The sequence below is a fragment of the Manis javanica genome, chromosome 4, assembly GCF_040802235.1.
Source record: "Manis javanica isolate MJ-LG chromosome 4, MJ_LKY, whole genome shotgun sequence".
NCBI lineage: Eukaryota > Metazoa > Chordata > Mammalia > Pholidota > Manidae > Manis > Manis javanica.
Window position 1 is genome coordinate 77,062,995 of NC_133159.1, and position 288,358 is coordinate 77,351,352.

General features: G+C 37.9%; 1 protein-coding gene across 1 annotated transcript; it reads right to left on the minus strand.

Moving 5' to 3' along the window:
- Positions 1-42,996: 42,996 nt before the first annotated feature.
- On the minus strand, positions 42,997-197,280 carry HFM1 (helicase for meiosis 1). The gene is made up of 37 exons (XM_073232859.1): positions 197,277-197,280; positions 192,153-192,462; positions 185,162-185,412; positions 184,888-184,935; positions 161,374-161,444; positions 160,781-160,913; positions 159,435-159,586; positions 158,803-158,880; positions 158,415-158,573; positions 155,613-155,813; positions 155,449-155,537; positions 133,673-133,716; positions 133,463-133,564; positions 132,889-133,034; positions 131,962-132,056; positions 131,186-131,319; positions 130,333-130,380; positions 127,457-127,537; positions 119,742-119,833; positions 118,261-118,367; positions 118,117-118,164; positions 92,320-92,417; positions 92,107-92,238; positions 89,757-89,842; positions 89,457-89,540; positions 89,170-89,327; positions 81,141-81,244; positions 80,560-80,703; positions 62,553-62,633; positions 62,196-62,311; positions 60,605-60,684; positions 59,569-59,675; positions 48,114-48,362; positions 46,724-46,814; positions 44,459-44,570; positions 44,218-44,369; positions 42,997-43,473 (listed from the first exon to the last, which is right to left on the minus strand). The coding sequence occupies exons 1-37, from the start codon at positions 197,278-197,280 to the stop codon at positions 43,404-43,406; spliced, it is 4,257 nt and encodes a 1,418-aa protein (XP_073088960.1). The 3' UTR covers positions 42,997-43,403.
- Positions 197,281-288,358: the final 91,078 nt, after the last annotated feature.

The following is a 288,358-nucleotide window of genomic DNA, read 5'->3' on the forward strand; positions in this document are numbered from 1 at the left end:
TTACTTATTAATGCCAATGACCATACAGTTAAAAATGGTTAAAATGGTAATATTTTATGTATGTTTTACTGCAATAAAAAAGTCATGCTGTAAAAAAAAGAAAAATCCATGTAATTTTTATCCTTCAGAAGATAAAATCTAAATGAGAAGACAGAATTCAGTGCTATCAAATACTTCAAACTCAACAAACATTTGAACACCCACTGTGTATCATGCACCATCTGAGGTGCTGGGAATTTAAAGTTACAGAAAATTAGTTCCTGTTTTCAAATGTGGATCCTACCCAGAGATGAGAATAATGTTGGGAGCAGCATAGGTTTTTGTAGTTAATAACACCACTTATGGAAAGCTAAGGCTCTGCCGAGCCCTTTAGTAAGAGCTTTATGTGGACTGTCTAAATCATTTGAGCCCATGCTACCCTTGGGGTGAATACTATTATCAACCTCATTTTACAAAAGAGGCAGCAGAAGCTCAGGGAGGTCGTTTGTCGTCCTCGATCACACAGTGCGGGTGAGTGGGGAAGCCAGGTTCTGAACCCAGGTACACTTCAGATGCCATTGCCGAGAGATTCTAGGAGCCCTGGTGTGACCAGCCAGCAGAGGTCAGTGAGGTGCCTGGGAGTGGGGAGCCCCGAGGAGGCTGGGCAAGGAGGCCGAGGTGGAGGCACTGCGCCCCCAGAGCAGGGAAGCGTGTGTCAGGAGCGTCCTGTTCCAAACACAGGGGCACTCTCACAGAGCTCATCGTTTTAGTCTGTTCAGGCTGCAGTAGCAAAATGCCACAGACTGGGTGACTTATAAACAGAGGAAATTTGTTGCTTTCATTTCTGAAGGCTGGAAGTCTGGGATCAGGGCACCAGCATGGCCAGGTGAGGGCCCTCTCACAGGTCACAGACAGCTCGTGTGTCCCCACGTGGAGAAGGCGCTCAGCTCTGCGGGAGAGAGTTTTATATGTTCTGTCCCACAGAGCACTTTAATAAGAGCACTAATCCCATTCACGTGGTGAGTCCTCATGGGGTGATCACCTCCCAATGGGTCCACCTCCAGTACCATCACCTTGGGGTTAGGATTTTGACATATGAATCTGGGGGGCCTGGGGGACACAAATATTCAGGCCAAAGCAGTCATTAGTGTTGATTCCTAAAGGATGAGAGATGGACAAAATGGGAAGGGACATTGTGGTCACACAGAGCAGGTTACCACAGGGCAGGAGAGGGGCCTGCCCGTGTCGCCCAGGGTTGTGGTAGGGTGAAAAGCAGCATCACTTAACGTGGGCAGACACCCGAGGGGTAGGCCACTATGGCAGGGGCCTGGGCACCCTTGTGGGGCTTGTGGGCCTTAGCACCCTGAGCAGCAGACCCCAGAGCTGGACCTGAGGACAGCGTCAGGTGCCACCTGGCAGCCAAGTGGGCTAACATTGAAGATTTGAAATAATGGAAAGGCTGGCTTCTAAGGGCAACTCCAGGTTCTACCAACAAGTGCATGGCAGACTCAGAAATGTAGTTTGCTGCAGGTGCCGTGGCACTGTTTGATGCAGATGAACTGAACCATAGGTGCAGGGGATGTGATACGAAGACAGGGTAGGCTGGGGCACACTTCATTCATTCACAAATATTGACTGAGTCCCTCCTGTACCATGCTGTTTTAGATGCTGAGGATACAGCAGTGAACAAGACAGACAAGGTCCCATCCTCGTGGAGCTTATATTCTAGACAGTTTATTACCTAACTAGATAATATAAAAGCGAAGAAAAGGATGTAAGACAATTCCAGAGAGTGATAAATTTAGGAAGGAAATAGGGGAGGAGCATAGAGTTGATAGTCTAGACAGAACAGTCAGGGTCTGATGATGTGACCTGTGGGCTGAGACCTGAGTGGGACAATGGGGTGGGCATGGTCTGCAATGCAGAAAGCAAAGGGAGCAGTAGTGCAAAGACCCTGAGGCACATGTGAGCTTGGCTTTCTGCAGCTTTAAACACATTTGAGAAAGGAAGAAGGTTAGTGCGGTTGGTAGGGAAGGCTGGGAAAAGAAGGTAAGGGACGAGGCTGGCCTGGGGCCAGATCATATTGGACCCAGCAGGCTCCAGCCTGTAAATGCATATGTACTGGAGATCAGGAGCATGGGCAGCCTCAGCACTGCCTCAGCTGGGAAGGGGCCCGGGAAAAGTAGCTTGGCTATTGAAACCCTGGCAGTCCAGCATGCCAAGCCCTAAGGGATCTGGAAAATTCAAGCTTAGTATGAGAGAACGTGGTCATATAAAGTGTTCTGATGCACAGCAGAGCATGGCTGTGGACAGCCATGAAGGAAGTGCCAGCCCAGTCAGCCCGAGCAGGGTGGGAGCGGGAGGGTTGGGGAAACACAGGGAAAGAGCCCTGCGAGGGGGCCAGCAGGAGCTAGGCAGATGTCAAGACTCCGTGGGTTTCAAGGCTTACTGGGGAAGCGAAGCCAGAGCTCAGGTAATGTCTAGGTGATACTGTGGCGAGCTGAAGTGGGGCTGTCGTGAGAGAGGGTTTGCGGCGGGGTGCGGGGAACATGGGGAATGGGGGAGGACATTGACGCCAATGATATTGCCACCTGCTGGTGGGCTGAGGCTGATGCTAGTTTTCGGTCCTTGTCAGGTCCACCTCTAATGAAGGCTGGTAGGGAATTTGTAACAGCTTTTATGATGGGACTCTTACCATCTCAGTTTTGGTTAAGGCACAAATACCATCCACAGATGCTAAATTCCAAAGAGACCACTGTGCAGAAACTTCAAAGTATCAAGAACAGGGCAAACAACTCTTAAGTTCCTTAACCGCTAGGGAAAGTCGAAGAGGATTCTCGAATAGAATTTTTAGAGTGAGAGTCTGCTCCATCCCGTCCCTCTCAGGGTTGGTGGGAAGCGGTCTGCGGCTGCTCCTTGTATGAGACCTAAAGACAGACGTTAAGGAGAATCCCTGGAGAGCACAATAAGGGTTTCCTGAAGAGAGACACTGGGCGGTGGTCTGCCTGTTGTCTAGAAGATCTAACAGGCTAGACTGAACAGGCTACAACGGGCTGGCTGCCCTGGAAGAGGAGTAAGAAGTGGCTGCTGCTTCAGGCAGGTTAGTAGTGGGAAAGCGAGTGTGTATGTGTTTCCAGATGTGCCAAGAGAATAAGAAGGGTTTTTGTTGTGGTGTGGTTCTTGTAATTGTCCTTCATGGAAACATGAAGTATTGATGAAAATAGGTAAGTATAATGAACATCACAAAATATGAAGTACTGTATTTCCCAGAAAGAATAACTCCATTTTATCTGATTATAAAAGTAATGCATGCTAATCAAAATTCAAACAACTCCAATACGTAACATTAGCAGGAAATACTTTTCCCTGTTTCCCACGCTAATCTTTAAGGCCTTTTCCTGCATTGATTCCCAATCTTTCTGGAGGCACATCTGCTTTGTGACCAGCAGGTGGCAGCACACCACTGCGGTGGGGAACCCAGAAAAAAAGTGGATTTGAGAGGCAAGTCCCATTTAGCAGAGAGCTTTGAAAAAGTCTTTTAATTCGAAACAGTCTTTAAGTTTCCTAAAATGATGTCAGGAAAAACTCCCAGTGATTTTTTCCCCCACATGTTTAGAACTGGTCAGTTCTGGCCATTACGCCCTGGATTATGGCCCCTGAGCTCCAAAGGTTTTGTGAAAGGGAATTTATTGGCTCATGTAACTGGAGAGTCCAGAGGTTTGTGCTGGGGAGAGTGATATGTGCTTCAGGTCTGGTTTGATGTGGTTTCGCCCTATCATCAGGGCCTTGGGTCTGTTTTGTGATGTTTTCTGCTATCCTAGGGCTGCCTGCTCTCATGTTAGGAAATGGCCACAGCAGTTCCAGGCCTCCTATCTGCACATTTCACCTTCTGGAGTCCCCCAAAATGCTGCCTTGGGTCTCAGAAGCCAAATGGAATCACTTGCCCATTTTTAAAGCAAACACTGGTGTGTGTAATTGTTTTCACTCACGTTAGCCTAAGCTTCGTGCCCCACGAGAGCAGTCAAGTTTCCCCCTGAAGCACAGAGGCTGGGCTGGGTGAGGGGAATCCCTGGATGATTAAAGCAGTTAACTTGGGTGGGGGGAGTTTGGGACCACACGTGGAACATCAGTGTGCCCTAGGTCTCTGGGAAGTCACCCTACTCACCAGGTAACTAGGAAGAAGCATTGGCCCAAGCCCTAAGACAGCTGACTGGACAACTGTCCAGGCCTGCGCACACCAACCCGTACTCCACCGGCCAGCCCCTGAATGGCTACTTCAGATTGCATGTTTGATTGACAGTTCTTCTGCTGAAAACCCTACTGAAGGCTCCCATTCTCCAAGCTCAAGTCCTTAAAATGGCATGCAGGCCCTGCCCCTCTGGGCCCAGGCTCTCCAGCTTCATCTGCCTCGATTATCTCTGGCTCTTTAGCCTCTGCTTTATTCTCTTCACTTTGACAGGGAGAGCCTCCCTGCCCCTTCTGTTAACTCCTCTTCCTCTTCCCAAAGTTGGCCCAAGTGTCACCAGGTCTTCCAAAGGGCCTTCCTCAGGCTGGCATGGTGCCCTGGCCCTCAGCTCCCACAGCACCCTGTGTACCCACGACCTGGTTCTAACCACATCATGTGGCAATGATCTGTTTGCCATGTGCCTACCTCTACGAAACTCTGAGACACTTGGTGGTGGGAGGCTGTGGTAGATGCCCGGCAATGAAACATCTGGAATATATCCTCAGCCCTCTCCCCAGCAGCAAAGGGGGCCACTTCCCACTCAGCATTTGGCTCTCGGAGGCAGATAGTGGTTTTACCTCTCAAGAACAGAATTTCCTCAGCCAACTGTCTTTCTCCCTGGGCAGCCCCACTCCCATTCCACTGGCCAGAGAGATCCTCTAGGTCCCTTCCAGTCTCAGAGGGTATGATTCTTCCCTGGAGGAGCTTTGGAGGAGCAGCAGAAGAAGAGAGCTGGTCTCACTCATCTCACGTGGTAGAGGATCTGAGCTTCCCTCTGTAGGAAGTCCAATCGCCCTAAGTTTTGGTTTCTGAATGACTTATAGAGGCTTTTGTCTGCAATCACCCCCTTCTTTTCCTCTCTGGAAAGACCTTTTCATTTTTGCAGAGATTTCTAATATCCTTTCCTCACAGCTTCCTGGCTGGAAAGGTCAGGGTGGAAAGGTCCCAGTGTTCTTTGAATGAGAGAGGTCAGTAGGCTTGGGCTTCTGGAATGACATTACCATGACTGATAAGAGAGCTCATATTTCTTGAGCACTCTGTTAGCTATCAGTTTAAATATGATGCATGTAATAAGGCATTCAATATTTATAACAGCCTATGTGGACGTTCCCTTCAGCATCCTTCTTGAACCTGTGGACTGTAAGGAACACTGGAACCTGAGTGCCGGCCAAGGCCAGGTCCAGACTTTACCACCCTTTCCAGGGTCATCCAAGGGTTCCTTAGAGAAGGCGTTGGGGAAAGTGTGAAGGTTGTGTTTCTGGTCTTCTTTTTATTAAGCAGATGTTGGTTAAATCCTACTATTCTGTCATTCAAACAGCTAGGGAAGCCCACTCCAGAAAAAAAAACATTCCTGTCTCTTTTTACCAGAATCCCTGAGACCTCCAGCAAATCACTCCTCAAGTAAATCCCATCATCCTCACTCACTTGGAGAAGAGACTTGGGCTAACGTAGGGAATCCGTGGAGTTGGACCATTTGGAGCGACATCATTATGACTGATAAGAACAGCTCACATTTTTTGAGCGCTCACTTTGTTAGCTGAGACTTATTGATTGTAAGATACCATTTTGAGTATAATACATGTATAATCATTCAATGTTCACAACATCCTATAAGGTAGGCACCATTATCATTCCCATTTTATAGAGAAGGAAACTGGGGCAGAGAAGGCTAAGTATCTTGCCTAAGAAAGTGAAACTAGTTTAAGCAAGCTAGTGTAAGGAGAAACACAAGGAACCTGCTCTATCCCCAAGCTCCCAGGTAAGTGGGCACATTCATTCATTCATCTGTTCTAGTACCTGCTAAGTTCAGGGCATACAAAGGAAATAAGGCTTAGGCCCTGGACTCTGTAAGCTCAGTGCTTGATAATGAAGACAGACCTGTAAACTGTAGAAGACTGAAACAAGTGCTGCAAGAGGGACAGGTAGGAAGTGTGGGAACAGAATGCGGACACACTGAGGTGGAAGGGGATCACAGATGGAAGGGTTTACATGTGCTAGAGTTCACAGCCATAAGAGAGGACACTCTTCCACCACACTGAAACGTGACCCAAAGCCATGCTGGATCCCCATTAGGCAGGGAGGGTGGCACATCCCCACCAAACAGCTGGATCATCCCTGGGCTTCCCAGCCCCTGGCCTAATACCCAGTTGGACTTTCTGTAGCACCGACCACACGAATGGGTGAGTTACCAGGGATGTTTCATGACAGTGTGAGTCCTGCTTTCTGGGCCCTTTTAAAATGCATGCTGTGGTTTTCTGATATTTTCCATATGTCACAAAATTTATGAGTATGACCTCACATAGCATCCAGAAAGCTGAAGCAATTGGTGATGTATGTGGACCATCTGGCTCCTCTGAGAGAAGATTCAACTGTGTCTCTTAAAGTGATTTAATTCTAAATCTTGGGTTGGAATGAATAGAAAATGCAAATCTGTCTTCCTTGTTTAAGGATTTTGCATTTTTGATAGTTTCCAAGCAGTCGTGCAGAGAAAAAACATATTTTAACAAATATATCTTCTTGGAAACTGTAGATGCTTTGACAAATCAGAAAGCCAACCAAGTCACACATTTTCTTGTCAGCTTGTGCTTCCAGCTGGCAAGCATTTAAAATAATATTCCAAAGAGGTTTAACATTCATGATTACATTGTTTGATTATTGCACTTTCTAGATAATGGTTTTTCAAAATTATATCTTGCAGCTAAAAATTAAATAGCGACTTCTGGGTATGCACAACACTCTTTAATAAAATGAGACCCAATATAATATTCTCAGAGGCTGAGCAGTAATATAGAAAAGATTTACTGTAGTCCAAATGAGTGAGATCACTGATCCTGTAGGATCCTTATTATTTTCTCAAGTTAAGGTCCAGAGAATGCTGGGAATGATGCCACAGGCTCCATTCACATCTGCCAGGGCCCCAGATGGGCTTTCCCTTCTCACATGGATATCTGAAGAATTCTTGGGGTCTTTTGGCTGTGTGCTGGCAAATACCTTCTAAGAGAAAGGAGTGGCTGAAGCCAATTATTTGTGTCCACTGTAAGAATGTATTTCTGATTTTTAGGGTAGTCAAACTGTTGTGTGTGGTACTATAATAGTGGATACGTGCCATTATACATTTGTCAGCCTACAGAATGTACAGCCCAGGGGTGAACCATCATATAAACTATGGACTTTGAGTGATAATGATGTTATAAATGTAGGTTCATGAGTTGGAAGAAATGTACCATCCTAGTGGGTGATGTTGAGAATCAGGGAGGCCGTGCCTGTGTGGCGGCAGCAGGTACATAGGAGCTGTCTACTTTCTGCTGCTTAATTTTGCTGTGAATCATAAACTGGGCTTAAAGAAAGAATGTACCTCTTGGCAATTCAATACACCATGCAACCCTTCCCCGCTAACTCAGGCAGCCACGGTGCAGCCGCGGTCCTGCGGCACGCCGTTCTCAGATTTCACCTTCCTGCTCCACTATGCTTCCTACCAGCTTGTAACTCTTGACATTGCTTTTTTCTTGTCCCTCAGGATCTGGCTGTTCATCAGTGATTCCAGTATGTGCCAGGCACTGTCTTACACGTGGACTCAGGTTTTGATCTGGTTACTCTTCAAGGACCTTGGCTCAGACCCAGCCTTAAAGCAGAGTCTACCTTGACTAGGCCCCAGGTAAGTTTGGTCCAATACTAGGTCTGATGGGCTTCTCCATCTGGAATATTTAAGAAAATCATTTACAAATGTGCTAGTAAGCAGGGAGCTGGCTGGATTCCCAGAGAAAAAATGCTCTGGTTGATAGGTGTATCCTGTGTTCATGTATTAGAACAAAGAGGGTAGGCAGTGCCTGAGGATGAAGTCCATGGACTGTTGGCAGCATCTTCCTCACCGGGTTCGCCTGCTGCCAGCAGTCAGGCTAGCCCAGGGTAAGTGTGGTAACGTCAACTACAAATCTCAGAGGCTTAGCACAATGGAAGCCATTCTTCACTCACACAAAGTCCAGTATGAATGTTACTGTCGAGCAACTCTAAGTCATGAGTTCAGGGGTCTATCTCCTGACACCAGGTGTGGTGTGGCTCTGACACATCAGAGTCCTTTACTCCAAGCAGAGAGATGGCAAAGTGAGAGACCATGGCCGATCTGGCATTTTAGGGGCCAGACCCCCGAGTGGTATATACACCTGTGGGTCCAAGTGAGACCAATTGTCTCTGCTACACACAATAGGGGAACTACTTCCTTGGGGTAATTTTAAAACTAAAAGATCATTTTCCATTCTTTCCGGAGTTTTTCTGTCCCATCTACCAGGCTTTTTTTCTTCTATAACCATAGTCATTAAACCTGGTTTCTGACTTGCCCATCTTCAGCCTAGAGCCACAGGAAAGTCTGATGTGTTAGGATAGGGAGCTCATGGGGAGCAGCCTCTTTGCATGCCAAGAAATGGATCTAATAATACAAGAAATGCAATGACATATGCAGTAAGAATTCTGTAAAGGAAACTAGTAAGAAAGACTAATCCACCCTATTTTTCTGGGGACCCATAAAGAAGCCCAGAATAGTTGGCATATCCTGAGTTTTGAGTCAATCTTAGGTTTTAAAAACATTGTCTTCCTAACTGGAAATAGATGATTAGCTCTAAAGCACTTGGTAATGTTCTGATCATTATCTGCAAATTTTTGTCACTGAAAAGCTGTTGTACTAAGTTGTCCCAAAGTCATGATAATGAACTCTATTAAGCTCAGAGAATTTAAGAATTCCCCACCCCTCCTTTGTTCCTTAGGTAATCACATCTTCGTGGCAAAAGATTTTTCTCACTAGAGAATCTCAAAGCAGAGACCACAGGAGAGGAAGGTGTGGGTGTACGTGTTTCCACAAATGTGCATTCTGGTACCTGCCGAAATCCAAACCCTGTTCATGTTGCAAGGTGGAGGTGTGTGATGAGAACAGTGCCTTCATTTGTGTACTTGGGGCTCAGTACAGTACTCCCTACCTCAGCCTGTGCCCCAAGAACCAGGAGATGAAACTGCCCTTTGAGAGCCAGACAAGAAGATTAGTATCAGAGGAAGCAAAGTCTGCTGAAGGAGAGCCCCACTAGCAGTGCAGAGAAGGCATAGCATACGTAGCAGGAGGGTGTTAGAAGAGCAACGAGTCAGACCGAGATGCCAAGAAAAAGGAGAGATACAGGGGCATGTGCTGATGGTGTAAGCAAAGGGCCTTGCATTCCAGTGCAAAGGAATTGGGACTAAATTCCAGAATGATGATGTAGGTGCATTTGTCTCCAGTCCTTCCTCTTTTCCCCTCTTTATCTAATATCTAGGACCCCTTTTCCTCCACTTCGTCCAGACAGCCAATACTGTACTATGTTATTTCTTTCAAAAACCAGTCTTTTCAGAAGCACTAGGAAGCCATGGAAAGGAATCTTACCCTATAGAGGTCATGGTTCTGGAACATATTTAATTATTGACTATTAACTTAATTAGGAATATTTATCATATATGCTCAAACATAAGATGAGGATTTTTTCCTAAAAAAATATCCCTTGATAAAGAGGAAGCAGCTTGCATTTAAGACCTCAAAAAGGCTCTGATGAGGCTGCTCTCCTAATTCTCTTTATTGTGAATAGCAAAGTGCTACTTAGGAAAAATTCAGTCAGGTTAAAGGGGGTTTAATTCAACAAGCTGAGTCACTGGGTCCCGCTGGCAAAGGCACCCATAACAAGATGATGGACGCAGAGGGTTCGGGCCCACGGAGCTCTAGTCTCCCGGACCCGCTGCTTCTAGCGTCATCTGCCAGATGGAAGGATCAGTCTATAATAATTTAATTTCACTAAACATCCAAGTCATTTAACTTTTTTGCTCTGATTGCATAACTCTCCCTCTACCCACCAAGCAATCTTTTGTTCATGACTTAGAGTCTCCTTTTAGGAAAGGGATATACTGGTCACGGGGACTTGGAGCACTTTGGTCCCTAAGAGAGTTGCTTCTGGTTGCCAATTAGTACCTTATCATATTGCTCATCTTCTTCAGCCTCAGTCCTTGGCTAATGAACCTCTGCCCCCCAAATGGACCTGCTCTCAGTGGATTGTTAAAGTTCTGAGTCTGCAAGCCTGAAGTCTAGACCAGCTCATGGACAATCCACAAGGTAGTGATGTCCGCAAGGCAAGGCTTCCCAGAAGATGGACTGTTGGTCTTGCTCTTCAAGAAGACTTTTTGACTTGTTGGGTGGGTGAAAGAGAGCTCTTTTTCTCTCTCTCTCTCTTTTTTTTTTGATGTGTGTTTTGGTGTGTGTGGAGGCATATGATTTATAGTTCTGTTTCAAATAGCAAGCCCTCAATTCTTATCTCTGCACAGCCCTAGGTTGCTTCTCTTGCATGCCAGGAATGAGTTTTGCAAGTAAAACCCACAATTTCTGCGACAGGCAGTTTTGGAGGCAACAAAGTTATCAGTTCTTATTAGCAGTTCTCAAACAAGAAATCACAGTGTACTTAGCATGAAGTTTGTTTAGCAGTGGAGCTGATGTAAGCTGTGTCCTCGTGATCTGAAATCAAAGACTGAGGCCAATAAGATTGACAACCAACATTTTCTCTCTTTTGTTGTAAACCTCTCTCCCCAAGCTCCTTAGGGCATCTGTTTCTTGGCAAGCTCTCATGTATATGTGCATGCATACATGTGTACACCTCTGAGATAAAGCTTTGACGGGAGTGGGACTCCACTGCCATTTTTTTTGACAACTCTATTTTAGACATGTTAAGTTAGTTTTCTTTAAGGGAGACTAGTTTAGAACAAGGGTTTTAAATAAAAACTGAAAACATCAGGAGCCACTGCTTACATAAGAACTTGGAAAATGAGAGAACTTCCCTGGCAGTTTTGATAGAAAAGCAGAGGTCTGATCAGCTGTAATAGTGCAAACTACTGGATGATTCTGAAGGGACTGCTTCTAACCCCCGGGGACATGCTCCCATGGCACCCTCTCTTTCATAACTTTTTGCCATGGTTGCAATTAACCAATTATGGAGTTATTGGGTTTATGTCTATATTCTTGCAACATTCAAATTCCAAGAAGGCAAGGACTATGTCTGGCTTTTATCCTTCTGAAAACTCAGCACCTACTACAGTGTCTTGCACATGGTAGATGTTTAGTAAATATTAGATGAATGGACAATATAGTACCATCCAAAAAATAAATAAATAAATAAATAGAGCTCATGTGAAACCTGAACATAAGATTGTTTATCAATGATATCTTAATTTAAAAAAAACAAAAACAAAAAAACAAAACACTACCAATATACTATCATCCAAGGGACTTTGTCTTTCACCTTCGACCCTCTAACGCTTGGCAGAGTGTCTGGCATGGTGGGCATTCAGGCATCAGTTCTGAAAGGAAGGAAGGAAGGTGGAGAGAGGTCGTCTCCATCCCATGAACTCAGTGCAGTTGAACCTGGCTTTCCTGATTAACATCATCAAAGTGAAAATCCTTTTCTGTTAGCAAAAGATATGAAAAATAAACAGAATGCCATCTAATTTAATTTGAGCTGCAAAGAAAGTGACGAATGAGGCACTTCTGTGTTTGGGTAGGAGGAGGACCATGAAGTGCCACCTAGAAATGGCTGTAGTTACTTTGGTGACTGTTATGGTCTTGTGAGAATAATCTCCTCTTAATAAGGACAATTACTTAGATTTATTACTCCTCTGTGGTCTTGTTAAAGTCTAAGAAGAATCCTATTTAAATGAAAAGAACAATAGGAGCTTTTTAACAGGAAGCAAGGTTTAATTAAAACCCGAGCATCAGATTGGTGCCTATGTGGCTAGGCGGAAAACTGGGTTATAAAAGAAAAAGAGGAATAAATAAACAATGGCACCTACTTCCCCTGCTTTTGGGGAAAAAGTCCATTTTGAATAAAAAGCCCCAAAAGGGTATGTGTATTCAGATTACACAAAACATCCCCTTTTTGGGGGTGGCCTTTTGGAATCAAGTCCTCCTAGTTCTCTTAATGAAATAGCCTTTAGCATTGAGATCAGCAGTTTGATTACCTGCTGGAGTGCCCAGTGCAAGAGACAGAGCTGGAATGACGGATGGGAGTCACCGTAGTAAGGCCCAGTGGTATTTAAAAAGTACTTTATAATGTTCTCAGCAGGAAACAGGGACCCAAAGTGCTCCTGAAGCAATGCATTGTCCCAGAGAGTTCCATCCCACAAGTGGGAAGGTCAGGGTTCTTCCTGCTTGAGTAATAATAGCAAGAACTGTTTGGAAACCACAAAAGCTCTGACCCTGAGGAAATGTCATTAAAAAGAACTGATATTCTATTAGGTAACAAAAACATAGGATGAAACAAAACAAGTGTGATAACCCATCAGATGGATGGCATAATAAGCTGACCCGCGTACACTGCAGTAGACAGACAGCTTCGTGGCTGTCTGACTGGCTAACGTTTGCATGGTGGAGTGGTGCATATAAATGCAGCTGTCTGCTGTTTGTAGCATTATTCTGCTCTAAATAAATAACCAACAGGAGTCATTTAGATGCATTTTGGGTGACAATGGCACATGGGAACTCATGTCATCTAACCTAAGCCAGAAGTATTTCCACATTAAATTATATTATTGAAAACAAGGAGTAAGCATGGGGTGGGATGGGGGTGAGGAAGCTCTTTCTTGGCTTATGGGGTATGTCCTGATTTTATGTCCCCCGAGTGGTCAACAAATGTCATACTAAGAACAGATGAGCACTAAATGAATCTCTTCTTGTGATGATTATAACAAGACTGTAAAATGGAAAATAGTAAATATAACTCATCCTTATTAAGACTCTCTGGTATTTGTTTCCAGCTAGAGCTCCTAACAAGAGAGTAAACAATACTTGGTCTCTTGTGATTGCTAATTAAAATGCAATAAATCATGGAATCAATTTAAATTCTGGATCAGCTCCACAGTGGGTTCAACAAACCTCCTAAATTTTACTCTCCCTGTGGGGCCTCTTTTCCAGAACCTTGAGGCAGGGGGCCATGTGTGTGCGTGGCCTCTCTTTTGTTTGACGTTTAATTGTGCTGGTGGCTCCTTTCAGGTGAAGATGGCCAATAACAGGACACAGGCTTTCTCTGCCTCTGAGTTACCTCCTTGCTTTTGGCCTGTTGTTTGGACCAAGACAAGACTTGGGGTCGCTGCGCAGAATTGTTCAGTGGCAGTGGTGTGGCAAGATTCTCAGAACACCCAGCTGGCCTGGCTTCTCCATAGGCTTGTCTGTGCCCAGAAAAGACAATGGGGTCTAGGTGGTGACCTTATGGACCTGGTGTGTGAAGGCAAAGCGTTTGCCAGCAAGACCCAGCAGGAGAGGAGGCTCTTGCATGAGGAATATATAGACACAGATATAGGTACAATTACATAGATATTACCCTACACCAGAAATATTTTCACATTATACTATTGAAAACAACAAAGAAGTAAGGAGATATAGATATAGATATATAAAGATATAGATATATCTTTATATTCCTCCCTATATACCTATCTATAGTTACATAAGTATATAAAGTTATATAATATATAATGTAATATATAACTATGTCCATATAAGATTTTAGATATTAGGAATACTGACATATATTAATACATATCTATATATCTATCTCTATATATGTGTGTGTATATATGTATAGTTTTGTATTGAGGCTACTATATATCTAGCAGACTCTGTGGAAAGGAGAATGTTCTAAGGAAGGTCCTCTCTGGGAAAAGCAGTTACTCTGACTGGATGAGGCAGTGGCTCCTTCAAGGGGCCCAAGAGAAGACAGGAACAAGGGTTCTAACTTAGAATAGGAACCGCCCGCACTGGAGGGGCTGTCTGAGTGGAGGCCCTCAGAAGGCTTTGCTGACTTTCCTGACTTTCAGCTCAGGACAAGTGAAGCGTGAAGAGCAGTATGTGTGTCTTCCAGCCAGAATAAAGTTCAAGTAGGATTGCCCTCTGAGCCTAGCCCCAGGCAGGTTCAGGCAATACCACAATTTATATCAGAGCAGATACATAATCCAAGTCTGCTCTGGCCTTGTGTACAATATACCTTGTTCATGCTGCTCTCTTCAGACAAGCAACATTGGGGGGTCCACCTCTTGCCACGTGAGAAGAAAGCTTGACGTGGTAAGAGACACACTGCCCTCCTGGCTCTGACTCAGCTTTAAATTGGAGAACTAACTTCTATCCCATTGAATGTGTGATGTGCTGCCCACTCAGTCAGAATTTAATCAACTCTTGTTGGAAAATGAACAAATGGGACTACATCAAACTAAAAGGCTTCTGTACAGCAAAGGTCACCATCAGTAGAACAAAAAAGCATCCTACAATATGGAAAAACATATTCATAAATGACATATCCAATAAGGGGTTAACATCTAAAATATATAAAGAGCTCACATGCCTCAACACCCAAAAAGCAAATAACCCAATTAAAAAATGAGCAGAGGACCTGAACAGACACTTCTCCAAAGAAGAAATTCAGATGGCCAACAGGCACATAAAAAAATGTTCTGCATCACTAATTATCAGGGAAATGCAAATTAAAACCACAATGAGATATCACCTCACACCAGTAAGGATGGCCAACATCCAAAAGACAGGGAACAATAAATGCTGGTGAGGATGCATAGAAAGGGGAACCTGTAAAGTTGGAGGTACTGGAGGGAGGAAAGTGAGGATAGTGCAAGCGGAACAAAGCACCAAATAGCTCTGTGCCATATAAGGAAGGAATGGACAGCTCTACCTGGATTCCAGTCCAATGACATGCTGACAAACCCCAGATACAGACCCCCTCTATAAGGAAGGAGGAGACCTCTGGCTGTTCATCACCCAACCCTGAGCCAATAAAAATTCCCCACATACCCCTGGCATGGCCCACTTCCCCCTCCCTTCCCTGTGCTTATAAAAACTCCCCACCTGTCTGGTTGGGCGTGACTTTTCCGGCCTGTGTCTGTGCAGACTGGTGAACCTTGCCCAGAATTGCGCTCAAATAAACTGCCTGGCCTTTTGTTGCCTCTGTCACCTGCTCATTTTGGTTAGAATTTATCTTACAGAACCCTCCTACACTGCTGGTGGGAATGTAAGCTAGTTCAACCATTGTGGAAAGCAATATGGAGATTCCTCAAAAAACTAAAAATAGAAATACCGTTTGACCCAGGAATTCCACTCCTAGGAATTTATCTGAAGAAAACAAGATCACAGATTCAAAAAAACATACGCACCCCTATGTTTATCGCAACACTATTTACAATAGCCAAAACATGGGAGCAACCTAACTGTCCATCAGTAGATGAATGGATAAAGAAAATATGGTACATATACACAATGGAATATTACTCAGCCATAAGAAGAAAACAAATCCTACCATTTGCAACAACATGGATAGAGCTAGAGGGTATTATGCTCAGTGAGATAAACCAGGTGGGGAAAGACGAGTACCAAATGATTTTTCTCATTTGTGGAGTATAACAACAAAGCAAAACTGAAGGAACAAAACAGCAGCAGACTCACAGACTCCAAGAAGGGATTAGAATTTACCAAAGGGAAGAGGGTAGGTAGAGCAGGTGGGGAGGGAGGAAGAAGGAGACTGAGGGGTATTATGATTAGTATACATAATGTGGGGGTGGGCCCGGGGAAAGGAGTATAGCACAGAGAAGACAAGTAGTGACTCTATAGCATCTTACTACACTGATGTACAGTTACTGCAGTGGGGTATGTGGAGGGACTTGATAATATTGGTGAATGTAGTAACCACAATGTTGTTCATGTGAAACCTTCATCAGATTGTATATTGATGACATCTTAATAATAAATAAATAAACTCTTGCTAGTTATTTGCAAGGCATAGGACATTTTTGCCTTATAGATAGGCCATATGGTCCCTTTAAAAGTCATTATGATGTAGGCGAATAAACATGGACTTTGGAGTAAGACAAAGTTGGGTTCAAATTTCTCTTTTGTCTCTTATTAACTGCATATTCATCAGCAAGTTATTCTGCCATATAAAGGTCAATAATACCTAATTGGGGCTATTATGGAGCTTAAGCAAGTTCTTGTATACAAAATGCCCATAACATCTAGTAGACATTCAAGGGGTTAAAACAATTTGAAGTTTGGTTTTGTCTATTCTGTTAAATCCCAGGTGGGGGAAGGACTATGGGGAGACCCCTGTCCCCAGATAGGAAGTCCCCAGAAAAATTCTGTTGAAAATAAATATTTCCAAGAGCTAGAAGAGGACAAGGGAATTCTTTTATCAGAGAAAGCTACCAATCTTAGAGATAAGAAAGAAATTTTTTTAAAAGCTAATAATGAGGAAAGACTGTTGACTTTAACCCTTTTTAAAAACTAAAAATAAGTAACACAAAACACTGGTTTTAAAAAGTCTGTTTCATTTATGGCTGGTTAGGGGGTGGATATGAGGGAAAGGAAATAGAAATAAAGGCAGTGGGAAAATGTGGCAATTTGTGAAAGATGAGCTTGGTTCAGACACACACTGGGCAATCTCTTGAGTCCCAAATACATCTTTACATTTAGAAACTTCAAGAAGGTCAGAGCAGGGTGCCTGTGTAAAGCAGCAAAAAGAAACTTTGTATGTATTGGTGTTTCCAGAGCAGTGCAAGGGAAAGAGGAGTCCCAGCTCGGGACCAGGGCCTGGAGACCAAGGCCTGGGCAGCCCACAGCCCACAGTTCCAACAGGGAAAGAGCCCTGAGTGGAGGCTGAGATGGAATGAAGAAAACCAGCACCCAGGGCCAAGGCTGCACTCCTGAGCCCCCATTGCCCCAGATGATGCCTGACACACAGTTCAGTAATGAATGCATACCGCTGGCTCTGGGAGTGAGTGGGTCACTAGTGCCAGCACAGAAGAGGATGGTGGGCTGGGCTGTAGATCTGATGGAACTGGGCTGCGGAGGAAGAGAAGATGTGGGAAGACAGCTGGCAAATAAACTCCTCAGTGTTGGGACTGCCTTATGAACACTGTATCCTCAGCTCCTGCTCACTCAGGCCCCCAGCACCCGCTTGGAAATATTAGTGAATCAATGAATACACTTTCCTCAGATTGGGGAAATCCAAAAATGGATTGGGACAAAACCAGTCGGAGGCGTTGATCCCTCAGAATACTCCTATAACCTGAGGCTCCCCAGGAGTCTGTTACCTGGGTGTTCCATGGCCCTGTTGTCTTTTCCTTTATTATTTAAATGAAAACACCTGATGTCTTTCAGGCCAAATGCTCTGGGAAGTCTAGTGTCCTCTCCAAAGGCTCACAGGGAATCCCTGGGGCTTATGCTCCTCAGGTACATCTCTTACTGATTTTGCGGCCAGCTGCCTCCCCAGCTGACGTGTCAGATCATCTTGGGCTGCTCCCCTCTCTCATCCTGTGGAGACTACAACCCCGACGAGCGCCAGGAAACAGAGTGGTGCATGCAGCAGGCTGTCTTGCCAATGGGTTTCAGCCCCGGGCAAGTTTACTATGGATTCAATGCAACCAAAGAAATGACAGTAGAACATTCTTGGGGTGAAAGGGTTGCACCCAACTTTATTCCCATGGTGGCAGGTGAATCACTAGAATCCTGTCCACTCATAGCGAGTCTGCATGCAGCAAGCTGGTCTCTGCCTCTGGACCTCTCTACCTGCACAGCCGTCCTCTGGGCCTCTGTCCTTGGCGCTGCCACTGCTCCATTCTCTGCTCTCCTGCAGCCTTGCAGCCATGCCACCATGTAGCCTAGAACACTGGGTAGAGCTCTTTATATAGAGTCAACAACAATGTATTGCCCATGTAGTGAGCTAGCCGACTGGGGTCAGGTGAGAGTCCTGGCCACAAGAACCTTCATTTTATCCACACAGGCTCATCCTAAAATTAGGGGTTATTCAATAATACAACACATCAAATAATTAATGTGAAATTAGTTGTCCCTGTTCATTCATAAACTTCCTTGACTCCCCTGCCAGAATTTCTCACTGCTCCACTTTTCTTTCCCAACAGCTTTATTGAGATATAATTCACATATTATACAATTCACCCCTTTAAAGTGCACATTTCAGTGGTTTTTAGTACTTTCACAGAGTTGGGCATCCATCAACACAGTTTTAGAACATTTTCATTAGACCCAAAGAACCCTGCTCCAATAAGCCATGACCACCCCAACCCAGCCTGATTCCTCTGTTCCTCACCCCCAACCCAGCCCTAGACAACCATTAATCCACTTTTTTCTCTAGAGATTTGCTTCTTCTGAACATTTCATGCACATCTCTCTGCCCCTTTTTGCCTCAGGCCCCACACAGATAGGCCGGACAAGCCTAGCTGGAAACTGCAGCCGTTTTCAGAGGGTCAGGCAAAGGGTTCCCTGGGACCCTCATCTGCAGTGTGAGGGATATTGAGACAAGGTCTCAGAAAGCTGTTTCCATTTCAATTAACTATGTGTGATTTTAGATACATGGTGTGGGGCTATCTCGATTAGATGTTTTATGAATACAATTTCCGGCTTGCATGTAGTTACAAAATTGCTTCTTTCTCAGCCTAAGTGTGTGGTGGGAAATTAAGAACAATTTAAATGGTTCTCACCTTACCCAAGAGCTAATAATTCGGACCATAAGCCCCACTCAAACACCAAGTAAATCAGCCACCATGGATTTCAGGGAGGATATAAGAGATTGACAGGCACTGGAGGGGGTCCTTCAACTATTTGCACTTACTAGGCAGTGGGGTGTAGGAAGGAATTAGGGCTACAAGGAAATCTGCTTTACACCCCACCTCAGTTGTATTCTCTAGGAATCAAGGTCCAAATCACCACTTGCCCCTAAGAACAAACAGGTTTACTTCAGTAGAACCAGCTGGTCTCCCAGCTGGCCTCTGGAGGACCATGGCCCACAGGGTAGCACATGTGTGTGGCTGGCTGACTGCACACAGGTAGAAAGTGGTGGAGCTGGAACTCACCCCGGAATGTTGGACTCCAAACCCCCTGCTCTCACGTGCAAAATCCGTCCTTTTCTGATCAGACATGGTGAGTGAGATTTACAGGTGAGCACATGGTGGGCAGGAAGTGAACGCTGAAACAAAGGAGAAGTCTGGGTGCCACAACCAAACAGCCATGTGCTGCTCAGGAGCCCCAGCAGCCACTACTAGCGGAAACTGGTAACAATATCTCATTTCCACAAAGAAAAATTTATTATATGTTCACTGAAATCCAAAAGGCAGGGAAGTATGCAATTATTTCAGAAAGGCTAAAATGCAATATGGTTACACTTAAATATGTTCATATAAAAATATTTAGTTATTTGGAAGATTTTTTTTATGGAAGACAATCCATTTGCTGATAGTGTTGGCTAGCTAAATGACGTGTTACTGCAACAGACTTTTGTTCAAATGCATGGTGAGTTTTTTGAAGAATGGGTTTAGTGTTAATTCTGGACAGGTGAATATGGTAGCCATTCCTTTATTTCACCTCATGAACTCAAGCAATGGTGCGGGCAGCTGAAAGGATTTCTTCTGCTATTTGGGCAGTCAACGTCCTCCCAGGAATGCACTTTCAGCTAGAAAAATTAACCAAAGCCAAGCAAATGTAAGTACTTGGTTATTACTATTGTTGTTTTAATAACAGTAAATTGGCCAAACATACCTTTCTGGGAAAAAAACCTAATTCTTTTTCCCTAGTAACAAAAGAATAATTTATGAAAATAATGCTCTGCAATACCAGAATGCTGCGATGACAGACAACATTCACTCAAACTGGCAATGAATTAGTCCTTGGGCCTTCTGCCTGTTTCTAACCTGTTTGTTAGTTCTGCCCTTGTAGGTGGGCTTGCAGTATTTCACATGAAATGCTGGAGAAATCAACAGCATTCCCAGTCTAAGGATGGAAGAAACATTAGTTATTCCTTTGAATCCTATTGGGTGATGTAGGTTTTTCTTCTTCCCTTCCCCAAACACACCAGGAGGGTTATTTCCTGATAAAACTTCCATAGGCTGGACAGTATTTATGGAACACAATTTTTAATATGCTGTGGCCTGGAATCTGACAGATGTTGGCAGAGTGGGTGCCCCTGTTTTAAAAAGCTGAATGTGGCCGACAGTAATATCACTGCTTCCTTATGTCTATTATAGTCAGTGCAAGGTTAGACAAATACATTCCCACCAGCACAAAACAGCAACCTTCCAAAATGTATGTCAGTAGTGTATTTACAGCCAAATCCAGAAGGAGCTTGTACTTCTTATGTGGCTCCCATTATGAGACAAATGTCAGCTTCCATAAGCTATGTGTTTGTTCCTGCTTATCAAATCTTTCAAAAAATTGATAACTAGTCTTTATAGATTGTGAAAGTCAGATATAACTCTGAATGTATTACTTTACTGGACCCCTTGGGGTAAACTTATCACCTGGAAACCATTTTACATGGACGATTTGACTTTCATGTGGAGTGTCATAATGCCCCCTGGATGGAAATCTAAAATAAAATATCTGGACTACAACCTTCCTCTTGGTGGAATTTATGATTCCCTCAGTACAATAATTTTGAAAATTGTATACCTTAAGCTATAAGACTTGATATATTATTAACTGCTTGAATTGAAGAAGCTTTCCAATAGGCTTACATGCTATCTAGAGGCACGGATTAATTTCTGTGAAACTCATGCTTATCCCAAAATGTTTTTCAGCAATCTAAACTGCCAGCTTCATCTTTTTTCGAGGACAGAACAGAGTGTCCATTTCGTCTCTGGCAGCTTCAGTGCGTGCTGCTTTTAGCAAAGCTCCTCCAGAAGACAACCACCTCTGAGCACCTAGAGAATGGGTTGCGTTCAGTCAATCAGGCCCCAGAGAGACAGGCATCCAGTTGGAGCTCTTACCTTTCTATTTCCTGTGGCATTTTCTTGTTTTAATTCCACTCTGGCCCAGCTGAACTGGTGTAGAGAATGCTGGTAAGAGGGAGTCCAGAGGGCACTGTTTTCGGGAAGTTAGAGAGCAGCTTTGTTTTTATATTTTTAACTTTTAAGGGCCTGCACTGCCAGTGGGAAACTATTCACCTGTCTCTGGGGCTTTCACGAGCCTTCTTCTCTCATCACAAACTCTGTGCCTTGAAAGTCAGCTGTGACCTGGTGTATAAGAGCCACCTGACTGTCCAAAGGCAGAGAGGGCCGGAAGTCTTTGAGCATCCGAATAAGGACTCTTTTCCACTCATCTGGGTCAAAGTTGAGTTGGGAACGCATTTAATTGTATCTTTCACAGTCAACTGTGTATAAAGTAAAGATATTGCTAACTGTTCTGATCTAGGGACAGAACCCGTAAACACCATTTCCAGGGACACAAAAGTGCAGGGCTGATGAGCACACTGCAATACAAACCGACATGTGCTGTGGCTCTCGGTACTAGGAAAATGTGGGAATATTTAGGATTAGTCACTCCACAAGAAAACTTGAAATTCCCTGAAATTTTATAGCTCATGGTATGAAAGATATAGAGAGGTTGCCCCTGATTGGATACTTCCCTAAAACTTTATATGACATTACCTACAGCAAATTATGGAGATGAAATAAACTTCTGAAAACTATCATAAATAAAAATCAAATTTTTACCAACCACATTAGAGGAGAGACTGAAGAGGAAGTCAGTTTTTTGGGTAAGGTGTTATGCAGATGTGTAGCCAGTTCATCAAGGTGTGTCAGTTGCCTGAGGTTTGTGATTTGTTGTGATATTTTAAAATGTATAATTTGTTGTGATTTTTCCCTCAACCTAAGTAAATATTCACTTTGTACCCAGTTGTGTGTTCTTTTACTGCATGGAGCCCTTCAGGCTGTGGAAGCTTCAGGCCTCATAAAACCTGGGTTGCCCCTGGGTGGCTTAATCACTCTCCTCTAGTCCTGTGTTACCTGACTTTGGAATAATATAATAATCTTCTAAGTGTTTAATTTTATCAAATTCCAGGGCTAAGCTTTTTTAGAGTTTGTAGTTTTAAAATCTTTATTAAATCTAAAACATCATATGTATCTCCAAAAATCATTTTAAAAGAATGTGTCTTACACATTGGCAAGTTGACATTGTGATTCTTCTGTCAAGTTCACATAATAGCATTCTCTCAAGACTCTGAAGTTCTCTAGAAAACATATTTATGGTGAGTTTCTAAATTTCCTTTTTCTCTGCTAGCTCTTTGTTTATTAGTCATCTTTAATTATCCCTTCTATAAAGTGTATGTATACCAAGGGCTTTATTCACCTAGTAAATAGTCATGCATAGGGTTTATAAATATGTTGAGAATTAGTTACCTAACTTAAGAAATAATTCAATGATTAAATGTGGAATTGATATGGATATAGTCTGTTACTTAAAGGAAAACCAGATGTTGTTCTTCTAAGAGAAAACCTAAAGTTTTCCAAATGATCATCATTTACAGAAAAATATGCCCCCTGAGGAAGCTGTGGACTGGTTGGCAAGGTGAAGGTCATGTTATGTATTTCCATGGCCTTCCCAGCAGCCAATACACAGCAAGCAGTTTGTAAACGAGCTCTATTCTGCATGTGGGGAAGGGGCCAACAGCATCCACACTGACGCAGGGACAGATTTCAGGGCAGGTTCCAGTGCCGCTGATGCTGGGATCCGTCTCTTGCCAGTTGTGAACTTCAAGCCACTGGCCACGGGGCAAGGAAGCAAGAGTGAGCACTTGGCAGATTTATGGGTTTCTTTAACTACAGTTACAGCAGTTTCCTCCAGCCAGGCTATGGAAATCTTAAAACATGGACACTGGAGCTTCTTTTGACCTCCAAAAAAAGATTGACCCTGCAGCAGACAGACTATAATCAGAGAAAACACCACAGGGATATGTCTCTCTCTGTTAGTTCTACAGAAAACCAAGTTTGTATGTAGTTAGTAACTTTGGCTGTCAAGGAGCCTCTGCATTTGTAGAGCATTTAGCTTATCGACCTAAATGTTCTCATGTTTAGGGAGAAAAAAAAGCTGTTTAATTAATTCACAATAAAAATCCTCTATTTCATAGACAATAAAACTCATATATACCAAGCAGAATTGAATGTGTGATATGATGCATTCATCAGCATGCAGCTGCCTTAAAAATTACAGTATCTGACCTTAATATGTGTGAATCTATCAGGATTCCGTTGTCAACATGTACAGTTTTCAATATTCTTCTCTGAGCTGAAATCATGTCATTTATATGCAAATGACCACATCTTCAGCAGCTGCTGCTTCTCTGTTGAAGCCGAGGGACTTATTTGCACTTAATAAAGCCTCATAAATAGGTTTTGTCTTTAAAAGGGTGGGGGAGCAAGAAGCCCATTGTAGCCTTTTACAGTTACAAGCTTCTTCTTGTTTTGAAAGTGAGTGGCCACCTCTGACAGGATGCTTCTCAGATGCCTAAGAAATGCAGTTCCTCTCCCTCTTCCCTCCTTAGAAAATAAACGCCCCTGTCCTTCGTGGTGCCCTCTTCCCATCGCAGAATAGATGTTGCCCAATCGTCTCCAGCCAGGGTTGTGATTAAGTCCAGATTCAGTAAAGCAGGACTGATCTTCAGCAAAGCCTCTCTACTAAGTGAGAAGAGCAGGTGTCCAGCTGGACAAGGCCCCCTCAGGCTGTCCTGCCTGAGGGAAGGAGGAGGCAGGGAGCTCCTGGGCAAGTAGAGAAGAATTTTTCCTTTTATGAGTTTTGAGTTTGCCTTTTAAAACACTCTACAAAGGGAGAGGATGGCATTTGGTACTCTGATGGCCCAAACAGGAGTGAGAGGACATTACAACCTCCCCTGAATTGATGTGACAAGTACCTAGTACTTCTCCTTTTCCCCCTCCCACTACCATCTTCCAGCAGGTCATTCTTTCTCAACAGAGTTGGATGGAAAAGGGAAAGATTACATACATTTAGAGTGTAATACCAGGAATTATACCCATTTGCTATTAATGCTCCTATAAACCCACCTGGGCTTCTACTTTGGGGTCAACAGAAACATTCCATTGACCATTTAAAACCATTTTGGCCGTGCAAAAAAAAAATAGAAGAATATTATGGGATAATTGTCTCCTGCTGTCAGATGCTAAGACAAACCTAAGGCACTTAAGAAAAATAAATAATGATGGGAAGCAGGGTCATTTATTTTTAAAGCACTTTGCTGCTGATTTGGTAATAATGACCTATTATCCTTGTCAGAGTAATAGACTGTTCCTGGAGCTTCATTTTTGGTGTGTGAGCAACTGGCATAATACAGATGATTACACTGTATGATAAATGTGTATAATCACTGAAGACACTGGTTGACAACACAATCATTAAATTGTCACCAGCTTGGCAAAGAGATAAACATTCCTACCACAACAACCTATCAGAGATGTTTATAACTGCAAAAACATCCAGGCACAATATTAATGTAGTTAACTGAAATCACACACACACACACACACACACACACACACACACACACACACACACACACACAGAATCCAGTCAGTAGAAGTGTGTGGCCAGGGAAGAGTTGGAAGGGAGTGATACCTGGCCCTTGAGACAAGGGTCCTAGGCTCCTAGTCTCATCATTCTGTGCCTCATTTCATTTTAAAAATAGAGATCATTTGTCCTGTCTATCTCACAATATTATTATGAGTATCAAAATTTAAAAGATACCAAGTACAAAGTAATAATGATAATTCCATTTTCTTCTACAAAATTGCTCTTAGTGTATTTATTTTACACTGATTACTTAAAATAATGTAGTAAAATACATATAACATAAAAAATCCATCTTAGCCATGTTTAAGTGTACACATAAGTGGAAATATTCACGATTGTGTGACCATGAACAGCACCCATCTCCAGGACTCATTTCATCTCACATAAGTGAAACTCTATATCCACTAAATAAGACCTCCCCATCCCCTCTTCCTGAGCACTCCCTGGCAACCTCCATTCTACTGATGCCGAGATTCCTGTACATGGAGTCGAAGAATGAACTTCATGAAGGAGCTAGGTAGGAGATTTACAGAGAGACAGTTTTAAGAATAAGAGAAAGTATGGAACTCCCCACAGGTGCAGAGAGGGGCAAGGTTGCCACTTGGGTTCTTGGCATCTAGGGTTTTATGCTTGCTGCAGTGGGAGTTTTCTATAGATTGAGCCAGAATGCTTGTTCTATTTTAACCTATCTCTGTGAAGGTTTCTCGGAGACCGTATTGTAAACTGATGGGCCTACATGGCTATGAGCAATGACCCGTTCTGTATCACTGGGTCCCAGTGAGGAATACATTATTGCATTGTTTTAATCTCAAGCACCCTGTGTTCTTCTACATTCCTGAAGCCTCAGTAAGACGTTGTCCTTTTCCAGGGCCCACACTGTACTTGAACTGGTCAGGAGTTTCGCCCTGATGCCTCCCTATCTCACTGCCTTCCATCTCTATGAATTTTACTACTCTATAGAGGCCTCACGTAAGTGGAATCACACAGTTTGGACTGTGTGGACATCACAATTGTCCTTTTGCAACTAGCTTATATTACTTAGCATAATGTCCTCAAGGTTCATCAATGTGGTAATGTGTGTCAGAATTTCCTCCCTTTTTAAGGGTGAATAATACTCCATTGTATGTGTATAGCACCTTTTGTTGAACCATTCATCCTCTGATAAACATCTGGGTTGCTTCCACCTTTTGGCTATTGTGAACAACGCTGCTACGAACATGGGTATACAAATAATTACTTGAGATCTTGCTTTAAATTCTCTTGGGTAAATACCAAGTAGAATTGCTGAATCATATGGTAATTCTATTTTTAATTTTTTTAGGAGCCACCATATCATTTTCCATAGTGGCTACACCATTTTACATTCCTACCAACAATGCAGAAGGATTCTAATTTCTTCACATTTCACCAACACTTACGTCCTGTTTTTTTTGATAGTAGCCATCCTAATAGTGTAAAGTAGTATATATTGGCTTACTTTTTAATATATTGATGTACAAAGACCATGGTCTAATATTATCATGAAAGTTTTCACATTTAAAATTACTTTTATTTCTTTTAACCATAGATTATATACTAATTTGCCAAGTGTATTTGCAACTACAGTAGAGACTGATTTAGGAACTTCTCTGATACCTATAGTTAATATATTTTTATTGGCATCTTGTCCTCAAAATTATTAATATATTTGATTTTATATATATGTTTGATTAACATAGATAATGACACTGATATTTTATAGTTTATATATGTATATATAGATTACAAAGCTTTTAGTTACATATAAATATATAAAAACTTCTTAGATATATCAATCAGTCTTAACCTAGAGAGTAAGACTCTTTGAAAAGCTGAAAAATATGCAGGAGCTCAAGCCTTATTTCCAGATTCTAACTTAGTTGGTCTTGATCAGGCCCAGATGTCAGGATTTCGGTGATTCTATTGAGCAGTGAGTGTGGTGAACCCCTGCTAATCAAACCCATTCCATTGCAATTTAAAGTCTGTTACTGTCTTATTTTTCAAACTGTGGATTTTGAGTCATCATCATCATCATCACCTCATAGATTAGAAATTCAGAATCTTGGGCTCCACCCAGATCAACTGAATCAGAATCCACATTTTAATGAGGTCCCCAGGTAATGCCTCTATACCTTATAGTTTGAAAAGGGCTCCTCAGTGGAGATGGAGAGAGGTTGGTCACCATCCACCACAAAGCCTTCCTTTTCAAAGGCCTGCACAATGAAATGTGCACAAGTCTGCCCTTGAAATAGTCACAGAAAGAGAAAGTTAATCTCAGCCTGATTGCAGGTGGATGGCACCTCAACTCAATCCTATTACTTAGTGAATGGCAGATGAGTCCCTGTGGCCACGTGGGCGCCTGCTCTGCTGTCACCTCTGATGCCAGTACTGAGGCAGTCCTGTTCAAGCCACACCCTACACCAGTCCCCAGGTGAGCAGCAGAAGGATGCACCTTCCCCAGCCCCAGCCCATGCCTTGGACAGTGAGAGAGTGAATTATGGCTGGGCTGCTTACCACATTCAGCAGGTGCCATGTCTATTCCCCATGCCTGACCAGGCACATGGGAAGTCTCACTTCTGGTCTTTTGGCCTATCTTTAGGATGCACATTTTCCTTACCTTCATCAGAGTGGACTCTGCTGAACTACCTGTGAGATCTTCAGGTCATGCTTCAGTTGTAGGACAAAGAACACACCAGGCTCTGATGAATGATGGGTAGTCATTTAGTCCAGACTTCATCTACAGTGGAATCCCTGCAATAAAGTCCTACCAAGTTGTTGTCTTCTCTGTGTTTGAACTTCTCCATGGATGGAAGCAAAGCCAAGTGGTTGACTTACGCTGATCTTGCTCTTCAATACAACCTTTAAAAAAAGTATAGGCTTCTAAGATATGTACTCCATACTTTGCATACAGAGTTTGATACTGGACAAAAGTAAAGGACAAGAATTTCTGTGGACAAACTTCATAGTTAGATTTAGGCTTCTGTTTTAGTCATATAAGAAGTTCTTTGAATCCTAATTTTGTAACTCAGCATTCTTTCATTGATCAGCATGCTGCAGATATAAGCAGAGAAGTCATTAGTGAAAATGTTGAACAATTCAGGGCTGAGGGACCAATCTCTAAGTTATTCCTCCTGGAAACCTTCCTCTGGAGTTATATCTTATTAGCATTGTTTGGATTATTCAACAAGTTAAAAATCCTCCTACCTGTAACAACCAGCCAACATGGGAAGTTGAGATTCTTGTCAGGTATATCGTGAGATTCTTGGTCAGAATAAAATCCCAATATCTTTATCCCAATATGTATAAAATGATTTCAAATATTTAGCCCTTTAGGAAAAGGGAAGTGCATTTAGGTTGGTATGACTTATTCTTACTGAACTTAACACTATTTCTAGAAATTCCTATTTACTTTAAAACTGGTAAAGCTTTCTTTAATATATTTACTAAATCACAATATTTATTATTTCTTCACAGTTTCTTAAAGATGTCTGATGTCATTTCAACTATTTTGTCTATAAAAATAATGATAAAATAAATAGCTACTGTGTGTCAAGTACTTATGATGTGCTGTGTGTTGTGTTAAAGTGCTTTATGCTGAACCGTCACCATAGCTCTATGCAGTATATACTACTATCCGGATTTACGGGTGAAGAAACTGAAATTTAGAGCTGTTAAATAACCTGCCAGGAGAACAAAGTAGACTTTAGGTCTGTCTGACTCCAAAGCCATTTTTTTAATCAATCTATTATATTACCTTGTGGAATCATGAACAAGTTAGGGCTCCATTCCTTCTTACCAACAGTTGTTCCACCCTTTCCAGTGAACTCTGATGAGTAATCTTCTTAACCAGAAAAAAAAAAAGTAATAAAATAGGAGTGGAGAAATTCTGCTTCCTAATTGCTGTTACTAGCACTGTTACTTTCAAGCTGGGGGCCTTTCCCTTTCTAGAATTGCTCCCACTCTGAATTTCTAATTTTCTTTATCATTTTTACCTGGTTGTGATCATTAGTCTTCCTCCAAGATTTGAGTTACTCCAAAACCTTAGGTATGTGTTCTCCTGCTCACTTTTTACCCATACTCATGAGAAAGCTTACTATCCAACCTACTAGTCTCACTGGACCCCTCCAGCTTTTCTTCTTCTTTGGGCCTATTGCAGTGGTCACAATAAAAATGAGCACTTACTCACTTTCCTATTTAGCCTACTTCTACTGGAGTCACTATCACGGCATCCGTTAACAAGCTTTTCTGCTGGGCCCATAATGACTAGGGTGCTTCAGAGAAAGCCAGGCTTTCATTGCAGTCTGACCATTCTCTGTGCTTGGCAGCAGGAATTGCTTGATGTTGTGTATGACATATATGTGTCCTCTCACAAACCCTACCTGCGTTCTCAGGAGTTTGCTGGAGTAGCATACTCAGAACATCAAGAAAGCAACAAATGTGCCATGACTCAGTCATACAGAAAATTTTCCAAGTTACAACCACACAGCTTCTGATGCGGAGAAGGGCAGTGGAGTAGTGGTTAACAGCCCAGGCTTGGAGTGAGTCAGACCTGCAGGGAGTCTGCTGAAGGTGACACTGAGGATGGGGCCATTTCTTAAGCTTACTTTCCTCAATTGAAAATAAGGATAGTAAGAATGGAATAATAGGTTAATATATATGTTCCTTAATATGATATAAATGCTCCTTAGCACAGTGGCTGTTAAAATGGTCATTAGTCAACTCCCTGGCCCCACCTGAGATTTTGATAAGCTGTCCAAAAGCTCCTTCCCAACCTACCCGTCTAGCCCAGGGGCACATCTCAACCTACCCCACTAGCCCAGGGCATATCCCAACCTACCCTTGTAGCCCAGAGCATATCCCAACCTAGCCCACGAGCCCAGGGGCATATCCCAACCTACCCACTAGCCCAGGGGCATATCCCAACCTACCCACTAGCCCAGGGGCATATCCCAACCTACCCACTAGCCCAGGGGCATACCCCAACCTACCCCATTAGCCCAGGGCATACCCCAACCTACCCCACTAGCCCAGGGGCATATCCCAAACTACCCTTTTTAGTCCATAGGCATATCCCAATCTACCCTTTTAGCCCAGGGCATATCCCAATCTACCCTTGTAGCCCGGAGGCATATCCCAACCTACATTTTTAGCTCACAGACATACCCCAACCTACCCTTTTAGCCCAGGGGTATATCCCAACCTACCCACTAGCCCAGGGGCATACCCCAACCTACCCTTTTAGCCCAGGGCATATCCCAACCTACCCTTTTAGCCCAGGGGCATATCCCAACTTACTCTATTAGCCCTGGAGCATATCCCAATCTACCCTGGTAGCCCAGTGGCATATCCAAAGTTTGTGATTCCTGGTGAGGACACTTAACCACTTTCTAAAGTCTTTGTGAACATTCTCCTCATCTTCCCAGTGGTTCACTCTTACTTAATTTTCAGTATAGAAAAGAGGCCAACTTGATTAAAAGATATTGCTTATAGTTGTAAATATATTTTTGGAAAATGTCTTTAGGTTTTAAAAACTTGCTAGAAGGGAAATAACTAATAATAGGACTGGTTTCTTCCCATACTTAGGCACTCTTACTAACTATCATTCCATTGCTTAAAAGCCCTGAAAATAAACAGGAACCAAGTCAGCTTGTGATGTAAAAAGGCAAAGCAAAGAGCTTCTCCTGTAGGGTCTCTCTTGTTCATGGTCACAGCTGTCTGGGACCTTAGGCACAGTTTGGGAAGGTCACTTCAGTCCAACTAAAAGGACACCAGTGTACCTCTACAACATGAGCCCAAAGGTGATACATTAGTTTCTATTGCAGCTATAAGAAATTACCAAACATTTAGTAATTTACAATGACACAGATTTATTACTTACAATTCTGGAGATCAGAAGTCCAACAATCAGTGTCACTGAACTAAAATAAGTTTGCTTGATAAAACCCAGGGCTACATTTCTTCCAGAGGCTGGAGGGGAGAATCCATTTCCTTGCCTTTCCAGCTTTCTAGATCCTGCCTGCATCCCTTGACTTGTAGCCTTTTGTCCATCGTTGAAGCCAGCAGCATAGCATCTTCAACTTGATTAAAAGCCATTGCTTATAGTTGTAAATATATTTTTAGAAAATGTCTTTAGGTTTTAAAAACTTGCTAGAAGGGAATTAACTATCTCCCTCTCTCTCTCTCTGATCTTTGTTCCATCCTAACATCACTTTCTCTGGCTCTGAATCTCCTTCCTCCTTCTTCTATTTGTAAGGACCCTCACAATTAACTGCCTTGGGCTCACCTGGGAAATCCAAAATACTCTGCATCTAAAGATTTTTAACTTAACAGCTGCCAAGTCCCTTTTGCCATGTAATGTGGCAAATGCACAAATTTGGGGAATTAAAATGTGGACATCTTTGGGGGCCTTATTTTGTCTACTACAGGTGTGAATTATACATTCCTTCTTCAGTCACAGGGCCCAGATATTATCAGTCCCAGTTTATATTTTGCAGTCAATACTTCAAATGGGACAACTTGGCATTCAGAAAAGCTGAAATTAATCAAATAAAAGCAGGTATCAGCATGCACTTTATCACATCACCAAGAGAATCAAAACAGTACGATAGTAAATTTGACTTCTTGTCATGTTGAATTCTTCTTTCAGTGCTATGTTATCAGAAAGGCAGTATTGTTACAATGTAATTTATATAGTGCCTTCTCCTGAGTGATGAACAGAATTCTCTTCAGTATCCCCAGAGAATTAGTCTCTCTCTTTTTATTCCAGCTCAGCCACTCTAGCAATATAATATCCAGCAATATAATATCTGTATACAAGAAATAAATCATGCTCACTAAGTTTAAGAATATTCACTTAAAGAAATTCCTTTTGGAGTTTCTTTTTTTCTCATTTTAAAATGCTCTTCTCTGGGTACTATAGAGCCATTGACCCACATTAGATTAATTAAGTCAATTAGTTTTTATACAATAATTACCACTCAGATGGCTTTGAATAATTTCCTCTTAATAAAGATGTGCCTTGGAAAGAGATTATCATTGCAAATTCCTGCCACAAAGTAGCATTAAGTAAAAATGCACTTAGCAATTCTTTCTGCAGTGTGGCTTTGAGTACGGCAATGACCTTGGGTAGAAAAAGCCTATGGACCTTACCTTGATGAGTTGAATATTTACATACACTGTTAAAAGTCACATGAGTGTTTTCAGTTCAGAGGCTGTTGGTAACCCTGAAAGCTGAGTCTAATTCAGAGCAACTCCCTCTCATCTTCTAAATTGACAATTTTAATTCCCACTTTTTAGACTCACACTGGCCCCAGCACCTAACCTCAAATTCTTACCAGCCATCAAAACTATCTAAAATATTTTTGCTGTCTGCTTCTTTAACAACATCTCCATATTTTATCTTAATATTGACAATAGCTACTACTTTGAGTATTTCCTAGCTTCCAGACATTTCACATTCATTGTTCCTAATTGTTACCTTGAGCTAGATCACTAACAAAAGCTGTTGAAGTACTTGATCTAGATACTAGAGGTACAGCAAAGTGGATGTCCTCATCTCCACATAGTATTTGAGGAAACGGAGACAGAGTTGCTTAGTGACTGGCCACTGACCTAGGGGCCCTGCAGTCCGTGGGTCTGGACAAAGCCGAGTCGGCCTGGCCCCACTGCTCCGCTCTGCATGCCCCACCAGGCTGGATCCTCTGCACTGGAACTCTCAGCTGGTAGTTATGTTTGAATTCATTCAACTGTTTGGAACATAAAGTTGCCAGTGAAGTCAGAACCTTCAAGAAAAATTAAAAGTTACTTACAGAATGATGTTGAAAAAATGAAAATTCTCCATTACTTAGAACATAGTTCCCACTGTTGGTGATTAAAGGCTTTAATATTTTTAAAAAGTTTATGTACTACTTTATACATGTTCATGGAATGGGAGATAGTTCTAGGAGCATCCTTCCTGCTTTCCCTTGCTGTAGTTCACCCAATCCCTGATGTTTAGATCAGATCAGACAGTGCTAAAGTCTGTTGTGTGAGTGCTGACATTAGTTTCATAGTCTTTGATCTACTAAACAGAAAGGACTCTGTGAGTAAATTTACTCTATTGCTGAGATCTGGATATTTTTAGGCCTGGAATATGGTGATAATTTTGTTTCCATTTGTTGGTTAGTTTTATAAGTGTTTTAAGTTTTAGAACCTTGTAAGAAACAGAACATTTCATATTGGGAATGTAAAAATGGTATTTCTGGCAGGCAATTTGAAATTTGTTTCAATAATTTAAATATACATTTCAAGTGAAAGGTAAACAGATATAAGAATATGTAAGAATGTTCATTGTAACATTAGTTATAAAGAAACTGTGAACACACTAAATATATATCAATAAGGTAATCATTAAATAAGCTATGCATATCTATGCATATACTGCATGAAAAATGATTATGTGTATCAATAGGTTTATATTGTGTTGTTAAATGAAAATAGAGGTTAAAACAGATTATTGTCCCACTTCAGGGTGTCTGTGTGTGGCTATGTGGCTATGTTCCAAAACATGCAAATTAACATGCGATTATCACCAAGCAGTGATATTAAGGGTGATTTTAACTTCTTTGTACATTTCGTATTATCTAAAATTTCTTCTTTTATTCTCCTTTATCCCTATTTCCCATTTATATCACCCAAACCACTCCCCATTGACAATTATCCTAAAACATTTAATGTAAATCTTTTAGTTTGAGTGCATTCCTACAAAATGTTTGTTTTTTTGTACAAGTATTTTAAATTTGCTTAGATGGTATCACATCTGTTTTTTACAATTTTTACCTAGTACTATGTTTTTTAGATCTATGTTGCTATGTGTATTAGTCTATTGCATGTAACTGCTGAATTAGCAGAAAAAAATCCAATAGGACTCTTTTTATTGTAAAAACAAAAGGAAAGAAAACAATCTTTTCCTTTAACATAACAGCATAAAGTCATAAATTATAAACTTTGTCAATGGAAAATCCAAATGGAGAAATATTTATTACATGGGAGACTCTATTTTACTAAACACCTCTACTTTAGAAAAGTGTTTGGACACATGGAACTCTTTTATATTAACATAAAAAATTCAAAGAGAATATTTCTATGAAGACTGTACAATGTTTAACATTTCAGGAGGCAAAAATTTCAAGACAGTTATTTTGAAAATGAAAAGTAGTGAAATGAACTTATTACAGTGTGTTCTGACTGTATATTAAAAATGAAATTAAAATCATTTAAAATAAAAGAAATATGACATTGTAATACAAACAGAAATTGAGGAAAATCCCAAAAGGATAGGGAACAGTTCATTGATGGACAGCACAGCAAAATGAAAAGATAATCAGAGGAAGTAATAAAGCCTATTGGGAAAACCTGAAATATATATATTGAAATTTCATAATTTTTAACATAAAAATCTAATAATAACTGCTAATCCCTTTCCCTTCTTTAAACTTTAAGGATAAAAATAGAACTTCAAGAGTAAGTTTATCCAGTCATACTTTTATAACAGATACCAAATACTCTCAGAAAAGATTTAACTTTCAAACTTTTCTTCAAAACAATATATTACTAGGTGATAGGTATGAAAAAACTATAAACTACATATTATGGGAAAAATGGCAAGATGAGAGTCATATTTCAATCAGATGTTACTGAAGTACTAAGATCCCAATAAAGATCACAAAGATTGTGTTTCTTCTCATTTTCATTTAGACCATTGTTCACAATAGCAGCAGAGAGCTTTATAACACAGCCCTGGCAGACAGAACCAAGTTGCCTTTACTAAGAATATTTTGTTGAAAACAGGGCCTGTAATTCCCCATCACCTCTAAAATACTGAGTTTCAGAATGAAGTCACTGACTTAGGAAATATAAACAAATAGTCTTCAGAGATACAGAAGCAGGTCAAAAAGGTCTTTTAAAGTACAGTAGCTTAAGTGTGAAAAACAGAAAACAAAACAGATCTGCAGGTTCAGGGCCAAGTGGAAAGAAGAGATGTCTACTAATGCTAATAGGTGACCTACAAAGGGGAAGCCCAGCACAATAACTAGATAATCTGAGAAGAAGGGCCCAAAAGTCTTGTTTCTCTGGAAACAAGAGTTAAACTGGAGACTAAGACTGAGGCCGTGTTTTGGCTAAGAGCTCTCTTGAATTTGCCTTAAATTTTCCAACTGAAACACTCAAAACATTAATAAAAACATAGATTTTGATGATTTGATGTAACTTTAAAGATGGTGTCAGTGTTTCATTCATTTCTAGGCAGAATGGCATAATGGTTATGCAAGGATTCTTGAATCACACAGAGTTCAAGCTTTATGACCTTTGGTAATTTATTTAGTTTCCTCATGTATAAAACATATCCATAATAGGAGGCTTCACCTTGTAAGGCTACAGAAAGGGTTAAACTAAATACATCATCTATGGGGTTTAGAACAAGGTCCAGCTCGTAGCACATATTCAGTAATAATAGCTAGCACAGTACATGAGTAGTTACGGCAGGAAGTTTTGTTAAAAAGGAAGTAGTTTACCAATGGAGCATCTGCCGGAGACTTAGATCTGAATTTTTATACTGAGATTAGTGTGTTGTAATGTTTTGATAGATCATATTGAATATGAAGAAGACATTACTAATACTTATAATATTAGGAAATGAGACTTCTTGCACAAATTTATCACAATTAATAACATGGTACAAATCACAGTCCATAAGCTCAAGTATGCAAGAAATGTTTAGTTTTTAATTTCTATTTCAAGGCCCCATTCCACTAGATGTTGGCAAACAATCTGTCAACACAAGGTTTCTCCTCTCTGTGCACTGGGACTGCATATGCATTCCAGGGGCTGTCACCTGGTGCCAGTTGTCCTCCTCCTTCCTCTGTGCGGTATCTGGTGAGGCATACATCCTGGTTCTGGTAGCCAGGCCACCAAGTTTACAGCTGGGTCTTCCTTGTATTGGACACTAGCTTCTGTTACTTTAGGGAGAGTGAGAAAAGGAATGAGGCTCTAAAAGGCCCTACCTCTCCCCCTACTAGCCTCTGGCTCATCAGAAATGCTCCTGCCACTCTCTGTGCTATCTTGGGGCACAAGGGGACTCTGTGAGGCTATCTGTCCCCCCTTTTAACGCTAACATACCGCACTGCCATCTCCATTCTATTATTTCTGTATCACTGGCTTGGGGGAGGGTCAGGAACACAAGAGTGGGAACTAGAAGCCAGAGACAGCCCCGGAAGTGAGGAGTACCACAGATACACAGAACAGGAGTGCAGGAGAGGAAGATCGGGAGCAGGGAGAGAAGAGCAAAGAAGCAAAGATGGGAGGAGCAAGAGGAGGGGTTCATTGAGCTGAGAGAAGAAAATCAAAGCAGAAACACAGAAAAATACAGAAATCAAGGAAGAGTTCACACAGGAAAGAAAATCCGAAAGGTGAGAAGGAATTACTCTTGAAATCCTGATCATAAAAGCACAGCAAAAAGGCTGTTGGAGTCAAGGTCCATTCTCAAAACTAAAACAAAGTAGTCAGGACAATGAATTGAAGTTCTCCACACTGAAAAATAAGGAGAATGAGAAGACCAGTGAAAAAGGGAAACCAGTAACCAAAGTATCAAGAAAATGGCCACATACAGGATAAAAATAACAAATCTGATTATGAATTAAGTCCTGTAACAAAGACAAAAGTGGAGGATGAGTGGGCTGTGCAAACCTCTTATTTCCATTCTGTCTCAAATTTTAAGTTTCAGAGACTTGCTAATGAATCTCCTTTATGTTTTTTTCCTCTTTTTAATGCTTTGGGGTTGTTTTATATTTGCCTTTTTTTTTTTAAGTGGACCTTGTTGAGTTGATCTTTTGATAATCTGAACCTGGATAACTTCTAAAGTTTTCAATAAACCTGATGAAGTTTCAAATAAACTTGAATGAGAGAAAAATATACAGTACAATTCTTTGAGTTAAAAATTTTTTTTCATTTCTAAATTGTAAAAGGTTTAAGTTTCCAAACTGATCGATACAGAAACTAAAAGAAAAAAAGAAAAGGTGACTTTATGGTAAGTGTAGTTTTTAAAGGATTGAAGCTACCTGCATCATTAGGAGATACTTCAGGCAATATGCTATGGCAGCTGAATTTCATTCCTTTTTTAACAAATAATTTTGTAGCTAGAACATATAATATGTAAGTGCATGTTTATGCACATTTTTCTAAATCTTTCAGAATACTATGGGATTTGGTGTTTTGTTTGTTTTGCTTTGTTCTGCTGAAGTATGTAGGATTTTTTAAGGCATATTTAGTTAGATTAGGGAAAGGTTTCTGGATTGAAATGTGAAAATAAGCAAGACAAAGATTGCTTTTATGAATTATCTGCTTTTATTATGTTAATTAAGACAGAACTCTAGAGCATCCAAGTGCCTCTCAAGCTACATAAAAAATTACCCAGTTGATGCATGAGAATTATAAAGATAATTTACACAGTTGCTGAAGAAAACAACCTATACTGAAAGGCAATTAAACAAGAGCTATAGCACCACATTACATTTAAAATAGGAAATATATGTAAATATAAAAAAACAAATAATCGTCATTATTCTTAAGCTTGTTTTCTGGGATAGATTCTCTTAGAATTTTGATAGTGCCCCTTTGCCTTTCTACCTTAAACTAGTGCTTCTCACACTTTAATGTGCTGCACACTTTATAATCACCTGGAGATCTTGTTAAAATGCAGATTCTGACTGAGGTCTCCAGTGAGGTCTAACGAGCTCCCAGGAGTTTCCCATGTTGTCTTCACATCAGACTTAGTAGCAGACTTTGACTACTGACAGCCAGGAGTTGAAATACCAAAAGATAAGAAGTTCCAGGGTTTTCCCTTTTGTTCATTCCACTAACTAAACAAAACCCACACTGAATTCTTAGCTTACTTATCTTAATTCTATGCCTAATTTAGTTCACTCCTCTTTGCCCTAACTTCCTCCTCACCGTGCCTTCTCTATTTCCGTGAAAGTAAAAGCACTTAAATACAAATACCTGTTATTATCTAGGATGCCATGTGTAATTGTTACCCATGAAGCCCCTAGGGGACCTCAAAGAATAGTTCTCTATTGTGCATGGTAAGTGTGTTTTCTAGAAATGGGGTCATGGAAAAAGAGACTCTGCATGACTCTACTAAGGAGTAAATTTGCCAAAATGTAAAAGAGTGAATCATTCACCAATCATTGTTATTTGGTTTTAAAATGCATTATAATAGAACTTGAGATAGAACTCAAGTAAAATCTAATTACATTTTACTTGAGGTACTATTAAAATAGATTTGTACACTCTGGCCATGAACCAACTAAGAGTGTGGTGAGGAAAGGATAAGGAGAGAGGGGATCTATCTGAAAGCGTGAGGAAGTATATGCAGGCAGGAGGTCTAATATCAATTTTTTTTCTATGGATGATACATCTACGGATAGTCAACAATTCGTTTGTCAAGTTCTGTGAAAGTTAGGGCAACCTGTGGATAAAATGAGAGTTCCTGTGGCCAGGATTCGCACCTGGGCACATACATGGCTGTTGACTCTATAAAAAGAGCTCTTCCCACTGCTCTGGGCACGACATGGTGGCAGGGCTGCAAGGCTGCAGGAGAGCAGAGCAGAGGCTGGAGTGGAGGCAGCTCCGAGGACAGAGGCGCAGAGGACGGCTGTTTGGGATGACTGTGCAGAGAGCCCAGAGGACGGCTGTGTGGACAGACGGGCCCAGAGGCAAAGGGAGAGACCAGCTTGCTGCATGCAGACTTGCTCTGAGTGAACAGGATTTTAGTGACTGACCGGCCCCCTGAAATAAAGTTGGGTATATCCCTTTCACCCCAAGAATGTTTTGCTGTCATTTTCTTTGGTCACACTGAATCCATAGTGAACTTGCCCGGTGCTGAAACGCATTGGTAAGACAATTGGCATAGTCAGCAGGATTCATTTTTCACCAAGGAAAAAGACAAGCTGCCCTTATGGGAGGGGCATTTCAGTGGGCTGCCTCTGTGAATGGGGAGACATGGATCATCCCCCAATGGGTATTTGGTCTGAGGTGGCTTGCCTCCTAGAGGACTGGGCCCCACCCCAGGACTGGAGGCAAGTGGAGGTGACACCTGAGGCAGTAGGGGTGGCTCTTGATATAGTAAGCAGATCCTTTGAGAAGCAGAGTGCCCGGGAAGCAGCGGGGACTGTGGGTTGGCTGCTTCTCACAGTCTTAAAAAGGTCTACAGAGGAGACCCAAGGAATGGTGGCATGAGAACGCGAGCTGCAGACTTCTGTGGATGCCCTGAGGAGGGAAATGGCATTGACGTGAGAGGAGGTAGCACAAGAATGTGAGCTGCAGACTTCTGTGGATTCCCTGAGGAGGGAGATGGCCTTGATGCAGGAGGAGGCAGCACTAGAGCACCAGCAGCAAGATGCCATTGGAGATGAGACGGCAGTGCTGCCAGGTGTTCTGAAGGAGGAAGAGGCCATCAAGGAAAAAGACAACTCCTGAGGGAAGCACAGACAGAGGTGGCATGAGAACAGAGAGCTTCGGAAGACTGAGCTAGCACTGTTGTGAGGCATGGTAGAAAAGGTAAAAGTTGTAGAAGAGGCACTTGGGGGAAGGGAGAGAAAGGTGCCATCAGCCTCAGAAATGGAGGAGCTGGGGAAGGATGAAGGGGTGGTGCTGGAGGCACTGGCCCCTCCTGTATTGAAAGCATGCCCAGTGGTTGTAAAGAAAATAAAGATCCAGCAGCTGAAAGTTCTCCAAGGAGAGGAGCAGCCCCCTCCCCAGGTCGTGGAGCACTCTATGGTCCACCCCTGTACTCAGGCTGAGCTGGTGGCTGTGGAATTGTTCTGTTGGGATCAGAGATGGGAAAGCTGTCTTCCCTCACAGTGCAGCCCACCTTGAGGCAGTGATTACAAAATGCGAGGTGGCACGTACAGTAGCTGAAACAATGAGAACCTGGAAAGAAAGACCTGTTACTCACAGGAGGGATTTGAGGGGCCACGTGAGGGTTACAAGGACCCAGATGTGGGTTGATTTGAATACGGGCAGGAGTAGATGGAAGGAAATTAGATGGGAAGCCAAACAGGATGTTACTGGAGCTATGGCAACAACTGAAACCAGAGCAGCAGTTCCAGCCATTAAGACAAAAGAGGCAGAGGTCAGAGACAGAGCCATGAATCCAGCGTGTGTGTCTGCAAGACTTTTTGCTGGAGAGGCTGGAGAACAATGTTCGAGCTTCCTTGCACAGGGACCATTGCAGAGGACTAAGAGCACATAGATTGAGAGGAGATAATCCTGGAAGGATGGGGTGTGGATAAAATGAGAGTTCCTGTGGCCAGGATCCTCACCTGGCCATAGTTGACTACCTCACTGCACACCTGTGGGCAATACATGGCTGTTGACTCTATAAAAAGAGCTCCACCCAGTGCTCTGGGCATGACATGGTGGCAGGGCTGCAAGACTGCAGGAGAACAGAGCAGAGGCTGGAGTAGTGGCAGTGCCGAGGACAGAGGCCCAGAGGACAGCTGTGTGGGACGACTGTGCAGAGAGGCCCAGAGGACGGCTGTGTGGACAGAAGGGCCCAGAGGCATGGGGAGAGACCAGCTTGCTGCATGCAGACTTGCTCTGAGTGAATGGGATTTTAGTGACTGACCTGCCACCTGGAAATAAAGTTGGGTATATCCCTTTCACCCCAAGAATGTTTTGCTGTCACTTTCTTTGGTCACACTGAATCCATAGCAAACTTGCCTGGGGCTGAAACCCATTGGCAAGACAAACTCAAATATGACAAATGAATAAGGATTTTCCTCGACTTGTAATAGGTTTCCATCCCAATAAACCCATGTAAGCTGAAAATACCATTAAGTCAAAAATGTATTTAATATACCTAACCTACCACACTTTATGAGTTACCTTTGTCTACTATAAACATGCTCAAAACATGGTCTACAGTTGGGCAAAAATTATTTAACACAAAATGCATTTTATAACCAAGTGTGGAATATCTCATGTAATTTATTGAATACCATACTGAAAGTGAAAAGCAGAATGTGTGGGTACAGAACGGGTGTAAGTTAGCATGGCTGACTGGGAACTGGAGTTCATCACAGCTGCCCAGCATCATAAGATCCAACTGCAGATCACTAGCCCAGAAAAACGTCACTTCAAAATTAGAAGTATGGTTTCTACTGAAGGCAAATTGCTTTCATACCATTGTAAGTCAGGGATAGTCTGTATTGTATTATTTTGCCTCTTCCCAATGGGTTGTGATGTCCAGGATACTTTTTTCAGTACAAACAACTACCATTTTATTGAGCATATATACATCAGTCCCTAAACTAAGAGTTTAGTTTATGCAGTGGCTTATTAAATTCTCACTCCATACCTATGAGGTAGATGCCATTACACCAATATTACAGATGAGAAAAATACAGCCTATTAGACATTTTTTAATTTAAAAAAACTTTTGAAAAAAATTTAACCAACAAAGATTTTTGTGAAAAGCTCTGTTGTATGGTTCACTTTATATGAATAACTAAACCCAATAAATTTAAGACTTAACTTACCAAATAGGAAAACTTAGGGTTATTATTCACTTCATGGAAAGAATACCCACTGATTGGGCTCCTTTCATATACCTCATCAGTATATGAAGAAGGGTTTTGAGATACAACATTTAATGAAAACATAATATTCCAGGTGAATATTTGTACAAATAAGGCATGCCCATAATAATAACTTGCCATTCATTTTTATTTCTTAGGAAGTGAACCTCTTATTTACCCAAATGTTTCTAAAATTGGTCTGATCATAAAGAATGACCTGGAGTGTTTGTTAAAACTACAATTCCCAGTCTCCTCCACTTGGAAATTTTGAATTAGTAGCTCTGGGTAGATCTAGGAATTTGTACATTTTATATATTATCCATATGTTTCTTATGATCAGGCAATTTGGTGCAACATTAGTCTGTAAAGCTCAGGTTTCTTAACATCTAAAGTCCTCCACCATCTGGCCTTAATTTCCATCTCAAACAGATCCTACAACATTTATCTATTTTGAAAATTATTTATTCATTATTCCCAGATAGATACTTTCTTCTCTAAGAGCTTTGAATAAGTTGTTCTCTCTGCCTAGAGTGCCCTTCTCTAATATATATGTCCACCAAGAACATATTACTCTTCCAAGGCTCAGTTCAAATTTAACTTCTCTATAAAGACTTCCTTGAGCTCATGGTCAGGAGTATGTTCCCTCTCCTGTGAAGTGCCAGGGTTCCTTAAACCTTGACTGCAGTGATTTGCAAAAGACGATCCCTGGAACAGCATCATCATTATCACCGGAACTTGTTAGAAATGAACATTCTCAGATGCTTGATATCTTGATCTGGACAATGGTTACATGAGTACACATGTCAAAATTCATCAAGCTATACACTAAAATTTGTGCATTTTATTGCATGTATCTCAATATAAAAATTTTAAAAAAAGCTTTTTAAGAAGAAATGTACATTCTCAGGCCCCACTCCAGACCTCCTGAGTCAGAAACTCTGGGAATGGTGCCCAGCAATCTATTTTCAAACAAACCCCCTAGATTATTTTAATGCATCCGGAAGCTTGAGAACCCCTACTCTAATATATTCTATATTACATTGCTTTATTATGTGTCTTAATTTCTCTACCAGAATGTAAAATAAGCTCCATGAGAGCAAAACATTGTCTTAATCACTTGCCTTCTCTGTAGTACCAAGCACAGTGCTTTTTACTTGGCAGATCACAATCTTGTTGAATTGCTATTTCTTTAGTGTCAAAGTCTATGTATATGACATGAGCATATTGCAGTGCACCAATTTTTCAGTTTAATGGTGTTTAATAACCTTTAAAGGCTATAGCAGGATTGATTCAGATGCAAAAACATACCAATTGTAAAGATGACTAAATAATTTCAACACAAAGGCAAATCCTCTTAGTTTTGTTTTAAGCTTTTTCTCTACACTTAATACATATAATACCTCAAAAATGTTTATTAATAATAACAATAACAATATTATCTGGAAGTTTCTCCTCTTGCAGCTAAGGCTTTTATGTTTAAAGAAAAATATCTAAAAATTCTTATGTGGGCTTCAAATTCACATTGTATCTATAAGTAAATTTGATAATAAATATTGCTTAGAGTGCCTATATACCACTTTTTAATCAATAAAGTTGAGATATAATCATTGGAAATTTATGTGAAATAGGTTTTGCTATAGTAAAAGTCAATGTAGCTAAGTTTGAGAATTCACCACACTGAAAAACAAGCTTAAGGAAAACAATAATCTAAATTGATTAATGTTTCATTTATTTTTGTTTGAAGTTATACAACAAACTTGGACAGCCACTGGAGTCTTAAAAATTTTTAGTAAAACAATATTGGAAAATTATCCATATAATAAATAAATTCACTGACCCAGCACTATTTTGCTTGCACAGAATATCTTTCTTAAGAAAATATAAAAATAAAATTTTAAATTGGTTCCTGTCAAAATTCAATGAAACTCCAATTAATAACCAAATAATTATTTCTAAGTGCAATTTAATTAGCAGTTTACCAAAATAAAGCCACTGTAAAGTACTTTTCATGAAGTTACAATATAATGAAAAATAAATCAGTTCAACTATTTTGCTGCAAAGCTGAACAATTGTGAACTATTTTTTAAAAATAAAAAATATGCTTTGAAAATAGGTGTCTTTATACTTCATCTTATTAATATAAGAAATTTTAGAAAATGCCATCAAATATCCCCAGAAAAGACTTCATTTCATCAGTTTCATCTTCATGATAATATGTACTGTGGAAAAAAAGCAAATGTAAATAATGATTCTTGTAACAATTTATTTTAAAATACACAATAATATGATAACTAAGACAAAATGAATAAACTTGCAGATTTCTGAGAGGTTAATATATCAAATGAACTTCAATATGCATCAACTTGCAGGAAGTTTGTGGGGGAAATTAGAGCACATAAACTGTGGAAGGTAGGGACTAAGTCTCTTAGATATTTCTTTAAACATACTGGAAAGTCATGTTATTTAATCAATGTGTGAGCAGGTCTATAAACTGACTATTCAAGAGGGAGAGGGAAACTGCTATGGAGTTATCCATAAAAATGACCAGCAGTGGGAGGCACTGATTAAACTTAATCTGACTTCTCATTGAATCTGTAGAATTGTGAGAGAACTGGTTGACTAAAATACAAAACTTGAACTTTTGAAAAACTAGTTGATCTCATTTGGATTTAAGTGACTTTACACTTCATATCACCAACATATATTCAAATAAGTAAAATGAGTTTATCAACACTGTATGTTTTAATGATAGGATCAAATAATACATTCTCAAACTTAAATATCTGGTATCCTGAGTTATCTTAAGGAGGAGCTTAGTTCACCAGAAGTCTAAAATTTCAACATCTGTAAGTAAATAAAATGTTTAGGTTATAATCTTTAAAATGCATCAAGGAAAATAGAATGCTAAATTTGTTAAATGTTTCTTTGGTATAGTCTTAAAATATATTTAAAGATATTTTTACCTGAAATCAATTTCCTTTTTACATTCACTGTTTCTAATAAAGAAATCCACTTTCTTAACAAAATTTGAAGAATTTGGTATTTTTTCAGAGTGAGTAAAACATAACTTTTTAATCTCTGGTGACAGACTTTGTTTTCTTTCTTGTAAATAGACCTGTATTTTGAGGTTAAAAAAAGCAATCACTGAAAGTTTAACTACTTGGGAAGAATAAAAAAGAAAAACAAAGAAACCCTTCTTCTTACAGTATTTTCATTTCCAGCTTGTTCAGGTAATTTTGTCATGGAGGAAGCACCAAACTTGGACATAGCAGAATTTGATAAATAAGTATCTGGCTTCTCATGTGATGAAACAAAACTAGTAACAAAAAAATTAATTATTTGTAAAATACGGTGAACAAGAGAAACAAACCATTTTAATTAAGATCAATAGTGACTCCTTGGGGAATATGATTAACGTTTATCACTAAAAAATTGATACTTTGTTTCTTAGATCATGAGAACTTGGTGTATCTCCTTTCTTTTAAACAAAACAATTTATTTATTTCCAAATCAAATAAGAATAGTATTTTTAAGGCCTACAGAAATAATCATTCAATAATTTTCTTTAAAATTGGGTCTTATGCCTAATTGTCTATCACCTAGCAGTCTAAATCTTTTCTATCTAAATCCCACTTGGCTTAACTTTTAATCTCCTTTCCCTATTCTGGTCTCACTGTAGATAGATATTTCTAGTTATCTTCCTTTGTATAACTGTATACTAGAATTCATCTTTAATCTTATTAAATTCATTCATTAAAAACTTTTGTTATTCACTACTAATCTATTTATTCTGAATGACTCATAGTTAGAACCAATGAATGGAAATAATAAAAAGAAAAACTGTAGGAAAATATTTTAAAAACCTATTGAGTAGTCTGAGAGATCCAAATACGGAGCAAGCATTTTAGAGTGGATGAGCTGCTGGTCACCAGAGGTGCCTCGGAAGAGATGGCATGACTACTTGCCAGTGGTGCTGGCTGGTGCCTCGAGGACCCAGTGGTGCGGAGGCCACAGGATGCTTTAATTAAGCCCCCTTCAGTTCTGGAATTCTCTGAAATCTATGATTCTGTGATGCTGATGATCAGTAAAATGATTAAATAATAGCGAAAATACCAAAAGACACAAGTTTAGCATTTTTTAAAGGGGGAGTACATTGGATTAGGCAAACCCTAAGTAAGAAGCTGTCATATTCCTTCTCTGAAAAAGTTTTGGCCATGGCTATAATTTCCCTTGACTTCTAATGAAGTTCAACATCCAAATGTATTTTGCTTTTCTGCAAAATTACTTCAAATTGAACATTTCTGAAAATATCACTGTTTTCCTTTCCCAATGTGTATGTGTCTATAGTCTCAGAGAACATCTCCTTCTACCAACTGGCCATTTTATTTTTCCTTCTTCCTCAACTGTCATATCCTACGAATTGCTAAATCTAATTGCATTATCTATGAAACGTTTCAAAAGTCCAATTCTACCTCTCAGTTTCCACCACTGTTGCCCTACTTTAGGCCTCATCAGAGCCTTCCTTTCTCATTGGCCACCATGCCTCTGCTTGTCCCACCCTCTACAATTCATTATATATATCCCTACATATTATTCCACAAATCACTAGGATGACTTTTTTCTTATCAAATTGTTTATCCTGTGCTTAAATATCTAGGATGGTTCCTCATTGCCTATTATGGAGATAAAAAAACTAGAGGTCTCTAGGATACATCTGGCCTACATACATTATTATTTTTGGAGGTGGTAGCTACAGATTATAACTCATTTTAAAAATTAGTTGTCAAAATTTTTAAATTTGGAGATGTCACATAAAATTTTAGATTTCTAGCTTTTTTGAAAATCATAATATTTGATACTTCCAGACACTTATCCCTGCACAACAACTGATTGGAGCTAAGTAGTGGTTGTTTCTTTTAGATGGGACACTACACAGTTGCCCTTGACCCACCAAATCCTGAAGGCAATTTGAGTATGTGACCCCAGACCCACTGGATACAGTACAGATGTCTAAATATGGCATTCAAGGCTCTTTACAACAAGACCTCAGCAACCTCAGCCTTAATGCTGTTACCAAACAGACCACACTTTACTGGCCCTTGAGCATGGGATACCTTTTCAAGCCTTGTTGCTTTACACATGCTTTTTCTACCTAGAATGCCTTATCCTCCTCTTTTCTACCTGCCAAACTCCTATTCAGTTTTCAAGTCTTGTGAAAAATGAAAATTCTTGGGCATGGTTCAATTAGTCTTGTGTGGGGCCTAGGAATGTGCATTTTAATATGCACCCCTAGGTGGGTATATATAGGTGGCCTGACAGCACCTTGAGAAACAGCTCTATGATTAAGAGGGTTTAGGTTGGCTGGTCCTTACAGCTTCTCTGACATTTAATGGCTTAATATCCATCTCCAATTATATGTCAGTAGGATATAAAGTTGTAAGTATTCCAAACCAAAGTTCTAAAACTTGCCTGTTTGACATTTCTCTTTGGAATTTGCTCTTTGATTCTTGGAGGGATAGCTTACTTCCTCTGGTACTTGAACTCAAAGTGTTTCTAAATTCTGTGAAGAGAGAAAACATTTTGAAATAAAATGTGAGGGAACAACTGAATGGAGCTTTCAACAAGTTCTACAAGGGATCCACCAGATATGATCTGGTTAAGGAAGGAATGGATAATTCTTCTCAATAAACAAATTTAATTTGCTTAGAGAATAAGGGATTAAAACTATAAAACAAATAAGTTAGCTTATTAGTCACTATATTAAAAGGTCCCCAAACAACTATTATTTATTTATTCATTTATAATTCATGTAAATTATCAAATCAAAGTTCATACAACATTTCAAAGATCTGCATGTAACTGAGGTCATTTAAAATGCTCTATATACGTGGCATTTTTTGAGACTGATTTCCCATTGCCAGAGCAATGCCCTCATAGGAAGAGGCCACCTCAAAAGATCATTACAAATTGCCTTTTAATTTCCAGTACCTGATAACTTTTAATTTTGATGTAGGGAGTGGCAGTTGTCCAACGATAGAGGAAACTGCCTATTGACTCCACATCATAGATTTTCCTGGCCTATTTTGTAAAGGTGGTCAAATCCTAATCCTTCTGAAACAAGTATTAGCTCTTTAGGTAATTCTTACAGCCCTAAAACATAATCATTCAATTTCTAACTCCTTTAGAAAGATATTTTTTTTAAAGAGCATTGTGGTGGGATACATTGGGGCAACTATACTTCTAATGTACTCAGCCATCATGGGAGGGAGCTTCTCCATCTCACAGTCTTGTCATATGCTCACCGAGATTCTCACTACTGTTTCAGTGAAATACAGTGAATTTGCCAGTAAGAATTGTATATGATTTAAATACAGTATCCAATACAGAAGAAACTAATCCTTTCCTATTTATTTATTTATACCTGAAAGTCAATATTTATACTAGATATAAAAGTTATTTTTTATTTACTTTGTTAACAGACCAATACTTTTAAAAATGGAATATTTTTGCCCTTTACAAACATTAGCAGAGCATATGTGTTCTTAGAATGGGGAACTGGAGAGTCTGTTTTATGATGGAAAATTTAGCAACCTGAATTTGAATAGGGTCTTTAATAAGATAAGGGAGCAACAGAATTGAAAAGCTCATTTGCTATAACACCAACACAGAATTACCTTGAACTAGGGGAAGGAAATACTATTTGTGGAAGGGTCACATTTTCAGTTTAGCTAAAAATTATGTTAACAAACCTTAAGCAACCACAAAGAAAAGCCAAAGAAAATTAGTCCCAGAAGCTGAACTGAAAAATATTTCAAAGAATTTTCTCATGAAATTATTTCATGCTAAAATACAATTTTACCTGATGTTTTTGTCTTCTCAGTATTGGCTGAAAAGCTAGTGGTAACTTCTATTAAGTTCTCATCATCAAAATCATCCCAAACTTCATTTCCCAATTCAAAATTCACATTCAAAGCTTCTGAAAATGTAGAATTACTTTTATCTGCATCTGTCAAATTCTGGTTTCCAGGTGTATTAACATTTCTGTTGAACAGCATTGTTTGAGGAGTTTTCTGATTTGAAGTTGTAGAAAAGTTCCATCTAGAAAAATCTGTCATGTGTATGTATAAAAGAGTATAGGTACTTTTTAACCCATAACTAAAGTATCATTATCTATTCATACATCAAACATGTTTCAACTACTTAACAGAGATTTTGAGTAGTAATTTTCAAAAGCATTGGGTCAAGCTTTGTTGAAAACTGTTCAGTCAGTTCTATTTACTATATTCCATATACTATGAGGTTCACTAAATTTAATTTTAGTGAAGTCTTTTAGATCAGATTATAATAATTTATAAAATGGTCTTCCTCCCTCTAGCTCTTCACCCTACAAGTTAACCAAAAAAATGTATTTATATATATACATATATATATGTTTATTAATATATTATATGCTTTTATTATGTGAAGGATGTGTTGCTAGCACACAATTTACAAATAATAATAATATATACAACATATCTAATGTAAATTCCATGTATCTAATGATTCTCATTCAACGTTTTCAGAGTTTTGCCCAACTCTTATATCTGTAGTCAACCTATGGTTGCCATTGACAAATGAATGGAGTTTCCACGTGAATGTTGATTTTTTTTTTAGTATAACAAGATGAAAGTAAAACAAGAGTTACGCTGGGACTTCACTCATTCATCCACTGACTTAAGCAACTTCTTTCTTGAATTACAAAATAGTTAACAAATACTAAAATAACATTTCCTTAGATTTTGTGCTATTCATGATGTAATGGCTACAAACAGAGCATACTGTTAAGTTTAATCTGCACTATTTTCTCCATCACTTTCTTAAGTCTAAACAATAAACAAAACAACAAATCAAGCTCTGATTTGCAGTGTTTGATGATTTCCATAGCATAAGTATTCCCACTATTACTGACTTCAAGTTATCAAGGTGACATCACTGAATGCAAAGCTGAGAAGAAATGCATAGTAGCATCCCATTATAGAGTATTTCCACTATGTATATATTATAGAGTATTTCCACTATATATATGTATATACATATATATATATATATATATATATACACACACACACACACAAGTAAATATAGGTGCTAATAATCTCAAGAACACAGATAACAGTAAAATGTAGAATCATAAGGAAGTGATTAGTTTTGAATATTTATAGCCTGTTTTTAATATAATTTACTTCATTGAAAATTTATATAAACTTTTAATAGTGGCTAAATGATTCCCCCAAATTTAATAATCATCTTTCACAAGCCAGTATAAGCTTGTTCCAGTATACCACTGAGTTTCCTATGCTTTCTTCACCTATCCAAATCCTACTTTATCCCTCAACTGTACTTACAACTCCAGTTCACATTATACTACTTTTGTACAATAATATACATACACAATATAATATAGGAGTAGGTACAAAGTGCAATAGGAATAACAAAGGGAAGAGGACCTAAACCTACGATGGAAGTCAGGGTAGACACCTCAAAAATGGTAACATGGTAGATTGTAATGTTGGAATTTGCTCTTGACAGAGCTGTGATTAGGAGCCAAGCAAGAGGGAAAGGCAAGACTTTCCATGAAGGAAGAACAGTATATGAAAGGCATAGCAGCAGGAGAAACCAGAGGATGTTTGGCAAGCTATATTTTTTCAGGATTTTTTGAGCACAAAGTAGGAGAAGGCAGGGCCCACTGAGACTGCACAGGCAGTTGAGTGCAAGATTATGTTGAAACTTGTTTGCCATCTTAAGGAATTCACTTTTTTTTTTTCTTATAGGCAATGGATAACTATTGAAGGTATCTTTGTAAGTCTGCATGATCAGATATGTCTGTTAGATCACACAGAATAGTTATGGATGGAAAGATAGTGAGACTGGAAGCAAAGAAAGAAAGCTATTGCAATAAATGAGACAATGAATGCCTAAGCTAGAGTACCAGCAGAGGGATAAAAAGGAAAGAAAAGATATGAGAGATGTTTAAGTAGGCAACATAAATAGGACTAGCAATGAATTATATGTGAGGTAAGATATTTAGGATGACTGTTTCTGCCCTTAGCAGCTTACAAAAGAATAGGGCTCATTCACTAAGCTAGGAAACAAAGAAAAGGAATAGAGTGAGGTACAGAGAAAGAAGAAAGAATTTAGATGCTGACATGTAACTTTAAGGTGGATACGTATAGAAAGGTGATTATAGAGATGGGTCAGGAGCTAGACAGAAAGATCTAGATGGGAGATATAGATTTAGAAATCATCTGAATATAATTAGTAATTGAAGACATGGGCTTAGGTGACATTGTCTAAGAAAAATTTATGAGATGAGAAGAATAAAGAAAAAAAATCCATTTGCAACATCAACAGAAAGAAAAGCCCAAGCAGTTCAAGAAGTAGGAGAACAGAACCAACAGAATAATTTAATGGAAACCAAAGGAGAGATTTCCAGAAGGAATTTAAAACCATATATGTCAAATAATTACAAAGGTGAAATAAAATAAAACTTACATTTTGGAGAAAGAAGACTAACTTAGGAGGTAAGTGAGCACAGTGAGTATAAGTTGCTCTTTGAAGAACTTTTGTTTTGATAGGAAAGCAAGACATACAGTATTAGGACTCCAGTGATTCTGTTTTTTGTCTGCCAGGTATGCTTTCCTTCTTTTAATACAAGAGTATCTTTCTTGTCCTTTGGAAGAAACTATCTCCACTATTCCATATGATCCTGGTGAGGATATCATTCATGGTACCCTGGCTTCTCCAGGGCCACAGAGTGGGGACACACGACCCAATCCCTAGGCTACAGGCATTGATCAAAAGATGAATATAAGACTCAAATGAAGCCAGTCAGAAAGAACTCTGGTCTGACAAAACTAACAAGGAAGACTGTTTTGCTATTGATAATGCTACACCTCAAAGATGTGAGTTAGGCTACCTTTCATGTGAGAAAGTCTATTTAAAAAATAAAGCCAGTTAATAACAGGCATATCTGAAGATTGAGAGAAAGCCAGAGGCATCATGAGATCATCTGAGTACCTTGATCTAACATGATTAAAGCCAGATGCAGGTCTGGACTCTTCAGTTTACATAGGACAATGCATATTTCCTTTTTGTGTGTGTGCACGTGCTTAATTTCTATAGGATTTCTATCACTTAATATGAAAAAGGTCATGGCTAGCTAGATTGGAATATGGAGCTGAAGAAAGAAGAGACTTGAGTATATTTATTTACTGAGGAGAGAGAGAGACAATAGGGAGGAGAGATTTAAAATATAGCAAAAAGGAGAGGGATAACTGGTCTCCTAAAGTTCCAGGAGACAGCATTAGAAAGATTAAGATTATAGGTGGAGATATAAATATTGAATAGAAGAAAAAAATAATCCTTTTAAGACAAATAGAGAGGTATGGATGAGTGCAGAGATAGAAAAACATAAAGCTGCATCATGGAAAGTGGAAAGAATTCATATACTATAGATTTAATTTTCAATACTCCACTGATAATGGAAAGGTAATTTCATATTATAGAAAGGGCATTGCAGGATCAAGAGATATGGAATCTATTTCTGACCTTGCCATTAATAAGGTATGTGATTTTTGGCAAGTCTAATTGCTCAGTCTTGGCTTCTTTCACTGTAAAATGAGAAATTACACAAACGACCCATACAATTTAAAATTTATGATTCAACATACTTTCTCATATAATTTTTGACTTTTTAAAAAATTCTTCTCTTCTTGGAATTGGGATACAAATGATGAAAATTGCCATGTTTTTCCTAAAAACATTCTCAAGAGCAGTATTTTTATAATATAGTATGTTTCATCACCAAACACCAATGTGTGAAAAGTATGAATATACCCATTTACTTCCAATAATATTACCAGATACTATGCTAAGGGCATTACATATATTATCTCATTTAATCCCAAAATCCCTAAAACATAAGTAGACGAGGGGGTTGATACAAAGAGGTAAGTATATAATACAAGGTTACACAACTACTAAGTGGCAGAACTAGAATTTGAAACTAGACAGATTGTTTCTATATTCTATCAGTTTAACAACTATACTATTCAGCTCCTTCTTTTTTTAAAAAAAGAAAAAGTGTCAGAAACATTTTGATTCAGGATTAAAGATGGCGGCATGAGAGGAGAGACAGAGGCTTCCTCCTAAAACTGCATACAATTAGAAAATATAGCTGGTGCAACTAATCCTGAGAGAGCAACAGGAAAGAGGACTGCACCAGACTGCATACACCTGGAGAAAAGAGCAGACCTCATGGAACAGGGTAACATACCAAAGGTGTGGCCTGGTGGGACCCAAGCACTTCCCTCACCCCAGCTCACTGGTGGGAGGAAGACAAACAGAGCGGGGAGGGAGTGGAAGGCCTGGGACTGCTGAATACCTAGCTCTGGAGATCTGCTCTGGGCACACAAACCTACATTTTATGGTGCTTTCATGATACTAGCGTGGTTATGGGGTTGGAAAGCTAATACAGGCAGAATTCCTGGAGAGACTGAGATTCCAGCCACTTGTGGAAAGCAGGGATCCATATCCGGCTGCTCTGGGACAAAAGCTTATACCTGTGCACTAGGCCCACTGGTTCAGGCAGTGGAGCCAGGCATAGCAGCCAGGAAGCAGAAAACAGCTCTTCCCTCCCGCCAGGCACCAATACCGTTCCACTGCAACCCCCGACATTGCTTCAGACGCTGAGCAGCAGGAGAGAGTAGAGCTTCTGGACAGTAGAAGGCACCATATACAAATATGAAACGCCAAAGCAACCTGGTCCAGAATAAAATTAATATAACTCCAGAGAAAGATTTAAATGACATGGACCTTATGACTCTTCCTGAAAGGGAGTTCAAAATAAAAATCATCAACATGCTAATGGAGGTACAGGAAGATATCCAGGAACTCAGGAATGAATTCCGGTCATAGATCCAATCATTCAGGAGCACAATGGAGGGTATTAAAAGCAGGTTTAATATGGTAGAGGAGACAATAAATGAAATAGAAACTAGAGAAGAGGAATACAAAGAAGCTGAGGCACACAGAGAAAAAAGAATCACTAAGAATGAAAGAGTATTGAGAGAACTGTGCGACCAATCCAAATGGAACAATATCCCCATTATAGGGATACCAGAAGAAGAAGAGAGAAAGGGATAGAAAGCATCTTTGAGGAGGTAATTGCTGAAAACTTCCCCAATCTTGGGAAGGAGATAGTCTTTCAGGCTATGGAGATCCACAGATTTCCCAAGGGACCCAAGGAAGACAACACCAAGATGTGTAGTAATAAAATTGGCAGAGATCAAGAATAAAGACAGACTATTAAAAGCAGCCAGAGAGAGAAATAAGATCACATACAAAGGAAAGCCCATCAGGCTAATATCAGACTTCTCAGCAGAAACCTTACAGCCCAGAAGGGAATGGCATGATGTTTTTAATGCAATAAAGCAGAAGGGCCTGGAAACAAGATTACTTTATCCGGCAAGATTATCATTTAAATTTGAAGGATGGATTAAACAATTTCCAGATAAGCAAAAGCTGAGAGAATTTACCTCCCACAAACCATCTCTACAGTCTATTTTAGAGGGACTGCTATAGATGGGAAAATTCCTAAGGTTTAATAACTGTCACCAGAGGTAATAAAACCACAGTAAAGAAAGTAGAACAGCTAGTTCCTAAGCAAATGCAAAATTAAATTAACTATCCCAAAACTCAAACAAGGGATAGACAAAGAATACAGAATATGATACCTAATATATAAAGAATGGAAGAGGAAGAAAAAGGAGGAGAAGAAGAAAAGAACCTTTAGATTGTGTTTGCAACAGCATATTAAGTGAGTTAAGTTAGACTTTTAGATAGAAAGGAAGTTAACCTTGAACTTTTGGTAACCACGAATCTAAAGCCTGCAATGGCAATAAGAACATACCTATCGATAATCACCCTAAGTGTAAATGGACTGAATGCACCAATCAAAAGACATAGAGTCACTCAATGAATAAAAAAACAAGACCCATCTATATGCTGCCTACTCACTTGAAAGCCAAAGACATACACAGACTCAAAGTGAAGGGATGGAAAAGCTAACAGAGAAAAAAGCAGGAGTTGCAGTACTTGGATCAGACAAAATAGACCTCAAAACAAAGAAAGTAACAAGAGACAAAGAAGGACATTACACAATGATAAAGGGGTCAATCCAGTGGGCCAAGATATAACCATTATAAATATCTATTCCCAACACAGGAGTACCCACATATGTGAAACAAATACTTACAGAATTAAAAGGTGAAATAGAATGCAATGCATTCATTCTAGGAGACGTCACCACTCCAGTCACTCTGAAGGACAGATCAACCAGACAGAAGATAAGTAAGGAGACAGAGGCACTGAACTACACAACAGAACAAATGGACCTAACAGACATCTACAGAACTCTACACCCAAAAGCAACAGAATACACATTCTTCTCAAGTGCACATGGAACATTTTCAAGAATAGATCATATAATAGGCCACAAAAAGAGCCTCAGTAAATTCAAAAAGATGGAAATTGTACCAACCAGTTTATCAGATCACAAAGGTATGCAACTAGAAATAAATTATGCAAAGAAAATGAAAACTTTCACACACACACATGGAGGCTTCACAATATGCTCCTAAATAACCAATGGATCAATGAGCAAATAAAAATAGAGACCAAGCAATATAAGGAGACAAATGACAACAATAACTCAACACTGCAAAATCTGTGGGACGCAGCCAAGGCTGTGCTAAGAGGAAAGTATATTGCAATACAGGCCTACCTCAAGGAAGAAGAACAATCCCATATAAACAGTCTAAACTCACAACTAATAAAACTAGAGAAAGAACAATAAATGAGGCCCAAAGTCAGTAGAAGGAGGGACATAATAAAGATTAGAGCAGAAATAAATAAAATTGAGAAGAATCAATAGAAAGAATTGATGAGAGCAAGAGCTGGTTCTTTGAGAAAATAAACAAAATAGATAAACCACCAGCCAGACATATCAAGAAAAAAAGAGAGTCTACTCACATAAACAGAATCAGAAATGAGAAAGGAAAAATCACTATGGACCCCACAGAAATACAAAGAATTAGAGAATACTATGAAAAATTCTATGCTAAAAAACTGGATAATCTAGAAGTAATGGACAACTTTCTAGAAAAATACAACCTTCCAAGGCTGATCAAAGAAGAAACACAAAATCTGAACAGACCAATTACCAGCAACGAAATTGAACTGGCAATCAAAAACCTACCTAAGAACAAAACCCTGGACCAGATGGCTTCAACACTGAATTTTATCAAACATTTAATGAAGATCTAATACCCATTCTCCTTAAAGTTTTCCAAAAAATAGAAGAGGAGGGAATACTTCCAAACTCATTCTATGAGGCCAGCATAACTCTAATACCAAAACAAGACAAAGACACCACAAAAAAAGAAAATTACATACCAATACCCCTGATGAACACAGATGCAAAAATGCTCAACAAAATATTAGCAAACTGAATTCAAAAATACATCAAAAAGATCATCCATCATGATCAAGTAGAATTTATGCCAGGGATGCAAGGATGGTACAACATTCGAAAATCCGTCAACATCATCCACCACATCAACAAAAAGGACAATGATCATCTCCATAGATGCTGAAAAAGCATTTGACAAAATTCAACATCCATTTATGATAAAAACTCTCAACAAAATGGGTATAGATGGCAAGTACCTCAACATAATAAAGGCCATATATGACAAAACCACAGCCAACATTATACTTAACAGTGAGAAGCTCAAACCAAGGACGCTCACTCTCCCCACTTCTATTCAACATAGTACTGGAGGTCCTAACCACGGCAATCAGACAACACAAAGAAATAAAAGGCATGCAGATTGGCAAGGAACAAGTTAAACTGTCCCTGTTTGCAGATGACATGATATTGTACATAAAAAACCCAAAAGAATCCACTCCAAAACTACTAGATCTAGTATCTGAATTCAGCAAAGAGGCAGGATACAAAATTAATACACAGAAGTCTGTGTCATTCCTATACACTAACAATGAATAGCAGAGAGAGAAATCAGAAAACAATTCCATTCACAATTGCAACAAAAAGAATAAAATTCCTTGGAGTAAACCTAACCAAGGAAGTGACAGACCTATACTCTGAAAACTACAAGACACTCATGAGAGAAATTAAAGAAGATACCAAAAAATGAAACACATCCCATGCTCATGGCTAGGAAGAATTAATATTGTCAAAATGGCCATCCTGCCTAAAGCAATCTATAGATTCAATATAATTCCTATCAAAATACCAATAGCATTCTTCAACGAACTAGAGAATATCATCCTAAAATTCATATGGAACCACAAAGGACCTCGAATAGCCAAAGCAATCCTGAGAAGGAAGAACAAAGCAGGGGGAATTACGCTCCCCAACTTCAAGCTCTACTACAAAGCCACAGTAATCAAGACAATTTGGTACTGGCACAAGAACAGACCCATAAGCCAATGGAACAGACTAGAATATACAGAACATACAGAATATGATACCTAATATATAAAGAATGGAAACCCAACCATATATGGTCAACTAATATATGATAAAGGAACCATGGACATACAATGGGGAAATGACAGCCTCTTTAGCAGCTCATGTTGGCAAAACTGGATAGCTACATGTAAGAGAATAAAACTGGACTATTGTTTAACCCCATACACAAAAGTAAACTCAAAATGGATTAAAGACTTGAATGTAAGTCATGAAACCATAAAACTCTAAAAGACAACATAGGCAAACATCTCCAGAATATAAGCATGAGCAATTTCTTCCTGAACCCATTTCCTCAAGGAAGGGAAACAAAAGCAAAAATGAACACATGGGACTACATCAAACTAAACAGTTTTTATACAGCAAAGAACATCATCAACAAAACAAAAAGGCATCCTACAGTATGGGAGAATATATTTGTAAATGACATATCCAACAAGGGGTTAACATCCAAAATATATAAAGAACTTACACACCTCAACATCCAAAAAGCAAATAATCCGATTAACAAAAGGGCAGGGGATATGAAGAGACAGTTCTCCAAAGAAGAAATTCAGATGGCCAACAGACACATAAAAAGATGCTCTACCTCACTAATCATCATGGAAATGCAAATTAAAACCACAATGAGATACCACCTCACAGCAGTAAGGATGCCCAGCATTGAAAAGATGAAGAACAATAAATGCTGACAAGGATGCAGAGAAAGGGGAACCCTCTTACACTGCTGGTGGGAATGTAAACTAGTTCAACCATTGTGGAAAGCAGTATGGAGGTTCCTCAAAAAACTAAAAATAGAAACACCATTTGACCCCGGAATCCCACTCCTTGGAATATACCCAAAGAACACAACTTCTCAGATTCAAAAAGACATATGCATCCCTATGTTTATTGCAGCCCTTTTTACAATAGCCAAGATATGGAAGCAACCTAAGTGTCCATCTGTAGGTGAATGGATAAAGAAGATGTGGTACATATACACAATGGAATACTATTCAGCCATATAAAGAAACAAATCCTACCATTTGAAACAACATGGATGGAGCTGTAGGACATTATGCTCAGTGAAATAAGCCAGGCAGAGAAAGACAAATACCAAATTATTTCCCTCATTTGTGGAGTATAACAATGAAGCAAAACTGAAGGAAAAAAATAGCAGCAGACTCAGAGACTCCAAGAATGAACTAGTGGTTACCAAAGGGGAGGGGTCTGGGAACATAGGTGGGGAGGGAGGGAGAAGGCGACTGAGGGGTATTATGTTCATTACACATGGTGTGGGGGATCATGGGGAGAACACTGTATCACAGAGAAGGCACATAGTGGATCTCTGGCATCTTGCTGCACTGATGGACAGTGACTGCATGGGGGTATGGGTGGGGATTTGATAATATGGGTAAATGTAATAACCACATTGTTTTTTCATGTGAAACCTTCATAAGAGTGTATATCAATCATACCTTAATAAAAAAAAAGTGGCCCATTCAGTAAAACAGGGTACAGTTATCATTGGGGGTTTAAAGTATTTAGGTGAAAATTTTATATCATAACATAAATTGAGTTGGCGTAACATATGGGAAAGAAATAACAGTAGAAAAACTACATTAAAAACAACTTGAGAGGAAGCAGAAGAAAGAATAAACTCTGGTATGGAGAAGGGCAGGGACTAGAACAGTCATACAAGGAATAAATTGGAAGGCTAGAGGTTGAAGGGAGATAAAAATAAGAGGATTGACAATCTTATACCTCCTAGTTAGATACTCCTGGTGAGATTACGATACTTTAGTTGATCTTACACATCATGGCTGCCATGGTATGATATGAGGTGGTGGGTACTCCAGCCCTTGCCAACCAAAGATCTTAAATTATGGCTAGAAGAAGCATAAAGTGACAGCATGAAAGAAAAAGTGGCAATAGATGCCAGGGCCACACACATGAAATTATTTTCAGAAAACCCCAAGCTTGCCATTTCTATATACAGCTATTTAACCTATTAACTCTATGACCAGTATTGTTTCTCACACATTTTAACTGGTTATTAGTAGCCAGAAATGGCCCACAGAAACAAAGCTATTAATGGCAGGATCCAGAGTAATGATAAACCAGGCCCAATACTGAAGAATTTATATGTATTATCTCATTAATTTAATAACAAAGATAAAAAATGTAGACCACACACCAGCTGTATCTCACAAACTCAGTTATTTTTTCACATTATTGTAGAAATAATAAGAATCATAAGTTTAGGTGTTGGAGACATATTAAAGATCACCCAATTTAATTCCTTAATTTTAAAGATAAGACTAAGGCCCAAAGAGGTTAGATAATTTTCCCAAGGGGACTCATTATTTTGTAAAATTGGACTAAATTTATAAACACAAGATTTTTAATAATTCTAAAGATATAGAAAATAATTCAGCATTTTAATGCTTTGTATATCCAAAGATCCATTATTTTGTCAGCTCTTCTTATTATCAAAAAAAAGCAGTCAATACAATGTAGAAAAGAGATTTTTTTTAAAAAAAATCTTTGACAGACATAGCAAGACTATGTGAAATAAGAGACCCAAGAATTTGAAATTGGTCCAACAACCCAGGAGAAAAAGGTTGCCAAGTTAATAACCATAATAATTTCTGATGTTGGTTTTTCAATAACATTATTTGTCAATCTGAATTAATAACATATCATATGCTCTCTCAAATTAGTATCAACTTTAATTTACCTTTGTCTTGATACTCAGATGGTTCTTGTTGTGGAACTTTTGCACAAATTTCATGTGTATCCCTCTGCTCCATTACAGACAATTCAGGTATGTTTAAATATTTTGACCTTTATTAGAATAAATAAAACCATAAAATGTTAAAGAAGATATTGTAATTAATCTGACTGAGAAACTACTTATTCGTATAAATGAAAAAAAGTGGATCTTGCACTACACACTTCTATGATAAAATATACCAGCCTGGTTAATAAACAGTAAAAACAGGTGCTTAATGAAAGCATAGATACTTAGTTATCTTTACTTACTCCCAATGTGTAGATATCTGCTATGTGTATTCTTAAAAGTCCATTGATAATGCTACTTTTAGTTAGATAACAAAAGTTAAGATCCCTTGAAATAACAGTGGCATCTGCTATGACTGATCAGTGACTATTCTGTACTGGTTGTTAAGTATATTACATTATTACATACAGAATGCCCTCATCTGGAAGGGAAATGGCATACACTCTTGATAATGCTGAGTTAATATCTAGGGTCTTCTGCTTACTAACCAGGAATATGAGCTGCAATTATTTTATCTGTAAAATGCCAGGTTGTTGTTAAGGTCAAAAGAGATCATTTTAAATTAAAAGTGAAGATTTTAAATTATGAAGTATTTTATAATTCATTTATAATTATACATATAAGGTATTATTCATATATAGTGAGCCCCTAAATAGAAAGGATCAGATTTGTACACCAACATGATTTCTCTTTTTAAAGTGTAATCTTGTCTCCTGTTAAGTTTACTAGGCAGAGAAAGCCTGAGGGTATGACAGAAGGAATACAATTCCCAGGAAAAGAGATGATTCTGTACCTGTAGAGTCCTCAATAAATTTAGACTATGAAAGATAATGAAACTCTTATGATATCATTACTTTATTATGGAATTAAATGAATACTGTGACTTGAAGGTAGCTAGTGACCACCTTTCTCTGAAAAAATGATTACTTGGAGGATGAATATTTTAACTTAAATATTAACATAATATTTGTACCTTGATATACTGGGAAGAGAAGGTTTTGAAGTAAAACTAAACTTCTTAAGGTCCACACTTTGAGATTTATTCATCTGCATCTATTAATAAAAAGAAACAAGTTCAACTATCAAACTTACATCAATACCTTTTCACAAATCAACAAAACACTAAACTTTCTGTTGGTACATAAAGCCCCAAAACCAATGAATTATGAGAAACTCAGGCTAGGTCTCCACTCAACTCCAGACATACTGTATTACTTTATTAATTCCCCTTGTTTTGGCCTCATGACTTAGAATACTTCAAGACTGTATTACATACTGTATTATTATGATTATTAACTTGGCAACCTTTTTCTCCTGCGTTGTTGGACCAATTTCAAATTCTCAGGTCTGTTATTTCAGATAGTCTTGCTATGTCTGTCACAGAGTTTTCAAAAAAAAATCTCTTCTACATTGTGTTGACTAATTTTTTTCGAAAGATAATTTTTAAAAACATCTTTAACTCTTTCTCAGCTCTGAACCATTGCACATTCTCTATGTCTGGAATACTTTTCAATCCCTCTCCACCACTCTGGTGCCCACCTCTCCAGACTTGGCTTATGCTTATATACCCTTCAGATCTCAACCATGTTTATTAGGAATTCTTTCCTGGCCTACCACATGTGTAGTGAGTACATTTTCTATTTAAGTTCAAGTTACCTTACACTTCTGTCACAGAATCACTCATCCCACCCTATTTACTTTTGGGATCCTTCATCCAACCCTAAGCTCTATGAGGACTAGGACTGTCTTATTCATCATTGCATCTTAGCGCCTATCTCAGTGTTTGGCATATTCTTGGTGCTCAATGAATACAGAAGGAAAGAAGGAACAATATGGAATAAATATGGAAGGAAGGAAGGGATGGAGGAAAAGGAGGAAGTAAGGAAGAAGGGAAAAACTTGTACTACTAAAAAATTACTATCTCAGAGAAAGTGCAGCCATTTCAACCTGCATGCCTCTCCGTTTCCCAATATTCCCCTTGTTTGGGCCTCATGACTTAGAATCTTCATTCTACAAAAGTCCTGGAAAAGAAACGGGCACTCTGCCATTTTCCTGGATCTGTTCTGTGGCCTGATCAGTTATTTTGCCCTGGATAGGATGACTTAGGCTAGAATAAGCCTGTTGGCAATTAGCCTGTCAACTAGTAGGTTCTTCCATTCCTTCCTCACTTGGAAGAGAGGCTTTTTCTCAATACTCCTCTAGGTGCATGAATCAAAATCAATTTCAGACTTTCCAAACAGAGCCAGGAAAGGGCAAGAGTGTGTAGTCAACTGCTGAACCAAACCAAGCTATATATCCCTCTTCATTTCCCTCTTATTCTCTGGTTTAAAAAAAAAGGCTAATGAGGGAAGGGGCTGTATAGCTATATCCCAAAGCAGAGTTACAGGTTAATTACTAAGAACTATAATGTGTTTTCCTTGAGAAACAGTATTAAGAATAATGGTCATATTCCTAGCCAAGCCCTCAAGTAACAATGTGGATACCTACCTAATTAACACACAGAAGAAAGGACTATTCATATACATTTAATTATAGAACAAGAGATACATGTTATTAAAACTAACCTTGAAACGTTTAACTGGAGGAAGAGATGAAACAGCATTCCTGTTTCTTAAATCAGATAAATATGAAGAAATTGTTGGCTCTTTCATTTCTGTCTTCTGTGTGACTCCAGTTTTACCTATAAAAGAAGTTCTAGATTCTTTAGGTTGAGCTTTAGGTACTGATCATATAAACCCAAATTTCTTTAAAATTTCTAATCTAATATTTACTTTTCCTTCATGTTGCTCACAAAAGAAAATGATTTGAGTTAAAAGCTCAATAATATAAATATCACACACAGATAATTAAGATGTCATTACAATTCATCAAAGACCTTTCAATTTTTAAAACCTGTAAGAGACTTGTTTTATGGAACTCACAGCAGTCATGTCCACATGTATGCTTATTTTTACAGTGATGATTACACTCTCGATTCCCAGGTTTTTTGCAGGTAGTCATTCCTAAATTAATATAAGAAAAACAAGTCTATTTTTTACTATATGCATTATTATGAATTGAATATAATTAATTTAATCCAGTCTCTTTCCTTTCAGACAGTACCAAAAGATTACGATTTTCATACTTCCTCAAATATTAACCCACTTAACATATAATTATTAAAAATATATTTCTGATAAGTTAGCCCTACCCCACTATTAGCCCCATCCGAGCTTTTCACAAGGAACATCGAGCCACCTTTAGCTTCTCTTAACCTCCATGATAGAGCTAAATGTCACAGAATATTGGTAACTTTTGTCCTGAGTGAAGTAAGAATGAGGATGGAGTTGTGAAATTGTCTGCTACTTTATATTTAAGCCTAAAGAACCTGGAAAGAACCAAACCTCATAGCATTTTGATGGCATCACTGATAGCTGCTAGTAGTGTCTTAGGGTATAAGAAATTTGCTATATGAATTTATAGAAAGGAGAAATTGCTTCCAGCTTGATCCCCATAAGTTAGACTTAATATATCCAAATATATAATTTATTCATTTATTATATTTTAAGTAGGCTTTTTCTTGATCTTAGTTCGCACCCAGTCTCTCCCAACATGAGGAAAGAGACATTTGAACTGCCCTTGAAGGACAGACAGGATCTGGATATGAGAAGGGCACCAAGGGAAGATGTTCCTGGTAGAAGATGTAATACCCAAAGGGGGCAAACCAAAGACTGAAGAAACAGAGATCAGTTTATTTTTGCTGGAACATAGACTTTAAGCAGACCAGAAATGTCGAAGATAATAAACAGCTTTGAAAACCTTTGCAACCTGTATTGGCTCTATATTGTTCATTTGTAATGTTGTTGCTCAATCAACCTTTTTCAAGGCATGGCACATCTAGACAATGATAATACATCTATAGCACCCTGGCATGAATGGGTAAGGCTGCTCACCACAGGAGGCAACTGGCTGGATGCTTTAAGTGCTGGGCAGATCAATGTATTGGGTACTGATAAAGTAATAAAACATACCCGGCAGCTGGAAGCTGACAGTTGGAACAGTATTCCCAGCTGAATATAAACAACTTATGCAGAATATAAACAATACTCAGATAAGTCATTCTGCAACTGTAGAAGGCAGCAATAAGAGTACCGTGTAATTATCTCTGAAGTTAGAGATAAGGACACACAAGAACCACAAAAGTAATGGAACATCCCCCTCTTCTGGCTAACACAAATGACTGCAATTTCTTTAATTTTCCCATCTCCAAAATTTCCAATACCCCACTTTCTGAGAGCACCCAAGCTAAAATTGACCTCTGCTTTCCCTAAACCCTTCTAAGAATCACCAATACAACCTGAAATCCTATAATAAGCTCCTCCCAACTCCCTGAGATGACCCACAGTTCTACCGGGGCTATGCTTTCTTTTTCTGCAGCAAGTTAAAAAATACCTAATTTTCCTCAAATACAGGTGTGCTCCCCAGTGGTCTTTGGCTGAAAGGTTTCAACATAATACTTTGCAAGATATGCCATGGCTTACTGGTTGAGAAATTTTGCACCAGTTTATGGTATCATCTCTTATTTAGTTACCTGATTTCCTTGACTTGTAGTATTCCTTGAATACTTACTGCTACAAACTAATTAATTCCATACTTCAGATCCTCCACAATTCTAGCCTCCCTTTCTAGCACCCATATTAACCCTATGTCCATCAAAACACATTCACTTATCATTATTCAAACAGTCCTAGTCCTCTATGATTGTACCTTGAAATTACCCCGTTTTAAAAGACCCTCACTTTGTCTATTAGAGGCCTATCAAGTTTCTCAAATGACCCCTCTAATGAAGATACATCTTCATAACCCTATCTGGAAGTGATTTTTCTCTCCTTTGAGCCCCTATCACATTTTCTTATAGGAGGCTTGCTATCTTTCATGAGGCTACCCTAAGGTAGTTTCTCATCTACCTCCTGGTTCCAGTAAGGCATAGGATTTTCTACCTTGCCCCTTTCAGGTCAGTAACCCATACCTGGAACTGTATAAAACTGCTTAGCTGCAGCCTAGAGCTGACTCCTCAAAAACAAAGCAACATTACCATTGGTATCATCTGGCCCTTCCATTTCAGTGTCATTCTGTAGGGTTAGGGATGCAAGCAGCTGGTACCATGCTGATCCTGTTTTGTGGTCTATGTAAGTAATAAACTGTCTAAATCTATGTGGGTCTCTTGTGTCCTTACCAGCCAATTTTATGGAGGTAAGGCAAGAGTATATAGCAGCAGCCTAGTTGCCTCTTCCTTCCTTCTAGATAGAGGTAGTAGAGCAGACTTTATTTGCAATATTTTCACCTGTCTGGGGTTTTCTTGGAGGACTGATTGGTCTCTGCTTTGCTTAACTAGGGGTCTGGTGGGGATAAACAGCATACATGAATCCTGCAGCTTAGAGACTCACTGACCATGTGACATTATGGAACCTTGTTGGTGATGTTAATCATTTGGATCTTTTATTATAAGAGCTATGTGAGCCACTGAAAAAACTATTTTAAAGTATTTTAACCAAAGAAGGGACATAACTGAATTTGTACTTTGAAGAAAATCAATCTATGGAATGTAATAAAGAGAATGGATTTGAGAGATAATAGTGTAGATGCAAGAAAACTATTTAAGAGGGTACTGTAGGAGTCTAAGCAAGAAAATGATGGTAATTCAGTCTGGAATGGTGGTAATAGTGGAGTCAGAGAATGCACTGATTGAGAGATACATAGGAGATTAAAATATTTTAGTCCAGAATCAAGTGGAGTGCTTTTCTTTCTTGAGCAGCATGTTGTTTTCCCTCAAGTTTTACTGCCTTCCTTTTAGTCTAGCAACATGTACCTTAAGTTTCTTTAAGTTCACTCAATATTTCAAAGACAGAGACAAATATGGAATCACCTCACCCATTTATTCTCCTCTTGTAGACACCTCCTTCCTTGAGCTCCTTCCATGCTCCTTCTAATGCATTCTAGGCCTGTCCTCTAGTTGTCATCTGGAACTTTCCTTCATTAAGTTTCTGGACTGAATCCATTATTTCCAGATTCACTGACTTTTTCTTTCTCTGTTAACTGCTTTGTTGTATCATGCTTATCCTCAAGCGACTGACTGAGGAAAGAATGTGTGGAATTTAAACTTTCTGAATCCTTGAGTGTATTAAGATATTTTTATTTTACTTTCACAATTAATAGTTTGGCTGGGTATAGACACAGGGTTGAAAACAGTTTTTCCCTTGGATTTTTATTTCACAGTCTTGTATCCAGTGTTGCTTATAAAAAGATTAACAACTTCGGTTCTGTTCCTTGGATTTTCCATGATTTTCTCTTTATCCAAGACATTTCAAAACATTGAAATTATGCCTCCTTTGTAGATATTCTTTCATTCATCCTAAGTAGCATGGTGTAAGCCTTTCTGATGTGTAGATTTATGTCTCACTTCAAGTGATTTCTTCTGATTTGTTTGTTCTCTTTGGAACATTTCTCAGTCAGCCATTGGACTCCTAGATTGCTCTTTGTCTCGCATTTCTGTCTCCTTGCCTTTTTGCTTTCATTTAAATTATACTGGCTTCAGCTTCTGGCTCTCCAGTTATTTTTCTTTTTCCAATCACAGTTTTTACTTCCGTGTGCTCACTCTTGCTCTTTAATTGTCCTTTTAATTCATGGCATCCTATTGTGTTTTATGGTTGCAATTAATCTTTAATTTCTCTGAGGTTACTAATTAGTTTATATTACATTTTATATATTCATGAATTACCCTGTTGCTCTTTAATCCACTTATTTTGGGCTTTCTTTCATATGTTCCAGATTTTCCAGATGTCTCTTCATCCTCTGTTGTCTGCTCATAAGACAATCCGATTAGACCTCCTTTTCACAGATGAGAAAATTAATTCACACAGAGGTTCAGTACCAGGTTCAAGACTATCCTGATAATAGGAAATTTGAGATTCTCAATTCAGGTAGTCTAATTCCAGAACCTGAGCTCTCAACCACCCTGCCTTCCTAATTATACTAGCCACCTCCTCCCACAAATAACGCATTTAATTTACTTAGGGAGGAGTCTAACGTTTTGGGGTTGGGAAGACAAGGAAGAGAGATGCCTTGCAGGTTGCTTTGTCCCTTAATCCAAGGACTTCTAAGAGATGCGTTTCTAAACATTACCACAAGATGGTGCACAATGACTGTGCACATTTGTTCTCAGTGGTTAAACTATATCTGAGAGTCAAATTTTTGAGATTCTGGGTACTCCCCAAAATTTCAGGCAGAGTTGGCAAGTCATGTCACAAATGAGGACTGTGTATAAGTTTTTTATAGACTATTAGTATATGGTCATTACCTAAATGAAAAACTTCTTACTGTATTTGTTAGAAATGGTACTTAGAAATATATGTATACCCCCACCCCACTCCCTACATCCTGAGAACTGTCTGAATTTGTCTTGTTAACAAATATAAGCTTACAGAGATTAATAATCAGAAAAACAAGGTACTCAGAGAAAACTGACCTAAGCTGCACTCTTAGGTATACTTTAAAGTTAATAGATCCCATATACTGTCACTTTCATAATCTGAAATGCATACATTATCATATACATTTGTCACATTATATTAATTTACATGCTTTTAAAGCCCCCAGTTCCAAATATTTAAAATAATATAAATTTAGTAATGTCGACCAGAACTGTATTTAAGGAAAATATTTAAGATTACTTTAACAGAGTCAATAATAGCTTATGGGGCAAGGGTCATTTGCTTTAAAATAAACTCAGAAAGACATGCTTAGCCTCACATCCTAGTTATACACTGAAATAATTTGGTCTCTACATAAGCTACAAGAGGTAATATTCCTAAAAGAATATTACTTTGATGTTACAGTTCCTGATTTAGCCTAATCATAGATTTATGTACTTTATTTTACTTTTTAAATGACAGCATAGCCTTTAAATTTTTTCTCAAATATATTCTGTCATTTTGTTATCTATTTATCAAGAAGAGAACCACACTGATGAATTGCAGTCCTTGGTTTTGCAATTGAATTCATGTATACACCAGATGGTATAAGGAAAGCAGACTAGTATTTAAATGTGCAAACTTCCAACATGCTTGGGCACTGGTTTTATGTTTGCATTTTCAAGTATTAAATTGTCAACTCAGAATGGCATAGTAAGTATAAATAAATTTATTAATGTTAAGTCCATTTTTTTCAAATTAAACAAAGCCCATACTTGTTATTAAGAACACACTTAAAGGGCAATAAGTTTAAGTGATTAACCTCATATATTAAGAAATAACTGGCCTGGAAAATTTTTTATTTTTTATAACTAAAAATGTATATTTTCCACATTGCCATATTTTAAACACAGCAAAAATATTTTTCCTTAAATTAAAAAAAAATTTTATCTCTTGGACTGTACCTATATGAGAAACTGCTGCTAAAAGGTTTTCAAAGAGTTATAGGAAGAATAAAAATAATTTTTAATTATGTACACTAGGATGCACATTTTTGTTTTTATATATGGTCCTATAATTTGACAACGCATAATATTGAAATATTTTTCCAACTTGCAAGAACATTTGGAAACAATCATTTAACAACTACATTCTCAGAACTAAGTATCAGTTTGTATCATTTTAATTACACAGTCTGACAAGAGGTCAAAGCCCAAATTTTGTTGTCATGACTTTACTAGGATAAATCTATTACCCCTTCATTGTGTCAGTTACTGAGAAAGAAAATGCAAATTATGTATGTACATTATGTTTAAAGGTATAATCTGTGTGTATCTTTAGGGATATATATGAATTTGCATATAAGAACTGAATTATATAATCAGGATGTTCATAAGATTTGCAATGGCTGTGAATATATGGAAGTGAAGGGTGTATGTATACTCATGTGTGTGCATGTGTATGTGTAATAAATATTTACCTGATTGGATTCATCTTTCCTGTTTCCATAGGGATGTTCTGGATATGTGGGGACCTTTTGCCATTATAAAAGGCTCATGGTAGTAGGAACTATAGTGAACATTCCAACTTTTCACTACAGTTGCAAGTAACAGAAACAATTCAAGCTATTTTAAACAAAAAACAAGTGGTGGATGCAATGAGATATCACCACACACCAGTTAGGATGGCCACTTTCCAAAAGACAAGAAATAACAAATGCTGGCGGGATATAGAGAAAAGGGAACTACACTATTGGTGGGAATATAAATTGGTTAAACTACTGTAGAAAGCAATATGGATATTCCTCAAAAAACTAAAAATAGAAGTATCATTTGACACAGTAATTCCACTCCTAGGAATGTACTTGAAGAAAACAAGATCCCTAATTTGAAAAGATATATGAGCCCCAATGTTTATTGCTGCACTATTTACAATAGCCAAGATATGGAAACAACCTAAATGTCCATCAATAGATGGAGAAAGAAGATGTGGTACATATATACAATGGAATATTATTCAGCCATAAAAGGAAAACTAATCCTGCCAATTGCAACAACATGAATGGATCTAGAGGGTATTATGCTCAGTGAAATAAGCCAGGCAGAGAAAGACAAATACCAAAAAATTTCATTCATTTGTAGAGTATAAAAACAAAGTGAAACAGAAGTAACAAAAAAAGCATTAGACTCACAGACACAGAGAAGAGACTAGTGGTTACCAAAGGGGAGGGTTTGGGGAGGAAGAAGGGGATTAAGGGGCCCTATAATTTGCAATCACAATATAGGTAGGTCACTGAGATGGCAGTACAGCACAGAGAATACAATTAATGACTCTATAACATCTTACTACATTGACAGTGACAGCAATGGAGGGGGTGAAGTCTTGAAAATATGGGTGAATATTGAACCACTGTTTTATGTATATGAAACCATAAGACTGTATATAAATGATACTTTAATAATAATAAAAAAAACAAAAAACAAGTGGTGGGTAGGAGTAATGTATCACATAAACACAGATATTTCACAGAACCCAAAGGCAGCAATGCAGCTTAGTATCAGAGGGACTGGAACCAAGAAGTGGAAAGTGATCAGGACCTGGCTCTGATATCTTACCTTTGCTTCTCTCTGTACCTCTGCTTTAGTCTTCTCCTCCATAGTCCAGCTATCTTTGATTCTTTCTGCATATGGTAAAGGATGGCCACCTGACACCTCCGAGTTTATATTTTCTTAATGCAGTCCTAATGCTAAATTGTCTTTCTTAAACTAAGGTACTTCCTATCTTCTGGAATCTTGAACTTAGGACTGAATGAAAGAAGGTCACCTTGATTTCTGATAATTTTGGTGTCAGGAAAAGAGTGGCCAGAATGGAGATCTGAGGAGAATGTAGTATAAATGAGACAAACATAGCCTTCTTCTATGATGTAGGAGTTGGTTCTAATAAAAAGGGGGTCATTGACAGCTAGGCAGAAACTCTTCTTCCTTTTTTATATTCAAACACATATATCCATGAGATTATTTTTTCTTAGGAAAAAAAAAGGAAAATGGAAAGTACTTTCCTCAAAAAGATAAGATCAACAATGGTAGCATTTAGAAAGCACTTCATTAGTTTACAAAGCATTTGCATATATGCTTTCCTTATTTGCTTATTAACACAACCATTTAAGTAGGTATTCCTCCCAATTTCATTCAATAGATACTTATGGATGACATGTACCACTTTCCAGATGTATTTTGGAGACAGAATGACAGGATATGCTGGCATATTGGGTATGTGATAGGGGAAAGAGAATAATCAAGAATAACTCCTGTGTAACAGTCATTGAGCAACTTGGTGGATGAACAAATGGTAGTAGCTCTAACTGAAATGAAGACTGGGAAATAGGCATTGCAGATGTAGGTTGGAAAAAAGGAGAGAAGATCACAAGTTCAGATGAGGATATGTTGAATTTCACTGGCATAGGAAACATACAAATAGAGATGGTCAGTAGACCTCTTGATATATAAGTTCAAGACTAAGAGAGGTCTGGGTAGAAGCTATAAATTAGGGGGTCATCAATATATAAGTAGCATTTAAAGTTATAAAAATGGGTAAGAATCACCTAGGAAAATAATGCAGACAGAAAAAAGAAGGCTTGGGGCTGACTGAGTCTTAGGTAACTCCCAGAAATCAGAGAGATAGTATTTGAAGGTATTATGAAAAAGTAGCTTTTGAGAAAAAAGGCAAGTTAAGGAGGAGCAATCTCATGGAAACATTTTTTTCATTTCTTATTAACACAACCATTTAAGCAGGTATTTTAAGGACAGCCTTAAAATCTTTTGAAAGGAAATCCGTGATGTTGAGTGATGCTAAGAAATACTGTTATCTTTATTTTACAAATTTAGAAACTAAAGCGCAGAGAAATTATAATTTGCAAAGATCACAACAGGCAATATACATCAAGTCAATATCAGAACCCACACTTCTAACTCAAATTCTTTTTGTCTAACTTCTTACTTAAGTATAAATAAAAAACAACTTTTCCTTTTTGTCTAGCTTTTTTAGTTTATATAAACATGAAGAGTATATATATATATAGAAAATGTACAGCACAATGAATCCTCACATATTGAACAAACTCATGTAACCAACACCTAGATCACGCAACAGAGGACTACCAACACCCCCAAAAGCCAATTTTACCCCCTTTCAGTCACCTCTGCCAAGAGTATACTTTATTTATTCTTTTAATATCATAGCATAGATACATATTGCTTTTCCAGGACTGCAATAACAAAATACCACTTAGTGGGTGGTTTAAAGCAACAGAAATTTATTCTTATATAGTTCTAGAGGCTAGAAGTTCCAAATCAAGGTGTTGCCACAGACATACTTCCTCTGAAGCCTCTAGAAAAAGATCTTTCCTTGATGATTCCAGCTTCTGATAGCTCCCGATGTTCCTTAGCTTGTGGTAACATGACTCCAATTTCTGCCTCTGTCTTTCCATGGTTGCTTCTCTCTGGGTCTGTCTTCCTATGGCGTTCTCCTGTGTCTGTGTATATTTTCTCATATTCTTATAAGGACAATAGGCATACTGGATTAGGGTCCACTCTAATTCAGTATGACCTCATTTTGACTTGGTTGCATTGGCAAAAACCCTATTTCCAAATAAGGTCACATTCACAGGTACCAGAGATTACAATGTCAATGCATATTTTTGGGGGGGACACAATTCAACCCATAACAAACAGTATTACCTACTTTTGTGATTTATATAAATAGAATCATACATCACTACTTTCTTTGTGTCTGGTTTCTTTTGCTTAGCATGTTAGTGAAATCCGTGCATACTGTTGGGTCTAGTTGTAGGTCATTCATCCTTATTGCTCTTTAGCAGGATCTGGCAAACTGGCCCATGGGCCAGCCACCTATTTTTGTAAATGAATTTTTTTGGAATACAGCCATGCCTATTCATCTATGTGTTGTCTATGGCTGTTTTCAAGCTACAATGACAGAGCTGCATAGTTGCAAAGGAGATCATATGGCCAACAAGCCTAAAATATTTACTATCTGATCTAAGAATAAAGTTTGCCAACCCCTGTAGAATTCTATTGGGTCTTATACCACTACTTATTTGGCTGTTGAACTGCTGATGAGCATTTGGCTGGTTTCTAATTTAGGGTTAATATGAAAGTAGTACTATAAGCATTCCAAAATCCATCTTTTGGTGAATATATATGCACACTACTGTGGGCAACATATCTACAAGGGGAATTGCTGGCTCACAGAATATGCATATGTTAAGCTTTAGTAAATACTGCTGGTTTTCCAAAGTAGTTGCACCAATTTGTACTCACTTTAGTGATTGAGAGTAATGGCTGTTACACATCTTCAATACTTTGTATTTTCTTTCCCACTGAAGTCACTGTGGTAGTTATAGAATGATATCTCATCAAAGACGAATTTTTATTCCCTTGATATCTAATGGAAGTTACCTATTCATATGTTCTTGACTGTTGAATATCCTCTATTTTGAAATGTCTGTTCAATCTTGTGCCCATTTTTCAAATAATTTATCTTTTCTTACAAACATAAAAGTTCTTTATATATTACATATAATAGTTTTTTGCCTGTGTATTAGTTTGCTAAGGCTGCCATAACAAAGTACCACAGACTAAGTAGCTTAAACAAATTTATTTTCTCACAGCTCTGGAGGTACCAAAATCCAGGTGTTGGCTATGTTGATTTCTTCTGAGGCCCCTTTCCTTGACTTTTAAATGGTTGTCTCTCCCTGTGTCTTCACATGGTTTTTCCTCTGTGTGTGTCTCTGCCCTAGTTTCTTCTTCTAATAAAGGTTACCAGTCATACGGAATTAAGGCCCACTCTAATGACCTCATTTTTCATTTAATTACCTCTTTACAGACTCTGTCTCCAAATATGGTTGCATTCTGAGGTGCCAGAGGTTAAGACATGAACGTATTAATCTGGGAGGACACAGTTCAGCCTATACAGCCAGGTATACATATTGCAATTTTTTCCTCACCTGCTTTAGCTAACTTTCTCTCTCTTAATGTTGTCTTTTGATGAGCATAAGTTAATTTTAACATAGTCAAATTCATCAAATGTTTGTATACTTAGCATTTCTTGTCTCCTGTTTTAGATATCTACCTATTTCAAGGTTGAAGATGTATTCTTCCTTCTAAAAGTTTTACTGTTTTCCTTTTACACTTACATCAGCCTTATATTTGGAAATACTGTATAGGGTATGAGATTAGAGTCAAGACACAATTTTTTCAATATAGACATCCAATTGATCCAGCACCATTTTTTAAAAAGACCATCCTTTCTCCATAGCATGACACTGTCACTGTCATCATAAATCATTAACTGTATATTTGTAAGTCCATTATTGGTTTATAATAAATTTCATTGGTTAATGTGCCTATGCTATGTCTATATCATACTCTTTTAATAGCTATTGTTTAATAACAGGTCTTGAGATCTGGTAAAGTAAGTTGTCCAGTTATGCTTTTCTTGAATTCAAGTTCACACTGAATATTTTTTCTTTTGAATTGTCACATGAATTTCATAATCAATTTGTTATTTCAGAAAAAAAAAGCCCTGCTGGAATTGGGATTGCACTGAATCTAAAGATTAACTTGGGGAGAACTGATATCTATAAAATACTGAGTCTTCTGATCTCTGAAATGGTATATCACTCAATTAATAATGTTTTCCTTAATTTTCTCATAATAATGATTTTTAGCTTTCATGCACAGGTTTTAATATATTTTGCTACTGTGTATCTAGGTATTTTGATGCTATCATAAATTATATTTTTTAAATTATGATTTATATCTCTTTTTGCTGGTTTATAGTAATACAATTGATTTTTAAATTTCTAATTGAAATATAATTTATATCATAAAAGCCATCCTTTTAAAGTATACAATTCATTGGGATTTTAGTATTTTCCCAAGGTTGTGCACCCATCACTATGTAATTCCAGAACACTGTCATTATCACAAAAAGAAATTGTGTATTTATTAGTAGTTACTCCTTATTTCCTTTCACCCCCAGACCCTGGCAACCACTAATACATCCTGTCTTTATGGATTTGTCTATTCTAGACACTTCATATAAATGTAATCATACAATATCTGGCATTTTATAACTGGTTTCTCTCATTAGCATAATGTTTTAAGGTTCACGGTTACAATGTCCATGTTGTAGCATACATCAGTTTATTCTTCTTCGTGGCTGAATAATATTCCATTTTATGGTTATAGCACATTTTATTTATCTATTTATCAGTTGACATTTGAGTTGTTTCTACTTTTTGGCTATTATAAATAATACTGCTATAAACATTCAAGCAACAGTTTTTGTATACGTTTTCAATTCTCCTGGATATAAATCTTCTTTATCAATTCATCTATTGATGTACACATTGGTTGCTTCCATATCTTGGCTACTGTAAATAATGTGGTGGTAAATATAGGGGTGCATATATTTTTTGAATCAGATAATTTGTTTTCTTTGGCTAAATTACTATAAGTAGAATTATTTGGTCAAATGATATTTCTATTTTTAGTTTTTTGAAGGGCCTCCATACTGCTTTCCATAGTAGCTGCACCAATTTACATTCCCACCAACAGTATAAGAGGGTGCCCTTTTCTCCACAGCCTTGCCAACACTTGTTATTTCCTTTCTTTTGGATAGTGGCCATTCTAACTGGTATGAGGTGATATCTAAATGTGGCTTTGATTTACATTTCCCTGATGATTAATGTGGGGCATCTGTTCTTGTACATGTTGGCCATCTATATTTCTTCTTTGGAGAAATGTCTGGCCAGGTCCTCTGTCCATTTATTAATCATGTTATTTGTTTTTTTGGTGTTGAGGCATATGAGTTCTTTATGCATTTTGGACGTTAGCCCCTTACCAGATAAATCATTTATGAATATATTCTCTCATACTGTAGGATGTCTTTTTGTTCTGCAATGGTGTCCTTTGATGTACAGAGGCTTTCTTCAGTTTAATGCAGTTCCCTTTGTTTTTTGTTTCCCTTGCCTAGAGAGATATGTCCAGAAAAAAACTGCTTATGCTTATGGTCAAGAAGATTTTGTCTATGCTTTCTTCTAAGAGTTTTGTGGTTTCATGTCTTACATTTAGGTCTTTAATCCATTTTGAGTTTACTTTTGTACATGGAATTAGACAGTAATCCATTTCATTCTCTTCCATGTAGCTGCCCAGTTTTCCCCACACATTACTGAAGAAACTGTCTTTTCCTCATTGTATACTCATGGCTCCTTTACTGTATATTAATTGACTATATATTGTATACATGGGTTTGTAAGACTTCTTTATATATACTAGATACTGGTCCTTCATTGAGTATCTGCAGATCTATTGGATTTGCAGATTTTTTTACTCATTCTGTGGGCTGTTGCACCATTTCTTGATAGTGTCATTTGAGGAACATAAGTTTTTAATCTTGATGAAGTCCAATTCATCTATTTTTTCCTTTGGTTGCTAGAGTTTCAGTTGTTGTATCTAAGAAATCACCACCTAATGCAAAAACTTAATATATAAACCCATGTTTTCTTCAAGGATATTATAGTTTTATCTCTTACGTTTAGATATGTGATCCATTTTGAGATAATTTTTATACATGGTATGGAGTAGAGGTCCAAATTAATTCAACAGGCTATCCAGTTATGCAGCCTTATTTGCTGAAAGAGTATTTTTTCCCCTATTTAATTGTTTTGGCATTTTTGTCCAAAATCAATTGGCCATAGATGCATGAGTTTATTTTTGCATTCTCAATTATATTCTATTGATCTACACATTTATTATTATGCCACTAACACACTGTATTGATTATGGTAGTTCAGTAATAAGTTCTGAAAAGAAATTGTAAATCCTTCATCTTTTTTTTTCCCCGCAAGATTACTCTTGCTATTTTGGGAGCTTACATTTCCATATGAATTTTAGAATCAGCTCATGAATTTCTTCAATGAGCACAGCTGGGATTTTGATAGAGATTGCACTGAATCTGTGGATTAACTTGGGAAATGTTGTCATCTTAATATTAAAACTTTCAATCCATGAACATGGGTATCTTTCAATTCATTTAGGTCTTCCTTAACTTCTTTCAAAGCAGTTTTATAGTTTTCAGTGTTCACATCATACACTTATTTTGTTAAATTTATTAAGTATTTTATTGTTTTAGATATTGTACAATGTTTCTTAATATTGAATTTGTATCCAGTGATATTTCCAAATTTTTTATTAGTTCTTATAGTATATCTATAGAGTTTTTTTGGATTTTTGAGGTATATAATCATGTTGTTTTCAAGTAATGACATTTTTTTCTTTCTTCCCAATCCTTATCACTTTTATTTCCTTTTCTTATATAATTGTACTAAGACTTCCAGCACAATGTTAAATAGAAACAGTAATAGAAACCATTCTTGTATCATTCTCCATCTAACTAGGAAAGTTTTTAAAATATTTCACATTGTGTATGACATTTGCTACATATATTTTTTAAATAAAAAAGCAGCATTTGACTTTCTGTCAAAATTTTGACATCAAGAGAATCACATGATTTTCTCCTTTTTCCCTGTTAATGTAGTGAATTATATTGATCAATTTTTGAATGCTAAAGCACTCTTGCACATATGGAATAAGCTATACATTGTTGTGCTACATTATGCTTTTAAAATACATGACTGGATTCAGCTTGCAAATATTTTGTTAAGAACTTTGGATCTGTATCCATGAAATAGACTGGCATTAAATGATTTCCCTTTCTTTTAATGTCCTTATCAAGTTTTGAAATCAAGGTCATGTGGATCTAGTTCCAAAAAATTAAAACATTAGAAAATACTCTTTTCCATTCTCTGGAGAGGTTTGGGTAAGTTTTATATTATTTCTTCCTACATGTTTGGTGACATTTACCAGTGAAGTCACCTGAGCCTCAGGTTTTCTTTGTGGAAAGCTTTTTAATAATTGCCTCAGTTTCATTACTCGTATCAGACTAGTCAGATTTTTCTATTTCTTCTGTCAATTTTGGTAAGTTCTGCTTCTTGAGGATTTTTTCATTTTACCCAAATTATGTCAAATTCATTGGCATAAAGCTACTAATAATATCTTGTCTTTATCTGGTTGATGTCCATAGGATTTATAGTGACATTCTCTTTTTCATTCTTGATACTGTTTTAATTTGTATCTTATCTTTCTTTATCAGTTCTGAGAGGGCTTATTATATGTATTCACATTTTCAAAGAACCAAATCTTAGCTTTGTTGATTTTTCTGTTATATATTTGCATTCTATATTTCACTGATTTCTGCTTTTAATTTTTCTATGCTTTATTCTTTTGTATTTGATACACTGTATTTTTGAGATAAGATTGTTCTTACAATTTAATTTCATGTTTATTTTAAATTCTCTAAGTCATTTCAATTTTTTTGTCATGTAGTTACCCTGCATACTGTTTTTCATTCTCTCCTGTATTTCTGTGCTTTCATTTGTGGTTATTTTCCCCTACAGAACTCTCTTTAGTATTTCTTTTAGTGCAGGCTGATAAATTTAGTAGCAGTGATAAAGTCCTTTAGTTGTTTTTTTTTTTCCAAAATGTCTCTATTTCCCTTTCATTTTTGAAGGATATTTTCAAAGGCATTGAAATCTAAATTAGCAGCATTTTAAAGCTGCTGTTCCACTATCTTTTAGTTTCCATAATTATTGTTGAGAAGTCAGCTGTTAGTCTCACTGCTGCTCCTTTGAAAGTAATTTTGCAGTTTTTCTGTGTCTGCATTTAAGATTTTCAGCAGTTTTTCTATAATATGCCCAGATGTGGTTTCAGGTGTATTTATCTCTGCTTGGGGTTTGCTGAAATTCTGAATCTGTGGGGTTTTGTTTTTCATTATTTTGAAATGTTCTCATTGTTTCTTTGAATATTGCATTTGTCCCATTCTTCTCTACTCTGCCTCTAACACTATGCACATGTTAGAACATTTGAGTATTACACTCTTGTGTCCTTTTCATTTCCACTTCTAATCTCTGGGCTTCAGTTTGGTTATTTTCTATTGATATGTCTAACAGTTCACAAATTCTGTGTTTGGCTAAATCCAATCTGTTGTTACACCTACCCAATGAGTTCTTCACTTCAGATAATGTAGTTTTCCATTGTAGAAAGTCCTTTTAGACTTCTGTGTGGATTCTAACATTCTGGTGAAATTTTCCACCCTTTCATACATTTCATCTATTTTTCCTCTATGTTCTTGAAAATATTTATCATGGTTATTTTTAAATGCTAACTATACTATTTGAATCATTTGCAGAGCTGCTTTATTTTTTATATAGTTAATTATGAGTCATATGGTCTTGACTTTTTGTAGGTCTCATTATTTTGACCACATGGCAGACATTGTGTCTGTAGATTCCAGATTATCTTATATTCCACCAGAGAAGGTTTCCTTTCCCTCTTTCAGACAAACATGGCAAGTGGCTGATAGTATAAACCCCTTTCCAGGGCATGGCCTACCCAGTCTTTTAATTAAGAACCTATAGGTCCTTGACTCCTCAGTACTGGAATGGTTCTCCCCTCTCTGGAAATCTAATTCCTAGTCTGCTTTCACAGGTGAATTATAAACTTTCTAACTTATGTGGGCTTTTATAGTCATTGCTATGGGACCATTGGCCTGCCACAAAATACTACATCCTACCCCCACATGGGATCTTTTCTGTGCCCTTTAAAAAGGAAGGGGATGAATGCTAATGGGTTCATAGAATAGTTCTACATTGCTTTTCCTGCCACCGTTCACTGTAGTTATTATTTGTTATAACTAAATGCTATTCAGAGATTATGACTGTTTAGGTTACTCTGGTAGGAGCTACTGCTCCTACATGCCCTAGTACCTATTAGTTGCTTGCCTCATTGGGTCAAAGCAATGAAAATAGAACCAAGTGAATGAAGAAGACCTGGATGAATGAGGGACTACCTATATCCCTTGACTATGAATGATATTTAGTGTTTGCTTTGTACATTTGACCATGGAATCATGTATTTTAAATTGCTATAAAACAAAATTAATTCTTAAAAACGATTCTAACACCATAAAATAAAATATAAATATAATTTAACTGAAAAGTATATGTGTATCCATTTAGTGGTATAACTACATACAGAAGGGCTTTTCTAAGTGATTTTGAAACACTAATTTGGTTATACATGCCTAGGGAGATACATTCTAAGAACAAATTATTTGCAAAAAAATCTTAAACTATTATTTTTAATAATCATATTAAGAGTGGTGGTTTGGTATTGTTATTCTGAGACTATTTATTACGTGTATAATGTAGAATAAAATTAGTAACATTCTATTATTATCGGAATAATGAGAACTAAATTTGTCAGCATGGCAGAAAGGAGATACAGATAATTGAGTTTAACAATATATTCTGTAGCTCTGAATTTGATTTAGAGATTTATGTATAAATTAATTGTATACTTCATCTTAAAAATAAACTTTAAGAAACCCATGTATTTCCTAATTCTGCACATGGAAAAATCCAAGTGATAACCAAAAATGATTACTTCATGGCAATGAGCTTATTTAGCACACAGATTTTGATATTAGAAAATTATCATTAAAAGAAACCAAAGATCATAAGGGAAAAAGCTTATTACAGGTCTGGGACTAGAAATATACAAGATAAGCCTGGAATATTATATCATCACACAGAAAAGAAGCTGTCAAAAACTACTAGGGACATATCAAAAGGATTGAGGAGCAAATCTGATTACTGTATATGGTATAAGATGATACATCTACAACATTTATGAGATAATTACCAATTCAAATATTAACTCAATATTGGATGGTATTTGTTACTGTTAGCTTTTTATGTGTAAGAGTAATATAGAAACATTTCTTCCTTAAATCCTTACCACTTACATTTATAGAGGAAATAATATATCTGATTTTCTTCAAAATTTAGAAAGGACAAACTGAAGAGAGGTACAGATGAAAAAATATTAGCCATGAGTTGATAATTGTTTAAGGTGGATGATGAATACCTGAGGGTTCATTATACACTTCTGTCTACTTTTGTGCATGTTCAAAATGTCCCATAATAAAAAGAGAGAATGTAAGTTTATTGTCACCTGATTTGCCTAATCGAATCTGTAAACTCTTGTACATAACTTGCTCTCCCCCTCACAAGGACCATAAGAATGGAATGGGTATAAAAAAGGGGAAATGTATATATAAAAAAAAACTAGTAAAATAATGTGTTCCAAATATCACCCTGATTTGACAAATATTAACTATAAGAGAGAACTCCTATTATATATTATTAATGCAATTATTATGAAGACTAAACATCTAATTTCAGAGTATCCACAATCTGAGTGAAGCAGTACTATAACAATACTCCTCCTTGGCCATCTCATTGCTTTAATGCAAAATAGGAATAAATATATGTACTTACCTTTATTTGGTCCTGCTATAGGTCTATCTGAATGTTTAGAATGGGAAATCTCTGTTTCTGATTTTTTCCGCATAATTATTTGGTTTCCAAACCTCTTGGGTCCTAAGTAAAAGACTGTAAATTTCTGCTGAATATCAAGTCCAACTGGAAAAAGGAAAAAAGTATACAGTGCTTATTTATATGATATAAATCCATATATGAGATCATTTATTTGTTGAAGGAAAGAGCTAACAAGTACAGGAAATTAAAATGTTCAAAAAGTTAAAAAATATAATAAATGAAAATTTATCCACCATGATAAAAATAAAAATGAATGTTCCTACAATAATTGAAATATAACTATCTTGGAAGATAAAGTATCTATAAATGAATGAATACATTTTTAATTTCATTATCCTAGTCCATGCTATCTTTTACATATCTAAATACACTAACTTCCTTTAAAATTATTCATATTATTTAAATAAATTACCTTTACACAGTATCCTTTACATTCCTTTTCTGTTTTAGCATAAAGGTAATAATATTTAAATGCTACCAAATTCTTTACATTCATGTCTTCATTACTTCAATGAACTTACCATACTCAGAACTAATTAGATTTATGCTAAGATCTTCAGATTTAAGAGCTCTTTTCACATCAATCTTTTTAGCCCAGTTTCCAGCTTTTAGCAAAACAGAATCTCTGAAAAGAGAATGATACATCATTAGAAGAGTGACCCAGAAACCAAATGAAATAGTATATTAATCTTCAAGGGCTGATTGATCCTAAGATAGATTCCATCTGGTAGTAAGCTGAAGTCAGGACAAAAACTATCCCCAAGTTTTGAGGAGAAAAAAAGGATTGTCAATGGATCTACCACAGCCATAATTTTCTTAGCTACACGTTGATCCAGCAGCACTGACCCAAGCTGCACGGGAAGATCTCAGGCCAATGTTTGTTTGAAGTCTAGCATGTATCACTCTGGTAGATTACAATAACCAGGCTGAATATGGGGGAAAGATGCTGCATTCCCAAAAGATCTTACACTTGAGAGAATCTTTGTTGCACTGAAACATTTCTTAACTACACATTGACCTAACTGCTGATTCCAAGTTGCAGTGACTCATTTCAAGCCCATTCCAAGTTGCACTGAAACATTTCAGGTCAATGTTTCTTTGAAACTTAGCTTGTATCACTCTGGGTAGATTATAATAACCATGTTTAATAGTGGGGGAAATATTCTGTATTCAGCAGCTATATATTTGGGACCACCTGAATATACAGTTGCTATCAACAACCCATAAGCTTGCCCCTAGGTCACTGCTTTAAAATGACTATACATAAGTTACATGAATTTGTGAAGACTTCAATAGCATGTTTAAAATTGATATGTTATTAGATACAAACTATTTCATAACAAACCAGCAACCACTTTTGTGACTGAACTTATTTTGGTCTCATATTGTCAAGGCTGTCATTAGATTTAGTTGTCACAGAGAATAAAGATTTATACAATGATATTCTCTACACATGTCATGGCTAGTTGCAGGAGAGTAACTACCAGTGAAAGGAATGTCCTATTAGTCACATATCCTTTAGGAACGTTGCAGGGGACATATTAGGAAGGTATCCTCCAGTACACTGACAAGAGTAAGGGGATTCCTTTTTCAGAGTCACTGCCATTCTTTAATTTGCAACTGCCATAATATAGTTAGGAACATAGGCTCTGGAGTCAGAGTATTTGTGTTCAAATCTAGACTCTGCTATAAACTACTGGCATCATCTTGGACAAACTGATTAAAATATCTTATTCTCAACTTCCTACTCCATAAAATGTACATAATGATAGCACTTGTCACATACAAATATTAAACCATTCAATACCTAGAACCTACTAAGTGCTCAAAATATATTAGCTATACTTACAATGGTTATCCTGAAAGTTTGCTTATGATATCCTATGAGAAATAGTATTAGAAAAAATCTGAAGTAAAAATTATACAATGGTGGATTAAAGATGGTGGCGTGAGAGGAGAGACAGAGGCTTCCTCCTAAAACTGTATACAATTAGAAAATATAGTTAGTGCAACAAATCCTGAGAGACAAACAGGAAAGAAGACTGCACCAGACTGCATACACCTGGAGAAAAGAGCAAACCTCATGGAACAGGGTAATGTACCAAAGCTGTGGCCTGGCAGGACCCAAGCCCTTCCCCCACCCCAGCTCACTAGGGGGAGGAAGAGAAATGGAGTGGGGAGGGAGTGGAAGGCCTGGGACTGCAGAATACCTAGCTCCGGAGATCTGCTCTGGGAGCACAAATCTACATTTCATGGTGCTTTCATGATACTCATGTGATTACCGGGTTGGGAAGCTAATACAGGCAGAATTCCTGGAGAGACTGAGATTCCAGCCCCTTGTGGAAAGCAGGGATCCATATCCAGCTGCTCTGGGACAAAAGTTTATACCTGTGTGCTAGACCCACTGGTTCAGGCAGTGGAGACAGGCATAGCTGCCCGGAAGCAGGAAACAACTCTTTCCTTCCCCCAGGCACCAATACCGCTCCACTGTGACCCCCAACATTGCTTCAGGGGATGAGCAGCTCCACAGAGTAGAGCTTCTGAACACTAGAGGGTGCCATATATAAATATGAAATGCCAAAGGAACCTAGTCCAGAGTAAAATTAATATAACTACAGAGAAAGAATTAAAGGATATGGACCTTATGACTCTTCCTGAAAGGGAGTTCAAAATAAAAATCATCAACACGCTAATGGAGGTATGGAAAGATATCCAGAAACTCAGGAATGAACTCCAGTCGGAGATCCAATCATTGAAAAGCACAATGGAGGGTATTAAAAGCAGGTTGAATATGGTGGCAGAGACAATAAATGAAATAGAAACTAGGGAAGAAGAATAAAAAAGCTGAGACAGAGAGAGAAGGATCTCTAAGAATGAAATAATATTGAGAGGACTATGTGACCAATTCAAATGGAACAATATTCACATTATAGGGATAGCAGAAGAAGGAGAGAGAAAGGGATAGAAAGTATCTTTGAGGAGGTAATTGCTGAAAACTTCCCCAATCTGGGGAAGGAGATAGTCTCTCAGGCCATGGAGAATCACAGATCTCCCAAAACAAGGACCCAAGGAAGACAACACAGGGACATACAGTAATAAAATTGCCAGAGATCAAGGATAAGGACAGACTATTAAAAGCAGCCAGAGAGAGAATAAGATCACATACAAAGGAAAGCCCATCAGGCTAACATCAGACTTCTCAGCAGAAACCTTACAGCCCAGAAGGGAATGGCATGATGTATTTAATGCAGTGAAGCAGAAGGGCCTGGAAACAAGATTGCTTTACCTGGCAAGATTATCACTTAAATTTGAAGGATGGATTAAACAATTTCCAGATAAGCAAAAGCTGAGAGAATCTACATCCCACAAACCATCTCTACAGTCTATTTTGGAGGGACTACTATAGATGGAAGTGTTCCTAAGGTTCAATAGCTGAAAGAGGTAATAAAACCACAGTAAAGAAAGTAGAACAGCTAGTTCCTAAGTAAATGCAAAATTAAATTAACTATCCCCAAAGTCAAACAAGGGACAGACAAAGAATACAGAATATGATACCTAATATATAAAGAATGGAGGAGGAAGAAAGAGGAGAAAAAGAAAAGAACCTTTAGATTGTGTTTGCAATAGCATATTAAGTGAGTTAAGTTAGACCCTGAGATAATAAGGAAATTAACCTTGAACCTTTGGTAACCACGAATATACAGCCTGCAATGGCAATAAGTACATATCTATCAATAATCACCCTAAATATAAATGGACTGAATGTACCAATCAAATGATACAGAGTCACTCAATGAATAAAAAAAAAAGACCCATCTATATGCTGCCTATAAGAGACTCACTTTAAACCCAAAGACATAAACAGACTAAAAGTGAAGGGATGGAAAAAGATATTTCATGCAAATAACACAGAAAAAAGAAGGAGTTGCAGTACTTGGATCAGACAAAATAGACTTCAAAACAAAGAAAGTAACAAGAGACAAAGAAGGACATTACACAATGATAAAGGGGTCAATCCAGCAAGGAGATATAACCATTATAAATATCTATTCTCCCAACACAGGAGCACCCACATATGTGAAACAAATACTTACAGAATTAAAAGGTGAAATAGAATGCAATGTATTCATTCTAGGAGACGTCAACACTCCAGTCACTCTGAAGGACAGATCAACCAGACAGAAGACAAGTAAGGAGACAGAGGCACTGAACTACACAACAGAACAAATGGACCTAACAGACATCTACAGAACTCTACACCCAAAAGCAACAGAATACACATTCTTCTCAAGTGCACATGGGACATTTTCAAGAATAGATCATATAGTAGGCCACAAAAAGAGCCTCAGTAAATTCAAAAAGATTAAAATTGTACCAACCAGTTTCTCAGACTACAAAGGTATGAAACTAGAAATTAATTATGCAAAGAAAATTAAAAATTCCACAAACACATGGAGGCTTCACAATATGCTCCTAAATATCCAATGAATCAATGACCAAATAAAATCAGAGATCAAGCAATATATGGAGACAAATGACAACAATAACTCAACACTGCAAAATCTGTGGGACGCAGCCAAGGCTGTGCTAAGAGGAAAGTATATTGCAATACAGGCCTACCTCAAGGAAGAAGAACAATCCCATATAAACAGTCTAAACTCACAACTAATAAAACTAGAGAAAGAAGAACAAATGAGGCCCAAAGTCAGTAGAAGGAGGGACATAATAAAGATTAGAGCAGAAATAAATAAAATTGAGAAGAATCAATAGAAAGAATCGATGAGAGCAAGAGCTGGTTCTTTGAGAAAATAAACAAAATAGATAAACCACCAGCCAGACATATCAAGAAAAAAAGAGAGTCTACTCACATAAACAGAATCAGAAATGAGAAAGGAAAAATCACTATGGACCCCACAGAAATACAAAGAATTAGAGAATACTATGAAAAATTCTATGCTAAAAAACTGGATAATCTAGAAGTAATGGACAACTTTCTAGAAAAATACAACCTTCCAAGGCTGATCAAAGAAGAAACACAAAATCTGAACAGACCAATTACCAGCAACGAAATTGAACTGGCAATCAAAAACCTACCTAAGAACAAAACCCCGGACCAGATGGCTTCAACACTGAATTTTATCAAACATTTAATGAAGATCTAATACCCATTCTCCTTAAAGTTTTCCAAAAAATAGAAGAGGAGGGAATACTTCCAAACTCATTCTATGAGGCCAGCATAACTCTAATACCAAAACAAGACAAAGACACCACAAAAAAAGAAAATTACATACCAATACCCCTGATGAACACAGATGCAAAAATGCTCAACAAAATATTAGCAAACTGAATTCAAAAATACATCAAAAAGATCATCCATCATGATCAAGTAGAATTTATGCCAGGGATGCAAGGATGGTACAACATTCGAAAATCCGTCAACATCATCCACCACATCAACAAAACGGACAATGATCATCTCCATAGATGCTGAAAAAGCATTTGACAAAATTCAACATCCATTTATGATAAAAACTCTCAACAAAATGGGTATAGATGGCAAGTACCTCAACATAATAAAGGCCATATATGACAAAACCACAGCCAACATTATACTTAACAGTGAGAAGCTGAAAGCTTTTCCTTTAAGATCAGGAACAAGACAAGGATGTTCACTCTCCCCACTTCTATTCAACATAGTACTGGAATTCCTAGCCACGGCAATCAGACAGCACAAAGAAATGAAAGTCATCCGGATTCACAAGGAACAAGTTAAACTGTCCCTGTTTGCAGATGACATGATATTGTACATAAAAACCTCTAAGAATCCAAACTACTAGATCTAATATCTGAATTACAAAATTAATACACAAAAATCTGTGGCATTTCTATACACCAACAATGAACCAGCAGAGAGAGAAATCAGGAAAACAATTCCATTCACAATTGCATCAAAAAGAATAAAATACCTAGGAATAAACCTAACCAGGGAAATGACAGACCTATACTCTGAAAACTACAAGACACTCATGAGAGAAATTAAAGAAGATACCAATAAATGGAAACACATCCCGTGCTCATGGCTAGGAAGAATTAATATTGTTAAAATGGCCATCTGGCCTAAAGCAATCTATAGATTCAATGCAATTTCTATCAAAATACCAACAGCATTCTTCTGCGAACTAGAGAAAATCATCCTAAAATTCATATGGAAGCACATAGGACCTTGAATAGCCAAAGCAATCCTGAGAAGGAAGAATAAAACAGAGGGAATTATGCTCCCCAACTTCAAGCTCTACTACGAAGCCACAGTAATCAAGACAATTTGGTACTGGCACAAGAACAGACCCATAGACAAGTGGAACAGAAGAGAGAGCCCAGATATAAACCCAACCATATACGGTCCATTAATATATGATAACGGAGCCATGGACATACAATGGGGAAATGACAGCCTCTTCAACAGCTGGTCTTGGCAAAACTGGACAACTACATGCAAAAGAATGAAACTGGATTACTATTTAACCCCATACACAAAAGTAAACTCAAAATGGATTAAAGACTTGAATGTAAGTCACAAAACCATAAAACTCTTAGAAGACAACATAAGAAAACATCTCCTGAATATAAGCATGAGCAATTTCTTCCTGAACCCATCTCCTCAAGGAAGGGAAACAAAAGCAAAAATGAACACATGGGACTACAACAAACTAAAAAGGTTTTGTACGGCAAAGGATATCAACAAAACAAAAAGGCATCCTACAGTATGGGAGAATATATTTGTAAATAACATATCTGACACGGGGTTAACATCCAAAATATATAAAGAACTTACATACCCCAACACCAAAAAGCAAATAATCCAATTAACAAATGGGCAGAGGATATGAAGGGACAGTTCTCCAAAGAAGAAATTGAGATGGCCAACAGACACATGAAAAGAAGCTCCACCTCACTAATCATCAGGGAAATGCAAATTAAAACCACAATGAGATATCACCTCACACCAGTAAGGATGGCCAGGATTGAAAAGACTAAGAACAACAAATGCTGGCAAGGATGCAGAGAAAGGGGAACCTTCCTACATTGCTGGTGGGAATGTAAGCTAGTTCAACCATAGTGGAAAGCAATATGAAGGTTCCTCAAAAAACTAAAAATAGAAATACCATTTGACCGCGGAATCCCACTCCTTGGAATATACCCAAAGAATACAACTTCTCAGATTCAAAAAGACATATGCACTCCTATGTTTATTGCCGCACTTTTTACAATAGCCAAGATACGGACACAATCTAAGTGTCCATCTGTAGATGAATGGGTAAAGAAGATGTGGTACATATATATAATGGAATACTATTCAGCCATAAGATAGAAACAAATCCTATCATTTGCCACAACATGGATGGAGCTGTAGGACATTATGCTCAGTGAAATAAGCCAGACAGAGAAAGACAAATGCCAAATGATTTCCCTCATTTGTGGAGTATAACAATGAAGCAAAACTGAAGGAACAAAATAGCAGCAGACTCAGAGACTCCAAGAATGAACTAGTGGTTACCAAAGGGGAGGGCTGTGGGAGGACGGGTGGGGAGGGAGGGAGTAGGGGACTGAGGGGTATTATGTTTAGTACACATGGTGTGGTGGGTCACAGGGAGAACAGTGTAGCACAGAGAAGGCACATAGTGGCTCTCTGGCATCTTGCTGCACTGATGGACAGTGACTGCATTGGGGTATGGGTGGGGACTTGATAATATGGGTAAATGTAGTAACCACATTGTTTTTTTCATGTGAAACCTTCATTAGAGTGTATATTAATCATACCTTAATAATAATTAAAAAATAATTATACGATGGCATGCTAGAAAACAAGGTATAAGGAAAACCTCTTTTGTATATACGATCTGCTTGTGTGGATCCTACAATGGAGCTACATAGTTTGTTAGATTTTAACTTGGAAATAGATGATATATTTTGAAGTGAGAAGGAGGACAATTACACTCAGCACTCAGAGTAGAAAGGTCATGAATAACTAGAGAAAAGCAACAAAATAAGAAAATTCAGCCACCCACTAAAACAGTTACTCCTACTCACTTGTTTCCAACCATGATAAATTGTGAGAATTTTTTAAAATTCATCTTGATCTGTATTTTATTTTACTTTATTATTTTTTGGTTGATTTTTAGTTGAAGTGAAGTTGATATACAATATTATACCCTCCCCACCCACCCACGCACCCCAACTCCTCCCCCATGGGTAACCACTAGTCATTTCTCAGTGTCTGTGAGTCTATTGCTGTTTTGTTTTGATTATTTATATGATAAATTTTATACTTTGTTCATTTGAGTACTAAATATAACAATCTAAAACAACAGAACCAATGTCAATATCTTCTTCAATAGACAAATAGAGAAACTACCCCTATTACACTTTCCTTGTTGGAAAAATGTAATTTAATTGAACCCATTGTAATTTTATTACTCTTTTTTTCTCAGAGGAATTTTTCTTTTACACTATTTCCTTAGAAATAAAATCAAATAGAAATTTTATACTTACAGAATTTTGTGCTTAAAAACCAGTTGATTATCTGCATTACCTATGACTAAGGTAACATAGTGAGAATCTGATGCTGTTCTTTTATTTTGCAGCTGTTCAAAGTTTCTTAATATAATGGTCACTAATATTTCTGCCACAGTATCACTGTATCTTGCAATCTTTAAAAAAGGATAGACATGAAAAGTGCTAAAATAAATAACATCACTACTCATACTCAGCTCAAGTCAACTATGGGTAACTATTCCTAAAAAGACAAGCAAAATATTAAAAAAACAGAAAATATTTACCTGTTCTACTTCAAGTTCATATTTTGGTAGATACATCACTGTTTCTTTTATCTGAGTTCCAAAGGGGGGATGTCTATTTAAAATCTAAAAACATTTATATCATTATATTCTTATCATAACACTAAAGGTTCCTATAGGAAAATATTTTTTAGTTATTAGTTTCAATAATGCTTATTACCCAAAACCTTAAAATACTTATAAGAAGGAAATCATTTCTCTAGTAGAAATAAAGATACTAAGTTAAGCTTTAGAATTTAGATAGAATTCAAGTAACATTAGGAGCAAGTGAATCTTAAATACCAGTTCAAGTTCCCTTCCATCCGTTTCTTCTATTTTTTTAAAGGAAGTCAAACCTGCATTTACCATTGCATTTGACAATGTTATGCCTGTGGAAAATAAATCAAATAGTAGTTTAAACAATCCATTTTGAACTAAGTCTATACTTAAATATATAACAACTACATTAGTAAAAATATTTCTTAAAGATCCAGACTAGTAACTAATTTTAAAAGTCTTTAAAAATGTTTTCAGTTACATTGTTAGTACTGTTATTCAGTTGTTATTTAGTAGTTCATTTTTATTTTTTCAAACTGAAATAAAACAAGCCTTTGCTTTATAAAAGAAAGAGGAACTCCTTGGTCCACAGGATGACTGAACCCTTAGTTTTACCATATGGCATCTATAAAGCAAGTACCAAGAGACATCTACTGTTATACTAGTGTTTTTTAAAAAAGGGAACATGATTCAGCAATGGGAATATGCTTCATTAAGCTATGGCTCCCTGAGCATTTCTATCTTAGAAACAGAGTTCTAAGTCACATAGTTTTACTCTTTTACCTAAAATTTCCAATGCTTCCCACTGCATTTAGAATGAAGTGGTGATTTCCACACTACGGCCAAACTCTGTTACTTGTATCACTTACCACAGCTACCTCTCCATCTAATTTCCTACCATTCTCCTCTTGCTGACTGCTCTGTAGCCACACGGGAGAGTAGTTCACTGACATCTTTGGACCTACCCTATTTCTTTATGCTTTAAGAAACTGGAATTTAAAATTCTTCAACACATATGAATGAACTTAATCAAATTCCAAAATAGAAGATATTGTCAGAAATACAAAATTCCAAAATATTCCCACCTTGTCTAAGGCACATATATTACTGGTATGGGCATGACAATTCTGTTTTCTTACTCATATCTTTAACTATTCTTCATAATTTCTCTTACTCATTCTTAAGATACAACTCCTAGTACTCATAATTTCTTAACATTCATTTTGATTTCCCCTCAAAACTTTTCCTGACTTTTAATTTTTTAGTTTATAAACATTTTTGGAAATCAATTTGTATTTTTTTCCTGATGTTCAGTAAGAACTTGGATTTTTTTAAAATTTGGACTCTCTTACTTGTCTACATGTACAGAAAATTTACATGAATTTTTCTGAGCAGTATTTGCTTCTTTCTATTCAGCTATACAGAGTAAGTACTGAAAATACATTAGTGCTCGACAATTTAGAAGGGAAAGAATGCAAAAGATGCCCAGACTGACAATATTCTAGAAAGTCAGAGAAACTGGTTCTTTCAAGTATATTGAAAATTTTATTAGTAATCATTTAACATCATTTTGAATTTTTCTGTAAGTTGCTATTTCCTTTTTGTTGTATGGAACCTCCTTCCCAATTCTTGGACTCTTGAACTTTGTGGGGTGGGTGTGGCATTTGGATTGCCAGGACTTCTGTAGGAAGGTAAGTTTACATTAGGCATCTCTCCTCTACTTTGATTTTACATTCACCAGCCAAGTCCAACCTTCACTCTCGTTTCCAGGACTGGCCAATCCTCTGCCATTCAACTGATTTCAAACTACAAGGAAATAAAAAGTAGGACTTCCTCACAACATAATTGGAGATTTTTGTTCTAGGGAATAATGAGGCAATCCCAAATGACCCATCACATAATTTTTTAATATCCCCAAGATGCATATAAAATCAAAAAGCTAACAAGGCTGTCAGTCATAGGATAACGGCTCTCTTTTTAGACTTGTAGCTATCTAAAAAGGAATAGGGTCACAAAACCAAAGGCACCAAACTGGAAAATTCACTCTAGTTTTTGTAACTTGCATCCTCTAGAGTTTTTCAGTTTATACCCTTAGGTAACAGGAGTAGTCAGGCAACAATCTTTTGTCTACAGGATCTCTATGAAGATCAGTACTAATATTGTACTGTTATGGAAAAAAAGGTTCAGATATAAAAAAATGACATAATTTTCTGTGGTATATTGGGAATGGACAGGATTGCTAGCTCTGTACCTATAATTGATATCAAAACAAAATAGTCATAAAAGTGGAAGAGAGAGCAACACATAGTTACCTAATTACCAAAACAAAATTTCACTCTTGGTTTGAGAATAAACTTAAAAATAATAGTATTATTTTTTATTAGGTTCCTTAATTGATTTCAAATGAAGCCTTCGAGCAGGAGCAAAAAAAAATCAGATTTTCAAGAGAGGTACAGTACCTTATTTAGGTCTACACACATTTTTTCCTTAAAGGTGTACAACTACAGAATAAAACCCACAGAATAATTTTCCTAGTAGTGAAATACAGAATAAACTGCAGACACTGACAAACTGCTTGCCTATATTCAGTACCTACCAATTTTGTCCAGTTGTTTGGATACATGCAGAGAGTTTTCCCAAAGTTTACATCTAAAACACTTAGCTAAAATCAAACTGTTCAATAATACAGTAAACTTCTTTTCTTGAACAGCCACAAAATCTGACAACCCTAAAAAGAAAAGTTCACAATATTAAATCTAGTATTCCAGTTTACTGAAAAAAATGAAAAATCCATTAATACTGAACATACATCTTGTAATTCGTGAGCCATTTCTGAAAATCTTTGCAGTATCTTGTGTCAGAGCAAAGTCTTGTATGGGAATACATCCTAGCTGAGCCTGAATAAGACTGAAGAAAGAAGGAATTTCATTATTTCCTTTTAAAAAATATCCCACAATATCTGCCATCATTGATTGAGGCATCCTTAAAATTCCTCTCTGCCTTGATTTCTGACACTAGATGATTCTATACCTATATATCTATCTATCTGTATATCTGTATCATTATTGCTGCAAATAATTGTAGACTTCCTCTTCCCAATCTCTAGAAGTCTAGTTCTCTCTTTACTCTTGTTTATTCAAACTTTTTCTCTCAAAAATCTCATTTCAAGAATTTCATTACAATCTCTAGATTGATAAATTTTAAATGCTTACAGAGCACCCTCACTTAGATTGTTTCTTAAATCTCAACACATCTAAAATTGTCATATTCTCCTCCAATATAGTTCTGCTTTGGGGCTCTACTATGTTAGGTATTCCAGGCATACCTTAGAAATATTGCAGGTTTGGTTCCAGACCACCACAATAAAGCAAATATGGCAATTGTCTTACCAATGGGTTTCAGCCCTGGGCAAGTTCACCATGGATTCAATGTGACCAAAGAAATGACAGTAGAATGTTCTTAGGATGAAAGGGTTATAACCAACTTTATTCCCACAGTGGCAAGTCAATCACTAGAATCCCATCCACTCAGAGCGAGTCTGCATGCAGCAAGCTGGTCTCTGCCTCTGGGCCTCTTTACCTGTGCAGCCATCTCAGTCTCTGTCCTTGGCACTGCCACCACTCCAGCCTCTGCTCTGCTCTCCTGCAGTTTTGCAGCCGTGCCACCACGTCGCTCAGAGCACTGGGTGGAGCTCTTTATATATAGTCAATAACAATATATTGCCCACACAAGTGTAGTGAGCTAGCCAACCAAGGCCAGGTGAGAATCCTGGACCAGGAACCTTCACTTTATCCACAGCAATAAAGTGAGCTAAAGGAACTTTTGGTTTCCCTCTGCATATAAAAGCTATGTTTACACTGTACTGGAGTTTATTAAGTGTGCAATAGCATAGGTCTAAAACAATGTATATATCTTAATTTAAATATACTTTATTGCTAAAAAATGCTAACCATTATCTGAACTTTCAATAAGTCATTAGCTTTTTGCTGGTGGAGGGTCTTAATGGTTGCTGACTGATCAGGGAGGTGTTTGCAAAAGTTAGGGGTAGCTGTAGCAGTTTTTAAAATAAGACAACAATGAAGTCTGCCACATCAATTGATTCTTCCTTTCATGACTGACCTCTCTGTAGCCTGTGATGCTGTTTGATAACATTTACCCAAAACAGAGCTTCTTTCAAAATTGGAGTCAGTCTTCTCAAAACCTGCTATTGCTTTATCAGTTACATTAATGTAATATTCTAAATTCTTTGTTGTCAATTCAACAATCTTCACAGCATCTTCAGCACAGGCAGATTCCATTTCAAGAAACCACTTTCTTTGCTCACATAGGAAGCTATTCCCCATCATTAAAAGTCTTATCATGAGAAAACAGTGATTTAGTCACATCTTCAAGCTTCACTTCTAATACTAATTGTTTTGCTATTTTCACCACATCTGTAGTTATTTTCTCTACTGAAGTCTTGAACCTTTCAAAGTCATTCACAAGGGTTGGAATCTTCTTCCAAACTCCTGTTAATGCTGGTATCTTGACCTCCTCCCATGAATTGCAAATGTTCTTAATGCATCTAGAATGGTGAAATCCTTACCAGAAGATTTCAAGTTGCATTGCCCAGATCCTTCAGAGGAATCATTATCTATGGCAGCTATAGCCTAACAAAATTTATTTCTTAAATAATAAGACCTACAAGTTAAAATGTCTCCTTGATCCATGAGTTGCAGAATGGATGTTGTGTTTGCAGACACGAAACACTACTAAATTCATTGTCCATCTCCCTTAGAGCTCTTGGATGACCAGGTGCATAGTCAATTAGCAGTAACATTTTGAAGAAAATCTTTTTTTCTTAATAGGTCTCCACAGTGGACTTAAAATACTCGTAAACCACGTTGTAAACAGATGTGCTGCCATCCAGGCTTTGTTGTTCCTTTTATAGAGCACAGGCAGAGTAGATTAACATAATTCTAAAGACCCTAGGATTTTCAGAATGGTAAATGACTCCAGCTGATTGATAAAAGGCTCTAACTGAAAGTCACCAACTGCACTAGCCCTTAACAAGACAGCCTATTTTTTGAAGATCTGAAGCCAAACATTAACTCATTAACTTCTCTCTAGCTTTGAAAGTCCTAGCTGGCATTTTCTTCCCATAAAAGGCTGTTTCATCTATTGAAAATATGTTGTTTAGTGTAGACCCCTTTATTAATCATCTTAGCCAGAACTCCTGGATAACTTGCTGCAGCTTCTACATCAGCATTTGTTGCTTCCCCTTGTATGTTACAGAGACAGCTTCTTTCCTTTAACCTCATGAACCAACCCCTGCTAGCTTCAAACTTTTTCTGCAACTTTCTCACTTCTCAACCTTCACAGAATTGAAGAGAGTTAGGGTCTTGCTCTGGAGCAGGATTTGGCTTAAGGAAATGTTGTGCCTGTTTTGATCTTCTATTCCAGACCACTAAATCTTTCTCCCTATCAGCAATAAGGCTGTTACGTTTTCTTTTCATTCATCTATTCACTGCAGTAGCACTTTATATTTCCTTCAAAAACTTTCCCTTTGCATTCACAACTTGGTTAACTCCTTGGCACAAAAGGCCTAGCTTTTGGCATATCTTGGCTTTCTACGTGCCTTCCTCAGTAAGCTTAATCACTTTTAGCTTTTGATTTAAAGTGACAGACTTACAACTCTGCCTTTCACTTGAATACTTACAAGCCATTGAAGGGATATTAAATGGCCTTATTTCAATACTGTTGGGTCTTAGGCAATAGGGAGTCCTGAGGAAAAGGTGAGTGACGGAGAAGAACAGTTGGTGGAGCAGTCAAAACACACACAACATTTATTATTAAGTTCATTATCTATGTGAGCATAGGTCATGACACCCCCAAACAATTACAATAATAATATCAAAGATCACTGATCACACATCACCATAACAAATATAATAATAATGAAAATGTTTGAAATATTGCAAGAATTACCAAAATATGACACAAGGACATGAAGTAAACAAATGCTGTTGGAAAAATGGTACTGACAGAATTGTTTGAAGTAAGGTTGCCAAAACCTTCAATTTGTTAAAAAAAAAAAAGCAGTATCTGTGAAGTGCAATAAAGCAAAATGCAATGAAACAAGGTATGTCTGTATAGAAAACCAACACAGTTTGTATCAACAAATATTTATTGCCTACAGAGTAATAAGCACAGTGTTAGGTGCTACAAAATTTGAGGGGCAGCTGGTAAGATGGAGAAAAGAGCTACCATCCAGTGTGCCTACTATCTCCCGGGTTCTTTGCCAAAACTGTTTTGTCTGTTTTCTTATCTAACGAGACACTGACATGCAAATCACCCTACAGATCTAACTAAAATCATTAGACTTGTATTACTCTCTGGGTGGGTCTCTTGAGAAGACTAAAAACAGTCAAGTGTACCAAGAGTAAGGGTAGAATAGCTGTATTTAATGGTTTAGTTTTAGACAGACAATATGTGAAAGAGAAGTAACCAACTCACTTCTCAGCACGGGTGCATCCAGCTGAAACTAAAGAGCAGCCACTTCTTTCGGCTAAAGTATATGCTTCTGAAAGTTACTTTATATCACCTACTAAGAAATGGTTGTAAAGTTACATAGTTTTTAAACAAGACACTGATGGAAAAATGTATATGAGATGCTTTCAAGTGCTGAAAAAATAAAACTCCTTGTGAAACTATTCTGGGATGCACAAATGTAGGGTACATACCAAATTGCTAGAGTAAAAGTAAGACTTCTGAAGTAGTATTTATTTATATTTAATATCAATATGTCTAATAATAAATAGGATACTTTTCAGAGTTAGGCAGTCCAGGTCCTTGTATGGTGGTCCCACAAGGCACCAGAGATCCAGGATCCTTCCATATTTCTGCTCTGCCATGTATGGCTTCTCTTCTCAGGCTATCTCATCGTCTAAGATGACTGTTAGAGCCCCATCCATTACACATTCACCCCATGCAGCATGTAGGAGGAAGGCCAGAGGGGGTGGATGAGAAATGCTGCCCCATTTACTACTTGAGTCCATTTCCTTTAAGCAGCCTTCTAGGAAGACTAACACAATACTCTATGTCTCATTAGTTGGACAAATCTTACAGTGCTGCATCTAGCTATGAAATTCACTGGGAAATGTTATCTTTTTCCTGTATAGGTACAAAGAGTTATTGGGACAGTCAGCGAGCAGTTTCTGTCATAGGTATTTAAAACATCTAATATAATGCCTGAAACACAGCAAATATTCACAAAATGGTTATTACTAATTATTGTTATCATTGGTTGAGCCACTTAAGACCTGCTCTCAGCCTCTTCAGTTAATAAACTAATAAAAAGACACTGGAACTTCCGCAATACTTCTGTATCTTGGCCAACTTAGTAAAGGAAGGTTTGTTCAGAAATGGCCTGTGTACAGAAAGAGTAGAAATCCTTTAAATGAAGAGGAGTTAAAGGTGTATACTATGATACTGTACAACTCTCTCTTGAGATGAGAAGTTATTCTGAAGCCATTTTTATCTATCTAAATATAAAGTAAGAATGCCCAAAGAAACACCTGAGAGGAAGGATCAAGGTGGCATATGGAGCCTTCTATATGCTTACTCCTCCTCAAATTCCATGAAATGATGGATATTCATGTATGTGTGTTTATGTCTGTATGTCTCCATCCATTAAACTATAGGAAAGCAAGAACACATGCTATTGGTAGACCAGAAAGTTGAATGTTAGAAACCAGACTACGGAGATCAAATATATGAGAAAAACAAAACAGAGGAGATTATTCATTATTATACATGAAGAAGAATCAATAGATCAGGAAGGAGAGAGGGTCTTGAGGTATTTGTCTGAGAAATTTACTAGAATACTATATTCTGAACAGACAGGTTACTCTGCCTCCCCCACTCTCTCTCATTTGTGGAAAACATTAGTCAGTTGTGGTATGTACTGACTGGTTAAAGCAGGGAGTGTGGAAACTAAGGCCAGAGAGACAGAACACTGCTCCAGGTAGTACCAAATCTCCAGGAGAGGTAGAAGGACATTATTCTTAGATTATACTTAGAATATTTACTTAGAAAGTATTCAAGATACTTTCACACTTTCATAGCAGCAAACTTAAACATTATAATGAGAGACAGTAACAGAACAGGCAGGCAAAAATGTATTTACAAATACAAAAGCAAACTATGAAGAACTGCTTAATATTTGAGGGAAAAACCCACTGTACAAAATGATACATAATTTAATAAATAAAATAACAATTGAGAAAACAGAGTTAATAGAAAAAGAATTTCAAAATAAGTATATTTATATGATTAATATTTTCAGGGGGGTTATAAATATCATGTACATTTTAGAAAGTCAAGCAGAGATCCAGTAAAATAAAAATTTATCACTGAAAAAAATCAGTAGGTAAAGCTGAAGAACAATTTAAGATGAATGACTGAGCTAAGGCATTCTCCTACGAGCCAATAAAAAAACACAAAGAAATAAAAAAATACAAGCAAGTTTAAAATATGGAGAGTCAGAAGTTTCAACATTCATTTAGTAGGGGTTCTAAAAGAAGTGAACAGGGAAAAATCAAGAAATAATTAAATTGAAAAAGAAAATTTCCAAGAGCTGAAGAAAGATAAAAGTCTCCATATTAATAGGGTCCCCAAAGTGCTGTGCAAAATCAAGAGTAGATACACACCTAGACCTTCATGGTGAAATTTCCTAACACAGATAAAGAAAAAATTATTTTAATATTCCAAAGAGAAAAAATAGGTGATTGACAAGGAACTAAAAGCAGACTGGATCACCATGAATGGATGCAAAAACTGTATCAAAGAAAGTTCTGAAGAACAATTTAGACAAACTCATTCAAATGAGAGAGCTACATATATTTCAGGTTTACAAAGACTCAAAAGATTCAGAAAGTAACTTCAGAATGTATCCAGAAGGATAAAAAATATATTTAAGGAAAAGAAAGAAAGAGATTTTAAAAAGCAAGAAGGAAAGAAATCAGTGAGGAAATTTTAAGGACTATAACTTTTAACACACAGTCAAATATTTTAAAATTAACTATCTGGACCTAAAAACAAAGATAATCTGAACATGGAAGACAGCAAGAGACATGAGGGAAGTGTAAATGTGATAGTTTTGTCTCATATATGGAAGTTTTAAAATGTTCATTTTCTGTAGACATTGCTAGAAAAATATGTCCACATATGCAATATGGAATTTTAAAGGAAGAGCTTAGGTAGAAGAATAAAATAAGAAAAACTTTATAAATCCAAAAAGAGGCAGAAAAGGCAAAAGAAAAAAATAAGGAAAGAAGAAACAGGCAGTAATCATGCTAATTAGAAAACATACAATAAGATTAAATCCAAGTATATCAGTAATTATAATAAGTGCAAATGGATTGAATTTCTCAACTTAAAACTTTCAGAGATTGGACTTTAAAAAAAAGGACAAAATCTGGCTATATGCTATCTATACAATTATATTTAAAATAAAACAACATGAAAACACACTAAAGAAAATGAGTAATATTAGACAAAACAGAATTAAAAGCAAAAAAGCATTTGCTAGGACTGTTAGTTAAGTCATCTAAGCAGCTTCCATCCATCTAACAGCAGAGGACAAACAGAACAAAAAGGCAACAGAGACTTATAGTCAATAAGCATGTAGCACCTAACAAATGTCTAAACATACAGGTGAAGCACAACTCCTTTTATGTACAATCCTAAAAAGATGATTTCCTTATCATCTGTTCCTTTGTTTAATACATAACCCCTACTAAACTTTTACTGTCATTCTCATAAGCCATAGCTAATCAGACTATTCACTCTCCTGTTTACTGTGCACTGGTTCCTTTTTTATCTGCTTTTCCAAATATGCTGATGGTCTATATGTATTCCCTACCTGATGTCACATTACTAGATCCATTATATAATCTTGCTATATATTCCTTATTTTTCCCTCTTCCAATATAATAAATTTCTCTTTTGACTAATAAAATGCTACATGAAAAATGAGTGATATTTCACATTGAATAACACAACAAACTCTTCTTGATGGCAAAATATACAGCTCGGTGCATAGAAAACAAATCATTCTTTTGTTCATTTATAATTCACAGAGAACAATCATAAATATTAACTACATATTAAGCCACAAGTAAAATCACAATAAATATCATAAAGCAGAACTCTGACTGGCATTATTACCTAATTACAAACCAATAAAATTAGAAATCAACAAAAAAATGATAAAGTAGTAGTTTAAAAGAACTAATACTTTGGCAGAGCCAAGATGGCAGTGTGAGTAGAGCAGTGGAAATCTCCTCTCAAGACCATATATATTTTTGAAAATTCACCAAATACAACTATACCTAAAAGAGAGACCAGAAGACACAGGACAACAGCCAGGCTACATCTACACCTGCGAAAATCCAGCAAATTGCAAAGGGGGTAAGACACAAGCCACAGCCCAGCGGGACCCGAGCACCCCTCACCCCAGCTCCAGGTGGGAGGAGAGGAGTCAGTGTGGGGAGGGAGAGGGAGCCCAGGACTGCTAAACACCCAGCCCTAGCCATCCACACCAGAGCGCAGACACACAATGTATGGTGTGCTGGATAATAGGGAAACGGGACAGTAAAACCTGCAAGTGGGTCCCCACGGCTGGCGCCCTTGGGACAAAGTAAAGTGGCTGCTTTTTGAAAGACTTAAAGGGACAGGGACCCCACAGCTGGATGGAAATGTCCCAAGACACTTAGCCCAGAAGCTGGGAATCCCAGAGAACTCTGGGCGCCCTAACCTCTTGGGCAGCAGCAAAGCTCAGATGCCCCTCATGGAGAAAAACAGCCTTCCACCCATTTCCCCTCCGACGCCAGTCCGCCATAGTGGAGCAGCAGCCTGAGGCTGGCCATGACCACAGAGGCAGGGCAGAGATTCTCTCACAGTGGCTGGGCAAGAATAAGAAACCCCATCTGTGCAAAGCTGCCCAGAACAAGCTGTGAGGGGTCACTGTTCTCCCAGGAGAGGAAGGCCACAAACCACCAAGAAGTGACGTTCTGCCAGCCAACACACACACAAGCTTCCCGCAACTACCTCTATCACCATGAAAAGGCAGAAGAATTTGATACAGACCAGACTAACCCAGACATCCTCCTATGAGAAGGAAATTGGGGAGACAGACCTAACCAATCTCCCATAAAAATAATTCAAAATAAAGGTCATAACCATGCTGATGGAGCTGCAGAGAAATATGCAAGAGGTAAGGGATGACATCCAGAAGGAGATTACAAAAATGAAACAATCTATGGAAGGAATTATAAGCAGAATGGATGAGATGCAAGAGGCCATTGATGGAATAGAAACCAGAGAACAGGAACGCATAGAAGCTGACGCAGAGAGAGGTAAAAGGATCTCCAGGAATGAATCAATATTATGAGAACTGTGTGACCAATCCAAGCATAACAATATTTTCATTATAGGGGTACCAGAAGACGAAGAGAGAGAAAAAGGGATAGAAAGTGTATTTGAAGAAATAATTGCTGAAAATTTCCCCAAACTGGGGGAAGAAATAATCGTTCAGACCATGGAAGTACACAGAACTCCCAACAGAAGGGACCCAAGGAGGACAACACCAAGACAGATAATAATTAAAATGGCAAACATCAAGGACAAGGACAGAGTTTTAAAGGCAGCTAAAGAGAGGAAAAAGATAACCTAAAAAGGACAACCCATCGGGTTATCATCATATTTCATAACAGAAAACTTACACGCCAGAAGAGAATGGCATAATATATTTAATGCAATGAAACAGAAGGGCCTGGAACCAAGAATACTGTATCCAGAACGATTATCACTTAAATATGAAGGGGGATTAAACAATTCCCAGACAAGCAAAAGTTGAGGGAATTTGCCTCCCACAAACCACCTGTACAGAGTATTTTAGAGGGACTGCTCTAGATGGGAGCAACCATAAGGCTAAACAGACGTCACCAGAGAAAATTAAATCACAGCAAAGAAAGCAGACCAACTAAATACTAACTAAAGGCAAAAAATAAAATCAACTACCCCCAAAAGCAGTCAAAGGAAACACAAAAAAGCACAGAATAAAACACCCAACATATAAAGAATGGAGGAGGAGGAATAAGAAGAGAGAGAACTAAAGAATCATCAGACTGTGTTTACAATAGCTCAATAAGTGAGTTAAGTCAGGCAGTAAGATACTATAGCTAACCTTGAACCTTTGGTAACCATGAATCTAAAGCCAGCAATGGCAATAAGTACATATCTTTCAATAATCACCCTAAATGTAAATGGACTGAATGCACCAATCAAAAGACACAGAGTAACAGAATAGATAAAAAAGTAAGACCCATCTATATGCTGCCTACAAGAGACTCACCTCAAACCTAAAGACATACACAGACAAAAAGTCAAGGGATGTAAAAAGATATTCCATGCAAACAACACAGAGAAAAAAGGAGGTGTTGCAGTACTACTATCAGACAAAATAGACTTCAAAACAAAGAAAGTAACAAGAGTCAAAGAAGGACATTACATAATGATAAAGGGGTCAGTCCAACAAGAGGATATAACCATTATAAATACATAAGCACCCAACACAGGAGCACCAGCATATTTGAAACAAATACTAACAGAACTAAAGGAGGAAATAGAATGCAATGCATTCATTTTAGGAGACTTCAACACTCCACTCACTCCAAAGGATAGATCCACCAGACAGAAAATAACTAAGGACACAGAGGCACTGAACAACACACTAGAACAGATGGATGTAATAGAAATCAACAGAACTCAACACCCAAAAGCAACAGGATACACATTCTTCTAAAGTGCACATGGAACATTCTCCAGAATAAACCAATATTATGCCACAAAAAGAGCCTCAGTAAATTCCAAAAGATTGAAATCCTAACAACCAACTTCTCAGACCACAAAGGGATAAAACTAGAAATAAATTGTAAAAAGAAAGCAAAAAGGCTCACAAACACATGGAGGCTTAACAACATGCTCCTAAATAATCATTGGATCAGCAATCAAATTAAAATGGAGACCCAGCAATATATGGAAACAAATGACAACAACACAAAGCCCCAACTTCTTTGGGACGCAGCAAAATCAGTCCTAAGAGGAAAGTATATAGCAATCCAGACCTATTTAAAGAAGGAAGAACAATCCCAAATGCATAGTCTAATGTCACAATTATCAAAATTGGAAAAAGATGAACAAATGAGGCCTAAAGTCAGCAGACGGAGGGACATGATAAAGATCAGAGAAGAAATAAATAAAGTGGAGAAGAATAAAATAATAGAAAAAAAATCAATGAAACCAAGAGCTGGTTCTTTGAGAAAATAAACAAAATAAATAAGGCTCTAGCCAGACTTATTAAAAGAAAAAGAGAATCAACACACATCAACAGAATCAGAAATGAGAAAGGAAACATCACGATGGGACCCATAGAAATACAAAGAATTATTAGAGAATACTATGAAAACCTATATGCTAACAAGCTGGAAAACCTAGAAGAAATAGACAACTTCTTAGAAAAATACAACCTTCCAAGACTGACCAAGGAAGAAACACAAAATCAAAACAAACCAATTACCAGCAACAAAATTGAAGTGGTAATCAAAAAACTACCCAGGAATAAAACCCCCGGCCAGATGGATTTACCTCGGAATTTTATCCGACATACAGAGAAGACATAATACCCATTCTCCTTAAAGTTTTCCAACAAATTGAAGAGGGAATACTCCCAAACTCATTCCATGAAACCGACATCACCCTACTACCAAAACCAAACAAAGACCCACCAAAAAAGAAAATTACAGACCAATATCCCTGAAGAACATAGATGCAAAAATACTCAACAAAATATTAGCAGACCAAATTCAAAAATACATCAAAAGGATCATACACCATGACCAAGTAGGATTCATCTCAGGGATGCAAGGATGGTACAACATTCGAAAATCCATCAACATCATCCAAGACATCAACAAAAAGAAAGACAAAAACCACATGATCATCTCCATAGATGCTGAAATACTCGACAAAATTCAACATCCAGTCATTATAAAAACTCTCAGCAAAATGGATATACAGGGCAAGTACCTCAACATAATAAAGGCCATATATGATAAGCCCACAGCCAACATCATACTGAACAGCAAGAAGCTGAAAGCTTTTCCTCTGACATCAGGAACAAGACAGGGATGCCTACTCTGCATACTGTTGTTCAACATAGTACTGGAGATCCTAGCCATGACAATTAGACAACACAAAGAAATAAAACCAATCCAAATTGGTAAAGAAGTTAAACTGTCACTATTTGCAGATGTGATGATACCTGTACATAAAAAACCCTAAAGACTCCACTCCAAAACTACTAGAACTGATATCAGAATACAGCAAAGTTGTAGGATACAAAATTAACACACAGAAATCTGTGGCTTTCCTATACACTAACAATGAACCAATAGAAAGAGAAATCAAGAATACAATTGCATTCACAATTGCATCAAAAAGAATAAAATACCTACGAATAAACCTAACCAAGGAAGTGAAAGACCTATATCCTGAAAACTATAAGATACTCTTAAGAGAAATTAAAGAGGACATTAGCAAATGGAAACTCATCCCATGCTACTGGCTAGGAAGAATTAATATCGTCAAAATGGCCATCCTGCCTAAAGCAATCTACAGATTCAAAGCAATCCTGATCAAATTACCAACAGCATTCTTCAACGAACTGAAACAAATAGTTAAAAAATTCATATGGAATCACCAAAGACCCCGAATAGCCAAAGCAATCCTGAGAAGGAAGAATAAAGGGGGGAGGATCACGCTCCCCAACTTCAAGCTCTACTACAAAGCCATAGTAATCAAGACAATTTCGTACTGGCACAAGAACAGAGCCACACACCAGTGGAAGACAATAGAGACTCCAGATATTAACCCAATCATATATGGTCAATTAATATACGATAAAGGAGCCATGGACAGACAATGGGGAAATGACAGCCACGTCAACAGTGGGTGTTGGCAAAACTGGACAGCTACATGTAAGAGAATGAAACTGGATCATTGTCTAACCCCATACACAAAAGTAAATTCAAAGTGGACCAAAGAACTGAATGGATAAAGAAGATGTGGTACATATACACAATGGAATATTATTCAGCCATAAGAAGAAAACAAATCCTACCATTTGCAACAGCATGGGTGGAACTAGAGGGTACTATGCTCAGTGAAATAAGCTAGGCAGAGAAAGACAAGTACCAAATGATTTCAACTCATATGTGGAGTATAAGAACAAAGAAAAAAACCGAAGGAGCAAAACAGTAGCAGAATCACAGAAACCAAGAATGGACTAACAGTTACCAAAGGGAAAGGGATTGGGGAGGATGGGTGGGAAGGGAGGGACAAGGGGGGAAAGAAAGGGGGCATTATGATTAGCATGTATAATGTGGGGGAAGGCATGGGGGGGGCTGTGTGTGTGGGGGGGGGTGCATGTCAGAGGGAAGCCAGCAGAGCATACAGAAGACAAGTAGTGATTCTGTGGCATCTTACTATGCTGATGGAAAGTGACTGAATGGGGGGGACTTCATATTAAGGGTGAATGTACCAACTGGAAATTAACCCATGAGAGTAAATTTAGGGTAATGTTGGCTTCATGGAATGAGTTTGGGAGTATTCCCTCTTCAATTTGTTGGAAAACTTTAAGGAGAATGGGTATTATGTCTTCTCTGTATGTCGGATAAAATTCCGAGGTAAATCCATCTGGCCAGGGGTTTTATTCCTGGGTAGTTTTTTGATTACCACTTCAATTTTATTGCTGGTATTTGGTTTGTTTAGATTTTGTGTTTCTTCCTTGGTAAGTCTTGGAAGGTTGTATTTTTCTAAGGAGTTGTCCATTTCATAAAACTCTTAGACAAAAAAAAATAGGCAAAAATCTCTTGGACATAAACATGAGTGATTTCTTCACAAACATATCTCCCCGGCCAAGGGAAACAAAAGCAAAAATGAACAAGTGGGACTATATCAAGCTGAAAAGCTTCTGTACAGCAAAGGACACCATCAATAGAACAAAATGGCATCCTACAGTATGGGAGAATATATTCATAAATGACAGATCCGATAAAGGATTGACATCCAAAATATATAAAGAGCTCATGCACCTCAACAAACAAAAAGCAAATAATCCAATTAAAAAATGGGCAGAGGAGCTGAAAAGACAGTTCTCCAAAGAAGAAATTCAGATGGCCAACAGACACATGAAAAGATGCTCCACATCTCTAGTCATCAGAGAAATGCAAATTAAAACCACAATGAGATATCACCTCACACCAGTCAAGATCGCCACCATCCAAAAGACAAAGAACAACACATGTTGGTGAGGTTGTGGAGAAAGGGGAACCGTCCTATACTGCTTGTGGGAATGTAAATTAGTTCAACCATTGTGGAAAGCAGTATGGAGGTTCCTCAAAAAGCTCAAAATAGACATACCATTTGACCCAGGAATTTCACTTCTAGGAATTTACCCTAAGAATGCAGTATCCCAGTTTGAAAAGCACATATTTACCCCTATGATTATCACAGCACTGTTTACAATAGCCAAGAAATGGAAGCAACTAAGTATCCATCAGTAGATGAATGGATAAAGAAGATGTGGTACATAAACATAATGGAATATTATTCAGCCATAAGAGGAAAACAAATCCTACAATTTGCAACAGCATGGGTGGAACTAGAGGGTATTCTGCTCAGTGAAATAAGCCTGGCAGAAAAAGACAAATACCAAACTACTTCACTCATCTGTGGAGTATAAAAACAAAGAAAAAACTGAAGGAGCAAAACAGCAGCAGACTCACAGAAACCAAGAATGGACTAACAGTTACCAAAGGGAAAGGGACTGGGAAGGATGGGTGGGAAAGGGAGGGACAAGGGGGGGAGAAAAGAAAGGGTGCATTACGATTAGCATGTGTAATGTGGGGGATGGCATGGGGAGGGCTGTGCAACACAGTAAAGACAAGTAATGATTCTACAGCATCTTACTATGCTGATGGATAGTGACTGTAATGGGGTTTATGGGGGGACTTGGTGAAGGGGGAACCTAGTAATGTTCCTCATGTCATTGTAGATTAATGATAGCAAAATAAAAAATGAATAAATAAAAAATTTAAAAATATTTAAAAAAAGGAAGGAATTAGAAAATGAGCATTGGGTAGACAAAGCAGTCTCTCCCACTCATACTCATACTTAGATCATAGGGTCTAAGGATGATTTTCCTGTCATTTCTTCTAATATTCTGAAATCATCTTATTTTTACATGTATCATAAGACATCTGGAGTTAATTTCTTTATATGGTGTGAGTTAAGAATTTAATTATATTTTGTCCCAAAGACAGTCAGGAGTGTTTGATAAATATGTTGTGCTTTGCTCTTTGTCTAGTGATTTGAAATACCATCTTCTCAAGTAAATTTCTAAGAATCTGTTTCTGGATACTTCTGTTATTTATTTTGTTACTGTGTCAGTGCCACACTGTTGTACTTGCTATTCTTTCATTGCAGGTTTTGTTATCAGGTAAAGCAATTGATTCATTTTTCTTTGAAAAATGTTTTTTGGCTATTTCTTCATTTTTCTTCCCTATGAACTTTACAATCAGTTTATCAAGGTCTATAAAAAGTCCTGCTGAAAGTGGCTTTATGGATGGTTTGAGGAAAAATTCTTGTTTCATGATTCTAAGATCTTTCTAGGTATATGCCATCTATTTCCCATCTATTTATATCTTTATGTCTTTCTGTGTTGTTATCTTATTTTATAATTCATCAATTCTGTTTTATATTTCTTGATAGGTTTATTTTTTTGGTATCTTGTGGGCTTTATATAGTGAATAGAGTCCTTTTTCACATTTTAAAACATTGCATTTTATAATCAGTTATAAATATTGATAGTATATAGGAAGGCTACTGGTTTTTGAATTTTTATTGTTTTATCCAACTATCTGATTGAAGTTTCTTAACAGTACTAATAGTTCTTCAGTTAGTTTTCTAGGATTTCCTAAGAGACAATTACATTATCTTATTAAAGAGTGATAGTTTTATTTCTTGATTTCTAATAGTTTTAACTCTTAATTTTTTTAACTTGTAGATGGAACCTCTCGTATACTGTTCTCTAGTTTTAGAGAGAGCAAACCTCCTTGTTTTATTACTGTTTTTAGTGGTCAAGTTTCCAATTTTTCACCATCAAGGGATTTCTCCAATTTTTGCATTATGTTCTGGGACCCATCAAACTCGTTCTCACTTATTTGTAACAAGAGGTTTGGGTTCAGGCTAAAGAGCCAGCACCCATTTTAGTTCACCAGCATCAGTGGATCTGAAATTTGGGTTTCTCCACAATTTCTTTCATGCCCTTTGTTCTTTGCAGGGTTGTTTTCTAAATTTTCTTGAATCAATTTTTGTTAATTTATATGATCTTCAAAAGTCATTCATATCATCCTGCTTGTCAGTTTTTATGGTGGTGTTTTGTTCTCTGATCAGTTAAACATTTCCTCTGAAAATGTAATGTCTCCTTTCTAGTTTCTGATATTATCTGCCCTCTCTTCTTTTTCTTAATCAGATTTGTGAAAGATTTCTATATTTTGATCTTTACAAGCCATTTATTTTTGAGTTACTGATCATGTTTAAAAGTTTTATTCTTTTAAATATTTTTTGTTTTTTGATTTCTATTATTTTCTATTTCATTAATTTCTGATCTTGTCTTTATTCTACTTTTTGTAGTTTTAAAGTTTCTTGCTCGATTTATTTTGTTTTTCTTATTTTCTATAAAATATTTAAGCCTACAAGGTGGAGGAAGACAAGTACCAAATGATTTCACTCATTTGTGAAGTATAACAACAAAGCAAAACTGAAGGAACAAAACAGCAGCAGACTCACATACTCGAAGGAGAGACTAGTAGTTACCAAAGAGGAGGGGGTAGGAGGATGGGTTGGGTTGGGAGGGAGGGAGAGGGGGATTGGGGGCATTATGATTGGCACAAATGGTGTGTGGGGGGGGGTGCATGTCAGAGGGAAGCCAGTGTAGCACAGAGAAGACAAGTAGTGACTCTATGGCATCTTACTATGCTGATGGACAGTGACTGAATGGGGTTGGGCTGGTGGGGGGGACTTCATAATAAGGGTGAATGTACCAACCGCAAATTTACTCATGAGAAACCATAAGATGGTATATCAATGATACCTTAATAAAAAAAATATTTAAGCCTACAGATTTTCTAAGTATCACTTTGACATTGTTCTATAGATTTTCTAAATTTATTTTTATTTCAAATAGTTTGTTTTAATTTCCTCTTTAAGAGTTATTTAAAATCATGTTTTAAAATTTTAAAGCAGTAGTTCTTTTTGTTTTGTTTTATTTTTTATTTTGTTATCATTAATCTACAATTACATGAATAACATTATGTTTACTAGGTTCTCCCCTTCACCAAGTCCCCCCCCTATAAAACCCATTACAGTCCAGCATAGTAAGATGCTGTAGAATCACTACTTGTCTTCTCTGTGTTGCACAGCCCTCCCCATGCCATCCCCCACATTATACATGCTAATCATAATGCCCCCTTTCTTTCCCCCCCCTTGTCCCTCCCTTCCCACCCATTCTCCCCAATCCCTTTCCCTTTGGTAACTGTTAGTCCATTCTTGGTTTCTGTGATTCCGCTACTGTTTTGCTCCTTCGGTTTTTTCTTTGTTCTTATACTTCACATATGAGTTGAAATCATTTCATACTTGTCTTTCTCTGCCTAGCTTATTTCACTGAGCATAATACTCTCTAGTTCCACCCATGCTGTTGCAAATTGTAGGATTTGTTTTCTTCTTATGGCTGAATAATATTCCATTATGTATATGTACCACATCTTCTTTATCCATTCATCTACTGATAGACACTTAGTTGCTTCCATTTCTTGGCTATTGTAAACAGTGCTGTGATAATCATAGGGGTAAATATGTGCTTTCCAAACTGGGTGCTGCATTCTTAGGGTAAATTCCTAGAAGTGGAATTCCTGGGTCAAATGGTATGTCTATTTTGAGCTTTTTGAGGAACCTCCATACTGCTTTCCACAATGGTTGAACTAATTTACATTCCCACAAGCAGTATAGGACGGTTCCCCTTTCTCCACAACCTCGCCAACATGTGTTGTTCTTTGTCTTTTGGATGGTGGTGATCTTGACTCGTGTGAGGTGATATCTCACTGTGGTTTTAATTTGCATTTCTCTGATGACTAGAGATGTGGAGCATCTTTTCATGTGTCTGTTGGCCATCTGAATTTCTTCTTTGGAGAACTGTCTGTTCAGCTCCTCTGCCCATTTTTTAATTGGATTATTTGCTTTTTGTTTGTTGAGGTGCATGAGCTCTTTATATATTTTGGATGTCAACCCTTTATCAGATCTGTCATTTAGGAATATATTCTCCCATACTGTAGGATGCCATTTTGTTCTATTGATGGTGTCCTTTGCTGTACAGAAGCTTTTCAGCTTGATATAGTCCCACTTGTTCATTTTTGCTTTTGTTTCCCTTGGCCGGGGAGATATGTTTGTGAAGAAGTCACTCATGTTTATGTCCATGAGATTCATTCAGTTCTTTGATCCACTTCGAATTTACTTTCGTGTATGGGGTTAGACAATGATCCAGTTTAATTCTCTTACATGTAGCTGTCCAGTTTTGCCAACACCAACTGTTGACGTGGCTGTCATTTCCCCCATTGTATGTCCATGGCTCCTTTATTGTATATTAATTAACCACATATGTTTGGTTTAATATCTGGAGTCTCTAGTGTGCTCCACTGGTCTGTGGCTCTGTTCTTGTGCCAGTACCAAACTGTCTTGGTTACTGTGGCTTTGTAGTAGAGCTTGAAGTTGGGGAGCGAGATCCCCCCCATTTTATTCTTTGCCTATTCGGGGTCTTTGGTGGTTCCATATGAATTTTTGAACTATTTGTTCCAGTTCACTGAAGAATGCTGTTGGATATTTGATAGGGATTACATTGAATCTGTGGATTGCTTTAGGCAGGATAGCCATTTTGATGATATTAATTCTTCCTAGCCAAGAGCATGGGATGAGTTTCCATTTGTTAGTGTCCTCTTTAATTTCTCTTAAGAGTGTCTTGTAGTTTTCAGGGTACAGGTCACTTCATTGGTTAGGTTTATTCCTAGGTATTTTATTCTATTTGATGCAATTGTGAATAGAATTGTGTTCCTGATTTCTCTTTCTGTTAGTTCATTGTTAGTGTATAGGAAAGCCACAGATTTCTGTGTATTAATTTTGGATCCTGAAACTTTGCTGAATTCCGATATTAGTTCTGGTAGTTTTGGAGTGGAGTCTTTAGGGTTTTTTATGTACAATATCATGTCATCTGCAAATTCTGACAGTTTGACTTCTTCTTTACCAATCTGGATACCTTGTATTTCTTTGTTTTGTCTAATTGTCATGGCTAGGACCTCCAGTACTATGTTAAATAATAGTGCGGAGAGTGGACATCCCTGTCTTGTTCCCAATCTCAGAGGAAAAGCTTTCAGCTTCTCGCTGTTAAGCATGATGTTGGCTGTGGGTTTATCATATATGGTCTTTATTATGTTGAGGTATTGCCCTGTATACCCATTTTGATGAGAGTTTTTATCACGAATGGATGTTGAATTTTGTCAAATGCTTTTTCAGCATCTATGGAGATGGTCATGTGGTTTTTGTCCTTTTTTTTGATGTGGTGGATGATATTGATGGATTTTTGAATGTTGTACCATCCTTGCATCCCTGAGATAAATCCCACGTGGTCATGGTGTATGATCCTCTTGATGTACTTTTGAATTCAGTTTGCTAATATTTTGTTGAGTATTTTTGCATCTACATTCATCAGGGATATTGGTCTGTGATTTTCTTTTTTGGTGGGGTCTTTGCCTGGTTTTGGTATTAAGGTGATGCTGGCTTCATAGAATGAGTTTGGGAGTATTCCCTCCTCTTCTATTTTTTGGAAAACGTTTAGGAGAATGGGTATTATGTCTTCTCTGTATGTCTCTTAAAATTCTGCAGTAAATCCATCTGGCCCAGGGTTTTGCTCTTGGGTAGTTTTTTGATTACTGCTTCAATTTCATTGCTGGTACTTGGTCTGTTTGGATTTTCTGTTTCTTTCTGGGTCAGTCTTGAAAGGTTGTATTTTTCTAGGAAGTTGTGCACTTCTTCTAGGTTTTCCAGCTTGTTAGCATATAGGTTTTCATAGTATTCTCTAATAATTCTTTGTATTTCTATGGGGCCCATCATGTTTCCTTTCTCATTTCTGATTCTGTTGATTCTCTTTCTCTCTTAATAAATCTGGCTAGGGGCTTATCTATTTTGTTTATTTTCTCAAAGAACCAGCTCTTGGTTTTATTGATTTTTTCTATTGTTTTATTCTTCTCAATGTTCTTTATTTCTTCTCTGATTTTTATTATGTCCCTCCATCTGCTGACTTTAGGCCTCATTTGTTCATCTTTTTCCAATTTCAATAATTGTGACATTAGACTATTCATTTGGGATTGTACTTCCTTCTTTAAATAGGCCTGGATTGCTATATACTTCCCGCTTAGGACTGCTTTCGCTGCATCACACAGAAGTTGGGGCTTTGTGTTGTTGTTGTCATTTGTCTCCATATATTGCTGGATTTCTATTTTAATTTGGTCATTGATCCATTGATTATTTAGGAGCATGTTGTTAAGCCTCCATGTGTTTGTAAGCCTTTCTGCTTCCTTTGTACAATTTTTTTCTAGTTTTATCCCTTTGTGGTTTGAGAAGTTGGTTGGTAAAATTTCAATCTTTTGAAATTTACTGAGGCTCTTTTTGTGGCCTAGTATGTGGTCTCTTCTGGAAAATGTTCCATGTGCACTTGAGACAAATATGTATCCTGCTGCTTTTGGGTATACAGTTCTGTAGATGTCTATTATGTCCATCTGTTCTAGTGTGCTGTTCAGTGCCTCTGTGTCCTTACTTATTTTCTGTCCTTTGGAGTAATTGGTGTGTTAAAGTCTCCTAAAATGAATGCATTGCATTCTATTTCCTCCTTTAATTCTGTTATTATTTGTTTCACATATGTTGGTGCTCCTGTATTGGGTGCATATATATTTATAATGGTTATGTCCTCTTGTTGGACTGACCCCTTTATCATTATGTAATGTCCTTCTTTGTCTCTTGTTACTTTGTTTTGAAGTCTATTTTGTCTGATACTAATACTGCAGCACCAGCTTTTTTCTCCCTGTTGTTTGCATGAAATATCTTTTTCCATCACATGACTTTTTGTCTGTGTATGTCTTTGGGTTTGAGGTGAGTCTCTTGTAGGCAGCATATAGATGGGTCTTGCTTTCTTATCCATTCTATTACTCTATGTCTTTTGATTGGTGCATTCAGTCCATTTACATTCAGGGTGATTATTGAAAGATATGTACTTATTGTCATTGCAGGCTTTAGATTCATGGTTACCAAAGGTTCAAGGTGTAGCTTCTTTACTATCTAACTGTCTAACTTAACTCACTGATAGACCTATTGTAAACACAGTCTGATGATTCTTTATTTCTCTCCCTTCTTATTCCTCCTCCTCCATTCTTTATATGTTGGGTGTTTTATTCAGTACTCTTTTGTGTTTCCTTTGACTGCTTTTGGGGGTAGTTGATTTTATTTTTTGCCTTTAGTTAGTATTTGGTTGGTCTGCTTTCTTTGCTGTGATTTTATTTTCTCTGGTGACATCTGTTTAGCCTTACGAGTGCTTCCATCTAGATCAGTCCCTCTAAAATACTCTGTAGAGGTGGTTTTTGGGAGGCAAATTCTCTCAACTTTTGCTTTTCTGGGAATTGTTTAATCCCTCCTTCATATTTAAATAATAATCGTGCTGGATATAGTATCCTTGGTTCAAGGCACTTCCATTTCATTGCATTGAATATATGAAGCCATCCTCTTCTGGCCTATAAGGTTTCTGTTGAGAAGTCTGATGATAGCCTGATGGGTTTTCCTTTCTAGGTGACCTTTTTTCTCTCTCTGGCTGCCTTTAATACTCTGTCCTTCTCCTTGATCTTTGCCATTTAAATTATTATGTGTCTTGGTGTTGTCCTCCTTGGGTCCCTTCTGTTGGGAGTTCTGTGGTCTTCCATGGTCTGAGAGACTATTTCCTCCCTCAGTTCGGGGAAGTTTCCAGCAATTATTTCTTCAAATACACTTTCTATCCCTTTTTCTCTCTCTTCGTCTTCTGGTACCCCTATAATGCAGATATTGTTCTGTTTGGATTGGTCACACAATTCTCTTAATATTCTTTCAATCCTAGAGATCCTTTTATCTTTCTCTGCTTCAGCTTATCTGTGTTCCTGTTCTCTAATTTCTATTTCATTAATGGCCTCTTGCATTTCATCCATTCTGCTCTTAAGTCCTTCCAGAGATTGTTTTATTTCTGTATTCTCTCTCCCAACTTTATCTGTTAGTTCTTGCATATTTCTCTGCAGCTCCATCAGCATGGTTATGACCTTTATTTTGAATTCTTTTTCAGGAAGATTGGATAAATCTATCTCCTCAGGCTCCTTCTCGGGGGTTGTCTGTGTTATTTTTGTCTGAATCAAAATTGTCTGCCTTTTCATGGTAATAGAGGTAGTCCTGCATAGTTGGCAAGTTTGTCAGCTGGAAGAACAAAGTCCCTTCTTGCTTGTTGGTCACCTTCCTCTCCTGCAAAGATGGCGACCCTGAGCAGCTGCATGCAAACCTCTGAGGAGCCTCTGAGTCCAGTCCGGGCGGCTGTGGAGGAGGCTCTGTGCAGCTGCTGTGGGCGTGGCCAGTCAGGCTGCTCCCCTGTTATGGTGGGGTCACACTGGATGGGGAATGGATGGGAGGCTGTTTATTGCCATGGGGGGCCTCAGAGCTGTGCTGCCTCCCAGTGGCTTAGGGCGCCTGGTGTTCCCCAGGATTCCCAGCTGCTGCCCTGAGTGTGCTGGGACGCTTCTGTCTAGTAGTGAGGCCCCTGTCCCTTTAAGACTTTCAAAATGCACTTGCTTTTCTTTTGTCCCAGGGTGCCGGCTGTGGTGACCCACTCGCAGGTTTTACTGTTACGTTTCCCTAATATCCAGCACACCGTGCACTGTGTGTCTGCACTCCCAGTGCGGATGACTAGGGCTGGGTATTTAGCAGTCCTGGGCTCCCTCTCCCTCCCAGCTCCAACTCCTCTCCTACTGCCATGGAGCTGTGGTAGGGGACATGCTCACTTCCCGCCGGGCTGCAGCTTGTATCTTACCCCCTTTGTGAGGCGCTGAGTTCTCACAGATGTAGATGTAGCCTGGCTGTTGTACTGTATCTTCTGGTCTCTCTTTTAGGAATAGTTGTATTTGTTGTATTTTCAAAAATATATATGGTTTTGAGAAGAGATTTCCACTGCCCTACTCATGCAACCATCTTGGCTCCTCCCATCCTCTCATTCCTTCTTAATAGCAGATCTCAATTTTATTCTAAACACATTATCACTAAGATATTTACCAGACTCCTTTGCACTTATGTGTAGCCGTATAACTAGGTACAAAATTGTTATCTAGGACTTTCATCAAGTCCAAGTTCTAGCCAGTGAGCAAAAGTGTTATCTGGGACTTCCAAGAAGTCTATTGAAAGGAAAGGATATTCAAATGTAATGGTTGAAGCCCTAGCAGTCATTTTGGACTATGAAGTGACCTTGAAATGGGTGAGGTAGCAAAACAGAAAGACAGGGATCCAAATACTGATGACACCATAAACCTACCATTTCTACCTCAGATTACTACTTAGAGTTGTCTATTCTGTGAGAGAAAAGTAGCCTATATTGTTTAAGCTATTGTTAATTCATTTTATTACTATTTTACATAGTTGAGCCTAATCATAAGAAACACAGACTAGATAGGAGAGACCTTTCTAACAAGACACAAAAACTGTAAGTCATAAGGAAAAAAACTAATGTATGATTTTATACTTCAGTAGAAAGCCAAATAAGATGTATATGCCTCCTAATAATTAAGGATTTGCAAACTGCAAAATATAACTTTTCACCCACTAGCTTGACAGAAGTTCAAAGATACCAAACAATTTTTGGGGATTATATGTGGAAATACTCTTCTTACACTGTGGGTGGGAATTGTAAACCAGAGAAGCCTTTTCAAAGGCAATGTGGCATTATATACTAAATCTTTTCATGTATATACCCTTTCCAGAAATCCTTGAAAAATATGGTTTAAATATAAGAAAGTTCATTTCATCACTATTGTAATAGCAAAACATTATAAACTAACCCTTCATCAAGAAAGGAATGGCTAAAAGCTACAATATATTTATACTACCAAATACATTGTTATTAAAACATACATTGCTATAAAAATAATTGATATAGATGTATATATAACAATACAGAATTTTCATGACAAAGCACAAGAAAAATAATTATAGTATGACCTTGTTTATATAGTATAAATTACATATGTTAATAGGCACACATATGTACCAAATAATAGAAAGGAAATTGGAAGGATAAACAATGAACTACTATTAACAGATGCTTCCAGGGGACAAAGATAGAAGGTCAAGGGAGACTGTACTTTTTGCTTTGAAAGTTTTATTTTGATCCTAAAAATGAACCCATGCCTTATTTATATAATAAGAAAATAATTAATAAGAACTCAGATTTGAAAATATATCCCATGAGTTCATTGGAAAATATTAAAGAAAAGAGAGCTAGAACTGAAGATAAAAGACCTGGGAATTAAAGTTATGAAAAATAAAAATAGCTCTAAATTAAAGGGCAGAAACTTGAAAGATAAAACTTTAAAATTAAGAGGACTGACACCTACTTGAAAAAAGAACAAATCTGAAATTCAGTAAAGTAACAGGGATATGAGGGAGACATGAAATTGGTGACTACTAGCCATCATTACACAAAAAGGGCTGTGCATTTTGGATTAAGAAAAGACCCCACCACATTCTCTCTTCCAGGCCATGCTCAAGTAGGTGCATAAAGGTGGGAAATTATAATGAGAATCTAAATTATGATATGTATAAAAACAATTGTAAAGCATTAACTTTTAAAATCTGACATCCCCAATCAAAAACATGTGTGACCCAATTTAAGTCAATGTAAATGGCAGCATTAAAACTTCAAATAGAGCATTTCCAAGAAGTTGCTTGTGGAAAAGTACCTTGATTTAATTTGACTTAATATTTGATGCAACAAAGTATACTGGAAAAAACATTGAAAGAATCAACAGATCTAGATTCTAGTTCTAGCTCAGTCCCCTATTAGGCAAGTCACAACTTATCTAGGCATCACTAACTTCATTTGTAAAATGAGAGGATTGGGTTATTCAACCTCTAAGTTATCTATTCTCTCTTAAGGATATTTGAATTTCTGGAGAAATACAGCTAAGAAACTGACATTAACTTCTGTTGTCCAAGTCATGATGGTCTTCCTGTTGAGTTGTATACACCTATGAGAAATTTATTTCTGAGACTTCAGATTAAATTCAATGAGTTGTCACTACAGTGACCTCCTCTAGTGAGGAGTAAAAAGAAATTTTTTGGCTACTTAGTTTTATTGAACCACATAAAAAAATCATTTTTACCTGAAATTGCACCATCTAAATCAAAAGGTTTAACACTAAGACCCAAATGCAATTGGCCCTTGAACAATGCAAGGGCTAGGTGTACCGACCCTTTGTTCAATCCAAAATCCATGTGTAACTTTAGACTCCCCCAAAATTTAAACTGCTAACAGCCTACTGTTGATGGGAAGCCTTAGCATAACTAGTCAATTAACACATATTTGTTGTTACATGTATTACATACTGTATTCTTATAATAATGTTTTTTTGAATTACTGCAAATCACTGAAACATTTTCTAAAATACTTACTGAAAAATATATGCATATAAGTAGACCCATCCAGTTGTAACACATGTTGATCAAGGGTCAACTCTACTCAGAAAACCAATCACTTGGCATAGCAAAAAAGAATTCTGTATTTCTTACTGCACACTGGGAAAAGTCACAAGTTATAATGTAACCTTAATTTACTCTTCTAACTATTACTCTTTTATATAAATTTCCCATTCTTGGCAGAATAGCAATCCCACTGTCATATATGCATTCCTTCATTCATGTTTTTGCTTTTACTATTTATCTCTCCCAGAATGCCACTATCATTAGACACTTATTACATCTGTTTTCATACTGTCCATTGTTTTTATACACATGGTTCTCATTCAAGTTAACTTGAAAGTTCCTGGTGATAAGTTTGCCTTCTTTTTATTGCCTACCTTGCCTCATCAGAACACACTCTCAATAAATGCTTGTTGGTAAAAATTTACAAATCATCTATTTTAATTAAAGTTTGAAAGTTTTTGGAAATTAATTTCACATCTGCATTCTGACACCTTATTTTTATGTAAATGTATTCTTTTTCGTATTAAGTAAAACAAATTTTAAATGTTTTAAAACTAAAAAAACTTCATTAGCATAAATCATCAACATACAGTATTTAAATATGTACTTAAATAATTTTAAGATATTTAACAATTATCTTTACCAGTTAACTTTCATTTCTCTTGTTTTAATTTTTCCTTCCATTGGAAATCTGTGAAAAACATAAAGCAAACCTTTTATTATTATTACTTATTTTAACTAACTAAAACCTTTTAAAATTTATTTAAAACACATTTAATTTCTGTACCTGATAGTTATCCGATTTGGATCTTTGTTTAAAGTATTTAGTGTTTTCTTTTCGTTTATCCTTAATTGCACATCCAGAAACTCCTTGCAGCTGGCTATCATCGTGACCTATAAAATTTCAGCATTTGTTCATTTAATTATGTCTGTTCTTTACTTATTTTCTTAAATTCTTTATCTTATTTATTTATTTTTCATGTTGCCTTGGGGCACCACAGTTTTATCATTTAGCATAATAGAGTTAAAAATTTGCTTTATACATTTTGCTTCTTTAAGAATTCATTCATTCATTTATTCACTCACAAATGTTTAAACACTTGCTATATGCCAGGAATTTTACTTCACACTGGGACTACCAATAAGACTGTAAAGATTAACAAAGGAAAATTTTAAATATTCACTCCAGTGCTACCACACCATAAGCACTCAATAAATGTAGCTCTTGTTACTACTACTATTGATACTTTCTATAGTTTGCAAGTCATTATCCCTATTGAAGCAAATTTTATAATTGAATAAATGCTTTATATCTTAAGAAATTTGTATTCTAGAAACAAGTTCTGCCAAATGATTTTGAGTAAAACATTCTCTGTGCCTTGGTTTTGCACATCTACAAATTGAAACTAACACCTGTTCTAATTCTCTTACACACTGAATTCAAAATCAAGTGAATTAATGTTAACATTAGGGATTTTCTACTCTTAATTTCTTCTTAGTTAAATATAACATTTACATGATAATACATGGTACTTTTCATCAATTTTTGTCCTTATCATAATCAACTTAGATATTTTAAATAAAAATGAATCGCTTAAATTGGAAAATAAATATAAATCTTATTGCATATTCCTGTCCCCAGTATAGGTAGAAAGGATCAATGCAGTTACCAAGTACCAATACCATGACTATGGTTCTATTCACTGTAGTAGCTGCAAAATTGCCCCTATTGGTGATTATCTTAGAACAAGTTTTTACTCCCATTTTCTACTCCACAGATCTTTTTTACTGATCTATCACCAATGCTTTCCTATTTCTATTGTTACTGCTACTCTGATGGAAAAGATTTAGGGAATAGCTGCAAGAACATGGCACACGTGTCCCTCATTTTCCCTCACTCACAGCCAACTTTCCTAATGGATCATGCCACACCATTTTGGAATTTTTCTCAACAGAATACATTTGGTGGTCACTATGAAGGTAATCAGCACTATCATGTAAGTTGAAACATACTTGCCATCTCTACTTGGGGTACATATAAAAATTTTCTTAGCCCTTATACAGAGACACAACTGAAAATATATTCTAAGGAGTAATATTCTGTATCTCATGATCAAAAGTATATAAGGGGGAGAAACATAAGCACTATTAGATACACTTTCTTTTCTACTCATTCATTGTTAAATTACATGATATATATAAATCAGTTGTTTCCACAATATTATTTTATATCATTATATATTTATTTTCTAGTGAAAATTAACTTACCAGATCTGATAGAGTTTCTTTCCCACTGATGGTACAAAATTTCTTCACTGTCTCAAATGTTATATAATACCAAGCCATCAATCTTCCTGCCTCTATGGGTAAAGATGGAAAAATAAACATTCATCCTACCAGCTGAAACAACTTGCTTTTTCATCAGTTTAACAAACAATTCTTTAACTTCTATTCTGTGCCTGTAGCAGCATCAGGTACAAAAGATGTACCAAAAACTTTGGAGACACAGTTTCTAAAACTTACAATTTGACTAGGGAGATACCTTCATACAAAATAGCTAGATTAGAGGACAAAATCCAGTTAATGATAATATTTACATATACAAACTTAAGGACAGACGAAATTCAACTTAACAGAATGGTCAGTGTGGAATGGTATAGTGGAGAAACTGGGTCTTGAGCAGGGTTTAAAAGTAATTAATGTGCCTTGGCAGAAAGGATGATAAAGCCATTACCTCAGGAAAAAATAAGACTTGCTTATCAGCAAAGCTAAAAAGACTATCTTTGGAATACTGTAATGAGAGATAAAGCTTGATAAACATATGGCTTCATAGTGACTAAGCTCAGATAAAACTGACCTACTTCAAATCCTTGCTCTACCACTTACTGGTAGTTGGTCATGTGCAGGTTACTTTAGGAGTTTCCTAATGTAATGTGCAAATAGAAGTATGTATCTCATATGTTTGTTATGAAGAAGATTACATGCAATAATACATGTATAGTACTTAAAATAGTGCTTAACATTAAATAAATGGTGCCTACATTTATTATCAAAATATGATGAATGATAGGCCATAGAGGCCCTGAAAGAGCCTTGAAATCCTATTAAAGGAGTTCACATTTTGGATTTGATTTATAAAATAACAGAGAACCACTTAAAAATTCTTGAACAGTATTTTCATTAAATTGGAGTTTGAAAATAAATTGTTTTGAAAATAGAACATTGAGTTGGTTGAGGATAGGGAGATGGGTAGGGTGGAGGTAAGTAATTGAGGAAATGGAACTCATCTAAAAGGTTAATGATTTCAATTATAAGTTGTCAAAAACATTACAAAGAATTTCAAGTCTTATGAACACACACAGAAAACAGCTGGGAACAGAAAAATGGCAAATTGATTCTCAAGGAAAAGGCTAACAATTATAAATATGCTGCTATGGGTTTTGCTGAAGAAGGGAAAAATTTAACATTCCATCAGACTTACAGGCATCCAGAAAGCATGGTATAGTAAACAGAAGTAAGAATCAGGAGTAGAGAAGTAGCCAGGTCATCTTAAACACCACTTTCCCAATTGGTAACCTGGTGAATATGTTCAGCCAAAAGGTGGGTGATGCAATAGTTCATAAAAGGGACCTTCTGAGAGCAGTGTATGAGATATCAAGACTATGGTTACCAAGGGAACTACAACTGACCCTTGAACAACACAGGTTTGAATTACACAAGTCCACCACTTACATGCAGATCTTTTTTCAATAAATAAACTGGAAAATGCTTTGAAGACAATTTGAAAAAATATTTAATTTTTTCTAGCTTACTTATTGTAAGAATACAGTATGTAATGCTTATAACAATAAAATATGTAGTAATTGACTATTTTAAGTTACTGGTAAGGCTTCCAGTCAACAGTAGGCTATTAGTAGTTAAGTTTTAGGGAAGTCAAAAATTACATGCAGATTTTTTTGCTGCATGAAGGGGGTTTGGCATCCCTAACCCCCACATTGTTCAAGGATCAGCTATAGTATGTTAACCTTCATATTTAAAGATGCTCCTCTTATCATAGATATTTATAAATTAATATAGGGTACCCAGAGAAAATGAAAGGTTTTGAAAATAAAGTTGCTATTTCCTGGCTTATAGTAAGAATGAAAGTTTCCTAAAATATAAAAATAACCTAGAAAGAAAGACATGAAGAAAGTGAGTCAAGTCAGAAGGATGGGAGGAATTAAAAGAGATTAGCAAGTGAAGAGAGGAAATAAAGAGGCAATTTGCTATCAATATAGCTGTTGAATGATGAATATTCTCATAGTAGCAAATTCAAGATATTTCAAAGTAAAGGTCACTGAGTTGGGGATTGGGATGGCCATGAGAATACACCTCTCATGTCTCCTACTATAAGAAGTGTCTCTCTGACTGATAGTCCCAGCTGCTATGCTCTGAATCCTCACCATGTTTTCACTAAGATCACACTTGTCTTGAGATGCTACAATCAATGACTCGCCATGGCAGAAATATTAAAGTAGACATATAAGATAAGGGACTCCTTGGATTGTCAACTTTAACTTGAAGATTCCCCATCAGCTTTGCCAAATGGTCTTAGGACTGCTCTGCAAACTAAAATTCTCCTTTCTTCTTTCCTCCCTTCTCTCCTTTCTACCCTCCTTCCCTCTCCTTTACAAAGGTAAGATCTGCATTCCACTTTAATGACTTTTCTAGCCTCTTGCAGTTACTGCCCATTTTTGGAAGATACATCCTTCCAAATTCATACAAGTTAAGACTTGGCCTTTTGGGCCCTTCTCTTGCAGAATAGTTAAAAACCTTGACAAGAATGCAAGTGTACAGATGAAAATACCTAGATACTTGAGTATTAGAACCACAAATTTAAAAAGCAAAAACTATATAAAGCAGAATTGCTGGAACATACAGACTAAGAATCTAAATACAAAAATAAATATGCAAAGAAATAAAAGAAAATATTAGTAATATGAAGGAACAAGAAGTCATAAAAATAATTAATTAGAAATACTAAGCAAGGAACTACCATGTACATTAATGGCAGGCCAAGTAATCATGAACTAACCCTCCTGCTGAAGGCAACTAAAATAGTTAAATGAAATATGAGAAATATCTTTTATAAAGCATCAAAGACCTAACAAGATATTAGCCTTACAACAAAAGGGATAAACACAAAATATTTACAAAAACTGACCACCTACTGGGTCATCAAACAAGTTTCCGCAAATTTCAGAAGATCAGAATCTCATGGAAAATGTTCTCTGATCACAAGCAACTGTATCAAATATCAGGAACAACAACATATCACCTACACGTGTTAGAATGGCTATTATCAAAAAGACTAGCAATAACAAGTGTTGACTAGGATGTGGAGAAAAGGAACCCTTTTGTACTGTTGGTGAAAATAAGCTGGTATAGCCACTATATAAAACTGTTTGGAGGTTCCCCCCAAAAAATAAAAATAGAACTACATATGACCCAGCAATTCCGCTTCTGGGTTATTTATACAAAGAAAATGAAAACACTAACTCAAAAAGATATATGCACCCATGTTCACTATAGCATTATTTATAATAGCCAAGATATGGAATTTAAGTTAACTGTCTATCATCTATCTATCTATCTATCTATCTATCTATCTATCTATCTATCTATCTATCTATCTATATGTATGTATGTATGTAATGGAATACCATTCAGCCATAAAAAAAGAATGAAATCTTGCCATTTGTGACAACATGGGTGGACCTTGAGGTCATTATACTACGTGAAGTAAGTCAGAGAAAAAAAAATACTGTATGATCTCACTTATATGTGTATTCTAAAAACAAATACACACACACTCACACACACAAACCTAAGCTCATAGATGTGGAGAATGGATTGGTGGCTGCCAGAGGTGGTTGGTCGTGGGGAGCTTGGCAAAATGGGTGGTCAAAAAGTACAAACTTCTAATTATAAAATAAATTAAGTCATGATGATGTAATGTACAGCATGGTAACTATAGTTAATAAAACAGTACTACATAATTGAAAGTTGCTAAAAAAAAAGTACATCTTAAAAGTTCTCATCACAAGAACAAAGAAATCTATAACTATATATGGTAATTGATGTTACCTAGACTTATTATGGTGATCATTTTGCAACATATACAACTGTCAAATCATTATGTTGCACAGCTGAAACTAATATAATGTTGCATGTCAATTATACCTCAAAAAACAAAACAAGCTAAAAAAAATTAACTAGGAAATCACTATTTAGAAATTAAGAACTATAGTTCTAAACAATCCATAGGCCAAAGAAGAAATCACAATGGAAAGTAGAAAATGTAACAAACTGATTGATAATGAAAACAGTACAAATCTAAACTAACAAAAATTCTTAGTCTTAAATAAATATATAGTATTCCTGTACATTTACATAAATATTTCCTGTAAATACACAGCATATGCATGCTATAAAATCTTGCATTCTAAAAAACTGCATACTGAAAATAGCACGGCTTATGGAAAAAAGTTTTGAAGCAAACAACTAAAAATTCCATACAACCTTATAACAAAACACTAACCTAAATAACAATCCTTATAAAAATACTAGCATGCATTTAAAAGACATGCAAAATTCATCATAAAGTTATACATAGATATATATATATCACTTTGTGTGGTTCTTTTTAGAGTAGCTTAATGATGTAGGGTGTAACAATAGTTGAGGCTATTGAGTAATTAAACCACAAAAATAAAATGTCTCAAGACTGGGCATTGAATAATATGTACTTTAAAGGCAGACAAATGGTCAATCTGGGCCTAGAGGAGGGTCAGGTAAAAGGGTATCCTGTACAGTACTGTATTTCTCTAAGAATTTGGCTATGTTCAGCTAGATTTGTGTATTTTATGTTAAGCTGCTATGATGATTTATTTTATATGCCAACTTAACTGGGCCACAGGCTGCCCAGATATTTGGTCAGATATTCTGGGTGTGTCTGTGCGGATGTGTTTGGATGAGATTAATATTTGAATTGGTAAGCTGACTAAAGCAGATTGCTCTTCTTAATGTGGATTGGCCCTCATCTAACCAGTTGAAGGCCTGAATAGAAATGAAAGGCTCTCTTGCAAGAAGGAATTCCTCCTGCAGGACTGACTTGAGCTAGGTCTTCTCCTGCCTTTGCAGATTAGAACTGAAGCATTATCTTTCCTTGTGTCTCAAGACTGCCAGCTTTTAGACTGGAATCTGCACCACATAGCCATGATCATTTATTAACTGCATTTCCCACCTCTCTCCTCTCTCAGGAGAAGTGGGGGATAGAGCTAAAAACTCTAAACTTCCAATCATCGCTTGGTCTTTCTGGTGACCAGCCCCCATCCAAGAGTCATTCAGGAGCCTGCCTCAACAGCACAAAAATGCTCCAAGTGCCCTTATCACTTGGAAATTTACAAGCATTTTAGAGCCCTGTGTCAGGGACAGAGTCAAAGAACAAATATTAAAACATGAGACACTCCTAGTGTACTTATTGTGATAATAAGTAGATAGCCAATCATGAACAGGGAGTGGTGATTACATTCAACAGGATGCTTGCTTACTTTCTACACATTCCATGTAAGCTGTTCTTGCAGGATGACGGGAGATAGAATATAGATAAAAGACTGGCCCAAACCAGCTAGCTCCAACATAGAGGAGAAGCTGATCCAAAAACTTCACCCCCAAATACATTATACACTCATTAATAATAGTAAAAATCACACCTCCCCGTGCCATGACAGTTCCAATGGAAACCAAATAAAGCCAAAAATCCTTCTGCCTGATGTGAGGGTGGAGCAAACACAAACTCTGAAAAAACTCTGTTCTCTCTGAAACCTACCACTTAGTGAATATTCATCTCCCTTTACATAAACATAAAAAGGGCCCCCTATTGTTCCTTCAGCACATCTCCTCTGATCTGCCCACACCCCAACTCTCAGGTGTATACTCTGTCTCTGTCTTTTAATCTTATTTTCCAAATAAACCCTTAAAGCTCAACCACTTTTTTTGTGCCCATTCTTGAATTCTTCCTTGCAACAAGACCAAGGACCCATCTCTGGTAATATTACCACTTAAGAAATTACAAGGGTTTTAGATTTGTGCCAGGAACCATGGGCAGAAACCAATATATATTTTCTATTCACTGATACCCTAGTATGTGATAAGGAATATGTATACCTCTGTCTGATGACTGCCTGGACATGGAATTACAAAGGAATGAAAAAGAAACCAAGATATAAAATATTTTATAATAACATTGGAATTACTAAGGACTGAAAGAGAAACCAAATATATAAAATATTTTATAATCTTAGACTTGGCAAAATGGTAATGCTACTGAGAGTAGGCAAATAGAAATATATTTTCCTAACCTTGGAAAAGAGAGCAACAACTCATGCTTATAGTAAAATGTTTTTACATTCATTATCCCATTTGATCATCATAACAACCAAATAAGGTAAGTAGGTCATGTAATATATTCCTGTTTTTCAGAGAATAAACTAAGAGTAAGTAAGCATCTAACAAGTGGTTACAGCTAACACTCAGCTAACAAGTGGTACTGGGGCTGAAATTCAGGTATTTGGAACCCAAATTTTATGTTCATTCCATTTCACAGTATTCCAGGTCAAATTAACTGTTATATGCTTCTGTGTGTTAAGCTTCATGTCATATATGTAAGTAAAGACTTCAAATAGAAAATTGAGGATAAAATTTTGTGATGAAGGTGACAGACCAGGATCACAACGGTAATTTTGAATTCATTTATATAATGACTATAGCTGAAGCTGTGAAGATCAATTGTTTTCAAAGAAATGATCATAAGCTGGGAGAATAAAGGTCCAAGGTCTACAACTTTAAGAATTCCATAGTAAAGCAAAAAAACATCAGCAAATAGAGATTGATTGAAGAAGCAGGAGAACCAAAACAATATGAAGAAAATTAATCAGGTAGTACTCACTGATGATGGAGAAAGAGGGGGAAAATGTTGCATAGATAATTTATTAGGCATCTTTAAAAGCAGAAGGAATGGTATAAGTGGATTCAAGAAGTTCCACAGGGAGGGAAAGATAGTGAGAATAAGGTTTCTGAGAGTGAAAGTATCTAAACAGATGAAGTTACAGTAGTGATTCTCATACCCCCTTCTAGCAAGACACCCTAGAATACACAGAGGGTAATTTCCACAAACAAAATTAGATTTATCAGAATAAGAATCATGGGAGAGGGGGAAAAATATTATAAATCTAGAACTGAGAGTCAGAGCAGTAAACTGTTTTAAAAACTTAGCCTTCTATTAAATACAAATAAAAACATAATACAAAATCATGTATTTCTATAGTATGCAAACATGTAAAAAATACTTTAAAAAATGAAAGGATACATGCCAAATGTTAAGAAATAGTCATATTCTGATTTTTTTAAAAAAATGTCTATACTTTTCAACTTTCATAAAGCATCTTTTCTGAAAAGGCTTAATGTAGTCAATATTTTCCCTCAGGAAACTTGTAATCATGAGTGCAAAAAACTACAAAACCTTCTTTCTCTTTTCTATTATACTCTGTCTAAACAGAATGAAAGGGAGACAGAGACAGAGAAAGAGAGAGAGAGAAAAGGAGCCTAAGTAACTATTTGGATAATCAATGTTTCAATAATTAAGAACTGACAAAAGGGTATCTATAATAGTTATAACAGGCTTGAAGTAAGATTTGAGCATTTCAATTTTCTGCTGAAAATCATCTCAAACAGTAGAAACAAAGTTTGTGCCTGTTGAAAAGAAGCTATTTACTTTTATAAGTAGGACTCTGATAAATTTGTCATCCAAATAATGATGATACCCCATTGAGAATTGAGATCACAATTTAATTTTACCATTATCTAAGTTTTAGTGGAACAGATTTTTAAATCTAGTCTTAAGTAAGCATTGTTAAATTTACTAACAACAATGGAAAAATTACCAGTTGGTTTGAAATTAACATCTTCATCCATCTTTATCAAGTCCAGAGATGACAAATCATTTAGATTCTTCAAACATAATTCTGTTCAATTATAGAAAACATTTTATTTTAGTAAAATAAGGAAGCAACAAAAAGTAGAATTTATTTTTAAATATGATAAAGTTGTGTATCTGTGTATTGTCTGGGAAGAAATGTAAGCCCTACTTAAGTGGCAAGAAAAAACTTATTTAAATAAAAGAACTGACTAATATGCTAAAAAAGATTTTCTAATAGTAGCAATAATACAAATAATAAAAATTACACTCAATAAGTGGTAACATCTACAACTTGGAGATTTAAAATGATATATTTGTATTCATTTAATCCACAAAATAACACAATTAGGTAGGTATTAATATTATTTCATATAAAAGGAAACTAAAGAATAGGGAGGCTAAGTAACTTGCTTCAGGTCTGCATAAACATTTTGCTAGCTGACTTCCAAAATGGCAGTGGTTTTCTTTTTCTTTTCTTTTTAAAAAATGTTTTATCAAAGGTATACACAAAGTATAAAGAGTCATAAATTCTACAAAGATTGTTCCAAAAAATCACCAGTCTTTTCCCTCCTCTGAGTTTCTCACTCTCTTGAGACAACTACTTGCACAATTTTTGCAAATGCTTTTAGTATTTACTTCAGCATCTCTAATCTCTAGTATGGCACTATTGCTACTTGGAAGGAATCCTTTGAATTGGAAGCAATGCAAGTTCCCTCTGACTGAGGGAGCGTAGAGCCTGCTGTTTGCAGTGCTCACTCTGTTCTGCGCTATAAAGCCCAGGAGATTGGAGGTAGTTCAGAGCAGAGGAGGAATACCAAAACCTGTTCAGTCTTATATGGAGTTAGCAGCTCGCAAAAACACGGCCCTTAGAAAGCAAGTTCTTTGGGAAATACTTTAGTTTTAGCCACAATGCTTAGGCAGCTTTAAAGTTTTAAGAGTTCAATTAAGTAAGGCTTTTGAAGTCTTTGGTAATTTTCTTAATTAATCACTACTAAATTAGCATTCAGTTAGGTTCATCAGAAGAAGAATGCTTACTATATGCTGAGCGCTATTACAAGCTTTAGGTTTACAGCACTGAGCAAGATAAGGTTTTTCCTCTATAGAACTTCTATTTTACTGCAGAAAGCAATCAATACATAAAAAATAATAAATAATATAGTTTCAGGTATTGAAAGGTACTATGAAGTAAAATAAAGCTGAGAAAGGACCTGGAGAGTGATGGAGCTTTTTAAGCTTTTAACTAAAGCTAATGTGTATTTCTGATATAAAACTACGTAATTTCTGAAATAAAGTAAGGCTATAGTTATCCTAATTTTCAACTTAGACACATCACCTCTCCAAGAATAGGAAAACAGCAATAACGACATGGAAACTGTTTTGCCTTCCTCTCTGTAAAGGTGAGTTTAAATAAAGTCCAGGATGGCCTCTCTGAGGAAATGATACATGAACAAAGGCCTGAATGAAATGGAGGCACAAGCCATGTAAAATACACAAGAAATGTTCCAATAATAAGACACAGAGACTGCAAAGACCTTATCTGGGAACAAGTTTGGTGTGTTTAATGCACAGCAAAAGATCCAATTTCGAGAAAGTGGAATAAAAGAAGGGGAAAGTGACAAGAAAAGAAGTCACAGAAATAGGCGGGGAGATACCAAGTAGCACTTTGTGGCACTAGTGAAAGTTTGCATTTTATTCTCAGAGTGATGGAACTGATACTGGAGAATACTGAAAAGACAGTATCACCAAATTTAGGGAACAGCATATTTTATGCTAAGGACCTTTCCTAAGAGATTGAAGGTAGACCTCCAAGGATTCAAAACTTCGGCTATTCTTTATAGGCAAAACTTAGCTACTCTATAATGACTGAAGATAAGGCAAATATGAACTGTCATTCTGCTAATTAAACAAAGGTTAAATCATTACAACTATCAGAATATAGCAAGAGATATCTTTTTTTGATTAAAAAAATTTTTATTATGAATACTTCATTGCATTTACATACTTTTGCAAGAGGTATCTTGGACTGTCTGATTTTTTTCTGTGTATTTGGTCATTATAATCTAAATCTATGCTTTAAAAACTCCATTACAAAATTGATCAGTAAATAAAAAATAATATAACTATTTTATAGATCTGTTTCTCAACAACAGCATTTAAGAATATATGCTATTGATTATTACCATGCTTCAACAATATATTTCTTCTTTAAGCAAGACGATTTCACTGCTTTATCCTTATCTCCACATTTTTATTTGCCATACATGTATATCCAAGTAGAATAAATTAAAATTGGCTAAATAGTTTTAGTGGATCTAACATTTTTTCTTTTACTGGAAAAGAGTCTCAATATAATGAAGAGGAAGCAGTTTCCAATCATAATAAACAATCAACAATCTTTTGATATTTTAAAAGATAAGTAGTGAAATTGTTAGTGATTAGCTGAAGAATAAAGCTGAGATTTTATAGGAATCCATCATTAGCAAATTAGGATAAGAAGCCCATAACCAACTAGGCTTATATTGTCAATTAAAATTAAACTAGAAAAGAAAAATAGAGTTGTTATCTATAGGCAGTTTTTCAAAGACCAGAGTCATTTTTAAAATAAGAAAATAAACCAAGTTGACATATTATACAAATATTATGATAGAATTAATAAACAGATTAATTCAGAAATACACATACCAAGCTTTATTTACATGTAAAAAAGAAGTTACTCATATTTTTTTCTGCAAGAAATAAGTTCCTTAAAAAAAATTACAAGAGTATTCTTACTTTTATAATAACTGACCTTTTCCATTAAAACTTATGAAATATAATTTTTTAGAAGGAAATGCATCTAACCTTGTAATTTTGCCTCAATTCCATCTTTGTTCAATCCAGATGCAAAACCTGTATAAATTATGAAAATGTATTTAAAAAAATAGAATGGACTTAATTCATCTTTATAGGCTCCATTTATACCCCAGTTAACTGGAAAAGAGTAATCAAATTAAATCTTAAATAGGAAAAAATAGCTTAATGAGTTAAAACAAGGCTTAACCATGTATACAGTCAACATTGTGAAATCTTTTCAATATCAAGTGGTTATCTTTGGCTTATCTTTTTGAATAACCATAACCAGGAATACTGTTACATAATTTTTTTTCCCTTGGAGAGATGAAAGTTTTGAGCCTGTGTACATTAGAATGGTTCCAACAAGTCAGGTTTTAACTTGATATTCAGTAATCCCAAGTATTTTTTTACTGTATAACCTGCACCATATGAAAGAACCCTCTAGAAGCAACATAATGAGGTGTGTGTTAGCTCAAGAGGCAGGATGAAAATTCCAGCAGCAATAGTAGTACTGTATATTTTTATTTGAACACTAGTTCAGACAAAATTCAAGGATTTTTTTTTTACTTTAATTTATTTTAAATTATTTTGGGTATTTTTTTTATTTATTTGAGTTAGACTTTTTCCCAAAAGGCCTATTTTTAATGATGCTGATTTCAAACTTTATTGAAAGACTAGAAGTAAAACAACAAAAATTTCTCACATTTGTCTATACTTGCCTTTAAATGTATTTGTGACTGTTGGTTTTGTTTGTTTGTTTCTGTTACCTATTAGTCTCAGTAATCTATTTTGTGGCCTGTTAGTATAAATACAGGCCAACTGATTGCAAAATTACTACTTTTACAAATAAAAAGTAACAAACCATAATGTGATGGATTTTTCAAGGCTCTGATATAAAGCAAAGTTGATCGTATCCATTCCAAAGCAATATTCACATCTGTGATAGTATTCAGTACTATCTCTGCATTTAAATGCTCAATAAGATGTCGGTGCAAACTAATAGGGAAAAAATCCACTGCATTAGTCATATGTATTTCAATGTCATAACTCTTACTTTTTAAAACTTCAATAATATTTTGAGTAATACAACAGTTAAATAATATACACATTGCTACTTTAATAATTCATGAAAGATAGATTAATTTTTAAAAATACAAGAGAAAACCTTAAAAACTCAGTTCAAAATTTTAAAGTATTACAGATTTGTTTCTACTCCATGGTTCTAGAAGACACTATTGCTTCAATAAAAGGGAGTATGAATTGTACCCTATTTTCTCCATGAGTATTATAATCAAATACTTTACTAAAAGGTCCCAGATTGCCAATCTCTCTATTATTAAACAAAATTCAAAGATGCAAAGAGATGTGAAAATTATAGTCCTCTTCTTGTTACTAATTTGGGCTTTTAAGATAAGGATACGCCCTACCACATGCTAAGAAACTGTTGAATAAAAATATTATGGTGCTTTTTTCTTAACATTAAATTTCTCAAAAGGATATAAACTTTCTAGTTAGAATATTGACAATTTTCAAGAAAATTATGTTAAAAAATCCCTTAACCAAATTTCCATTTAATATGTTAAAAGGAAGAGTATAGGCTATATTAACATCATTTTTTAATAATATTTGCTGTATTACCTGCTTTCTACAGTGTCACTACAAGCTAACATCTGAATATACTTCTCTTTTGTACTTAACCGAGTCATAATAACTGCAGTAGCTGTAGTGTCAAACTAGGGGGGAAGAAAAAACACACACACACAGACAAATTTAGTAAAGAAGAGCATATGTCGATACCAGTCCTCTTCAATGACTCAAGACTCATTTTATATTAAACACCCTGTTGTCTTAAACAATGGGTCAAAATGGCTTTAAAAATGTTTCTGAATTTGAATGCTAAATGAAAATTTAACTTAAAAATCTACCAAGAGTATAGATGTAAATATATCACTTTGGTTTCACTGCAACATAATTTTGGCAGTATAAAATCAAAACAAACTTAGGTAACTGTATACAAGTTTTAAGATTTGATGTAGTTTACATATAATCTACTTTACTATTGTGTAACATAATATTTTGACATCCTCTGAAAAGATACTCTTCCTAAATATTCCCTGAGTACCTATATGAATATTGGTCATGTAGGCATGTTCTGTGTATGGGCTGATTTTTAGTTGTCACAATACCTGGGGACCACTATTGACATTTGTGCTAGGATAGTGAAAAACTGTCCCATCCAAAGTGCCAATAGCACCCCATTCAGAATAAAAAACAAAACAAACACAACTCAGAACCAAAAAAGGCTTTAACAGTGTACACATTCATAAACCCAACCTATTCATCAACCAATGAGAATTTGGAGGAAGTAAAGTAAATGTCTTCTTTGATGAGACTTGTTTTACTTCTATTCCTCCATTAAAGTAGATTTTCTCGGTTACATTTATTTTTAAATCAAATCTAAATATGGAATGTTAATCTTTTGTTTTACAAAAAATATACAAAAAGGTTTTTTGGTTTTTACCTTTAGTTTAAAATAAGTTAAAAAAGTAAAATACTGTCACTTACTTGAGGTCGACCAGCTCTACCAATCATTTGTAGAATATCTGTTTCACTGTACTCTTCAAACATTCCTCCAGAATAATGCATTGTAGATTTTATAACTACTAGATGAGCAGGCAAATTTACTCCCATAGATAAAGTACTGGTAGTAACTGCATCAGATTAAGGAATATTACTTTCCAACCATATAGCTTTATTGTTTCAGGTAGACATCTTCTTATAAAGATACAGTCTTATAATGTCATAAAAACTCATATATAGGGAATTAGGGGAAAAAAGAAAAGAACATTACAGTGTAAAATAATAACACATATTAAAACCAAAAAACTATTCAATTCTTACTTTGCAAATTGCACTATGGTAACATGCTAAAGAACTAAAATCATGGAAGAGTTTATTATGGTGTATATATATATAATATGCATATATATGTATTATATATATACATGGGTTGTTACTTTAGATTCTTGGAAGAAAAGCAGAAATAAGTCACCACTCTTGAGCTTTCTCTTTATTTCCTCTTAAAAATAATTTTCCTAAATATCTTCTTATAATATAAACAAGGATAGGCTTTACTTACAAAGGACTGGTAGATCTCCAACAGCAAAAGTTCCTTCAACTACTTTTCTATCTGACAGCTCCATACCAGCATGATGATAAGCAACACCATGTATTAAGATATCTGTAATAGAAATATATCATTTGTTATGTCCTGTTAAATATTTCATCAGTAATTGATTGCTTTTAACTATAGCTGAAAATGGTATTTGGAAATTATCTCTAAACCTACCTCTCAGTTTTGAATCTCTTATGGAATGTGCATGTTTCTGTAACCTATTTTTAAAAAATACCACAAAATTGAGAGTTATTCCCATTAGCATCAAAAAACTCTTAGTTTACTATTTTGAAGCTACAGATATCAAAATATTTTCATAATATCATTACTTGAAAACCATCTTTAAGAAGTAAAGACTATCTTTCTTTGAAACTATAACACCTAATTTTATAACAGCAAAAGAACAAAATCTCAATTAAAAACTGCAAAGGACCTGAAGAGACATTTTGCAAAAGAAGACAGACAGATGGCCAACAGTACGTGAAAAGGTACTCAGCATCAATGTAACTATGGTGCACAAATCTAAACCACAAGGAGATATCACCTCATACATATTAAAATGTCTATTACCAGAAAGACAGACAACAAATGCTGGCAAGGATCTGGAAGAAAGGGAGCCCTTGTGCACTGCTGGTGGGAATATAAATTGGTACATCCACTATGGAAAACAGTATGGAGGCTCCTCAAAAAATTAAAAATAGAATTATCATATGACCCAGCAACTCTACTTCTGGGTTATATCCAAAGGAAACAGAATCAGTATCTCAAAGAGGAATGTATACTCCCATATTCATTGCAGCATTATTCACAATAACCAAGGTGTAGGAACAACACATGTGTCCACTGACAGTTGAATGGATAAAGAATATATGGTATGTGTATGTTGTTCAGCCTTAAAAAATAAGGAAATTCTTCCATCTATGACAACACAGATGAACCTAGGGGGCATTATGCTACGTGAAATTAAGTCAGAAAGAGAAAGACAAACACTGCATGGTATCACTTATATGTGGAATCCAAAAAAAGAAAAGTTGAACTCATAGAAACAGAGTAGAAAGTGGTTGCCAAGAGGGTAGGGTTGGGGGAGATAAGGACAGGTTGGTAAAAAAAATACAAATTAAAAAAAAAACCCTAATTTATTAACTGTAACACTGAAGCTCACTGGACAGGTTGGTAAAAAAGTACAAATTAAAAAAAAACCCTAATTTATTAACTGTAACACTGAAGCTCACTTTTTAAAAATTATTGGATCTAACAAATAGTTGTTAATTGCATTCTGAGATATGGCACTTAAAGAAAATTTAAAAAGAAATTATGGGTACTTTTAAGATTTTGGAAGTTAGTATGGTTCTTAATTATCTAAAAACCTCCATATTTGTGTTATTCCATTTGTTTGTTGCAAGTATGACACTGGTAGGAATTATTTTAAGTATAATATTCACAATTGTTTAAAAGATTTCATAGGATTCAAGAGGATTCAAGAGGACAAGGATTCAAGAGGAAGGGACATGTTAGTATTAAGCATAAACTCTGTGCTACAGACTGTTAGGTGTCTTAGGAATACTGCATTATTTAATTCTCACAATAATATGATTCCTATATATCTAACCCTGATTAAGAAGTTGAAGCTGAGAGAAGTTAAGTAATGTACTCAGTGGTACACAGCTAGTAAAGGTGGCAGCACTGCACTTCAAGTTGGGTCTCTACCTTCATGCTGTTTCTAATACCAGCATTTTAATACTAAAAAAGAAGGAATAAAAAAAGAGGTAAAAAAAAAAAAAGAGGGGCAAAAACTGAAGAAAGACAAGAACTGAAGGACAGAGAAATTTTCCTTGAATAACTATGTAAGTGTGGGAAATGAGAAAAGTAATTATGATATATGCTTCTGTGTAAGAAAATAATTACCTAAAATAAAATTAGCTAGTTTGAGTGCAGCAGAGAATGGGGAAAATGGAGAGGATGTAATGGAAATTAATTTGAAGGGTTCTTACAGGTTACCTATTTCAGTTCCTTGCTCATACTCACATAGCTCAAAAATATTAATTATTAAGTATTTGCCTTGGGACGCTATATAGTTATTCTATGTGAATGATGCTACTATCGCACAAAGAATTCAGAAAGTTTTTAAACTTTTCCTTCAGTGCCAGTTTATAAGTGAGAAAATAATCCTCATTAATTGATAGTCACATGTTTCTGATTAGAAGTCACAAGGCCCAACTTGATCGACTAGTTTATTCACCCAACAAGTAGAAAGATCCAAATTACTCATAGCTACTTATAGCCTCTACTCTTTAATAGGGAAAAAAAATTAAATTTTTATTTAATTTTTTAAATATATTTTTAATTCCTATACTTTTTTAAACCTCTATTACTAGTTCTATAATGAATAGGCCAATCTATTTTTGAAACCCCATTTTTTTTTAAATATTTAGAAAATTAATAATTAAGAATATGTATAACCAAATATACCTGCTATGAAAGCTATCGTTCATGGTTTGATTACAGAAAAGTTTTTGCCAGTAAAATGACCTAATGGGTATATCCTCCCAATAGGCTTGATCAAGGAGTTTTCATGATTAAAATGAAAAGCTTAGGAAACATTCTCACTGTAAGACTACCAATTACTTCCTTAAGTTAACTAAGAAATGTCAAAATATAGAAAGTATTTTGTTATTCAAATTCATGATAAAACAGAAAAATCATTTAATAAAAAGCTAAAGAGACCAGAGAACAAAAAAGCTGGGCATTTTAGATAGGTTTAGAAATCTTAGTAACAGAATATAGGGCCTGATGGACAGAAATAAGTCTTCTGGGAGTTGCTTGAATGTGACTGGTTAAAGGGTAATTGATGTAAGCACAGTCTCTTTCCCTAGTCTACACCAACTCAAAATGGCATTCCATTCCTTTTCACTCAAGCTTTTTTTCTGGGAATGAAGCAAAAGCAGAAAATATAAATGAGATTCTATTTAACCATTTATTGTTCCAAGTAAAAGACTGGCTGTGATATACGATAAATAAACATTCTCTAGAGTATAAAACAGAGAGATGGGTAGGAAAACATCTATGCTATTATCCTATTAGCATTAATTTCACTTTTTCCCTTTCTGTCTACCTCTCAGACCTCATCTACTTTTTGGCTGTAAGCTCTGTGTTGGTTTCTCTCACTCTCTCTGGCTCTCTAATGTATATTTTTGCTTAATCATGCTTTGTTGATGTTTGTAATAAAAGCCCTACTCTACAATATTTCACACCACAGAGATTTTTTTTCATATGTCAGTAACTAAGGGGACCAAGTTAAATACCTGAAATGGAAGTAAAATTATAAAAAATTTATATAGAGTGTGGATACTTGGCTACATAGTTAATTATTTAATGGATTAAATGGCTAGAAATCCATTTTCTTAGTGGATTTTAGGACAGAAAGCCAAATGTCAGAAAAGTGAAGTATTGTTTTCTAAGCTTGGTACACATCTTTGGTTGATAAAAGTGACCACAAGTGGATATGGGCTTAAAGATGGCTGTGTGAGATGTGAGACAAAAATCTCCTCCCAAAACCACATATGATAACAAAATATAGCAAAGACAACTAATCCTGAAAGAGCAACAGGAAAGAAGGCTGCAAAACCCTGCCTGCATCTGGGGAAAACAGACCTCATGGAAAAGGGTAAAGTACCAAAGCCACCATCCAGGGGGACCCAAGCCCTTCTGCCAACCCAGTTCCCCTGTGGAGGAAGAGAAACAGAGCCGGGAGCAGGTAGAGGCCTAGGACTGCTGAACACCAAGCCCCGGCAATACGCTCTGGGGGCATGAACCAACATTACATGGTGTTCTGGACATTAGTGGGGTTGGAAAGCTAAGATAGGAAGAATACTTGGAGAGACTGAGATTCCAGCTGCTTGTGGAGAACAGGTGTTCCACAACTGACCACTCTGGGGCAAAAGAAAGGTGGGTACTCTAAGAGACCTCCTAACAGGGAGAGGGATGCAAAAGGGGTAAAGATTGCACAGAGCTTGCTGCTTAGGAGAAAGGACAAGCAGACAAAATTGTCCAAGTGCACTCAGCCCAGAAGGTTGGGAACTTTCAAGAGCTTCAGGAGCTCCATCCCCTAGCTGGTAACACAGCTCTGAGACCCCACCACAATACACAGCCTACCACTCATTCCTCCCGGGCAGCACCGGCTGGCAAAACTGCTGCCCCCACCATTGTGCCAGGCCAGCGAGAGGGTGGACGTACTTACAGCAGCTACAGGGATGTAGGATAGAGACTCTTCCCTGTGTAGTCAGCCCACTGGCCCTGACAGTGGAGGCAGGAACTGCAGCAGGGGAGCAGGAAAGAGCTCTTTCCTCCCAGCAGGCACCAGCAACACTCACCTGTGAACCCTGCCATCATTCCAGGGGCTGGGCAGCTCCAGAGAGTAGAGTTTCTGGCACTAGAGGGTACCACCTATACCAAGTAATTACTACAAATAAGAAAAGTCAAAAGGACCTGGTACAAACCAAAATCCCACAATCAACAGAAAGAGGGCCAAGTGAAAATGAACTCACCAATCTACCTGAAAAAGATTTCAAAATAAAAATCATCAACATGCTCACATAGGTAAGAAAAATATTCAAGAACTCAGGGAGGAGTTCAAATGAGATATGAACTTTGAAAAATACAGTATCTGAAATGAAACATACAATGAAGGGACTTAAAAGCTAATTAGATGAAGTAGAAGAGATGGTAAAATAAATAGAAATTAGAAAAAAGTAATACAAAGTAGCCGAGGCACAAAGAGAAAAAAGGATATCTAGGAATAAAAGAACATTAAGAGAAACATCTGACCAATACAAATGGAACAATTTTCATATTATAGGGGTACCAAAAGAAGAAGAGAGAGAAAAAGGGATAGAAACTGTCTTTGAGGAGGTAACTGCTGAAAATATACCCAATCTGGGGAAGTTAGAGATAGTCCCTCAGGTCATGGAGGTGCACAGATCTCCCAACACAAGGGACACAAGAAAGACCACACCAAGACATAATAATTAAAATGGCAAAGATCAAGGATAAGGACAGACTATTAAAAGCAGCTAGAGGATATTCTCAAGATGATGGCTTGAGTAGGGTGGCGGAAATTTCCTCCCAAAACCATATATATGTTGAAAATGCAGCAAATACAACTATTCCTAAAAAAGTGACCAGAAGATACCGTTCACGAGCCAGGCTACATCTGCAAGAACCCAACATCTCATGGAAAAGAGTAAGATACAAAGCCATGACCCAGTGGGACCCAAGCACTCCCCCCACCCAGCTCACTGGTGGGAGGAAAAGAATCAGAGTGGGGAGGGAGTGGAAGCAAGGGACTGCTAAATAACCAACCCTAGTAAAATGCCCTGGGAGCACAGACACACATTGCATGGTGCAGTGGATATTAGAGGAGCGGAAAAGCAAAATGCAAGATTAAGAGTGCAAACAGGTTCCCACAGCTGGCTGCCCTGGGACAAAAGAAAAGCAGGTGCTTTAAAAGTCTTAAAGTGACAAGGATTTAACAGGTAAACAAAATTGTCCTGGCAAACTCAGCCAGCAGGCTGGGAACTTTAAGGAACTTCAGGTACCCTAACCTCCTGGGTAGCAATGCAGATCTGAACCACCTCACAGCAATTAAGCAGCCTGCAGTTCCTTCCACCCCACCAGCACTGCAAGCAAACTGGATGACCTGCCATTGCTGTGGAAAAGCCAGGGAGAAGCCCCACCTATAACAACCACACAGCTTAACACAGAGGCTTCCCCCTACACACAGCTAACTGGCCCAGATGCAGAAGCTGCTCCCTGCATATGGGTGACCAGCACAGACAGTGGAGACAGGCACAGAGTACACAAGGCACAAGGGGGCTCTGTTCTTGTGGCAGAACACATGCTGCTCACCTGTGACCCCCGCCAGTGCTCTAGGCCATATCAAAGGCCACCCCGCCCACACCAGCTCAGGGTACTAACCCAGAGGCTGCTCACTACATGCAGCTGAGAGACACAGACAGCAGAGATGGGCGCAGAGTCTGGAAAGCATGAAGGGGCTCTGTTCTCATGGCAGAACATGTGCTGCTGACCTGCGACCCCCAACAGTGGCCTAGGCAAACACGAGGTCCTCACTACCCATGGCAGCTCAGGGAATTAACCCAGAGGCAGCTCCTTGTGCGCGGTGAGTGGCACAGACAGTAGAGACAGGGAAGCACAAAGGGGGCTTTGCTCCTATGGCAGAACATGCGCTGCTGGCCTACGAACACTGTCATTGCACTAAGCCATCTCGAAGATCGCCCCACCCATGGCAGCTTAGGGGATTAACACAGAGGCTGCTCCCTGTGTGTGGTTAAGTGGCACAGACAGTGGAGACATACAAAGTGACCAGCAAGCAGGAAGGGCCTTTGTTCTTCCAGCTGACACATGGCCTCACTCACTGGCAATCATTCCCAAAGCCATGAAAATGCAGAAGAAACTTGTTCAGTCCAAAATCCCTCAAACACCAGAGAGAGGGACTGGTGAGACTGATTTAAACAATCTTCCTGAAAAAGAATTCAAAATATAACTCTTAACCATGCTGATGGAGTTGTAGAGAAATATGCAGGAGCTAAGGGATGAAATCTGGAGGGAGACAACAGAAATGAAACAAACAACAGATGGATTTAAGAGCAGATTGGATGAAGTGGAAGAGACTGTTAATGGAATAGAAATCAGAGAACAGGAATACAGATAAGCAGAGTCAGAGAGGGATAAAAGGATCTCTAGGAATGAACAAATATTAAGAGACCCGTGTGACCAATCCAAACAGAACAATATTCACATTATAGGGGTACCAGGAGAAGAAGAGAGAAAAAAAGGAATAGAAAGTGTCTTTGAAGAAATAATTGCAAAAACTCTCCGATTTGCAAAAGGAAATAGACCCCCAGACCATGGAATTACACAGATTGCCCAAGCACAAGGGAAACAAGAGGGACAAGAATGAGACATATAATAATTAAAATAGCAAAAATGAAAGACAAGGACAGAGTATTAACAGCAGCCAGAGAGAGAAAAAAAGATCACCTACAAAGAAAAATCCAACAGGCTATCATCAGACTTCTTAGCAGAAACCATACAGGCCAGAAGGGAAAGGCATGATAGAGTCAATGCACTGAAACAGAAGGGCCTCAAACCAAGAATACTCTATCCAGGAGGATTATCATTTAATTTGAAGGAGGCATTAAACAATTCCCAGATAAGCAAAAGTTGAGGGAATTTTCCTCCCATACACCATCTCTACAATGTATTTTAAAGGGACTGCTCTGGATGGAACTATGCCTAAAGCTAAATAGCTGTCACCAGAGAAAATAACACCACAGCAAAGAAAGTAGACCAACCAAATACTAACTAAATGCAAAATAAAATCAGCTATCCACAAAATCAGTCAAGGGAAACAAAAAGAGTACAGAATAAAACACCTAACATATAAAGAGTGGAGAATGTAGAAAAAGAAGGGAGAGAAATAAAAAATCATCACACTGTGTTTATAAAAGCATAAGAATTGAGTTAAGTTAGTGGGTTAGATAGTAAAGAAGCTGCCTTTGAACCTTTGGTAACCATGAATCCAAAGCCTGCAATGGCAATAAGTACATATCTATCGTTAATCACCCTAAATGTAAATGCACTGAATGTACCAATTAAATGACACAGAGTAATAGAATAGATTAAAATCCAACACCATCTATATGATACCTACAAGAAACTCACTTCAAACCCAGACATTATACAGACTAAAACTGAAGGGATGGAAAAAGATATTTCATGCAACTAATAAGGAGAAAAAAGGAGGAGTTGCAGTACTTGTATCAGACAAAACAGACTTCAAAACAAAGAAAGTACAAGAGACAAAAAAGGACATTATATAATGATAAAGGGGTCAGTCCAACAAAAGGATATAACCATTATAAATATCTATGCACCCAACACAGGATGACCTACAAACGTGAAGCAAATACTAACAGAATTAAAGGGGGAAATAGAATTCATTTTAGAAGACTTCAACACACCACTCAATGCAAAGGACAGATCAACCAGACAGAAAATAAGTAACAAGACAGAGGCACTGAACAACATAATAGAACAGTGGACCTAACAGATATCTACATAACACTACACTCAAAAGCAGCAGGACACACATTCTTCTCAAGTGCACGTGGAACATTTTCCAGAAGACCACATACTAGGTCACAAAAAGAGCCTCAATAAATTCAAAAGGACTAAAATGGTACTAACCAATTTTTCAGATCAAAAAGGTATAAAATTAGAAATAAATTGTACAAAAGAAACAAAAGGTGCACAAACACATGGAGGCTTAACAACATACTCCTAAATAATCAATGGATCAATGACTAAATTAAAACAGAGATCAAGCAAAATATGGAGACAAATGAAAACAACAGCACAACGCCCCAACTTCTGTGGGACACCATGAAGGTGATTCTAAGAGGAAAGTATATAGCAATCCAGGCCTATTTAAAGAAGGAAGAACAATCCCAAATGAATAGTCTAAATTCAAGATTATTGAAACTGTAAAAAGAAGAACAAATGAGGCCAAAAGTCAGCAGACAGAGGGACATAATAAATATCAGAGAAGAAATAAATAAAATTGAGAAGAATAAAACAATAGAAAAAATTAATGAAACCAAGAGCTGGTTCTTTGAGAAAATAAACAAAATAGATAACCCCCTAGCCAGACTTGTTAAGAGAAAAAGAGAATCTACACACATAAACAGAATCAGAAATGAGAAAGGAAAAATCACACGGGACACCACAGAAATACAAAGAATTATTAGAGAATACTATGAAACTCTTTATGCTAACAAACTGGATAACCTAGAAGAAATGGACTACTTTCCAGAAAAATACAACCGTAAAAGACTGACACAGGAAGAAATAGAAAATCTAAAGAGACCAATTACCAGCAATGAAATTGAATAGGTAATCAAAAAACTACCCAAGAACAAAACACCAGACCAGCTAGATTCACCACTGCATTTTATCAGACATTTAGACAAGACATAATATCCATTCTAGTTAAAGTTTTCCAAAAAAAAACAGAAGAGGAGGGAATACTTGAACACTCATTATATGAAGCCAGCATCACTCTAATACCAACACCAGGCAAAGATACCACAAAATTTGAAAATTACAGACCAATATCTCTGATATGTTCACCAATATCCCTGATGAACACAGACGCAAAAATACTCAACAAAATACTAGCAAACTGAATTCAAAAATACATCAAGAGGAGGGCAGATTCAAGATGGTGGCATAAGAGGTGAGACAGAGAACTCCTCCCAAAACCACAGATTGTATGAAGATATAGTTAACACAACTAACCCTAAAACAGCAACAGGAAAGAAGGCTGCACCTGAATGCATACAGTCCTCATAAACAGAGGAGACCTCACAAAACAGGGTAATGTACCAAATCCTTGAACCGGTGGGACCCAACCCTTTTCACCACCCCAGCTCACCAGCAGGAGGAAGAGAAACGTACCAAGGGGGTTTAAAGCCTAAAATTGCTGAACACCCAGCTGTAGATACCTGCTTTGCAAGCAGAAACCTACATTGTGTGGTGCTCTGGAGGTTGATGGGGATGGGGAGCTGGGACAGGCAGAGTGCTTGAGAGACTGAGATTCTGGCCGTTTGTGGAGGACAGGCATCCATATCAGGCCGCTCTGGGTAAAAGGAATGGCAGGTGGTCTGGGAGGTTTTCTAGTAGCTAGAGGACTGCTGAAGGGGCAAGGTTTGGATGGAGTTTGATGTGCAGGAGAAGGGATAGTTGGACAGGGTTATCTGGGCGCTATCTGCCAAGGAAGCAGGGAACTTTGAGGAGCTTCAGGTGGTCCACCCCCTGGCTGGCTGCTCAGCTCCAAGGCCCCCCACTGTGATACATAGCGTCCTGAGCCTTGCTCCTGACCTGCTGGCACTGGCTGGCAAACTGGCAGTCACTGCTCTGGTGTCAGGTCAGCCAGAGAGAGGCCTCACCTACAAAAGCTGCAGACACAAAGCACAGAATCTTATACCTGTGTACTTGGCCCACTGGCTCTGAAACTGGAGACAGGCACTGCAGACAGAAATCAGGAAACAGCTCTTTCCACCCAGAGGCACCAGCACCACGCCACTACGACTCCCAATCTCACTCTAGGGGCTGAGCAGCTCTAGACACAAGAGCTTCTGGGCACTAGAGGGCACCACATAAAAATATGAAAGTCAATGGAACCTGGTTCAGACCCAAATCACACAAATGCTAGGAAAAGGGCCAAATGAAACTGAACTCACCTATCTACCTAAAAGAGAGTTCAAAATAAAAATCATAAACATGCTCATGGAAGCACAGAAAAATATTAAAGAACTCAGGAACGAATTTAAGATGGAGATTCAATCATTAAGAAATTCCAAATCTGAAATGAAACATACAATGGAGGGATTTAAAAGCAGATTACATGTAGAAGAAGAGACGGCTAATGGAATACAAATTACAGAAAAGGAATACAAAGAAGTTGAGACACAGAGAGAAAAAGGAATCTCTAAGAATGAAAGAAAATTCATTCTTATGAATTTGACTGAGAGAATGGTGTGACCAATTAAAATGGAACAATATTGGCATTATAGGGGTACCAGAAGAAGAGAGAGAAAAAGAGATAGAAAGTGTCATTGAGGAGGTAATGGCTGAAAACTTCCCAATCTGGGGAAGGAGACAGTCTCTCAAGCCATGTAGGTACACAGATCTCCCAATACAAGGGACCAAGGAAGTCAACATCAAGACATATAATAATTTAAATGGCAAAGATCAAGGCTAAAGACAGACTTTTAAAAGCAGCTAGAGAAGAAAAAAAGATCACATACAAAGAAAAATCCATCAGACTATCATCAGATTTATCAATAGAAACCTTACAGGCCAGAAGGGAGTAGCATGATATATTTCATGCAATGAAGCAGAAGGGCCACGAATCAAGAATACTCTACCCGGCAAGATTATCATTTAAATTTGAAGGAGGGATTAAAGAATTTTCAGATAAGCAAAAGCTGAGAGAATTTTGTTCCCACAAACTACCACTTTGGAGGGACTGCTATAGGTGGAAGTATTCCAAAGGCTAACGAGATATCACCCAAGGGATAGATAAAGAGTACAGAATATGATACCTAACACATAAAGAATGGAGGAGCAAGAAAGAGGAGGAAAAAAAAAAAGGTTGTGTTTGTAATAGCATACAAACTGAGTTAACTAGACTGTTAGATAGTAAGGGAATCACACTTGATCCTATGGTAGCCACAAATCTAAAGTCTTCAAGGCCAATGAGTATGTACCTATCAATAATTACCCTAAATGTAAATGGTCTGAAGGCACCAATCAAAAGACATACACTCACTGAATGGATAGAAAACAAGACCCATCTATATGCTGCCTACAAGAGACTCACTTCAAAACCAAAGACATACACAGACTGAAAGTAAAGAGATGGAAAAAGATATTTCATGCAACTAATAGGGAGAAAAAAGCAGGACTTGCAGTACTGGTATCAGACAAAATAGACTTCAAAACAAAGAAAGTAACAAGAGACAAAGAAGGACATTACATAATGATAAAGGGGTCAGTCCAACAAGAGGATATAACTATTGTAAATATCTATGTACCCTACACAGGATCACTTACATCTGTGAAGCAAATACTAGCAGAATTAAAGGGGGAAATCAAATGTGATACATTCATTTTAGGAGACTTCCACACCACTCACTACAAAGGACAGATTAACCTGACAGAAAATAAGCAGAGACACAGGAATTGAACAACTTATTAGAACAGATGGACCTACCAGACATGTACAGAACACTCCATCCAAAAGCAACAGGTTTCACATTCTTCTCAAGTGCACAATTTTAAGAAGTGATCATATACTAAGCCACAAAAAGAGCTTCAGTAAATTCAAAAAGATTGCAAATGTATCAACCAGATTCTCAGATCACAAAGGTATGAAACTAGAAATAAATTACACCAAGAAAATGAAAAAGCCCACAAACACATGGAGGCTTAATAACATGATCCTAAATAACCAGTGGGACAATGACCAAATGAAAACACAGATCAAGCAACATATGTTGAAAAATGAGAAAAACAATTCAACACCACAAAATCTGTGGGATGCAGCAAAGACTGTGCTAAGAGGGAAGTATACTGCAATACAGGCCTACCTCAGGAAAGAAAAACAATCCCAAATTAACAGGCTAAACTCACAATTAACAGAACTAGAAAAGGAAGAACAAATGAGGTCCAAATTCAGTAGAAGTGGAACATAATAAATATAAGAACACAAATAAATAAAATTGAGAAGACTAAAACAACAGAAAAAAATCGGTGAAACCAAGAGCTTGTGCTTTGAAAAAATAAACAAAATGGATTAACACCAAGCCAGACATATCAAGAAAAAAAAGAGTCTACAAACATAAACAGAATCAGAAATGAGAATGGAAAAATCATTACAGACAACACAGAAATACAAAGAATTATGAGAGAATACTATGAAAAATTAAATGCTAATAAATGGGGTAACTTAGAAGAAATGGACAACTTTCTAGAAAAATGACCTTCCAAGGCTGACCCAGGAAGAAACAGAAAATCTAAATAGACCAATTACCAATAGACCAAGGAAATTGAAATGGTAATCAAAAAACTACTTAAGGACAAAACCCTGTACCAGAAAGCTTCACTGCTGAATTTTATCAAACATTTAGTGAACACCTAATACACATCCTCCTTAAAGTTTTCCAAAATGTAGAAGAGGAGGGAATACTCCCAAACTCATTCTATGAACCCAACAACACTCTAATACCAAAACCAGGCAAAGACACCACAAAAAAAGAAAATTACAGACCAATATCCCTGATGATCATACATGCAAAAATACTCAACAAAATATTAGCAAACCAAATTCAAAAATCCACCAAAAAGGTCATCCTTCATGATCAAGTAGGATTTATTCCAGGGATGCAAGGATGGTATACAATATTAGAAAATCCATCCACATGATCAATGACATCAATGAAAAGAAGGATAAAAACCACATGATCATCTCCATAGATGCTGAAAAAGCATTCGACAAAATTCAACATCCATTCATGATAAAAACTCTCAATAAAATGGGTATAGAGGGCAAGTACCTTGACACAATAAAAGCCATATACAACAAACCCACAGCCAACATTATACTAAGAGTGAGAAGCTGAAAGCTTTTCCTTTAAGATCGGGAACAAGACAAGGATGCCCACTCTCCCCACTTTTATTCAACATACTTCTGGAGGTCCTAGCCATGGCATCTGACAACACAAAGAACTAAAAAGCATCCAGATTGGCAAGGAAGAAGTCAAACTGTCCCTTTTTGCAGATGACATAATATTTTACATAAAAAAACCCTAAAGAACCCACTCCAAAACTACTAGAACTAATATCTGAATTTAGCAAAGTTGCAGGATACAAAACTAATACACAGAAATTTGTTGCATTCCTATACACTAATGATGAATTAGCAGAAAGAGAAATCAGGAAAACAATTTCATTCACAATTGCATCAAAAAGAATAAAATACCTAGGAATAAACTTAATGAAGGAAGTAGAAGACCTATACTCGGAAAACCACAAGACACTCATGAGAGAAATTAAAGAAGACACAAATAAATAGAAACACATCCCATGCTCATGCATACCAAGTATTGTCAAAATGGTCATCCTGCCTAAAACAATCTACAGATTCAATAAAATCCCTATCAAAACACCAACGGTATTCTTCAACGAACTGGAACAAATAGTTCTAAAATTCATATGGAACCACAAAAGACCCCGAATAACCAAAGCAATCCTGAGAAGGAAGAATAAAGCAGAAGGGATCTCACTTCCCAACTTCAAGCTCTACTACAAAGCCACAGTAATCAAGACAATTTGGTATTGCACAAGAACAGACCCATAAACCAGTGGAACAGAATAGAGAGTCCAGATATTAACTGAAGCATATATGGTCAATTAATATATAATAAAGGAGCCATGGACAAGCAGTGGGGAAATGACAGCCTCTTCAACAACTGGTGTTGGAAAACTGGAGAGCTTCATGTAGGAGAATGAAACTGCATTACTATCTAACTCCATACACAGAAGAAAACTCAAAATGGATCAAAGAACTGACTGTAAGTCATGACATCATAAAACTCTTAAAAGGAAACAGGCAAAACTCTCTTGAATATAAACATGAACAACTTATTCATTAACATATCTCTAAGGGCAAGGGAAACAAAAGCAAAAATGAACAAGTGGGACTATATCAAACTAAAAAGCTTCTGTACAGCAAAGGATACCATCAGGAGAACAAATATGCATCCTACATTATGGGAGAATATATTCATAAATGATATATCCAATAAGGGCTTGACATCCAAAATATATAAAGAGCTCATGAACCTCAACAAACAAAAAGCAAATAATCCAATTAAAAAATGGGCAGAGGATCTGAACAGACCCTTCTCCAAAGAAGAAATTCAGATGGCCAACAGGCACATGAAAATATGCTCTACATTGTTAAACAGCAGGGAAATGCAAATTAAAACCACAGTGAGATCTCACCTCACACCAGTTAGCATGGCTACCATGCAAAAGACCAACAACAACAAATGTTGGCAAGGATGTGGAGAAAGGGGAACCCTCCTACATGTCTGCTGGGAATGTAAATTAGTTCAACCATTGTGAAAAGCAGTAGGGAGGTTCCTCAAAAATTAAAAATACAGATACCATTTGACCCAGGAATTTCACTCCTAGGAATTTACCCTAAGAATGCAGGAGTCCAGTTTGAAAAAGACATTTGTACCCCTATAATAGTAGCACTATTTACAATACCCAAGAAATGGAAGCAAATAAGTGTCCAGCAGTAGATGAATGGATAAAGATGTGGTACATATATACAATGCAATATTATTCAGCCATAAGAAGAAAACAAATCCTACCACTTGCAACAACATGGATGTAGCTAGAGGGTATTATGCTCAGTGAAATAAGCCAGATGGAAAAAGACAAGTACCAAATGATTTCACTCATCTGTGAAGCCTAAGAACAAAGCAAAAACTGAAGGAATAAAATAGCAGCAGACTCACAGAATCCAAGAATGGACCAACAGTTAACAAAGGGAAAGGGACTGCAGAGAATGAATGGGTGGGAAGGGAGGGATAAGGGGAAAAAGGGGCATTACGATTAGCACACATAATGTAAGGGGAGGGGCACAGGGAAGGCAGTATAGCACAGAGTAGAGAAGTAGTGATTCTACAGCATCTTACCAAGCTGATGGACAGTGACTGTAATGGGGAAGGTGGTGGGGACTTGATAATGGGGGGAATCTAGTAACCACAATGTTGCTCATGTAATTGTATATTAATGATAACAAAATAAAAATAAATAGATAAAAGCAGCTAGAGGGAGAAAAAAGATCACATACAAAGGAAAACCCATCAGGCTGTCATCAGACATCTCAATAGAAACCTTGAGGTTTGGCATGGGAGGGCAAAAGGGAGTGGCATAATATACTTAATGCCACAAAAGATAAGGTCTTCAAGGCAAGAATACTTTGCCTGGCAAGATAATCATTTAAATTTGAAGGAGGGCTTAAACAATTTCCAGATAAGCAAAAGTTGAGAGAATTTACTTACTACAAACCATCTCTACAGTGTATTTGGGAGGGACTGCTATAGATGGAAGTGTTCCTAAGGCTAAATAGCTGTCACCAGAGAAAATAAAACCACAGTAAAGGAAGTAGACCAATTAATTACTAAGAAAATGCAAAATTAAATCAACTATGCCCAAAGTCAGTCAAGGGATTGACAAAGAGTATAGAATATGATACCTAAAATATAAAGAAAGAAAGAGGAAGAAAAAGGAGGAAAAAAAATCCTTTAGATTGTGTTTGTAATACCATATTAAGTGAATTAACGTAGACTCTTAGATAGTAAAGAAGCTTGGTAAACACAAAGTTAAAGCCTGCAGTGGAATAAGTACATATCTATTGATAATCACGCTAAATGTAAATGGTCTAAATGTACCAATCAAAAGACAGAGTGTCACTAAATGGATAAAAAAACAAGACCCATCTATACACTGCCTAGAAGAAACTCACTTCAAACCCAAAGAACTCACACACACTAAAATTGAAGGGATGGAAACAGATATTTCATGCAACAAATAGGGAGAAAAAAGCAGGAGTTCCAGTACTTATATCAGATAAAATAGACTTCAAAACAAAGAAAGTAACAAGAGATAAAGAAGGATATTACATAATGACAAAGGGGTCAGTCCAACAAGTGGATACAACCATTATAAAAATCTATGCACCCAATACAGGAGCACCTACATATGAAAAACAAATACGAACAGAATTAAAGGGGGAAATCGAATGCAATGCACTCAGTTTAGGAGACTTCAACACATCACTCACTCCAAAGGACAGATCAACCAGACAGAAAATAAGGAGACAGAGGCAGAGAACAGAACATTAGAACAGATGGACCTAACAGAATCTACAGAACACTCTACCCAAAAGCAGCAGGATACACATTCTTTTCAAGTGCCATGGAACATTTTCAAGAATAGATCATATAGTAGGCCACAAAAAAGAGCCTCAGTAAATCAGAAGAATAGAAATTGTACCAACCAACTTTTCAGACCACAAAGGTATGAAGCTAGAAATTATGCAAGAAAACAAAAAAGCCCACAAACACATGGGTGCTCACTAACATGCTCCTAAATAACTAATGGACCAATGACCAAATAAAAACTGAAGTCAAACACTATATGGGGACAAATGACAACAATAATTCAACACCCCAAAATCTGTCAGATGTAGCTAAGGCTGTGATAACAGGGAAGTATATTGCAATACAGGTCTACCTCAGGAAAGAAGAACAATCCCATATGAACAGACAAAACTCACAATTAATGAAACTAGAAAACAAAGAATAAATGAGGCCCAAACTCAGTAGAAGAGGGACATAATAAAGATTAGAGCACAAATAAATAAAATTGAGAAGAATAAAACAATAGAAAGAATCAATGAAAGCAGGAGCTTGTTCTTTGAGAAAATAAACAAAATAGATAACCCCTAGCCAGACTTATCAAGAAAAAATAGAGAGTCTACACACATAAACAGAATCAGAAATGAAGAAGGAAAAATCACAAGGGGCACCACAGAAATACAAAGAATTATTAGAGAATACTATGAAAAATTATATGCTAACAAACTGGATAACCTATAAGAAATGGGCAACTTTCTAAAAAAATACAACCTTCCAAGGCTGAACCAGGGACAAACAGAAACTCTAAACAGACCAATTACAAGCAATGAAATTGAATTGGTAAACAAAAACTACCTAAGAACAAAACTCCTGAACCAAATGGCTTCACTGCTGAATTTTATCAAACATTTAGTAAAGACCTAATACCGACCCTCAAAGTTTTCCAAAATGTAGAAGAGGAGGGAATACTTCCAAACTTATTCTATGAGGCCAACATAACTCTAATATCAAAACCAGGTAAAGATACCACAAAAAAAGAAAATTAAGACCAATATCCCTGATGAACATAGATACAAAATTACTCAGCAAAATATTAGCAAACCAAACTCAAAAATACATCAAAAAGATCATCCATCATGATCAAGTAGGATTTATTCCAGGGATGCAAGGATGGTAAGTATTCAAAAATCCATGAACATTATCCACCACGTCAACAAAAAGGACAAAAACCACACGATCATCTTCATAGTTGCTGAAAAAGCATTCAACAAAATTCAACATCCATTCATGATAAAACCTCTCAATAAAATGGGTATAGAGGACAAGTACCTCAACATAATGAAGGCCATATATGACAAACCCACAGCCAACAATATACTTAACAGCGAGAAGCTGAAAGCTTTTCCTTTAAGATGGGGAACAAGACAAGGATGCCCACTCTCCCCACTTTTATTCAACATAGTTCTGGAAGTCCTAGCCACGGCATCTGACAACACAAAGAAATAAAAGGCATCCAGACTGGTAAGGAAGAAGTTAAATTGTCCTTGTTTGCAGATGGCATAATATTGTACATATAAAAAAAACCCTAAGGAATCCTCTCCAAAGCTACTAGAACTAATATCTGAATTCTGCAAAATTGCAGGATACAAAACTAATACACAGAAATTTGTTGCATTCCTATATACTAACGATGAACTAGCAGAAAGTGAAATTAGGGAAACAACTCCATTCACAATTGCCTAAAAAATAATAAAATACCTAGGAATAAACCTAACCAAGGAAGTGAAAGACCTATACCATGAAAACTACAAGACATTCATGAGAGAAATTAAAGAAGATGCCAATAAACGGAAATACACCTCATACTCATGGATAGGAAGAACTAATATTGTCAAAATGGCCATCCCGCCTAAAGCAATCCAGATGCAATGCAATTCCTATCAAAATACCAATGGAATTCTTCAAAGAACTAGAAAAAATAGTTCTAAAATTCATATGGAACCACAAATGACCCCGAACAGCGAAAGCAGTCCTGAGAAGGGAGAATAAAGCTGAGGGGATTATGCTCCTCAACTTCAAGCTCTACTACAACACCACAGTAATCAAGACAATTTGGTACTGGCACAAGAACAGACCCATAGATCAATACAACAGAGTAGATAGCCCAGATATAAACAGAAACATATATGCTCAATTAATATACAATAAAGGAGCCATGTATAACCAAAGGGAAAATGACAGCCTCTTAAACCACTGGTCTTTGGAAAACTGGACATGTACATATAAGAGAATGAAACTGGATTATTGTCTAACTCCATACACAAAAGTAAACTTGAATGGATCAAAGGCCTTAATGTAAGTCATGAAACCATAAAACTCTTAGAAGAAAACATAGGCAAAAATCTCTTGAATATATATATGAGAACTTTTTCATGAACACATCTCCTCAGACAAGGGAAACAAAAGCAAAAATGAACAAATGGGACTACATTAAACTAAAAAGCTTCTGTACAGCAAAGGACACCATCAGTAGAACAAAAAGGCATCCTGCAGTATGGGAGAATATATTCATTAATGACATATCCGACAAGGGGTTAACATTCAAAATATATAAAGAGCTCACATGCCTCAATACCCAAAAAGCAAATAATCCAATTAAAAAATGGGCAAAGGATATGAACAGGCACTCCTCCAAGGAAGAATTTCAGATGGTCAACAGGCACATGAAAAGATGATCCACATCGCTAATCAGGGAAATGCAAACTTAAACCACAATGAGATATTACCTCATATCAGTTTGGATGACCAATATCAAAAAGACTAGGATCAACAAATTCTGGCAAGGATGTGGAAATAGGGGAACCCTCATACACTGCTGGTGGAAATGTAAATTAGTTTATCCATTGTGGAAAACAATATGGAGATTCCTCAAAAAACTAAAAGTAGAAATACCATTTGACCCAGGAATTCCACTCCTAAGAATTTACCCAAAAAAAGGAAGATCCCAGATTCAAAAAGACATATGCACCTCTATGTTTATCAGAGCACTATTTACAATAGCCAAGATATGGAGGCAACTTAAGTGTCCATCAGTAGATGAATGGATAAAGAAGATGGGGTACATATACACAATGGAATATTATTCAGCCATAAGAAGAAAACAAATCCTACCATTTGCAACAACATGGATGGAGCTAGAGGGTATCATGCTCAGTGAAATAAGCCAGGCAGAGAAAGACAAGTAGTACCAAATGATTTCACTCAATTTTGAAGTTTAACAATGAAGCAAAACTTAAGAAAGAGCAGCAGACTCACAGTCTCCAAGAAGGGACTAGCAGTTACTAAAGGGAAAGGATGGGGGAGGATGGGTGGGGAGGGTGGGAGAAGGGGACTGAGGTGTATTATGATTGGCACACATGGTGTTTGGGGGGGGGTCACAGGGAAGACAGTGTAGCACAAAGGAGACAAGTAGTGACTCTGTGGTATCCTACTGTGCTAATGGACAGTGACTGCAGTGGGGTGTTGGGGGGACTTGATAATATGGGTGAATGTAGTAATCACGATGTTTTTCATGTGAAACCTTCATAAGATTGTATATCAATGATACCTTAATAAAAAAAAATGTGACTATAGAAGTAGTAGCCACAGGATAGACTAGTAATTGGAAAGCTCTTCTGACCCAAAGTGGAGGTACATCTATTCCCCAACACAAAATTAGAAAAATCAGCCTCTGCTCATATATACACATAATTATCTAATCCAATTTAACCTGAAGTCTATCACTAAACCTATTTATTGATTCCCATAAGTTGTATTCATAATAACAACAAGCCAATATCCATTAAGTAATAATCACGTGCTGGCACTCTATTGAGAGCTGCTAAGATTGAGTAATAAGATGACGATGAGTCTTTCTCTCATCAAGAAGTTTACAATCTAATGAACAGAATAGATATTAAAATAACAATTAAACAAGAGTATTTACTACAATTATAGGAAGTGGTATGAAATAAAAGTACAGGTGCCTATAAAAGTAAATAAAGGGAAACTGAAGATATGGAAAACTTCCTGAGAAACTGATATTAAACCTAAGACTTAAAGCATAAATAACAGGTAAAAATCCATTCCAGGTAAAGAAAACACAATGCAGGAAAGCCTGTCTAGGGTAACAGTTTGGTGTATTCATAGAACAGAAAGGCTAATATAGAGGCTTGACTATAGTGAGTAAGGGGGAAGCATGGGCATGATGAGTCTGGAGAATTAGCCAGAGATCACATTACACAGGGTTTTGCAAGTCATATTAAAGATTTAGGATTCAGAAATTATTAAAGGTTTCAGTCAGGAAACTAACATATTTAGATTTACAATTTTATTATCTTCTATGTAGATAATAGACTAAAGTGGGACAAGAGTATATGTGTGGTCATCAGATAAAAAGGCAAGGGATTAATAGTGATTTGAACTAGGGAGGTGGTAGTGTTGATGGAGACAAAATGATATATTTGAGATATACTTAGGATAAGAATAAACATGACTTGGTAATTGGTTGCCTTATGGGGAGGAAGGTGAAAGAGATGTCAGTGATAGGTTACTGTTGTGAGCAAATAGAGAAATGATGTGTAATTAGATGGGAGAACTGGAGGAGGAGGTGGCTGGTTTGAGAAAGAACAAGGGTTCAACTTTGCACATATTGAGATGCCCATAGATATACAACTGCAGATGTCAGTTACAGAGATGGATTATAGACCTGGAGCTCTAAATGGAGCCTGGATTGGAGTTATAAATTTGGTAATTCACAGACATATAAATATGTGTATACATATAATTCTTTGAACCTATGTGATAGATACAAATACCCAGAAGTATGGAATTAGAAAGAATGAACCTTGGATAGAACCCCTAAAATGTTAACATTTAGGAAATGGATAGAAGTGGTAAAAAGGAGCCTAAGAATGAGCAGCCAGCAAAGTATGAAAAAGTTGGTAGAAGATGATCATAGAAGCACAGAGACCACAGTTTTTAAATAGTGAGTGGCCAAATGTGTTAGAGGCTCCTGACCCATCAATTAGCAAGATCAGCTTCAGTGAAAGATTACACAGATGCTGGATTGAAAGTGGGTTAAAAAATGAAGCCAGATACATGAAGGATAACTTCAAGAAATCTGATGGTGAAATAAAGAAGACAGGATCATAGTTGCAGTAAGATTCATTATCTTCCTTAATCCTCCAAATTACTATTATCCTTATTATACAGGTGAGGAAAGAGGTCTGGTGAGGTGAAATAACTTAACCTTAAGGGAAAAAGCCAGTTTCTCATCACATCCAGATGATCCCAAAGTCTTTCTACCTTCAAGAAAAAAATGAAAAAATATACCTCTGTTTCTGTTCCACAGTCATAAGAAACTTTGCATCTTTCACAAGAACAGAAGCAGCCTGTTGCACACCTTTCCTTGTTGCACAAAACTGAAAATGAATAATTTTTGTATTAATCATATTAAAAACTGAACATTAAATTTAAAAATAACCAAAAATCCATACCACAAGTGTAGGTTTCTGATCAGAGTATGTTTGTATAACACTGGCAATTCTGTAGTTAAGGGTTAAATCAAACTTAAATTCAGTTTGGTTCCTAGTGCTGGGAAATCCAAGGACCACTTTCCGAAGTTTCACTGGTCTATGTTTCTCATCCATTTTCAGACATACAGCAGGTCTTTCACCATCTGAAAGCCATTCTGCAATCTTTAAATAACAGAAACATACATTAAAAGTTTCTCCTATTAAAATTTTATGGCTAAAAATAACTCAATAATAGACTATTTTAAAATTAAGATGAAAATATTTCATCAAGTAGTCTTATTCAATTTTACATATTACACCAATACTATTTAGATAAACTGGTAAATACTACTGATAGCAGTTTTTCAAGATTATACCAACTTTTCACCATGGTAAACTCTCTATTAATTATTATTTTCCTTTGTAAAAGTCTAAAGTAAAATTAAAGTTGATTTCAGCAGAGAAATTGAATTTCTCACTATCATGGTAACTACTATTTTTCAGAACTATGTCTAGATATAGCTGACATGTCTTTTGTGTTGCTCTACTAATTGAAGAGTAGCAAGTAATGGTTAGCTTAGACTGACAAGGGCTGCTAACTTTAAAACAAAAAAAAACAAATAAATAAACTTGAGAAATGGCAGTACCAAAAACACATTTCAGAAAGACTCACTGCTAGTGTTACTTGTTAAGTTCCAGAGCTATAGTGCGCAACCCTTATCTTCACACAGTCTGGCTAGTAATCAGGCTTACTACCCTGCTTTGAAACTGACCATGACTTTGACAAGAAGATGGACTATAATGAGTTCCTAGTTGCACAGAAAGGAAATATTAAAAGATTTTCAAGGCCATCATGGGTACAGATAAGATCACACAAGAATTTACAGTTTAAAAGGATTAGAAAGCCTAGAATGAAGAATTTAAATTAGGGGAAATTGAGGAAGAGGACTTGTACAAAAAGATAGAAATAGCATTCACAGAAGTAGTGATTATCAGAAGGGGAAGAAAGTATCAAGAATTACATTGTCTTGATATTTAATAATTTCTTACAAATCAGTAAGAAAAGTTTAGTATTCCAATGTGAAAAATAGAGTAAAGGACATGACCTGGCAAATTGTAAAAAGAGAACTTAATGTAGTTATAAATATATTAAAATACTTACTTCAATACAAATCAAAGCAGTATAAAATATTTATTAAAAATAAAGTACCATTTTAAACTAGAAATTTGGCAACTATTTAAAAGCAATAATAAAAATAACTTCAGTCATAATATCCAATGTTAAAATACAGAGAATGGCTGATGGTGCAAGCATACGTGAATATATCATTTATTGAAAGCACTGTGTCCTTAGAAGTTTTACATATACTTTGAGTTAGTTATTCTACCGTAGAAGTTTATTCTAAGGAAGCAGTCATGATGTTTTCAAAGATATATAATTTCAGCACTATCTACAACAGCAAAAAATGAAAATAATCCTCCACCATTAAATAAATCACAACAAAACCACAAAAATGGTATTAAAGAATAACATTTAATGACATGGCAATGTTTGTTGGTGATGTGTAAGTCATAAGAGTATGTATATCAATTCCATTCGTACATCAGTATGGACAAACACTAGGTTTTGGTTGTTTATACAACTGACCCTTGAATAATGGGTTTCAACGGCACTGGTCCACACTGAAGCAGATTTTTTTCAATGTATCTACTGGAAAGTTTTTTTGAGATTTCCAACTATTGGAAACATTTTCTTTTCTCTAGCTTATTTAATCTTAAGATTACAGTATATAATTAATATAGTATATAAAATGTTTTAATCAACTGTTTATGTTACGGGTTAAGTCTTTTAGTCAACAGTAGCCTATTAACAGTTTAGTTTTTGGAGAGTCAAAAGTTGTAAAGTGGGTTTTTGACTGTGTGGAGAGTCAGTGTTCCTAACCCCTATGATGTTCAAGTGTTGTATATACTTTAAAACTTTCTCTATTATTCTTGCATGTGAACAAGTTGCCATTTTAAGAACAAGAAAATGATTAATTGTGTCAAATTAAAAGTAAAGGTAAAGTTTTCCATTGGGTAAGACAATGTATCAGCTACTTGTGAAAACAGTTTCTAAAAAAGTAGCTTGTGGGGGAGTCTAATTATATTTGGCTGAGAAGCAAATAGAAGTGGGAAAGCAGAGTGAGACTGCATACTACTTTTCAAGAACTTTGCCCCAAAATTGAAGAAAACACTTAGGACATATAATTTTTGTAAAAAATATAATGTGAATATAATTCTTTATGTCCATGTACCCCATTAACCATTAACCTGAGCACAAGGGCAGGGTCAGTATGTTGATTTCACTATTTAGTGCTTACCAAATTGGGGGAGGTGGATGGTAATCATCTAAGCAGTTATTTTTATTCTGCACCATACTCTCCCATACCACTACAGTCAACTGATTAAAATAACCAAACATTTCATTAGTCAAATTATTATTAGGTATCTGAAACCCATGATTTTAGATACTATTAGTAAGTATCTTTTAGATACTGTAAGTATCTAAGACTTTTAGATACTATAAACAATAGACTTGCACCAAAAAATATTTTATTAAACTCAATCAACCAAATTTCATAGCCTAATACTGCCATAGCTATGACATCTAACCACAACTTTCTAGGAACTTACTTTCCTATTAAATTGGTTAGGTCATGTACAGAAAACCCTCACTTTCCTCTAAGATTAAAATGACTAAATATTCCACCAGTCATAAAAAATCTGACTAAAATTTTAACTTACATCCTCAGCATTTGGTATCGTTGCAGATACAGCTACAAATCTCACTGGAATAATAGTTCTGGCATTTTCTAAAGTATAAGATAAAGACTGTACAGTTTTCATTCTACTGACTACAACTTCAAGAGTTGGTCCACGATTTTCATCTTTTACAACGTGTACCTAAGAAGGAAATTAAGAAAGAATCATTAGCTATAAAAATAAAAATCTATTTAATCAGTTAAAATGTGCAATGGAATAAGAAAATAAGCTTTTTCCTCTTGAAGAGATAAAACAAACATATTGTTTGGTTGAAAATATCTTGTTTCTTTCTATCCATTCTAATCATATATTAAGTTTCTTAATCATCATCTTTTTAAGTTTACCTCTGAAGTAACAATGTGTTCAATACCTCATCAATGAGAAACAGTCGAACCAGCTGTACCAAAGAGTTGTCTCTCCATTTCCTAGTCATGCTATCCCATTTTTCCTGAAGGAAAAATGCAAGTGGTTTAACATGATAAGAAATTATAATAAATATTAGTAAGATATCAAGAAAAATTTTAACATGACATGTTACTAATAATGGGCAATATTTAAGTTGATGTACCCTGAAAAAGATTTAAAGATTAAAAAAAATTTTAAGGATTTTGACAGTCTTACAAGTGTTCAAAAAACTAAACCAACACTTAAGTTTAACCAAAAATATTCATATCTATAGACTATTTACCCTTTTTAGCCTCTATAAGGGTTTTTCTCTGCAATGGATGAAAGAATACAAGCAATAAGTGTGATGACAAATTATCCACAGTAACAAACTGCTTATTTATCTTTCTTGCCTATTTTTCCCATTTGGTCACTTGTGTTTTACTTATTAATTTACAAGTATTTTTTATATACCCTGAGTACTAGTACTTTTTATGTTTTTTTTACATTGCAAATATATACTTCTACTTTGCATTTTCTTTTAACTTTTTTTCTGGGTGAAGAGAAATAGATATTTTCTAATAAACTGAGAAATAATAAAGCATAAATAACACCTACTGGAGTTGTCATAATAATATGGGCATGCTGAATCTCAAACAGGTCATCCATTACTGTATCTCCAGTGAGTTCTTTACAATTCAATCCTATTGGTCCAAATTTTTTTTTCCAGTCATCAAAACGCTGACTACACAGGGCTTTTATTGGTGCCACTGTAACAATATAAGATATTTATTTTGAATGTCAGTGTGATTTTAAAATTATTTTCACAAACATTGGGGAATAAAGTTAGAATAAAAATAAACATTTAGATGCAACCTAATATTTATAAATTGAAAGTTAACAGTATAAGCATATTATTTAGAGATTGAAAGGTGATCACCAAACAGAACTAAAATTAGAAATATTGATTCCTCAGGGAATTGTAACTAAGAGCGGAGAGAGATAAGGTAGGAAATTATTGCTCTTCATCACAAGGCCTTTCATGATAACTTACTTTTTTAACCATGTGTATAAATTAGTAAAAAAGGTTTAAATATATATATACCTACAATAGGAGAGTAGAGGTTCCTATGGTAATTTCTAGAATTAAAAAATGTTTGATTTTCTTCTGCGTCCATGATGTTTTGTTGCCTTTGTCTAGCTTGGATTAATACTTAGTCTATAGGCACAGACCTGATCGTCTACATTTGCCCTCTTACAGCACTAAATTATGTTTTCTACCTTTATCTTGCATCTACCTACCACTGCAGCATTTTATTTAAAAATAATAATAATAATAAGGGAGAAATGTGGGATTCACATATAAATGAAGTATAAAAATCAAACAAATAATCATATCTGACTTGATTGTTTATAGTTCATGATGTGTGATCAAAACCGAAAGTTTCTGTGATGACTGCCCTTGTACTGTTCACTATGTAAGAACTTATTCACTATGTAAGAACTGGTTCACCATGTAAGAACTTGTTGGTTATGCTTCAGAAGATTGGAGACTGTTGAGAATCAGGCTTGGGGTTGATTAATGATTATGCATTGAGTCCCCTATACAGAATTTTATTGTTGTTAACAACCATTTGATCAATAAATATGAGAGATGCCCTCTCAAAACACAAACAAAAAAAATGTTTGATTTTATTTGTTCATCTTGCTTGTCCTTTAAAAAATAACACGTGGACTCCAAACTCCCAATTCAAATATTCCATTTATTTATAACTCTGGGAAAATGAGTTTTGAATTTAATGTAATAGATAACACCAAATGTGATATTTGGTATTTACTTTAAAAGTAGGAAAACCAAATATTAATTCCTATGGACTGAACTTTAATTTACTTCCTACATTTGCCTAAATGGTTTTTCATTATTATGATTAATTATCTCTCTCTTACAATATATAAATACTTACTGTAAACAATTTTAATGTTCGACCAAGGCAAAGGTACTTCCATTAACAATCTTGTTATAGCTAACTCAAACACTACAGTTTTCCCAGAACCAGTTGGCGCACAAGTCACAAAATTCCTATCTGTGTAAAGAAGCTAGAAAACAAAATTTAGTCAGTCATGGAATACACAGAATTTTTCACTCATTCTTAAACTGGTAGAAAATATACCTTAGGAAGAAGATACTACAGTCTTCCTAAAAAAACATTTTTACTTCTAAATTTAAAATTCTAACCTTTCTCTAGATCCACCAACCTCAAAAAATAACACTATTAATATTTTATCATCTTGTTTCAGTTGTCAAAATGATATGCTAGACCTAGAAGAAAATAATTTCTTTACCTTCCAGAGAAATTTTTATAAATCTAAGAAGTACAAATCAACCCACACCACATGCATTCATTGAGTAAACATTTTCTGAGCTCCTACGATGGACCAGCTACTGAGTGTGGCACTTTGAAAAGAAAAATGAATGTGATCTAGTACCTGCCCTTAGAAAGCACAAAATCTAGCAAAAGGAGGCAGATAAATTAAGTAATTATAATAAAATACTTACATCATCAAAGGCTTTGGACTGTATATAGTTGAAATATGGAAATTCTTTGAAAATACTTCTAAATTTTGCAGCTTAGGATGGCATTAAGGAGTCAAATATTTCAGAATTTTTAAAAACTGGTTACTTTTAATTTAAGAATTAAATTAATATTGACTTTGATAATATTTAAGGACAAGGCTTTGATGCTTGATATTTTGACATTATAAGAAAGGAATTAACAGATATAAAGGAGGGACCAAGATGTCAACACAGGAGGCTCCTGATCTTCCCTTGCCCCTCAGATGCACTAAATATACAGCTACACACTGAATATACACCTACACATTCGATGAATGAGAAAATATCCACATCAAAATGAGTATGAAAGGCTGAAACAACTCTTGCCATAAATCCCACCCCCAACACAGGACCATAGAATTGGGAAGAAACCAACAACTACCCCAGCTTTTCTCAGAAGAGCAAAGGCTTTGGACCACATATCTAGTGCTCCAACTTTTAACACTTCCACCTGAGGGATGAGCCTCCAGAACACCTGACTCTGTGAACCAACAGGGTTTGTGCTCCTAAGTACCAGTGAACTACAGCAAACAAAGAAGCAGCTTTTAAACAGCCACAGGAATTACCCCACCCCACCCCCCAAGTATATGCCCAGGCTCAGTATAGAGGGAGCAGGCAAAAATGCCCATCTCTGGTTTCTCCCTGGACAGAATTTCACTGCAGAATTTCTCAGCTGCTGCCTGAGGTTCTGGCTTCTAATAAACCTACATCTAGGTGCTAACTGCAACCCTCCCTTCTGGGGCAGGATAGATCTTGGCACACCCTCTACTTCTGGGAGCCATTAAGAACAAAGACAGTGACTTGGACAATCACAAAGGTTTGAGAGTAAACTAGGAATCTGGGCCAGGTTGGTTGATGAGGTTCATCTCTTACATGAGACCAGTCTGTCAAGACTACAAGAGATAGACATATTATCTAATGTATAGAAACCAACATGGAGAGTCAGGAATACGGAATATGCTCCAAACAAAAGAACAAGATAAATTTCTAGAAATCAAATTTAATGAAACAGAGATAAGTGATTTACACAAGAGTTCAAAATAACACATAAAGATGCTCACTTAGGTTAGGAGAGCAATGCATAAACAAAGTAGAAATTTCAGCAAAGTTTTAGAAAATACTAATAGGGACCAAGCAGAAATTACAGAGTTGATGATTACAACTGAACTGAAAAACTCTAATAGAGGGGTTCAACAGCAGACAGATCAGGCAGAAGAAAGGATAAAGAATTGAAGACAAGGCAGTGGAATTAATCTAATAAGGGAGAAAAATGAAAACAGAATTAAAGATTGAAGATAAGGGACTTATAGGACACTTACCAATGGGTCAAATATGCATTACAGGGGTACCAAAAGGAAATGAGGAAAAGGGGCAGAAAGCTTATTTAAGTAATTAATAACTAAAAAACACCCTAACCTGGAGAAAGGAAAAGACACTCAAATTCAGAAAGCCCAAAGATTACTGAAGATGTATCTAAAGAGAGACACAACAAGACACATTGTAATTAAACTGTCAAAAGTTAAAGACAAAGACAGAATCTTAGAAGCAGCAAGAGAAAAGCAACTTGTTATGTAAAAGAATCTGCATAAGACTATGAGCAAATATTTCAGCAGAAACTTTGCAGGTTAGCTTGTAGGATGATATATTCTAGGTGCTGAAAGAAAGTAATTGCCAACCCTATGTTTATTGCAGCACTATTTATAATAGCCAAGAAATGGAAGCAACTTAAGTGTCCATCAGTAGATGAATGCCCATAAGAAAGAAACAAATCCTACCATTTGCAACAATATGGATGGAGCTAGAGGGTATTATGCTCGGTGAAATACGCTAGGTAGAGAAAGACAAGTACCAAATGATTTCATTTGTGGAGTATAACAAAAAATCAAAACTGAAGGAACAAAACAGCAGCAGAATCACAGAATCTAAGAAAGGACTAGCAGTTACCAAAGCAGAGGGATGGGGAAGGGAGGGTAGGTGGGGAGCTAGGGAGAAGGGGATTGAGGAGGATTATGACTGGTACAGATGGTGTTGGGGGTGGTCATGGGGAAGACAGTGTAGCATAGAAGACAGTAGTGATTCTGTGGCATCTTACTATGCTGATGGACAGTGACTTCAGTGGGGTATGCGGGGAACTTCATAATATGGGTGAATGTAGTAACCAAAATGTTTTTCATGTGAAACCTTCATAAGAGTGGATTTCAATGATATCTTAATAAAAAGAAAAAAAAAAGAAAAAGAAAATAATTGCCAACCAAGAGTACTTCACCCAGCAAAATTGTCCTTCAGAATTGAGGGAGAGATAAAAATTTCTTCAGAAAAAAAAAACAAAAAAAGCAGAGTTTGTGGGGAAGTTGGGGTTCCTATGGCCAGGATTCTCACTGAACCTTAAACCACCTGATGATGTAACTGACCTGTTGCTAGGCTACCACTTCCACAACTTTAGGCAATAAGCTATTATTGCACTATATAGAGAGCTGGCCCAGGTCTCTTAGTGGAGGCAGAGAGGCCAGGAGAACAGGCTGGCTAATAAAACCTTTCACCCCCAGGAATGTTTGGCTGTCCTTTTCTTTGAACACATTGAATCCATAGCAAACTTGCCCAGGGCTGAAACCCATTGGCATGAAAATTGGTGAAGTAGGCAGGGTCCATTGTTGACCAAGGAAGAAGACAGGCTGTCCTTACAGGAGGGGTGCTTCAGCAGGCTGCCCCTGTGAATGGGGAGACAGTGGATTATCCCACAATGGGTATGTGGTCTGAGGTGGCTTGCCTCCTAGAGGGCTGGGCCCCACCCCAGGACTGGAAGCAAGTGGAGGTGATACCTGAGGCAGTAAGGAGACCCCTTGGTATAGTAAGTAGGTCTTTAAGGAGACAGAGTGCCCGTGAGGCAGTGGGAACTGTGGGTTGGCTGCCTCTCACAGTATTAAAAAAGTCTAAAGAGAAGGACATACTCCTGAAAAAGACCCAAGAAATGGGAGCACAAGAAAGCGAGCTGCAAACTGCTGTGGATTCACTGAAGAAGAAAATGGCATTGATGCAAGAGCGGGTAGCATGAGAATGCCAGCAGCAAAGTGCCATTGAAGAGGTAAAAGATTACTTACAGAATGAGATGGCAGCGCTGCCAAGTGCTCTGAAGGAGTAAAAGGACATCAAGGAAAAAGGCGAACTCCTGAAGGAAGCACAGGTGGAGGTGGCACAAGAACGCCAGCTGTGAAGCACTGAGGTGAAGTTTAAGAGAACTGCTGAAGACTGAGGTAGCATTGCTGCAAGGCATAGTAGGAAAGGTAAAGGTGGTAGCAGAGGAGAAACTCGGAGGAGGGGAAAGAAAGGTGCCATCAGCCTCGGAAATGGAGGAGCTGGGAAAGGATGAAGGGGTGGTGCCGGAGGCACTGACCCCTCCTGTATTGAAAGCATGCCCAGTGGTTGTAAAGAAAATAAAGACCCAGCAGCTGAAAGTTCCCCAAGGGGAGGAGCAGCCCCCTCCCCAGGTCGTGGAGCACTCTATGCTCTGCCCCTATACTCAGGCTGAGATGGTAATTTAGGTTCCCGGTTTAGGCAGAAACCCTCGGAGTCAATATCAGCTTGGCTCCTGCATCTGTGGGACTTAGGGGTGGAAGGAATTGTTCTATCAGGCCCACATATGGGAAGGTTGGCTTCCCTGACAGTGCAGCATGCCTTGAGGCAGCGATTACAAAATGCACATCAAACCCCAGGGAATCACTCCCTCCTCAATTGGCTTATGGCTGCACTTCGTGCTGTGTGGCCTAATCAGGGTGATCTACCATCCTCTCCTGTTAGAAGGCAGACATATGCTGAGCTCCAACAGGTGTTACAAGAGCTAGGCATAAGAAATGCCATTTATAGGCCAGAGAATTAGGGCCCAGATGAAGAGATTTTCCTACTGGGATGAGAAATATAGTGCTGCAAACAGCTCCCACATCCCTCTTGGGGTCTTTAGTGGTCATTCTTTCCCCTCACTTAGGGCATCCCATAAGCGAGGTAACACATAGAGTAGGAGACTTAGGACAGGCTGATGAAATGAGAACCCAGAAAGAAATAAGTCTCCTACTCAAAAGAATTTAAAGGGCCCCATGAAGGTTATGAAGACCCAGATATGGATTGATTTAATATGGGCAGGAGCTAATGGAAGGAAATTGGATGGGAAGTCAAGTAGGATCTTATTAGAGCTATGGCAACAACTGAAACCAGGGCAGCAGTTCCAGCCATTAAGACCAAAGAGGCAGAGGTCAGAGACAGAGCCGCAAGTCCAGCCTACGTTTTTGCAAGACTTCCTGCTGGAGAGTGAGCCAACCTCACTTGAGCCCACACAGGAAGGTGATTGGGGAAGACAGTTTGATTTAGGGGAAGGTTGAGGCATCTGCTCTGAGGCACCAGGGGGGGGACTGGAGGCCACATGTTGAAATAGCTATCCATTGGTCCCCAGCGAACATACAACGTGTCCTGGCTCTGGTGGACACAGGGGCTGAATGTTCACTGATTCATGGTAACCCTGAGCGGTTCCCTAGGACTCCCACTATCATAGATGGATATGGGGGTAAGGCTATCAGAGTGAAACAAGCCCAAATCCCTCTAGGAATAGGGCATCTACCCCCAAAAGAGTATGCTGTGTATATATCTCCTATCCCTGAGTATATTTGGGGGATTGATATCCTGAAGGGTCTATGGCTGCAGACCACTATAGGTGAGTTCAGACTGAGATACGTGTGGTGAAGGCAGAAAGAGGGGACATGCTAGGCACCCGCCCATAGCTTTGCCTGTGCCTCAGCGGGTGACTTATACCAAACAATACAAACTGCCTGGAGGGCATAAAGAGATTGGAGAAACTCTCCAGGAGCTGGAAATGGTGGGTATTATAAAGCCCACCCATAGTCCTTTCAATTCCCCAGGGTGGCCAGTAAAAAAGCCAGATGGCTTCTGGCATATGACTGTGGATTACAGAGAACTGAATAAAGTCATAACCCCTATGCATGAAGTTGTCCGCTCTATTGCAGGCCTGGTGGATACCCTCAGCCATGAACTAGGAACATAGTATTATGTAGTAGATCTTGCTAATGCATCTTTTTCCATTGACATTGAGCAGGAAAGTCAGGTATAGTTTGCCTTCATGTGGGAAAGCAATGGACTTTCAATCCTTCCACAGGGATACCTCCACAGCCCTACCATCTGTCATGGACTTGTAGCCCAGGACTTGGCTACATGGGAGAAACTGCCAAAGGGGTGGCTGTACCATTATATTGATGATATCATGCTCATGTCTGATTTTCTTTCATATCTAGAAGGTGTAGCACCTAGACTGCTGCAACATTTACAGGAGAAAGGATGGGCTGTGAACAGTACCAAGGTTCAGGGACCTGGTTTGTCTGTCAAATTCTTGGGGATTGTCTGGTCGGATAAGACCAAAGTTATACCAGAAGCAGTTATAGATAAAAGTCCGGGCCTTTCCTACCCCTACAACTATAGAATTGCTACACGAGTTCTGGGTTTTCTAGGCTACTGGAGAGTGTTTATTCCGCACTTTGCACAAATTCTGAAGCCCTTATACTGGTTGGTATGAAAGGGCATCAAGTTGGACTGGAATGAAACATGTGCATCTGCCTTTACTACAGAAAAATGGGCAGTCAAGGCCATGCAGGCCTTGAGTGTGATAGACCCATCAAGGCCCTGTGAGCTGGATGTTCATGTGACTGAAGATGGTTATGGCTGGGGTCTCTAACAGAGGCTTGAACAAACTTGCCAACCTCTTGGATTCTGGTCACAACTCTGGAAAGGGGCAGAGGTAAAATACATTTTGAAGAAAAACAACTGGCTGCAGTGTATCACACCTTGTTGGCTACAGAACCCACCACTGGAATGGCACCAATAAAGGTAATAACGACCTATCCCATCCTGGGGTGGGTACAAGACTGAACCCAAAAGCCAAGGAGTGGTGTGGCACAAACGCCCACACTGGCCAAGTGGGGTGCTTACCTACAGCAGCATAGTGCCCTTTCTAGTAGCTCTTTGAGTGAAGAACTCCAATACTTATTGGGGTTGGTGACATATACTAGTGAAAAGCAGGAAGAACTTGCTTTTGAACCATTAGTAGCAGAGAGTCCCTATCGGGAGGGAAGAGCCCCTATACCCAAAGACGCATGGTACACAAACGGCTCCAGCCATTGGGCAGCCCCCAAAATTGAGGGCCATAGCTTTCCATCCTAAGACTGAGACAATATAGATGGAAGATGGTTAGGGGAAGAGTAGCCAATGGGCAGAGTTGCGGGCTGTGTGGCCTGTGATTGGCCAGGAGTCCTCCCTGTAGTTGTCTGCAGTGACAGCTGAGCTGTCTATTGGGGCTTGACCCTGTGGCTACCAATCTGGTACCATGCCAACTGGCTGGTTGGTCAAAAACCCCTTTGGGGGCAAGAATTGTGGCAAGACCTATGAGCCTGAGGTCAGACTAAAATAATTACAGTATACCATGTGACAGGTCATTTGCCACTGGCATCCCTAGGAAATGATGCAGATAAATTGGTCAAGATATGTTGGTTAGAAGGAAAACCTGCCTCTGATATAGCACAATGGTTACATTAGCATTTGTTGCATACAGGGCAAAAGACAATGTGGGCTGTAGCCCATAGGTGGGGCTTGCCTTTGACCTTCAAAGAAGTTAGTAGAGCCTGGCAGGGGTGTGTCGTGTGCTCCAAAAGGGACTTACACCGAGTTCCACAGCAACATGGGACAATAGCTAAGGGGTCTAAAGCCCTCGTCAGGTGGCAGATAGACTATATTGGGCCTCTACCTGTGTCAGAGAGATATCAGTATGCCATGACTTATGTGGGCACAGGTACCAGGTTGGTAGCCACAGGGTCAAGCCCCAATAGACAGCTCAGCTGTCACTGCAGACAACTCTGGTTGCTTTTCCTACCTGTTGTTCAGACCAGCAGACGACCAAAAAAGAGGCATGGAGCATCTCTTTGCCACCTATAGCCAACCACAGGTAATTGAGAGTGATAAGGGCACCCATTTTACTAGACATACACTGCAAGAATGGATGCGAGAGCTGGGAATCTAATGGAAGTTTCATGTGCCATACAATCCTACCACAGCAGGCATGATAGAGAGGTACAATGGCTTGTTAAAATCTGGACTAAAGTCAGATGCCAATATTCTGTGGCAATGGTCAGTCTGCTTATGGACCATGCTACAGCATTTGAACGAGAGACCCTGAAAGGAAGCCCTGAGGCCCATAAACATGTTAACACATATGGCTGCCTCCCCTATAAAACAACCGCAAGTACAAACCAAGGAAGAATCACTGAAGCCAAGGTTCTGCCACCAGAAAAACATCTTGCTGCCAGCACCAACTGCACTGAACCCCAGAGAATCCATTGAGTGGATGTGGCCTTGGACCTTTCAACACATGGACCAGTGATGGGGGGCTCTCCTGGCACCTTGGGAACAAGGCCTGGAAGCTGGCCTCCTATATATTCCTGGAATAACAGCAGAGTGGCCTCCAAAGGTCACAGTATATCCTGAATGGCCAGAAGGTAGGAGCATCTTACCAGGGAATTTTGTTTTATCATTAAGGTCAGTGCATGCACCTCCAGTAGCACTGTATATAGACCCTTCAGTAACCCCCATGGGAAAAGGAGTAAAAGTATGATATATTAGGCCTGGAAAGGACCCCCTTCCTGCTACAGTCCTATCACAGGACTACTCTCTTGCATGCATCCTACCTGATGGACAAGATTTGCCTATGTTGGTGGCATTAAAGCATGTGTCTTATCACCCCTAGAGTCTTTGTGGATTGGAAACTTCCTCTGGCTTGAGGATTATAATAATTTTTGTTATTAGGAACCTCATCTGGCTTGAGGATTATTATAATTCTTGTTACCTGTATCAAAATCTTGTTGTACCTTAATTTTTGTTATTATCTCTAAGTTGTGGTTATCCTCTGTTGCTGTTGTGGAATCTGGTTACAGTGCTCCAGCTTTCTTGTCCATTGCAGAAGATTGAAAGAGTGTAGATCGTAAGGCAAGAATTCTGGAGGGGTGGAGTGTGGGGAAGTTGGGGTTCCTATGGCCAGGATCCTCACTGAACTTAAACCACCTGATGATGTAACTGGCCTGTTGCTAGGCTACCACTTCCACACCTTTAGGTAATAAGATATTATTGCACTATATGGAGAGCTCATCCCAGTGTTCTGGATGGAGACAGAGACACTAGTGCTCGACCTACCACCAGGAGAACATGCTGGGTAATAAACCCTTTCACCCCAAAGAATGTTTTGCTGTCATTTTCTTTGGTCACATTGAATCCATAGCAAACTTGCCCAGGGCTGTAACCCATTGGCCAGACAGAGTTCAGCACAACCAGACCAGCCTTACAAGAAATGCTAAAGGGATTTCTTCAAGCTGAAATGAAGGGATGGATGGTACTTACACATGAAAGTATAAAATTCACTGGTAAAGAGAAAAATATACAGTTAAATTCCTAATACTATAATATTTTAATGGTTGTAGTTAACCATTTGTAATTCTGAAAGAATACAGGTTAAAAAGACAAAAGTGCTATAACTCTAGTAATTTTCAATGGATTCCCAATACATAAAAGATGTAAATATTACATCAAAAACATAAAATATGGGCATACAGAAAGTGTAAAATGTCCAGCAGTTATATATGTTCAGTTATTATCAGCTTAAAAGATACTGTCAAAACTGTAACTTTTCAATATAAGCCTCACAGTAACTATGAAACAAACCTTCATACTGGACACACAAAGAGAAGAGAATCAAAGCATATCACTGAAGAAAATCATGAAATCACAAAGGAAGATACCAAGAGACGAAGGACAGAGAAACTACAAAAATCCAGAAAACAAGAGTGGGAGGGGAAAGATGGAGGAGTAGGAAGGCAATGTGGCAACCTCCTCCCACACACACACCAAGGAAGCAACTACAGCAAATATGACTAAACCTGAAAACCATCTGAGAGCTGCAGAACAGACCACCTACACCTGGGAAGAAGACAAGACCACACAGAGAGGGGTAAAGTGGCAGAGTCACAATAATCAGGACCCCAACTGTTTCCCCATCCCAACCCACACATGGAAGAGGAATGGAGCAGGGAGAGGATAGGTGCTCAGGAACTTTGCATACCTGACCCTGGAGATCTGCTCCAGGAACATGAGTCCATATTGCATTGGGTTCTCATGATTAGCAGGGCTAGACACTCTGAAAACACTCTGGGAGACTAAGATTCCAGTCTCTTTTGAAGGACAGGCACACTCCATAAGTACCACTGAGACCCCAAACAGAGGCAGCAATTTGAAAGATTTGCCAGCAGTAGGAGGGGTGCCAGAGGGGTGACAGTAGAACAAAGCTCTCTCCACAGGAGAAAGGGCAAGTGGACAACACTTCCCCACCCCTCCCTCAGCCCAACAGGTTGGGGATTCTCCAGAGCCCCAAACAATCCATCCTCCTTGCTGGCAGCTCAGCCCTGGTACAATTCCCTGAGTACCCACCCACCCACCAGCTTGACCCAACAATATCAGACAATGCTGCCTCACAGGCAGAGGGAGGCTTTCTCAGCTTTCTTGGCCCTGTCTCAAACAACCAGGGAGGCACCTGCAGAAGCCAGCTCTGAACATTCCTTTCTCCTTGCAGGCAGCCCAACCTGGTGCTGTGCATGCAAATAATAGGGAGAAAAAAGCAGAAGTAGCACTTATATCAACAAAATGACTTCAAAACAAAGAAAGTAACAAGAGACAAAGAAGGACATTACATAATGATAAAGGGGTCAATCCAACAAGAGGATATAACCATTATAAATATCTATACAACTAACATAGGAGCACCTAAATATGTAAAACAAATACTAACAGAATTAAAGGGGGGAAACAGACTACAGCTCATTCATTTTAGGAGACTTTAACATGCCACTCACATCAATAGATCAACCATTCTCTCTCACTTACCAACTTAACATTTCCCTGTATGGCCCCGGAAGATGACTGGTTAGCCAGAGACGGGTAAGATTCCTCAAGGGAGGAACAATCTAAGACAGGCACAGTCGCAGGGGGGCCATCAGGTGAGAAAATGGGGATCAACAGAGGTGAGGCTTAGAACCTCCCCCGTCCTGTTCTGAGAGAAATCTTCTGCATATGTGGATGTTTTATTGCCCTTGTCTAGCTTGGATTAACACATAGTCTACAGGCACACACCTGATCATCTACATTTGCTCTCTTACAACACTAAACTATGTTTTCTACCTTTATCTTGTATCTACCTACCACTTCAGCATTTTATTAAAAATAATAATAATAAAGAGAGAAATGTGGTATCCACATATAAATCAAGTATAAAAATCAAATGAATATTCATATTTGAACTGACTGTTTATAGTTCATAATGCATGATCAAAACCAAAACCCTCTGTGATGACTGCCCTTGTAATGTTCACCATGTAACTTATTCACTATGTAAGAATTTGTTCTCCATGTAAGAACTTGTTAGTTACGCTTCAGAAGATTGGAGACTGACAAAAATTAGGCTTGGGGTGGATTAATGATTGTGCATTGAGCATTGACCCCCCTATACAGAATTTTATTGTGGTTAACAACCATTTGATCAATAAATATGAGAGATGCCCTCACAAAAAAAAAAAAAAGTACACGCTTCCAATTGTAAAATAAATAAGTAACCGGGATGTAATGTATAGCATAAGGAATATAGTCAAAATATTGTAACAACTTGGTATGGTGATAGCTGGTACCTAGAATTATCATGTATATAAATGTTAAATCACTGTGTTGTACACCTGAAACTAATGTAATACTGTGTGTCAACTACCCTTCAATAAAAAATACTTATCTAAAAAAAAAAATAGATCAACCAGACAGAAAACAAATAAGAAACAGAGGCACTGAACACACATTAGAACACATGACTATCTTAAGATATCTACAGAACATTCCACCCAAAAGCAGTCAGGTACATGTTTTTCTCAAGTGCATATAGAATATTCTCCAGAAGAGATTATATACTAAGCCACAAAAAGAGCCTCAGTAAATTCAAAAAGATTGAAATTGTGTTAAGCAACTTATTAAACAACAAAGGTATGAAACTAGAATTACACAAAGAAAACAAAAAAGCCTACAAACAATGGAGGCTAAACGCTTCTAAATAATCAATGGATCAATGAACAAATTAAAACAGAAATCAAGCAATACATAGAAATATATGAAAAAAAAACAGTCCAAAATTTGTGGGATGCTGCAAAAGTGCTTCTAAGAGGGAAGTACATAGCAATACAGGCCTACCTCAATAAACAAGAACAATCCCAAATATACAATTTAAATTCACAATTAAAGAAACTAGAAAAAGAAGAACAATGAAACCAAAAATTAATAGAAGGAGGGACATAATAAAGATCAAAACAGAAATAAATAAAATAGAGAAGAACAAAACAACAGGAAAAAAAATCAATGAAACCAAGAGCTGGTTCATTGAGAAAATAAACAAAACAGAAAAGTTCCTAGCCAGACTCATCAAAAGGAAAAGAAAGAGTAGACAAATAAACAAAAATCGAATCCAAGAAATAAACAGTCACAATGGATTCCACAGAAATACAAATAATTATTAGAAAATTCTATGAAAATTATATGCGAATAAGTTGGACAACCTATAAGAAATGGACAAATTCCTAGAAAAATGCAAACTTCCAAGACTGACAGAGGAAGAAACAGAAAATGTGAACAGACTAATTACCAGCAATGAAATTGAATTATTAGTCAAAAAACTCCCAACAAACAAAAGTCCAAACCTGATGGCTTGACAGCTGAATTATACCAAACATTTAAAGAACAATATCCAACCACTTAAAAGTATTCCAAAAAGTAGAAAAGGAGGGAATACTTCCAAATTCATTCTATAAGGTCAGCAACACTCTAATACCAAAACCAAAGACACTGGAAAAAAATATAACTATAGATCAATATCCCTGATGAACATAGATGCAAAAATACTCAACAAAATATTAGCAAACTGAATACAAAAATACATCAAAAGGATCATTCATCATGACCAAATGGGATTAATTCCAGGGATTCAATGGTAGTATAATACTTGCAAATCTATCACTATCATACACCATATAAACGAAAAGGATAAAAACCTCATGATCATCTCAATAGACGGCAAAAAAGAATTTGACAAAGTCAACTTCCATTCATGATAAAAACTCTAAATAAAATGGGTATAGAGGGTATGTACCTCAACATAATAAAAGTCATATGTGACAAACCCACAGCTAACATCCTCCAAGATAAGGAACAAGACAAGGATGTCCACTTTCCCCACTTTGATACAACAGATGACATGACATGATACATAAAAAACCTTAAAGATGATAGGGAGGAGCCAAGATAGCAGCATGAGTAGGGCAGCAGACATCTCCTCCCAAAACCATATATATTTTTGAAAATAGAACAAATACACCTATTCCTAAAAGAGAGACCAGAAGATACAGTACAACAGTCAGGCTACATCTATATCTGCAAGAACTCAGCACCTCATGAAGGGGGTAAGATACAAGCCGCAGCCCGGCAGGACCCAAGCGCAACCCCCATCCCAGCTCCCCGGTGGGAGGACAGGAGTTGGAGCGGGGAGGGAGAGAGAACCCAGGACTGCTAAATAGCCAGCCTTAGTCATCCACACTGGGAACACAGACACACAGTGCATGGTGTGCTGGATATTAGGGAAACAGAACAGTAATATCTGTGAGAGGAACCCCACAGCTGGCACCCCTGGGACAAAAGAAAAGAAAGTGTGTTTTGAAAGTCTTAAAGGGACAGGGGCCTCACAGCTGGACGGAAGCATCACGGCACACTCAGCTCAGTAGCTGGGAATCCAAGGAAACTCTGGGCACCCTAAGCCACTGGGACACAGTGCAGCTCTGAGGCCCCCCCATGGTGAAAAACAGCCTCCCATCCATTCCTCCTCTGGTGTGGGCACACCATAGAAAGGAGCAGTCTGAGCAGCCACACCCACAGCAGACACACAGAGCTCCCTCCGCAGCCACCTGGACTGGACTCAGAGGCCCCATCAGCACACACCTGCCCAGCACAAGCTGCTAGGGGTCGCCATACTTGCAGGAGAGGAAGGTGACCAACAAGCAAGAAGGGATTTTGTTCTCTCAGCTGACACACGTGCCAACTGCCCACGACTATCTCTATTGCAATGAAAAGGCAGAAAAATTTGATTCAGACAAAAATGACCCAGACAATACATAAGAAGGAGCCTGAGGAGATGGATTTATCCAATCTTCCTGAAAAAGAATTCAAAATAAAGGTCATAAACATGCTGATAGAGCTGCAGAGAAATATGCAAGAGCTAACAGATAAAGTTGGAGGGAGAATACAGAAATAAAACAATCTCTGGAAGGACATAAGAGCAGAATGGATGAGATGCAAGAGGCCATTAATGAAATAGAAATCAGAGAACAGGAACACAGAAAACAGAGGGAGAGAGAGAGATAAAAGGATCTCCAGGAATGAAAGAATATTAAGAGAATTGTGTGGCCAATCCAAACAGAACAATATCCGCATTATAGGGGTACCAGAAGAAGAAGAGAGAGAAAAGGGGATAGGAGGTGTATTTGAAGAAATAATTGCTGAAAACTTCCCCAAACTGGGGGAGGAAATAGTCTCTCAGATGATGGAAGCCCACAGAACTCCCAACAGAAGGGACCCAAGGAGGACAACACCAAGACACATAATAATTTAAATGGCAAAGATCAAGGACAAGGACAGAGTATTAAAGGCAGCCAGAGAGAGAAAAAAGGTCACCTACAAAGGAAAACCCATTAGGCTATCATCAGACTTCTCAACAGAAACCTTACAGGCCAGAAGAGAATGGCATGATATATTTAATGGAATGAAACAGAAGTGCCTTGAACCAATGATACTGTATCCAGCACGATTATCATTTAAATATGAAGGAGGGATTAAACAATTCCCAGAAAAGCAAAAGTTGAGGGAATTTGCCTCCCACAAACCACCTCTACAGGGTATTTTAGAGGGACTGATCTAGATGGAAGCACTCCTCAGGTTAAACAGATGTCACCAGAGAAAATAAAATCACAGCAAAGAAAGCAGACCAACTAAATACTAAATAAAGGCAAAAAATAAAATCAACTACCCACAAAAGCAGTCAAAGGAAACACAAAAGAGCACAGAATAAAACACATAACATATAAAGAATGGAGGAGGAGGAATATGAAAGGAGAGAAATAAAGAATCATCAGACAGTGTTTATAATAGCTCAATAAGCGAGTTAAGTTAGACAGACAGTAAAGAAGCTAACCTTGAACCTTTGGTAAACATGAATCTAAAGCCTGCAATGGCAATAAGTACATATCTTTCAATAATCACCCTAAATGTAAATGGACTGAATGCACCAATCAAAAGACATAGAGTAATAGAATGGATAAGAAAGCAAGACCCATCTATATGCTGCCTACAAGAGACTCACCTCAAACCCAAAGACATACACAGACAAAAAGTCAAGGGATGGAAAAAGATACTTCATGCAAACAACAGGGAGAAAAAAAGCTGGTGTTGCAGTACTAGTATCAGCCAAAATAGACTTTAAAACAAAGAAAGTAACAAGAGACAAAAAAGGACATTACATAATGATAAATGGGTCAGTCCAAGAAGAGGATATAACCATTATAAATATATATGCACCCAATACAGGAGCACTAACATATGTGAAACAAATACTAACAGAATTAAAGGAGGAAATAGAATGCAATGCATTCATTTTAGGAGACTTTAACACACCACTTATTCCAAAGGACAGATCCACCAGACAGAAAATAAGTAAGGACACAGAGGCACTGAACAGCACACTAGAACAGATGGACATAATAGACATCTACAGAACTGTACACCCAAAAGCAGCAGGATACATATTTGTCTCAAGTGCACATGGAACATTTTCCAGAAGAGACCACATACTAGGCCACAAAAAGAGCCTCAGTAAATTTCAAAAGATTGAAATCCTACCAACCAACTTCTCAAACCACAAAGGGATAAAACTAGAAAAAAATTTTACAAAGAAAGCAAAAAGGCTCACAAACAAATGGAGGCTTAACAACTTGCTCCTAAATAATCAGTGGATCAATGACCAAATTAAAACAGAGATCAAGCAATATATGGAGACAAATGACAACAACAACACAAAGCCCCAACTTCTGTGGGACTCAGAGAAAGCAGTCCTAAGAGGAAAGTATATAGCAAACCAGGCCCATTTAAAGAAGGAAGAACAATCCCAAATGAATAGTATAAAGTCACAATTATTGCAATTGGAAAAAGAAGAACAAATAGGCCTAAAGTCAGCAGAAGGAGGGACATAATAAAGATTAGAGAAGAAATAAATAAATTTGAGAAGAACAAAACAATAGAAAAAATCAATGAAACTAAGAGCTGGTTCTTTGAGAAAATAAACAAAATAGACAAGGCCCTAGCCAGACTTATTAAGAGAAAAAGAGAATCTACACACATCAACAGAATCAGAAACGAGAAAGGAAAAATCACGACAGAACAGAAATACAAAGAATTATTAGAGAATACTATGAAAACCTATATGCTAACAAGCTGAAAAACCTAGAAGAAATTTACAACTTCCTACAAAAATAAAACCTTCCAAGACTGACCAAGTAAGAAACATAAAATCTAAATGGACCAACTACCAGCAATGAAATTAAAGCAGTAATCAAAAAACTACCCAAGAGCAAAACCCCCAGGCCAGATGGATTTACCGCAGTATTTTATCAGACATACAGAGAAGACATAATACCCTCTCCTTAAAGTTTTCCAAAAAATAGGAGGGAATACTCCCAAACTCATTCTATGAAGCCAGTATCACCCTAACACCAAAACCAAGCAAAGACCCCACCAAAAAAGAAAATTACAGACCAATATCCCTGATGAACATAGATGCAAAAATACTCAACAAAATATTAGCAGACCGAATTCAAAAATACATCAAGAGGATCATGCACCATGAACAAGTGGGATTCATCCCAGGGATGCAAGGATGGTACAGCATTCGAAAATCCATCAACATCATCCACCACATCAACAAAAAGAAGGACAAAAATCACATGTTCATCTCCATAGATGCTGAAAAAGCATTCAACAAAATTCAACATCCATTCATGATAAAAACTCTCAGCATAATGGGTATAGAGGGCTAGTACCTCAACATAATAAAGGCCATATATGATAAACTCACAGCCAACATCATAGTGAACAGCGAGAAGCTGAAAAGTTTTCCTTTAAGATCAAGAACAAGACAGGGATGCCCACTCTCCCCACTGTTATTCAACATAGTACTGGAGGTCCTAGCCCTGACAATTAGACAAAACAAAGAAATACAAGGCATCCAGATTGGTAAAGAAGAAGTCAAACTGTCACTATTTGCAGATGACATGATATTGTACATAAAGAACCCTATAGACTCCACTCCCAAACTACTAGAACTAATATCGGAATTCAGCAAAGTTGAAGGATACAAAATTAATACACAGTGGCTTTCCTATACACTAACAATGAACTAACAGAAAGAGAAATTAGGAAAACAATTCCATTCACAACTGCATCAAAAAGAATAGAATACCTAGGAATAAACTTAAACAAGGAAGTGAAAGAACTATACCCTGAAAACTACAAGACACTCTTAAGAGAAATTAAAGAAGACACTAACAAATGGAACCTCATCCTATGCTCTTGGCTAGAAAGAATTAATGTCATCAAAATGGCCATCCTGCCCAAAGCAATCTACAGATTCAATGCAACCCTTATCAAATTACCAACAGCATTCTTCAACGAACTGGAACAAATAGTTCTAAAATTCACAAGGAACCACAAAAGACCCTGAAAGCCAAAGCAATCCTGAGAAGGAAGAATAAAGTGGGGGAGGATCTCACTCCCCAAATTCAAGCTATACTACAAAGCCACAGTAATCAAAACAATTTGATACTGGCATAAGAACAGACTCACAGACCAGTGGAACAGAATAGAGACTGCACACATTAACCCAAACATATATGGTCAATTAATATACGATAAAGGAGCCATGGACATACAATGGGGAAATGACAGCCTCTTCAACAGTTGGTGTTGGCAAAACTGGACAGCTACATGTAAGAAAATGAAACTGGATCATTGTCTAACCCCATACACAAAAGTAAATTCAAAATGGATCAAAGACCTGAATGTAAGTCATGAAACCATAAAACTCTTAGAAAAAAACATAGGTAGAAATCTCTTGGACATAAACATGAGCGACTTCTTCATGAACATATCTCCCCAGGCAAGGGAAACTAAAGCTAAAATGAACAAGTGGGACTATATCAGGCTGAAAAGCTTCTGTACAGCAAAGGACACCATCAATATAACAAGAAAGCATCCTACAGTATGGGAGAATATATTCATAAATGACAGATCCAATAAAAGGTTGACACCCAAAATATATAAAGAGTTCACACACCTCAACAAACCAAAAGCAAACAATCCAATTAAAAAATGGGCAGAGGAGCTGAACAGACAGTTCTCCAAAGAAGAAATTCATATGGCAACAGACACATGAAAAGATACGACACATCACTAGTCATCAGAGAAATGCAAATTAAAACCACAATGAGATATCTCCTCACACCAGTAAGGATTGCCACCATCCAAAACACAAGCAACAACAAATGTTGGCATGGTTCTGGAGAAAGGGAACCCTCCTACACTGCTGGTGGGAATGTAAATTAGTTCAACCATTGTGGAAAGCAGTATGGAGGTTCCTCTAAAAGCTCAAAATAGAAATACCATTTGACCCAGAAATTCCACTTCTAGGAATTTACCCTAAGAATACAGCAGCCCAGTTTGAAAAAGACAGATGTACCCCTATGTTTATCACAGCACTATTTACAATAGCCAAGAAATAGAAGCAACCTAAGTGTCCATCAGTAGATGAATGGATAAAGAAGATGTGGTACATATACACAATGGAATATTATTCAGCCGTAAGAAGAAAACAAATCCTACCATTTGCAACAACATGGATGGAGCTAGAGGGTATTATGCTCAGTGAAATAAGCCAGGTGGAGAAAGACAAGTACCAAATGATTTCACACATCTGTGGAGCATAAGAACAAAGAAAAAACTGTAGCAACAAAACAGCAGCAGAATCACAGAACCCAAGAATGGACTAACAGTTACCAGAGGGAAAGGGACTGGGGAGGATGGGTGGGAAGGGAGGGATTAGTGGGAGGGGAAAAGCAAGGGGGCATTAAGATTAGCATGTATAATGTTGGGGGAGGCATGCGGAGGGCTGTGCAACAGAGAAGACAGTAGTGATTCTACAGCATCTTACTTCGCTGATGGACAGTGACTGTAATGGGGTTTGTGGTAGGGACTTGGTGAAGGGGGGAGTCTAGTAAACATAATGTTCCTTATGTAATTGTAGAGTAAGCATACAAAAATAAACAAACAAACAAATAAATACACCCTTGAAGACTCCACCAAAAAACTATTAGAATAACTAGATTCAGCAAAGTTGCAGTATGCAAAAAAAAAAAAATACACAGAAATCTGTTGTTACCCTATATAATAACAACAAACTAGCAGAAAGAGAAGTCAGGAAAACAACTCCATTTACAATTACATCAAAAATAGTAACATACCTAGGAATAAAACTAACCAAGGAGGTGAAAAACCTGTACTCTGAAAACTGTAAGACACTGAGAAATTAAAGAAGACACCAATAATTGGAAAATTGACACCAATAATTGGAAAAAAGTTGTGGATAGGAAAAATTAATATTGTCAAAATGGCCATCCTGCCCACAGCAATTTACAGTTTCAATGCAATCCCTATCAAAATTCCAAAAGCATTTTTCAATGAACTTGAACAAATAGTTCTAAAATTCATGTGAAACTATAAAAGACCTCAAATAGCCAAAGCCATCCTGAGAAAGAACAAAGCTGGGGGTATTGCACACCCTGACTTCAAGCTCTACTACAAAGCTACACTAATCAAAACAGTATGGCACTGATACAAGAAAAGACCCATAGATCAATGGAAGAGAATAGAAAGCACAGATATAAAATCATACATATATGGTCAATTAATATACAGTAAAGGAGCCATGTATATTAATGGGGAAAGGATAGCCTCTTCAATAACTGGTGTTGGGAAAACTGGACAGCTATATGTAAGAGAATTAAGCTGGATTACTGTCTAACTCCATACACAAAAATAAACTCAAAATGGATCAAAGACCTGAATGCAAGACATGAAACCATAAAACTCTTAGAAGAAAACCTAGGCAAAAATCTCTTGAACATAAGTATGAGCGATTTTCCTTGACACATCTCCTTGGGCAAGGGAAACAAAATCAAACCTGAACAAGTTGGACTATATCAAACTAAAAAACTTCTGTACAGCATAGGACACCATCAGCAGAACAAAAAGGCAACCTACAGTATGGGAGGATATATTTGTAAGGGGTCAATGTCCAAAACATTTAAAGAACTGATGTGCCTGAACACCAAAGAAACCAATAACCCAATTCAAAATGGGCAGAGCACCTGAACAGACATTTCTCTAAGGAAGAAATACAGATGGCAAACAGGTACATGAAAGATGCTCCACATCATTAATCATCAGAGAAATGCAAATCAAAATCACAATTAGATATCACTTCACACCAGTTAGAATGGACACTATCCAAGACAAGAAATAATAAATGCTGACAAGGATGCAGAAAAAGGGGAACCCTCCTACACTGTTGGTGGGATTGTAATATAGTGTAACCACTGTGGAAGAAAGTATGGAAATTCCTCAAAAAAATAAAATAGAAATACCATTCAATTCCACTTCTAGAAATTTACCTGAAGAAAACAAAATCTCTGATTTGAAAAGATACATGTACCCCTATATTTACCATACATTATTTGCAATAGCCAAGCTATGAAAGCAACCTGAGTGTTCACCAATAGATGATTGGATAAAGAAGATGTGGTACATGTATATAATGTTTATTCAGCTATAAACAGCCATAAAAAGAAAAGAAATCTGTCCATTTGCAGCAACATGGATGGACCCTACAGGGTATTATACTAAGAGAAATAAGCCAGGCAGAGAAAGACAAATTCCATATTATTTCACTTATTTGTGGATGATAGAAACAAAACAAAAGTAGACTCACAGATACTGAGAAGTGACTGGTAGTTACCATAGGAGAGGGGTTGGTGTGGGTGGGTGGGAAAGGTGAGGGGAATAAAGGGGCACAAGAATTCTCGATCATAATGTAAGTTGGTCATGGATAGTAGTACAGCATGGAGATTACAGCCAGTAATTCTGTAACATCTTCTTATGTTGACAGATAGTAACTGCACTAGTGGGGATAAGGATTTGATAATATGCATAACTGTTGAACCACTGTGTTCTATGCTTGAAACCAATATAAGATATGATACTTACATTAAAAAAAAGAAAGAAAAAGAAGAAATGCTGGCAAGGATATGGAAAAAGGGAACCCTTGTTCAAATGTAAACTGGTGCAGTCATTATAGAAAACAGTACAAAGGTTTCTCAAATAATTAAAAATAGAACTACAATATAATCTAGTAATTCCACTTCTGAGTATATATCCAAAGGAAACAAAGGATCTCAAAGAGATATCTGTACTCCTATTTTCACTGCAGCATTATTCACAATAGCTAAGGTATGTAAACAACCTAAATGCTAAATGTCAATCAAAGGATGAATGGATAAAGAAAATGTGGTGTGTATGTATACACACACACACACACACACACACACACACACACATATACAATGGAATATAAGTCAGTCTTAAAAAGTAGTAAATTCTGCCTTTTTCAACATCATGGATGAAACTGAAGGGCATTATGCAAAGTGAATTAAGCAAGACAGAAAGATAAATACTGCATGGTATCACTTATAAGTGGAATAAAAAAAAGTCAAACTCAGAAACAGAGTAGAATGGTAGTTTCTAGGGACTAGGGAGTGTGAGAGAAATAGAGGCTAGTAAAATGGTACAATCTTTCAGCTACAAGATAAATAAGGCCTGAGGATCTAATGTATAACATGGTGACTACAGTTGACAATAGTGTACTGTATAATTCAATTTGACAAGACAGAATTTAAGTGTTCTCACACACACACATACACACAGAAACACAAAGGTAAATATGTGAAGTAATGGATATGTTAGCTAACTCAATAGCAGGAACATTTTATAATGTATATGTATATCAAGTTACTATGTTGCACACTTTAAAATACATTACACCATTTTACTTGTCAATTTTAGCTTGAAAAAGCAGGGGCAGGGGGTAAAGAGAAGGAATTAACAGAAATTATTCCAGGCCCCAGTCATATTTTATATCCTGAAAAGAACTTATGAAGTCCCTACAGGAAAACAAGGTTATATGAGAGTTATAATTTAACAATTAAATCTGATGGAAGAGATGCAAATAAATATGTGCAAGTATATCAGAACTAAGTTAGTAGTTTATCTTTTCCACAGTAGTATTTTTCTTATTCATTTTGACTAGGCCATTTGGTTTTTATTTCTTTAAAGAACTTTAAAGGAGTTCCAAACTTCACTTTTAACTGTTGATTATGTTTCATTAGCTGCTGTGTGTTTCTGGTTACCTAACCCTGAATACCTTTGGTTTTGATAAACTGGTTGTGCTAAGTGGTGGATTTGATTGCAATTAGCATCATATTGGCTTGGCAGAAACTTAAATCATCCTTCCTCTGTCTGAAAGCTCAAAAATATTAACAGATATGAAGAATAAATTGTCTCCTCTCCACCCTAAGAATCTACTGCCAGTTTGGGAGTTATTTGTACTTAAATGATATTCTTCTTAGTCTCACATTTGTCAGCTACATTTATTAAACACTATATGCTGAACACATTACTAGATTTAGAAAGTTTCATGAACCTATAAAGAAGAAAATGAGTTCCTCCTACAATTGAGACTGTTTTAATCTACTAGGAGATATAAGACAGACAATATATCTGAGAACACAAATACATAGCTATTAAAGCAATTATATTTTATGAAGATAGACAAAAATTGATTGTAGTAACTGATCCTGTTAAAAGTTAAATTAGGGCATATTACTTCTCTGCTCAAATTCCCCCCTTTCTCTCAAAGTGTATGGCTACAAGGCCCTTTATGATCTTGCCTCCTCCCTACCTTTGTGTTTCTGACATCATGCCCCCTGACTCTTGCCTCTAATTCATCTCCTCCAGCTCTATTGGACCCTTTTCTGTTCCTCAAAAACATCAACCATGTTCCTGCTGTAAGGCCTTCCCTCATCTAGTCTGTTATTTCCTCAATATTTTCTTGGCTCTTTCACTTCCTTCAATTGCTTACATCTCACCTTCTCAAGAAAACCTGATGTAATTACTATTTATTTCTATCCCTGAACCCCAAGTCCCATCATTCCCAATTTAATCTCCTTTACTCTGCTCCTCTTTGTTTTTCCATATCATTCATTACCTTCTAAAATACTGTGTGCTTTATTTATATACTGCTATAATTGTTCAGATCTATGTTAACTCCTCAAGGGCAAGGATTCATTGTCTGACTTCTTAACTGACATATCCCAAATACCTAGAACAGTGCCTGGAACACAGTAAGAGCTCAATTAATATACGTTTGCATTTATTAAATCAAGCAGATAATTTACAAATCTTCATTTTACTTTCAGTTGTGCAGAGTCAGAATATATGTGCCAAAACAAAAACATAATTTTGAGTTTGTCAATCCATCAGCTTTTCAAAGAACCTCATTTTTCCTTCAAAATACGTCTCTTCCCATAAAATATTTATTTGTAACAAACCCACAAGTGAGCCATCATGCTGGTTTTTCTCTCATTAGGTACTCCACATCACTTTACATGCACAAAAATAAGTCTTTGATTTAGAATGGATGTAGAATCAGTTTCTAGCTCATGAGAAAACTTAACTACTAACATCATTTATCATCACTATCAACACGTGATACCAAATTTTTCCTTTTGCTCAACAAACTCTCAGCAGTGTCACTGCACTTATGTATTATAATACAGGAAAATGTCTGCAGAAGAGAAAATGCCAAGAGTACTTTAGTAGGATCAATCTGACCCAATTTCTATTATCCTGAGGACTCAAATATAGCAAAATATTGGGAAAAAATCAGAAAGTTATGTCCAAGTAATCACAAGTTATCATGAATAGCATTCAGTCTTCTACTTTAAATACACTGGGAAACAATTTAGCAGTTTCAGTTCAGTGAGCTTTTCCTTCTTTCACTTTGTCAACCAAAACAGAGACAAAATAAAACAAAACATTTAAAATTTATTAAAATAATTTAAAGGATACGGATTTCTGTGACAGCTTTTAAAGAATCTAAATCATTTTCTGTTACCCCTAAAAAAAAAAAAACTTACATATTATATGTATGCTTTTTAACCTTATCCATAAAAACCACTTCAAAAAAATATGCGTAACTTTTTATTGAAAGCAGTTCAAATTAATGTAAATGCAGAAGTCGTACATAATCTACTCAAATTTACTACTTTTTTATTCTTCCTTATGCTAAGAAACACATACTAGTTTTTACTTTTATAAAACCGACTAAAAAACAAGGAATTACCTTGAACTTCCTGAGGCTGGGATGAAACTGAAAAAGATGGTACTTTGAAATCACCTTCTCTGATATCAGAAGCAGAAAAGGCATCACTTGATGTAAACATATTAATATCTGAATATTGAGGTTTCTGCTTACTATTCCTACATTTCCATGATTTCTCTGTGTTCATTTCTGTTTGGACAATTTTCACTGAGCCAATATGTCTGTCATTAGGATAATCACCCTGATATATATTGTCAGATATTTTAAACAGTCTGTAAAAAAAAAAAAAAAAAAAAAACCAACATGTTTTACTCTTGTAACAGTTACTTAGGATGTGAAAAGCTAGCATAAAATTGGTAAAAACACCCACAGATTGTAGTTTATTCAAATACAAAAGCCAATCATTCTCCTAAAATACAACTTGCTAAGTTTAGTAATGAATTATGTCTTTTCAATTCCCTAAAACTCAGATAAATTCATTTGTAGTAGCTAGCCACCAAGGCAGACCAAATGATCTTTGTCTCACGGTATTCACAACTTTATAGTCTCCCAGTTCAAATCAAGACTGGCCTATGTATCTAACAGAGTACTGTAGCAGTACAAGTGTGTGACTTCCAAGCCTAGGTCATCAGACACTGTTACTCCTGAATGGTCTCTTGGCTCGTTCACACCGAGGGGAGCTAGCCAGGCCCACATAGACAGGTACTGAGGCCTCTTGTCAGTGACCAGCACCAAAATCACAAACACCATGAAAATGCTTCCTTGCAAAGTTCTGGAAACACAGAAAAATCATCTTTATGATTGTAATTTGTTATATTCAACTGATCACAAGATAATCCATCAACACAATTTGTTCTCAATAACCTTAAGGGATAAAGTGACTATTAAGGTTCCTAATATAACACTCACATCTTACATAAGTAATAGGGATGACAGCAGGTATCAGTCTTACAGAATTCTGTAAGTAATGACACACAAACAAGTACTGTGCAAATACAGAATACTTTCTAAGTTATTTTTACTATTAATTTTAATGGTATATTTTCCTGTAAGAAAAAACTAGTCTTTCAAAAAACTAGAAAGATAAATGTATTTAAGAACAAATTGTAGAGCTGCAACCTCCAATGCCAGCAGTTCTATTTTTGAAGATAGAAAATTCAAAAGCAAATGGTTACTTTTAGATAACAGTAGAATTCCATTATAAAATGATACTGAGGAAAAAGAAATGGTATTAAAGACTTCCAAGGAGGGGAGAGGGACCAGAGATTGAGTTCAATCATCAGTGGCCAATGATTTAATCAATCACGCCTATGTCATGAAACCTGTATGAATGAAAAACTCCTAAGTGATAGGTGTTCAGTGAACCCTTCTAGCTTGGTGAACACATCAAGGTGCTCAAAGATTGACACAGTTGTAGAAGCCATGGAAGCTCTTCATAACCTCTCCATGTATCTCTTCATACCCTTTCCCTATGTATCTCTTCCATTTGTCCGTTTCTGAATTTTATCCCTTACAATGAACTGGTAAACACAAGTGTTTTCCTGAGTTCTGTTAAGTCATTCTAACAAATTATTGAGCCTAGTGTGGTACATGGGAACTCTCAAATTTGTAGTCTTCAAGGCAGAAATGTGGGTAGCCTGCCATCCTATTTGTGACTGTCATCTGAAGTGGGACTGTCTGACCCCTTAAGATGCAGGGTTTGATTCTAATTTCAGGAGTTATTGGGAAAACTGAATTGAATTGTTGGACATCCATTGGTGCCAGAGAATCAGAGAATCGGCCGATGTCAGAAAACACTCCAAACCTTATATTTACCATGAACTGATTTTCAATGAGGATGCCATGACATTTAATGGGGAAAGAAATTTTTTTCAGGAAATGGTACTGGAACACCTGGATATATCTACACGCAAAAGAATAAAGTTGGACTCCTACCTTGCACCATAAAAAAAAAATGGATTCAAAATAGGTCACAGACCTAAATGTAAGAGTTAAAACCATAAAACTCTCAAAAGAAAACAGGAGCAAATCTTCACAACCTTGGATTGGGCAATAGTCTTCTCTTACATATGACACAAAAAGCCCAAGCAACACAAGAAAAATTAGATAAACTGGGCTTCATCAAAATTTAAAAGTTTTGTGCTGCTACTACCACCAAAAAAGTAAAAAACAACATATAGAATGGGAGAAAATTTTTCAAGTCATACAGCACATGAGGAACTTTTATCCAGAATACCTAAAGAACTCTTACAACACAACAATAAAGACAAAAAGAAATTTTAAACAGGCAATGGATTTAGATAGGCATTACTCCAAAGAAGATAAACAAATAGCCAATAATCACATGAAAATATGACCCAAAAAGTCAAATACAGTGTTATCATATTCCCTAGCAATTCCTCCTCTAGGTATAAATCCAAAAGACTTAAAAATATATTCACACAAAAACCTGTATATGAATGTCCATAGCAATATTCATAATAGCCAAAAATGTAAACAACCCAAATGCCCATCAACTGATAAATGGGTAAACAAAATGTGGTCTATTCATTTAATGGATTATTATTTGGCCATAAGAAGGAATGACGTACTGATACATGATATAACATGGATGAACCTAGTTAATGCTATGCTAAGTAAAAGAAGCCAGACACAAAACAGCAGATACTGTGTGATTTCCACTTGAACAAAATGTCTTATAGATAAATTAATCTATAGAAAGAGGAAGTAGATTTGTAGTTGTCAAGTGTTACAAGGAGGAAGAATGGGGAGTGACTGTTAATAAGTATAGAGTTTCTTCTGGGCAATGCTGCACAATTCTGTGAATATTCTAAAAAGCAATGAATTTTCCATTTCAAAAGGGTAAATTTTATGGTATGTGAGTTGTATCTTAATGAAACTGTTATAAAAAGTTCACAGACATCAGCCTCAACTATGTCCTTTACAGTGTCTAACAGTCCTACCATTATTCTAACTAGATTGCTTTCCTATACTCCATAACCTCCATTTTTTTCATACTTGCTCAATACCACCATTTTTTCCCTCAAACTCCAGAGGACCTCATCTCTTATATCAGAGAGGAAACAGAAACTATCAACTAGCTCTCTTCTGAATCCTCAACCCATAAATCCAATTGTCTATTTGGACAATTTACAAATACCTAAATTTAACATGTCCACATCTGTAATCATTACCTTCCCCCAAACTTGTTCTTCCTTTATAGAGTTTTCCATTTCCTTTCCATAAAAGGGTTCTACCACCCTTCATCATTCTGCCTTAAGCTAGAAATGTATTACTCAAGTCTTGTATCTAATAATTATTTAAGTCCTGTGGGATTCTATCTCCTAAATAACTGACCTCTCTCATTCCTGTTACCATAGTCCTAGGTTCAGACTACAATTCTCACTCACCTAGACTAATAAAATAATCTTCTAAGCGAAACTGCACAATGTATTCTAGCTCCCTTCTAATTCATCATACTGGGGCCAAAATGGACTTTTGGTAAAAAAAAGAAAGAAATTTTATTCCTCTGCTTAAAATACAGGACCTTAACAACAATGATTCTCAAATTTTAAAACACCTAATAATTATCTAAAAAATCTGTTAAAAAGTAAGATACCTGATAAGGAAGAAGTTGAAATGTCACTGTTTGCAGATGACATGATATTGTACATAAAAAACCCTAAAGAATTTGCCCAAAAATTACCAGAACTAATAACTGAATTCAGCAAAGTTGCAGAACACAAAATCAATACATAGAAATCTGTTGCATTCTTATATAATAAAGAAGAACTAGCAGAAAGAGAAATCAGGAAAACAATTTCATTTACAATTGTACCAAAAAGAATAAAATACCTAGGAATTAACCTAACCAAGGAAGTAATAGACCTATGCCCTGAAAACTACAAGACACTCATGAGAAAAATTAAAGAAGATACCAATAAATGGAAACACACCCCATGCTCATGGATAGGAAGAATTAATATTGTCAAAATGGCCATCCTGCCTAAAGGAATTTACAGATTCAGTGCAATCCCTACCAAAATACCAACAGCATTCTTCAACGAACTAGAACAAATAGTTCTAAAATTCATATGAAACCACAAAAGACCCTGAATAACCAAAGCAATACAGAAAAGGAAGAACAAAGCTGGGGGATTATGCTCCCTAACTTCAAGCTCTATTACAAAGCCACAGTAATCGAGACACTTTGGTACTGGTACAAGAACAGACCCATAGATCAATGGAACAGACTAGAGACCCCAGATATAAACCCACACATACATGGCCAATTAATATATGATAAAGGAGCCATAGATACACAATGGGGAAAAGAGAGCCTTTTCAACAACTTGTGTTGGCAAAACTGGACAGCTACATGTAAGAGAATGAAACTGGATTATTGTCTAACTCCATACACAAAAGTAAACTAAAAATGGATCAAAGACCTGAATGTAAGTCATGAAACCATAAAACTCTTAGAAGAAAACATAGGCCCAAATCTCTTGAATATAAACATGAGCAATTTTTCCCTGAGCACATCTCCTTGGGCAAGGGAACAAAAGCAAAAATGAACAAACTGTACTATATCAAACTAAAAAGCTTCTGGACAGCAAAGGACACCAATAGTAGAACAAAAAGGTATCCTACAATATGGGAGAATATATTCATAAAATACTTATCTGACAAAAGGTTAACATCCAAAATATATAAAGAGCTCACGTGCCTCAACACCCAAAAAACAAATGACCCAATTAAAAATGGGCAGAGGATCTGAACAGACACTTCTCCAAAGAAGAAATTCAGATCCAGGATTCCACTCCTAGGAATTTACCCTAAGAATGCAGCAGCCCAGTTTAGAAAAGACATATGCATCCCTATGTTTATCGCAGCACTATTCACAATAGCCAAGAAATGGAAGCAACCTAAGTCTCCATCAGTAGATGATTGGATAAGGAAGATGTGGTACATATACACAATGGAGTATTATTTAGCCATAAGAAGAAAACAAATCCTACCATTTGCAACAACATGGATGGAGTTAGAGGGTATTATGCTCAGTGAAATAAGCCAGGCAGAAAAAGACAAGTATCAAATGATTTCACTCATATGTGGAGTATAAGAACAAAGAAAAAAACTGAAGGAACAAAACAGCAGCAAGACTCACAGAACCCAAGAATGGACTAACAGTTACCAAAGGGAAAGGGACTGGGGGGGGAGGGTGGGAAGGGAGGGATAAGGGGGAAAAAGGGGAATTACAATTAGCAGACATAATGAGGGGGAGCACGGGGAGGGCTGTACAACACAGAGAAGACAAGTAGTGATTCTATAGCATCTTACTACGCTGATGGACAGTGACTGTAGTGGGGTATGTGGGGGAGACTTGATGGGGGGGAGTCTAGTAACCATAATGTTGCTCATGTAATTGTAGATTAACAATACCAAAAAAAAAAAAAAAGATGATCCACATCACTAATCATCAGAGAAATGCATATTAAAACCACAATGAGATATCACCTCACACCAGTCAGGATGGGCAACATCCAAAGACAAGAAACAACAAAGGCTGGCAAGGATATAGAGAAAGCGGAACCCCCCTACACTGCTGGTGGGAATGTAAATTAGTTCAACCACTGTGAAAAGTAGTATGGAAGTTCCTCAATAAAATAAAAATAGAAATACCATTTGACCCAGGAATTCCACTCCTAGGAATTGACCCTAAGAAAACAAGATCCCTGATTGCAAAAGACTCTATAGCATTTTACTATGCTGATAGATAGTGATTGCAATGGCATTTGGGGGTACTTGATAACATGGGTGAATGTTGAAACCACAATTGCTCATGTGAAACCTTTGTAAGATTGTGTATCAATGATACCTTAATTTTTTTAAAAAGATACTTAGACCCATCCCTACTTTATCTAGACTGTGGTTTAATAGGTCTAAAGTAGGACTTAGAATCCTACTTAGGAATCCAGATTTTCAACAAGCACTCCAGGTGATGCAGCAGGTCTATGGGCCACTGTTTAAGACACACTGCCTTAGAAAAATACAAAATGTACTTGCTTACCTCTCAGCGTCCTCTCTCATTTTAAACAAAAGGAAATTTTCTAAGAACAGGCCAAGCTCTGTGCTACCTTAGGATTTTTGCACATATTATTCCTTCTGCCTGGAACACTCTCCTTTACTTTCATTAGCTTAATTCTACTCCTCCAAGGTTAAGCTTAAACACCACTTCTTCAGGAAAGCCTTCCTTGACTGTCCAGAGCAAATTAGGTCCCCATATTATATTCTCTAACAGCAATTCTCAAAGGATGGAGGACACTCAAGGAGTTCATAGCTCTGAACAATTTTAAAAATATTACTAAGACATTGTTTGCTCTTTCTCTCTTTCTCTTACTTGTATACATGGAGCTTCCCAGAGGCTCCAAGTCATATGCTATAATGTAACAGACTGAATGCAAAAGCAAATATGAGAATCCAACTATATTTCATTAAACCAGAAATTAAAAACATTTACAATACAAACCACTCTTCTCACTAAATTACTTTTAGTTTTAGAAAAGAGTTACTTTTTAATAAAAATACATTAACAAGTACTGGGTTTATTATTTTTAAATGAATTAGCAAATTTTTTTTTCAGTTTTAATTCCTACTATGGTTAAATATTGATTGATATAACCCACATAACAAAAGCTCTTTGGGAATCTCCAATAATCTTTAAGTGTCCAGACAACAAAACGTTTGAGAAACTCTGTTAACTATATGTTCATTGAAATAATTGTCATATTTAAAATATTTAATAAATTATTTTTAGTATTTACTATCTGTATTTTACCCATTAAATTGTGGGCTCTCTGAAGGTAAGAACCTAACTAGAATCCCTGAGTTAAAAGGATATCTGGTACACAGCCTATTTCTTTGTTGATGTTTTTCTCATTCAGATTCTTTTAAACACACATAAATATTTATCTTTATAGCTGAATATTATTTATTTAATTTAATTAATTACCTTTTTCGGAAGGCTGATGTACTCTCTCCTTTACCTTCTGCAAAATTAACTAATTTTGTATCATCCAAAACACTTTTCTTAGGTGCTATCTCAGTGCCAAAATGACTTTTGTCTTTCTGAGACCCATATATCAGTTTGCCAGTAACACAGGGTACATCATTGTTACCTGCCCCTCTTAAATTTAGATCATCATCTTCATATTTACTAGATGGAAGGACATATTGGAATTTTTGTGTTGGTGAAATATAAGTTGTGTTTTCATCAATTATCTTTAAGTTTGATGTTAACATTTTTGGCCTTGTTTCTTGACCTACAAAAATGGAATATATTAATTACTACATGTACTCCATGAAAACAAATTTCAAAATGACTGAAAAAATTTAATAAAAATTTTCAAAGAATTTATTAAGCAAATATGAAAGTCAAAAGAAAAGTGCTAGTACAATAACAACATAATCTATAATACCATATGTGATTTTAAAATATTGGTGATTGTTATTCTTACAGTATATCACTGAAGGGCACTCAGAAATTAAGAATTATTGTAATTAAATTTGAAATGTATAAAAAAACTACATTATAAAATAATGACACACAAAATAATATAATAATTCCTGACACACAAACATAATCATAGTCTTAATATTTAGGTATTTTATCTAAAATTGACATAATTACACAAGTAATTATGAAGATTTTTAAATTTACACACAGAAATACAATGATGAATCACATAAAATGTTAGTGAATATGATTTGGCATTAAAATATATGATAAGATGCTTTTAACTCTCTAATATTGCTACCAAAATCAAGACAAAAGAATGTTTTCATTAGGATGACAGAATTTTAATGGTTTCTTTACAGAGACTATATAAGTAATTTTAAGATGTTTAAGAGGAGTGAGGAAGCCCATTAGGACTTAAATTTGCTTTGTCACCTATGTATACATACTGAAGAATATATAAATATGTGTCTGTCTGTGAAGTGTATACACCACATATTCTATATATTATTTGGTATATACAGAGTATGTACATATATATGTATAATTTCATTGTAAAATATATATGTAAATTATGAAGCTTAATAAAATATACATGTATGAATCTACCACCCAATTTAAAATTCTAAATTTTACAAACAATATCACATTATATCACATATATTGTTTCAGTGCACTTTTTTTTGATATCATTAATATAAAATCACATGAGCCACATTGTGGTTACCAGATCCCCCCATTTTCAAGTCCCCACCACATACCTGATTACAGTCACTGTCCATCAGCATAGTACCAGGCTATAGAGTCACTACTTGTCTTCTCTGTGCTATACTGCCTTCCCCATGCCCCCCCAGTGTGATGTGTGCTAATCATAATGCCCCTTATTCCCCTTCTCCCTCCCTTCCCATCCACCCTCCCTAGTCCCTTTCCCTTTGGTAACTGTTAGTCCATTCTTAGGTTCTGTGAGTCTGCTGCTGTTTTGTTCCTTCAGTTTTTTCTTTGTTCTTATGCTCCACATATGAGTGAAATCATTTGATACTTGTCTTTTTCTGCCTGGCTTATTTCACTGAGCATAATACCCTCTAACTCCATCCATGTTGTTGCAAATGGTAGGATTTGATTTCTTCTTATGGCTGAATAATACTCCATTGTGTATATGTACCACATCTTCCTTATCCATTCATCTACTGATGGAGACTTAGGTTGCTTCCATTTCTTGGCTATTGTGAATAGTGCTGCGATAAACATAGGGATGCATATGTCTTTTCTAAACTGGGCTGCTGCATTCTTAGGGTAAATTCCTAGGAGTGGAATCCTGGGTCAAATGGCATTTCTGTTTTTAGTTTTTTGAGGAACCTTCATACTGCTTTCCACAATGGTTGAACTAGTTTACATTTCCACCAGCAGTGTAGGAGGGTTCCCCTTTCTCCACATCCTTGCCAACATTTGTTGTTGTTTGTCTTTTGGATGGTGGCCATCCTTACTGGTGTGAGGTCATATCTCATCGTGGTTTTAATTTGCATTTCTCTGATGATTAGCGATGTGGAGCATCTTTTCATGTGCCTGTTGGCCATCTGAATTTCTTCTTTGGAGAAGTGTCTGTTCAGATCCTCTGCCCATTTTTAATTGGGTCATTTGTTTTTTGGGTGTTGAGGCACGTGAGCTCTTTATATATTTTGGATGTTAACCTTTTGTCAGATAAGTATTTTATGAATATATTCTCCCATATTGTAGGATACCTTTTTGTTCTACTATTGGTGTCCTTTGCTGTCCAGAAGCTTTTTAGTTTGATATAGTACAGTTTGTTCATTTTTGCTTTTGTTCCCTTGCCCAAGGAGATGTGCTCAGGGAAAAATTGCTCATGTTTATATTCAAGAGATTTGGGCCTATGTTTTCTTCTAAGAGTTTTATGGTTTCATGACTTACATTCAGGTCTTTGATCCATTTTTAGTTTACTTTTGTGTATGGAGTTAGACAATAATCCAGTTTCATTCTCTTACATGTAGCTGTCCAGTTTTGCCAACACAAGTTGTTGAAAAGGCTCTCTTTTCCCCATTGTGTATCTATGGCTCCTTTATCATATATTAATTGGCCATGTATGTGTGGGTTTATATCTGGGGTCTCTAGTCTGTTCCATTGATCTATGGGTCTGTTCTTGTACCAGTACCAAAGTGTCTCGATTACTGTGGCTTTGTAATAGAGCTTGAAGTTAGGGAGCATAATCCCCCAGCTTTGTTCTTCCTTTTCTGTATTGCTTTGGTTATTCAGGGTCTTTTGTGGTTTCATATGAATTTTAGAACTATTTGTTCTAGTTCGTTGAAGAATGCTGTTGGTATTTTGGTAGGGATTGCACTGAATCTGTAAATTCCTTTAGGCAGGATGGCCATTTTGACAATATTAATTCTTCCTATCCATGAGCATGGGGTGTGTTTCCATTTATTGGTATCTTCTTTAATTTCTCTCATGAGTATCTTGTAGTTTTCAGAGTATAGGTCTTTCACTTCCTTGGTTAGTCAGTACACTTGTTTTTAAACATAAAATGATATTGAGCTAATTTTCTGTATCTTGTTTTTTTCCCTCAATATATTTCAGAAATCTGGTTTCCCAAACCAGAGGATTCTACCTTTAGTAAAGGGCAAGGCAAAAACTAAACAGCCATGACAGTTTTAATGGTAAGAGGAAACAAATTCACAAAACAAAAGAACAGGTGTGAGAGATAAATATATTTTGTTCATATAATATGCATATGTGTGTATATGCATGTATGGAAAGGGAAAATGTTTTAGATTTTAAGATTTAGTGAGCACTATTTTGAATAAAAGAAGTCTCTAAATTTTATTTTGTTCCATTAAAATAAAGGAATTAATATTCTAATGTCTTACAATATAAGTTGCATGAGTTTAGCTTCACAATAAATAAGTGACAATTTACCTAAAGGTTTGTGACTTTGTATTTCCTCCTCTAATGTCTGAGTATCTGGAATTTCTGAAATCAGTGGAGCAGGTGGGAGAAACCAATCCAGTGATTTTTCATTGTCTGGACAGCTATATAAAATATAAAAGTGAGACTATATATGTTAACAAAGATAAAACATCAGAAACTATGTATTTATTAATTAAACATTACTCAATTACAGACTCTTAGAAATACATCCTATGAATTAACTTTCTGTTGTGACTTTGATTTATCCGTACACAGCAGCATTCTCAATCTTTTTTCCCTCATGTGTCATAGTATTTATAACATTATGTGAGATATGCTACCTAAATAATAGTTATATCTCCATCTCCTTTTCTCCATTTCAAATGCCTGTGAATCTTAAATCCCTTCCAAAAAAATAAAAAGCAGTAAATCATTCTGACACTTTAGCATCTTAGCTATAGAAAGTAACAAATTACTTACAACAGAACCTCACCAATAATCATGGGTCATCAATGCATAAATGACACTATTGCTGTTATTCTAGAGTAATCTTAAGGCATTATCACAAATTTATGTCATAACCCAAATATTGTTGGTCAGAACTATCTGAAAACCACAAAAAACTCAAAGAAACCAGGTGAAATTGATAATGACTTTATAAATCTACACTAATTGAAATTTTGACACCCTATTATTAACTTTCTCTAATCTTTTTAGTTGTGATGCTATTAATGTTTCCTTCCTAGTCAAAATTGACTTGTCCTTCACTATAACAAAAAGATAAGTTTAAGTAAGAAGAAATAAAATTGAGAAGAACAGCACATACACTCTTTATGCCAAGTTGCAATTTTGATCCATTTATCTCTTCATTTAGGATTTTAAGCTCTCAAAAGTGAGACACCCTGTCTTTCATTTTTCTTTCTTTCATAGCACCTAACACATACTACTGCAGTTATATTTTACAAATCAAAAATCTACAACACATTATCTGACAATGCCTGAAAGACTGTCTGACAATAGGCAAACATTTGAAGTTTAGGACTATGTCAGAGGGTCCCCAAGATTACGGTCAATGATTCTCTAGGATGACTCACAGGGCTCAACATACAGTCCTACTCATGACTATGAGAGAAAGCCCGGGGGAAACCAGGTACAAACTTGCAAAGGTCCTCTCCCAGTAACACAGGATCTCCTTAATTCCTTCAGCAAGTTGTTACAGCACATGTGAAGGATTGCCAATGAGGGATGCTCATTGGGGACTCAATGTTCATGGTTTTTACTGAAGGCTAATCATGTGAGCATCCCGTTTCTTGAACCCACCTAAATTCCAGATTCCAGAAAGAAAAGCAGATGTTCAAAATAAAGCATATTTTTGTATAAACAGTTTACACACAGTAAGCATTCTAATCAGCTAATAGTAATAAACTTCCTAAAGTTCTCAGACTCTAGCCAAAGGTCAACCTTGCAAGCAGACCTTTTTTTTCAAGGACAGCAGTTTAGGCCTGATGTATTAACTCTTTCCTGCACGGAGACTATTCCAGAAAAATCCAAGATGGTAACAAGATACAAAAGGCACACATCTAGCTCTATTATTCAGCCTCCCCATAAAATCAAATCTTCCTCATGATTTCCCTATTTTCCAGAGGTGCCACCAATATTCCAGTCACCCAGACTCCAAGCGATAGTATCATATTTTACCCATTATAACCAGACACACCAGTTCTTACTTCACCTTGCTTATAATACTTTATGAATTAATCCTTTCCTTGTATTTCCACTGTTACTATCCTAATCAAGCCTCTAATCAACCTAATGTCTGGCTGAGAAGAATACAGCCTTAATTGCCCTCAATGCCCCCACTACTTTCTCTCTCTAATATATTTTATACACTCTTACCACTTTGATTTGGAATTGTTTTCATCATTTTATTCCATTAAAAATCCTTCAGTGGCTTCCAAATAATGCCAAACTTCCAAGTGTCCTTAGTCGACATTACATTTTAATTCTCCTATACATCCCTTGTAGTCAGCTGAAATGAACTACTTGTTCATTCTGTACCTCCTCATCTTTGTTCAAAAAATACTTCCTTTACACAGCTTGCTCCTGTACACAACCCTACCCCATTGCCACCTATAGAAGTCCAACTGTCTCATTCATTCATTAATTGGTTCAATAATTATTTACTGAGAACTATATTCTAGGCACTGTTCTGATCCTAGAACTTAAATTTATTCAAAATCTAGCTCAAATCCTACCTTTACAAAATCTCCTCACATATTCCCTAAGAGTTTTTTTCTTCACTCTTTTAAGTACTATTTAAATCTGTAATATCTACCAAGTCTTTCTTGTATTGTGTGTCTGTGTGTACATTTATAGAAGGTAATAGATCTGATACCCCCTCTGGATTATAAACACTTAGAATTTTCTTTTTATTTCCACTTACATCAATAGTACTTAAAATAGGGCTTTATATAATAGGTGTATTATTCAATAAATGTGTGTTGATTCAATTCCATGGCATTTAACACATACAGCTATGTCCAAGATTCTTCTTGTGGCATTTAACATCAATCACAATCTATCCTCACATTACTTTCTAACTTTATGTTCCACTGTTTCTCCTTTATGAATCTTCTGTTCCAGGAAACTTCTCTATACACTATTCCCTAAAGGTACTATGAATTACCACATCTCCATTCTTTTTCTTTTGCTGTTATACTCTACCTTTAAATGCCTGCTTCCTCTCTGCTTATAAAAATTATCAAATTTTTCAGAGCCTCTGGAAGTCTCCCCTCACTACCATAAAACCTGACCATATCAGTTTGCCAAAGTCTCCTTTCAAACCTAAAATTTTGTTCCTTATCATTGAATGTATGCTTATCATTTGCTTTCTACCTTTTTTTTTTACTTTGTATCATTAGAAGGGCAACTGTTATGGTCCAATCTTCCCAGGCCAGTCTTGATTAACACCAGCTGGATACACTCTTCAACTCTCAAAAGTGTCCCAGTCTAGATGATAAATGACATGGCACATTATTTACGAACGACCTTTCCGTTTGTGTGTTTAATCAGCTCAAGCAGATTTTTTTTTAACATTTAAGTCTGTTTCATCCTTTTTACGTCCCTTTAAGCATTCACTCAATATTTGAGTTAACATTTGAATGAATGAATAAATGAAGCAATAAATAATTTACTCAAAGCTCAAAAAAAAGGATAATACAATGGAACCTATACATAGAAAACTTCGAATTCAGAGTAATTTAGATGTTAAAATCCGTAAGGGCCAGTATTAAAGACTACATATTCTCCATTCTAATTTCCTTTGGTGCCACACCTTTATTCCCATCCTATTTTCTGCCTGCATTGAAATTGCCTGTCACAGTTGACCTTTGGCACACTGGCCATTCCATTTCAAAAAGGTGCTATCACTGCTTACTTATCCTGAGGTACTCTAACCATTACTTCCCGTCTTTATCTTAGCTGAACAATTTGAACAAAAAAGAAATACAAATAAATGGAAGCCAAATAGGCAAGAATCTCTTTTTAAAAGTATAACATTTAAGATGTTAAACTTCAGTTGCTCATTTATATCTGAGTTCCATGTTTACCAAAGATATAACTGAAATATCCTTTGACCCCTCATTTCTTATTTGTATATTTATCAGAGAGAAAATTAAAACTCAAAAATAAAAAACTCTAAAACAATATACTATGTTATCATACTTTAAGGCAGACTTACTTTTTAGTTTCATCTGGTTTTTCAAAAAACAAATTATCCAAAGAAAGAAAGGAATCATTTGATTTCAGCATTGTTAAAAACTGGACTCTCATAAATCTACAAAATATAAAAAGGTAGTTTTTATTTTCTTTACAAAGACGTAGAAAAAAAAATTCTAGATAAATCATAAACTATAATCATTAATTTGCAGAATAACTACAGACTACATTTCAAGCTGCCTCTACTGTAACTTACTCCTAAGTACCTCAATATTCAAATACATTGTTCTTTGTTGTCTACTCAGTCATGCATAGTCACAATTGTACCGTCTCTTCACGATGCACCAATGCTTAGAATGTGTTTTTTTTTTAATCTGCACCTGGCAAATTCCTAACCATCCTTCATGGTATAGGTCAAATGTCATTTCTTCTTCAAAGACATTTCTGAATTTGTCCTCTTCCCTAAGGCAGAATTAATCACTACTTTTGGGTTCTTAAATACTTTGTTCATATCATTACTTCTGAGTTAGGATAATTCATTTTATTGTGAATGTATGTATGTGTCCCTAACCATATACTGTGCAGGGATTTGCTTCAAAATAAAAAGGGAGAGGAAGAGGGGTATTGAAAAAACAAGATTCACAATGCATTGATAATTACTAAAGCTGTGAAACAGTTACACAGAGTTCATTATAATATTCTATTATTACGTATGTTTGAAATTTCCCAAAATAAAAAATTTAGAAGTTTAACATTCCTAAGAATGTTTACATTCATATTACATAACACACATGTAAATGTTTACATTTCATTTTTAAAAGATTATTTTTACAAACAAATTGGATCATCTAGAAGAAATGGACAACTTCTAGAAAAATACAACCTCCCAAGGTTGCACCAGGAAGAAACAGAAAATTTGAACAGACCAACTACCAGCAATGAAATTGAACTGGTAATCAAAAAACTACCTAAGAACAAAACCCACAGATGAGATGGCTTCACCATTGAATTTTATCAGACATTTAGAGAAGTTGTAATACACATCCTCCTTAAAGTTTTCCAAAATGTTGAAAAGGAGTGAATACTTCCAAACTCATTCTATGAAGCCAACATCACTCTAATACCAAAACCAGGCAAAGACACCACAAAAAAAGAAAATTACAGATCAATATCCATGATGAACATAGATGCAAAAATACTCAACAAAATACTAGCAAATCGAATTCAAAAATACATCAAAAAGATCATACATCATGATCAAGTGGGATTTATTCCAGGGATGCAAGGATGTTACAATATTAGAAAATCCATCAACATCATCTTCCACATCAACAAAAAGGAAAAAACCACATGATCCATATCCATATGGAATTTCATAGATAACAAAAAAGCATTCGACAAAATTCAACATCCATGTAAAAACTCTCAAGAAAATGGGTATAGAGGTCAAGTAACTCAACATAATAAAGGCTACATATGACAATCCCAGAGCCAACATCATACTTAACAGCAAGAAGCTGAAAGCTTTTCCTTTAAGATTGGGAACAAGACAAGGATGTCCACTCTCCCCACTTATTCAACATAGCACTGGAGATCCTAGCCATGGCAATCAGACAACACAAAGAAATAAAAGGCATCCAGACTGGTAAAGAAGTTAAACTGTCACTGTTTGCAGATGAAATGATATTGTACATAAAAAACCCTAAAGAATCCACTCCAAAACTATCACATCTAATATCTGAATTCAGCAAAGTTGTGGGATACAAAATCAATACACAGAAATCTGTGGCATTCCTGTACACTAACGATGATCTAGCAGAATGAGAAATCAGGAAAACAATTCCATTCACAATTGCAACAAGAAAATAAAATACCTAGGAATAAACCTAGTGAAGGAAATGAAACACTTATACCCTGAAAACCAAAAGACACTCTTGAAAGAAATTAAAGAAGATACCAATAAATGGAAACATGTCCTGTGCTCAAGGGTAGGAAGAATTAATATTGTCAAAATGGCTATTCTGTGTAAAGCAATCTACAGATTAAATGCAATCCCTATCAGAATAGGATTCTTTAACAAACTAGAGCAAATAGTTCTAAAATTCATACAGAACCACAAAAAAACCCAAAAAGTCAAAGAAATCCTGAGAAGGAAGAATAAAATGGGAGGGATCTCGCTCCCCAACTTCAAGCTCTACAAAGCCACAGTAATCAAGACAATTTGGTACTGGCACAAGAACAGACCCATAGACCAATGGAACAGACTAGAAAGCCCAGATATAAACCCAAGCATATATGGTCGATAAATATATGATAAAGGAATCATGGACATACAATGGGGAAATGACAGCCTCTTCAACAACTGGTGTTGGCAAAACTGGACAGCTACATGTAAGAGAATGAAACTGGATTATTGTCTAACCCCATACACAAAAGTAAACTCGAAATGGATCAAAGATCTGAATGTAAATCATGAAGCCATAAAACTCTTAAGAGGACAATATAGGCAAACATCTCCTGAATATAAACATGAGCAACTTTTTCCTGAAAGCATTTCCTTGGTCAAGGGAAACAAAAGCAAAAATTAAAAAATGGGACTACATCAAACTAAAAAGCTTCTGTACAGCAGAGAAAACCATCAACAGAACAAAAAGTCATCCTACAGTATGGGAGAATATATTTGTAAACAACATTTCTGACAAGGGGTTAACATCCAAAATACATAAAGAACTCACATGCCTCAACAAACAAAAAGCTAATAACCTGATTAAAAAATGGGCAGAGGATATGAACAGATAATTCTCCAAAGAAGAAATTCAGATGGCCAAGAGGCACATGAAAAGATACTCCACATCACTAATTATCAGGGAAATGCAAATTAAAACCACAATGAGATATCACCTCACACCAGTTAGGATGGCCAGCATCGAAAAGACTAAGAACAACAAATGATGGCGAGGATGCAGAGAAAGGGGAATCCTCCTACACTGCAGGTGGGAATGTAAACTAGTTCAACGATTTTGGAAAGCAATATGAAGGTTCCTCAACAAACTAAAAATATAAATACCATTTGATCCAAGAATTCCACTCCTAGGAATTTATCCAAATAAAACAACTTCTCTGATTCGAAAAGACGCATGCACCCCCTATGTTTATTGCAGCACTATTTATAATAGCCAAGATATGGAAGCAACTTGTGTCCATCAGTAGATGAATGGATAAAGAAGATGTGGTACATATACACAATGCAATACTATTCAGCCATAAGAAAGAAACAAATCCTACCATTTGCAACAACATGGATGGAGCTGGAGGATATTATGCTCAGTGTAACAAGCCAGGCAGAGAAAGACAAGTACCAAGATTTCCCTCATTTGTGGAGTATAACAATGAAGCAAAACTGAAGGAACACAACAGAAGCCGACTCAGAAACTCCAAGAAGGGACTAGCAGTTACCAAAGGGGATGGGTGGGGGAGACTGTTGGTGGGGAGGGTGAAGGGGGTTGAGGAGTTTTATTATTAGTACACATGGGGTGAAGGGGATCATGGCGAAGACAGTGTAGCTCAGAGGAGATGAAAACAAGTAGGGACTCTGTGGCATCTTACTACGCTGATGGACAGTGACTGCAATGGGGTATGGCAGGGAACTAGATAATATGAGTGAATGTAGTAACCACATTGTTTTTTGTATGTAACCTTCATAAATGTATGTCAATAATACCTTAATAAAAAAGTTGTAATAAGAAAAAAATCATGTATGTATTTTAGTATGGATGCACCCCATGAAAGAAAACATGCCCTCTCTAAAATTCTCTATCCCTGTATTGTACAGTTTTCCTTCATAGCACTGATTGATAATTGGTGTTATACATTCATTTTATTTATATTTTTCCTTATAGAGTGAGCAGGGACTTTTTGCTCATTAATATACTTCAATAATGCAGAACAGTGGCTGGCAAATTTAAATGATCCACAAGAATTCATGGTGTAATAAATGCACTAGCAATGATCGGTTTACAAAAATAATTTTCCATCAACTCTAAAATTTTTAACTTTTCCCCCAAACATTTAATTTTCAATTTTAAAATGTGAATTTGCGGGGTATGAAAGTAGACCATAGAGAATATAATCAATAGTTTCATAACATCATTCTATGTTGACCTCTTGGGGTAAGCATTTAATAATGTAGATTACTGTTGAATCACTATGTATACTTGAAAACAATTAATATTGTATATTAACTATGGTTCGATATAAAAAAAAGAGGACAACTACTTCATTATCAAAAAATAAGTGTCAATTTTTTCTAGTTCAGAATTCATGCAACCCCATCATGAAGGTTCATAAGATGATGAATTTGGCACTTTAGTTATGTAAATAAATATTTTTTTAAAAAACATTCCTGAAGGGCCCCCACCAGTAAGATGGCAAACTTCTGGCTTCTCTTCGGGGGTCCTTGGTTCCCGCCGGCGCCACCTGAAGCCCAATCACCACTCGCCCCCCCTCCCAATCCCAGCACCTAGCCAACAGCCACCAGCCCCGTAGAAGTGATACTTCAATCAATTCATGCCCCTTCCTATATAACCCAGCACCTTTCCCTAATAAAGCAGAATTCTCCGGTGAATTGCTGCTGTGTGTCGCTCCTTTCCTTTCAGTGGTGCTGAAACCCAGGAGACGGGACACCCCAACTGGGCCCCGTCTTTCCCCCGACACCAGCAGCAGCTTGCCCTCATCCTCTTTTTCCGGCGCTGGCTCATCACACTCACCACTCCTCTCTGGCCTTTAAGTAAGTTTCCCCCCAGAGTGGGCCACTCTTCCCCGAGCTATCGCAGTGCCATTGACCGTGATCGTCCGGCAAGACCCTGACACTCGGGGATGAGGAGGGAACTCTCCCCGCCTCAGGCCTTCACGGTTGTGGAGGACCCTCAGGCCCCTCCTCCAACAGCCATAAATCCCCACCTCAGGCCTTCACGGCTGCGGCAGGCCCTCAGGCCCCTCCTCCAACAGCCATAAACGAGGTGACTCCTTTGCAGATGAGAACGCTCCTTTCCCCCCCCCTCCTTCTGTTCCATCCGCCAAAATCTGTTCTGTCTGCCGAAAATTCCTAGCACTAGGTACCTCATGACTCCGGCAAACTGCCTTCTTAGGGAAGTCTGGGTGACGACCCACACTTCCTAAGAAATTCCGACTCGTGTACGAGTTTCCGCAGACCACCAAAGATCATCGGGAATGCCCTTTGTCTCCTTGCGGTCTGCTTCCAGTCCGAGGATCTCCGTTCGTCTTCCCCTGTTTGTCTCCTTCTCTGTCCTTTAGCCATGGGAGCCTCCTCATCCCTCCCTGAAATTTCGCCTCTTGAATGCCTGCTTAAGCATCTGGCTACCCTCTCCCTGACGCCTGATATAAAACCAAAAGTTCTCCGTAAATATTGCTCCCAAGATTGGCCGACATACCCCCTAGACAATAACAACCAATGGCCCGCAGGGGGAACTCTTGATCCTAACATCACTCGCAATCTCTTTAACTACTGCCAGCGCCTGAAAAAATGGAAGGAGATTCCCTATATTGAAGCTTTCCGCCTCCTCCCCCCCCCCACCGCTCCCTCCCAAGTTCTCCTAGCCTGCAAGCCGCCACCCCCGCAGAAGCCTCCTGTTCACTCCCTTCCCCTTCTTCTCCTACAACAGCCCTTCTCCCTTCCTCCCCCACCATCTCCTCCCCCATCTCACCTCCTTCACCTTGTCCCCCACAGATTAAGCCTGAGCCTTTCAGCCCCCCTTTAACTAGGTCCCGGGGGCCTCCTCCGTCTTTGCCCTCATCACCTGTTTCTCCCTGTTAGGGACTGCCTTTGTCTTCTCACATGTTTGTAGGGAGAATGGGAAAGCACCTTCCCCCATGTCTGAATGCAGCGTGGGAAAGCACAAGCTAGAGAACAACCAGTGCAGTCCTTAGAAGTTATCTGTCCACAAAAACATATCTTGTCCTCGAAGATGAGCCAAGACTCCTCACTCTGAAAATAGGGAGAGACCTTGAAGATGTGTAGAAACACCACCCCTGCTTCTAGCTATGCCCTTCCCCCACTTGCCAACGTGGCAGGAATGGAGAACAAAGAACATTCTGTTTACGCATTCCATAAGCAATTAACTGGAGCCCTGCTGTAGCTCAGTTAGTAGAGTATGGGACTCTTAACCTCAGAGTCATGAGTTCAAGCCCAACTAGAGCGGCAGAGGGAAGCAGCTGGGCTGCTGGCTGGCGACACGTGGGTCCGATTCTATCTTTCTTTATTTTCTTTGGCCCCCTTCCGCACTTCAGGACCTGCTTGACTAGGAACGGCTAGACCGCGTCACTCCCCCACAGACTGAGCCAGAACCCTTCAGTCCCCCTCAGACTCGGTCCCAAGAGCCTCCCAAAATTATCGCCCCCCTCCGAGAGTTAGCAGGATCTGAAGGCATCGTGCACATTCACATCCCTTTCTCCTTAGGAGATTTAGCCCCACTAGAGAAATGCCTAGGTTCCTTTTCCACTGATCCCACGACATACATCAGGGAGTTTCAATGGACCCTCCAGTCTTACAGCCTCACGCATCATGACATTTTCATGCTCCTGGCCAATACTCTCCTCCCTGAAGAGCGTAGACAAGTTTGGGACTTCGCCCAAATGCACACTACCGAAACCCACAGGACTGACCCCACCTATCCCCCTGGCCCCACTGCTGTCCCCGAACAAGACCCACACTGGGATTATAACACTGCCGTGGGTCTCCGCTCTCGAGATATTTTCACCTCCTGCCTAATAGCAGGTCTGAGAAAGGCAGCTTGTAAAGTAGTCAATTTTCAAAAGCTCCAAGACATAATTCAAAAGAGAGACAAAACCCCCTCCGAGTTCTTAGACAGACTCACTCAAGCCATATTACAGTATACCAGCCTGGACCCAGAAACACCTGAAGGAAGACATGTCCTTCTGACATACTTCCTAGCTCAAAGCTACCCCGACATTAAAGCTAAACTCAAAAAGTTAGAACAGGGCCCCACTACCCCACAGACTGAGATCCTAACAGTGGCCTTTAAAGTCTTCCATAACCGGGAGGAGGAGAAGGAAGGCCATAAACAAAAGGCTGATCAGGCCAATTTCCAAATGTTGACCCAGCTGATAAAACCACAACCTGGACGCCCCTCTACAAACAAGCCCCCCCCAGGAGCTTGTTTCAAGTGCAGAAAAGAGGGACATTGGTCAAGGGCGTGCCCCTCCCCCAGATCTCCTACCACCCCATGCCCCAGATGCCACAAAAAGGGCCACTGGGGGTCTGATTGCCCAACCACCCGAAGGGGAAGCTGGACGAACAACCCCCATCCTAAGCTCACCATACTGGGGCTGGCAGAAGAAGATTGATGGGGCCCGGGGGCTTCTCACCCGACCATTTCCATCACTAAACAGGAGCCCAGGGTTACTTTAACAGTAGACAGTCACCCCATCTCCTTCCTCCTAGATACAGGAGCCACCTTCTCAGTCTTGCGAGAATACCGGGGCCCTACCACGCCTGCCATTACTCCTATAGTCGGGGTTAAGAGGTAAACAGATTTTCCCATTAACCCCCCCTTTTATGCACAATCCAAGACAATCCCATACCTTTCTCCCACTCCTTCCTGGTTATGCCCCAGTGTCCCATCCCTTTACTAGGACGGGACATCCTTTCTCTCCTCCACGTTTCCATAACTATATCCACTCCCACAGCCCCCAGTACTCCCTTTCTGATGGCCCTCATAGCTGACGACCCCCCTCTACCCAATGAAAAAGCTCCGGTTCCGCCCTCATACACCCTGTAAATCCCAAAGTTTAGAACATTACAAGCCCCTCCGTGGCTCTATATCCTCCTGCCTCTATCAGTTACATGACCCCTCTCAGTATATCTGTCAGGCCCAATACCCCCTAACCACTTCAGCCCTCACTGGCCTCCAACCCATCATTCAAGATCTCTTAAACAAAAATTACCTCAGACCCACTCACTCCCTGTTTAATATCCCCATATTAGCTGTTAAAAAAACCAACAGATCTTTCCGCCTTGTCCAAGACCTTCGCCTCATCAACATGGTCGTTGTCCCTATCCATCCCTTAGTTCCAAATCCGTACACCCTTTAATTGCAGATCCCTGCCTTGGCCTCCCACTTCTCAGTACTAGATCTCAAAGACGCATTTTTTTCTATCCCTCTGGACCCCTCCTCCCAAGATTTTTTCGCCTTCACCTGGACGGACCCATGCACCAGACATTCTGAACAACTTACTTGGACAGTTTTGCCACAAGGCTTCTGAGATAGTCCCCATACTTTTGGACAAGTCCTAGCTCAGGACCTCAAACAGTTTCATCATGATCACTCCGAGTCCACTTTATTACAATATGTAGATGATCTTCTACTCTGCAGTCCCTCGTGGGAACAGTCTCAACTTCACACTGCCTCTCTACTTAACCTTCTAGCTTCCAGACGTTACCGGGTATCACCCATCAAAGCTCAAATCTCTTCCCCTTCTGTCACTTACCTTGGATTCCTTCTGTCTCAACAAAGAAAGTCCATTACCTTAGACAGAAAATGACTCCTCTCTGACCTGCCCGTTCCCAAAACCAAGACAGAAATCCTTTCCTTTCTAGGCCTGGCTGGGTATTTTAGAGCGTTGATCCCTAACTTCTCCCTGTTGGCAAGACCCCTATACGACCTCAGCAAGGGCCCCCCTAAAGAACCATTATCATCCTCACCCCGACACTCCTTCATTAAGCTCCGTCAAGCCCTTGTGGAAGCTCCAGCTCTCCATCTCCCTGATTTGTCAAAGCCCTTCTCATTATACATTCATGAGAGGTCCAGTCAAGCTCTAGGAGTCCTAGGCCAATATTATGGCCCATCCTTTGCCCCAGTAGCTTATCTCTCCAAGCAACTAGACCCCACAGTTCAGGGATGGGCCCCCTGCCTACGAGCATTAGCCGCTAGACAGCTCTTGCAGAAAGAAGCTCATAAACTGACATTCAAGGCGCCCCTTACCATTCTGTCCCCACATCACCTAAAAGATCTCTTAACCTACAAAAGTTTACAGACTCTCCCTCCCTCCAGACTCCTGACCTTACTGTCCTCTTTCCTCCAAAATCCCGTTCACCCCCTTTGCCATCCATACCCGAATCATGACTTTTTCCTCCTTTACTGCTCTCTTGCTTTTTTTCCCTCATTTCTATTGTCTTCCCCACCACCCCAGCCTCCTTTGTATGGTGATTCAAAGTCAGACAGACTTACACACAGCATCAAACAAAAGTTACTGCCCTCATTGCCACACCAGACTGCCCTCTGAAAAGCTGCTCTGAGCCTTTATACCTCCACTTTCCTCCCTCCACCGAAGTGTTCACTAGCAGCTACCCTTATTCTCCCTACCTCTGCTTCCTCTATGACCAAAAACAAGCCTATTGCAGGCGATGGCCAGACACCTACAGGAGATGTCCCTACTAGTCTTGCGCCATTCACTACGTGGGTAACTTCCAGTACCCACAGTATTACTCCTCCAACCGTTTCCTGAAATATCCCAATGGGATTTATCAATCCCAGATCCCTGGGACACTTGATGGGCTGCCAGAGTCACAGCCTCAGTTTACTACGGGGGGTCCTTGACCTCCCCACAGTACCCTTCATATCTCTCGAAAGTATGTTCCCTCTCATTCCCAGATCTCTCAAGTTGCATCAGATATCAGACATTCCGAAAAAGTCACTATCCAAACTCTTGACAGCGCCTCTTCATCTTCTTATCCCCGCCCCTCTTCCCATTTCTCCTACTCTTCATTACAGCTCACTCAGGACACCACCATCTTTCTTAACCACACCCTTAACACCGCCAATTGTTTCTTGTGTGCATCACTACAGCGCCCACTGCTGGCCACCGTGCCCCTTAATATTTCCAACTACTCCTTCCATGCAGTAGGACAACCCCTCCGCCCCCTGGCAGACATACCCCTATGGGAACCAGAATACGCAGATAATCTCACCATCCACCACTGTGTAGGCCCAACTCCACCCCCCTCCAAGTGCACTTCACTGCCTCTCTATCTACACCCCTACCTCCGGCTCTAAGACTTTTACGCAACCGGGACACTTCTTTTGGTGTAATGGCAGTCTTTTCAACTCACTGCCTCTCAACTCCAATACCCTGCATTCTCGTCACCCTAATCCCACAGCTTACACTTTACAGCATGGCAGAATTTCTTGAGCTCCAACCTCCCTTGCCCTCGTGCACAAAAAGAGCTGCTTTCCTTCCCATCATGGTTGGTATCTCTTTGATCACCTCAGCCATTGGGGCACGGTTTTCGGGAGAAGCCTTGGGTCACTCTCTATGGGCAGTTAGAGATCTCAACACCAAACTTGAGGGAGCCCTGACATCCACTGCCGATTCCCTAGCCTCTCTCCAAAGACAGGTCACTTCGCTAGCTAAGGTCACCCTTGAAAACCGGCGGGCCCTAGATCTGCTTACAGCCGAGAAGGGCGGCACCTGCGTCTTCCTCTGGGAAGAGTGCTGTTATTACATCAACGAATCCGGCATTGTAGAAACTGACATCACCAAACTCACTGACCTTGCCTCCAGCCTCCACTCTGCTTCCAATTCCAACCCATTCTCTTCAATACTAACAAAACCCCTCCTCACCTAGCTCTGGCCCATTGCAGGCCCCATAATAATCATTCTTCTCGCCTGTCTCTTCTTACCCTGTATAATAAAGTTCATCAAACCCCAAGTCGGAAAAATCTCTAATCAAGCTTTCAACCAGATTTTACTCAGGAACTACCTGCTTCTGGCCACAGAAGATCCCTCACCCTCACGTGACCTCCTCACCACACGCTGAGATGGACCCCTCTCTCCACTGGAAACTGTTCCTGGAAACAATGGCCGCAGACGCCTGGCTCCTGACACCCATATCCTCTTGGCACCATTGGAATCAACAGGTCCTCGACCTATGGTTACAGGGAACCTTCATTGATTTCCAACCTGAAGAAGTCCACATCTACTCGTCCTTACTGTGGGGAGTCCTATCAACCCTTTCCTCCCAATCCTCAAGCCCTCACTCCCTTCTCCGCCCCTGTTCAGCAGGAAGCAGCCAGAGAGAAAGCAACGCCCACAACCCCATAGAGGAGAAAGGGGGGAATGAAGGGCCCCCACGAGTAAGATGGCAAACTTCCGGCTTCTCTTGGGGGGGGGGGTCCTCGGTTCCCGCCAGCGCCACCTGAAGCCCAATCACCACTCGCCCCCCTCCCAATCCCAGCACCTAGCCAACAGCCACCAGCCCTGTAGAAGTGACACCTCAATCAATTCATGCCCCTTCCTATATAACCCAGCACCTTTCCCTAATAAAGCGGAATTCTCCGGTGAATTGCTGCTGTGTGTCGCCCCTTTCCTTTCAATTCCTAAAAGGAACCTTGCCACATTTCAATATATGCTTGTACGAGATGCTAGATTTCAGATTAAGTGAATTTAAATTTCAGGTTTTCTAAGTTTCCATGTCAGATTATTTTCAGTTTTAGTTTCACCATATGGTATAAAATTCTTATACCATTTATACCAATTGCACCAAATTTGCAAAGAAATTTATATATAAATTTTTTATATGTGTATACATTTGGTGTTTGCTTCTCTTCTAATTGATAACTCTTAAAATACTTAAACTGTTTCTGTGACTACATAATTTTCTGTCTCTTGAGATGACCAGTAGTACCTTTATCTTATTATCTTTGTGACAGTTTAGCTTTTTGTTATCTTCTGTAAACCTTAGTGTATAAATTTTTTCAGACCTGTTATTTTCCTTACAGTTTTTACTCTCAGAAATATGCTCATTTCAAAAGTGCTGAAACTCAGATATAAAGTATTGACTTGCCAGACACCGGTAGTCAGTGAAGAAGCTAAAAGCAGCATAACCTCGAACCAACCGCCAGAAATGCCTGGGAGGAGCCCGACCCAGCAGGAGGGTAACCCGGGGGCGAATGAGCGCCGCCTCCGAGGCAGGCGGCCGAGCAGGCGGGGCGCCGGACCCCCACCACCTCCCGAGGATCCAAGGGGCCTCCGGTTCCAGCCCGGACCCGGATCTGGGCCGAGGCGAAACAGCCTGTGGACGTCCCGGGGGCCCCTAAATCCCAGCAAGCCCCCCAGACGCCCAGCCGCAGGGCCGGTTCACGGCCGGCGTGTGGCGCACCGCTTACCGGGCCCACAGCGCACTCGGGCCCCGCCGGCAACCGCTCGGGGCGGAGCACACCTGGAGGCAGACACCGGGGCCGCCGGGAGTCACCAGAACAACACCGCCGCGTCCGCTCGGCCCGGCGGGAGGGGGCGCGCCTCAGGCCTCGGCGCGCTTCTGACTGGAACTCGGCTGAGGGGCGGCGCGCCGGCGTGGGGCGGCTTTCCCACCACTCAGCCGCCGCTGCGCTCTCGGCCGGAAGGCGGCTCCAAATTCGACCCCCGCCGCGACCGCCTCCACCCGGGGTCACGGTCCTCCCTCCCCTGAGAGACGCCGGGGAACCAGTTCCCACCGTCCCCGGGACTCCCAGTTCCCAGAGGCGAGCGCCTATTCACCGGCCCTCGGAGGACCCCCAGCCTGGCTAAGCCGAGCTCCAAGCAATGGATCGTCAGGGTCCCCACGCTCTCCCTTCCCGCCTCTTTTCTTTCTTTCCAAAAGATTATAATTAGTTTTGAATATATCGCTGCAGTTATACTATGGCCTGTTCTCATTAAATAAAGAGCTTACTCCCTCCCCAGTGATTCCGGTAGCCTTTATTCTACTTTTCGCTCGATGAAATTGCCTCTTCTTGATACCTACTGTGAGTGGAAACATGCAATATTTGTCCTTCTGTGTCTAGCTTATTTCATTTACCATGATATTTTCAAAGTTCGTCAGAGTTGTAGAACATATCTGAATTTCATTCTTTCTTAAGTCTGAATAGTCCATTGTATATATATACTACATTATCCATGTCCTTGGATGGACGTTAGTGTTTCCTCCTTTGGGCTGTTGTGAATAGTGCTGCTACAAACATTAGTGTACAAATGTCCCTGCTTTCAGTTCTTGAAATACAAACCTGGGAGTGGAATTGCTGAGTTATAGGTAACTGTAAGTTTAACCTTTTGAAAAACCACCACCAAACTATTTTCCACAGGTCCTGTACATCTTACACTCTCAGTAAAAATTAAGGAGGGTTCCAATTCTCCATAACCTTGCTAACATTTGTTATTTTCCATTTAAAAAAAATTAGCCATACTAGTAGATGTGAAGTGGTATCTCACTGCGGTTTTGATTTGCATTTCCCTAATGACTGATAATACTGAGCATCTTTTCATGTGTTTAATGGCCATTTGAATATCTTCGTTCAAAAAATGTCTATCCAGGTCCTGTGCCAATTTCTTGTTATTTATCTTTTTGTTATTGAGTTGTCAGAGTTCTTACAATACACGCTTGTATATATGCTTAGATATATATCCCTTATCATATATGTGATTTGCAAATATTTTCTCCCATTCAATAGGTTGTCTTTTTGTTTTCTTGATTGTATCCTTTGAATTCTGATCAAATCCAATTTATCTATTTTTCTTTTGCTGCCTCTGCATTTGGTGTCCTATCCATTAAGTGATTGCCAAATCCAGTATCATGAAGATTTTCTCCACTGTTGTCTTCTTAGAGTTTTACAGTTTTAGCTCTTAAATTCAGGTCTTTGAACCACTTGGGGCTGAGTATGATAGAACAAGTTTTTTTCCATGTGAATTAAGGTTAATGGAGGGGCCCAATTCAAATAAAAGGGTGGTGAGGCAGCTGTAATTTCCAAAAAGACTGGAAGAGCTTGCAGACAAAAATAACAGGTGTTCACACACAGAAACAATATACATTTTTGCTAATACAACTGATGCCATGGGTTCTGGCTCATAAACTCAACATAACCAAAATTTTCACTATTTTGTTACCTCCAGTCTTTTAAAACTCTGATCAGGAGGCATTGATTTTTAAAAACTGGTGCTAATGACTCTAGAGAAGCAGGACCAAGAAATGTTGAAGTTTCAGGAGTATATTTCTCTTAGTAACAGTCAGAAATGTGTCATGCTATTGTCAGACTTAGAAAAGAAGATGTAAGGAGATCATTTGAAAGAATCTGAACGTTGTAGGATTAATTCCTGAGAAAAGATGAGGAAAGGAAAGGAAAAGAAAGGAAAGTAATGGAATCTGGTATGAGGGGCTTCTTGGGAGGAAAGAAAGCTTTACAGAGTTATGCACAATTCTGTGTGGAAGAGTCCAGTGCTATCTATACATTTAGTATGTGCATTACTACCAAAAGAATAAATGAATAAAGACCAAATCGAAGGACAGTTGTTCATTATTTAGTAAGTCTCAATGTAACTAATAAAATAATAGATATAAATTTATCAGAAAGTACTTCCTTAAATTCCAGTACTAAGGAATATGTTTAATGGTGATGCACAAGACCTTACTACCCATATTTCAGAAGATCTGTTTGTTTTTCAGGTAGAACTTGGCTTCTCCAGCCAAAATGATTTAAAAATATCGCCCAAACCAAGAATGTTGATTCTAATGGGACTACCAGACAGGGTGATCCAATTGGATCCAAAACACAGTCACAGCCAGTCAGTGTATTATTTCAAGAAATATAAGCCTTCCATAGAAGTCAGTTGATAAAGATGCAATATTCAAATGGCTGTTCTTTGTGTAATTGCATAAGTAGAGTCTAAAATGTGGTAACACAAACCCTAAAGTAAGCAGCAAACATCCCAGCACAGAAACTTTGAGACAAAGAGCAGTATTCCACACTGGAATAGAATTACTTCCTAATTAAAAATTAATACCAGTTTTTTCAGGTGTAAAGTGGAGACTGGTAACCAGTGCATATTCTCTATGGCTAGTTGTATTTAGATTTGTGTAATAAATGGTATATACTTGTCACTGCAGAGTATCCTAGGCTTAGTCATTCTTTGCAAATTCTTTTGCCAAACTCCCTGGGTAAATAAGAATTAACACATTCCTTCAGTCAGTACCTAAAAGTCTTAGACTTTATCTATTGTAATCAAGATGCTGGCATCCAGAATTGTATACACTTTTATATAAGTTTGTCTTTATGAAACATGGGATACATTATACCTGCAAAAAGAATACTCAAAGAAACTTTGAAAAGCCACTGACAGATATTTTTAAAGGTATTTGAATGTCAAGAATCAGAGTATAAAACAGATTTTAAGCACAAGCATTCTTTGTTTTCTTTTAATCTAAAGACAAAAAAAATAATTGGCAGGATCTTGCAATAATATGCTTGCAGTAATATGCTTTAGATTAAGAAAAAGAATGCAAAACAAGCATTCTTTATCATTTTTTAATCTAAAGACAAAAAATAATTGGCAGGATCTTGCAGTAATATGATCAGATTAATTCATATAGTTCGCATGTTGTTTAGAAATAAGATCATTTCTAGAGAAGATACAATTCTGTAGTTAATAAAGATATGCAATGATATAAGTAACCAGTTAAGATACTGGACAGATTGTGGTATGGACAGAATAACAGAAATGAGACCATGAAGAGACAGAAATAATGCATCTGCCTAGAATCCTTTCCAGGGAGTGGGTGGGGTGAGGGGAGTGGTGAGAGATGCTATTGCAAGTGGCAGATAATTATTCATTTGGGATGTATGTTGAGTTGGGTTGCGTTTAATCATAGATTCTCACATGTTTAAATACATCAAAGCATTGAAAAAGCACAGTGCATGTGATAGCATGTATTTTACCATTTTGGATGACCCCTGGAAGAAGGTTCGGAGTGCTGTATCTTTGCCTAGCATTTGAAGCTACCGCAAAAAGAAACAGATACATCAGTTTCCTCGCAGCAGCTGCCACCATTAATAATCACCAGAGAAGGGAAGAAGCTAAATCTGAAGATATTCTCTAGAAATTCTGGCAATTCATGGTTCCCACTAATCCTGGGAACATAGAATAGCTTTCTGGGAGAAGAGGTGAAGTGCACAAGGAATAAAAGTAGCTCAGTGCTGAGGTTAGGTCCCCCTCAGCCCCAATGCTAGGCACCCTAAGGAAGACTCACTTGCATCCAGCAGACTCAGCAAGAAGCAACAAGAGCAGCCACAGGGACTAGGCTCAGGGGAGAAGCAGCTAAGCGATGCTCACACACCAGTCCCAGGGCTTGGCCCTACTAAGCCCTCCACAATGAAAGGTTTTGCCTTGGGAGAGATCTGCTGACCTCAGAACAACACATTGCCCAGGTAGAGGTGGTAATATGAGAGCAGAACTGTTACCACTACACAGCTACAGTGACAGTCCTGAAGTAGGAACTGTGAAATCAGCCAGGAAAGTGAGCCTGGCTCATAAAAAATAAGTGTTATTTCTGATGGTTAATAGAACTGATGACTAAAATCAGGAGGGTTTACGAAGTCCCTTCCTCCAGTTGTCATTGGGAAAGAGAAGGGACAGTGGGTGGGGGTTGTCAGAGAATCTGGGTTCCAACAATTAGGGGGCATGGTTTCAGAGTAATAATTTGTTTTGTTGTCTTCAGTGGCCAAATAAATTGTTACTTTGCTTTGTCTAATTCAGATTAATGGTCTACGAAACACCAGTGTCACAACAAAATTTATATAGTGCTCTACAGTTTACAAACATTTGTTCATTTCGTGGAGGGGGAAAAATGTCTGAGAAGTCATACAAATGGTGTGTGTGTGCCTGAGTGTGTGGCTGAGAAAGTAGGAGCATTGTATGTGTGTTATGGGAAGGGCAGGAGAATGGAGTGGAATCAAGAGGATGGAAAATAAATTATGTATTTAGGCAGAGGGAATATTGTCCTTCCACCAGTAAATATAGAAGTGTGGGTTAAGGCAAGTTCAGGTGAAATTATTTTTGCCAGAAACACCCCCCAAAAGGTGAGGAGCTATGGATTTAAGGAATACAGATGGAGAAAGACAAGTACCAAAAGATTTCACTCATTTCTGGAGCATAACAATGAGGCAAAATTGAAGGAACAAAACAACAGCAGACTCACAGACCCCAAGAAGGGACTAGCAGTTACCAAAGGGGAGGGGTGGGAGAGGGCGGGTGGGGAGGAAGGGAGAAGGGAATTAAGGGGCATTGTGATTAGCACACACAATATAGGTAGGTCATGAGGAAGGCAGCACAGCATGGAGAAGACAAGTAATAATTCCATAGCATCTTACTATACTGATGGACAGTGACTGTAGTGGGGTGAGGGGGGGACTTTATAGTATGGACAAATGTTGAAATCACAATGTTGCTCATGTGAAACCTTCATAAGATTGTATATCAATAATACCTTAATTTTAAAAAACTTTACTTACAGAAACATGCAGCAGTATGGATATGAAAAGCAATCTGAAGTAGTAGTCCCTGGGCTAGAAGGGAGTAAAATATCTATCACAACATGGGAGGGAAAAAAAAGAACATACATGGAGATTGAGAGGAAAACAAAACCCTGTAAACCTAAGAAACAGAGCATGATTACCATGAAAGCAAAATGACTTAATGTGTACTGTTAGAACTTTTTCAGATACCTGTGGAATAAAATAGCTGTCAAATTGTAATATATCATTGAATATTAGGAACTTTATTCATCTATTTTATGTGCTCCCTAATTAACAGGACACGTAAAACATGCTATCCTAGAAAAAAAATATTTCAGAACTAACTCTAAAGAAGAAAGTCCTGCCAAATCTCTCCTCCTGTGTTCACACTTTCTATTCCATCCATATGTGTAGCAGTGAGTGAGTAACCACAGAAAACTTCTTTTTCCAGCAGGATGCCTTGTATCACAAATCATTTGGGGAAGTTTTGACTAAGTGAATTATTTTGTAAGCTATGACCCATAGAACTGGAGAGCTCGAATTTTTTCTTTCCTGGATAAAAGTACCACTGACACAATTTAGCTGAAATTTCCCTGCAGATTGGAAATATCCTAGAAATTAGTATTTGATATCTATCATAGTAATTTTTCCTGAATTTACTAATACGTGGTCCCTCACTCTCTTGCAATTTCTGTTGAAAAGCAGCTGTCACTTGTTGCCATTGTTTAAAGGTTGCAATTAGAAAACATGTATTTTTTAAATCTCTGGCTTTGAACAAATTCCCATTTTACTCGCAACATCTGCTATTACCTAGGGTGGACTTAACATTTAAAGATATATCTTTCCTAAGATTTCATTCCCAAGTGGCATCTTTCCAAACATATTCATATACACAAATCACATAAAAAATATATACAGCATCTTCCAAAGAGCTCTGAAAAGTTTTAATTTTTTATTTTCCCTAACCTAACATCTGAGCTGCCATATGTTTTGAATTTTTCCAACTCCTGGAGATTGCACATTAAGTCACAAACCTGCATGATCTAAAACACAGGACTGGAAAATTTCTGACATCAGAGTTAGGGGTCATTGATCCATGCAAATGGAAAAATGTATATCCCTCCAAGCACAAATCTGATTCAAAACTGAACAATTCTTTTCAAGTCACAAAAAAACTTAGTTTAAAGCCTCACTCATTTGGAAGCAGAAAGTCTCAGTTGCTTTATATTTCCTAATTAAGGAAGTTTCTCAGAGGTTTCTTACCTGTGCTTTCATTTCTAGATGCTAAAAATGAATAAAATCATAGGTCAAATAAAAAATTTCAGCTCCCTCATTATACTGAGAAATCTACAGTGATTTATTTGCTTAAAATCAAAAAGCAAGTCACTCATTAGAAAAGCCAGAGAACTCAAATTCTGCTGTACTTGGTCCCTTGCTTTTTCTACAAAGCAAACTCTCTCTCTTGAACAAGACTTACTAGTTAACAAATACACTGTTGCATTCACTATGGGATGGTTCATTTTATTAGGAATGTTGACAAACTAAAGTGTGTTCAAACGTGGGAAAACGGAGGTTAAAGAACCTTGGACTTAAAGAATATTTAAAGAAATAGGCAATGAGCAGGGGTTGGGGAGGACTAGCACATAATACAGAAAATAAAAGACTAAGAGAAATATGCTGTCTGTGTTCAAATATTTGAGGGACTCTTGTAGTGAAATAAATAACTTCTTCATACTTTTATAGGCTTGGTTTCAGAGAGTAGAACCAGGACCACAGAATTAAGTCTGTCACTGAGTGAGAAATAGATTCAATTTGAAGAATGAGATGAAAAGGGCCTTTCCATTTCTTCCTTATAAAATGTGTGGATAAATAAGTTATTTACAATGAACTACATTCCATTTAAAATACACAGTTCAATGAGTTATGACAGTTGTAAACATCTGTGAAATCACCATCTTCATAAAAAATACAGAATGTGTCCAGCATCCCTAAGCTCCTTCCTTCCCTTCAGAGTCAATCCCTCCCTTCTCCCCTGGCAACAGATGACCACTGATTTGTTTTTATCACTATAGGGTAGTCTGCATTTTATATAAATGGGGTCATATGTCATGAACATTCTTGTCTCTTTTCTTTTACTGAGCCTAATGATTTTCAGATTCATCCCTATTGTTTTGTATATGGGAAGTTCATTCCATTTATGTGCCGAGTAGTGTTTCATTGTTTTGATATACCACATTCTGTTTATCCATTTACCAGTTGATGAATATTTGGGTTGTTTCTAATTTGGAGTTATTGTGAGTAAAGCTACTATGAACATTTGTGTAAAAGTTTTTATGTGGACATATGCTTTCATCTTTCTTAGGTTATACCTAGAAGTAGACTGTATAGGTTGTATGGTAGATGCATGTTTATGTTTTTAAGGAAGTTCCATATTGTATTCCAAAGTGGTTGTGCCATTTATCCCCACCAGCAGTGTGTGAGAGTTCCAATTAATCTGTATCTTCACCAACACTTGTTATCATCAGTCTTTTTCATTTTACCCTTTCCAATGGGTGTAATGGTATCTTCCTATGGTTTTAATTTGCATTTCCTTGATGACTAATGAAATGGAGTATCATTTCATGAACACAAAATAAGATAACTTTCATGAGATGCTACTGAGTTATCTTCCTATTGTTGAGTTGAAGAAGGTCTTTATCTATTCTGAATACCAGCTTTTAGTCAGACATATGCTAGAGAATATTTTCTCCCATTCTATGGCTTGCCTTTTCATTTGCAAAAAGAAAATATTTCATGTTGATAAAGTCCAGTTTATACTTTTTTCTTTCATGATTCATGATTTTTTTGTCCCAAGAAATCTTTGCCTACCCCAAATAGGACTGTTTTACAGTTTTACAGTTTTCCTTTTACCTTTAAGTCTATCATGCATTTTGGGTATTGTGGGAGGTGTGAGTTGATGTTCTTGTTTTTCACTGTATAGCCATCCAGTTTTTCCAGCATTGTTTATTGATTTTTCCTTTTCCCATTGTATGGCCTTGGCAACTTTGTTGAAAATCATTGGTCATATATGTGTGGTTCTATTTCTGGACTGTCTAATCTGTATTTTTAATTTTACCTATATATTTATATTTGAAGTGAATCTTTGTATTTAAAATTCATCTCTTCTAGTCAGCAGATGGTTAGGTCTGCTTCTTAACCTATGCTGATAATCTTTGTTTCTTCATTGGAATGTTTAGTCTGTTTACATTTAATGTAATTATTGATATGTTGAATTTAGGTCTACTATTTTATTAATAATCTGTGATTTTAGTATATTTTCCCTCTGCTCCCTTTCTTGCTTTTTGGGGGTTATTTACATATTTTTTAATATTCGTTTGGTCCTTGGTTTTTTATTTATATGTCCTAACAATTCTTTTAGTGACCCACTTTACATACCACAATATACATCCTTAAACTTTTCATTCTACTTAGAGTTCATCCAGTAATCTACAACTAGATAGGTCCATTTACTCCCATCCCTACCGTTATTTATTTATAGTTATTCTATGTATTACTTCCATGAATGTTTTAAACACTTCAAGACAGTGTTCTAACTTTTGCTTTTAAAAGTCATTTACTATATTTTAAAGAAATTGACATAAAAATACTGTTCTACATTTACCTATATATTTAGCATTTCTCACATTCCTCTGGTATCATTTCCTTTCAACTTAAAGAACTTCCTTTAGCATTTCTTGTATTATGGAGACAAACCCTCTTAAGTTTCTTTATTTCAAAATAGCTTTGTTCTACTTTTATTCTTCAAGAACGTTTTCAATGGATATAGAATTCTGAGTTGGCAAGCTCTCTTTCAGCACTTTGAAGATGTTATGGCATTGTAATATGACCTCCTCAGTGGTGTCTGATAAGAAGTTTGTAATCATTTAAATAATAGTTTCCTTGTATATAATGTGTCATTTTCTCTGGCACAAGAGTTTCCCTTATCTTTGGTTTTCTGCAGTTTGAATTTGTCCTAGAGTTCTTCAAATTTATCCTATTTAGGGTTTGCCAAGTTTCTTGAATTGGTAAGCTCACATCTTCATATTTGAGCAGTTTTCTGCTATTATTTCCCCAAAAAATCAGTTTTCTGTTCCATTATTTATTTCCTTTCTTCTGGTCTCCAATTAAAGTATGTTGGACCTTTTGTTTTTGTTCTGCAGGTACATGAGATTCTGTTCATTCTTTTTCAGTCTCTCTCTCTCTCTCCTTTCAGATTTAATAATTTCTTTGACCTATGTTCTAGTTTACTAACACTTTCCTCTGTCATCTCCATTCTGGTATAACCAGTTGTAATGGTTAATTTTATGTGTCAACTTGACTGGGCTAAGGCATGCTCAGACAGTTAGTAAAACTTATTTTGAGTATATCTGTGAGGGTGTTTCTGGAAGATATTAGCATTTGAATCAGTGGCCTCAGTAAAGAAGAGCCACCTTGCCAATATAGTCACACATCCTATCCATTGGAGGCCTGAATACAACAGAAAGCAAATGAAGGGCAAATTCTTTCTCTTCCTGACTGGGACATCCATCTTTGCCTGCCCTCAGAAGTCAGAGCTCCTGGTTCTCAGGACTTCAGCCTCAGATTCAGTTCTCCAGCCTGCAGACAGTAGACTGTGAGACTTTGCCACATTATTCAGCCCATTTCCTTGTCCTTTGGCTAGAGAAAGCAGGACTTTTGGGGAAGTTTTTGTGTTTTTCTCAGTAGGTTCCTGTGGTGTTTCTAGTTTACCAACCTCTTAAGCTCCACATCTAGTATATATGAGGATAAAAGAAAACACAGGAAACACCACTGTGCTGCCCCTTGGGTCCTGAGATCCCCAGCTGGTCCACCTTCTTCTCTTCACCTTTTAGAGTCTTCCTAAATTTGTTTTATATATAACTTAAAGGGTTTTCGTTGCAGTTACTGAGAGCAATAGGAATGGTATATCTTTTTCATTTTCCCAAAAGTCAACATCTCCAAAATGGAAATTTTTTTTTTGAGAGGGCATCTCTCATATTTATTGATCAAATGGTTGTTAACAACAATAAAATTCTGTATAGGGGACTCAATGCATAATCATTAATCAACCCCAAGCCTGATTCTCAACAGTCTCCAATCTTCTGAAGCATAACGAACAAGTTCTTACATGGTGAACGAGTTCTTACATAGTGAATAAATTCTTACATGGTGAACAGTACAAGGGCATTCATCACAGAAACTTTTGGTTTTGATCACACATTATGAACTATAAACAATCGGGTCAAATATGAATATTCATTTGATTTCTCCCTTTATTATTATTATTATTTTTATTTTTAATAAAATGCTGAAGTGGTAGGTAGATGCAAGATAAAGGTAGAAAACATAGTTTAGTGTCATAGGAAAGCAATTGTAGATGATCAGGTGTGTGCCTATGGACTAAGTATTAATCCAGGCTAGACAAGGGCAGCAAGACATCCACGGATGCAGAAGATTTCTCTCAAAACAGGGGGGGTAAGGTTCTGAGCTTCACCTCTGTTGATCCCCAAATTCTCACCTGATGGCCCCTCTGCGACTGTGCCTGTCTTAGGTTGTTCCTCCCTTGAGGAATCTTACCCGTCTCTGGCTAACCAGTCATCTTCCGGGGCCATACAGGGAAATGTAAAGTTGGTACGTGAGAGAGAAGCCATATTGTTTGAAAAGGTTAGCTTTTTACTTCTTTGCAGATTTATGCCCTGTGACTTCTATGCCCAGCACTTGTCTCGAGGTATCTTTACCACCTGGAGGAATTATGATACTCGGTAACTTCGATATGAGGCACGAATTCTATTTAAGGGTTGTAATTAGGAAGGAAGAAGAAAAGCTATAGAGGTAGCATATGGAAGAAAACATGGGAGGATTGATTATTTCTTTGACATATCTTCTTGTAGAGTACCTTAAGTATGTATAGGTTTTAAACTACTAATTTGTACACACATATTAACATAATAGGAATACGGTGACTTAAACAAAGCAAATCTATAATTACCATCCATCTCCAGTGAAGCCAAGAAAACCATTTAGGCACCCTAGGCATTTGTGAAAATTTGTCTATGATATGATGGATATTGTCCAACTGTACTTGAACAGTCTGAGAGAAATCAGACAAATTAAAGTAGTCCATTTCTGGGTTCTGTTCACCTCCCATATGTCCTTTTAACCGTAGATAGTCTATAGTCATAAGATTTTGGAGTGCTACACCTTGCACCCCTCCCAACTCCTGGTTGAGTTCCAACAGTACAGATCTGGTCAAATTCATTGTCTCACTGTATGCACATGCCAGCCTAGACATCTCCCTCCTCATTCCAATGGCAAATCCAGGAAACGGTGGGGTGGACGCAGCCACGACCGCAGCATCGCCCGGATCCCTGTGTAGGCATTTTGATGATCATCCCCCGGCACGAGTCCTCCAGAGAGTGCTGATGCCGGAAGCTCCTCCTCATATCGTATCTTAGTTCATTTTCTGGGTATCCAAGCTAGGCCTTGATCTTCTGCATAGAAACAAACAGACCCTTTGCCCACAATTTGACATGCCCTCTATACCACTGTGCAGAACTCATTGGAGGTCAGCACACAGGGACTGCTTTTTTTTTTTTAATTAAGAGAAAGGAATATTATCAGAAAAGAGTACCTCCATAGCTGATCAAGGCCTTGATCTTATACATAGAAACAAACAGACCCTTTGCCCACTATTTGACATGCCCTCTATACCACTGTGCAGAACTCATTGGAGGTCAGCACACAGGGACTGCTTTTTTTTTTTTAATTAAGAGAAAGGAATATTATCAGAAAAGAGTACCTCCATAGCTGATCATCTGACACCCTTTAAGTGATCAACATTAAGGACATTTAAAGCATGCGTTGATCTTTGATTTACCAATAGTTTTATCCTATCAAGGAGTAATCTCCCTTTTCTTTCTTTCTTTCTTTTTTTTTTTAATCTTTAATCTACACTTACATGAAGAGTACTATGTTTACTATGCTCTCCCCTATATCAGGTCCCCCCTAACAACCACATTACAGTTACTGTCCATCAGCTTAGCAAAATGTTGTAGAATCCCTACTTGTCTTCTCTGTGTTGTGCAGCCCACCCTCCCCTTTCTCCCTCCAACCCATGCATGCTAATCTTAATACCCCCCTTCTTCTTCCCCCCATTTATCCCTCCCTGCCCACCCATCCTCCCCAGTTCCTTTCCCTTTGGTACCTGTTAGTCCATTTTTGGGTTCTGTAACTCCACTGCTGTTTTGTTCCTTCAGTTTTTCCTTTGTTCTTATACTCCTCAGATGAGTGAAATCATTTGGTATTTCTCTTTCTCCGCTTGGCTTATTTCACTGAGCATAATACTCTCCAGCTCCATCCATGTTGCTGCAAATGGTTGGATTTTTCCACTTCTTATGGCTGAGTAGTATTCCATTGTGTATATGTACCACATCTTCTTTATCTATTCATCTACCGATGGACATTTAGGTTGCTTCCAATTCTTGGCTATTGTAAATAGTGCTGCGATAAACATAGGGGTGCATCTGTCTTTCTCAAACTTGATTGCTGCATTCTTAGGGTAAATTCCTAGGAGTGGAATTCCTGGGTCAAATGGTAGGTCTGTTTTGAGCATTTTGATGAACCTCCAAACTGCTTTCCACAATGGTTGAACTAATTTACATTCCCACCAGCAGTGTAGGAGGGTTCCCCTTTCTCCACAGCCTCACCAACATTTCTTGTTGTTTGTCTTTTGGATGGCAGCTATCCTTATTGGTGTGAGGTGATACCTCATTGTAGTTTTAATTTGCTTTTCTCTGATAATTAGCAATGTGGAGCATCTTTTCATGTGTCTCTTGGCCATCTGTATTTCTTTTTTAGAGAACTGTCTGTTCAGTTCCTCTGCCCATTTTTTAATTGGGTTATTTGTTTTTTGTTTGTTGAGGCGCGTGAGCTCTTTATATATCCTGGACGTCAAGCCTTTATCAGATCTGTCAGTTTCAAATATATTCTCACATACTGTAGGGTTCCTTTTTGTTCTATTGATGGTGTCTTTCGCTTTACAGAAGCTTTTCAGCTTAATGTAGTCCCACTTGCTCATTTTTGCTGTTGTTTTCCTTGCCCGGGGAGATATGTTCAAGAAGAGGTCACTCATGTTTATGTCTAAGAGGTTTTTGCCTATGTTTTTTTCCAAGAGTTTAATGGTTTCATGACTTACATTCAGGTCTTTGATCCATTTTGAGTTTACCTTTGTATATGGGGTTAGACAATGGTCCAGTTTCATTCTCCTACATGTAGCTGTCCAGTTTTGCCAGCACCATCTGTTGAAGAGACTGTCATTTTGCCATTGTATGTCCATGGCTCCTTTATCAAATATTAATTGACCATATATGTTTGGGTTAATTTCTGGAGTCTCTAATCTGTTCCACTGGTCTGTGGCTCTGTTCTTGTGCCAGTACCAAATTGTCTTGATTACTATGGCTTTGTAGTAGAGCTTGAAGTTGGGGAGTGAGATCCCCCCTACTTTATTCTTCTTTTTTAGGATTGCTTTGGCGATTTGGGGTCTTTGGTGTTTCCATATGAATTTTTTAATTATTTGTTCCAATTCATTGAAGAATGTTGCTGGTAATTTGAAAGGGATTGCATCAAATCTGTATATTGCTTTGGGCACGATGGAGATTTTGACGATATTAATTCTTCCTAGCCATGAGCATGGGATGAGTTTCCATTTATTAGTGTCCCCTTTAATTTCTCTTAAGAGTGACTTGTAGTTTTCAGAGTATAAGTCTTCCACTTCTTTGGTTAGGTTTATTCCTAGGTATTTTATTCTTTTTGATGCAATGGTGAATGGAATTGTTTTCCTGATTTCTCTTTCTATTGATTCATTGTTAGTGTATAGGAAAGCTACAGATTTCTGTGTGTTAATTTTGTATCCTGCAACTTTGCTGTATTCCGATATCAGTTCTAGTAGTTTTGGAGTGGAGTCTTTAGGGTTTTTTATGTACAGTGTCATATCATCTGCAAATAGTGACAGTTTAACTTCTTCTTTACCAATCTGGATTCCTTGCATTTCCTTGTTTTGTCTGATTTCGGTGGCTAGGACCTCCAGTACTATGTTAAATAACAGTGGGGAGAGTGGGCATCCCTGTCTGGTTCCCAATCTCAGAGGAAATGCTTTCAGCTTCTCGCTGTTCAGTATAATGCTGGCTGTGGGTTTATCATATATGGCTTTTATTATGTTGAGGTACTTGCCCTCTATTCCCATTTTGCTGAGAGTTTTTATCATGAATGGATGTTGAATTTTGTCAAATGCTTTTTCAGCATTTATGGAGATGATCATGTGGTTTTTGTCTTTCTTTTTGTTGATGTGGTGGATGATGTTGATGGATTTTTGAATGTTGTACCATCCTTGCATCCCTGGGATGAATCCCACTTGGTCATGGTGTATGATCCTTTTGATATACTGTTGAATTCTGTTTGCTAATATTTTATTGAGTATTTTTGCATCTATATTCATCAGGGATATTGGTCTGTAATTTTCTTCTTTGGTGGGGTCTTTGCCTGGTTTTGGTATTAGGGTGATTTTGGCTTCATACAATGAGTTTGGGAGTATTCCCTCTTCTTCAAATTTTTGGAACACTTTAAGGAGAATGGGTATTATGTCTTCTCTGTGTGTCTGATAAAATTCCGAGGTAAATCCGTCTGGCCCCGGGGTTTTGTTCTTGGGTAGTAGTTTTTTGATTACTGTTTCAATTTCTTTGCTCATAATTGGTTTATTTAACTTTTGTGTTTCTTCCTTGGTCAGTCTTGGGAGGTTGTATTTTTCTAGGAAGTTGTCCATTTCATCTAGGTTTTCCAGCTTGTTGGCATATAGGTTTTCATAGTAGTCTTTAATAATTCTTTGTATTTCTGTGGAGTCTGTTGTGATTTTTCCATTCTCATTTCTGATTATGTTGATTTGTGTTGATTCTCTTTTTCTCTTACTAAGTTGGGCTATAGGCTTATCTATTTTGTTTATTCTCTCAAAGAACCAGCTCTTGGTTTCGTTGATTTTTGCTATTGTTTTATTCTTCTCAATTTTGTTTATTTCTTCTCTGATCTTTATTATGTCCCTGCTTCTGCTGACTTTAGGCCTCATTTGTTCTTCTTTTTCCAGTTTCGATAATTGTGATGTTAGACTATTCATTTGGGATTGTTCTTCCTTCTTCAAGTGTGCCTGGATTGCTATATACTTTCCTCTTAAGACTGCTTTCGCTGCGTCCCACAGAAGTTGGGGCTTAGTGTTGTTGTTGTCATTTGTTTCTATATATTCCTTGATCTCTATTTTGATTTGTTCATTGATCCATTGATTATTTAGTAGCATGTTGTTAAGCCTCCATGTGTTTGTGAGCCTTTTTGTTTTCTTTGTAGAATTTATTTCTACTTTCATACCTTCGTGGTCTAAAAAATTGGTTGGTAGAATTTCAATATTTTGGAATTTAATGAGGCTCTTTTTGTGAGCTAGTATGTGGTCTATTCTGGAGAATGTTCCATGTGCACTTGAGAAGAAAGTATATCCTGTTGCTTTTGGATGTAGAGTTCTATAGATGTCTATTAGGTCCATCTGTTCTAGGGTGTTGTTCAGTGCCTGTGTGTCCTTACTTATTTTCTGCCCAGTGGATCTATCCTTTGGGGTGAGTGGTGTGTTGAAGTCCCCTAAAATGAATGCATTGCAGTCTATTTCCCTCTTTAGTTCTGTTAGTATTTGCTTCACATATGCTGGTGCTCCTGTATTGGGTGCATATATATTTAGAATGGTTATATCCTCTTTTTGGACTGAGCCCTTTATCATTATGTAGTATCCTTCTTTATCTCTTCTTACTTTCTTTGTTTTGAAGTCTATTTTGTCTGATATTAGTACTGCAACCCCTGCTTTCTTCTCACTGTTGTTTGCCTGAAATATGTTTTTCCATCCCTTGGCTTTTAGTCTATGCTTGTCTTTGGGTTTAAGGTGAGTTTCTTGTAAGCAGCATATAGATGGGTCTTGTTTTTTTATCCATTCTATTACTCTGTGTCTTTTGATTGGTGCATTAAGTCCATTTACATTTAGGGTGACTATTGAGAGATATGTACTTATTGCCATTGCAGGCTTTAGATTCGTGGTTACCAAAGGTTCAAGGTTAGCTTCTTTAGTATCTTACTGCCTAACTTAGCTCATTTATTGAGCTGTTATATACACTGTCTGGAGATTCTTTTCTTCTCTCCCATCTTATTCCTCCTCCTCCATTCTTCATATGTTGTGTGTTTTGTTCTGTGCTATTTTTAGGAATGCTCCCATCTAGAGGAGTCCCTGTAGGATGCCCTGTAGAGGTGGTTTGTGGGAAGCAATTTCCCTCAGCTTTTGCTTGTCTGGGAATTGTTTAATCCCACCATCATATTTAAATGCTAGTCGTGCTGGATACAGTATCCTTGGTTCAAGGCCCTTCTGTTTCATTGCATTAAGCATATCATGCCATTCTCTTCTGGCCTGTAGGGTTTCTTTCGAGAAGTCTGATGTTAGCCTGATGGGTTTTCCTTTATAGGTGACCTTTTTCTCTCTAGCTGCCTTTAAAACTCTTTCCTTGTCCTTGATCCTTGCCATTTTAATTACTATGTGTCTTGGTGTTGTCCTCCTTGGATCCTTTCTGTTGGGGGTTCTGTGTAATTCCATGGTCTGTTCGATTATTTCCTCCCCCAGTTTGGGGAATTTTTCAGCAATTATTTCTTCAAAGAGACTTTCTATCCCTTTTCCTCTTTCTTCTTCTTCTGGTACCCCTATAATACGAATATTATTCCTTTTGGTTTGGGCACATAGTTCTCTTAGTGTTGTTTCATTCCTGGAGATCCTTTTATCTCTCTCTATGTCAGCTTCTATACTTTCCTGTTCTCTGGCTTCTATTCCTTCAATGGCCTCTTGCATCTTATCCATTCTGCTTATAAATCCTTCCAGGGATTGTTTCACTTCTGTGATCTCCTTCCTGACATCTGTGATCTCCCTCCGGACTTTATCCCATTGCTCTTGCATTTTTCTCTGCATCTCTGTCAGCATGTTCATGATTTTTATTTTGAATTCTTTTTCAGGAGGACTGGTTAGGTCTGTCTCCTTCTCAGGTGTTGTCTCTGTGATCTTTGTCTGCCTGTAGTTTTGCCTTTTCTTGGTGATAGAGATAGTTTGCAGACCTGGTACGAGTGACCGCTGGAAGAGCTTCCCTTCTTGTTGGTTTGTGGCCTTCCTCTCCTGGGAGAATAGCGACCTCTAGTGGCTTATGCTTGTCAGCTGTGCACAGACAGGGCTTCTGCTACCTGCCCTTTTGCTATGGAGTTTATCTCCGCTGTTGCTGTGGGCGTGAACTGACTGGGGCTGCTCCTCCAAAGTGGTAGAGCCCCGTTGGAGGGGGAGCGGCTGGGAGGCTATTTTTCTCCATAAGGGGCCTGTGTGCTCCCTGTTGCCCAGGGGGTTAGAGTGCCCGGAGATCCCCAGATTCCCTGCCTCTGGTCTAAGTGTCCTGTCCTGCCCCTTTAAGACTTCCAAGAAGCACTCGACAAACCAAAACAACAACAGCAATGAGAGAGGGAACAGAAAAAAAAAAAAAAGGAAAAAACAAGCGATTTTTTTTTTTTTCCTCAGGCGCCAGTCCCAGGCACCCGCTCACTGGTCCTGCTGCCCTGCCTCCCTAGCACCGGGGTCCCTGTCCCTTCAAGGCTTCCAAAAAGCACCCACCCACCGGTCCCGCAGGGAAAAATGCGCGATATTATTTGTTTTCAAGCGCCAGTCCCAGGCACCCTCTCACCGGTCCTGCTGCTCTGCCTCCCTAGCACCGGGGTCCCTGTCCCTTTAAGGCTTCCAGAAAGCACTCGCCAAAAAGAGAAAAAAAAGGGGGGGGGAAACGCGCGATTTCCTCCGTCCTCAGGCACCGGTCTCATGCACCCGCCCTCCGGTCCCGCAGGGAAAAACACGGGATAGTCTTTATCATCAGGCACTGGTCCCAGGCACCCACTCACCAGTCCCGCCCCCCTGCCTCCCTAGCACCGGGGTCCCTGTCCCTTTAAGGCTTCCAAAAAGCACTCACCAAAAAGAGGGGAAAAAAAGGGGGAAAAGCACGCGATATCCTCTCTCCTCAGGCACCGGTCTCAGGCACCCGCCCACCGGTCCTGTAGGGAAAAACACACGGTAATCTTTGTCCTCAGGTGCCTGTCCCAGGCACCCCCTCACTGGTCCCGCTGCCCTGCCTCCCAGCAATGGGGTCCCTGTCCCTTTAAGGCTTCCAAAAAGCACTTGCCAAAAAAAAAAAAAACCGCTCCGGTTTCTTTTCTCCTGCCAGGAGCTGGGGGGAGGGGCGCTCGGGTCCCGCTGGGCTGGGGCTTGTATCTTACCCCCTTCGCAAGGTGCTGGGTTCTTGCATGTGTGGATGTGGTCTGGATGTTGTCCTGTGTCCTCTGGTCTCTATTTTAGGAAGAGTTTTGTTTGTTATATTTTCATAGCTCTATGTGTTTTTGGGAGGAGATTTCCACTGCTCTACTCACGCCGCCATCTTGGCTCTGCCTCTCCAAAATGGAAATTTTATAAATGAAAAATAAAATCTCTGAAATAAAAATTAATTCATGTATTAGTTAGGATTCTGCAGACAAACAGAACCAATAGGGTGTATATATATGTGTACATATATATATTATAGATATAGATAAGAGGAGACTTATATGGGAATTGGCTCAGGTACTTATAAAAGACAAAAAACTTTTTGACAATAACCACCCTTCTCCAGCAAAACATCACAGGAAAAACTGTGACCTCACCAGCAAGTACACCAGCAAAGGAGCAAAAGCCAAGTGGGGAGCCTAGATTTCCACTCTTACTAGGCCTTGATAAGATGTCTCCACCTTCCACACTGACTCCATGATGGTGTCAGAAAAGTCTGAGTAGGAGCCAGGACTTGTATATCCTCCAGGTAGTAATGAGTCCCCCTCCTCTCTACCCTGTGTTGGTGAAGACCATCCATGTTGAAATCCACTCTCAGCTAGCCCTAAAGAGTCATCCCTCCTCCTCTCCACTATAATGGTATCAGAAGGTGCCTAGTGGAAAGTCAGGACTTTCACCCCCCCCCAAAATAATGAGGTCTCTTCTTCCCCATGTTGTCACTGGAGACTGACTACACAGAGAGCAGTAACAAGGCACTCATATCTCTGCCAGTTAAGAAGGTAATAGTGAAGGCCTAGTGGGGAGCTGGAACCCTCTCCCCACAGCATTATGAGGTGCTGCCCACTTCAGGTGTCAACAGAGGCCAAGTAGGAAACGTGGACTTCTACTCCAGTAAGAAGATGGCAACCTCCTCCCCATCCAGAATACTGTCAGAGAAAGCCAGCCAAAATAGAAAGTTAAAGGCTAGCCATAATCTCAGTGTAATACTCAAAATGACCAGGTTTACATAGAAAAACCACTGTTCACACTAAGAGCCAAAAAGATCTCAAACTAAATGAAAAAAAATCAATAGATGCCAATACTGAGATGACAAAGTAGTTTGTATTATCTACAAAGATTCTAAAGAAGCCATCAGAAGTATGATTGAATAAGAAACCACCAACATACATGAAATGAATGAAAAATGGAAAATCTCAGCTAAAAATATAGAAGATAAGGAAGAACCAAATGAAAGTTTTAGAACTGAAGAATACAATAACTAAAATAAAATACTCAATGGATGGATGAAGGAGTGAATCAGTAAACTGGAAGATGGAACACAATAAATTAGGCAAGCAGAACAACAGAAAAACAATGTACTAAAATAAAACAAAACAAAAACCCCAAGCTTCAGGAGGCTGGGGAACTATAGCAGAAAGTCTAGTACTTAGGTCATCAGAATGCCAGAAATAGATTAAAGAGGGCAGAGCTGAAAACATAATCAGAGAAATAATGGCTAGAATATTCTCAAATTTAGCAAGACATAAACCTACATATTCAAGAAACAGAGAAAAATCCCACATAAGATAAATCTACATGAAGATACATCACAGTCAAATCAAACTTCTGAAAACTGAAGACAAAGGAAAAAAATCTTGAAAGCAGCCAAAGAGGAACAGCATACAATCTATAAGTAGAAAACAATTTCAATGATAGCATATTTCTCATAAAAAAACCATAGAGATAAAAATAAGTGTAATAACATTTTTCAACTGCTGAAAGAAGAGAACTATAAGCTTGTAATTCTTTATCTAATGAAAATCCCCTTAAGTTGGAAGTAGATATGGTAGGAGATAAAAGATGTAACAATTTGTCTGTGAGCTGGGTTCTCCTGGCCATGACACCTCTTTTCTCTACACAGCCCTAACTGCCACAGAATCCTTCCCCTGAGTCCACTAGCCAGGACGGTGGCAAATTTTCTAGGGAAGTTTTAACTACCTCTGTACCACCTGCCTTCAATGTAACTGCATAGGCCTCAGAACAAAGCATCAAAAAATGAAGTTTATTCCAGTCATGAGATTAACAAGTTCTGGGGATCTAATGTACACTGTGGTGATTACAGGAAATAATACTCTATTAGAGACTTGAATGGTGCTTTAAAAGCACATATCACCTCAAAAAATAAATGGTAATTATGTGACAGGATGGCGATATTAATTAAAGTCATGTGGTAATCTTCTGTAATACATAAATGTATCAAATCAAAACAAAGTACACCTTGAACTTGCACAATGGTACATTCCAATCATATCTCAATAAAGCTTGGGAAGTTTTTTCTACTTGCATGATCCAAGTTTTGCCTCCAAAATCTTCAGAATTCTCACATAGCTGTGTTTTTCTATATTCTGTCCACTAGAGTGTTACCACTGTTATTTGTGGGAGGATTGGTTTGTTAGTCAACTTCTCCATACCAGAAGCAAACTAGGACTTGCCATTTTAAATCTTGTATGTTACTAAATATTGGGCCTAAGTGTATGATTTCTGTGGGGGCCCGGCCTACGGCCAAGGCTGAGCCCCACTCTAGCTGGACAATGCCCTAAAGATGGCGCCTGCTTCCTGCTCACCACCCTTTCCCCTCTTCCCTGTTGGGGATTGGCCCAGCAGACTTCCGTACCCGTGCACAGCTCATGCTGCCCGCTTAGAGTGGCGCGTGACACCTATCCGCTTAAAGGTCAAGCATGATACTGTCCCGGATTGGTTGGGTGACTGAATATAAGGGAGCCCGCCGGGAGGGAAAGAAAAGCTTCCCGACAACTGCTGTAACCACCGTGAGAGATTAGACAATAAAGCCTAGAGAAGAATCAAGACCTTGGGCGTGTTGCTTCGGTCCCTGAAGGGTCGCGACAATTTCCTTGCATACACCAAGGTTGATATAAAGCTTTCCTAGGATATGGTTAGTGACAATGCAAAACCAGAAAGTAAGATTATTTTCCAGCAGTTACTCTATGTACTCTAAATCACAAAAATCTCACATTCTGTACTAACGATCTTACACTTTCAGTATGATAATTTAAAATTTCAAAACAAAATTTTCAGGACAATTGCATTATAGAGTTACTCTAAAAAGGAATGTCTACCTTCATTTTTTAAATTGTAACTATCCCTCTCTTAACATCACAGTGTCTGCTTTTTTACCATTAATGATTTGATTTTGGGGAGGGACAGAAAATCTTAGAGGTGTAGATTTAGAAGTCTTGGCTATTTAAAGATAAGTCGAAGTTAGAAATAAAACATCTGAAATGATAGTACAGTTGGTAGTTTGAAAAAATGTAATTTTCAAAATTTGAAAATGTTTTACAACAAATAGTAGCTGTAACTCGGATATGAACAAAGTTGACCTATACGTTGTTTAATAATATACATAAATTAATTTTAATGGCTTTATCTTATTCCCTCTGTTCTTCCAGAATGGATACTGCTAGATGCCCACCAAAATCCATTTTCCTATCTTTCATACAAAGTAATAACTAGGCTTATCAGCTAGGGATAACATTTGTAACTCCCACTTGTAGTTAAGTGCAGCTGCATGACTGAGGTTCTGCCAATAATATGTGATGCAGGTAAAGTTTGTCATTTGTAACTCAGGCCCCAAGATGCACTCTCTTCCCATTAGCTGGAACCTACAGTGACCCAGTTCTGACCACGCAGATGGCAAGATGCCCCAGGATGATAGCGCAACACGGTGGATGGAACACAGGCCCCGAAATTATCACAAACAGACAAGCTGTCTGCCAGCCTGGAACACTCACGGCAGACTATTACATGAGAAAGGAATAAACTTTCATCTTCTTTAAGAAGCCAAATTAATGTTGAGTGCCTTTGTTTCAGCAGGTTAGCCTTACCCTAATTAATATACTTGGTTTGGTTTTAGTGTTCCAGGTGATAGAACAGGCAGGGAGAAGAGTCGAAGCAGTAACTTCTACAATTGCTCTGCCCCACTCCCTTTTGCACAGAGCACCAGAAGAAAGAGCACCTGTCCTTCTGTGAAGTGTAAGCTATGTCTGTTAATTGTACAGTGAAACAATACAGAAAGAAGCTATTATCTACAGTAACTCTGACCCAAGTCAACATAAGAATGAACAGATATGCTGCATTCCCAGAAGCTCTCTTAAATGAGGGGGCTAAAATTAACCATCTTAAAATAACTCACATTCTTCCCTTCTTGACCTCATTCTTTGTCTCCATCACAAACCTGCTCAGCTTCTCCCCAGACTTCTCCCACAATGAAACGAGAGGCTCAGAAGCACCATTTTGAGCAACTCCGGAAGCTGCCATTCCCATCACAGCCTAATTGCTATTTCTTACATGTGTTTTTCCCTATTATAATGTTATTAGCATTAAGACCCAGTCCTAATGCCAGGGACATTAGGAGGTGCCTCTAAGTTTTAGCCTTTTTTGTGAGAACTTAACTCTTCTTGATTATATTTGTACCATATCCTTGGCTTACCTTACTATTTAGTACAAAGGATGCAAAATCTTCCCTAGTCCTGCCGCTTTGTCTCCCTGTTTTGTCTGTCTCTCCATAAAGACCCATTGACCTGTACAATAGCTCATGAATTGACTAAGTTCCCATAGTTTGTTTCAAATACTTAACCTTGATACATGCCTTCCTCCCATGCAATAGTGTCTCCATTTCAATTTTTCTAGTTAATACCTTCTTCACAATAACCTCTTTCTCTCAAAACATGAAAGAACTTTTTTTTCCAATTTCATTTTTATATCTTTGAATGCAATAGGATTCCTTGTTGAGGTGTCATTTTGCTAACTCTTCTTGTTAGAACTCCCATTCACCAGCAGCTCCTTTCTGGGCACTCCTTTCCTGACCTTATGACTTGTCCTGGCCTCCAGTCTGCCAGAGAAGCTGCAGGCCAAACTAAATTCGTTTCCTCTTCCTTATCACCGAGCTTCCCACATTTCCTATCCCCACTGTTTTTTTATAGAACCAAGTAACTAATTCTCATTATATGATTAGAAGGGATGTGTCTTCTTTGGGCCAAGGCAGTTAGATGAGAATATGCCTTCTCCACACTCTTTGTTTTTGTACCTTGACTGACCAGATGGAGAGGGTCCAGGAGGAACTCAGTGTCCTAGAGGAAAGCAGAGCCAGTAGCCAGAAGGAGCCTGGGCCCCTGTCTGGGGGGAAGGCCCCCTGCCAAACATCTAATTAAAATAATGAGAACATGAAATAAACTTTTGTTATTTTAAGCCACTGAGATTCAGGGTTAGGGGAAAAAGGAGGATGCTGTTACTACATCATCGCTTAGCCTATCCTAACTAACACACCAAGTAATTTTTCATGAGTTTCAACTGAATATCCTCTAAATGAGACTTTAAAATAAAAATAATTATGTGAAAACAACTAAATCACATAAAAGATAAATTTTAAACTTCTTATGAAATATTGAACTTTAATAATTTCTGCTACTAATTTTTCTTAGCAGATTGTTATTCAGAGTGTAACCACAGATATCTCCTCAAAAAAGAGAGAAAGAGATTAATATGGTTTCAGTTCTTTCTTTTTAGTAAAAGTGGTTTTACTTACAGTTTTAGTTGAGCAATAACTATACATACAGAAAAGTACAGAAATCTTATGTATTCAGTTTAATGGTTTTTTTTACAAAGTAACACCTGTATTACCAACCTCTGATCAAGAAATAATTATCTCCCTCCATGTAACTTCTATAGATTAGTATTGCGTGTACTTGAACTTCATATAGATTGAATATTTTATCTGCTGTGCTGTAACTGACTTCCTTTCTTCAATATTACATTTGTGATTCATCCATGTTGTTTCCTGTAGTAGATATGTTGATTTACACTGCTGTCTAGTACTTCATTTTGAGAATTTAAACTCAGCTGATGGACATCGAACCAGGGAACAACCCTTACCCCCAGACAGCAAATGTGCCAGATTTTGATTTTGAACTTCCCAGCCTCCAGAATTGTGAGGAGTTAATGTTTATTATTTATAAGCCTTAAAGTCTATGGTATTTTGTTACAGCAGCCCAAACAGACTGACAGACGTTTGGGTTGTTTCCATTTGGGGGCTGTTACAAATAGGGTTGCTATGAACATTCATATACATGTCTATTTGTATACATTAAGTCTGATATTTAGGAGTGGAGTCTCTGGGTCATACAATATGCATCCATGTTCAGTTTTAGTGGATACTGCAGAGCCATTTTTAAAGTGATTGTACCAACTATGCACTCCCACTAATTGCTCTACATCCTAGATAGTGCTTGTTCTTATTAATCTTTTTTGAATGTCAACCATTCTGATAGGTGTGAAATATTATCCCATTGTGGCTTTAATTTATATTTCTCCTATTATTAAGAATTCTTCATAACTTTATTAGCTATTTGTATAATCTTTTTTGTCCTGTGTGTAAAATTCCTGTCCCAGTTTTGTACCCTCTTTTCTTACTGATTTGTAGGGATTCTTTATATATTCTAAACATGTGGTTTTTGTCTGCTACATTTCCTTGCATATAATTCCTACCACTCTGTGACTTGTTCTTTCATCTTCTTAATGGTGTCTGCTGATAAACAGAAGTTCTCAAATTTAATGACATTTGATTTATCAATATTTCTCTTTGTGATTAGTACCTGGTTTAAAAAATATTACACCACTCTACGTTCACAAATATACACTCTTCTGTTATATTCTGGAAGCATTTTTGCTTTAGTTTGCACAATAAATTATTCTTGTGTATTGATTATCTGTCAGGCTATCCAATTGACCTGGCACTATTTATTGAAAAGGGCATTCTTTTTACCACGGCATTGCACTGGCACCTTTGCCATATACCAAGCGTGAGTTTATTTCTAAACATTTTTCTGTTACATTGTTCTATTTGCCTATCCTTGTGGCAAAACAGCACACACTGTCTTAATTAGTGCTCTAGAATAAGTCTTGGTATTTACTGAAGTTTCCCAACTTTCTTTTTCTTTAAGACTTCCTTTTTATATGTATTTCTATATAAATGTCAGAACTGGTTTGTCAAATTCTACAAAAAAATTCTGCTGGGAGTCTGATTGGCATTGCATTGAGTTAATAAATTGATTTGGACCTAACTGAAATCCTACAGTATCATTATTATCAGATAATTTCCTGTTTATTTTTTATTTTTATTTTTTTTGCGAGGGCATCTCTCATATTTATTGATCAAATGGTTGTTAACAACAATAAAATTCAGTATAGGGGGGGTCAATGCTCAATGTACAATCATTAATCCATCTCAAGCCTAACTCTCGTCAGTCTCCAATCTTCTGAAGCATAATGAACAAGTTCTTACATGGTGAACGAGTTCTTACATAGTGAATAAATTCTTACATGGTGAACAGTACAAGGGCATTCATCACAGAAACTTTCGGTTTTGATCACACATTATGAACTATAAACAATCAGGTCAAATATGAATATTCATTTGATTTTTATACTTGATTTATATGTTGATCCCACATTTCTCCCTTTATTATTATTATTATTATTATTTTGATTTTAATAAAATGCTGAAGTGGTAGGTAGATGCAAGATAAAGGTAGAAAACATAGTTTAGTGTCGTAGGAAAGCAATTGTAGATGATCAGGTGTGTGCCTGTAGACTATGTGTTAATCCAAGCTAGACAAGGGCAATAAACCATCCATGGATGCAGAAGATTTCTCTCAAAGCAGGGGGGATGAGGTTCCGAGCCTCACCTCTGTTGATCACCAATTTCTCACCTGATGGCCCCCCTGCGACTGTGCCTGTCTTAGGTTGTTCCTCCCTTGAGGAATTTTACCCGTCTCTGGCTAACCAGTCATCTTCCAGGGCCATACAGGGAAATGTAAAGTTGGTAAGTGAGAGAGAGGCCATATTGTTTGAAAAGGTTAGCTTTTTACTTCTTTGCAGATTTATGCCCTGTGGCTTCTATGCCCAGCACTTGTCTCGAGGTATCTTTACCACCTGGAGGAATTATGATACTCGGTAACTTCGATATGAGGCACGAATTCTATTTAAGGGTTGCAATTAGGAAGGAAGAAGAAAAGCTATAGAGGTAGCATATGGAAGAAAACATGGGAGGATTGATTATTTCTTTGACATATCTTCTTGTAGAGTACCTTAAGTATGTATAGGTTTTAAACTACTAATTTGTACACACATATTAACATAATAGGAATACGGTGACTTAAACAAAGCAAATCTATAATTACCATCCATCTCCAGTGAAGCCAAGAAAACCATTTAGGCACCCTAGGCATTTGTGAAAATTTGTCTATGATATGATGGATATTGTCCAACTGTACTTGAACAGTCTGAGAGAAATCAGACAAATTAAAGCAGCCCATTTCTGGGTTCTGTTCACCTCCCATATGTCCTTTTAACCGTAGATAGTCTATAGTCATAAGATTTTGGAGTGCTACACCTTGCACCCCTCCCAACTCCTGGCTGAGTTCCAACAGTACAGATCTGGTCAAATTCGTTGTCTCACTGTATGCACATGCCAGCCTAGACATCTCCCTCCTCATTCCAATGGCAAATCCAGGAAATGGTGGGGTGGACGCAGCCAGGACCGCAGCATTGCCCGGATCCCTGTAGAGGCTTTTTGATGATCATCCCCCGGCACGAGTCCTCCAGAGAGTGCTGATGCCGGAAGCTCCTCCTCATATCGTATCTTATTTCATTTTCTGGGTATCCAAGCTAGGCCTTGATCTTCTGCATAGAAACAAACAGACCCTTTGCCCACACTGACATGCCCTCTATACCACTGTGCAGAACTCATTGGAGGTCAGCACACAGGGACTGCTTTTTTTTTTTTTTATTAAGAGAAAGGAATATTATCAGAAAAGAGTACCTCCATAGCTGATCATCTGACACCCTTTAAGTGATCAACATTAAGGATATTTAAAGCATGCATTGATCTTTGATTTACCAATAGTTTTATCCTATCAAGGAGTAATCCCCCTTTTCTTTCTTTCTTTCTTTTTTTTTTTTTAATCTTTAATCTACACTTACATGAAGAGTACTATGTTTACTATGCTCTCCCCTATATCAGGTAATTTCCTGTTTATTTTTAAATGTTTTCTCATAAACTGGGATATAAACTCCATGAGAACAGGAATTTTATCCACTTCTTTTCTGTGTATCCCAGAACCTAGAAAAATACCAGGCACATTGCAAATTCTCAGTAAATATTCCTTGAAGTAACTAATTAATGTCCAGCTGAGATGCTTTTTTTATTCTCCTATACCCCTTTCCTTGGTCAATACAACTCATCCTTAAGATCTGAAATTATAGACCATTTCCTCAGGGGAACCTTGTCTGATCTCAGACTAGGTCAGGCTCCCCTGTTACGACACCCTGTACTTCTTTTTATTAGCACTCACCTACATACTAGCATATAATAATAGTTATTATACAATATTATGTAATTATTTGATATCAATCTCTCGTCTAGAATGTAAGCCTTGTGAGCACAAGGACCAAGTTTCTATTAATTTCTTAATTCTGTACCCTCAGGTAGCTGGTACCGTGGACAAAGCCAGTATCAAAAAATCATTTTCTAAAAGAAGCCCAGACTCCTTCGGTGTTTGTTAAAAATAGAAGTTAATATATTGCCAACATTTTTCCTATCCTAACATCAAAAATCTCCCCAGATGTTTCTGCTGCTTTTATCCTCTGGACTACTTAGTGGACATTTTCTACCAGATTTCTTGGGGTAGGGTAGGGGATCCTTCATAGCCCCGACCCCAGATTGGCTGAGTCAGAGGACCCTCCTAAATTGGAACTTGGGCAGCTATATTGCTAACAAACTCCAGGTAACTGTTGCTCTGGTGAGTCTGGTGCCCATTCCTTTGGACACATTCATGACATAGCTGCTTTATCTCTTTGGCACTCCATAATTTTTGTAAGCCCGCTCTGGGTCATTTCTCTCATCATCCCTGCCCATGTTGTGTTCTGCTTTTGCTCTCAGGGCTGCATTTTCTCTTTGGCCATCTGCTCTCCAAGGACAGCTGGGAGGCCACCCTGGCTGCCTAGTTAAGAGCCTCGTTAATCTCATCTTTATCTTCCTGGTCGTGCTGACCACTCCAGCTACAGGGGCCACACACTGACACAGCTCTCTGATCCAACTTCAGAGACAGTAAAAATGAAACAGCCACAGATTTAGGGAATTTTGAACCAGGAAACCAGAATTTGCTGTCTGTGTGACCTTGAAAATGTCAGTTAGCTTTTCTTTATTCCAGGCATAATAATACACGCCTACCCTACATCAGGAGTGTTGTGAGGATCAAATGACATGCTGTATCATGTCAGAACTTTATAGACTGTAAATGAATGTGTACTATTAATTACAGTTGATAACCCCACCCATTCAACTGTTTGCAAGATGGGAAGGACCATTTACATGCTGTGGTGTTTCATGGGAAAGGAAATCCTTCCCAGCAGTGATTTGTTCCTTCTAAGAAATAAATCAACTGGTTAACTATTGTTTTTGTGACTTCAAAATGTCCCATATACTGTAGTTCTGGCTGCACAATAAAATCTGCTGCACTTTTTAGTCTTTCTCTTTTTATTACTCATCTGTATGAGTTACATAAACTTGTCTTGGTGAAAGTAATATTTTTCAAGTAAAAAGACTCAGGTTGTTCTATTGAAAAGCATATTCATCTATAGGTGATATAATAGTTTCCACCTCTGTAATGAGCTTTAATGATCCCTTCCCTGTAGTCTTATCACCCAACTGTGTTGATTCTGTTCACCAGCTCTCAGTTCTGTCCTCTCCCCTTCATCTCTATTGCCATTGTCTTATTCTCATCCTTAATGTCAACCATTACAATTCCTTCCTGACTTGATTAACTGCCTTCATTTGCTGCCTTCCAAACTCTGGCTCATCTGTGGGCCAAAGCCAGCTCATAAAATCTTTTTGGAATACAGCCAATTTATTTACATATTGTCTAGGGCTGCTTTTGTGCCTCAACTGCAGAATTGAGTCAAAAGAGACCATTTAGCCCATACAGTGATTTTAATGATGGACCCCAAAAAGACACATCTCCCTCCAAATCCCTGGGACCTATAAATGTTATCTTTTTTGGGAAACGGATCTCTGCAGATGTAATAAAATTAAGGATGTGGAGCTGAGATCACCCTGAATTATGGAATTGGGCTATAAATTCAGTGATAAATGTCTTGAGTATAGGCACACAGAGAAGAAGGTGATGTGAGGATGGAAGCAGATATTGGAAAGATATGGCTACAAGCCAAGGAAAACAAGGGATGTCCGGATCCACCTGGAGCTAGGAGGCACAAGAAGCAGAATCTCTCCTTAAGAGAATTTAGAGGGAACAGTCTTACCAACACCTTGATTTTGGACTTCAGGTCTCCAGAACCGTGAAAGAATAAATTTCTGATATTTTAAGCCACCAAGGTTGTGGTGACATTTCACAATAGTCTTAGGAAATTCTAAGCCAGCACACAATTCTAAAATATTGATGTTTGGTTCTTTAAGACAAAGTTTGTCAACCCCTGCATTACAGCCATCTTTTCTAAGACAAAAATTTAATCATTTTAGTCCCCTGTTTCAGCAAATAGTCCAAACTTATTACATGACATATGAGAAACTTATTACTAACTAACCCCCCTACATACTTCCCCAGGTGCATACTGCCTACTTTTCCTCTTTATTTGACCCCCCTCCTTTCTTTTTAAAAATAAACTTTGAGTTTTAGAATACTTTAGACTTACAGAATAATTGCAAAGACAGTATAGAAAGTTCCATATACTCTGATCCCAGTTTTCCCTTAGTGTTAAAATTTTACATTAGTATGTTATACTTGTCACAGTTAACAAACTGATTATTAATTGAAGCTCATTCTTTATTCAGATTTCCTTAGTTTTTGCCTATTTTCTGTTCCAGATTCTCATTTGGGATACCTTATTACAAGTGGTTGTCATATCTTTCTTCTTAAATCTTTCCATTTCTATATCTTCCTTCTTATTTATTTGTTTCTTCTTTGTGCTAAACATCGGGCATATAAACAAGCACGGCTTTTCCTTAAAAAATCTCATAAGGAAAGCTGAAATGAAAAGCTTTTAGTTAAGCTGAAATTAATTAATGTAGTTAAGATAAATGCTAAGAAGAGCATCAACAGTGGACAGATAGAAGCCACATTTAACAGAGCCATGATAAGGAGTAATTCCATCTGATTTTTTTAAAAGGATTATTCTTATACAATTAATAACTCTATAACACCTTACTACATTGATAGACAGTGACTGCAGTGGAGGGGGTGAGGTCTTGATAATATGGGTGAATGCTGAACCACTGTTTTGTGTATGTGAAAGCATCATAAGATTGCATATCAATGATACTTTAATTTAAAAAAAAGATTTTTCTTAGTGGGAATAAAAGTGGCAACAGAAACATCTGTGAGGAAATTATTGCCATAGTCCAGGTTAGAGATGATAATGGCTTGGATTGAGTTGGAGCAGTAGAGATAGAATTAGAGACACGAGCCATATTCCAGAGATGTTTTTGAGGTATAAACACGGGTACTTGTTGATAAATGTAGATATGGAGGATGAGGAACAAATGAATCAGTCACCAACCTCTCAGTATAGATCCTCTATATCCCAGCCATACTGATCACTTGTTCCTCTTCATACTTGCCAGGAGAGCTAAGATCCCAAACTCTTACACTTATTGAATCTTCTTGTTAAATGCCCTTTTCCCCCCCAGTTACTAGTAAATAACTTCTCTTCAATATTCTGTTATCTTTAATATTCTTCACTAGTTGTAGGAAGCCTTCCTCTACAATGCCACTATGTTCCTCCCTCCCCTCCATCCTGAATTAAGGGGCTTTCCCTCCTTTCTGTTCACCTACAGCCTGAACACACTTCTTTGATAGTTTGTAGCACTCTGTATTGTACTGTTATCATTTGCTTACACATCTGTCCCTTGAAGGCATGTGTTATATTCTTAGCACAATCCCTGGCACAGACAGGAGTAAATGAATGTTTAATTGATAGATCATAATTTTACAGAAACAAGGAAAAAATCACTTAAATGTTCATATAAGAAAGTCATTATCAAAACAATCATTAGTAAATTTGAAGTATAACTAATGTCACCCACATTGTATTTACAGCTTCTGATTTTTTGTAAGCCCATTCCTTTTTAAAACTTGCAATCTGAACAAGCCTCTTCTTTCTAAAGTGTATTTCATAGAACTCTCTATTGAGAGACATGTGTAGCAAAGTCATATTATTTGTAAAGTTTCAGCCAACATTTTTAATTCCATTACTCTTTTGGTTTCAAGTAAGAACCACAGTCTCCATTTCTAAAGTTACAAATCATTTGTTTAAGTCAAAGAATTGAAGTCCCAAACTTTGATTAATTGAAAGTTTACATGGATGTTGCTAAGTGTGTGTGTGTGTGTGTGTGTGTGTGTTTCAATTCCTTTTGTTTTAAAATACTGTCTTTTGTTGCATTTTAAGAAAATTAGACTGTTTAATCAGTTTGATATATAAATTTCACCAGTGGATTATGAAGATGTTTTCTTGCTTATAAAGATACTTGCCTTGTATTTATTTTCATATTAGAAACATGTTCACAAGTTGTTCATAGTTTTATAAATAATAGACAATGCATTTCCTAAAATAAAGAGCAACTTCCAACATGTATGCCTTGTTCAACTTTTTATAGGTTCCTTTAAGGTGTTTCTTAAGGGGAAAAAAACCTGTTCTTCTTGGTTCTGCTTCCTTGTCTCATGAAGCATACTTTGGTATAAAATATTTAGAAAGCCTGGAGTTGATATTATACCAATGTAGATATTATTTTAAAATTTTAAGACATCACACTCTTAAAAATGCTAGCTAATTCTCTGTGAGGAGGCACTCTAGAAGTCTTAACTAGAGAATGGGAGTCAGGAAATTATGGCCTATTTTCAGATCACAAGTATTCAAAGTTGATCACTGAATTTATGCTAATCTCTAATTATTTTGTTATTTATTTCTATTATGTGTAGGAATTTCTTATTTATGTTTTGCTTGTTAGTCTGAGTTAATATCAATTTTGATGTTTAAATTTCTAGAAGGCAGGATCTAAGTCTACTAAATATGCTCTGTTTTGTATTTTGGATACTGATATGCATAAATGTAAAGCAACATTTTATGTAAATTTAATAATAATATGGCAGCTTTCAAAAATTCCTTCTGGGATAACACTCTTTTCTCTAACATCACTTAGTATAGATAAGACAGTTAGATGGGACATATTCAATTGAAAGTTCTCTTTTCATCATCTTTCACTCTAAAGAATTTTGACTTTTGACCCTGCTTCATTTTGACCCTTATCCATGAGGAAGAAAATCTAACTTTTATCCATGAAGGAAGCCTATTTTTCTAAAAATGAATATCTTATTCTCATTAGCTGAACACCTAGCTGTAGTCTGGACTCCTCTTTGAGTAAGGTTCCTCTCCAGAGCTTAGATGGGAAGTCCCGTATTTGTATTCCATACTGGTCCTGTTCATTATTTATACTAAATCAACTATGTCTGAGCTAACTCAGTCAAAATGCTGTTGAACTTCTATTAAAGATCTTCAAAGCAGGGTAATTCACATTTGTAGTGGTAACAGTATGGAAGGAATAAGGAAAAGCAAGACAAGGAGAAGAAGGAGAAGGAGAGAAGAGGAAGAAGAAGAAGGGGAGGTGGGGGAGGGGGAGAAAAGAAGGAGGAGGCGAAAGGGAGGCCAAGGGAGGAGGAGAGGGGAGAGAGCCTTAAGGGAGCACTGAAAACAATGACCTTTCTTATCAAAACGTTTTCCCAACCCCATGAAGATTTGAAGAGATGGGAGCAGCAGAATGTCAGTATGCTCCAACAGCCACCTGAGTTTCCTTAGTGCAGCCAGAATGCCCAGATCTCATGTGCCTTAGAAAGTTGGCTCTGCTAGAAACAAGGACAATAGCCAAACCCTTTTCCCTTTTTCCCTAAACACAACCAAAAGCCCCAAAATTTGATGTACATTCATCCTAAATACGGAATTGCTTAGAAAGCATCAATATAAAATGGGAGCATTTGGGATACCAATGTCCAGAAACAAATTAAGGCTGAGTGGTATAGGATGCTAGTTGTTATCTAGCACCATTCTCCACTTCTTCACTCTGTAATGAAACCTCTGAATTTTAGCTGCTCAGAATAAAAGCTACACTTCCCAGTTTGCCTTGCTGCTATGCACAGCCACATTACTGACTTCTGGCCCTTTGAATTAGAGAAATGATGAATACACCTCTTGGCCTAGTCTTGAAAGGGAAGGGTATGCTCTCCACTGTTTTTCTTCCTCTCTTGTGTTAACTGGAATGCAGAAATTCAACTAAATAATTTGCAGGCAATATGTACTTGGGAAATACCTTGTGGCAACAGGATAAAAGAAGCCTGGATTCCTGGACAACCTCATAGTACAAATCTACCCTTCTAGCTCTGGACCACCAACTGCCAGACTTTTAGAAGAAGAAATGAAGAAAATAAATGTCTACCTTGTTTAAGTCATTATTAGTTTGGGTCTCAGTCTAGGTGTTAAACCTATAATCTAACACAGACCACTATGCCAATGAGTTAGATAGAAGAATAACAGACAACCCTAAGGTACTTTTAGAAAATTAAAGATGATGTTCCAAATTGTGCAAAGGAACTCAAAATGTTACCAAATAAATTTCATCACAGGTAAAATGCTGAGATTTAAATTTAAATACATTTTTTAAGAAGATATTTTTAAAAAAACCTTTTGATATGCCATTTGAGGATTGAGGACAGAACACTGAAATGGATAAAAGTTTGAAAAATAGCAAATAACACTCAAAAGCTTAGCAAACATGTCAGAAGAAATAAATTTTTTCACAAATGAAGTGAAAAATTAGTTTTAAACAAGAAGCAATCAGTCTTTCAAGTTGGTAACAGTTTGCAGAAAGATTGGACATCTCTTTTGCTCAAACCAGTGGAAAGGAAATAAGGATGTCTGGAAAAGATTACTGGTATGAACTGTATGTTTAGTATCTCAAATAATATTCATGCTTTCTTTTATCAACAAAATAGTATAATGGAAGTAGGAGGAAACTATCAAAAAACTGACTGAACAATCTTAAAACGCTAAAAGATGGGTAAAGTAAGAAATGGATATCTAGAAATAAACTAAGTTCAAAAATTCTGTTTGAGAAATTTGTGAAAGAATTTTAAAGACAATTGAAATATCTTTGAAAACGTTTGAAAATAAATTAGTATATACTAATTTTAAAAGTGTGTTATTGATATGGTAGAGAGGATGAAAGTGGGTTGCAGATATAGATAAGAATGAGGGGCACTGAGAGTGGTTAATCAACTTCACATGAACTTTGCCCTTGATAGGATATGAGGGCAAAAGAGAGGGCAAAAGTGAGCAGATTTCTCACATTTTATTCTTGTTTAGCACATAGTGGAAGTTTCTAAGATTGAAAGTTTTCAAACTTTTTTTCTGTTAATGATGCTAATCTGTTTTCAAAGATAATCTTGTATGAAAGTCCAGAGTACAAAGCAAGCAGTAATCAGTGGCTCTGCCTAAGACTAAGGCAGAAACATTTGCCAGGGCTCAGGACTCCAGCCTCCCAGATTGTTTGGCTATCCTGTATCTCCCTCTCTTGCTCCAGAGGATTATTCAAAAGAATTCCTTGGAGTCTCAGAGGCTCCATGAAGACTCATTTAAATGCCATATTTACATCACTACCTGTTTGCTGCCCTGATTGGTGATACCATCTTATCTATTGGCCAGGATAGCTAATAATTGTTTCCTATTGAAAGGAAATGATAATCCCTTTTAACCAAAATTTAGTACCCTTCATTCTGGTAAAATCAATTTAAATTAGATCCTGCTTTTCCAATGGTAGGTGGATTAAAAGTTGGGCATTGTTGATTTCCTTTTATTGAATGCAGATACTGAATCTCTCCTCACCATTTGAGAACCACTGTTCAATAGTAACAACAAATGTTTGGGTAGCTTCTGAGTAAGAAGTTTGTTTAAACCTTTTCATTCTGGTTTTGAATAGAGAGCAAAAACTTCTGTGTATCTTCCTAACTTCCAGAAGAAAAAAAAAGTGAATGACTATCTATAGGAGGCTAAGTTCTGAGTCACCTAGATAGTCAACCACTCATTTTCAGCAATCACTGATGTCTTGGGCTTTGTCCTCTCAGGGCCATTTTGAAGATGAAACTGAGTACTTGAGTTCTGAACAGCCTGCTACTTCCAGACAGACTCAGACCCACAGTGTATATTACAACACAGGATTTAGGATTAATGGGGTAAAAATACAATACCCTTTTAAAAATGTGTTTATTAATTCCTGATAGAAGACAATCACTTTTTTAAATATGAAAAGTATGCCTATCTTCTTTGTAGTTTTTATAACCTGAAATTAATATGACATATTTTTTCCACATTAGGAAAAAAAATGCAAAGACAATTTCCATGCCAAATAAGAGAAAAGAAAACCATGCTAGAATGTACACATCAATGGAATGTTTCATAAGAATGTGTTGGTAAATTACTATTGTTACAGTAAAATTAAGAATTCTGTGATGCCACATGTCCAGTTTATTGGGTTCAAACTTAAAAACCATTGAAATTGGCAACATTGATGTGGAAAAAGTTCCTTTTTTTTCTTTGCCTGGCCACAGTCATACAATGATGCACACTGGAAATAGAACTTCAAGGGTGAGGAGAAATAAACAGGGTCCAAAGTTTTCTGTGACTCTCTAGCCCTTTAATCACTGGGTTCCTAGCATAGGAGAAACGTGGGGGTAGACTGAAACAGCTTCAGGGAACTACTACTTTAGAACACTAACACAGTCCCCGAGCAAATTCTATTTTAACAATAGCCACAGAGTCCTTTCTAAAGTATTGCCTCATCTTTAATATTTTAAACCCAATGCCGTAAGTGATATACTGGTTATTTTTCTCTCTCTAGACGATTCTTGCTTTGATGAGTTGTTTTATATTTCAGGGTTTCAGTACATGGTCTGCTGGGTATGGCAAAAACATTTCACATTTGCCTGCTGAGATTTCTGTACACTTCTGACAAGCTGTTGGATTTAGGGGTAAAGCAAGATTTTCTCTGAATGTGCTTCTTTGTTCTATCTTGGGCTTAAAATAATTTTCTTATAAATCCTCAACCTTTTTTTCTTATAGGAAGTGAATGAAAAACAAGCAGAAACTTGTTATAGCTTCCTTTTGACCTAAGCAGCACAATATAAGATCTTTGAAATACTAATCTCTGTGACAGAAAAGTTCATAGATTTTGATTTCTTATAAATTAAAGTTAAGTAGACTTACTCATATTATGGAAAAACTGTAACTTGAAATAGTGTTTTCCAAGGTTTGAGCATAGTAGGTACTTAACAAATTCATGTTAATTACTTTGTTTTGAGGCCATCAGCAGATTCTTCTACCCACAAAATTACATGCCAAAGTAATCATTGAAACTCTCATAGACCTGCATGCAGTAATTATGCTTAACGAGCATCTGATTTCTTTACTTACTCTATTCTGAAACTGGGCTCTCAAAGTCATCGCTGTATTTATCATTGGGAGAGGGACAGTGGACAGCTGTGTAAGGTGTGGCTAGGAGTCAGGGCTTTGGCATTACCCAGACCTGTGTTGGAGCCACATGGGAGCTGAGTGCACGCAGATGAGTCACTGAGCTTCCCCCAGCCTGTTTCCTCACCTACAAAATGGAAGAAACACTACACACCTCAAAAGGTATTGGTGAAGAAATGAGATCATGCACCTAGAGCCTGACCTAAACTAGGCCAATCACACACTGACCTGAGAATCTGGAATTTGTATTGAGACATTAGTAAGTCTGAAATCCTCCCATGAATGAAGATGGCATTAATTTGGAAACTATCCCTGGCCCAGTAACTTACACTGTGAAGTACTCAGTAAGTAAGCATTTTTATTATTATTATCATTATTACCAAATGTCTGAAGTGTGAGAGGACAAAAATAAATAAATTTTAATATATTTATAAAGGTATAAAGATTTATAAAGGTGTACAAGTTTATAAAGATGTCTTCTGATTCTATTTATACTAAGTTAGCACTTTCCACAAGTGATATGAAGAACATGAAACCTGTTGTTTTCTAGACAATATACTGAAGCATCAGATTCAACACTAAACTATCCAAAAATATTTATTATATATTTACATGTATATGGGACCATGACAAACACTGGAGGAAAATTAAAAAGCAAAACTCCTGAGCCTTTATGTAATATCCTTTTAAGACTCCCAGGTAAATAAGAATGGTTTATCTTTTCCTCTGTTTTTTAATATTTACCCTTTAATACATTTTCACTGTCATCAGAGGTAAGAAGTTACTCACTGGAAAGAGCCAAATGAAGATCATATCACACTTTTTTTTTCTTTTGGTATAGTTAATCTACAATTACATGAGGAACATTATGTTTACTAGGTTCCCCCCTTCACCAAGTCCCCCTGACAAACCCTATTACAGTCACTGTCCATCAGCATAGTAAAATGCTGTAGAATCACTACTTGTCTTCTCTGTGTTGCACAGCCCTCCCCATGCACCCCCCACATTATACATGCTATTCATAATGCCCTCTTTCTTTTTCCCCCCCTTATCCCTCCCTTCCCACCCATCCTCCCCAGTCCCTTTCCCTTTTGGTAACTGTTAGTCCATTCTTGGGTTCTGTGTTTCTGCTGTTGTTTTGTTCCTTCAGTTTTTTCTTTGTTCTTATATTCCACATATGAGTGAAATCATTTGGTATTTGTCTTTCTCTGCCTGGCTTATTTCACTGGCCATAATACCCTCTAGCTCCATCCATGTTGTTGCAAATGGTAGGATTTGTTTTCTTCTTATGGCTGAATAATATTCCATTGTGTATATGTACCACATCTTCTTTATCTATTCATCTACTGATGGACACTTAGGTTGCTTCCATTTCTTGGCTATTGTAAATAGTGCTGTGATAAACATAGGGGTGCATATATCTTTTTCAAACTGGGCTCCTGAATTCTTAGGGTAAATTCCTTGGAGTGAAATTCCTGGGTCAAATGGTATTTCTATTTTGAGCTTTTTGAGGAACCTCCATACTGCTTTCCACAATGGTTGAACTAGTTTACATTTCCACCAGTAGTACAGGAGGCTTCCTATTTCTCTATAACCTCGCCAAAATTTGTTGTTGTTTGTCTTTTGGATGGTGGCCATCCTTACTGGTGTGAGGTGATATCTCATTGTGGTTTTAATTTGCATTTCTCTGATGACTAGCAATGTGGAGCATCTTTTCATATGCCTATTGGTCATCTGAATTTCATCTTTGGAGAACTGTCTGTTCAGCTCATCTGCCCATTTTTTAATTGGATTTTTTGCTTTTTGTTTGTTGAGGTGTGTGAACTCTTTATATATTTTGGATGTCAACCCTTTATCAGATCTGTCATTTATGAATATATTCTCCCATACTGAAGGATGCCTTTTTGTTTTCTTGGTGGTGTCCTTTGCTGTACAGAAGCTTTTAAGCTTGATATACTCCCACTTGTTCATTTTTGCTTTTGTTTCCCTTGCCCAGGGAGATATGTTCATGAAGAAGTCACTCATGTTTATGTCTAAAGGATTTTTGCCTATGTTCATATCACACTTCTTAATGCTCTTTATTTTAATGATATTCATAAACTTGAAAATGTAAATGAAATGAATCACTTAAATCAGCCTAAGGTTATAAGGTTATAAAACCCTTGCTAAGGTTATAAAAACCAAAGTAAAGTGAAAAGTAAGTTTTTAAAAGTCTTCCTAAAACATACATATCAAAGATAAGCACTATCCCAGCTTAACTTTATGTTATCCAGAAATTTTAAAACACTGACTCTTGAATCTCTTTCTTATTTGTAATTAAACTTACCTCATCCCAAATTACACTTTTTAGAAAAATACTTCATCCTCACTCCTTCCCCTTCCTCTCATACCATTTCACTGCAGCTTTACTTCTAACCTTCACCCTGTTTTCTTTGGAGCTCCTTATCTAATAATATCAGCCTAGCACACCATTACCCTAAAATCTCCCCTACTTTTCTTCCTCATGCAGGCTGGTTTAATTCAATCTTTCCTTCTTTTTAATTCATAAAATATGCAGCATATATTAACTACATTATTTAAGATTTTGTCATACCACATAAGAAATTACAATGTAATTATTGATATGATGAGGTTTAAATCTATCTTGCTGTTTGCTTTTTATCTTCTATCGATTTTTTATTCCCTTTATCCTCTTTTTGTCTTCTTTTGTATTGTTTTATATTTTATAATTTATCTCTTTTATTAGCTTACTAGATATATCCTTTGTCTTATTTTAGAGGTTTCTTTAGGGTTCGTAGTGAATATACATCGTTAACATGCCACAGTCTGCCTTTTGCCATTTCACATATATAGTAAGAAATTTACAATATTGTACTTCCATTTCTCTCACAAAAAGACTTTGTGCCCTTTCTGTCATTATTTTAGTTCTATATACTTTATAATCACCACAATACACTATCACTTTTGTATAAACAATTCTCCTTTAAGGAGACTTAAATAGTAAGGGAAAAAACATACATTCTGCCATGCAGATACTATTTCTGCTGCTCTTCATCCTTTTGTGCAGGTCCATATTTCCCATCTGGTGTCAATTTCCTTCTGCCTGAAGGACTTCCTTTAGCATTTCTTGCAGTGAAGGTCTGATGAATTCTTTCAGCATTTGTATGCCTGAAAAAGTATTCATTGTGCCTTTGTTTTTAAATGTATTTTCACTGGGTATAGAATTCTGATTGACAGATTTTCTCCCCTTTGATACTTTAAAGATGTTGTTTCATCTTCTCACTTGCATTTTTTCCAGTGAGAAATCTTCTGCATGTTTATCTTGGTTCCATTATACATATCTTTCTTTTCCCCTTTAGATGCTTTTATGATTATTCTTTTCATCATAACCCTTATGTAAGGGTTGAGCAGCATGAGCTTGATGTTCTTTTGTGTAATTTTCTTAATGTTTCTTCATTGAGCTTCTGTGCTCTGTGAATTTATACTTTTCATCTAATTTGGAAATTTTTCGGCTGTTATTTCTTCAAATATTTTTCTGTTCCTCCCTCTCTTCTTCTTCATGGATTCCATTTATATGTGTATTAGACTGTTAGATTGTCTATTTTTTTAATTCTATTTTATGTTTGTTTCATTTTCAATAGTTTCCATTACTAACTTTGAGTTCACTAATTTTCTCTTCTGCAATGTGTAATTTGCTGTTAATTCCATCCAGTACTTTTTTATGTCACATTTTGTTCCATTTCTAGAGGTTAGATTTTGGTCCTTTTATGTCTTCAATGTCTCTATTTTACTTTTTGATGACATGGAGTACAAATATAACAATTATTTTAGTGTCCTTGTTTGCTAATTTTACTTGGTCAGTTCTGGGTCTGTTACAATTGGTTAATTTCAATTAACTAATTATGACCCTCTTATAAGTATGGCCATATCTTCCTGCTTCTCCATATTGCTGGTAATATTTGGTTGGGTATATTGTGAACTTTAACCTGTTGAATGCTAGATCATTTGTATTTCTATAATGTTTATGGGCTTTGTTCTGTGGTGCAGTTAAGTTGCTTGGAAACAATTTGATCCTTTTGTGCCTTGCCTGTGAGAATGGTAGAATCAGAGCAGTGCTCAGTCAGAGCTAATTAAGTCCCACTATTGAGGCAAGTAGCTATAATATAATCTACTCTCTAGTATCCCATAAACTTTGATATTTTCCTGTCTGACTGGTAGGGAACGGGCATTATTCTCAGTCCTGTTACTTCTAATTCTTTTGAGAGGTCCTTTTCCAGCCAAAGGCACATGTTTTCTGGCAAAGATAAAATTTTTTCCTTTGCCAAAAAGGTAAAATTCTTTCCTTTCATGGTTCTGCTTATCCATACTCAGCTGAATACCTGAGAGGCCCTCTGCAGATCTCTGGAATTCTCTTTTCTCTCAAATACTCTTTCCTGTGAACTCTCATTGTCTTGGTCTCCCAGGTTTCAGCTCTATGTGTCTCCTCAACTCAGAGATTCTTCCAAATTCCATCTGGGTTCTCCCTTCTTATGCTGTGGCCTAGGAACTCCTTTGGATCATACCCCACCCTCAGCTATGAATGTATCACCAAATAACAACATTAGAATAACTTTGAGAGTTATTAACTTATAAACTGTGCAACTTATAGAGACTGGGCCACCTATGATACAGGGAGACTGGTATCTCATTCTCCAAGGGGGCATCATCTTAGGCAGTGGGGCCTTTGATTGTCCTGTAATTACATAACCATAGAAAAGGCAATCGGAGGCAGGTATAGTGAAGGAAGTTTGGGGAATAGGCATAGTAAAGATGCAAGAGTTCCCCTGGTTCAATTATCTGGAGAGTAGAAGGGCTTTATCTTGCTGGTGCTCCAACTGAATGGGAATTCTGCTGGCTGAAGTGGCTCCATCAGCAAGACGTTTTGGGATACACCGTCCCTGAGGGTGTCAAAGAAGTTCCTCAAAAGAACCCTGCAAGTGTGCCCACCAGATCTAGCAGTTGGACATTTGTCAGACAGAGGGCTCAAATGCCCAGTCAATACTAACCAGAGAGGCAGTGATGCATGGTTTCAATAACGGGTTCAACAAAGGAAAAAGACTAATCCCCTTTCCTTTTTATCTATTCTCCCTGCCCTCAAGCCTAAGAAATCTTGAAGAGGGAAAGGAAAGGAATAGTAATGAAAAAGCAGCTCTTGTCCCCTGTCCTGTCCCTTGAGGCACAGTCTAGCCAGGGATGGCTGGGGAGAGAAGATGAGATTAGAGCTTTAAACTGAGCAGATTGGTATTTTAATAACTGGAGGTGAATGGAAAGTTATACATTTGCCTAAGATTTTATAGAGAGAGCAATGATTGGAGAAAAATATAACCACTTCATGTTTGTTCCAATGAGTTCCAACTGCTAGATAAATTGGTTACATTTCCACCCCAAGCACAGAGTCCCCAGCACATAAGAATTTTTGCTAAATTAATGAACTAATAATCCTCGATTATTTGTAATTATAGTTTTTAGATGATATGAGTACATAATGCAAATAGAAATCTGTTATGACTAAATCTTAGCCATTAGGCAGTGACCTGGATGCTCCAACATTAATTTTAATCAAAGAAACTTATTCATATGAAACTTACTCTTGAATACAAAAGCAATTACTTAAAAATTTTTTTACTGTCAAATCAGATATTTTCTTTGTGTTGTTTTTCAGTATTTGTAATGAATTTCTCCCTTTCTCTACATTAGAAAAAACAAATGCTCTTATAAAACACTGTCTGGGGCTAAGGTGATATTTGTGTGACAGTTCTCCATTGTAAAAAGATAAATGACCCACTCAAAATAACCCCCACCTCATTTGGCATCGAATGTAAACCACAGTGAATTTGCCCTACATGACAGGTCTCTTTACTGCTAGATGGCCTATCTTCTCAAAAAATAAATAACAGCAATTTAGTATTGGAGATTCTGGCATTCATTGCTGTGTAAGTAAAGAGAAAGAAGCTGGAATGTATGGGACTGAAATATTTTTATTGTAATAAATAAGCTTTAATTGAATTTTTTCTGATTCATTTTTTTAAATGATCACTTCCTTTCTACTAATATATTTTAGTTAATTTCTCTCTGTTTTCTTTTTTCTGTCTTTTAAATTCTCTGAATATCTTGCTATGGTAATGATTAGGAAAAAGCTGTCTAATTCAATTCAGATTAAAGATGGTGGCATGAGAGGAGAGACAGAGGCTTCCTCCTAAAACTGGATACAATTAAAAAATTTAATTGGTGCTGGGAGCACAAATCTACATTTCAAGGTGCTTTCTTGAGACTCGCATGACTACTGGGTTGGAAAGTTACTACAGGCAGAGTTCCTGGGGAGACTCGGATTCCGGCTGCTTATGGAAAGCAGGGATCCATATCTGGCTGCTCTGGAACAAAAACTTATACCTGTGTGCCCTGCCCACTGGCTCAGGCAGTGGAGACAGGCACAGCAGCCAGGAGACAGGGAACAGCTCTTTCCTACCCCAAGTACCGCTCCCCTGCAACCCCCGACATTGCTTCAGGGGCTCAGCAGCTCCAGAATAGAGCTTCTGGACACTAGAGGGCGCCATATACAAACATGAAACGCCAAAGGAACCTTGTCCAGAGTAAAATTATTAATACAACTCCCGAGAAAGATTTAAATGATATGGACCTCATGACTCTTCCTGAAAGGGAGTTCAAAATAAAAATCATCAACATCCTAATGGAGGTACGGAAAGACATCCAAGAACTCAGGAATGAATTCAGGTCAGAGATCCAATCGTTAAAGAACATGATGGAGAGTATTAAAAGCAGGTTGGATATGGTGGAGGAGACAATAAATGAAATAGAAACTAGAGGAATACAAAGGAGCTGAGGCACAGAGAGAAAAAAGGATCTCTAAAAATGAAAGAATGTTGAGAGAACTGTGTGACCAATCCAAGTGGAACAATATTCACATTATAGGGCTACCAGAAGAAGAAGAGAGAGAGAGAAAGGGACACAAAGTGTCTTTGAGGAGGTAGTTGCTGAAAACTTCCCCAATCTGGGGAAGGAGATAGCTTCTCAGGCCATGGAGATCCACAGATCCCCCTACACAAGGGACCCAAGGAAGACAACAGCAAGACACATAGTAATTAAAATGGGAAAGATCAAGGATAAGGACAGACTGTTAAAAGCAGCCAGAGGCAGAAATAAGATCACATACAAAGGAAAGCCCATCAGACTAACATCAGACCTCTCAGCAGAAACCTTACAGGCCAGAAGGGAGTGGCATGATGTACTTAATGCCATGAAGCAGAAGGGCCTGGAACCAAGATTACTTTATCTGGCAAGATTATCATTTAAATTTGAAGGAGGGATTAGACAGTTTCCAGATAAGCAAAAGCTGAGAGAGTTTACCTCCCACAAACCATCTCTGCAGTGTATTTTGGAGGGACTGCTATAGATGGAAGTGTTCCTAGGGTTGGATAGATGTCACCAGAGGTAGTAAAATCATGGTAGGAAGGGTGGAGCAGCTGATTGTGAGGCAAATGCAAAATTAAATTGACTATCCCCAAAGTCAAACAAGGGATAGACAAAAAGTACAGAATTTGATACCTAATATGTAAAGAATGAAGGAGGAAGAAAAAGGAGAAGAAATAGAAAAGAACCTTTAGATTGTGTTTGTAACAGCATACTAAGTGAGTTAAGTTAGACTCTTAGATAGTAAGGAAAGTAAACTGGAACCTTTGGTAACCACAAATCTAAAGCTGGAAATGGCAATAAGTACATACCTATCAATAATCACCCTAAATGTAAATGGACTGAATGCACCAATCAAAAGACATAGAATCACTGAATGGATAAAAAAAACAAGACCCATCTATATGCTGTTTACAAGAGACTCACCTCAAACCCAAAGAAATGCACAGACTAAAAGTCAAGGGATAGAAAAAGATATTTCATGCAAACAATAGGGTGAACAAAGCAGGTGTTGCAGTACTAGTATCAGACAAAATAGACTTCAAAACAAAGAAAGTAACAAAAGATAAAGAAGGACATTACATAATGATAAAGGGCTCAGTCCAACAAGAGGATATAACCATTATAAATATATATGCACCCAACACAGGAGCACCAGCATATGTGAAGCAAATACTAACAGAACTAAAGGAGGAAATAGACTGCAATGCATTCATTTTAGGAGACTTCAACACACCATTCACTCCAAAGGACAGATCCACCAGACAGAAAATAAGTAAGGACACAGAGGCACTGAATAACACACTAGAACAGATGGACCTAATAGACATCTATAGAACTCTACACCCAAAAGCAACAGGATACACATTCTCCTCAAGTGTACATGGAACATTCTCCAGAATAGACCACATACTAGGCCATAAAAAGAGCCTCAGTAAATTCCAAAATATTGAAATCCTACCAAGCAACTTTTCAGACCACAAAGGTATAAAACTATAAATAAATTGTACCAAGAAAGCAAAAAGGCTCACAAACGCATGGAGGCTTAACAACACGCTTCTAAATAGTCAATGGATCAATGATCAAATTAAAGTGGAGATCCTTCAATATATGGAAATAAATGACAACAATAACAAAAGCCCCAACTTCTGTGGGACGCAGCAAAAGCAGTCTTAAGAGGAAAGTATATAGCATACAGGCATATTTAAAGAAGGGAGCACAAACTCAAATGAATACTCTGATGTCACAATTATCAAAATTGGAAAAAGAAGAACAAATGAGGCCTAAAGTCAGCTGACGGAGGGACATAATAAAGATCAGAGAAGAAATAAACAAAATTGAGAAGAATAAAACAATAGGAAAAATCAATGAAACTAAGAGCTGGTTCTTTGAGAAAACAAACAAAATAGATAAGCCTCTAGCCAGACTTATTAAGAGAAAAAGAGAATCAACACACATCAACAGAATCAGAAATGAGAAAGGAAACATCACGACGGACCCAACAGAAATACAAAGATTTATTAGAGAATACTATGAAAACCTATATGCTAAGAAGCTGGAAAACCTAGAAGAAATGGACAGCTTCCTAGAAAAATACAACCTTCCAAGACTGACCAAGGAAGAAACACAAAATCTAAACAAACCAATTACCAGCAAAGAAATTGAAGCGGTAATCAAAAAACTACCCAAGAAAAAAAATGCTGGACCAGATGGATTTACCTCAGAATTTTATCAGACATACAGAGAAGATATTATACCCATTCTCCTTAAAGTTTTCCAAAAAATAGAAGAGGAGGGAATACTCCTAAACTCATTCTATGAAGCCAACATCACCCTAATACCAAAACCAGGCAAAGACCCCACCAAAAAAGAAAATTACAGACCAATACCCCTGATGAACATAGATGCAAAAATACTCAATAAAATATTAACAAACCAAATTCAAAAATATATCAAAAGAATCATACACCACGACCAAGTGGGATTCATCCCAGGGATGCAAGGATGGTACAACATTCGAAAATCCATCAACATCATCCACCACATCAACAAAAAGAAAGACAAAAGCCACATGATCATCTCCATAGATGCTGAAAAAGCAATCGACAAAACTCAACATCCATTCATGATAAAATCTCTCAGCAAAATGGGTATAGAGGGCAAGTACCTCAACATAATAAAGGCCATATACGATAAACCCACAGCCAACATCATACTGAACAGTGAGAAGCTGAAAGCTTTTCCTCTGAGATCAGGAACAACACAGAATGCCCACTCTCCCCACTGTTATATAACATAGTACTGGAGGTCCTAGCCACAGCAATCAGACAAAACAAGGAAATGCAAGGAATCCAGATTGGTAAAGAAGAAGTTAAACTGTCACTGTTTGCAGATGACATGATGCTGTACATAAAAAACCCTAAAGACTCCACTCCAAAACTACTAGAACTCATATCGGAATACAGCAAAGTTGCAGGATACAAAATTAACACACAGAAATCTGTGGCTTTCCTATACACTAACAATGAACCAATAGAAAGAGAAATCAGGAAAACAATTCCATTCACAATTGTATAAAAAGAATAAAATACCTAGGAATAAACCTAACCAAAGAAGTGATAGACCTATACTCTGAAAACTAAAAGACAACTCTTAAGAGAAATTAAAGAGGACACTAACAAATGGAAACTCATCCCATGCTCTTGGCTAGGAAGAATTAATATCGTCAAAATGGCCATCCTTCCCAAAGCAATATACAGATTTGATGCAATCCCTATCAAATTACCAAGAACATTCTTCAACAAACTGGAACAAATAGTTCAAAAATTCATATGGAACTGCCAAAGTCCCCGAATAGCCAAAGCAATCCTGAGAAGGAAGAATAAAGTGGCGGGGATCTCCCTCCCCAACTTCAAGCTCTACTACAAAGCCATAGTAATCAAGACAATTTGGTACTGGCACAAGAACAGAGCCACAGACCAGTGGAACAGATTAGAGACTCCAGACATTAACCCAAACATATATGGTCAATTAATATTTGATAAAGGAGCCATGGACATACAGTGGGGAAATGCAGTCTCTTCAACAGATGGTGCTGGCAAAACTGGACAGCTACATGTAAGAGAATGAAACTGGACCACTGTCTAACCCCATACACAAAAGTAAATTCGAAATGGATCAAAGACCTGAATGTAAGTCATGAAACCAGAAAACTCTTAGAAAAAAACATAGGCAAAAATTTCTTGGACATGAACATTAGCCACTTCTTCATGAATACATCTCCCCGGCCAAGGAAAACAAAAGCAAAAATGAACAAGTGGGACTATATCAAGCTGAAAAGCTTCTGTACAGCAAAGGACACCATCAATAGAACAAAAAGGTACACTACAGTATGGGAAAATATTTTCATAAATGACAGATCCGATAAAGGGTTGACATCCAAAATATATAAAGAGCTCATGCACCTCAACAAACAAAAAGCAAATAATCCAATTAAAAAATGGGCAGAGGAGCTGAACAGTTTTACAAAGAAGAAACTCAGATGGCCAACAGACACATGAAAAGATGCTCCACATCATTAGTTATCAGAGAAATGCAAATTAAAACCACAATGAGATATCACCTCACACCAGTAAGGATGGCTACCATCCAAAAGACAAACAACAACAAATGTTGGTGAGGTTGTGGAGAAAGGGTAACCCTCCTACACTGCGGGTGGGAATGTAAATTAGTTCAGCCATTATGGAAAGCAATATGGAGGTTCCTCAAAATGCTCAAAATAGACTTACCATTTGACCCAGGAATTCCACTTCTAGGAATTTACCCTAAGGATGCAACACTCCAGTTTGAAAAAGACAGATGCACCCCTATGTTTATTGCAGCACTATTTACAATAGCCAAGAAATGGAAGCAACCTAAGTGTCCATCAGTAGATGAATGGATAAAGAAGATGTGGTACATATACACAATGGAATATTATTCAGCCATAAGAAGAAAACAAATCCTACCATTTGCAACAACATGGATGGAGCTAGAGGGTATTATGCTCAGTGAAATAAGCCAAGTGGAGAAAGACAAATACCAAATGATTTCGCTCATCTGTGGAGTATACGAACAAAAGAAAAACTGAAGGAACAAAACAACAGCAGAATCACAGAACCCAAGAATGGACTAAGAGTTACCAAAGGGAAAGAGACTGGGGACAATGGGAGGGTAGGGAGGGATAAGGCAGGGAAGAAGAAAGGGGGTATAATGATTAGCATGTATAATGTGGGAGGTGGGGGAAAGGGGAGGGCTTTGCAACACAGAGAAGACAAGCAGTGATCCTACAACATCTTACTATGCTGATGGACAGTGACTGTAATGGAGTTGGGGGGTGACTTGGGGTAGGGGAGAGCCTAGTTAACATAATGTTCTTAATGTAATTATAGATTAATGATAACAAAATTAAAAAATAAAAGCTGTCTAATTCCAGTTATCACACATCTATCCAAACCACGTAGTTACGGTTTCATCGTAAGAAAGATACTCATTGCCTTTGAAGTGTTTCATTAGGAAAAAAAAACATGAGGTGACTTTATGGTAAAAAAAAAATTTAAGACCATTTTTCTTTAATCAAAATCCTTTGGAGTTCATAAAGCATTAAAATTCTTTAATAAATACTTAAGATATAATTTTGTTTCCTTCCCATTCATAGAGCTTGTCATTATTCAGAGCCTGAGCATTAATTCTGTAGCTAGTTCTGAGACCTCAAATCCTTGCACCCCTCTTAAGTGCAACTTGCCTTTAGGTTATTTCCCTGCTCATTAGTACCTCAACCACAGGACGGACAAGGAAAATAAAAGCTCTGCTCTTTTCCAAACTCACTCCTGGAATATAAATGATGGGTGCTGCAATAACTCATGTACTTTATTTAGAAAGGAAATAGATAGAAAAGAATTAAAGATGAGATACGTCAGGTACAGCTTTCTGTTTCAAGCCCCACAGGCATAGCAAGGCTGAGACAAGTCCTGCTTTCAAAAAGTAGAAATAGAAGACCTCTTGTCCATGTTCTTGGAATTTCCCTCCATTTGTATTTGTGAACATGATTAGAACTGCCTGACCTTTGGTGCTTTCCATGATCATTCCAGTTCATGAGCCCAGAAAGGTGACTGCATATGTACACAGGCAATGTACATTGTTTCTAAAAAATTTCCATTTTACTATAAATTCATGTGTTTGCATTACTTCATAAAAAGGACATGGAAAGTTAAGGCTTCCCTAGCTGCATTCAAAAATAAAGTTCAGGGTTACTGAAATATGCCTAATTAATCAATCACAAATACATAAAATATATATAATAGCAATTATCTATAATAGATAATAGATATATAGAATCACCAAACAGTTCTATACTAGCTGGGTGTCCTATAGTTCAACTCAATTCTGACACTATTCAGAGTTATGAGGCATTATTATTATTATTAGAGGATTACAGATGTGGATAATGTACTTAGCACAATGCCTGGCACATTGATGCTTAGTAAACAATTGTTATTGTCATTAAATTGGACTACAATAAAATACATTCAGCACTGACAATAATCTTAATTACTCAATTACTTATAGTACTAACAAATTAATATCATTATAGGTAATTCAAAAGATAACTCAGAACATAACAATTTCTCAGGGTTCTTGTCACTCATATCCAGTCACCATTAGCCATTACAGCTCTGAATGCACCCAGCAGTCCTATATAAGCTAGCATAAATGTGCTTCAGAACCTCATCTAAGACCCCTTAGAATTTTTACCAAACTCAGTCTGTCCTCTCTCTGCCTTATGAATCTTTTTCTTTGCCTTCCTTATCTCTATTCCACACCTTCCCCCACCCCATGGATTAGTAACCCTGATTTTCATCATTTGCCCTATCTCTAATCTTGACAGCCTTTCAGGGCACAATTTCTAGAATTTCAGCAAAGATAGTAAGTACCCATTCCACCATCTCCACTCTTGCTAGTGGCTTGTTTGATTGTGGAGAAAGTTTGGACAATCAGACTCTACTAATTCTGATGCAAGTAAAGACATACTTCAAATTAGCAAAAGGAATTTATTGGTAGTGCTTCTGACTCCGATTCCAGTGTCAGGGGAGGGGTTTCCCCACATAGCCAAACAATTCTATACTTGCTGGGTGTCCTACAGTTCAACTGAATTCTGACACTATCTACTTGGAAAAAGCATCAGATCTCACAGTTTAGGAGTTTGGTCCCACACAACTGCCCCTCTCCATTTCGGAGGCGAACCACAAGCCCAGATTATCACCTGTGCTTCTGACCAACTGGCTAAAGATTGGAGGTTCCAATGCCCCCTGCCCATGTTCAGTTAATTTGCTAGAGTGGCTCATAAAACTCAGAAAAACATTTTACTTACTAGATTACCAGTTTATTGTGAAATTGAATAAAAGAAACCTTATTTAAAATGGAGTCAGTAGGCCAGAATGGGGTGGTGTTATTTCCTACTGCTTATAGTCAATTGCAGACCCCAACAGGAAGAGACATACCCTACATTCACAACAGGAAGAAGCCTACTTTACTATTCCTGCAGGAGAAAGAATTTCTCCTAGCCCAGAAACAAGCTCAGCCAATAAGAAAATAATTCAACTCATTCAATGAGGAACTGTCATCACCCTGAACTCTTGATTTCCTCAAAAGGACTGTCATTCAAAGTAGCCCCTCCCAACTTCCCCCTTTTCCCTAGAAAGTATCATTCCTCTCGTTTGATCTCCCAACTTGCCTATGGTTTGCCATAGCTTGCATGTCCTGAATTAAAATACCTCTCCTGTTACCAGATTAACACATTTTGCTGATAAAATAACTAGCTGTTTTACTTTTAAGGTCAATATTATAAAAGGAAATAACCCATGAACAGTCAGATGAAAGACATGCATAGGGAAAGATGTAGGAGAAGGGCATATTCTCCCAGAATCTCCATGTATTCACCAGACTGGAAGCTCTCTGAACACTGTTCTTTTAGGTTTTTATGGAGTCTTCATTACATAGACATTATTGATTAAATCATTGGCCACTAAGATGATTCCACCTCCATCCCCTCTTCCCTCCTTGGAGGTGGGGTGGGAGGAGCTGAAAGTTCCAACCCTCTAATCACATGGTTAGTTCTCCTGGCAACAAGCCACCATCCTTAAGTGGATTCCAAAAGTTACCATGTTAACATAACAAAAGACACCTTGTATCTATCATCACTTAGGAAGTTCCAAGGATTTTAGAAGCTCTGTGCCAGAGAGGGAGATGAAGACCAAGTACATATTCTTATAAGTCACAGTATAACTATTGGAAATTGTGACACTTTTACAGACTCAAAAGGTCAAGCACTGAAATGGAAACTGACCTTAAGGAAGAAATGGAACCACGAAACAGAAAGTCATCAAGCAACTAAGCATTACCCCTATCTATCTTTTTGTTCCAAAGCTTTCCTCAGTTTTTTATTTTATGAGGCCAACAAAGCTTCCAAATTAATACCATCTTTACTCATGGGAAGATTTCAAACTTACTAGACATACCAATCCAAATTTCAAAATCTCAGGTGAGGATGTGATTTGGCCCAATTTAGGTCAGGTGTAGGGAAAGGCAACAGACATCTGTGATGCAAATATGGACGACTCAGGGTCCACTCCTCTTCTCAGAAAAGAGATGTATCATCAGACACCCTGAATGGCGTCTCCTCAGAGTATCTCTCCCATTCTTCCTTTCTTTTCCATTCCCACTGCCACCACTCCTGGTCCTTCAAGACAGGTAGCCATACCCATTTACTTCTTCCCAACACTTTCATCTTCCTTTCTGTACTTGACTTTTTTCATTCACATTCACCTGTTTGACTTTAAAGTCTTGGCTTATACCCCAGCTTCTGTTTCTGCTCCTGGTTTCTTACTGATTTCATTTGCCTTGACCATTTACTTGGTTATACTGGACTTCAACTTTCCTCTATGATTTGTGACTCAGCTTACTTCTCTCGGCCGAGCAAATCACTGACCATATAAGATGGAGGGCCTGTTATCATCACTAACCCCTGAGAATAATACCACTCCCGGCTCCTCTGCATGTTTCAGCAATGGCCCCATGAAAGGGGAGAGGGAGAACATGAACCTGCAAACTCCTTCCAAATGAGTACAGTATTCCTAAAACACTCCTCTGATTGTATTATTCCTTGCCTCAAAAATTCTTCCATAATTATTTAGCCTGATATTCAAAGGGCTTTCAGAGTTAGGCTCCAAACTACTTTCCCAATCTTTTCTCTATTTCCTTACAGGAAGGTTCTGATCCATACACATTTGCTGAATGTTCTGTACGGAACTGTATTGCAGGCCTATTTTATAACTGGCACATGGGCTCAGTACATACTTTTTGCCTGTATGAATGAATGAACAGTCAATATTGGTCTGGTGTAATTTGTTTTATTTGACCCTAAATGGTTTTCAGCATACCTCTACAGAATACAGGAGAAATTACACTGAACCTGTACTGACCTGTAGCATATGCTAATTTGAGTTTTTGGACCAAAATTCTGGCAACAGCATATTTCCTATTTGTCTTTTTTCATAAAAATGGAGTGCAGAATAGGAAGAGAAAACATCCTAGTTATTTGCATATGCTGGTTGTTCAATTTCCAAGATAAACATAAGTTTGCTGTATTCCCAAATCCGTTCTTTAGTAGATGCCAGTAACTTGGGTTATATTGTGAAGCCATCTGTAATTATTTTGCCCCTAAGATCTCCTGGCCTCCAGACAATATTGTTGCTTATCCTCTTTATCAGGCTTTGTCAAATAAAATGAGACAAAGCCTGTTTTGTATGCTATAAGAGCAACCACTTTAAATTAAATTCTTTAGAGTCTGTTCTCCCATTATTTTGTGTCACAGATACAAAATACCTTGACCTTCATTCTCTGAAATCTGCTTTTGGAAGGTCATAATGAATCACAAATCCTAAAAAATGATTTAAGCATAAAAATTTTTTGCTAACATATGAGGATACTCTACTTCAAAGAGATGTTTCACTATTAAACAGACTGTGTCTGTTTTAGCTCACTACATAAACCCAAGCTTTAGTGTGGATATCAATAAATATTTGTTAAATGAATGAATAAATTAAAATGGAAAATAAGAGAATTGTGCATTTCTAGTCAATGGCAGCTATATTAAGTGGAATTAGATATAGGTCAACTATATCTTCTTTTAGAAGACATTTCTTATCTTTATAATGGACAGATAGGGTTATTATGAGTATTATGTGAGATAATTATGTAAAAGCCCCAACATAGTGTCTGACAGAGTAAGGGTCCTGAATAAATGTTAGCTATTTGTATTATTAGATATATTTAAATACATATATATATTAGATTTATTAAAATAGAAAAGAAAATGTCTAGTAGAGTTAACTAAATTTACTCTATTTTATTCATTCCATAAGTGTTTGTCTCCCCCTTTCTCATCTCCGAAAATGAAATTGTATTTTTAAAATGTTGCTCTTGAGAATTTTCAGCATTTACATTATCATATAAATTTATAATGCTTATTTATTGCCTCTGTACTGGGTTTTAAAAATGTCTTTTATAGTGAAATATTGATCTTTAAATTACTTTATTCAATTTTATAACCTTTATGTATGCAAAATGAGGTGGGGTAGGGGAGGCATGGTGTCTCAATACAAGTTCCTAAAATTGATGCTGTGATAATTTTTTGGTGAGGTTTTCTCAGGCTAGTTTGTAGTGGTAAAAGTCTACCTTATTAAAAGGCCACTAAATCCTTGTCTTTTTAAAAATCATGATCAAAGTCTTTTTAAATATCCTTAAAATTTTAGAAGATTTTTATTATACATGGGGATCATTCATGAAAGCCATGATTCCAATAACTTTTCACTTATAATATTGGAAATCTTATTGCCATTTATTTTAAATTCATGATAATATTTTCAAGCTCTTTTAATATATCTAATAATACAAGGAGCTAACATTTATTCAGGGCCCTTACTCTATGCCAGACACTATGTTGGGGCTTTTACATGAATTATCTCACCTAATCCTCATGATAACCCTATCTGTCCATTATAAAGATAAGAAAATAGAAACTGAGAAGAACAGCAATGTGCTCAAAATCACTCAGCTGGAAAATGGCAGGATCAGGATTTGAAATCAAATGTGTCTGATACCAAAGCCTTTGGTTTTCAAATCTGTAATAATGATGAGGTCCTTCTTGTTACACAATCCCACTGCAGGGCATTTTAGAAAGGCTAAGTTTTGAGGCTGATTGATTCCTTTGGCATACCTTCCAGGTCTTCAGTACAGATTATTTGCCTACTTGCCAGAGGCAAATGGAAATCATACAACAGAACAAAGAGTTAGAAGCTAGTCCGTTCCAGTTAGTGCACTGCAATAGCTACTACATCCTGGTAAACCAGAACCATGTCCTTCAGAAAGTGGGTTAAAAACAGCTGTGCTTAATTATGAGGTTTAGAAGAAAGAAGAAAATGTGAAGTCTGGAGAGCTATTTTAAATTACGTAAGCAAGGATGTGGTGTTGACTGAGGAGAAATAAAGGGACCCTCTGTTTAACTCTCTCCACCTCAAAAGGAGAAAATACTTACTCGTCTACTGCTCATGGAAGCATCTGGATTCTCCTCCTTACCTGGTTCTGCATGAATCAGATATCTCTGGGAATTTTTCTAAGTTAATTTGTTCCCAAAGGGAAGGCAAAGGAAGAGCATGTTTTTAAATCCGTTTGCTGTTTTAAGCCAAGAATGATACATCCAGACAGCAGTGGGAGCTGAGTATGTGACTGAGTGCAGCACATGGTCCCTTAATTTTATTAGTTTCATTCTACAGGCTGAGGTTGTTAGATGTCATCCTAAGTGCATGTTTAATAATTCTCAGTTTTGAACTTTGACCTTAATTAAATCTGGACAGGCCATATGTAGCCACTCACTTTGAAGCAGTGACACAAGCATTCCTCTTGTGTCAGTGTTTCAACTCATACTACTTAGGCACCAAATATGCCCAGAAACAGTCTAGCATCTCCAGGCTTAATTTTTTAAAGCATTCACTGATGGCCCTTAGAATGAAAGACCAAACTAGCATGCTAAAATGAATTTCTCAGGCTGAGTATACTTTTTTTAGTATTGATATACATTCTGGTATTTGTTTCAAATATACAACACAGTGGTTCAACAGCTACCCTATTATTAAATCCTCAGCCCCACTAGTGCAGTTATTATCTGTCAATATAGGAAGATGTTACGGAATCATTGACTATATTTTCCATGCTGTTCTACTGTACTCATGAACAACTTATATTATACTTGAGAATTTTTGTGCCCCTTTATCCCCCTCACTCTCCCCACCTACACACCCCAACTCTTCCCCCCATGGTAACCACTAGTCACTTCTTAGTGTCTATGAATCTACTGCTATTTTGTTCATTCCGTTTTGCTTTGTTTTTATATTCCACAAATAAGTGAAATTGTATGGAATTTGTCTTTTTCTTCCTGGCTTATTTCACTGAGCATAATACCCTCTAGTTTCCTCCATGTTGTTGTAAATGACAGGATTTCTTTTTTATGGCTGAATAATATTCTATTGTGTATATGTACCACATCTTCTTTATCTATTCGTCTATTGACGGACACTTAGGTTGCTTCCATATCTTGACTATTGAAAATAATGTGGCAATAAATATAGGGGTGCATATGTCTTTTTGAATCAGGGATTTTGTTTTGTCCAGGTAAATTCCTAGAAGTAGAATTATTGGGTCGACTGGTATTTCTATTTTTAGTTTTTTGAGGAACCTCCATACTGCTTTCCACAGAAGTTGCACCAATTTACATTTCCCCCAAGAGTGTAGGAGGGTCCCCTTTTCTCCACACCCTCACCAACACTTAATATTTCTTGTCTTATGGACACGTAGGTTGTTTCCGTATCTTGGTTATTGTAAGTAGTGCTGTGATAAACATAGGGGTGCATACGTCTTTTTGAATCTGGGATCTTGTTTTCTTTGGGTAAATTCCTAGGAGTGGAATTCCTGGGTCAAATGGTATTTCTATTTTTAGTTTTTGAGGAACCTCCATACTGCTTTCCACAATGGTTGAACTAGTTTTACATTACCACCAGCAGTGTAGGAGGATTTCCCTTGTCATTTCCCCCATTGTATATCCATGGCTCCTTTGTTGTATATTAATTGACCATATATGTGTGGGTTTATATCTGGGCTTTCTGTTCTGTTCCATTGACCTGCGGGACTCTTCTTGTGCCAGTACCATACTGTTTTGATTACCAATACTTTTTTAAAGGTATTTTGCAATACTCCGATCCAGTTCTCCCCTCATGTTAGGTAACATAGATTTGCCTTTCACACATACTCTCTCTCTCCTCTAGGAACAAACCTTTAGTGCCTAAGCCCACTCTCATTCCAAGCCTGCCATTATGCTGTACCTGCTTTATTAGGGCTGCAGGACCTCCTAGTGCTGAACTCCGAGGTCTCTTCCTGCCTTTTGTCCCTGTTACTATTAATCCAATTTAGTCCTTCATTCCCTTATTTATATAGGAAAATACACAGAAACATAGTCCAAAGGAAGTGTTTCCCTCCCACCTGATCCCGTAGCAAAACAGATGCAGCATGATACAGAGGATGTTTTCAGGACTCTGCAAAGTCCCTAATAGGCAGGACACATGGCTGCCAGTGGCCATGTCTGCACCATGCGGACTCTTGCTAAACCCAGGATACTCAAGTCTGCATAGTACCAAGCCATTTTATACTGGGAACTTAAATCACCATTCAGGAGGTACCTACATGCCTTTCTTTAAACAGTTCATGGTTTGAATTTCCATTTAGCACACCGCTGGTTTTTTTTCCTACTTTTTTGGCTAGTCTTTTTCAGTTTCTCTCATCCTCAACTGAACAATTAAATGTTGGTGTTCTTCAGAATTCTGTCTTAGGCCCTCCACTCTTTGCTCTCCATACTTTCCCCTGAGAAAATATCATCAATTTCCATGACTTCAGTTATCTATACACTGACAAATCCTAAATTTATTTCTCTGGCATAGACCACACTTCTGAGTAACAGATCTGAATACAGAACTGCCTATAGGACATTTCAGTTAGATGTCTGAATATCATCCCCAGATCATTCAGTATGGCCAAGGCTGAGCTCATGATCTAGTGTTCCCTTCCTCCATATATGGCTTCATTATGCCTCCTGTTACTCAGGCCATAAACCTAGAGGTCTTCTGACTCCTACTTCTCCCTCATCCCTCCCAGCCAATCAATCAGCTTCTTAGATAATGGTCCACGATTGTCTTTGTCCGGTGGGGAGAGCACCCTAGGCTACAGATGCAAGCAACTTAATCCATGGGATGGGTATACCTCTCTATGGATCACCTGTTACCAAACACTGAGCTGAAAAACCATCACGTCTGGGACAAGCACCTCCCACCTTACCCTTCAGGGATGGCAGTTCACCACTGGCTGCCCCAACAAAATTACAGCTGCAGGTTCTGTGCAGTTCCTGCCACTAACACCAACTCCATCCACTTCTCTTTAACAGACACATGACACATGAAAGTCTTCTTAATCTAATCCTTATTCAGATCTCAAATCTGGTCTTCGGGACAGTTACTAATATACAGATGTTCTAGCTTTACCCATCAGTCTTTGTGGGCCGATTATTGTGAGCCAATAATGACTAATAGATCTATGTTGTAAGTGTTGATAAAATCCAGTTTCTAAATCTACAGGGCTGAGAGCCAGATCATAGGCTGTGGTAAATTCACAAAGATAATCCATCCTGTGGGGCCTCTTGAAAGGTAGCCAATTGCTCTTGCTTGGAGACACCATGTGCTTTCCATTTAAAAAGTCTCTGTGGTCTTTTGGGAAGATGCCTAAAGCCCATGAAACATAAGTTAAAAAAAAAATACTAAACTTCTCAATTTAGTATAAGATATGCACAGACTTCCTTTAATGTTGTAGATTATTTGCAAAAATATGCTGGAATCTGAAGTAGCAGAGGGAGTTGCCTCACCAGTGATTCAGAACCTCTGGATCTGGTGTTCTTCCTAGACTGGTAAATGTAGTGGCTGCACAGAGAATTAAGAATGTTGTATTTCTCACAATAGCAAACTGGATACAAATATCTTTGCTCATCTAATATTTTACCCTTCTCCAAAAAAGGGCTAACCACCATACGAAACAAATTTGGGGACAGGTTTGTGACAAGCTACCTCAGAGGTGACCATCCCAAATGCAGTTGACCCTGGCACATGCAGTACCTATCCAGGCCAGGCCACCATGGCTAGCCAAGCTAGGCTCACTGAAAACATCCTGCTGGAATCATTGCAGCTTACACAGGAGAGAACTGGCTCTACTGTGTGTGGTAGGCATTTTAAGGTTTCAAGGACTACTCTGGTGGCCTGTTCAGCAAAGACCATAAACTGCTTTAGGATCTCAGAAAGATGAGAATCTATGAGGCCAAACAGACAGAGAATTTCAGCATTCCCTGAGTGAAAGGGTTGAGAAGGTAGGGCATCCAGGGGCAAGCCTTGAAAGCAAAATGAACTTACAATCTATCCACCATACTTCCATCAATGAACTGATAATCTTTGTAAAAGAGATGTCCAATTATGTCAATTCCCACTTTAAAACATTCAGTGATTTCCTGCTAAATGTGTTTAGGAGAAATTTCAATCTCTTTGAATATACAAGGGTTATCATGATTTGGCTCAGATGCTGCAGGCAGATGTGTTTTATTTGGACACGTAGTATTTTAATACATTTGGGAAAACTCACATAAAACCTGTAGGTTAGGCTTCTCTAAAAAAAAAGTATCAAAAAAAACCCCAAGTCGGCCATGTATGGGTCTGTATGCACAGTGGTAACTTCAGGCTGCAGTGGGAAGAGTTCCCATTTGGACAGTGTAAGTGCTTTCTGATTTGTCACAGTTCCCACTCTCCGTATTGCATTTTACCTCACCTGCTTCCCTCATTGACCTTATGTGCTTAGCCTCTCTAAGCATTTTTACTTGTGGTCTGTGGATACATTGAGGTCAGGTAATATAGCTCTAAGACTATGTGACTTTGTAAATATTTCTTCTTCGGTTTCAAACATTCTGCCTTTACCCCAGCCCATCTAGTCCTTATCTAACACCAACTTTTCCTTCAAGATTCAGTGGAAGGGCTTCTTCTTTATCATTCCCTTAGTGTCCAGACTCATTTCTTTGTCCTTTCTCGTAGTTTTTGACTCTTAAAATCTGATGATGCCTGCCCATCACACCCTATGCCTGCCTTTCCATAGTACCTATCACACTGTGCTGTCATTAACAAGTAGTATGTTTTTCATGCCAGAATTTAAATTGGTTAATAGACTTGTATTTCCATTGCTTAGCACAATGTCTGGCATTTAATAAGAGCTGAATAAGTATTTGTTAAATGAATGCTGTTAAAAAAGTTTGTTTAGAGGTAATAAGCAAAACTAGACAAGATAAGGGAGAGTGCAAAGAAAACAAAAGAGGTGAGTACTTGTAGAGAAAATGAAAGCTCCTGTGGCCAGGATTCCCACCTGACCCTGCGGCTTGCTCACTACAATGTGTGGGCAATACATTATCATTGACTCTATATAAAGAGCTCTGCGCAGTGCTCTGGGCCGCACAGCTGCTGGAAAGCAGAAGCTGGAGTGGCGCTGCTCAGGACTGAGAATGAGAGGGCTGTGAGGGCGGAGAGGCCCAGAGGCAGAGACCAGCTTGCTGCAGGCAGACTTGCTCTGAGTGGACAGGATTCTAGTGCTTGACCTGCTACCATGGGAATAAAGTCGGGTGTAAACACTTTCACCCCAAGAATGTTCCATTGTCATTTTTTGGTCTTACTGAATCAAGAGTAAACTTGCCTGGGGCTCAAACCCACTGACAAGGCAGTACTGAACAAGAGTTAATAGGTGAGAAAAGGACCTAGGGAAGGAAACAAAGAAGAGCCAATTTGGAGGAGAATTTGGAATATTTACAGTCTTAGAGGCAAAGGGAAGAGAGTTCCAGATTCCTGAAAATGGATAACCAGAGCCATCAAATCCCTAGAAGTACCAAGGATGGTGGAGCAGCAAGGTGTTTTGGGAAAGGCCAGGCTTTAAACACAAGTCCAACCCTTAGTTCCACCACTTACCAGCAAGTTAGCACATCTACCAACTTGTGACTAAGTTGCATAACTCTAATTACTTAGCTCCTTGGATACTCAGTTTCCTAATTTGTCAAAGGACAGGAAGGAAGTGGAGAAGGAAGTCAAAAACTGAAAGAAATATTTTCATTTTTTAAACGCTTTAATACATTGGTACCCCTTTTATCAGTGTGTGGCAGATGCATTCTCTCTCACTTTTCATAGAACACCAGGTAACTTTGAAACCCTTGAATCCTCAGACCATCAAGAGTGGTAGCCAATGGACTTGATAGTGATGGTATCTATTTAGGTACCTATTAGGAGTGGCAGTTCAGGATGACAGTGACCTCACCAAAGCCCAGAAGAACCAGTCCCAGTACCCAACAATCTGTAGCAGCATGTACACAGCAGCATAGAGGAACCAGCAAGATGGTCACCAGCTGAAGTTGTTTGTGAATGCACATGAGGCCCCATCTGAAGACTCCCAGAAATATTTGAGGGGAAGGAGGGAGTTTTTAAGTGGAATAAGTAAGACCAACCAAGAGCTAGAGAAACTAAGGTCATATTACCATGGACAGTTATGAGGATTCAAGATGATGCATGGAAAAGCACCTAGCAGGGCACCTTGCACTTTGTAAGCACTTTACAGGGACCCAGAAAAGATGACCTGTATTGCTTGTGTCATTTGAGAAGAGTCAATCATCACAAAGACCTTGTCACGTAATCTGCCTTCCACTTGCCTTTTACAAGCACTATGTCTTACTTTTTCTTTGCCTATGTTTACCTTGTTCTAAACAATTCAACTAAAAGGCCAGGCTCCTTCTGCGTACCTGTCCATCTGTTTATCCCACTTGCTTCCTACTTTATTCTCATCCTTATTTTGGATTCCAATGTTGGAAAGTGTCGAAGGAGCCAAACAAAAAGATATCACTTCAGTTAGACTAGAACTCTTATCTTCTGGTCTTATTTGCAATGGAAAATATGCCTTCTGTTATAATACCCAACTTTTCTCCCCCAAGGCAGAATCTGCTATCTCCTAAGAACTCCCCCAGATCTTTGAAACACTGGCAGTAGACATTTAATGAGGGACAAGGAGGATCTTCAGTTTTCCTGTCTCTTCACTAGGAAATGGAATATTTTATCTGCTCCACATAACAACCTGAAGGAATAGAGCTCCTTCATGTTTCCAATGGTCTTTAATGATAACTTACTTAAAAAACAAAAGATAAGAAATTACAAAAATGTGCATCATTTTTTCTAAAAGCTGCTTTTATGTAATTTTATATATTTGTCTTGATAATAATTTGATTACAAGTTACATTATCCATTTTTACTGTAAATATTATTCAAAATTTAATATTTATCAACTTTGCCATACTCTACAAGCTCTTCAAAGCAAAGAACTATTAGATTTTATTTTTTAAATGTTGTACATTATAAAAATGAAATTATTTCATGCTTATGATATCTTTTAAAATTGTTTGAATAGTAGGTCTGCGTAAATCTGACAGAAATTGTCAATATATTTTTCCATCAAAAGTGACCTTTAAATGTAATATAAAGTTAGAGTGAGACTTTTAAAAGAGGAAGTGTAATGCCATGTACACAAAAAAGAAAAAGAAAAGCAGGATGCCTAGTTGATCTGCTTTCTCTCTGATCATTCTTGATAACCTAAACCCTAAGAAGACAAAGCCACCATGGGGGATCAGGTAGTGCACTGCAGCAGGGAATTTGTGTTTACTGGAAATCATCATGCTTTCAGGTCTCTTATTTTTTATCTTTTGGAACCTAATCAGCTTCACAAGATACCAAATACCTATACATATATGCTATCTATGGATAACATATACAAATTTGATAATTTTGCTAGAAACTTCCTAATGGAAGATCACCCCAATTGAGAAGGAGGATTTTATCTGGGCAGCACATATTTTTATTTTATTCATGGATAACAAAGAACTCAAAAAATTTTGGTGTGAAACAGAACAGCAGATGATTTGAGGTTCTCTTTGCCACTACAAATTAAATGGACAAAGAAGGCTTATGAAACCACAGTGATAGATGTGAATAGTGAAATAAAGGAGAAATGGCTGAATAGCATACCCTTATATATTTATTTGTATTGAAATTATGATTTTTATTTCAAAATAGCTGTTGACTTACATAGTCCTCAAATTAAAAACAAAGACCCTTACTCAATCTCAGATTCTTGGGTGATTTTTGACCTCATTTTATCAGGAAAAAAATCTTTGTAATTCAGACTTCCAGTGTTTTTAACTTAGATCCAAAGGAGAACATTTTAAAAGACTTATATATAAGCTAGAAATAGAGTGACCACATAATTTATTGTCTAAGCCACAACAGTTTTGAGAAAGGGGCACTAACCAGATGGCCCCTGAGGAAATAAGGCATAAAGCACTGTCCCAGGTGTGCATGCTCCTTCTAGTCCAGCTGGAGATAAATCCCTTCTCCCACTTCAGCTTTCCATAGACATTTCCCACTTTCAGCCCTGTCCCACCCACATGGCACTAAGGTGGGAGTGAGGGAAAATTCCATCTTTCATCCCTACCCTATCTTCCCCCTAATTCAAAGGTTCTGGCTTCTCTTTTCTTTGAGAGATTTCTGCTTAAGTAACATTCATCACTGCCTACACATCCAACATCAATAAACCAGAGGACTATCAAAATTACACACATTATCTGTCAACTAGAGAAAGGATAAAAGACTAAACATGAAAGGGATTGTAGGTTATCACCCAATGACTGTTTAAAATGTGATGGGCTAATATCTCTGAAGCATTAAGGGGTCTTTTTTTTAACACTTCCCCATCTTTTAGCACTTCCCCTCTTTCCTTGCCTCAAGAAAGGGGTGTTACAGAAGAAGAGATTGTAAAAGAGTCTTTTCTAGGTTTTGAGTTTCAAAAGCTAGGTCCTGAGAAGTGGACAAACTCAGGGCACTTTTTTAGAAGGACACAAAGATAAGAACCTGGCTTTAGGCCTGGAGGGTGGAAGGAGAAGAGAGTCAAGGGGAAGCCATCCAAGCCTAGAAACTTGGGATCCTTGAGAAAAGGCTGCTTATACTTCCCCACTCCTCCCTCAGGTTGAGATGAGACTTCTGGACTCTGCAGAAACTCTGGGAAGGTTTAGGAGAGTCAAGAACAAAGATTAGGTCTTGCAGGTGGTATGACCCTGGAGAAGAACTAGCACCTTCAACAGCCTCACCCACATGCCACAGTGTGGCGCAGAACCATGGAATGCCTTCTATATGCCCAAGAGGACACAGAAGTGACAAATGACCCTACACCTTACAGAGTTTTCCACTTCTCAGCATGTCAGGACTAGGTTCAAAGTCCTATACAGATTAAGTCCATAGCTCGCCCATTCCGCAGGCAGGCAGTAGCTGAAGAGGTAGAGGGTTCAGAGCAATCATCATGTAGCAGCTGCAACCGGGGGGCACATCCAGGCAACAAGGACTATAGAAGAAATAACCTTAAGAGCGATAAGATACATGTTTTAATGGCACCAGCATAGGCAAATCTCATCTATGCAGTAGGATGCATGCAAGAGAGTGGTCCTGTGACAGGACAGTGGCAGGAATCGGATCTCATCCTGGTCTAATACACCAGACTTTCACCCCCACCCCCTGTGGGAGTTACAAATGGGTCAATAAATAGGGCTACAGGAGGTACATGCACTAGCCATAAAGATAAAACAAAACTTCTCCATAAGATGCTCTTACTTCCTGGACATTTTGGGTACACTACTGTGATCTTTAGAGGCCAGTCTGCTGTTACTTCAGTAATACATACGAGGCCAGCTTCCAGGCCTTTTTTCCAAGGTGCCAGAAGGGCCAGCATTCACTAGTCTATATGTCAAAATGTTCAGGGCCACATCCATTCAACAGTGTCTTCAGGGTTTAATGCAGTTGGGGCTGGCAGCAGGAGGTTGCTTTGCTGGCCGTATCCTGGCTTCAGTAACTCCTCTTTGGTTTGTACATACAGCTGTATAGGAGAGGCAACAAGGTTTGTTAGCATATCCACGGAGCTCAAGGCTCCTTTTTGGGGCTTCTCATTCCAATGCCGTATCACTGTCCATAAGCAAACTGACCCGCCTTGTAGACCATTGGTGTCCAACTTCAGGCCGTATTTCAATAAACTGTTGTACCTCTCTCTCATGCCTGCCCCAGTAGGGTTATATGGTATATGAAACTTCCACTTTATTCCTAATTGCTGCACCTATACTGTAACACATGTCCAGCAAAGTGGGTGCCTTGAATGCTCTCAATCATCTGTGGCCAGCCATAGGCTACAAAGAGACGCTCTAAACCCCCTTTTGGTCATTTGCTGATCTGCACAACATGCAGGAAGAGCAACCAACAGACAAGTAGCTGTGTCCACACAAGACATGGCATACTGATATCCTTCTGATATGGGCAGAGGCCCAATAAAATCTATCTGCCACCTGACAAGGGGTATTGGCCCTTTACTATTGTCCCATGTTGCTGCAGGACTCCATGTAAGTCCCTCTTAGAGCACACAAGGCACTCCTTCAGAGCTCGGTTGACTTCTTCAAAGGTCAACAGCAAGCCCCACTGACAGGCTACAGTCCACATTGTCTTTTGGCCTGCATCCAACAAACACTGATATAACCACTGGGCCACATCAGAGGCAGGTTTTCCTTCTAGGCAATACACCTGGGCCAATGTGTCTGCTTCATCATTCCCTGGGGATGCCAAAGACAAATGGCCAGTCACATGATATACAGTAACAGTCTTAGTCTGACCAAAGGCCCATAGCTCTTGCCACAATTCTTGCCCTCAAAGGGGCCAGTGAACAACCATCCAGTTGGCAAGGTACCATGTCTGTAGCCACAGGGTCAAGCCCCAATAGATGGCCCAGCTGTCAGTGCAGACAACTATAGGGGAGGGACCTGGATGATCACAAGCCATACTGCCCACAACTGAGCCCATTGACTGCTCTTCCCTCTCTGTCCTCCATCTATATTGTCTCAGTCTTAGGATGAAAGGCACAGTACTCCACTTTGGGGGTTGCCAATGACTGGAGCCATCTGTATGCCAAGTATCTTCAGGTATAGGGGCTTTTCCCTCCTGATAAGGACTCTTGGCTTCCAGTGGCTCGAAAGCAAGTTCTTCCTGCTTTCCACTGGTATAGGTCATTGGCCCAATAAGCATTGGAGTTCTCCAGTTAAGAGGCTAGTAGAGAGGGCACTACACTGCTGTAAATATGTGACCCATTTGGCCAGTGTAGGTGTCTGTGCCATGCCACTCCATGGCCCTTGGGTCCAGTCTTGCACCCACCCCACCATGGGATAGGTGATTATTATCTTGGTCAGAGCTATTCCGAAAATGGGCTCCAAAGCCAGGGCATGGTACACAGCAGCCAGTTGCTTCTTTGTCAAGGTGTACCAGACCGTTTATGACCAGAATCCAATAGGTTGGCATGTCTGTTCAAGCTGCTGCCAAAGGCCCCATCCATAACCATCTTCAGTTACACGAACATCTAGCTCACAGGACCTTGATGAGTCCATTACACTCAAGGCCAGCACAACCTTGTCTCCTTGCTTAGCAGCAATAAAAGCATCTGCATGTCTCATCCCACCTGATACCCTTTCATACCAACTGGTATAAGGGCTTCAGAATTTGTGCTAAGTGTGGGATAACACTCTCCAGTAGCCCAAAGACCCAAAAACTCTTAGGATACTGCCACAGTGGTAGGGGTGGGGAAAACCTGGACCTTGTCTATGACTGCTTCAGGAATAACTTTAGTTTTACCTGACCCAACAACCCCCAAGAATTTTACAGACAAACCAGGTCCCTGAACCTTGATGCTGTTCACAGCCCATCCTTTCTCCTGTAGATGTTGCAGCAGTCTAGGGACTGCCCCTTCTAAATCTGAAAGAGAATCAGATCTGAGCATATCATCAATGTAGTGACACAGCTGCACCATTTTAAGTTTCTTCCATGTGGCCAAGTCCTGGGCTACAAGTCCATGACAAATGGTGGGACTATGGCGGTATCCCTGTGGAAGGACAGTGAATGTCCACTGCCGACCTTCCCATGTGAAGGCAAACTGTTCTGGACTTTCCTGTGCTATGTCAGTAGAGAACAAAGCACTAGCAAGGTCCACAACATAATGTTAAGTCCCTAGTTCATGACTGAGTGTGTCCATAAGGGCTGCTGTAGATGGAACAGCAGCATTTTTGCAAAGGGGGTGTGACTTTATTCAATTCCCTGTAGTCCGTGGTCATATGCCAGGAGCCATCTGGCATTTTCACTGGCCACACTGGGGAATTAAAAGGACTATGAGTGGGCTTTATGATGCCCACCTTCTCCAACTCTGGTAGAGTTTCTCCAATCTCCTTGTGCCCCAGGCAATTTATACTGCTTAGTATGTGTCACCCACTGAGGTACAGGAAGAGCTACAGGTGAGTGTTTAGCATGTCCCCTCAGAACTGCCTTCACCACACTTACCCTCAGTCTGATCTCACCTGCAGTGGTCTGTAACCACAGGCCCTGCAGGTTATCTACCCCCAAAATATATTTGGGGATGGGAGAAATGTACACAGTATACTCCTTTGGGGGTAAACGCCCTATCTCCAGTGGGATTTGGGCTTTCTTCACTCTAATTGCCTTACCCTCATAGCCATCTATCACAGCAGGGGTCCTGGAAAAATGCTCAGGGTCGCTGTAAATCCAAGGACATTCAGCTCCTGTGTCCACCAGAAGCAGAACATGTTGTACCTTCACAGAGGACCAATGAATTGCTAATTCTACATGTGGCCTCTGGTCCCCACCACGTCCCAAAGGTGAGGGCCTTGACCCTCCCCTCAGTTAAACCACAATGCCCAATCATCATCCTGTGGAGGTGAGGGCCCAGGGGGAGCCTGAGTCCTATACTCCAGGAAGTCTTGAAGGGACACAGGCCTGACATGGGGCTTTGCCTCTGGCTACCATGTCCTGAACCTCAGCGGCTGGGGGCTGCTCTGGCTTTAATTGATACCCCAGTTCTAACAATATTCTATTGGGCTATCAAGTTTTTCTTTCATTACCCGGCCTTTATCAAATTAACCCACATCTGGGTCCTCAAGACCTTCACAGGGCCCTTTGTATCTCTCCTTTCAGTCATAGCCCATATTTCCTTCCATGCTCTTATTGTTTCAACCTCCCCCAGATCTGCTAAAGTATGAGTAGCATCACTTATGGGTTGCCCTATGTGGGAGGCAAGAATAGTCACTAGGGATCCAAAGAGAGGTGGGGGAGCTGTATGCAGCACCAAATTTCTCATTCCTACAGTGAACACCTCCTCATCAGGGTCCTGGGGTCCACATTATAGGTGATATTTTTCATGCCCAGTACCCATAACACCTGTTGGGTATCTGCATACATTTTCCCGCCAGTGGGTAAGTATGGTAAATCACCCTGATTAGGCCAAACTGCCCTAAAGGCTGCTGTCAGCCAATTCAGAAGTGCCCAATTCCCTGAGGTGTGGCAGGCTCTTTGCAACTACTGCCAGAGGGAAGGATGAGTTGTCAGGGAAGCCAGTCTACTCATTTCAGAACCCAACATAACAATGTTTTCCACCCCCATATCCCAGAAATGCAAAAGCCATGTAATCAGGGGTGGAGCATGGAGTGCTCCACCACCTGGGGAGCGGGTGGCTCCTCCCCCTCAGGAGCCCATGGTTGTTGTGTTTTTACTTTATTAATTACAACAGCGTGGGCCTTTAATACAGGTGAGGCTGGTGCCTTGGGCAGTGGCCTTGCAATACCCCCTCATCCTCTCCTGACATCTTCATCTCCCGGGCTGAAGGCATCGCTCTTTTCTCCCCCTGCCCCATGGCCTCCTACAACATGGATTCTCTGGCTGTCTCCTCCCTCACTGCTGACTTATCTTCCAGAAGCACAACCCATCTTCTCCATAACTGTCTCCCTTTCTTAAGGGCATCCTGTAGGTCATTGCCCAGCTCCTCCAAGCTATGCTGAAGTGGTCTCCTGCCGAAGTCTCTCCCTCTCCTCAACAACCCCCTCTCTGTCCTTGATAGCCCTCTCTCTTTCCACTATAATGCTTTCCACTATCTCAACGAAAAGAAATCCTACAATCCTAGCTGCTACATGGTCATTCAGGGCCTCTAAGCAGTCTTCTTTCTGACAGAAGGCTAATTCTGCAGCTTCTGGTGTCTCCACCCTTCCCTGATTCTGGGGGAGGCCCCACCCCTCTAGGAGGTGCTTTATGCTAGACCAGTTCCCCACTAGAGGCTCCCCAATTAGAAGCCCCACATATAGCAGGTTCCCAAGTGAAGCTGCACTCTCTTCCACTACAGCCATTGGGGCCTCCCCACCATTCCTAGAGGCAGCCCGCCCAAGGGTTACACCCATGTAGACAGATTTTGGGTTCAGAGGTCCTGCCGACTACTGCCAGATGTAACTCCGGGGAGGGGAAATCCTGAGGCAAAATACCTAGCTGAAGCCGAAATCAGTCAAAGGGAGAAATAAAGTTTAAAACCTGTTTATTGCCTATAAGCAGTTGTCCTGCATCTCTTCAGACCTGGCTGCAGAAGAAGAGAAAGCTTCACCCAACCGCTCCTGTCCAGATAAGCCCTTGCTCGCCCATGTAATTACCCACTGATATGGAGATGGACGACCTCTCTCCACCCCTTGGAAACACCTATTGATATGGAGATGCACTAAAGGAAGGCAAGAGGTTCTGGAAATATTGCAATTTTACCCACATGATGCTAGCCCCAGAAGGTATCAGCTTGACTGGATGACACCAAGCATCTAATTCCAAGCCCAATATCACACCTTGGCTCTCCTAGTACATGGGTGCAACCTTGGAAAAAGGGAGGAGCAGACCCAATTTAACTGAAATTATGTTTTTCCTGTCCAAAGGGAAGCCTCAAAACAGCTTAAGTTGAGCTAGAGAAAAAGAAAGATATTTATATTCCTTGTACATCTGTGCTTGCGAATGAGATCTGAGCCCAGTACCCATGGACAAGGACATGCAAGATGACAGAATCACAGTGCAATCTATTCAGAGAACTATGGAAAAAGAATATAAACTAGAACAGCTTTGAATCCAGACCCTCTCCACTTGCCCAGTGAATTCAGATAATCCCCCTGCCCCTCCCTCCTTTTAAAGCCTTAATAAGTTCCATGACAAGTCCCTTCAATTCCACTTGACACCATCCCTTTCTTTCTATCTCCACTGCCACCTCCTTAACCCAGGCCCTCAATGTTTCACTTTTGCACTATTATATTGAAAATAATAATAATGACAACAACAAGCTAACATTTCTTTGGGCTTCATTATGTGGCAGGCATTGTACTATTTGCTGTATCTCTATTAACTCTTTTAACTGTCACATCAATCCTATGAGGTAAGTACTATCTTTATCCCCATTTTACAGATGAAAAACTGAGGCACAGAAAGGTTAAGTAAATCATCTATGGCCATAGAACTAGAAAATGGTGAAGCCAGAAGTCCTATCTCTAGAGCTTATATTTTATACCACTACACTATACTGCCTCCTTTTAGTTTCTTAACTTTCCCTACATCTAATATCATGCCACTCCCCACCCACTATTCCTTACATAATATTTCTAAGCCATAAATCTGAACAGAGTACATCTGTCATAAAATCTATCCATCATTCTTAGAATAAAATTCAAATTTCTCAGAAAAGTGTCCAAGAGCTGACATGATTCAGCTCCTACCTACCTGTCCAATCCCATCCCACAGATTTATTTATCTGACAGTATAAAACTAGTGGCAGTTATTCCCTGCCCCAAATAAATGGACAGGAAGTACTGCCCACCAACAACATACAACCCCCCTGTCCCCACATCAATTCCCACTTGCTCCTTTAAAGAATCCACTTATGTGCTTTCTGGTTTTAGAAGTACCTTTTAACATCCTATCCTAAATATATGGTATTAAGATCTAATCAATAATATTTTTACCTGATTAGCATTTTTTTCTAACTTCCCCACTACACTGTGAACATCCTAAAGTCAATGTTATATTTTTATGCTGTTTGTATTGAACCAGAATGTAACACATATCCAATACAACTGCCAAATGAAATAATCAATCAAAATATCTTTCATATCCTCATCTTTTTGAAATTCAATAATCATTTCACAAATATAAATTGGGTCCCTGCTAAATGCCAAGCACTCTGACATATACTTTTAAATTTAATTTTCCCCACAATACTGTAAGATAGATGCTATCATTCCAGTTTTAAAAATAAAGAAAATTAAAGCTGAGAAATGTATATAGAATAAAATGAGATAATAATATATTACCTTGCAGTATTTTTAAGTATTAAAGGTAACACCAGTAAGTACCAGGTACCAGATCCTGACCACAGGGGTAGCTTAATAACTGGTGATCCTTACAACTATTGATCAGTGTAAGTGCCAGGCCTTATTAGTGTCTAATAACATGTCAGTGCTGGTCCAGATCTACCACAGCTGCCCATAATTTAAAATCGATGGCTTATCATCTTTTCCTAAGAGATTCCTTTCCTCAGTGTTCATCCTATGTTTTGTGCTATCCCTTAGGTCCCACAAGGTCCATATTTCTAATTTCTAGAGATCATTTCACAAAATGAGACACAGCTTCCCTCTGGGGACTTCCTGACCCCATTTTGGGGAATATATTCTTACATTTTTCCCAGCATTTTAAAAGAATTTCCTTCTTGGCTTAAAAAAACTGAATGCTGCCTGCTTCTTGTCATTTTGAGCATTGATGAGTTGCAGCCTTGTCTAAGCACAGGGAAGCCAGCACGGCTATGGGGGCTGTTGGAGAACAGCTGGCTCTGCTCAGATGACAAAGCAAGACTCCCTCTAATTACAAGTTCACTTTCCAGCCCCTCTCAGTAGGCACCTGGAGATGCTCCTGCTCTCTAATGCTAACGGAGTATGCCATAAAATATATATTTCCCACATTGGGGTTGGGTGGCTCTGCACAGCACAATGAGCAGTCCCTTCCAGGGTACCAGGCCCAACCATGACCAACCCTGACTTTGCACATCTCCTCCTGGCACTCCTCAGAGATTTTGGTGAGAGGGAGAGGAAGAGAGGAAAAGAGTGCAGGAAATGCCAGGAGGGGGTCCTAGAGCATTTCATACTCACTCAGAAAAGAGGATCTAAATTGGAAGATCCTAGTTTTAAAGAAATATCTTAGAGTAGGAATGGACCTTAAAAGTCAACTAATTCACTGCTGAGTAAACTTCTTTGCATATGGACCAATTCAGGAAAAATGAAAATGTTTGCAGGTGTGGAAGGAATGGATCTTCGCAATTTAACAGACATTTTTTTACTACACATTTCTCACATCTCACAACCCTGCTCTTTACCTAGATGGCAGTTAGAATATGAGGCACACATTGCCTTGAAGAAAAGATGACACAGCAGGCTGCAGACAATAATCCTTGGCTTATGAATTTCAGAAGCCCAGACCTAAGCTTAATATTTATATCAAGCTAAGCATTTTACATGTACTTTCTTATTTAATCTCTACAATAATCCTATTATGTGGTGTGGTAGACAGAATGAAGGGCCCCCTTCAAAAATCACCATGCCTTAATCCATGAAATCTCTGAATATGTTACCTTGCATGGCAAAAAAAATTTTGCAGATGTGATTAAGATGTGTGTATGATGGGGAAACTAGCTTGGATTTTTCAGATGGGTTCAATGTAATCACAAGAGTCCTTATAAGAAGGAGTCAGAAGAGTCAGTCAGAGAAAGACATACTGATGGAAGTGGGGGGGGCAAGGAATGGAAGTGGGACAGTTCAAACAGTCATTCATATTAGCCAGTAGCCAGGATCAGGGAATGTTTGATTATTTTTGTGATTTAGAGAAGATTCATATTTTGTTCCAACAGAAGTATGGCTTGGTCTTGTTTTTGCCCTGATCCATCCCAGTTGCAGAGTGGCCTTGTTTGATGTTGCTGTTTTGTGGAATTGTTTATGTTTGACGGGGAAACAGTGATTCCTAGCCAGTAGTACCAGGGTAGCTCTCAGATGTCAGGGGCTGCTTCCTTCTTGCTTGCTTTTCATATAGTTTATATAATCACTTATTTGATGTTTCATCTTTGTTTAACTATTTTCCCTCTGTTGAACATATAGCATATTTCCAGATTTTTCAGTAAACCTGTAAATTTAGGTCTCAAACTGCCTTAAACAATAAAAGGCTTACTGGCTCCAGAAATGTTTATGTCAAGAAAATGAAAAGACCAGTCACAGATTGGGAGAAAATATTTGCCAATTAAATATCTGATAAAGGCCTTGTATGTCCAAAATACATTTGAAAAAACTCAAAATTCAATAATAAGAAAACAAACTAATTTTTAAAAAATGAGCAAAAGATGTAAACACTTTCCAAAAGAAGATATCCAAAAGAAAACACATGAAAATATGTTCAGTATCATTAGTCCTCAGGGAAATGCACAATGAGATATCATTATGCACCTTAGTAGAATGGCTAAAATGAAAAAGACTAATCATACTAAATGTTGATGATGGTGTAGAAGAACTGGAACACTGCTGGATGGATGTACAATGGTACAACCACTTTGGAAAATAGTTTGGTATCTTATTAAAATGTTAAACATATACTTACCATGTTAACCAGCCATTCTACTCCTAGGCATTTTCCCAAGAGAAAAGGAAATATATGTCCATACAAACACTTGTAGACAAATGAGCATAGCAGTTTTATTTGTAATAGCTGAAAACTAGTGACAACTCAAATGTCCATCAACAGGTAAATGGATACACAAATGGTGGTATATCCATACAATGGCATACTGCTGACCCACAAAGAGAAATGAACTTTTGATATACCCAGCATGAATAAATTTCAAAATAATTATGCCAAATGAAAGAAACCAGACCAGAAAAGTAGATCTGTATGATTCTATTTATATGAAAGTCAGAAAATGCAACTAATCTGTAGGGACCGAAAACACATCAGATGTTGCTGGGGAATGGGCAGAGGTGAGAGTGATCACAAAGGAGAAGGAAACTTCTGGAGATAATGGATACATGCACCATCTTGTTTGTGGTTGTGGTTTTATGGGATATTCATATATCAAAACTCATCAAATTATACACTTTAAATATGTGTAGTTTATTATGTCTCATTATACCTCCATAACGTTGTTTTACAAAGCAGGGGAGAGTGAAGATGGGCTTCAGTGAAACTAGTGACTGTCATCAGAGATCCAATTTCTTTCTCTTTCTCCACTGTGCCTCCTGGAAGACAGAGAGCTTCTCCTGATTGACAGGGGATTTCCAAGCAAGAGCCCCAGACCTGAAATTCAACCCAATTACTTGGATATGCTCAGGTCACATGGCTACTTTCCAAACAATCACTATGTCCAGGAACACCCCACAGGCGGTGGAGTTTATAAGTGTTTGTAGCTATGATTATTTTCTTATGGGAATTTTAGAAGTAAAATTACTGTGAAAAGAAAAAGGTACCAAAGTTTTTAAGGTTTAATGTACTGGGAAAAAAAAAAAAAAGACCAGTAAACTTTAAAGCATAATTGAGGAGAGCTTCATGAGGGACTATTTGCAAAGGAATGAAGAGAATTAAGGGCTAGTGAATCTGCTGGGGCCTAACAGCAAGAGGATGGGCTGGGGGATGGGAAAGCCTTTCCACTTCTAGACCTGAAGGGTGAATGGAGGAGCTCATTTGGAAGCTGGTGAGAGTGAAAACTGTGGGAGAGGAGCCAGGTGGGGGAGCTGTGGCCTTAGGCAGGGAACCTGGCCAGTCAGTGTGGGGCCCACAAGGGAGGATATCAAACAGGGAGGATATCAAACAGCCTCTCTCCTTTGGCTCCTCACCTCCAGCCAGTAACCAATCTCACCCAGGATCCTGAAGGCAAGGGAGCCTGAGTGATGTGGCCCAGTCCGTAGAGACCAGCTACCCGTGGTGCAGAGCAGCATGGAGAAGCATGGAGAGTGGATGTGGAGAGACTACTGCATGATGCTTCCTGTTAAATTGCTACTTTTTAAAATTTGTATTTGCTTTTTGTGAAATACAGCTGGGAAGTGATTAATGAGGGACTTTCATTTCCTACTAAGAAATAGCCTCCTGTCCTATCCCTGCCCCCAGATTGTTTGCCAAATATGGTTGATGTTGTCTCACAACTGAAATTCTCTAAAAGGCAGAATAGTGGGCATCTGGCAGTGCAATGGCTCAAACCACCTTAGGTCAAAAGCAAGTCCACTGATCTCTTTTTCTAGGTTTCCCCAAATTCATAAGCAAAAGAGTTCTGATTGGATAAAAATATAAAATATCACTCCCTCAATTTATCATGAGAAATGTAAACACATGGAAACTACTACTGAATGAAAAAGAGATGGGACATTCTACCTGAGAATAAGCCATATTAGGAAATAGGAAAGCAACTGAGAAAAGATAGTGATTTCCCATTGTAAAACAGAGAGGAATTCCTGCCTTTAGTTTGCAAGGTTTGGTATCTACTATAAAGTTATGTTGTTGGTTTTCATTGGAGTAGCAAGGATTCCCCGCCACCATGTAATATGTCTGCAAATCACAGGCCAAATACTATCAAACGAGGGCTACAGAGCCTTCAGATAGACAACAAATCCCATAAGGCACAGTTTCTCAAACTTCATGTGCTCAAGGATCATGTAGGATCTTTTAAAAATGCAGGTTCTGATTCAGTAAGCCTGGGATGGGGTCTGAAAACCAGCCTTTCTAACCAGTTCCCAGGCAATGTTGACATACTGACACTGCTGGTCACCAGAGCACACATTAAATACCAAAGCTATAAATCAGGGGTGCAAACTTAAGAGTCCAAGGCAGTAGCAGATGTGTGGTGTAGGAGGATATAACATGATACGTTGGGGGAATAGTGGGAACCGTGGCAAATTGGAGCGTGCATGCTCTGCCTTCAATCATTCGAGCAACAATGTTGTGCTCACCCAACAAAATGTGTCTGCTATTGAATTCTGCCCCCACCAGTTTTCAGTCGCTGCACAAGGGAAAAGGCAGGCAGGCATGCTTAGCTTAGTGGCAAAACCTGAAGGATAAACAGGGGGAGGGGGGGGGGGTAATTATGGCTTGCTCAGAATTTCCTCTTATTATAGCCCCCCACAACCTCATGACTTATGTGTTATGCAGAACAGGGACTTTAACACTGTAGTGAACTGTTGCAGTTAAAACTTTGTAAAAGATATTTTGGTCATAGGCAGTATACCTGTGCTCTTTCTCTAATAGTAAAACACAAAAGAGTTACAAAAACACAGCATTCTGCCCCAGTTGCAATGAGGTACTATTTTGACACCTTGAGGGTTCCTCTGAAGTCACAGAGGTGGTGGTTTCAGGTAGATGCAACAGTTCCCAATGGAAGCAGCAGCCATGTTGCCAGGCGAGGTGATGCCCACAGGAAGGGGGAAAAAGAGGCTCCAAATAGTTCTGGAAGACTGATAATAGTATTTCTCTTGGGGGCAAAAGGCAGACTTTTTGCTGACTAGTAATATAAAGGTCATGTCTCTCAACAGAAACTTTGGACAGGTTTGCTTGTGGCCCTCATACGAAAAAATTGATTCTCAGAGTTTCTGAGCTGCTGCTCACACTGTTGTATGCCACATCCACTTAGACCCACCTCCTCATTGTCCCAGTGGGACTTTAGGGAAAGGGGAACTGACATGACCATGAACCTCATGCTGCATGCTGTGCAGTGAGTAATGATGCCTTTTGTCTCTGACCCAGCAATCTCATGTCTTCTGCCAGCATGCATGAAACTGACAGACTAACTTGTTAGCCTGCAAGCATGATAATACTCAGACCCTTCCCAGTTCTTGACAGTGTACTACTTCAAATCCTATCAGCCTTAATTCTCACTTCAGCCACTCCTGATGCAACTTGTTTTATGTATATCTGAACTGATTTTACTGAGAAACAATCTGACACTACCCT

Excerpts from the sequence above, each read along its gene's own strand:
- HFM1 (XM_073232859.1), bottom strand. Across the intron at positions 118,165-118,260 it reads CCAAATCGGATAACTATCAG|ATTTCCAATGGAAGGAAAAA; the intron begins GTACAGAAATTA and ends TGTTTTTCACAG. Across the intron at positions 80,704-81,140 it reads TCTAATTAGTTCTGAGTATG|TTGGACTTGATATTCAGCAG; the intron begins GTAAGTTCATTG and ends TCCTTTTTCCAG.